The sequence below is a fragment of the Mustela erminea genome, chromosome 13 (assembly GCF_009829155.1).
Source record: "Mustela erminea isolate mMusErm1 chromosome 13, mMusErm1.Pri, whole genome shotgun sequence".
NCBI classification, from domain to species: domain Eukaryota; kingdom Metazoa; phylum Chordata; class Mammalia; order Carnivora; family Mustelidae; genus Mustela; species Mustela erminea.
In genome coordinates, this window is record NC_045626.1 from 18,606,965 (window position 1) to 18,895,322 (window position 288,358).

At 40.7% G+C, this 288,358-nt stretch overlaps 1 protein-coding gene and 3 long non-coding RNA genes across 5 annotated transcripts; all 4 read left to right on the top strand.

The window, feature by feature from the left end:
- Nucleotides 1-13,558: 13,558 nt before the first annotated feature.
- Nucleotides 13,559-83,949, top strand: LOC116572052. The gene is made up of 10 exons (XR_004278106.1): nt 13,559-13,723; nt 15,287-15,798; nt 17,696-17,864; nt 20,906-21,044; nt 32,884-33,073; nt 55,975-59,238; nt 67,888-68,030; nt 81,469-81,578; nt 83,140-83,236; nt 83,828-83,949. It is a non-coding gene; the product is annotated as an uncharacterized LOC116572052 (long non-coding RNA).
- A 6,798-nt stretch (nt 83,950-90,747) lies between these two features.
- On the top strand, nt 90,748-134,484 carry LOC116572051. 2 transcript variants are annotated; one of them, XM_032310742.1, is made up of 18 exons: nt 90,748-90,765; nt 92,005-92,098; nt 92,674-92,718; nt 92,957-93,067; nt 94,289-94,480; nt 95,212-95,267; nt 95,928-96,029; nt 96,208-96,295; nt 97,442-97,604; nt 99,366-99,436; nt 103,705-103,785; nt 104,735-104,827; nt 113,217-113,337; nt 118,982-119,076; nt 123,708-123,870; nt 125,021-126,428; nt 130,492-130,664; nt 133,402-134,484. In XM_032310742.1, exons 2-13 carry the CDS (start codon nt 92,081-92,083, stop codon nt 113,259-113,261), a joined length of 1,065 nt encoding a protein of 354 aa, XP_032166633.1. In that variant the 5' UTR covers nt 90,748-90,765; nt 92,005-92,080; the 3' UTR covers nt 113,262-113,337; nt 118,982-119,076; nt 123,708-123,870; nt 125,021-126,428; nt 130,492-130,664; nt 133,402-134,484. The 2 variants fall into 2 exon arrangements, with proteins under 2 accessions (XP_032166633.1, XP_032166634.1); XM_032310743.1 differs by lacking the exons at nt 90,748-90,765; nt 99,366-99,436; nt 113,217-113,337; ... (3 more) ...; nt 130,492-130,664; nt 133,402-134,484 and having other exon boundaries at nt 92,013-92,135; nt 104,735-104,819.
- A 653-nt stretch (nt 134,485-135,137) lies between these two features.
- LOC116572278 lies at nt 135,138-140,878 on the top strand. The gene is made up of 3 exons (XR_004278194.1): nt 135,138-135,296; nt 135,718-136,529; nt 138,601-140,878. It is a non-coding gene; the product is annotated as an uncharacterized LOC116572278 (long non-coding RNA).
- Nucleotides 140,879-154,674: 13,796 nt separating this feature from the next.
- Nucleotides 154,675-169,464, top strand: LOC116572279. The gene is made up of 4 exons (XR_004278195.1): nt 154,675-154,832; nt 159,354-159,440; nt 167,392-167,570; nt 168,935-169,464. It is a non-coding gene; the product is annotated as an uncharacterized LOC116572279 (long non-coding RNA).
- The last annotated feature ends 118,894 nt before the right edge of the window (nt 169,465-288,358 follow it).

Sequence of the window (288,358 nt, forward strand, 5' to 3'; positions counted from 1 at the left end):
GAGAGAGCTTAAGTAGGGGGAGAAGTAGGACAGGGAGAGAAGCAGACTCCCCTTGCATCACTTGCTTTTAACAAGGACTGTGGGGTTGGGTTAGTAACAGCAGAGGGGGAGCTAGGTAGGGAAAGAGTCAAGTAACAAGAATGTAGATGCTCGTGGGATGATGGTGGTGTTGGGTTTAGGCTCAGGTAGATGAGTAGGAAAAATGAAGGAGAGAAAAAACAAAAGAAAAGGCCTGACATAAGAAGCAGTTGTAAAGCAAATAAGGAAAAGCTTGTAAACGAATGACTCCTATATTTGATGAAAAACATTGTGATGTGATGCCTTTACTAGAACTTGACAGGGGATATGTCATATTTGCCTCAGTAAAACTGAGAGGAGATGATGCTGGCTTTGTTTGAATCCGAAGAAATGTTTGTAACAGATAAAAAGAATTCTTCAGGTGAACTAATGTTCTTTAAAAAATTGATCTAAAAATTTAACGGTAATGAAAGAATTGAAAATGGAGTCAGGAATAAAGTCATCAAGATTTATGTTTAATAAGACAAAATGAATAATCCAGAAACAGACTAAATAATGTATAAAAGCTATCACATCATAAAGATAGTATTTCCAATCAATGGGAAATAATGACTTAAGTAATTGACATTAGAACATTAGACCAATTATTAAATTATTAAAATTTCTAAAATTTAACCTTAGGAAAACTAAGTGATCTTAAAAAGTTAAATTTCTAGTTCCCATATTTCACCTGAATTAAATTCTGGTTGGATTAAAGATTTTCAGTGTAAAAAATGAAACCATAAGTAACCAGAATAAAATTTAAGACAATATTTCTGTAATATTGAGATGAAAAAGGCCTTTATACACCTGATATCTTGGATAGAAATAATAATAAAAAAAAGATTGAGAAATCAGGCCACATATGGTCAAAACAAAACAAAACTTAACTGAAATACAAGAAGCAAACTCTTATATGATCAAAAATATCATTGACAAAAAAAGGACAGTGTAAGAAATATATTTGAAACATACATGTTAAAAGGATCTTTATCTTTAAATCATATTGAAGTCCATCAATTCACTAAGAAAAAGAATAATATACTAATAAGAAAATGGTAAAAGAGATATAGATGGGAAATTTACCCAGAAATTTATTGTAGGACCCCCCAAATTAATGAAGAAATGGGAAAGAAAATATTGAGATATCATATTGTATAAGATGAAGAGAAGGTCAATCCTATTATTGGTGAAAATGTCAGAAAATGAGAAATCTTCTACTCTGTTTTGGGGAAGTAAATTATGCAGTCATTCCAAATGATAGTCAGTCAAAGGAGCGCTATTATCTCCTGACTTTAGTTATGAAATTTTTCCTGTGAAAGTAATAAAATATATGGAACAAAGACAATTATTTCAATTGCAGAAAGTATAAAACCAAAGGACCATCACTAGGGAATTGACTTAAAATATATTATATCTATATAATAGGATATCATGCAGCCATTGTGATGCTTAGGTAGATATATCTTTGATGATCAAACGGAAAGGTGTCCACAAAGTATAAGGATACTTTATGAAGCAGTCTTTGTATAGATTTAAGAATTCATTTTTACATGAAGACATATAAGTTTCCAAAAAAGTGATTTTAAAAGTAAAATAAATAGGTGAAACACAAAAACATGTATGTTTGTATACAAAATGCTAAATGATGGGCATTGACCTATTAAAGATGATAATGTCTATGTGATAGAGTATATTTTTTTGGTCATTTTTGTCATTTTCTGGAATTATTTGTGATGAGCACACATTACTTTTTGTAATAAACATTAAAGCTATCCCATTTGAAAGATAACCGTATGTGAAAAATATCTGTGAGAAAACTGATAGCTCTTAACATCAAAAATGTTTTTGTGAATTCTTGAAGAAAGAAGAAAGTTTCTGAGTTGCGGTACTTCTGGCCCGGCCCTGGCAGAGTTGCAGGTGCCATGGTGGGATGGTGTGACAATATTAGAATGGTGACTGACTAGGGCATGGATTTGGGCACTGGTAATGTCTGCTGCAGGGTCTGAGCTAGAGCAGAAAGGGTGAGAATTTGTACTTGAGGTTGCTCTCAGTTTGATTTACTCTGAACCAGCAAACCAGCAGTGCAGGGGACATATGAGAGATTACGATTTAGGTAAGTGAATGCAGGTATAGTGGCTGCCTCCCAGCCATTCCCCCACACACCCCACCTCACTAGCTTGTCCTTGACATGCATTGGAATCCGGTGTTCTTTGCTGCCCACTGGAATGAGGAGTTAACCATGTAGCCAGAACCATAGACTCTGCCTGGTTTAAGCCTTCAGTTGAGGAATGCATTCTGTCAGTCCTTGGAGTTTATTTTATTACCTTGGATGCTAATTATTGGACTTTTGTTTTCTACTCTGTTCTGGTTTTTACTGTCATTGGGCTTATAGCATGTCTGGTTCTGACCTAGCATGGACCAATGTTATAGATTGATGTATAATTCATCTTGCCCCTAAAATTAATTTAAGAAGGCTAAGAAAAACATACATAAGGTGATTTATAAAAATAAAATATAAATAAAGGAGAACATCAGGGCAAAGGGAGAATATGAAAACAAAATAGAATAAATCTAACAGGGGAGTTACTGTACAAAATCCATGACATGTTTATGGTACGACTTATATATTTTTGAGGATTGAGCCACATTTTTGGGCTCTGAACTTCTTAACACTCAAAGGAAATGATCCCTTAAAAAGCAACATAATGTTCCTAAGGTTAAAAAACAAACACACAAAAAATACAAAACAAAACAGCTGACCAGAAACACAGCATTTCTGAGACCCAAAGGAAGGCCCAATATGATGTAGTAAGATACCATCTTTGATACCAAGTAATACCATAGATACAGCGGTGAATTTTGTTCTGTTAGCCTCCCGTTCCATTGTTTCTTTTTCTTCTTTTTTTTCATTCCATTGTTTCATTGATGATTCTATCTGTGCTGTCAAAGCAAACTTTGGCATTGAGCCAAAGCAAAATTTAATAAAACTATTTTAGGATGCAAATCAATGCAATCCAAGCATGCAGTTTCCCGATAGGTTGGTTTGAACTAAGGGCAAATGAAGATTATCTAGAGAAATTGATAGAATTTATATTTTTTCGGGCAATACACTATTATTTTTTGCAACCAAGCTTTTGATATAACTCTTTGGACAGCAAAGAGTTCAAGGTGATAGTCTGGAAAAATCATACAGTGAGATTTTGTGTGTGTGTGTGTGTGTGTGTATGTGTCTGGTTAAGGATGAATTCATATGTTCTGGTGATCAATCAACCAAACCAAAAGATAGAGTTGGCATTTTCTTAAGAAAATTAAGAAAGGTACATAGGACAGGTGCTTAGTAAATGATTCCTACTATCTATCCATAGAGATATCTCCATATTGCCTGTTGGACCGCTAACATTTAAGTAATTTTTATATTGATATTTACAGTATAGTTAATTCTATGTCTACTGATTTAGTTATATTTCATGCAGGGTGTTCTTTGTTTTTTGTTTTTTGTGTTTTTTTGTTTGTTTGTTTTTGTTTTGTTTTGATTCTTGTGGTTTTGGTAGGCTGTCCAAAAGAAAAGTGCCTTATAACAAAAATGTTTATGAGCATGAACATTTTGATATCTTTTTGAAACCTGTGCAATGAATTGGCTTCACAGCCTGGCATTTTCAGGGGATGTGTGAGCAAGTAGCCTCATTATTGATAAATATTTTAAAACACGTGGTATTTACCCAGAAGGTCCCAATGGCTCAATGTGCCTCCTGTAGAAATGGCATGTAATAAAAAACTCCAGAATGAAATTTCAGAGGAAAAAAAGATACTGCACTTAAACAAAAATTCAATAAAAGAAATGTTAGAAAATCCCCAAAGCTTTCCAACCAAGTTATGGATTAATTGCTTGGCACGTTTCCTTTTTTAATTCCAAGCTGCCTTTTTGTTAGCTGAGTAAACAAAGCATCTGGAATAAGTCAACTTCAGCCAACGATGACAGCCTATTAACATCATGACTGATAATAATAATAATCCCCAAAGGGTTTGACAAGTTCCACATATAAGCAGTATTTGACCAGCAGGGACCGTGTTGAGAAGGAAGGCAAAAATGGCTCTTGTTCCTTCTGATAAGAAAAATAGTGACATAAATGGGCACAGCAAGAAGGACCTATCTTTGGCTGTGTCTGGACTCCTACACCATGGATCCAGGAACGCTTATGAAGGGGATATAGGGAGGCACCTGGGTGGTTCAGTTGGTTGGGCGACTGCCTTTGGCTCAGGTCATGATCCTGGAGTCCTGGGATCGAGTCCCGCATTGGGCTCCCAGCTCTACAGGGAGTCTGCTTCTCCCTCTGACCTTCTCCCCTCTCATGCTCTCTCTGTCACTCACTCTTTCTCAAGTAAATAAATAAAAATCTTAAAAAAAAAAAAAGGATATAGGGCTATAGGCCTGGGAGTACAGCTTGCAATCAGTGCTGTGGGGCCAAGGAAGGGGAGGAAAAATTCTTAAATCCTAAATTCAGCAGTTTTTACAGGGCTGTTACACCAGAGGTTTTCAGGGCTGGAAGGGAATTGATTGCTAGATCACAGAATTGGTAGTTAGAACACTTTTCACACCTCAAGGAAAATGTTTTCATTAGAGATCATTTTATTTACATAATGTAGATTCTATCTCTCTCTCTACTCCCTGAATTCTCTCTGATTTCCAAAAGAGCGAGGGCTCTGTCTTGCACATTGTTTGCAGAAGGTGTATAGTGAATATTAAATAATGTTCAGTTGCAAACAAGAGATTAGGTTCCTTTAAAAAAAACAAACAAAAAACAAAAAACAAAAAGCAACCACGAAGCACTTCTCCCCTCCAAAAAAACCCAAACACTTCTTCAAAATGAATCAACACTTAAATTTTGGTTTTAATCTTTGGTGATGCCCTGTTGTGTATGTTACTATTCTTGCTACATTCTGAATTTTCCAAAAGATACCACACTGGAGAGATTCACATAAGAAAGAATTCTCCTGATGCATCGAAAACCATCTCTTGAGCGGAATGGTTTAAGATGAACAAAGATGCAACCAAGCCAGAAATTCTCTGACCTTCAAAGTCTTGATACTGTACCCACATAGTTTAAAAGAAAACCTTTGCCCGGATGAATCAATAGAGAAATCAGCTTTATGCCTGCATTTCATGATTGATATTGCTGCTTGCTTCTGTGAATGCCTGAAACTAGTGGTTAATTTAGACCCTTATTTTTCCTTATCCTTCCTGGGTATTACATTCATACTGAAATCCTGAATTATATCCACTCATCCTATTTTACTCAAGGCAAAAAAAGGAGTGCTCTAAAAAAAATAAGTCACTGGGTCTTCAAGCTGAAAGAGACAGCAGAGGTTCGTTAATGCAACTCTTTAATTTGGCAAATAAGGAAACTGAGTCCCATAGGGGCTCAATCTGATCCAAGCTACTCAATTGCAGAACTTGAACGATCATGTATTTCATAGGGGGCTTATTAAGGCAGTAAAGGATGGGGGGGGAAAAGTCCATCCTTTTTCTTTTGGAAAACAATATGCACCAGGATTATGATCAGATATTTTTAAAATTAGATTGACCTAAAGTTTAAGTTTAGGATTAACCTTTGGTTCTTGCTAGAAAAGTCCTGTTGAAAATTTTGTAATAATATATGCTTCTATTTTCTGGACTTAGAGATACTTGGAAGCACTTCTTTCTTCAGCAAGTGTTTATGGAATAATTCTTGTGGGTCAGACACTGTGCTGGGTGCTGGGAGGAGATGTACCAGTGCAAGCATCCTAGCTTCATTCCCCAGAAATTATACATTGTTAAATTGATTGAACAAGAGGCCATAGGAGTGAGGTGCCTCCATTGCCATGGCGCCCTACCTATGCCAACCAAATCCAAGCCCCTAAATGCCTCAGAGTTATGAAATTGAAACCTAGCAACAACCAATCACAAAGAGCCAACGAGGCTTTAAACAGCAGCCAATCCAATAATTTCATCTCTTTGTTTCTGTCCTAGCTCCCCTGGCTCCTCTGGGCAGAGTGCTTCTAACCACTTCTGGTTTTGTGCTGCCTGATTTGAATCAATTTTTGCTCAAATAAACTTGTAGGATTTTTAAAAAACGTTAGTTTATCTTTTTTTCTTTCTTTCTTTCTTCTTTTTTTTTTTTTTTTAAGAAGGGGAGGGAAGGAGAGAAAGAGAGACTCTCAGGCTCTTTGCCCCAAGTGAAACCCATCTTGGGCTCCATCTGTCCACCCTGAGATCACGACCTATGCTGAAATCAAGAGTCCAACACTTAACCAACTAAGCTACGCAGGTGCCCCCCAAATGCCTTGGTTTATCTTTTAATAAATTCCTGGGAGAAATAACAGAAGTGAGTCATTATATAAATCAAATCAGGATGTGATTGTGACCTCTATAATGACATACAGTACTATAGGGAGTATGGGAGAGAAATAGTAGCTTTTAAAGGGGGGAAATCAGAGAAAACTTTCTTAAAAAGATGTGAACTCTGGCTGGCATTGAATAAGAAGGACTGGACAGATGGATGTTGGGAAAATCCTTCTGGAAGGGGGCTACATGAGGAGCAAAGGCACAGAAGCAGGGAAGCTTGGGATGCATTTGGGGAATAGCAAACTTGGTGATTTGATTAACAGAATAGAAATTTTGGTAATTGGTGGATTTGAGATAAGTATGGCATAGAAGGTAAAGGTCTTCGACCACAAAAATAAGACCCCAATTTTATGTGCTGTTTTCTACTGTATTACATTTAAATATCCCTAGGAAGCAGTGAGTTGAATAGTTACAGATCACTTCCTTCCAAAGAATCCTAAGCCATTTGATAGCCTGTAAGTTCAAATTTGCTGGTCCCCTTGATGAGTTCTAGAAGGAATCAGTCTTTTAGCCAGGGTAGAACTAGAAGCCCACAGAATCCAATGAAACCCCTTAACAGCAGGTCACAGGTTAAGCCAAGCAGTTCATGGCACCTGTGTACATTAGATGTTGGGATCCATGCACTGTGTCCAGCATGACACAGCAATTGACTCTTCAACCCTCTGATCGGAGGCTGGAAACAGGAGAAGATACTGTTATCTTGAGTTCCAGTGTTTTTTCCTTTTTCCACCATCCATTCATTAATTATTCATTGAATAAAACTTAGTACGAATTTTTAATGAACCAAGCAGTGTGCTAGAAACTGAAAGGCAATGATTTAAAAAGAAAGAAAGAAAAAGAAAGAAAGAAAGAAAAAAGGGCATTGTTCTTGCCATGGTGGAGCTTAAAGTTTAGAAGGGAAGACAGTTTAAAAAGCTGTAAGGGTACAGACTATCAGGGGGATCAGTGTATTGTGGAAAGGGAAGTGATGGGCCATGGATGGCTCCAGCAGCACACAGTCCAGGGGGTTCTGGTGTTGGGAAGCTCTGGATGGATTGCTCTTTGGCTGGACCACCAAGCTCTCCTAAAGGCGGAGGGGTAGGTGTGAGGCCAGGGGAAATTGGAGCCAAGTCATCTTTCTTCCCTTCTTATTTCCCTTCTCTTTTATTTCTTTGGACAGTAATTTTAGAGTTTTCCAAGCTAGAAGTACAAATAGAAGTAGTGTTAGGAGACGGCTGTGATAAGTACTGTAATTACTTAGAACTGTGCTGTCCTGTACGGTAGCCACTGGCTGCTGGTAACCCCCTGGGCACTGGACAGGGGGTTCATCTGGACTAACATAGGCTGTAGGTGGCAAATACTGAGTGGACTTCGAAGCTGGAGTCCGGTGAAGATGACACGAAACAACTCAATAATATTTATATAGATTATATGTTGAAATGATAATATTTTGGATGCATGGGGTTAACGAGAATATATTATTAAAATCAGTTTTACCTGTTTCTTTATACTTTTCTCGATGTGGATGTTGGGAAAAATTTGAAATGGCATACGTGACTCACATTCTATTTCTATGGGACTGGGTTGTGTTAAAATAGCTGTGAGGCTGTTTTTAAGAGTAAGGCAAGTTATGCATGGTTAAGTACTTCACTGAAATGTCTTGCCAAGCCAAAGCAAATTTGCTATTAAGACAGCATCATTGTTGTTAAATTAAGGTCAATAATCTAGACAAAGGCTGGTAGTCAACTTTGCTTGATCACTGAGCAACGAGTTTACTAAGCGAGTGACCACAGGCTCGAGTCTATTTGAGAGTAATAATGTAGCAATTATCTAGGAGCATCCTTACATTTGAATAACTAATGGAAAAGTTAGGCAAAATACAAATGTGCATTTATTGTCAGAGAATATTTACTTTGTAATAACGTATTACAGCTAAAAATAATATAATTATAGTCAATTCCTTTAAAAGTGTAGAATTCACACTTTAAAAAACACATTCAGGCCCTCTCAATAAATCTAAATCTAAGTCTGAATTTGAGCTTATTTCTTGTGGGTTAGTCCATCGGCCTCTCCTTATTCATAAAGCTGGGTACTGCGGTTGTAAAGACGAGGCCAGATAAACAGACAAAACTGCTTCCCAGTGAAGACCTGCAAAGCCATGTGAGTCTGAAAGTAACTGACACAGTTCAGGTTTTAAGAAATGGGCACACGAGCTCATTGAAAGTGCCAGGAGTCAGAATCCTGGAACGGGGAAAAACTATTATTACTGTTTTAATTTTTATTATGGGCAATTTGCTTTAGCTGTCACTGCAATGCATTTCATAAAAACAATCAGGCATGCATGCCAACTGGAACATTCCCTCCAGGAGGAGAGCTCACAGAAACACACTCCACCGTGTTTTAAAGTCAAGGGCTCTAGGTGCTGATTTCGGCAGAGAAAGTGGCAGAGATGTTCTCAAACATCACCCCCAAATTTATGGAATAACAGCCAGCCTGTTAAGCTCAAAACCTCAAGTGTGCTTTTAAAAAGATGCAATATTCACACTTCAGAAACCAACTGTATTTTCCTCTTTCCTTGGGGGTCTAGCAGAAAATTCATGATTGAGCTTTACTGAGACCAACAGGCCACCACTCATTGCAATAAGCAGGAGAAGAGACAGGCATAAGTGTTTTAATATGGGGACCTTATGTCTCTGCCCTGATTTATTCCGCTGCTCGTTCTGGTCCTCCTTACTCCTGTGACCCCCAGAGTTCCATCGAAGAATGCCATAATGATTTACTCTAGACCCAAACAGGACCTTCCGCAAATTCATTTTCAAGGTCGAGCATCTTTAACTGAATCATTGTTGTTTTATCTAAGCTTAGAAAATAAAACCAGAGAATTTCCTAAGCTGCCGTCATACAGAAGCTGATGGAAATTGATTACAGAGAGGGCGCGGAAGCTGTTGTATTAGCTTTCTTACCAGAATGCCTGTTTCAGGGTTTCAATATGGTAAAAGGATTCTTTTGGTGAGTACAATTTTAGTGCATAGAATAGGGTTTGTGATGGCCTATTCGCTTATAAAGTAAGACATTTAGTAATGTAATAGTTCTAACATTTAAACCTCAGATGTATTTCCATGCACAAGTGGTTAAGAACTTAAAAACAAGCAATTATCAATAGCATGTGTATGCAATAAGAGAAGCATCAGCTGAAAAAAGTTATATTTATGACATTGGCAAGAAGGATACATTAATTGACTGCAGAAAGAAGCCAACATAATGTTTACTCTGCATTTTTAAAGTGATATGAAGAAGATCCTAGAATCTCAAATGCACTTAGCTCTATTTTGTGAAGGAAAGCCTGAAGGAACACTGACCAGGGGAGCACTGTCTGCAGGGGGAGGGGTGTGGATCTGGAGCCTTGAAATTTCATTTTAGTCACCCAGAAGGAATCAGTAAGTGGATCACCTCACAACTAATGTGCAAGATAACAATTTTGGGTCTGCTAAGAGACCTGTGATTTTTCAAAGAGATGGGTAGTTAATAAGCTGGGTAGTTCATAAGAGACATTTGAGTTGAAAATTTCTGTAATGCTTGACATGATCCTGTTTTCCCTCAAAGGAGCTTCTTTCTGGAATGAATTCCCTTCTATTCCTAACTCTGTTTACCAATGTTTCAGCTACACTTTAAAGCTTCATCCGAACCTCTATCTTCTTCTTTTTTTTTTTTTAAGATTTTATTTATTTATTTATTTATTTGACAGACAGAGATCACAAGTTTGCAGAGAGGGAGGCAGAGAGAGAAGGGGAAGCAGGCTCCCAGCACAGCAGAGAGCCCGATGCGGGGCTCGATCCCAGGATTCTAGGATCATGACCTGAGCTGAAGGCAGAGGCTTTAACCCACTGAGCCACCCAGGTGCCCCTCGAACCTCTATCTTCTAAGAAATCCCAGCGTTGACGCCCAACCCCAGCCTCATTGAAGGTTGTCGTTTGTCCACAGCAGAGGAGGCATACAGCTCTCTCGCACGTTTTGTCTTCATTGCATTTATATGTTGGGCTTATGTCTCTTATTAGAGTGTAAATTCCAAAAGGTCAGCTCTGTGTCTTATTTAATTTTGTTTTCTGCCTCCTCCTTACCCTCCCGTCCCCAAAGTGTTAAGTAGAAGTCTTACACATTGAAGTTACTCAATAAATATTTCTTGAAAGAATCCATGAAATGCAGTGCTAAGCGTGCTGTGGAAGGAATAACATATCAAAGACCTTGCTTTCAATTAATTTAAATTGACGAGTCAGCTATAATGGGTCCTTGACATTACGATCACCCGTCTTAACTGATCACACTCTAAAACTGTCCATTTTTTCCTGACACTTCTTGCTGTAACCCTCAACCCTCTTTACTGAAGTATTAAAAAGATAGAAGAAAAGTACCCAAAAGGAAGGAAAAACAATATGGGTTTCAGAATTTCGAGATAGCTCTTGAAGTATTTGACATCTTAGCAGGGCGACTGACACGAAAATTGAGAATTACTATTACTTCACAGCCCAACAAAATTTAAAAAGTCATTAGTAACCAAACCCTGTTTCCTTGGGCATGATTTGTGGGAGACAATTTCTATTCATCAGGTATACCCCAGTAAAGCTGAAAAAAATGATGGGAGGAAGAGACCAAAAGATCCCAGATTTCATAATCTGACTCTTACTATCCAGTTCCCTCTGTGTTGTGTGTATATGTGATGCCAAATAACAATTAAGACATAAAATACTTAGAAACTTCTCTCTAAAACAATTTTCGTTTGCTCTATAGCTAGTAGCCAAAGTGATTAAAGAAATCCCTGAGTTATCTTGATGATTTTCTCAGTTTTACAGTAATTACTAGAATGAAAAGCCTAATGACCTAATCACTCCTTAAGGAGAAATTGTTTGGCACGTCAGTTTCTGGCAGAAAGCGGTAGTGTCTACTATGATTTTAAGAACACATGGCTACTAACCCAGGTTACAAAACTTGGAAGATATTACAGTGGGAGGGAGGCATGATCTTGCTATTTCCGGGTCCTTCTGGCCACATTTCACATTTAACCTCATTCTGTACTAAGATTTCCTTAGTGATGCTTCCAGTTGATGTGTTCTGAGTGTCTGGCTTCCTCTACCATGTCCTCCAATGACACTTCAACTTCCCTTCTATTTCTGTTATTTTTTGACCTTGCCCTAATGTCACATGCTTCTTGGAGTAGAAACCTTGTCTAAATCAGCTTTGCCAAGGTGACCAGATTGTTTTCTCTCAGCTGGAGAAGAATCCTTTTTATCCCAGGGGTGGAAGGAAGATGTGTTCTTTGAAGCTGGGGCTTTCCCAAGGACGAGACTGTGCCCGATGGTCATGGCCAGACCTACATCATTTTCAGCAGAGGGCTGGACTTGATCTGCCTTCCTCTTCAGGGTGGTCTTTCAGGTTCGTCCACCTCCAGGGTGGCAGGGTGCGTGGTTGGTCTCGAGGTGTGGTGGTATGGTTTGTTAGGAAATTTTACAATATTGCCAGACCTTTTTTTTTTTTTTTTTGCTTTTCAACTGGCTTTCTGGATCAATGACATTATCATTTTTTACTAGAAAATTGTAATTATAGAGGACACCAGCTTGCTCAGGGGGAATGAATATTTCCTTGTGTTTCAGTTTGTTAAAAGAGGTGATATATTCTAGGAGGGTAGAGGTCTGATGATCTCAGTTGGTTAAAGCTCAGTGTTAGAAAGGCCAGTTTTACTGGGTCTCATCCCAGATGCATGGATTAGTAGACTTTGTTCTATTTTTTCAAGCATTTTCTTAACCTCTCTATCTTCTCCATTATAAGATGTGCAAATAGTGTTTTATACTTCATGAGGGAGTTGCGAACATGAAATGAGTTAATGCTTTTAGAATTCTTAAAATTGGCTCATAATCAGCAATGTCCACAACAGCCAAACTATGGAAAGAACCTAGATGTCCATCAACAGATGAATGGATAAAGAAGATGTTGTATATATATACAATGGGATACTATGCAGCCATCAAAAGAAATGAAATCTTGCCATTTGCAACAATGTGTATGGAACTAGAGGGTATTATGCTTAGTGAAATAAGTCAATCAGAGAAAGAACTATCATATGATCTCCCTGATATGAGGAAGTGGAGAAGCAACATGGGTGGGGGGTTGGGGGTAGGAAAAAAATAAATGAAACAAGATGGGATGGGGGGAGAAAAACCATTAAGAGACTCTTAATGTCACAAAACAAACTGAGGGGGGCTTGGGGGAGGGGGGTAGGGAGAGAGTGGTGGGGTTATGGACATTGGGGCGGGTATGTGATATGGTGAGTGCTGTGAAGAGTGTAAATCTGGTGATTCACAGACCTGTACCCCTGGGGTTAATAATACATTATATGTTTATAAAAAATTTAAAAATTAAAAAAAAAACTGGCTCACAGTAAGCTCTCAATGAATGTTATATACCATTGCTGTGTCATTATTATTCATTCAGGGCTTAAACAAATGATGACTTAGCACTTACTATGAGCCAGGGTCTGTGCAGGGTGCTGGCCATTCACAATGGATCGACCAGGTATGGTCGTGAGGAGAACTACAGGGAAGATAAGGGGCTGTCTGTCTAGATCACATTTAGTCCAGAGGCCTTAGGGGAGACTCTTCTGAAGAAGTGGCACTGTCAGCTCAGAATTGTGGATCCAAAGGTGATCCTTCCTGTTTTCTAAAAGAGCCAGCTCCCTCCTTTCCAGTGCCGCGTACTATTTCACAGTATAAGTGTACCACAATTTATTCAGCCATTGTCATGACAATGGAAGTGATTACTCTCTTGGAACTCAAAACTATCTTGTGTTACTGTTATTTGTTTAGCATTTAGTACTTACCACTTTGCCTTTGCATTTTTATTATCTTTGTATGCTTGTAACTGGACTAACTCCTAGTGAGATTTCTGGGGCAGCTTGTAGGAGGCTATTGAAGGCTGGGGCTGTGCGGGGTGTTGGCAGGGGTTTGACGGCAGTGTTTCCTACTTCCTTCCTTCCTCATTCATTCATTCATTCATTCATTCTTTCTTTCATTCATTCATTGTGATTAAAAACAGAAAATGTGAAACCTACCCTCCACAAATTTTTAACTGTGTAGTATAGTATTGTTAGCTTAATGCATATTGTTATATTGTAGATCTCTAGAGCTTTTTCATCTTGCATGACCAAAGCTCTGTACCCATTGATGGCAACCTTCCATGTTCCCCTCCCCCAGGCCCTGGCAACCATAATTCTCCTTTCTGCTTCTTTGAATTTGACCATGCTAACTACTTTGGGTAAGTGGAATCATTCATTCAGTGTGTGTCCTTCTGTGGCTGGCTCACTTCACTTAGCCGAATGCTAAGTTTTCTCAGGTAGGGGTATGGTCAGGGCAGGTCCTTATGACCCCATAGGATCCCTCTCTTTGGCTGCTACTACAGGGCCTGAGTAGAGGGAAAGCTGTACTAAGGGCCTGTTTCTGTGACAGAGGCTTTCTACACATTACCTCTTTTGAGTTTCTTAAAATCCCAGGATTTTGATCCCAATGATCAGTATTTGAGGATAAGGAAGAAACAGAACCCAGAAAGGCTGTGTTGTCTCATTGCAGGTCATGGCCAGGAGGTGGTAAGCAAATCTTTTATAGGTTTCTTTCACTCCACAACCTGTGTTTTAATTTTTTAATTATAAAAATATTTTTAGAGATTTATTTATTTATATTAGAGAGAGAGCACACAAGCAGGAGGAGGGGCAGAGGGAGAGGGAGAGCCTCTCAAGCAGACTCCTCACAGGGGCTGGAAGCTGATGCGGGGCTCGATCTCAGGACCAAGCCAAAATCACGAGTTGGACACTCAACTGATTGAGCTACCCAGGCGCCCCTGAAGTCTGTGTTTTGAAACAAAATTCTCCCGCTGTTTTTCTGTGGAGGCCTGAGTCCTCCAGTTTTTAGCTACAAGGAAAAGACATGCATGGTTTCTAAATTCATCATTCATCATTCATTCCTTCTTCATGTCTTGAGATGTGCCTTTGAAAGTCACTGATTCAAGGCACCACCCCCAGCGACCACCTGCCCCAGAGACCTGGGCGTCCTATTTGACTCCGCTCTCTCCTCATATCCAGTCTATACCAAAACCAAGCAAAGGCTATCATTGACTTTGACAGACTGGGCTAATGTTGGATGATTGGCTTCCCATGCTTCCTAAAGTTAAATTTTGGCTTTGTAAGTGAGACCAACCGAGAGGGTGAAGTCGGTCCTCTTCTGATCATGGGTGGGAGGAAGCAGGCTGTGCACAGGCCCCCTCCCCACCCTCTCTCAAGCCCCCACCCTCTCCCAACCTGTCTGGTATTTTCCTAACCACCAAGCTTGCTGACTTTTGGGAGAATGGATCAGCCTTCTAGTTACCGTCCTTGCAATGGGTGAAGGCAATTTGTTTGGCCCATTGTACATGAGCAATAACAGACATGGTGGCTCATTACCTTTCCTTTTTATTTCCTGAAGATTTCTCTTATTAAGCATTTTGTTCTCCTGTCAAAATTCGAAGTATGCTCCAGCAGCCCCTGTGTAGCCAAATATACTCTGGGTCCATTCATTTAGCATATTGTCGTTTTCAGACTTTATGTCCTGTCAGAGAAAGACACTCACAGAAATAAAACAAAAGAACAGAAGTCTCCAAATGAATGAGCTTGCTTCATGGAGGAGAAAGTCGAAGTATTAAAATCGCTCATCAGATGTTCTGAAAAATCATTTCAGCTGCTCGGAAAAAAAAAAAAAAAGAAACAAAATTTTATTTTGAAGGATGTGTTCCAAGAACTTCCCCTTTGATTTTTTTTAAAAACCATCTGTCATGTTTGTTTCATTCCAGCCTTGAAGTAAATAGATTGAGAGTATACGGCGGCCATTGAAACCCTCCACAGAAGAACAGAAGCAGCCTGCGCTGTCAGTGCCCTTCTGGTATACTTTAATCAAAAGGCTTTGAAATTAGGGGGAAAAAAAATCCCATAGACATTTTGCCTGAGTTGGAATATGGTGTGCAGAGCACAGAACGTTATTTTGACCTATTGTGGAATGTCTCAAAACTTTTTCTTTTCCTTTGGGGCGGCAAGGAGACACTAATGCAGAGTGACTTTTTATTGGCCCCAGGGAATCTGTTTTTCCCTTTTATACTCTGATTGAGCCCTCTGAACTCGAGACTTGATCTTCCAATAGAGGTGAACCTTCACCTTGCATCGAGGCGAATGGAGGATGCTGTTCTTCAGTTAGAAGGAAGAAGCTTGGCTTTACAATTCATCTTGTGCCCTTAACCTCATGATGTAATTTTTACTTCTCAGTGATTCTGCCACAAGGAGCTTGCTCTCCTCCATAAGAATCTCCAAGGTATCAGGATGTTTTTCTTGATCATTTCTTTTAAACTCGATGCTTTTGTTCCTTAAATGCCACCTGGAAAGAAGACCCACGAACTGGGCATCGCTCCCTCCTATAAGACAGAATAATTATTCCCTGGAATAGAGGAGCTTTCATAGATCAGTAAGAGTCTCAGAGCAGGAAAGACAACAGGAATGTGAGAAACTCATTATAATATAAAAATATTCTAAATAAATAAATGGCAAGTACTAACATGCTCAAAATAATAGTGTGGAAGTGACTGACAAAGTGCGAGCTTGTAAACTCAGATACATAGCGGTGCTAAAGCTCCATGATGATTAAAAATGATGATGCTTATAGTCCATTTCAGTGATAATTTGTTTAAAATAGATGGGCCAACTCTACCACTTACATGTGTTGATAGAATGAAAATTAGCATACGTTGTAAGATGTGAAGTCACCTGATTAATACTTAAAAATATCAGGGATTCATTAAAATGTAAATGAAATGTAAAACTTAATGTGGCAACGGCGAAATATCTATTGAAGAAATGATATGATGATTGGGATTAGCCCCCAAATAATCTAGCCTGTGTGTTGGGGAGGGGCTGGAGAGGATTCAGAATAAAGAAGATGGACTAAGCATGACTAGTCATTGGAATGGGTGAAAGGTACATGGGAATATAGTATATAGTATATACTCACCCTACTTTTGTATATATTTGGAATGTTCCAGAAGAAAATAAATCATAAAGTTGGTGAAGAAATCAATATGACAAATTGAGGGGTTCTTAGGTATGGGAGTATTTCATCAGAGAGCTTGAGGTAGAAAAGCATAGTGTGTAGACAGTCATAATTTATTTTACAACCTTCCCTTAGATATCGATAAATGACAAGGTCGGGACATTCAGGATGACCATGAGTGATTCTGATGCCTGACGGAGATTGACAAACTCAGGAAGAAAAGAGAAAGATGCAGCAAGCAATTTTTAAAAAAGAACGAGCTCTTGTAATTCAGATATTTGAATGATTGGTTTTTCCCTCCTAATAGAGGGGTAACCTCATTTCATGAACAACTTTAAACCTGTCCCAGGATCAGGCATAGAATATTGTCTACAAACAGCCTTAGTGACTGCCTGCATATGGGCGAATTATAACTTTAAACTGTTTACCTGCTTGAACATTTCAGATTCACAAGTGTGCCTGGATGTCTTTTTAACAAACCAAAGTACCCAAACAATGGGAAAAGCTGGAACATACATCATTGTTTTTATTGATAAGTAAGAAGAGACCCATGGAAAAATATATCTTTTTTTTTCTTATTGTCTCTTGGAATGCCCTGTGCTTGGTTTACATCAGCAAATATATATAATTTAGAGATGCCTGACACAGCAAGTTTCTCATTTTCAAGCTAAACTGAAGGGGATGGCTTATGTCACTGACAGATCCATGAGAGTTGGTTTTTCTAAAACAGTATTCTGTGAAGCCTTCAGATTTTTCAAAATGCTTTCAATTTGGTGATGTTGTTGGAAAAATATTTGCTTCCAAATCAGTGTGCAGCGTAAAACAGAAGGGCTCAGGCCTTGCTGCTTTGCATTAGCAGGAATGAGGAATATTATTATTGTCTCAATGGCATAGTAATTCCTGCTGCTTTGGAAGCTGAGCGGTTCTCTGGGAAACATGCTAATGTTCTTACAGCCCTTGAAAATACCAAACCTGTGTTGTCATAGTGGACAGATTGATACTTCAAACTGTGACTTGTAATACTTTGGTGAGTATCTGGATATTTTTGCATCATGTCTGAGGAAAGATTTGAAAACATAAATTTGCATATTTGTAATAATTCTGTTGTGATGACAGCATAAGGGACCTTCACCCCACATTCAGGCATATGTTACTGTTTCTGTAGGACCTCAGGGACCAGCTTATATCCTTGGAAGTCTTTGCTGTTTGGTGCCAAACTGAAGCCAGCTACAATCTATTTTCTTTTCTGAGAAGGAATATTCTGGAAGGATATGATGAGAAGAACTTCTATGAGTAGTCTTCTGAATGACTCTCAGAATAAGGGTTAAAATCAGGTATTTTTACCTCACATTGTTTCACTCTTCCATGCTGAGCATCGTTGGAGAAGCTGCCTGATTCCCAACTCCAGAGCAGGACCCTCAGGGTGGAATCAGAGAGAAGGGGAGAGAACAGAGCATGGTCCCTCTTGCTCTGCATCAGCCTTCAGCAGTCAGCCTGGGCTTCTTGATGGCAAATGTTTTCAAAGAAAATATTTATACAACCTTAAAAATAAAGCACTAAGACAAGAGAGAAATGACTCAGGGCGCTTCACTGCAATTATATTTAAAAAGGAGCCAATAGAATCTTTACTTTCTGCCTGGAGATCACTGTGGACCTGACTCACTTTGAACAATTCAGGCAAATTTGACTTCTGAATCTAATTGCTCAGACTGGACTCAAGATCTCTGGGTCTGGAAAATTCTCTCAGTAATAAATGGTTGGGAAGAGGAGGTCAAAGATGTTATCCTCATCTCCTCTGGGAAGTAGCTGAGACTCGCCTCTCTCCTTCCAGCTACTCCTTCCAGCTACTCCTTCCAGCTACTCCTTCCAGCTACTCCTTCCAGCTACTCCTTCCAGCTACTCTTCTTTTCTTCCTTCTTCCCGCCCTTGATCTCTTTCTCACACACATTCTCTGTCTTCTTTTCAAAACCTGCTTCTTGATAAGGGTCTGAGAAAATTTCACACATAAAAGAAATGTTACCCCTCCTTGAAATAAATATGTTTGAGTTATTTAAAGAGAAATCAAGGGGCGCCTGGGTGGTTCAGTGGGTTAAAGCCTCTGCCTTCAGCTCAGGTCATGATCCCAGGGTCCTGGCATGGAGCCCTGCATGGGGCTTTCTGCTCACTGGGGAGCCTGCTTCCCCCTCCCCCTCTGTCTGCCTCTCTGCCTACTGTGACTTCTCTCTCTCTGTCAAATAAATAAAATATTTTTTAAAAGAGAGAGAAATCAAAAGTTCAAAAAAACCAAAAAAGAAATGCAGCCTTAGAATTTGAGGCATCAGAAGTAACAGGTGTGGGAGGTGTATTCTAGGGTCAAAGAATTGTCCAGGGGGCAACGGCCTCCCCATGAGACCTTAGGATGTTAAACTTCTGTTGTGCATCACTCCAACCTGGGTAATACTTCCAATGGCTCAGGAGGAAAGGCAGCATCAAAGGAAAGTAGAAAACCAAAAAACCAGACTTAAGAAAATGTCCTCAGATGCCTAGAAAGCCCTAATGTTTAAGTTATCTTGTGTGGTTGTTGCTGTTGTTGTTTCCAATGAAGGAATTTACAACTCGATAATGGAGAACAGGTTGTTTGAGTCCAAGGAGTTGAACAGCCTTTCCAGGTTTGCATGGCCACACCCTTTGGGGTTTCCTACAGAAAAACCTGGTGCTCAGAGTTTTAAACCTGTTGACAAACGCACCTCAGGGCCTGGTTAACGCATCTGCCCAGCTTGTAGTTTGGAAGGCAAAATTGGTCTTATTTACAAAGAGCCAAGGTCACACTTGGTATTCTACAAAACAGATGAAAAACCCAGAGTTTCCTCCCCAGCAAGCTGGGGTATGACACGGGGTTGACATGGGGTATGACACCGTGCCTTTGCTCTGCTCTCTAAACCTGAAAAGGCTCCCTAAGCAATTCAAAGGAGGTAGCACTGTCATTGAGAGCCACATCCATGCTCATGCTTGGGAAAAAGGCTTTAATTTTTTAATTTTAATTTTTTTTTTTTTTTAGATTTTATTTATTTATTTGACACAGAGAGAGATCACAAGTAGGCAGAGAGGCAGGCAGAGGGGGAAGGGGGAAGCAGGCCCCCTGCTGAGCAGAGAGCCCGATGTGGGGCTTGATCCCAGGACCCTGAAATCATGACCTGAGCTGAAGGCAGAGGCTTAACCTGCTGAGCCACCCAGGCGCCCCTGGGAAAGGCTTTAGAGTCAAATAATTTCAGAGAAAACTCAGAATTTGGAAATTGAAAAAATAAGGAGTTGGGTAGTTTCCATAGCAACTTTGCCATTTGCCTAGAACGTCATGGGGTGGCCTTGCCCTACCTTTTTCAAGAAGAAACTTGGGTGTTCTTAGTGGAAATTCCTAGACCGTAGCTTTAATTCAGGCAAGAATCTGAATTCGGGTCTGGTTGGAGAAGGCGAAGAGGAGGAAGAGAAGATCGGACAAAGGGAAGAGCAGACACACGACCCACCGAGAATGGGAGGGCAGAAGAGCTTTATTTAGACGGAGAAAGTACCAATTTGAAGCAGGAACTGAGATCTACAAAATCCCGCATTGAAATAGTGTCTTCGTTTAAAAGACAGAGTTCCAGGACCTGATTCACTGTGACCTAAGGCAGACTGGGAGTGTGCTAGCAGCATTAGACACTTACCCTGAGCATTCTCACACCATTTCTGACTCTGAAGGCATCAGAAATAGCAAAAATGATGCTCAGGGGGAAGAGGAGGGTCAGGAGGAGGGCAGGACTTTGTCACTAAAGTTTTCCTGGTGGCAGCCAGCTCTGCGCGGAGGATATGAAACTTCCGAAACCAGAGGTCTGGGTGTGCGTAGGTGTTTCAGAAATTCCACCAAACTTGTTCTGTGGGGAAAAGGCAATTCTTCTATGTTTTGAGGTTTCTCTTCTCGGATTGTATTAGCACTCATTTTGGAGTGATGTTTAGCCTCAAGGCTTGCGATGTGCAAACTTTGCAATTAAAATACATTTCTGCTTATATTTCTCCTTCCATTGAACTTGTGTTGAGATGCCTAGGATCAGCATCTAGCAGTGTTTTTTATGCCTACCTTAGACTCTCTAATCTATTTTTCTTAAAAGACAGTGCAGAGTCATTAATGGGCTTGCTAGTTCAAGCTGAAGCATTGGAATGAATTAATAAAGACTTCAGGCTTTACACAGGCTAAGGAAAGGAGTACATATCCGTACCCCTGAAATAAATGATACATTATATCTTAATTAAAAAAAAACCCAAAGAGTTTATAATAAAAAAATAGTCACAAAAGAATTTATAATCAAAAGTCACAACAGTCTTTCTTTTTTACTTTCATATTGATGAACCTGTTTTGTTACAGGTTGTTAGCAGGATCGTCAGACGTGATGTGGGGCATTTCTGTCTTTAATCCCAAGCTCACCTCCTCCTGTTACAACGAGACCTTCCATGTCATAAGGTGATATTTCACAAGAGAAAACCACAGAAATTGTATGAAACAGGTGAGAACATAAAACAGCATGGTGCATGAAATCACCTACTTAAATTGTGGGATGGTAGTTATTGCAAACATCATCAATTTTTTCTGCAAGGTTGAATGCTCCTTAGTGGGGAAAAAAAAAAAAAAAAGAGATTGCTCAACCACAGTCCCACGTAGAGATTTTTTTTTTTTTTTTTTTTTTTTTTTTTTTTTTAATGAAACTGTGCTGGTTATCCTGGGGACACCCAAATGGAGTAAAGGAGTTTGAGCACCTGTTAATTTAAGTCAAAGAGCCTAATGGATAATGTATGCTTACCAAACATGAGATTGAAAGAAACTTATATACATACCTTCAGTGTAGTGACCTTGTTATTGTGATTTGATCTAGCTCTTATTGATGGTTTTCTGGGCCTGTAATACCTAAAATGTTGGAAAACGAGTTAAATTTTTGCTGAGTAATTTTTTAAAAAGACTTTATTTATTTATTTGTTAGAGAGAGAGGGAGAGAACACAAGCAAGGTGTGGCACATGGAGGCAGAAGCAGGCTCCCCGCTGAGCAAGGAGGCTGGATGCGGGACTCGATCCCAGGACGCTGGGATCAAGACCCAAGCTGAAGGCAGCCGCTTAATCGACTGAGCCACCCAGGTGCCCCTTGCTTAAGAATTTTTTGGAATCCTGTAACTTTAAAAACACAGTGTCCATAGAATAAAACATAATTAAAAAGGAATATGTGAGTTTCTCTACTCTCATAGGTCATTTTTCATGAAGACTTTTGGCTGTATACTGCTCCAGCATTTATAGTTCTTTGATTTTATGTCAAAATAGAAACACAAATATGAGATTAGATTCTCTAATTAATGGATTAATATGGTTATCCAGTGACATTTGGGAGACAACTCAACCAACTAGCAGACCGGGCAAACCAACATGATTGCATAGTATGCAAATTTTAATCATCCAAATTTGCAAAAGCATTATATAAAATATGAATGACTTTAGGCACAGAAATAAAAATAATGTGAATTTCAAAAAAGTTAAAAGCCTTAAGAAATGATTCTATAATTTCAAAGCTGGGGGAGGTGAGTGATTTTTAAACTGGGTGATGCTATTGCCCCCTGGTAACCTCGCTTGAGGGTAGGATACAGAGTCATGTACTCTTCCTGGTCCTCTTATGTTCTTTACCTCCTTGGCAACGTCTGTTAGTGATTCTGATGACGGCCATACTAGGATTTTAACATTTATCATTATTATAATTTAAAATCTCCTGCCTAGAACATGTCTGATTCATTGCTGGTGCTCAATAAATACTTGTAAATGAATGAATAAGTTAGCATTTTTCTCTAACTCTTGTAGGAGCACCATCTGAGCGTTCATTAAATGGTGGTGCTCAGTGCTAGTCTCAAAAAGTACTGAAAAAAATAATACGGCGGTGAATTTTTAGATGTGATAATACTATTATTGTGTATCTATGATTTTGATTACATATGTATGAGGGGGAGAGAGAGGAAGGGAGAGAGAGAGAGGCTGTTTTAAAAATTTGGTCTCAAAGCAAAAAGAAGCTGCAAGGATTGTAGATTTTTGTATCTTCTCCCATTTATACTTATTCATATGAAATCTCAATCTTGACAAGTGTGAGTTTTAATTTCGTGAGGTCTTCAGCCACACATTCTTCTCATAAAATGTATTTGTCTAGCATAGAAAGTTGTTTAGAAGAATCCAACCCTCCCAGGAGAGGATGTTTGGAACAGATGTTTGCTCTGCTGAACTTAAGGCAGTCACCCGTCCCTTTGGGTACCTTTGAACTGATGTGGAGTTTGGAGGAAATTGTTGACTTGTACCCCAATTTCATGTGTAGGGTATTTAGTGATCTTCTGTTGTCTACTTCTTCTTTGATATTGTTATGTAAGATACAACCATGTTAGCAAAATAGAACTATTAAATCGACAGCTACTAAAATCCAAGATTTTGTTTTTTAAGTGTATGGAGTAAATAGAAGAAAGAGGTCAGGCTTAAATGAAAAGCTTTTTCTCATTGTTATTGAGCTCCCCAAGGATGCTGAAACAGTATCTGGTCCTATTTTAAAACTAAACACTGAAACTTGGGTACATGTTATTTGGAAGACAAACATCATTATTAAAAAGAGCAAGGCAGAGCATGGATCTCTCTTTACAGTTTAAGTGGAAATTCAACTACTTCCATTTTTTTAGGAGCTGTATATTTCTCAGGGAGGAGTGTACAACCCATCTGCCTTCGCCCCTAACCCCTTTTTCTGTACTCCTCTTTGGGTTGAGGTATACAGGGCTCAAGGCCAGACTTATGAACTTTCAAGATAACATTCAAGTTGGGGAGTTGAGTCCCATGGAGATGGTATGGGCGGCCATTTCAAAACCCATTTTTGGTATGGAAATTGGGCATGTCTTCATGGACATTGGCATAGATTAACAGAATGATTGATCCTAATTAGCCCAAACTTTGGATTACTCAGCTACAGGAACAGCTCTATTCAGTGTCTATAGAATGGTTTGAGATCTATTCTGTGAGGCTGATTTAACTTATTAAGATACTGTGTCTTCACCATGTGATAATTCTCCCTGTAAATTATTCTAAATAATTTATTGAGGAACTGTAGTATTTAATTAGCAAACTATGAAACTTAAAGTTGTCCTGTAAAAGGAGAGAGTATCCATAGCTTATTTTTCTTAATTCAACTGCTTCAAGAACCCAAGAAACATGCACTTACAAATCTGTTTAACAAACAAGATATAGGTGTATTTATGTAAATAGAACTTAGATTATAATAGCAAACACTCTTCAATATCACACTCCCATTAGAATTTTTGCAATGGAAACAGTGGTCAATTTTCATAATCCTCAATTCAAGTGATCAGTTATTCTCTTTCTATGCTGGCTATTTACACCTCATTTCATGCTGACTTTGCTGTCATCAGTGTGTTTGGATGATCATCAATTTTGCAGAGGTTGACCCTTCAAGATAAAAATCCTCTTGCCTTTCCCCTGCGTGGTTAAATGGGAAAATCTGCCAGGATTGATGAACAGCCCATCAACTATACATGGTGAGCCACAAAAAGACTATAGAAAAGATTATAAACATCTATAGTATTAGTTACAGGGACATTATCCATAAAGCATGTAATCCTATCCAAACCTTCCTATGACAGTTTCACAGTGTGCCAGAATTTTTAGGATATTTTCTATTTTCAACCCGTGATCCCGTGTAATACACAGTCTTGGCATTTCTTATCACTGCCAACCATGCATTTCTCATTTTTAAAAAATGTTTGTTCCAAATTTCAATACTGTGTATCCTTTTTGCCTTAGACCAAACGCCTATCACACAGTCTCATCATTTTAATTAAACTCGGGCCAATCCAGGGCAAATGTTTGATTTTGACTCAAAAGGTGCATGCAAATCACAAATTCTATGCAATTCAGAATGGAAATACTTCCTGTAGCCTTCTTGCGGTGTGTGGAATGAAACAGTCTGCCGGATTTGTGATGGCACACGGTCGGAGAGGACCTGCTGATTCAAAAATAGAAAAATAAACTCATGTCCACCTGATAAGTAAGTGTCATGTGTCTGTAGTCATAAGATCATCGGTCTAAAGAAGGAAAAGCCTGGGTCTGGAATGAGGCAGTCCTCAATTTTAGCCCAGCACATCAGGTTAGCAAAGAGCTAACTGGCCACACACATGAGGACCACTGGGCCCTGGGAAATCACACACGAGACTGGCAATCAGGAGCTCTGGAGCTCCTTTGACTCTTCCAGCACTCTCTATGTGGACTGCAACAGGGAAATTATTCCTTTTTCTGGCTTACAAAGTGGAGGAAACACTAAGCAACCATGCCTATTACACATTTTTTCACAGCTAGTATGGTCAACTAGAGCCTTCAAGGAGGCAGTTCTCGAGTTGCTGAATTTATTTTCATGAATCAAGATTTTATATAAACATTGATAACTGGAACCTCAACAAAGAGACATTCATTAATAAAGAGTGCCATCAAAATAGGTGCCTTAAAAATCCCTTTTGGTCTGTTTGTTGCCATAGTGAGTTACAGCGGTAAAATGAAAATAATCTTTTTTGTGGAGAAAAAGTTTCTGCACATGTGGATTTGGGAGATACTTGTCTGTTCGGCACATCTTACCATTCAGATCCTTACAACAAAGTCACTGGGCTTTCTAGATTTTATCATTATGCCTGGGATCAGGGATGTGTGAGAAACGTGGGGACCTGAGTTTGTAGCATGAGCTGCAGATGTTAGAGGCAGGTGTTGCTAGTTTTCATGGGATTTAAGGGTGATTACAGGTTGAGTGGTAATGAGAAGACTTCCCCTTGAGTTTACTTGAGCTTCCCTCTCATCCCATCATCTCCATCAGAGGTATTCTGACCAGTCCTTCTGAGTAAGTGTCTGTATGCCCTGAATGAAGTACCAGTGTTAACCCCATTTCTGGAAATTATTTAGCAACTTATAATCAACAGGCTCAACCTTCTACCTAGTCCAACAGTCAGTTCAATAATGTATTGTACCTGCTTTGTCTCATGATTATTTATAACACATCTATGATGTAGATGCTATTATGGTCTCTGATTTCTAGATGAGAAAACCAAGGCCTAGAAAATTTAGGTCACTTACTCAAGGTCACACAGTAAGAAGCAATACCAGAATTTGAACTCAAGTCTTCTTTACTCTGCAGCCAGACTTACAATCTCTCTGATAGCCATTTTCATCTTCATTTTCCTGTTTGAGATGATTGTTCCATGATTAGGCAACTCAAACGAGAATATTAAGTGAAATCTTCCTTCTTCGCCTTGTTCTGTACCTAAAGTAACAGAATTAAGCTGATACTCTAACAGAGGATTATGACCATTCCCATGCTTTCAATGCTTCGACATCACATCTTGGGCCTCTGCTATGTTTTGGGCCCACTGAAAATTTAATTTCCTAGAACTATTGTTATTCATTATGCTTTTAAAACAGTTTTTTTAAAAAATATTTAATTTATTTATTTGAGAGAGAGAGACAGAGAGAGAAAGAGGCCAAGCAGCAGAGGGAGAGGGTAAGCAGACTCTCCACTGAGCAAGGAGCCCAATGTGGGGCTCAATCCCAGGACTCTGGGATCATGACCTGAGCCAAAGGCAGACATTTAACAATTGAGCCACCCAGATGCCCCTAAGAGTTTTTTGAGGGATAGCAGACAAATAACAAACTGTACATATTTGAAGTATACAATAATTTTGTGTATACCTGTAAAATCATCACTCAAATCAAGATAATGAACATACCTACCACCCCTCAAAGCTTTCTTGTTCTCCTTATAATTACTTTTTCCACCGTGAACTGTTTTGAGATTTATCTGTATTGTAGAGAGTATTGATAGCTCATTCATTTTTATTGAGGAGTAGTAATTCAATGTATGGGTAGATCATAACTTATTTATGGATATTTGGGTTGTTTCCAGTTTTTTTCCTATTATGAATAAAGTTCTATGAACATTAATGTTCCAGTCTTGGGATGGACATATGCTTTCATGACCCTTTGATACATACATAGGAATAGAATTGTTGAATTATATAGTAGATGTATTTTTTACTTTTGAAAATACTGTCAATCTGTCAATACTGTTGTCTTCCAAAGCAATGTTACCATTTTGCATTCTTACCACCAGTGTGTCGGTGTTCCAGCTGTTCTACATCCTTGCCAGCATTTGATATAGTCTTTTTAGTTTTATTTTTTCTTTTTGAAAATCTTTAATTTCCCTCAGAAATATTTTTTATTTTTCAGTGTACAAGTCATTCATACTTTTGTGAAGATTTTTCCCATTTATTTTACATTGTTGATGCCATTTAAAAAAAAATTTTAAATGTCAATTTGCCATTGTTCTACTATGTAAAAATACAATGAGATTTATATGTGAATTTTGTAAGATACAACCTTACTAAACTTATTTATTAGGTCTAAATTCTCTTGGATTTTCAACATAAACTATCATGCCATCAGTAAATAATATAATTTTAATTTTATCCTTCTGATCTTAATTCTTTTTATTTCTTTTCCTTGCCTTATTGCACTGGCTAGCATCTCTAGTTCAACACTGAAGAGAATATGTGAAAGAAGATGTCCTTGTCTTCCTTCTGATATTTGCAGCTGTCTTTCTTGTTTATGTTCTACCAGGTTAATCCAAGTCTTTTGTCTTTATATTCCTAGTTCTAAGTTCAATATTCAGGACATAGAAGATATTTAGCAAAGGGTGATTAACAATTAATGAAAGAAAAGTAGGATCCACTTCCTGCCCATGGTTTAATGGTTGAAAGAAGAGAGATAGACATTGGCATGCAAAATTTTACTATAACATGAAAGTGTTTTTTTGGATAATGATAGGGTGCAGAAAGGAAGACTTTTTGTCCTCTGTTTGCAGCAGGGAGAAAAAGGGAAAATGGACTCCAGGAAGGTTATCTGGAGAAGGTGATGTTGAGTTGGGTCTGGAGGAATCAATAGTTGGAGAAGGAGTAAGAGCATTTTAAGTAGAAAATATGTAGATAGATCATAGTGTATTTCAGAAAATAGAAAAAATGTCATATGAAAAATTTCCAAAATTTGAAAATTTGGTCCTCATATTTCCTCCTTCCCCTACACTTTCCTCCCAGATTTATAGTCCCATTCCCCCCAACTCTGCTTCTTATGAAAGAATTCCTGACCCACCACTCCAGAGCCCTTCTGGTTTATGTGTTCATCCTCCCACAAAATATAGTCTCCAGAACTGAACCCAGTTCCAGGTGTGAGTAACCAACCGAAATGCAGGTACATATTGCTCTCTTGGTCTTCACATTGTAATTATAGGATCCAAGTGCATGTGACCCACTTACCTACACCTGCTTTCTCCAAATATAATTTTGGTGTTTGATGGAACTAAACCTGGCAGCAAACTCTATGCCACTTTTATAACATTTGATTCAAAAACCCAAAGAGTCTTGTTCATCTTAATATTTCTTGTTATGCAATCCAGCCTGGGTCTAAGTATATATTTCTTCTTTCATTTAAAATAAGCTGTTTTGTCTTTTTGGGATGAAGAAGGCCTTTACTGCGGTGGGAATTACTCAGAGATATTTGCATTCATGTAAATGATCATCCTGCTGTTTTTAGGGAACCTTGATGAAGTCTGGGGGAGTTACATATAATTGTTTTACTCCATGTAATGAGAAACCGATATTAAATCCTTCTGATAGAAAATAATTACGAGAGATTAGCATCTAGCATTTGTCCCAATAATACAGTATCTGAAGGACTGAATATCTCCTCTGTAAATTATTCTCAGCAAACCATGCTTTCAAATTTTTCTCATAGCTTGGCAGGATAGATGATAAGGTCCTATTTCCACATATTTCATTACTATTCATTATTTCTTATTTACTATTTTCTCTATGGAGCTTGCAACCTGGTAGGTAGTCCTTTAAATAAATGACCCCCACATATCTTCCCATGTATACTCAAACACACATGTGCATATACGTGCATATGCATATGTACTATACACACGCAGAGAAGGACCTCTTATACATTAATGTAAGATAATGTGTCTTTTAAAAAAATATTTATTTATTTATGTTAGAGAGAGAGAGCATGAGTGGGAGGGGCAGAGGGAGAGAGAATCTCAAGCAGACTCCCTGCTGAGCTTGATGCTGGACTCCATCTCAGTACCATGAGATCAAACCTGAGCCAAAACCAAGAGCTAGACGCTAATCCAACTGCACCACCCAGGCACCCCTAAGCTAATATGTTATATTTATTTTTTAATTTAAAAAAGATTTTTTTTTTGTTTAAAGATTTTATTTATTTATTTGACAGAGATCAGAAGTAGACACAGAGGCAGGCAGAGAGAGAGAGAGGAGGAAGCAGATTTCCTGCTGAGCAGAGAGCCAATGTGGGGCTCGATCCCAGGACATTGGGACCACAACTGGAGCCGAAGGCAGAGGCTTTAACCCACTGAGTCACCCAGGTGCCCCAGCTAATGTGTTTTAAAAGAAGGTATGCCCTCTTGGCTCTTCCTTCGCAGACACCAAGGTAGATTCTGAGGTGGGAGGAGTTTCCTATAAGGACCCCTGGAATAACACCTCAGTGGAGCTGCTTTGTTTTGATTGAAGTGAGGTAAATTCTCAAACAATAGGTCTTCATTGACATGAAGTCAATGTCATTGAAGTCAGAGTCCATTGCATGGGAGAAAAATAGAAAAAAGTCAGTAGCTGAGTAGTTGTGCAGTGGTGGGTGGTGACCTCTGCAATCCCTTCCAGTGCTTAATTTATAGAGGATATTTAAAATGATCAACTGTGTTTATGTATCCTGACCTGTCAGGACATAGCAAGGAAGCAGGGGGACTGAGTACAGCCATATTGACCTTCAAATCACCATGAGGTGGCAAAACTTTAGCAAAGCTTTTAGTAGCCATATCACCCTATAGAGCAAGGAACTATCTGTTCAGCCTTGAATGTTCTTACTTTTCTCTTCACATTCTTCTGTAACCTTAAAAATGGAATCAAACTGAACCAAATCAAGAAGAGTTGAAGGCACTGTCAGCTAGTCTTGAACTAGTCTTCCTTTGTTTCCTTGTGCTGTAAGTTCAGTGGGCCATATGGAACCAGAGCTTTTTTGGTCTACCCTCAGTCATTGCTTAGGCCTTGTATTTCCTCTAAAATAGTGAATTCTCTGTTTTTGGAGGGCATCTCAGGAATAGATGCCCCTAATGTAGCTGGAGACTTATGGACAAAAGTCAAGGAGGAGAGGTTCCTTAGCTGGTGTTGGGCTATCCAAACCTATTGCATTTTTCTCACTTGTGCTGTATTGTTACCTTCTTCAGCCAGGCCTCGACCCTGCTTTTTAGAGCTGCAGAAATGCCTGAATATAGCCACTTTCCTTCTGGTATACTTCAGATTCTTTTGTGTTCTCCAGGGACATATTTTCTCCAGCCAGCTATGTTTAAGAAGACAGTATCCCAGCCTTCTACACTATGGATTATTCTCAGACTCAAATACAACAAGAGTGGATTAATTCGGGAAGGAACTACAAGTCTCTCACGTGAGCAGTCTACTAAGTTGCTACAGAGTCTTTGCTGAACACCCATGGAATGCCTTGCCCGCATTATTCCCATTCTATTATCAGCTAACGAGAACTGAAGGAATGTTATGGGTCCAGGAATATTGTTTCTAACTCTAGCAAGGAAAAGCCCTAAGTTCACTAGTGCAGTGATACAAACTAATGACAAGTGGTGGCTTTCATGAACTTCAACCAACCACTGCTGCCTTAAACTAATGACCCAAGAAGTCTGGTATTTTGTTATCATATAGGATCCTGCCCAATATCAACACTTTGAAGAAAAAAACATGTGTTAGAGAAGCAACCCAGTTTCTGCCAAACATTGGGATAAAGGCTAAACAAGCAGCTGGTGATTTAAAACAGAGATATAGAAAACACAAGTTTGATGATTCCTGACCATGCCTCTCCTTGCAATAGGCAGAGCAAACTCAGAGACAATTCCTCATCTCACAGAACTCTACCACTTCCTCCATTAAATTAGAGAGCTATGTACTTCACAGTCAGCTGAGAGTTAAAAGCTCTTGACTGGTGGCACTTAGTTTAATTGGGGGTGTCATATCTTTATCTTAGTCTGGTTTGGTTCAACTCAGTTCAGTTCAATTTAAAAACAACAATAACAACAACAAAACCTGGTGGCATTTATGGAACCCCAACCAGGGACTAGACTATGTATTATGAAGAAAGTAGAGATGATTAAAGTTCTGCTTTCAAAGAACTTAGCATATCTTAGGGAAACAAGAGATAGAAACAACTAATTAGGAAAGAAGGGCTCTGTTATAGGCCCTCTGATGGAGAGACAAAGTGTCATGGGTCCAGCGGAGAAAACTGTAGTGCCTCAGTGGAGGAGACAATTGAATTGGGGCTTGAGCCCTGAGTAGAATTTAACCCAGTGTAAGGTTGTGGGAGGAGGTGTGGGGGCATGGGAAGGAAAAGTGCCTGGGAATGACTTAACAGTCTGATAACAAGCATTGGGCCATGAAGTTCATTGTGTGTTTAAGAAACAGTGACTAATCTGACATGGCTTGTATGTAGTGTATTGGGAGATAGGTTACCATAACAGGTTAGAGCCAATTGTGAGGCACTTTGGATGGCATGCGATGAGTTTGACTTTCTGACTGACTGATAAATTCACTCCTCCAATGATTATTTATTGAACATCTACCACATAAAGGTTTACATTGTTGATACAGTGGTATATTAGAGAGAAGCTCTCTTCTCCTGGGGGGGCTCCTATTCTAGTGGGGAGCTAGACTATTGAAAAGTAGACAAATCAAGAAGATAATTTTAAAGAGATGGAATTGCAAGGAAGGAAATAAGCCTGGGTTATGAGAGAGAGAGGCAGAATAGTGGTGGTCCAGGGTAACCTCTTTAAGGACACGACTTTTGTGCTGAGACCTGACTGAGGAGAAGACATCAGTCTTGCAAAGATGAGGGAGAGGAGAGAGTTCCATGCAGAGAAGCAGAAAAGAACAAGATCCAAGAGAGGAATATGCTTGGTATGAACACAAGATGAGGGGGCTGAGATCCTAGAAGGCTAGGGGTTGTGGCACGAGATGGGTTAGAGATGGGGGAAGAGCTTGTTCATCTAGGGCCTTGCAGGCCATGGTAGAATGTGGGCTCTATTCTGAGTGGAACGGGAAGCCTGTGTAGGTTTGAGACAGGGGAGTACCATATGCTGGCTTGTGATTTGCTCTGTAGTGAACTGATTGTAGTGGATCAGGGGTGGAAATGCACGGAGAAGCTCCCAAATTTTGGGTGAGGTATGATGGTGAGTGGGATGAGATTGGTGCCAGTGGAGAAGAGGCAGCTACCATCTTGGCATGTATTTTAAATTAGTTCCAACAGGACTTGGTGTTGCATTAGATGTTGAAGAAAGGCGGAGAACAATCAAAATGGCCCTGAGCGTTTTAGTTGGAGCAGGGGGTTGTGTCATTTGCTGAGAGGAAAGACTAGAGAAGAGATTGATTGATTTGAGAGTTAACACCCTAGGTAGTTTTTGGATAGATTAGTAAGTTTGAGTTACTTATCGATCGTCCAAATGGTGATGTCAAGTAGGTGACTATCATGAGAATTGTTATTCTGGTTTCAGGGCAAAGCTTGGTTGGAAATAATAAACTTAGGCACAGGCTTAGCATAGAGCATACATAATGTGGGTTGACTTCTAAGAAGCTGTGACTTTTAGGTGGCTTACTAATAATATCAGAGGTTCTAAAATATTGTTATAACTGAGAAAAGACTATTTAACCCTCAACCAAGTTTCCAGGCTTTAAAAACACCATTATGTCAGTAAGAAAGACATTAATAAAAATGAACATATTGACTAATTTATAAAACTTTTAGGTCTTATGTAGTACAAATGTCTGCATTTGCTGCTATGGATTCCCTTTATTACAATGAAATGTAGGAAGGTATCTGGTGAGTATTTTTTGGATCACTAAAATCTTGTCTTATTGAAGAAAATCTTGTTGCTTATTCATGAAGTATTTTAAGCTCATTAGAAAAAACCACATTATAAACATCCTAGCCTCATCATGACACTGTTTAAAAAATTTAGAATTGAAGTTTGTTCTTAATAGTCACTGAGACCTGTTAGGCCACCAGATTCATGTAGAGAAAATGACTGAAGAATACACCCAAGATGCCTTAGGAGAGAAGATGATACCACATAGAGATTCTTTAGTGATGAGGGTATTATAGGAATAGCTTCGTCTATGCTAAATAATAATTACATCTACAATAATAAACGTTTTCAACAGAAATTTATTAGATCTTCCCTCTCCATGTGAAATCTTTCAAAGGATTCTTTATTCAGCTGCAATGCTCTCTTGCATGATGGGCAAATGAGGATGAAATAAAGCCTGAGAATGTGGTCAGGGAGACTGAGATGGGATAAACAGACCAAAAAATATTGAACCAAGAAGTAATGCATGAGCTGAGCTACATCTGGTGAGTATGCATACCGTCACTCTATGCTAGAAACCATTACAAACCATTTGGAGTGATCAAAAAAAATTGCTGCCCAGGTGCAGCAGTTTATATTTTGGAAATGAAATAAATCTAGTGGATACTGTGGACGAAGAACTTGCAAAATCTTATTAGAAAAATAAATCTGTTTTGAGTTAGAAGAGTGAAAAAAACCCCAACAAATTACTGGGGAAGAAGTGTTGCAAAACTCAATACACATTCATGTTTATTCAGTAATCACACACATGTTCCATTAAGAAATGCAGAAAAAAAGGTGCAATAAATATTGACTTTCACAGCAAATTGTAGAAGTATATGTGTGAGGAATAATGAATCCCTTTCATGACAGTTAGAGGAAAATAGAAACTTTGAGGCATTTACCTAGGTTGAAGGATAAGAAAGCTGTCCTCTTTAGGAGCAGGGGAAAATGCATTTCAAGTTAGTTGTAGAGTGATGATTTATTTGACTTGATTCTTTACGTAAAGTAGAGCAAAATTGTGTTTGGTTGTTTCTTGAATGTAGGAGAACCATGGGGTAAGACCTGGGCTTGGAGCCCCTTTTGTTTGGGAGGGGAGCAAAATCATGAGTGGATTCTCCCTCCCATGCTATTGATTTTCCTGAAGTTCCCTAAATAAAGACTCAAATTCAGTGTCACTTGCCTTAAAGGGGTTGAGGCTTTGGTGGAATTTGCACCCTGTTCTAAATATCTCATACCCCCCCTGGCAATATTTTGATCCACAAAAAAATCACATTAAAATGCATTTAAGTGCAAACTTGACAGGGTGTGGGGAGGGGGATGCTAATAGAACATTTTGGAACACTTAAGCTTTGCTAATCAGAGCATAATGGGGTACAGTCTTTTAAAAAGGAAGGTGACACACCAAGTAATGTTAGCAAAGACTTTAAAAATGTTCATGGCCTTTAATCCATTAATTCGATAGGATCCTAAGAAAACAATCATAGATCTATATGTATAACAACTTTCATGCAGAAGTATTGAGCTTCATTATTTATATAGTGAAAACTTGGACTTGACTAAAATTTCAATGGTGAAATGATTTAATAAATTAAGTTGTGATTCGTAACTACCGTGAAACTTTTGGAAATCATGTGTTAAAGAATATTTACTTACCTGCAACATTATTCATGATGTATTGTTAAATGTAAAAGCCAAAACAATATATATCACACATATGGCTTAGCTTCTGTTCCATTGCATGTGTTATATTGTTTACACGTAAGCTACATAGAAAAAAGACTGGAAGAAAATACTGAAAGAATGTTAACTGCTTACTTTTGGGGGCTGGAATCATGTATGATTTAAGTGTTCTTATTTTTGTCCTTTTTCCAATTTTCAAGATTTCTATACTGAGAAAACTTCGTGATATTAAAGCGAAAGCAACTGAAAGGTTAAAGGCAGAGTTCTGCCTTAGGTATTGTGAGAGAGAGGCCAAATCTCAAGTTTTTTTTACTGAATCAGTGGGTGAAATCAATCCTGTTCTCCTTAAGTCTCTACATGACCAACAGTAGAGTCGAGTCTTAGAATGGGTAGGATGTTGGACAACAGCTCCAAAATGTGAAATATTGGTTGGACCTAAAATAATATCAATTTATTCGACCACAAGGAGCTAATCTCTGGAAGTAATCCATCTGCTGTGTGATTCCTGGTGGGACAACTGAAAGGCAGGCTCCACCTCCAGAAAATAATTTAACCCCTAACCCCCTACAGTGCAGAGCTTCCACAGGCCCCCCCCACTGATTTCTCAAGAGTTCCCAAGGTTATCATCAGCTTGGTGGGGCATAACGCAATAAGAGAAATGGGCCTTGGGTTTCACAGCTCCATGTGCAAATGTAGACACAATCACTTGTCCTCAACATTATAAGATTATATAATGATGCTTGGTAAATTGCAGTGAGATCCACAGGCAAGACTATAAAATTCCATTACCGGTCTTTAATCAGTATTTGTATTTGCTCATGTAAGAACCATTGAAAGCCGTTGATCCTGAACTTTATATAATCATCAGCAAGTGAATCTGGGAAAGTTGAGGTGCCAAGACTTCATCAAACTAACAGGATAAGCAACTATAATAGCATTAGGCAGCTAAAGCCAATGTAAACCAATATTAATATGAAGACAGAGGAAATTATTAAGGAAATAAGTTTGCTGAAAAACAATGCTCTAGGAGAACAAATTAAGATAAATGGGAATAACTACTACTGGTTTGGACTATCATTGTGTTTCTCCTTCTATTGGAATGATAATTGAGAGTTGATTTTATCATCAAGAACACTAGCTTCCGGGAAACCTGGATGGCTCAGTGGTTAAGCCTCTGCCTTTGGCTCAGGTCTTGATCTCAGGGTCCTGGGATCGAGCCCCACATCAGACGGTCTACTCAGTGGGGAGTATGCTTCCCCCGCCCATGTCTGACTCTCTGCCTACTTGTGATCTCTGTCTGTCAAATAAATAAATAAAATCTTTTAAAAAAAAAGAACACTAATTTCCCATTTTGAAAGTTTTTGACCAACACTCCACATAGCAGTGTGAGCATTTGAGCTATTTAGCAATAATAAGTAAGAGGAATTCTTTCAAAACTTTTTTCCTATGTCATATTAACATTTATAGGAGGGTGGTTTGTGCTATGGATTTCATTGGCTCTATCCTGTTCATCAAAGTGTAAAAAATCATCCATCCATAGAGCTATTATTGGAGCTCTGCTGTGAGGGAATGGTGATACACTCTATCAAGTGTTTCCGTTGGTTTTATGTGTAACTGTTGACTTTTGAGAAGTTTTCCCTATTGCTGTATGCCGTGTTTGTCTACTAATAGAGCCCTGGAGCTAGTTTTGTAGAGATTCTTCCATCCATCCATCCACCCACCCACCTTTCTTATGTCTTATGACAGAGACAATTTCAGATGTCTTATAAAACATAAAATAAAATGAAGAAGTAATGGTTAAGGAAAAATGACAAAGGCAGAGAAGTAAGAAAGATTAAATAAAACCAAGAGTGAATTTACTAAGTCATGAGTCCTCTGTGTTTTCTAAAAAGTGGGCCAAATTTCTAGTGGCCAATGAAGAGAGAAAGGGAGACAGGCAGAATCATCAACCCCTGTTTCACACAGCCCTTGGCTTCCCAGGAGTAACCAGTGGCAGGTAAAACCCGTGAGACCAAGGCAACAGTGAAGGTCCCTCCAGAGAAGAGGGGAGACCAAGGCAACAGGGAAGCTAAGCTCTGCTTAGACAGAGAATTTCTGGGTTGGTTTTATATGGTGTGGGTTCTGTGCAAGATTTAAGATTAAAAAATCTTCTTCCACAAAAAGACAGGCAAAACAACCATGCAATTCATAGTGGTGCAAAGAGTAAGGCTGAAGCTAATGTGCAGGTAATGCATATCTTTTCTTGGTATCAAAGTTGAAGATGTATCCCCCATGGGAACTCATGGACAAGATGCTGATGTTACAATGAGCAATGTATTCAACAATGTAAACCAATGTTAATATGAAGACAGAGGAAATTATTAAGAAAATAAATCTGCTGAAAAACAGTGTTCTGTGAGAAAAAATCAAGATAAATGGGCTGTGAAATCAGGGTTGTATTTGTGAAAACTTACAAGCCCTACATAGCTTTAGAATACCCATGAAGGACAAGGATTGCTTTTGAGCTAGCTACAAAGTTACAATGGTAAAGGCAGTGTAGCTCTCAGAGTCCAAAATATTTCCTAAGTGGCCCTTTGCAGAAAAAGTTATACAATTCTGTGTAGTGTAATAATATTTTTCTTCTTTTGGAAAAGTTATCTTTTAATGTCTGCTTTACTTTCTCTCTTTCTTTCCAACTTAAGAGGGACTGTAATTGATATCTTTTAAGACATCCTTAGCACATACCAGTTTCATTTTGGTGACTATGAAAATGTGATGGTTTCATGGGGGCATTGCAATCAAATGTGGAAAATCAAGAGACATCTATGTTCAGCTGAAAGACTGATGCCAAAATATAACTAAAATGAGTACCAATTGGGCACAGTATTGGTTGAGCCAAATGGTGAGAAGGGAGACAAAAGGGAGTATTTAGGGACACCAAGTGGCACGTCAATTGAGCATCTGCCTTCAGCTCAGGTCATGATCCCAGGGCCCTGAGATCGAGCCCTTAATCAGGCTCCCTGCTTGCCAGGAAGCCTGCTTTTCCCTCTCCCACTCTGCCTGCTGTGTTCCCTCTCTTGATGTGTTTCTCCCTGTCAAATAAATAAAAAAAATCTTCTCAAGAAAATCTTAAAAAGAAAAAAAAAAGGTGGGGGAGTATTTATTTTACAAAGGTAATTCCCAGGTTTTAAAGTGATGTTATTGGAGATTTTCCATAGATTTGTGGCTTCTACTCCCCCCCCTTCCTTCAGATTACAAATAATGTCTTAGACAAAAAAAGATTGTTATCAAAATTTAATCTGTCCCTTTTGCCCTTGCATTAAAAGGAGTTAGAAAAAGGACACATAAAACCCCAAATCAGTAGAAGAAAGGCAATAATAAAGATTAGAGAAGGAATAAATGAAATAGAAAAAAAAAAAAACCCAATAGAATGAATCAATGAAACCAAGAGATGGTTCTTCAAAAACAGCAAGAAAACTGATGAACCTTTAGCCAGATTCATCAAAAGAGAGAGAGAGTGAGGATTCAAGTAGACAATATTAGAAATGAAAGAGTAGAAATAACTGCTGACACTATAGGAATGCAAAGGATTATAAGAAAATATTATGAAAACTTACATGCCAACAAATTGGACAACATAGAAGAAATGAATAAACTCTTAGAAACATATAATCTTCTGAAACGGAATCAGGAAGAAATGGAAAATTTGAACAGACTGATACCAGCAATGAAATTCAATCAGTAATAAAAAATAAAAACCAAAAACTCCCAACAAAGAAAAGTCCAGGACCAGATGAAAGAAAATGAAGATGACACAAATAAATGGAAAAATATTCCATGTTCATTGATTGGGAGAACAAATATTGTTAAAACGTTGATATGGCCCAAAGCAATCTACAGATTTAATGCAATCCTTATGAAAATAAGGAAAAGAAGGAAAAGAAAAAAATAAGAAAAAATAAGGAAAAAGGAAATAAGGAAATAAAGAATAAGGAAAATAAGGAAAAAAACCTTTTTCACAGAACCAAAACAGATAATCCTAAAATTTGTATGGAACCACAAAAGACCCTGAATAGCCAAAGCAAACTTAAAAGAGAAGAACAAAACTGGGGATATCACAATCCAAGGTTTTGAGATACACTATAAAGCCACAGTAATCAAAATAGTATGGTCTGACACAAAAATAGACAGAGATCAATGGAACAGAATAGACAGAGCCCAGAAATAAAACCATGATTATATGGTCAATTAATACATAACAAAAGAAGGGAGAATATACACTGAGGAAAAGACAAGTCTCTTAGATAAATAGTGCTGGGAAAACTGGACAACTTTCTTACATCATACAAAAAATAAACCCCAAATGGGTTAAAGACCTAAATGTGAGTCCTGAAAACATAAAAATCCTAGAAGGGAGCACAGGTAGTAATAATTTCTCTGGTATAGGCCATAGCAATATTTTTCTAGATATTTTTTCCAAGGCAAGGGAAACAAAAGCAAGAATAATGAATAGGGACTCATCAAAATAAAAAGTTTCTACACAGCAAAGGAAATAATAAACAAAACTAAAAGTGAACCTACTGAATGGGAGAAGACATTTGCAAATGACATATCTGATAAAGGGTTAGTATCCAAAATATAAAAAGAATTTGTACAACTCAACACCTGAAAAACAAATAACCTAAATAAAAAATGGGCAGAAGACATGAGCAGACATTTCTCCAAAGACAACATCCAGATGGCCAACAGACACATAAAAAGATGCTGAACATCACTCATCATCAGGGGAATGCAAATCAAAAACCACAATGAGATACCACTTCACACCTGTCCGAATGGCTAAAATAAAAAAACACAAGAAACAACAAATGTTGGTGAGAATGTGGGGGAAAAGGAACCCTCTTGCACTGTTGGCGGGAATGCAAACTGGTGGAGTCACTCCGGAAAACAGTGTATGGCGGTTCCTCTAAAAGTTAAAAATTGAATTATCATATGATCCAGTAATTCCACTACTGGGTATTTATGCAAAGAATATGAAAATGCTAACTCAAAAAAGGTTACACATACAGGCCATATGTGTATTGCAGCATTGTTTACAATAGCTAAATTATGGAAGCAACCCAACTGTCCACCATCAACAGATGAATGGATAATGAAGATGTGGTTTATATGAACAGTGGAATATTAGTTAGCCATAAAAAGGATGGAATCTTGCCATTTGCAGCAATGTGGGTGGATCTAAAGTGTATAATGCTTGATAACATAACTCCTCAGGGAAAGACAAATACCATATGCTTTCACTGACATGTGGAATTTAAGAAACAAAATAAAAAAGAGACAAGCCAAAAAGCAGACTTTTAAAAAGTTTTGTTTTTGGATTTTTAAAAAATTGTTTATTGTGTTATGTTAGTCACCATACAGTCTTTCAACGCTAGAGAACAAACTGATGGTTACCAGAGGGGAGGTGCGGGGCCAGGGGCACGGGGATGGGTGAAGTAGGTGAAGGGGGTTACGAGTTCACTGATGATGAGCACTGAGTAATGCATAGAATTGTTGGATCACTATATTGTATACCTGAAACTCATATAACACCGTATGTTGTATTAGGAACTGGAATTAAAAAAAAAAAAAAGAAAAGAAAGAAATTTAAACTGTCCCTTTGTCCCTTGCCCACACGTTAGAGATAATAATATTTCCTGTTGAGGTACCATTTGGGGACTGGGGAAGAGGTTCTTTTTCTCGTTGCCATCATCAGCATCATGATGGTCAGAAACAGCAACAAAACTTATTAATCTCTATCGGTTACTGATGCTTGTATGAGGCATAAACACAGAGTCACCTAGAAAATAGTCAACCTTCCCTCCCCACACTTCCCTTTCTCTCTCTCTTTTTTAAAAAATCACTAAGAATCACTCCATTCCTAGTGTTGTTGCTGCCTGTTACTTTGAAGCACATTTCCTTAACGCTTTAGTAATGCCTGACCTCCAGTCGTGCTTGATACATAGTGGATATTATGTTTTTAACAACTTAAATGAATGGGATATGATGTATAGCCCCACTCAAACAAGGAGTCACTTTCCAGTTTAGAATTTTTAGGCTGTCATTACAAGAACTGAAGTCAGTGTGTTAAAGAAAATTCTGCTAATTTCCAGCATCATTACATGAGGAAAATCAGAATATCAAATATAATGTTTATTATTTCTTCATACAAAAGGGAAAAACTCAAATGCTTTTTATTGTATTTTTTAATTTTTATTTTTTTAAAGATTTTATTTATTTATTTCACAGACAGAGATCACAAGTAGGCAGAGAGGCAGGCAGAGAGAGAGGGGGAAGAAGTCTCCCCTCTGAGCAGAGAGCCTGATACAGGGCTCGATCCCAGGACCCTGCGATCATGACCTGATCTGTAACCCACTGAGCCCCCCAGGCACCCCTTATTGTATTTTTAATAATAAAAAGGAACAGCATCATTACTGGCAGAAGATGTATTACTTTCATGGGGCTTTGTACACCAGCATTTTGTGCTGTTCTCTATTATAGTCACAGCATTAATTATTGGGGCCTAATTAAGCAAAATTATATGATAAACCCTAATGAAGTCTTTAGATTCTTTTTTTAAAAGATTTTATTTATTTATTTGACATAGATATCACAAGCAGGCAGAGAGAGAGGGGGAAATAGGCTCCCCACTGAGCAGACAGCCCGATGCAGAGCTCGGTCCCAGGACCCTGAGATCATGACCTGAGCTGAAGGCAGAGGCTTAACCTACTGAGCCACCCAGGTGCCGCGAAGTCTTTAGATTATTAAAAAAAGAAAAACCCAGCTATCTTTCTACATAATTTTGAAGTCCGCATTAGTAATATAAGTCAGCCCAGCCCACTTTTTCTGCTCAGCTTATCTTTGAAATACTGGTCCTTTTTTTTGGTTTGGTGGTCAAAGTTTGGGAGTTGTTTTTAATTTTGTTTTATTTCTAAAGCTACCTCAGGGACACCTGGCTGGCTCAGTTGGTGAAGTGTCTGTCTTCAGCTCAGGGTCCTGGCACAGAGCCCCTGTTCAGTGGGGAGTCTGCTTCTCCCTCTCTTGGCAGCCCCCTAACTTTGTGCTCTCTCTCTGTCAAATAAATAGATAAAATCTAAAAAAAAAAAAAAAAATCTACATCAGTACTGTTGAAGAGCTATCCACTAAAAAAGATTCTGAAGCAGAAACTAAAGGAGTAGGTTGCTAGAGGGGGGACTTAGAAGTTGTGTGGTTTTTTGTTTTGTTTTGTTTTGTTTTTAAATGAGAAGTCATTTGAGAAGCTGAAAGTAGAAAGATGCCAATAGACATCAAATATGGTGCATCCTTTCCTTTCAAACCAGAAATGGTGGCATATGTGATAGAGAAACTTCATTATTCTCTTCTTTGTTCTCTTATCTACTGGGCTTTAGGGCTCTGTGTATTTGCTTATTCAGTCTTTCAACAGTCTTTGGCTGGGGTGCCCCGTGGGTCGGGCCTGCTGGGTTTTGTCTCCACCTATACCCGGGCACAGGCTCAAGGTAGGCTGCCTCACACTCTTTTAGCTTGTTTTGTGGGGCCTCATGACCCTTTTCTCTAGAGACGTTCTTTGATCAAAAGAAGTTACAAGATTCTTCTCCTCTGGGAGGTACCAGTGCTGGATCACAATCTTTTCTAGTCATCTTGTAAACCTAAAATATCCTTATCTCCAGTGCAGACATTTTTCTGTCTCTTTTTCTGAATTCTTCTGAATTCCTTTTCTTTTCCCACACGTCCCAACAGGGGATGTTTGCTCGGGCTCATCCTTGATTGTCTGTGTGTCTCCCTTGGCGCTCTTTCCCTGGGTGAACATGGCATCTCTGCCCATTGGTCCTACGCTGGCAGTTCCAGATCTGATCTCTTTTTGGAGTGCTCCGCCTGCCCACAGGGCATCTCTTCTTGGAACTAGGTCCACAAGGTCGAGATTTTATCTGCTTTATTTACTGGTGTATGCCCAGCTCCTTCTTTTCTTTCCTCTCTTCCTCTTCTGTTCTGTCTTTTCTAGCCCAGTCTAATCCATGCCATCCTTAATTGCATCTGAGCTGATCTTGCCAAGGGCCCAATGAGATCCACCTTATGAAGTCCCTGACTTGAGACTTCCCCTGCTAGAGCCTCTCGTAATACCTTAGACCTTTTCTTCAGAGCCATGATATGCCATGACTTACAGTGTATGGCATTAATTGCTAAATGTCTCTGTCCATATGAGATCATGAGCTCAATGATGTCAAGATGAGACCTGCTTTGCTCACTATTTGCTGGACAAGTACTAAGTGCCCCAAGTGAAAATGGCAGATGGAGGCCAGGATTAAAAATAGCCATTCCCTAATTCCATAAACTTCGTCTTTTCTTACAACATTCCACTTAGTAAATGGAATTGATACAACCCTGGTATTATCTTTGACCTGATGTATGCCCATCCGCTTCCCCTCCCTGCTTCTCTCCACGAAGTACTGACAGTATAGCCAACCTCTGACACCAAGAAAATGATGGCAGTAGCTTAGAAAAATAACCACAACTTTCTTTGCGGGTATTGAGGTTTTGTGTTTCAACTGTTCGGAATATGCAAACAACCTACATCACAAGAAAAGCTAACTTCATCTCTGTTTTTACCATGAGGAGAACTATAGGATACCATAGGATAACTATTTATGGAGGAAATAAATGGATAAACTCTCTACATAACTTTTAATTATGTTTTTGGCTATTTATTGATTAATTGTGGGTGTTGTAATCCATACTGAATACAATGGTCACAGTTTTGCAAGCCATCATATTCCTTACATGGCTTCTCTGCTGAAAAACTCCGATGACCTCATTTTACTGGAAAAATTAATGCATGAAATTACTGCTCCTGGTTTGTGAGGCACCAAGCCCAGAATAATCCTTTAAGAGCTTCATCCATGGGGCAGTTTGTCATTTCTTTGTCAAGGGGAATCTCACCTGACCTCAGGTGCATCATATAGAACCACTGACACATTCCAGAGTTTATTCATGTTCCTGGGGCTGTCAAGCTGACTTCAGGTTTCATCTTAAATGATCATCTTGTCCTACCCCTTGGCTTAGTGCCCATGCCTGTCTCTGGGTTTGGACATCAGCTGCCCTCTGACTAAGGCTCTGTGTTGTTTTAAAACCAAGATTTCTTTCTCTCTCTTTTTAAAAAAATTTTTTAAATTTTTATTTTTTTAGAAGATTTTATTTATTTGACACAGAGGGAGAGATCACAAGCAGGCAGGTAGAGAGAGAAGGGGGGAAGCAGGCTCCCCACCGAGCAGAGAACCCAATGCGGGGCTCGATCCCAGGACCTTGAGATCATGACCTGAGCCAAGGGCAGAGGCTTAACCCTCTGAGCCACCCAGGCACCCTCAAAACCAACATTTCACAGTTGACACTATCCAAGACATCCCACAGTAGCCATCCAGCTGAACTTGTCCAATCTCTTTGGCACAAGTGCCTCCAGGGTGGGGACAGCAAACCTAACTTGCAATTACTTTTGACCTATTTTCTGTGCTAATCAGATTGTAGAAGAATCCATGCTAATTCCTGCACTTCTCTTCGTTTTGACTCCCTCTCCCCTCCCAATACAGACTCCTCTCTTTTGTTTGCCTCCTTGAATCGTCCTTGTTCCCATTTCTTCATAAATACAGGCCCAGCTTCCCAGGTTCTCCCAAAGGTTGTTCTTGACCTGTATGATCCATGCTGGTCTCCTGTTCAGAGTCTGTGCTTTTATGTAGGCAAACGCAGATGTCAGTGTGTGTACTTACAGTCTAAAGGTCAAGTTAGGAGCCTAACAGTTGTCATGTGTGAAGTTATACACAACCCCTTCCTCCCAACCCCCTTCCCCCACCCCTCAAAGATGACCATTTGTTGGGGGTATGCTCTGATGAAACTTCTTGGTGAGGCACATGAACTTCAAAACCTAGATGCCATGTCTGGGTTTGGATAAGTGGACTTGAGGGAGTCTGCAGTAGGAAACCAAGGGAGAACTGATCTGCTCTGGGACAGACGTGGGAAGAAGAAGAGATACTGCCTTGGGGAGGAGGAATTTGAACCAAAGGGATGACAAGTAAGATGTTTCTTTGTGAAAGACTCTTGGCTTCTTTATACACAATCTTTAATCAAGATTATTTAAAAAAAATTCCACAATACTTAGTGTCAAGGCTTTCATGTGGTTCAAATGTCATATAATGTGATAACCTATAAAGAGTTATTTTAACTAAATACATGTATGAGAGGTGCTCGGTAAAACAGAAGGGAGTTGAGCGTGGGAGCACGTTGCATGGCCCATGTTCCATTCTGGTGTACTGGCTAAGATCGTGCAAAATGAAGGCACAAAACCTGTTCAACTCACACACAAAATTTTTAGGGAGAAAAGATGGAATTTATTTTATTGTCTCTCATCATGCCATTTACACATGTATATTATAATGTCACACTAAGCCTTTTATGGGAAGAAATAAAAGCATTATTTTCAATAATGCAATTTTCCTTCTGGCATGCCATCTATGTGTAGTGAGAATAGCAACAGAGAGCGTGCATCCCAACACATGCCTGATGTTCCCCCTAACCCCATCCACTCTTGGCTTCTTCACTGAGACATCATTGTTTCTTATCATTGTGTCCTGGTCTCACCCAGGCAACTACATGCATGATCCAGTTTCTTCTTGCTACTTTGGATTCTTACCTTTACATCTCCTTGGCTCGGGACCCACTTAATTGCTCATACACAACACCCCTCCTGTCTTGACTGGTTCCTGGGAACTTCCTTTCTCCTATGCTGCTTCTCTGGGCAGCCCTCTCACTGGTCTATTGTTCTGCAGACCCCCTGTCTTACATGAGATGGTGTTAATTGTTTCCGAAGGAGGATAACTGGAGTGACAGGTCGGTCATGATGGTGCGATAATGACTTTGATGCCGGGATAATGGTGTTGGTGGTAAAGGAACTGGCAACGTCTTGAAAAAGTTTGTCATTGCTTATGGGACAGAGCGGTTTGAGTCAAAGGGAGCAAAAAAAAAAAGGTATATGTCATCCCTAAGTGAAGTGGAGGAGGAAAATTTTCTGGTAGTATGGGCAAAAGTGCTTTTATTTTTCCTTAATAGGGGTTCACCATGGACATTGTCAGAGATAGTCTCTCAACATTTGCTTTTTAATTAAAATCTTCTCAGTTATTATTATGGTTCTTTTTCCTTCTTGGATTGCTAATAGCCCTAAATAATCACCTATATTGGATTCATCTTATCTTTTTGGAGGCTCGTGTAAGCTCAGGCACCTAGAGATTTAATTACGGAGCTCAACCCTTCTCTGTTATTTTTATAAACTGGCCCCTGTAATCAAGCCAATCCTTGGCAACTCTTCACTGGAAATTCCTTTGACACCCATCAAGTCATTCTCTTCATTAATGCCTTAATAAGTCTTCAGAATCAAAGAATAACTGAAAAGTAAACATAATTTCAGAGACGAGCATAAAAATGAGCCTTAAGTGACAGGGTGTGTGATATGCCATGAATGGGAACTAGAAAAGGATTGATTAGGGGAACAGGGAGGGGTCAGTAATCCTCAGGGGATATTAGATTAGTGGTGACCTCCATGTTTTGGAACTTCTAATCCCATGAAAATTTGGAATTTGGGAGATTTGTATAAATTTGAAGGTTAACCTAGACTACCTGGAATATTTTTACTATATTTAGATTTAGACACTTCTGGAAAAGCAGAAAACTTTGAGAGACTACCTCCTTGCCATGTTTAGAATCTGAGTGATTGCTTGAAATTACATGGGCAGTGAAATGTTCTAGTAATAATCGAAATGTAGCATAACATTGCCAAACCTCTCAACAAGACCCAGGAATCTGTATCTTGAGTAATGTTGTCAGGGAAGAAAGTTATTGATAGCATAGTTAAGCCCAGTCCTTCTGCAAATGTGATTTGAAATTATGTCTGTGTGGCTAAATGAGATTATTTTAGTAAACGAAAAACAAATGCTACCCAGACCCAAGGCAAGATGATTGAATTCAGTGAAGCAAGCCATTAAAAACGTATGTGATATTTAATGTACAGATTGACTAAGTTTTTTCACGTTTCTTGATAAGATCATGAAAATACAAGCTTGAGTTTCTGTGCTTATAAGAAAGATACCCTTAAGTAAGAATCTACCTCTGTTATTTCCACTCTCCATATTTGCAAGTGAACTCACCTTCCATTCCAAAAGAAAAGAGAAGCCATTTTTAAAGGAGTTCTCCTACACACATGGCACACACCAACTTCTTCCTATTAGACCTACTGTCTGCTGGCATCTGAATCCATCCTTTCCTCTCAACCCCCTGTTGGAATAAGGGGCTCTCCTCTCTCTTATGTAAAGCTTCCTCCTCTTCTTGTGTTCTAGATCCCATCCACTCTTGCTTTTTCAGCAACTTTACTTGTATAATCTCTTCTCTGTCATCATGATTTACCTTTCCATCAGCATTTCACTACAGTAAAGTCTCATCCATCTTAAAACCACCCTCCCTCTACTATACCTTATCTTTTAGCTCTTGTTCAATGTTGCCTATTCTCTTATAGTTAAATTTCTCATAACTCACTTATTTCTCAACCCATTCCAATCTATGTTTAATTCCCTAAATTTATTGAAGTGACTCATTTAAGGTCACTCATGCCTTTCATGTCACTAAATATAATGAACATTCTTAAAATTTCATCATACTGTATCTTCATAAATGTTGACTATTATCACTTTGAAACATTTGCCTATCTCTTCCCTTTTTATTTCCCATTTTGCACCTTTGACTAGTCTTTGCCAACCTCCCTTATTGGGTCATCCTCTTTTACCTGCCCATTGGATATTGAGGTCCCTCAAGATTTGGTTCTTCTCTTCACATTCTACAGTCTTTCCCTAGATGGTGTCTATCACATATGAGTCTTCAGTTACCACTTATGGGTCAAAAACTTCCAGATGTTCAAAAATCTCTTCTGACCTCCAAAGTATATATACAATTGCTATCTTGTCACCTCCAATGGGAGGTTCCAAAGGCATCTCAGCCTCATGAAGGCTAAGCCTATGCTCATAATCCCACACTTAAAGCCTGACTCTCCCCTAGTGTTTCCCTGTTCAATGAAAGTCACTGTCATCCACTAGGTTTTCCAAGCTAGACACCTAGGAGCTCTCCTTCTTCCTGACTTCCCCTGCTGAATCTACCACCAAATACTGTCAGAACTTTGAGGGATCTCTAAAATCTGTCCAGCTCTCTCCATCTCCATTTTCTCCACCCTCACCAAAACTACTGTGATTTCTTTATTTTTTTTTTTGACAGACAGAGTAGGCAGAGAAGCAGACAGAGAGAGAGAGAGAGAGAGAGAGAGAGAAGGAAGCAGGCTCCCTGCTGAGCAGAGAGCCTGATGCGGGGCTCGATCCCAGGACCCCGGGATCATGACCTGAGCCAAAGGCAGAGGCTTTAACCCACTGAGCCACCCAGGTGCCCCACTACTGTGATTTCTTACCTGATTTCCTCCTACCAGCTCTCCTGCTAAACCCTAGCCAGAGTGAAATTTTTAGAATACAAACTGGATTATAGCTTAAAACTCTTCACTAGCTAGTTGGGAGAACCTTCCTAATCTCATCTTGACATTTCCCCAGTCTCCTTTTCCACCATCTTTCCCTTACTCTTTGCCCATCAAGCATGTTGCATTCTTCTATGGTTTTCTGTTCAACGCCTAGACATCCTTTACATCATTGCTCAAATATCACTTCCTCAATGGTGTCTTCCCTATACTAGAGTCTATCTCCCACTCTATGTTTCCTCTAAGGGAATTGTTGCAGTTGGTAATGATGTATATGTTTGCATGCTTATTAATAAATGTCTCTTCTCCAGAGAAGCTGTTCAATTAATATCTATTAAGTAAAGAGTATTAAAACATGCTTAGCAAACTATGTGTGTAGTGAGGGAAGTGGAAGACAAGAGAAAGCACAGCCTGGCCTCTGTAGTTTAGGACAGGAAGGAGCCAAGTCCTACTCTTAGCATAAGGTTGGAAGTTACACAGAAAAAGTCAATTGTCTTTTTCTGAGAGAATGCAGCAGTTAAATTTGTATGAGAAATGGGACACTGAGGGGCCGGTAACTCCATTGCGGCTGAACTCCTCCCACTCCCCTGACTCTGCACTCAGTATTTCATCCTTTGTAGCTCCCACAGACCCATTTTGCAATCAGTTTATATCTCATAGCTGGAACTTTCTCTTGACATTCGTCCTGAAGTGACTGATTGCAAATTACAAGCCCCCAGATGCTTTTCAAATTTGGGCTAAAACAATTGAGCATAATTTAAGATGATTGATAAATCCAGAATGCGAGTATACACTAGCATTGCCTGCTACCCTTGCTAACCTTTGGACACATTTTCATAAGTGCTCACAGGAAGAGATTCAGGCTTCAGTTCAAGAAATATGGCTAAAGTCTGGAATTTGGTCTGTAACAAAGAAAAAAAAAGCAAATAAGGTCTGAGAAAATTTATTAAATCAGGTCTATTTAATATCTACATTCAGTTATAGTTACTCGTTACCTTGAAGGGTACTGTCCTGTGTCTTTAGTTATCACCAACGGGGATGTACGTGAGTTGTACGAAAATGTGGTCTTCATGCATCTACACCTTGCATTTAAAAGAAGGAATCAGGCTTGGTAAGTATCTCCATTTTTTTCCCCAGTAAATGCAGGAATTTTTATGTAAGCTCAGGGATATTTATCCTTCGCAGTGTAAAAGAATTGCCCTTAATTCATGAAATTGGTAATTGATTCTCTTTGTGGGTGAGGCCATATTGAACAAGTGATCATCTATTTGGAGACACATGGGCAGTGTCATGACGGTTAGTTTCTACTACACCAGCAGTTAAGACCTTCTGCTTCAAATGGAGAAGGCATCTGCCGCGACTAATTGCTTATTTTTTCTTTTTGTAGTAGACAGACTCTATGATGGCCCCTGATAATCCCCTCTTCCTGGTATTCATGTTCTTGTGTATCCCTTCGCTTGCATGTGGGTGGGGCCTATAACTTGCTTCTAACTAGAAGATTATAGCAAAGGTGATGGGATTTCACTTCCATGAACATATTACATGAGTTTGTAACTCCCACCTTGCCAGAAGATTCTTTCTCTTGCTGGATTGGATGAAACATGCTACTACCCTATGGAGAATCCCAGTGGCAAGGAACTGTGGGGGACCTCTGGTCAACAGCCAGCAAGTAACTGAGTTACATGGGCTTGGAGCGGATTCTTCTCCCATTGAGCTTTCAGATGGGACTCCAGCCCTAGCTGACATCTTGAATGCAAGCTTGTGAGATACTCTGGAGCAGAGAAGACCGGTAACCTGTGCAGGACTCCTGGCTCACGGAAGCCATGAGGTTACTGTGTGCTGCTTTAACAGCTAAATTTGTAGGAATATTATATGCCACAAAGAAAAGGAATATGGTTTTCTTTTCTTTTGGCTATAATTGCTATATCCTAATTTTTTTAACCACATAATAATAATAATTAGAACAATTTAAGTCTTTCACACACATAAAGGACCTTTGTGACTGCCAGATCCCTATAATATCATATCAAAGCTTCTTAGTTCAGCATATAAAGCCCTTCACCATTAGTTATTGATTAATTTTTCCAGCTTCTTCTGTTATGATCTTATCCTTTCTCTGCTCTCTCTGCACATACCTCCACACAACTTCTCCTTCCTTCTCATTGTTTCCAGGACACTCCACAATGCAGGGCCTCTGCACAAGCTTCTGCTTCTCCCTGGGATGCCTTCCTTTTACATACCCTTCCTTATCTTTCAAGATCCGGCTTACTGATTGTCTCCTATTTAGATTACTGTGTCTTCTCTTTAGGACATTTAATAACCTAACACTTCATTAATGTCACGATATCACTTACCACCTTACATGGCAGTTTATAGAGGTGACAGGGTGGTCTTTTATGTGAATTTGGATTTTGCTTTCCAAACTTTACCCTTCATTCTCTTTTCAAATAGGTAGATATGGGATTGGTATTTACTTGCTTTGGAGATTTTTTGCAAGGTGGAGAGAAGATCTTTGAAGTTTTGTGATATTTCTGTTTGTTTTTCTTCAAAGCCAAATGTGTTGACTAGATTGTACTGGATATTGGAAGAGGGAGGAGTGCCTCTGAAGTACTGAAGGGGAGGGTTCCTTGGAGTAGAGAGAGGCATGACTCCATTGTGGTGCTCCAGGGGAGAGGAGCAGATGTTGGGAAGTAGGAGAAAATAATAGACCTGGGGAGGTAGGTCCTATCTTAGAGATAGGAGGTTAGGCATAGGGCTCTGACTGGCTAAACTGTCCCATGTGCCAGGCACGGATTGAAAGTAGCATTGGCTGTGAACAGGAATGTTAGGTATCACCATGGCAACCAGGGCATACCAATGACCCAAGACTGGAGAGGCATCCCCATCTGTGTACTGCCCAGAGAACATCCCCTCTCTACTGGGGCAAGGGAAAATAATGACTGTGATTGAATTTTCCACAGTGTGTTGGGGGAAGGATTGACCCTGAATTAAATTTAACTTTATATTTAAAGTTAAAGAAAACAAACTGGGTGTTGTACAAAAACAATGAATCTTGGAACACTGAAAAAAATAATAAAAAGATAAAAACAAAGCGAATTTGACATTTCTTGTACATCTATTTGTAGACTAAGTTCATACCAGTATGAATGAGCCCTCAGCACAAGAAACATGAAGAAAACTACACCGAGGCACATTGTAATCAATTTGTTCAAAACCAATGATAAAGGGAAAATCTTAAAAGCAGTCAGAGGGAAAAAAAAAACCAAGCATTCGGCACAAGAAAAAGATAAGGATGACTGTAGATTTCTTGTCGGAAACAATGCAAGTGAGAAGGCAGCGGAATCACATCGTTGAGGTGCTAGAAGAACAAAACTGTCAGCCCACGATTTTCACCCTGGGGGAAAAAATCTCTCTCAACAATGAAGGCAAAATAAAGCTTTTTCTCCCCCTTAGAAATACAAAAGCTGAAAGAATTTATCAGCTGAAAATCCACAGTATACAAAATGTTCAAGGGAGTCTCTTGAGAGGCTAGAAATGACACCAGATGGAAATGTGGATCTGCACCAATGGTTCTCACCTGAAGGTGGTTTGGCCCCTCCCCCAGTCAGGGCTGATGGACAAATCTGGAGACATTTTTGGTTGTCACAACATAAGGGAAAGGAGGATGGAAGAAGACTCGCATCCAGAGAGTAGAGGCAAGGCATTCTACTAAGCATTTCACAGTGCGCGAAGCTGCTCCCACCCCCGTCTCTGACCCCAGCAAAGAATATCAGCTCTAAAGAGGTTGGAAAAAAAACCCTCCTCTAAACAATGGCATTACATGGGTACATGTGACTATTTTTCTTACTATTTAAATCTCTTTAAAAGATTATTGGACATTTAAGCAAAAGTAGTAACAATATAATGTGGGTTTTATAACAAATGTAAAAGTAAAATATGTGCCAGAGCACAGAGGCTGACGGCTGGGAAAATCAGGTGTCCTAATGCATATTATGTGTCTTATACTCTGTGGGAAGTGGTCTGCCATCCTTTGGAGGTAGACTGGGGTAAGTTAAATGTGTAACCATAGGGATGCCTGAGTGGCTCAGTCGGTTAAACGTCTGCCTTTGGCTCAGGTCATGATCCCAGAGTCCTGGGATCGAGCCCCCGCTCATTGGGGAGTCTGCTTCTCCCTCTCCCTGCTCTGCCTACAGCTCCCCCTGCTTGTGTTCTCTGTCTCTAACAAGTAAATAAAGTCTTTTAAAAAAAGTTAAATGTGTAACTATAAACTCTAGAGTAGCCACTAACATAACAAAAAAAGAAAAGAGATAGCTAGTAAGCTACTGAAGGAGAGAACATGAATCACAAAAAATAATCAATTAATCCAAAAGAAAGCAAGAAAGAAAGGGTGGGAGTGATGACAAAGAACAGAGGAGAAAAGTAAAAAAAAAACAAACATATGACATGATAGATTTTTAAAAAAATATTTTATTTATTTATTTGACAGACAGAGATCACAAATAGGCAGAGAGGCAGGCAGAGAGAGAGAGGAGGAAGCAGGCTCCTTGTTGAGCGGAGAGCCCGATGCAGGGCTCGATCCCAGGACCCTGGGATCATGACCTGAGCTGAAGGCAGAGGCTTAACCCATTGAGCCACCCAGGTGCCCCTAACATGATAGATTTAACCCAATCATATAAATAGTGATTTTAAATTTAAGGCCCAAACACACCAATTATAAGGTAGAGATTATCAGACTGGATTACAAAAAGACCCAGCTACACACTACCTTACCTGCAAGAGACTTCTTTTAGATAAAGACACAAGTAGAATGAAAGGTAATTGAAACAGACAAAAAAATGCCAAAACAAATTTAAAAAAAAGGTTGAGATAACTATATTAATATCAGTTACTATATTAACTATATTAACATCCTAGCGAAGAATAGTATGAGGTATAAAGAAGTTTCCTTCATAAAGGTATAGTATTGATTCTTCAACAGGACTTAACAGTCCAAAATGTTCACACTACTAATCATAGAGCTTTCAAATGCATGAGGCAAAAACTGGTAGTGTTTCAAGGAGAAATAAAATCATGATGATAGAGATATTTAATACTGCACTCTTACTAACAGAGGGAGCAAGTAAGCTGAAAATCAGTGAGGATATATAGAAAACTTGGACATTTGCTCAACTGATGTGACCCATTGACATTAGTCAATTAAAGAACACTCTACCCCCAAATTCAGATTATAAATTGCTCTTAGGGGCACACGGGACATTTATCACATTTTAGGCTGTAAAACAAATTTCTGAACATTTAAAAAGTCTGCAAGTCACTCAAAGTGTGTTCTCTGACCGTGATGGAATTAAGTTAGAAATCAATAATAGGACGATTTCTGGAAACTCCCCAGATATTTTGAAATGAAATAGTGCACCCAGCCTGTCTTTGGGTCTAGTGGGAAGTATTAGGTCACATTATTCTTCTCCTTGGGATTCGAATAGATAAACCAGTAAAGACATCAGGATGATTTAGATTCAGTCTTGCCTTCCCAGGAACAGTGGAAAGAACAATTTGATCCCCAATGGTCTTTGTAGTCCTAGGTCTTTATGCACAGACAATAAAATCACATAAACTCTTAGAGAGGAAAAAACTGATTTAAATTTCTAAAACACACTGTAATATGATAAAGACAAATACAATTTTATTGCCTTCAAACCTAATATATGGTTATTTAGCCGAACATTTTAGGTAGCACACTTTGAGAGGTTGTTTTTAAAAACATATAAAATATAAATATAAAAATATTTTTAATGCTTTATAATTAGTATGGTCTTCTTACATTTGCTTTAGAGAAAAAAATATAAAAAATGCTTTACAACTGATATGGTGTTCATAAGTTTGCTTCAGAGAACAGATAAGAATATTTAAAAGGAAATGGATGCCTCCAATCTGTTCATATAGTCTATGAAGATTTATAGTATAAGTAATTTGTTCTTTTAAATATGATAAACATAAATAAGTATTCTGTTTTTCAAAAATAGCCCCAATAATATTTCCAATGCCATTTATTTTCCTCTAGGACTTTGACATTCCTACCAACAGGAGGTGGAGTCTGATTCTCCTCCTCTCAAATATGGACTGGCTTTAAATGACTTGCTTCTGTTAAATGGATAGGGGTGGAAAGAATTCTGGGAGCCCTCCAAGGCTAGGTCAAAAAAGGTGATACAATTTCCACCTACTTTCTCTCTCTCAGGTTGCTTGCTTTTAGAACCCAACCACCACGCGGAAAGAAATCTGTGGAGAGATCCCACCCCATGGAGTTCTCACGTGGAGAGGACCCAAGGCCCCAGCTCACAGCCAACACTAACCCCCCCAGACATGAAGGTGAGGGAACTTCCAGGTGATTTTAGTCATTAGCCTCCAGTCTTCCAGCTGAGAACTTAGACATCATAGATCAAGAACACATTCCCACTGTGCTGTCTAATTTTGGATCCAAGAATTCATGGGTCATGAGTGGTTATTTTATCCCACTAGGTTTCAGTGGGATAAACTCCACAACTGTAGTTACTGGAACACCAGGACCATCTTATCCACCATCCAGTTGGTTTAATAAACCCATTTTAATGTCATGTTCTTCGTAAGTCATCACAAATTTTTAAAAAGATTTTATTTATTTGAGAGAGAGATACAGTGAGAGAGAGAGCATGAGCAAGGAGGAGGTCAGAGGGAGAAACAGACTCCCCGTGGAGCTGGGAGCCCGATGCAAGACCCGATCCCAGGTCTCCGGGATCATGACCTGAGCCGAAGGCAGTTGCTTAACCAACTGAGCCACCCAGGTGCCCAGTAATGACAGATTTTGAGTCTGGATCTTAAGGTTTTAGTATACACTGTTTCAACATAGAATGTAAATACAATAACCGCTTATATGGTTATACTTGTATAATTTGCTACATTTCTGAATACCTTATTGAGTTGAGAAATATTATACATGGATCTCGGAAAAGGCCACCATCTCCTATGGACCAGTATGTGAGCAGATCACCTCTCTCAGGAATAAGGCCAGATAACACTGTGGAGTTTTCCCACCACGGTCCTGGAGTGAGATAGGCCTGGGCTTGAATCTTGGTTCTATTGCATAGCAGCTGTTATGTACAAGAATGAGATCTACAGCACCTTCTTTACATCTCTACACCTTAATTTCCTTTCATGATATTTGGGAATAATAGTAGCATCAATCTTATAGGATTGTTAACAGTGAATAAATGATATAATGCACATGGGAAGTGTTCATTAAATGTTGGCTCCTAGGGTTATATGTATGAAATCTGTCCATTTGAATGCATGCCTTGTCATACTACCTTGACTTCCAAATCTGGAAAATTTCCTTCAATGACCCACTGCTGGGCAGAGCTTGTAAAGTGGACTTTTACAGGAACTCACTGTGCTGTTAATTGGGGTGACTTTCCAGGGATTGATGACTACTGTTGCCCCTTGGGACACCCCTAGAGAAGTGCAAAGTTGTCCCCATAGGACCCTGGGCTAATGCCCGCCAACTTCCAGGTGTAAGTCAGTTTGTGTTTTTGTGAATGTCAAGTTTGGTCCAGAGATTCCCTTCTCTTGGCTTGTCTCACCAAGAGAAACACAGGAACAATTTTGCAGGATGATAATTTCCTGCAGACTTTTTGAGAAGTTCCACTGTTTGTTTTGGAAAACAGTGAGGGTAAAATAAAACCAAAAGATTTGCTTTTCTCTTCTGCCAGTCTGGCTGGGTTGACTTAGTGGCACTCACTTTGGGGACATGCCCCCGTCTCTCTCCCCCAGCCTTTCCAGAGAGAACAGTCTTGTGTGATTTTAATATGATCATGTCTTTACCATGTGGTCTATCAGCTGTCAGTGACAGTGTGTTTCAGAGTGTCTAGAAGAGGTTTTAATTGGCAAGATCTTTAGTAAATTTGCAAATTAGTGATCTGCCGGCTGATGTTATGACAATGTCTAAACACTATCAGTGCCATTTTAAAATAATCTTTCATCGATACAACATTCATTTTAATTAGCCAGAAAATGTTGGTCTTAAAGGAAGCTCTTTATAGTTTTAGGAATTCGGTGTGGGGTTATAGGATGGCTTGCTGAACTTACTTGGAAAAAAGAGATTTATTGTCATTCTTTGTATCTTGTTTAACTTAGGAGGTACTGGTCAGTATCCTGAATTATTGGAATGTAGACCCAGGAATACAAATGGGCAATACTCTTCTCTTTGGAGAGATGGCATGGGAAGAGTACCAGCCGGACACTCCTTGATATCTGGATTTTAATCCTGGCTCAACCAGAATTGGTCAGTGTGACCCTGGGAAAGACCAAGAAGGTGGGATCGAACACTTACTCTATCTACACCAGGTACTCGGTATCACTTGTGTTGTTCCTTGCAAAACATTATGAGGTGAAAATCAGTATGTCCGTTTTGGAGTTAAGGAAACAAATGGAGATGCAGGGAGTGGAGTTAGTTTGTCGTAGGTCATGGCCATCCAACTAGGAAGTGGTAAGAGACCCAGGTCTCTCTGCCCTAAAGACTGAGGTCTATACGATCATAAGTTAACCTCTGAAAAGTCCCTCCATATTCCATATTCAAGAGCCTAGATTTTCCCTTCTGTATAGTGACAGAGTTGGACTAGATGATCTTTTGCTTATAGTTTAGCCAGTATGATTCTATGTAGCTTCCGCGTCTGGATTTCTGGGTCGCTGAGTTCCTTCTATGGTGGCTTCCATTCTCATGAAACCTGACAGGTCCCTGTGGTACTCTTGGGAGGGTACTAAATTAAGGCTGTGGTACTGATTAAATGGATTAGCAGCCTTATAAGGACCAGATTTTTTTTTTTTTTTTCTGGTTAGCAGAACTGGACATGACAACTTTTCTCACTGGCTTATAGATGTGATTCATGCCAGCCAAAAGCGCCACCATTTTCTTCCCTTCCAGTGATCTCCACAAGTCACTGGTAGTGCTTAGCACCCTCTGGGTGCCCTATCAGTATTTACTAAGTCTACCTGATTAATATCCTTTGTAGTATCAGCGTAGGTGTAATTTAATTTAAATCTGAACAAATTCTCGGCTCTATCCAGCTGCACAAAAATGCATTAAAGAATATTTTTCTGGTATGAGTTTCTGCCCCAAAGCATGAAACCCAGTACAGACTCAGCCTAAGTTACAGGATAGAGATGCCAGATGGCTGTTAAAATGGACCCTTGCTTGGCTTTTTCTCTTATACAAATAATTTATGACCTACCACTCTGAACTTCTGATGGTGGGCTTTGTCGGCACCCTGACAGCTTTCTCTCATGTTGGTAGCTTCCCTATGCTGCCTCTAGGACTACATTGTTCTTGGCAGCAGCCTTAAAATATCTTGAAAGGGGATCATCAGAGTCACTTGGCATTCCAGCCTCCTCATTTTACACGTGTTGTTATTAGGAGGTGGACTGTCAGAATGCAGGAGTTCCGGTTTCTTTAGGTTTCAAGGCATGTGTTGAAGTTTCTCTGCCCTTCAGGCTTCATTTGTAAAGTGGGAAGGATCATGCCTGCTTCTCAGATACTGAGTGAATTACATGAAATGGGTTTTCTGGCTGTATTAGTTTCCTATGGGCTTTGTAACAAATTACCACAAATTTGATGGCTTTGTTGCCTCACATCTGAAGGCTGAAAGTCCAAAATCAAGGTGCTGGCAGAGATATGTTCCCTCTGAAGGTTCTAGGGAAGAATTCTTCCCTGCATCTTGGCATCCCTTGGCTTGTGGCTCCATGACTATCTTTGCTTCTGTTGTCAGATGGCCTTCTTCACTTCAAGTCTGTGTCCAAGGCTCCCTCTCTTCTTTCTTGTAAGTATTGCAGTCATTAGACTTACGTCCCATTCTAAAACCAGATGATTTCATTTTTAAGAACCTTAACTGAGTATATAGCTGCAAAGAACTTATCCATCCAGATTGTAAGGTCACAATCGGAGGTTCTGGATGGACATGGATTTGGGGGTTGGAGGACACTGGTAAAGCCATGATACTATTTTCCACTTGGAAAATCTTGAAGGTTCCCAAACACAGCAAGAATGTTTAAAATAAGCTGGGAAACCAAAAAACCATGATAAATAGACAAGTTAAGGGAAGAGAGGGTGGTATGAGGGGTTGGGTGGTGGTTGGTCTCCTGTAGCATCTGGGTCAGAAGGCTTCTCTGCAGAGGTAATATGTGCAACAATTTTGGATGCAGTGGAAGAGTGAGCAATGTGAAATGTTTTGAAAAGTGTTTTCCAGGTGGATGGAGCCACAAATATCAAGATGCTGAGGAAGGAACCAGGTGATGTTTTGAAGAACAGCCAGGAGGCCAGGGTGGTTGGAATTGGCATGGGATGAGAGGAGATGAGGTTGGAACAGTAAATGCTGGTCTGGCCATTTGTAGCCAGTGTAAGACTTTGGGCTTCATTTTAAGGGTAATAAAACACCAGTGGGAGTTTTTGAGCATGAAAGCAGGCTAATCTGATTATATTTTCAAAAGTCACTTGGGTTGCCATGGAGAGACTAGACACTGGGAAAGTGTAGGATCAGGTTGGTGGGCCCGAGGGCATGCTGGTCATTGAGGCAAGAGATAATGGTGCCTTGGAACGTGCTTGTGAGGATTATTTTCTGAGATGGGGAAGACCAAGACATAGTGGGACTTGGGGGTACAGTGGAAATCAGTGCAATTTGGATACATTAACTTTGGAATAGTCATTAAGTATCCAAGAGGATGAATAGGACATTGGGTTTTTGAGTCTGGAGCTTAGGAGAGAGGTCAGCATGGGGGTTGTTTTGATTTGGGAGACATACAAGCATGGGGCTGAGTGTGGTCCCCCAAAGAAAGAGTGGATCAGGGGAAGGATGGGCAGGACAGAGACTTGAGTTATTTCAACATTGAGGCCAGCAAGCCTTTTTGAGGGCTTATGCTCCGGCTGGTAATACTTACAGCCCACTCTTCTTCAACTCCTCATTACTGCTTATGTTTGCAAGGTTCCTCTCATGGGTCCTGGTAGTTTCCGTGTCTTGGTTTTGAGATCAGCTCTCTGACCAAAAACTCATTGGTTGTCTTTTCCTTATATTTCTGAAGGCTTTGGAACAGGAAGCAGTTTCCTTCTGGAACGTCCCATCTGCTATGTACTTCTCTACTTGTGGATTTGCTCTGTGTACCTGGAGACAAATGAGGCACGGATGGCTGAACGGGCCTGTCTTCTCTGATTCACAGTCTCATTCCTCCTCCTGCATCCCATGTCTGCTCAGGACGTATGGCAGGAGCAGCCACCGCACCTGTGTGAGCACCTGCTTCCACAGACCCAGCTGTCTGGGGCTCACCTGAGCACACCTGTTACCTTTTCATTCGAAAAGCCGGCCATTGATTTCTGACTTCAAAGCCTCAAATCGTATATGGGAAACCTTGGAGGTATTTATCTGCACCCAAGTCCCCACATTCCAAACGGCTTTAGTTGGCCTGGAGTTTATCTTTTGCTTTTGCATGATTTGCAATTTGGTGACATGAGTGAGTTTGGGAAGCCGGCTGGCAAGGGCGGGGGTGCCGAGATGCCTGACTCCACTAACCACTGACTCTGCTACTGCTAGCCTGATCCAGTTTACGGGAACTGAAACCAGACCTACTGAAAGTCTTGATGGATGCGGCATGCAAGGCAGGTGGGAATTGGTTAGAAAAAAAGGGAAAGGGGAACAACGCATATTCAAGTGTGACCCACAACACATTTAGTGTGGCAAATGCTTCAGCAAATTCCTCTTATCCATTTATGGAAAACCTGGCCCATTCCACACTGTGACAAAGAGGTATGTTTCTCTTGGACACATATGTACACACACATACACACATGCACACACGTACAGGCTCGTGAGCGTGCGCACACACACACACACACACACACACAGCCTTGCTTCATACCAGGCCTTTGCCAACAATGACTTCTTATTAAGTACTTCAGATTTAGGATAAAAGAATATGTACGAACAGGAACACTTTTTCCCCCGGGCATGAAAGAACTTTGTGCCTGTAGAATACGCACTGGCTCGCATTCAGATAGAAATATGTACCACAACACAATTCCCTCCAGCTCAGAGCAGGGTTGCAAGAGAGCCTTGGATCTGAATGAGCAGTGCCTGAATTTTTATCCCATTACGCAGTGAAATCTCATCCCAACTCAGTCTTATTCCCTGTGTAAACCAGCTCATATGACTCTTGAGCTTCCTCTGAAGCAGTAGATTTCAGCAGATAACTAACTAATTCCTCTGGTTTTGTTATCAAAGCTGTCCGCCCACCCCCCATCTCTTACTCATTCTTCAACAGCTAACCTTTCTCTGCAAACTGCCGTTTTTCGCTTTTTAATCTGCCTGTTCCTTCCTCTCCGTGTTTAAAATGCAAAGGCCTGTTGTATCTGGACTATAATAACCTCCTTTCTGTCCCCCCCACTCCTCGCTCCCCCTGCCATGCAGACAACAAGCTCTACGTTTCTTTTGTCCACCCCGTGCTGTTGTCAGCTCTTGGCAGTGGACTTGGGCTATCCCAAGAGTGGAGGGAATCCAGCCCCGGTCTGGAGGCTGGGGACCCAGATTGGGACTAGTTTCTAGTCATTGTCTCTAGGGAGACACCTCAAGAGGCCAGAGAAGTTGGTCCCCCTAGCAGGCACCTCCAGCCCCTGAGACTCAGTACCTGAGTCCTTGGCCATACATCTCCCCTTCAGCCCCCCTGGGCCAACTCCACTGAACCATGGTCAGGGTCCTCAGCAGACCCTTCTGTGCATTGCTATAGCCATGCCTTGCGTTCTTTGTCATATATGGGTCTGGGGATCATCTACTATTTCCCTGGACCCTCTGTCAGGCTGGGGCTCATTGAGTCCCTGCTGCTTTCTAGTGTCTAGAACAAAGAATTGCACATCCAGACACTTTGCCTATATTTGCTAAATTCACTCATTTATTTGGTCAATCATTTGTAAATATGTTTTCCTGTTCTATGACAGATACTCTTCTAGGTGTAGAATCAATGAACAAATGAGCAGAAGTGGGTAGAATTCCCACTGTCTCCTCAGGCTGCTGCCCCTTTGTGTTCCTCTTGAAGTTAATTTTTTTTTGAAGATTTTATTTATTTATTTATTTATTTGACAGACAGGGATCACAAGTAGGGAGAGAGGCAGGCAGAGAGAGAAGGGGAAGTAGGTTCCCTGCTGAACAGAGAGCCCAAAGAGCTAGCCACATCCAGGAGGGCCTGAGAGCCAGAGGATTGAGTCCAGGAGGCTGTGATGTGGGGCTCGATCCCAGGACCCTGGGATCATGACCTGAGCAGAAGGCAGAGGCTTAACCCACTGAGCCACCCAGGTGCCCCTTGAAGTTAATTTTAAAGTTACTTCACTTGGTTCGTTTATAAACTAATGGACTGTAGCAGGTGTGGCACTGGTGAGCGGTGAGAATTGCCCCTGTCAGGGTGGGATGTCCAGTGGCTCCCCTGCCCACGACTGCGCTCCATGTCCGTTTCTAGATGTATCTTTCCTGAACCTACTCAATCCTCGTTTCTAATGGAAAAAGAATTTCCGCCATATTCACGATTAGGAGACAGACATACACTGGGGTGTCTGGTGAACCAGCAGGGTAGGAATGGGAAGGGACAGAAACTAAAATACATCAAGACTGGGGAGTCCTGGAGAAAATGTATCCCTGTGAGAGAATATATCCACAGGGGGATCCAAGGATGTGAGGGGTTAGCGATTTCTCTCTGAACTCTGTCGAAATCAGCAGCTCTGCGAAGGGATCTAATAGAGCGTTAGGGATGGAGTGTTTGTGTCCATGAAAAATCCGTATGTTGATTCCTAACCTCTAAGGTAATGGTGTTAGGAGGTGGAGCCTTTGGGAGGCGATCAGGTCATGAGGGTGCACCCCTCGGGAACAGGATTGGTGCCCTCTTAAAAGAGACCCCGAGGGAACTCTCTCGATCTTTCTGCTATGAGGACACAGGAGAAGGAACGGTAGCCATCTATGAACGAGAAAGTTTGCCCTCACCAGACAGCAAATTTGCCTGCACTTTCATCTTGGACTTTCAGCTTCCCGAACTGTGAGAAGTAAATTCGTGTTGTCGAGGAGCCCCCCAGCCTGTGTGGTGTTGTTACAGCAGACCGAACGGACTCCCACACAGAAGGAAGTTATTATTTGTTTTTGTATCTCCGAAGTAAGTTATGGGGCTGTCGGACTCCAAGGGCAAGGGCATCCGCGTGTGGAACGATGGACCCAAGGGTGGAGAAAGAGGTCGCCCGATTCCTCAGAGACTTCAGGTAGCTCCTGGAGCCTCTCAGAAGTGTCTCAGATGAAGAAGTCCTCTCAGAGACCCTGGAGCCATACTAGCAGGGTTTGTACAGATCGTTATTAGTGTGACTGTGACCTTTTGGATCCCCTCAGGCAGGTGGACAGGCAGGACATTCTTGTTTCTGGCCTTTTAGATGGATTCTGCTTCTATAAGCCCATGCCTCCATGGACAGGCCCCGGGGGGAACCACAGCCTCCGTCTCCAGCCCCGGCCCTGTTAGCTCCCCCGCTAGTCCGTGTCAGCCTGCCTGGTCTCACTTTCATTCTCACAGCCTCCTGGACTCGATTCTCTGGCTCTCGGGCCCTCCTGGATGTGGCTAGCTCTTTGGGAAGATCGTTTTTTAACTGTTGAAAGTCTGCCACTGTAGGGACTCTGTCTCCCACATCTGGATCCAGACAGCACAGGACAGGTGGAAAGAAACTCCCCCGACCCCCTACCCTGCCCCACGCGCCCGCCTGCCATCCTCAGACCAGGAGACACCCCCGTCGGCGCCCGTCCCGGAGTGCACAAAGCATCAGCTCCTTCTTTCCTTCACTTGGCAAAAGAGCAGACGAGTTCATTTGAGCATCTCTGTACTAGTAGCTGATTTGCCTTAATAAATTGTTCCTTTTGGGTGTATTTGCCATTTAAGGGCAATAAGGCCTATCCTGTGGGTCTCTATGATGAGCGTTTCAGGCAGGAGTGACAGGTGGGTGGGAGATGGTTTTCTGGGGTGGAGAGAGCTCTCATGGGAGCTGGTCAGCATTCACGTGTGTGTGAATCTCAGGGGATCCTGTTGAAATGGCGATCCTGATTCGGCGGCTCTGGCGTGGAAACTGAGACTCTCCTTTCCTAACCAGCTCCCAGGCCATGCTCTGAGGCCACATTTTGAGTAACAAGGCCTGAAGCCACAGACACCACCCAGGCAAAAGCTACTCTTCTACACCTGCGACGTGTTCTCACCATCCAGGCAATGACAGCCCTACTCAAAATGTTGAATGAGCTTTTTTGGTTGGCTCCTAGATAGAGGAAGGGAAGTTTCTTATAACCGAAAAGGAACTCATTCCAAACTGGAATTCAGTGACATAAACAAAGTTCCGTGAATGATGTTCTTGTTTTCCCACAACTGGTATTAATACTGTTTCAAAAATACTGCGAAGAGCGCCAGGGAAGTCGCCCTGCGCTCAGAGGGGGCGGGTGGCGATCATTAAGGCCCACAATACGCTGGACAGGAACGATCCCTTTAATCAGAAAAGCTTCCGAACAGGCTGGGTCACGGGAGCCAGGTTAGGAGAATCAACAGATGTAAAAAAGTAAGTCCTTTGCAGAATCAGAGTGGGGCTGACCAGCTTCCTGTCTCCTCTTCCATCTCTCCGTCCTGCTGAGGGCTCACAAGTGAATGTGCCACCTGGCCAGTGAGGCCTCCCCCCCTCCCCCCCACTTCTCCACCCCCCCCTCCCTCCCCCCAAGGCACAGCCCCACCTCCTGCAGATGGCTCTGCTTCAGGGCAGGAGGGCCAAGGGGTGGAGGGACTTCGGGTTTCTTTTTTTTCCATCTGCAATTGTTGCCTAGGGTGTCCTCTGGGTGATGCTAGAAGATAAGTTCTTGTCATTACTGGAGCGCTGTGATTATCCCCTGCGGCACCAGCGGGGAGCCCAGCCACAGGGCCCTGGCACTGAGCTAGGCCCAAGGGGGGAGGCAGACAGCGAAAAGAGCTGCTTCTTGCCACTGAGGATCTTCTAAGGTAGCTGGGAAGGGAAGAGCCACATTTGAAAGATCACTAACCACATCCAGCAGGAGATCGTAAGTTCCAAACGAGTGATACGCACAATAAGGATGTGAGCTGATGAGGGCATGGGGAAACTTTTAAATGAGGTGATCAGAAAGGCTTCATCGAGAAGGTAGTAATTGACTGGGTCCTGGAGGGGAAGGAGGAATTGAAGAGTGCCTGGGCGACTGAGATGGTTCCAAAAACATCCTCTTGCCCGAATCCCTTTGTGGGAATGGCCTGGGGAGAAGTGGGAAGTGTGCTTTGAAAGCTTTTGGTGACAGAAGAGACCAGCAGCCCCAACTGTGGCCCGCCCAGCTCACTTTTCTGGGTCTCTATTTCTTGCTGGACTCCATAGAGAATCAGAAAGATTAGGATACAGTTCAGGTCCACAATCTTCATTATTTTCTTAAAAACTTGCTTTATGGGGAGACGTTCTAACCGGGAAGCCTGAATGTTTCTCTGTACTTCAGAAAACCCCTTAGCACCTGATTTTCAGCTTTAAAAATTGTCATTTATATTTTAAACCCCAAAGCATTCCATATTTTAAACATTGGCAGATATAGGTTAATAATGGCAGGGCTAAAAAAAGTCTATAATAATCTTAAAAAAAAAAACCAAAAACCAACGACGCTAAAGCTATTTTTTTTTTTTAAATTTTAAACTTTAGGCTTCACATTTCAAAGTTTTATCAAACTGCCCCCCCCAATAATTTAAACCATTGTTTTCCAAGGGAAATTTAATAATAAGAGCTGCCATGTGTTTCTGCTTAATTTTTGAAGCCTGTGTTGTGCAGTCAAAGATTCTCATTTGAAAATAATTCCTGTCCTTATTCTGAAACTGCCAGGGGAATAAAATTTAAAAAACATGTTGCAGCTCTCAAGTTTATGTTTTGCCTAAAGCCAAGCAGTGCTGGAAGATCAAAGTTGGGAGTGCCATTCTAAAGTTAGAACCGCAGCCTTGCAAGGCACTTGGAAACCCAGAGCAGGGGCCCAGCAGCTGCCTGTCTAGGTCCTCGGGTAATTAGCTCCGGTGCAAACAGAGAGGCCCCTGCTCCTCCCCTCAGGCGGGGCCCCTGCCTCAGCGCTCCCCGCGCACCCCCCCCCCCCCCCGCAAGTGGCCTGGGAAGTGGATCCCCAGAGAGATGGGACAGGCAGCATATTTTTAGACCACATGTGTGCACTCTGCTGGCCCCCTGCATTCCACAATTTGCATTTGTGAGGAGCAGGAGCCTGCTGGGTCTGCCCTTAGTGGGGGCTATTTGTCAACATGACGGATTCATCTAGCAATATTTAAGGATGGGCAAACTGGGGCATGTTTGCTATTCTCAAGCCCTCTCTTGTTCTCTCTTAAAAAATGAACATAGGTATACGTGTGTGTCTGCATGTGAGTGTGGGCACGAGTATGTGTGTCTGTGCGTTTTTTCTCACCGAGCTCTGAAGATCTGCTTCCTCACTCCCTTACCAAAGCCCTAACTTGACACTTTCCAGCCTCTCTAGAATTGAGGGTCAAGTAGGATTTCTTAAAGCCACAGGAGAACTTCTAAAGACTGCCCACGTGTCTCCATTCACCTCCTTTGGGAAGTTGTACTTGGGAGCACTGAGCCAGTCTGAAGGGTGTTATGGTTCAGAAATTGTAGGGGTCCAGGCAGATACGTGAATCAGATATTAATGCAGCTCCTCACGGGAGAGGTGCCCGGCCTTGTCCCCCTGAAAATGAACTTGACCCATAAATGCACCTTGGTCTTCAAGAAACCACGATGAACTTTGGAAGACTGTCAAGAGATCAGGGGAAACCCAAGCCTTTCCCCTTAGCATGCCATTGATGGTGGGCGCTCTCTGGTGCCTTCCCTGAGGCGCTCCTCCTGTCACATAGGCTTCCCGCAGGCTGCCATTCCCCTGGCAGCTGTTGGAGGAGAATCACGCGAAGGCCCTCTTTCTAATCTGAGTGAGCTCCAACCACTTCTCAATTTCAGGTAGATGGTTTTTACACAGAGCCTTGGTTTTACAATGGCTGTAACTCTGCAGCCCTTGATACATTCCCGTGTGCAGTTGATAATAGGAAAAACAGGTGAAGTGCTAAGTCTCACTCAAGCTGTCCACTTAGCTATTTTTACCCTCAGTGAGCTGAATCAGCTCTCTCTCGGTGTTCCTTTCCTAGAACAGAGGAAATCAGCGCCTTCTGAACAAGAGGCCGGTGGAGATGCATTCTCCTTCTGCACAAACGCTCTCCCAGTTCATCTTTGGAGTTTTGTGCCGTGGTCTTGGGAGAAACACACTTCCTTCTCCCAGTGGCGTTGCTCTGAGCTGGGGAGGCCCACAGGAGGGTCTCACGCCTCTCCTGACAGAAGGGGCCCAGATAGCCAAAGCTTCTGTCTGTGGTCTTGACGCCAGTCGTAGGGGAGAAGGACAAGTTATTTTAATCCCTTTTCACCTCTACAAATCCCAGCCCTAAAAGCTGCTTGAGGTAGAGGCCTCAGCGTTGATGGTGGCAAGGTTATGACATGTGGGGCTGTTGGGATGGAGACAATGTATTTGGCATGCAAGAAGACACGGATTTGGCGAGGAGGGTGTTATAGGCTGAATTTGACCTAACCCCCAGCATCTCAGAATCTGACTGTGTTTGGAGATGGGGTCTTTAAACGGATAATTAAGTTAAAAGAAGGTCATTAGGAGGGGTCTGGATCCAACATGACCAATGTCCTTATAAAAAGGGACAATTTGGACACAAAGATGGGCAGAGGGAAGAGTATGTGTAAAGACACAGGGAGGAGACCGTGGCCATCTGCAAGCCCGAGAGAGAAGCCTCAGAAGAAACCAGCCCTGCTGACACCTTGATCTTGGACTTGAAGCCTCCGGAACTCGGAGACAATAAATGTCTGTTGTACTTTGTTACAGCAGCCTTGGCCAACTGAAACAGTTTTTGGTTTAGCACAAGTGTGGTACAAGGTCACACCAGCGAGAGCTGTTGGACAAATCCATTCTCTAAAAATGTACCTGGACAGGTGTTCCTACAATGATAGGGAATGAATAGAGCCCATTTTGTTGGGTGTATTTTATACACCTATCTCTTTGGGGGATTCATTAAAGAAGGAGGAAAGGGGACTGATGTACCCTAAGGACATGACACTGTGCAGTTTTTATTGTGGGGGAAAAAAGCACGACACCGCCAAACTGGCAATTTCTCACAATACCAGGTGCGTTCCAGATTGGTGTGTGGGCTTTTGTGAATTGGTTGCATATAAATGAGGAACATTTAAATAAAAAGGAGATCTAGAAACTTTCACTAGTTTGGGGCTTTTATTTATAGCTACTTCTGCACAGTGCTTATTTCCCTTACCCCGTGAGTTTTGTGCCATGGCAATCTAAGAGGTTTTTGCATGAAGTGCTATGGGCTTCAGTGTTCAGATAGGGTGCTGCGAGCCCCTCCTTTACGTGGAAAACAGAGAGAATGGCAGGAGAAAATGGGGCTGCTGAGAAACCCGATTTGCAGAGGGTGTGATTTAGTGGAAAGAGAATGGAGCGGGCATGAATCCCAGCACATATAGGACTGTCAGGGTGATGGTGACGCATTCTTTAACTTCCCAGAACCACTGAGTCCTTGGCTCCAAAATAAAGGGCTGGACTAGGAGAAGGCTAGGGTCGCTTCTCACTCTGATTCTAGGGACTCCCAGGAAGGTCAAGAGCTAGTGCTAGCCGTGGCTTTTGGAATGGGAGAACAGAGCCCCAAATTGTTGCATCTATTCGACCTATTCGACCAAGGGACATTGTCTTCTCCTGACATAGTCCCGGGGGACATCTCTCTGAGGGCAACTGCCAGCCTGGTGCTGTCTGCCTGCAGTTCCCAAGCCGGCCGTCCCCATTCTGTGTCACACCACTACTACTTTGCCTTCATCACTGCTCTGCTCAGTGCCATCTTTGTAGCTCTGGGAAGTACTCACAGGGAAGTGTTTAATCCTGCAGTTTCATTTTACTGCCTTTTCCTCCCCTGTTCTAGGAAGACCTGGCTGAGAGTGTGCACCACCATTTTGCATGACTCGCTTCTCTCATCTCTGAATGGACCTGTGATACGAAGATTGAGCTGCTGATTAGTGTAAAGGAGATGATGTCTGCAGTGCAGTGAACACATAGCAAGGACTCGTATGTTATGTTTCTTTGTCTTTTGAAAAATGGGTGTAATTATTATCTGCTCCATGTATTAGCAGGCAGGACCTTGCCAGTGCACGTCTGACCTTGATAGCAAGCTCCAAGTGGGGCTCGTGTCAGACTTGTTTATCGTGTGACTCCACTCCAGGTTACCATTTTGCATAGCACATAGTGGGTCCTGATGGAGTAATTCTTGGTTTGTGATTTTTCTTTGAAGGCCCAGTCCTTCAGTGAACCCCTGATTACAGGGACTGTCAAGATCCAAATACTCATCATTCATTCTCAGTGTTGATTCAAATTGACCTCTGAGCCTTCCAAGCACCTCTCTTTGCCATGGAAAGTTTAGGCTCACTTCTAAGACGGTCACACATATTAATGGCATTTACTTATTTCTAAATAGATGGGACAGGGTTTAAAATGCATTTGAAATCAAATACTGAGGGTTAATTGTAGATAACATCAGCCCGTTTCAAAACAACCCATTGTTGAAGAAGTTGGGAAGGAAAACGGCTCCTCGGGATGGCAAAGTGAACCCCCACGATTGTTACAGGGACGCAGGGTTTTACTAGGAGGTATAGACCCAGACAAATGGAATCACAGGAGCACAGCAGAATTTGTATTTTTCCAAAGGTCCATAAAAAATAAGCCATAAAAAGTAGTGCTCTTCAATGGAAATTTACAGAGCACATAGATTTGGGGATATTAGTATTCGGTGAAATTGCTCTTATTTCCAGGGGCTTATTTGGAGAAGAATGATCAGACCCATAAGCTGATTTGGACCCAGGCTTCTTGATTTGAGGCTGAGGGAACTGGGGATATTTCGCATGGGGAAGAGAAAATTCTGGGTTACAAGGTAGCCTTCTTAAAATATCTGAGAGCCTATCTTGTGAAAGAGGAAATGTGTTTGTTCTGTGTCCCCATGACAATCACAGGGGGTTCACTTTGCCCTTGCAAGAAGCCTGGTTTCCTTTCTAACATCATTAATAATGGGTTGTTTTGATATGGACTGATTTTTTCTACAATGAACATTCAGCACCCACTGGCAGAACTACAGCCTATGGGTGAAACGGGCAAGAAGAAAGATTTTTGTTCCAATGTTAGCCAGAGCTTTCTAACAACGAGCTCTGGATGTGCGGAGCCGTAGATGAAGTCAGTGGACAGGATTAATGTAGGAGAGGAGGTTGGAGTCAGAAGACCACCAAAGCTCCTTCTAGTCCTGGGATCATGATTCTTTATACCTGAGTCCTTAATTTAATTTAATTTAATTTTTTAAAGATTTTATTTATTTACTTGAGAGAGAGAAAGCATGAGAGGGGAGAAGGTCAGAGGGGGAAGCAGACTCCCCGCAGAGCTGGGAGCTCGATGCGGGGCTCGATCCCAGGACTCCAGGATCACGACCTGAGCCAAAGGCAGTGGTTTAACCCACTGAGCCACTCAGGCGCCCCGAAGTCCTTCATTTTAAAGACTGGACTCAGTTATAAGATAGTTCCAAAATCACAAGGGAAGGAGTCTCAGATGGTATGAAAGAAAACAAAACTAGAACTGTAAGCTGGGTTGGTTGTAAAGGTTTTTGTGATTTCTCTTCAGTTCTTGGACTAGAAAAATGTTCAAGAATCAGTCCCATCTCCAAAGGCAAGCTGAGTCTGTTGAAGATCTCAGAGTTCTCTATGTGAAAGGCCGTGGCCTGAGAGTACAGATAATGACTCACCCCAGTGACATAGGGAGGTCTCTACAAACACACCGGCAGGAGGGCAGGAGGTAATTATTTGAGCAATGAGGCCAAGAAGTGGTAGATTTAGCTTGAGGGAGCGAATCATTGTTCTTCATATGGTATTGAACGAGGTAAGCTGCCCCTTGTATAGTCTGCAAAAATTCATTTACCATCTTCTGTTCCATCTATGACATGAGGACAGCAAAGTCTTTTACAAAACCATGAGGAGGATAACAGTGATGGTTTATCACTTGGTAATTGTATACCTTGTGGTATGCAAATGGCTTTCGAAGTAATGTGAGGGAACAATAATATCTTACCTGTTAGCCTATCCACCCAGCAGTAGCTAGTGAAGTTGAATTGTTTGCCGTGATAATGGGGGGGAAAAAAAAAAACTAAACAAGCAAAAAAAAAAACAAAACAGCATGGTAGGGCCTGGGATGTGGATCTCCTCTGTTTTCACAAGGACAGCTTTGTATTTTTATAAGATCTCTTTTCTTGGGAAAATATCAATGATCTGGTCCTTTGGAGATTTAACACAAAATAAAATAAATTCAAGAAGGTGGGTGCAGCCTTTATTGGTTATGAAATAGCTCCCTCAAAGCACCCACTAGAATTAATTCAGCTGAATCTACTTAGCTACTCATGGTCCGTTCATGAGAAGCCACACATTGTCTCATGGCTTGCAACTTTAGACTTCTAAGTTTAGCTAAGATGGGGTTCCAGCTCCAGCCCTCATCACCAGCTTCCCGGGGACATTGATGGAGAAATGAAACCTCTCTAACTCTTCACTTTGAAGGATTGCTCAGGATGTGTTTTGGTGCAGGGGACAGGAACTCTGACTCAGGGCATCATAAACATGAAGGTCATTTTTTGTCTCACATAAGGAGAAGACTTGAGATAGAGTGTTCACTCCGTAGCTCCATGATGTCATAGGGACTCTTTTTGTCTTTTGTTTGGCATCCTCATGAGGTGGCCTTTTGCCTAGGCAGACTGGCCTCAGGCCTGCAGGATGGCTGCAGCAGTTCCAGACATGGCCTCTGGTTATTCCTTCTTGTAAGCAAATAAACCTTTCCCATAAGCCACCAGGAGGACTTCCCTTTTATCTGACTGGTCTGACTGACACCATCTTGAAACCAATCGTTGGCAAAGTGAACAAGAGGGAGATGACTGATGTAGAACAGATATTGGCAAACTTTTCCTTAATGGTCCAGACAGTAAATATTTTAGGCTTTGCTGGTCATAAGGCAAAATCAAAGACATTACATAGGTGATTATATAACCATTAAAAATATAAACAATTTAAAATTTGAAAACCATTATGTATTAGACAGGGCTTTCCAGAAAAACAGAATCAATAGGAAGGTGTTTGTATGTATATATGTATAAAAAGGTATATTTATACATGTGCTTATCTATGTATCTTTCTATGTATCTATCTATAGAGAGATTTATTTTAAAGATTAGCTCATATATTTATGGAAATTGGCAAGTCCCAAATCTGCAGGGGGTGCCAGCAGCCCAGCAGACCAGGGGAGACCTGATGCTGCAGTTCAGGGTCAAAGGCCATCTGCTGGCATAATTTCTTCTTGTTCAGGGGAGGTCAGTTTTTTTTATTTTATTCAGGTCTTCAACTGATTGGATGAGACCCACCCACATTATGGAGGGCAATCTGCTATAATCAAAGTCTACCAATTTACAAATCCCATCTAAAAAGACCCTCACAGGAACATCTGCAATAATATCTGAGCCCTGCAACCTAGCCAAACTGCCAATAAAATTAGCCATCACACGTTCTTAGCTCAAGGCTGTACAAACACAGGTGGCATGGTGCATTTGGTCCTGGGCTATCCTTTGCCGGACTCTGGCTTCAACTGATACTTGAGATGGGAATAGGATCATTTGTCTTACGAGTGGACACCTGAACAAAACAACAGTCAGTCAACAAAGAACAAAGCCGATGGGCCGACCACCAACACTGTTACGCCAGTCCGCCAATTCAGTGGAGGTTTTGGTAGAATGAGAAAGAAATGCATTGAGAAACTTGAAAACACTGCATTAGAACATGGAGTAGAGACCCTGGTCCAGAACTTCCTCACGTCCACTGCTGTGTTTTTGTTGTTGTTGTTTGTTTGTTTTTAATAAGTGACTCGATATTTCTATTTGTCAGCACCTGTGCTGACCTGTTCTTCTCTTCCTGGGCAGGAGGTAGGCCCTGCTGCTCTCCATGCACGAAAGAAAGGCAACCTGTGACTGCTTATGGAGGGAGTGGGATGGGTTGTGAACATTGCTTCTCTAGGCGGTAGGTACACCATTTGGGTGCAAGCATGTGCCCTCCGTGGAAGAGGAGCATTTAAAGGACCAGGTGCTGTGCATCTTGGCAGAGGTCAGTTGTCTGGGTTGTCTGCCAGCAATAGATGTGGGGACACTCTCCAGTTGCCCTTTGTGCAAGTGAGAATCTGAGGGGCCACCTGTCCTGCCCAATCTCGCAGGGTTCTTTTTCAATTCAGATCAAATGAGAGGTATTCTAGTGCCGAGAACTGTGCTGGACAATGTTCTGGGCATTGGGAAGGTAGCTTTGTGTAAGGTAAGGTGCTGGCCCTCCTGAAGAGGGAGATTTAGAGGTGGAGACAGATGTAAACAGACTATCATATGACACTCCACTGTGATGGGTGGGGGACACCAGCATCTGAGTCCACTTTCCGAGATGTGGGAGGGATGTTTTTGCTTTCCACAACAACTGGGGGATATCTGGGACATTTTGTACCTAGTGGTTGGGGTGTCAAGTGTCCCACAATGCATGGGATGGTCCCATACAACAAAGAATGGACTCACTTAAAATACCACTAATCCATGGAAACAAGCTAAGGGGCTGAGTGATGATCTTTCAGTTGAGGGAAAGGAAGGAAGCTATAACACCAGCCCCTCTCCTCCTGCCCACATTAGGAGTGTGACACCCACAGGACAAGAAAGCTGGAATCCTCTGGGCTTCTTCCTTTGGCTAAAGCTCATGTTTGTGCTGAAAGTCAGGGAAGAACTGGGAATAGCTTTGGTGAAACAGGGACTCCCTTTATCGCTTTGTCAATTGTGACTTGCACAACTCCAGGGGGAGCCGTTCATGTTTCAATCACTATTAATTTATGTAGCTATTACCACCCTCTCCTGGTAGCTGGCAATAAGCTATCTTGAGAAAGGGACCCTTAACTAATTCTCACTGAACCTGAGGCAGGGCTAGACTATAGGGTGGCAAGAGAGAGTGACATGTGGGGGGGAACTAGTATGGAAGACTGGGCGATGGGACTTAGCAGCCGACCATAGTAGTGACTGTGGCCAGGGAAGGATTCTGGTTCACCAGAGGGTCAACCCATTGTAGGAACAACAACGTGACAGGCCTTCAGGAGGCATCAGACTGATGGGGATCGTGTTTTAAGTTTCTACTCAGGGTGAGAGAGATGCCCAGGGCCTTTGCTCTCCTTCTCTGACTAGTGTGGAAACAACTGGATTGTGGTCTCTGGTAGGAGGAGAACACACTGTTCTGACCACATGCTGAGGCGGCTGGACGCTCACCCAGATCTGGAGCACATGCACACCAAAAGGGGATGAGAAGGTTTGTTACTGCCCTGGGCACTCCGGCTTACATCTACAATTCTCCCCAGAGTCCTGTTCACCTACGCTCAGGACTTACCCACCACCAAAATGGGCTTAACCTTTTGAGCTTCAGTTTGGCACCTCGTGCTTTTCCAAGTCTCAGGGAGAGAACAGGGCAGACCACTCAGGCAGGTCCCTAACAGCCCCCCATGCCATAGGGAAGGGGCGTGCTGTGGTGAGAGTCCCCAGGCACAAGACTTGCAGGATTGGAGTCTCTTGCAGTGCCAAAGGAGAGCACTTGGAGTGCTCAGTGTTTCCTTGCCAGCTTGCCCAGATGCGGGACGCTCCTGGAAGACGGAGGGGTGAGACTTAATAGCTGTCAGCAGTCACACAAAACAGTGGACTCAGACCCTCATTACATACTTCCTGTCTCCCTGAGACACAGCCCTGGTTATGCTCAGACATTTGGGATGGTGGCCAGGGAGGAGAGAAACAGGGCTTTTAGGGCCCTTTCTTCTGGATGGCTCCATTCTACCTGTTCAGGGAAGAAGGCCAGAAGGTGGGAAATGGAGGCTGACTTAGTTCAGGGAGGCAGGTCCAGTGGCTCTCGTGTAATTGGGTAACCCAGGACTTTCTGGGGTTTGTTTGAGTCAGAATCATTGACATTGATAGACATATATTCTGCTTTAGATCTTGGGTGCTAGAACTTTCCCTGGGCTCAATTCCACCGGCTCATCCATTAATGAGAGCTGAGCATTTTCTGGAGACAGGATCAGGGCAGCGCGCTTAACCAGGGTCCATATTAAGAAGTGATGTGCTGAGACTTGGTTTCCACACCTCCCAAAATGAAAAGTGGCACCACTCTTAGCTTTCCTCCGGAGGCTGAAAAATAAAATGATGAATTGAATGCTAAATGCCTTGCAAGCTAAATACACTTGGGGATATAAGCGAGCAAGAAAAGAAAGGAGGCAGAGTTATTGAGGCAACAATTCAGATTTAATTGCATCTGATATAGACCACCCTTTAAAAATAGTGTGGTCGGTTAAAGGCTGTAGGAATTTATGGAACTATCTTATTGCTTCCAGGGAAGTTGACAAGTCTGGACTGAATCAGGAGAATCAGCATAAATCTCAGCCGATGCCTAATTTTAGAGATGTCTGGTCCTTGAAGGAGTCTTGCCACAGCCAGATGGGGTGGGAGACAACATTTGAGGATGGAAAAGCATGAGGTGCCAAACTGAAGCTCAAAAGGTTAAACCCATTTTGGTGGCGGATAAATCCTGAGCAAAAATAAATCGGATTTTGGGGGAGAGTTGTGTACGTAAGCTGGAGTGCCGGGGGGAGGCTGCGGGAGTCTTGAAGAATCACAGGGAATTTTTTAAATTCCTCCGGGCCTGGATGTTGTTCATCTCGAAAAAGCTGAGCTCCTTCTCCCGGAGAGCTGCCCCAAACAAGAGAGCAGGGTGACCACAGGCTCTCCAGGATTTTGCTTCCTTATGTGTCCACTACTGACATGCCCTTCTCCTCTATTAGCAAGACTTCAGTGTCCTGCTGAGGTCATTCCTGATCGCTGAGATGCCTGGAGAAATGAGGCCCTTCTTCTGGAGCATTCTTCTACTTCTGTGTTCTCTGTTTGACATGGTGTTCCACGTCCATTTGTTCACATCTCTGCTTCTAAAAGTTTTCCAAGGAAGCCTGCTTCCCATTCATCTGTGCAGAGCCTGCTGTATCGTAGCACCTGGCACTTGGGAAGTGTTCACTTATGACAAGAGTTGAGCTCAACTCAAAGGATTAGCCTGGAGGTCTCAATGGTAAATGATAGCTCTTAGGCTCTATAATTTTAAATCCAACTCACTGAGGGAGAAGGGCGTGTGAGTGCTGACATGGCCTTTGTGCTTCTCAGAACATCGGTTCTGGTGCACGTGTTATTCTGATTGTGTTTATTATTATTATCATTATATTCTTCTGGGGCCAGGGACAACAGGAGCAAAGAGACTTTCGGAAGGAGTTGAACAAGTGCTTATTCATTTAAGGGGTTGTATTACCAGGAACCAAATCACTGAGGATCCTGTTAAAATACATTTGAAGTTTAAGATTGAGAGGGATTTGGGAAGCGTTTTTCAAGACTTTGTTCCCAGACCATCTGCCTCAGAGTCTTTTGCTTAATGCATATTCCTGGGCCCTGGTCCTGGACCTACGGAATCAGAAGCTCTTTGGGTATGCTCAGGAATTCGCACTTTAGACAAATTCCTTGGGTGACACCAATGTATGCTAAAGTTATAAAATAACTTCGGTGGGCTTGAAGATGGGGGGAATTTAGCCCAAGCAGCAGAACCAGGTGTGGATTTGTTGCAGTGCAAGGGACAGAGCAGTCTTTAGAGTCTGAAGTTTTCGCATGGAAACCCTCAGGGAAATGCTTGTTAGTTTCATGGTCACCAGCAAGTGATGTTATCTGTCTCAGCTTCTCTTTCTCCGTCTGTGAAATGGGGATACTCATGTTTGCCTTCTCGTAAAGATTAAAGCTAACATATGTAAAGGGCTTGGATGTAGAAGTTGTTCAATCGGTGGTAGTCAAGATTACTTTTTGGTAGCACTCATTGGAACGATGTCATCCCAGTTTAAACAGGCACTTACCTGTTAAGGAAAGGAAGAGAACTTCCTAGTAAGATTCTTTACAGAACTAAGATGAATGGGAATGAGATGTGTAGAATAGAGTGAGAGCTAAGTTTTTTGATGACATTCCTAAGACTCATAGAGAATGTTTCTCAGAGGATATTTCTGGCACATCTTCACAAGAATGATGGCTGTAATGTTTCTAGTATGTCAAGAAATTAAGGAACATCAATTCCTTCTTTTATTTTTATTCAATTTTAAGTTTTTGAAAATATTTTGTCCCATAGATGAGTATAACAAACTTCTCCATGCCCATCACTAATGTTCAGTGGTTAGCAACTTCTGGCTAATCTCAATTGCATTCACCACCTCCCCTGAATGGAGTATTTTGGAGCAAATCCTCAACGTCATATCCTTGCATCCATAAACATTTTAGGATGTGACTCTATAATAGACAAAGTTTAAAAAAAATAACAACAATAATACCATTATTAATCCAAGAATTAAAAGATGTCTTTAATATCATCAAATACCTGTCAGTGTTCAAATTTCTCCAATTATTTATAATCTTTTTATTTTTTTATACTTTTTTTGCTAGTATCAGAATCCAACTTAGGTCCATATATTACAGTTAATTGATATCTTTACATTTTTTTTGAAGATTTATTTATTTATTTGAGAAGGTGAGTGGAGGGGCAGAGGGAGAGGGAGAGAGAAATCTAAGCAGGTTCTGTGTTTAGCATAGACCTGATATGGGACTCAATTTCATAACCATGAGATCAGACCTGAGCCAAAACCAAGAGTGAGATGTTTATTTGACTTGATGTCTTAAAAGACCTTTAAAAAATTTTAAAATAATACATTAATTAAGCTCCTCCTCCATCTCATTTTGCTGCCTTGCAATTTACTTTTTTTTTGTTTTTTTTTTTTTTGGTTTTTTTTTTTGCAATTTACTTTTTGATGAGCTTTCCACAGTCTGAATTTCATTGACCACATCCCTATGGGGTCACTCCTTTGTAGTCTGTTTTTTTCCAGAACTAGTAGTGAGAGCTAGAGACTTGATTGGATTCAGGTTTGACTATTTCATAAGAATACTTCATAAATAGTAGAATTTCTTACATAGGTAGGCATGGAATGTCTTTTGTTTGTGTGTGTGTGTGATGTGAACAGCCACTGATAATCATTGCCTAGATCCATTAATTTACTAGGGACAGTAATATTATAATTTTTAATCCTATCTTATTAATTATCTAAAGTACATGTTCAAAGTGAAATTTTGTCAACTATTTGGTTATTCAGGTATATAATTTCTGTAGGAAAATCAGTATAAATGCCTTATTTTTATATAAATTACTTTTCAGAATAATTAGTTGTTTCTTTAGCATTCTCCAGTTCCTGATTTTAAAAACATAAACTCATGGATTTAAATGTTTTGATGTATTTCAATCCATTGGGATATGATTTATATTCTGATTGTGTTATGCTTGGCCAGCGGGATCCTCTTCAAACTGGCCTTTGAGAGCTCCTAATGTGATGTTAGTAGATTTCAGTTTCCTTGTTGTCACCGTTTCCTTGTTATGACAGAATGTTTTAGGCTCATTTTGTACATTTTCCCTTCAGACCTGAAATCAGTTACTTTTCTCAGAAAATGGTATTTAGTGACCATAATCTGGGGGCTAAGAGTGCTCATTGTTCCTATATTGTTTATTAATTCTAGGCTTTTTCAGTGGACAGAGCTAGAAAATAAATATTTTTTGGTATGTCATTATTCTATACTGATTTTTGGTACATATTCAGGAGTAAAGGATTTTTCCTTCCCTTCTTCTATATCTCTTTCTCTAATATCTAGGTGATTCTCAAAGATGACAAATAATTGTTTTATCCTACAATATATACAAGAGGGTTTTGGAATAACATACCAAGAAAATGTTCAAAAATGTCTGGAAAGAGTTTAAGATTATTTTTGCAGCTCTTTTGTCCTTAGGGTGTTTTCCATTAGGCTGTCGAGTCATCGTCTATGTTTTAAAGTCACTGACTACTATTTGTAGGGTTATATTGCCTCGTCAAAACACATTCATGTGTCTAGATTTGCTTGTAAATGTCAGAATTTTCTTTTTTACAATTTAATTATTTTGGTAGTTATGTAAATATTTACATAGTTTCAAAGTTAAGTCTTCAAAACCAGGTATAAGTTTTGTTTCTGTTCTTATTTTCTCCACCCTATTCCCTTCATCTACCAAAGTCAGTCCATTTTCTGTATTTTCAAGGTTTGTCTTCATGTACACACTCACACAAATACACACACATTTACATCAGATTTTCTTAACCTAGACGGGATTGGTGTTTTGGACTAGATAATTTTTTGTTGTAGAGAGTCATTCTGTGTATTATAGGATGCTTAGCAGTATCCCTATTCTCTAACCATTAGATGCCAGTAGCATACCTTCGGTTGTGACAATTGAAAATGTCTTTTTATTTATTTATTTATTTTTAAAGATTTTATTTATTCATTTGACACAGAGAGATCACAAGTAGGCAGAGAGGCAGGCAGAGAGAGAGAGAGGAGGAAGCAGGCTCCCCGCGGAGCAGAGAACCCAATGCGGGACTCGATCCCAGGACCCTGAGATCATGACCTGAGCCGAAGGCAGCGGCTTAACCCACTGAGCCACCCAGGCGCCCGAAAATGTCTTTTAAAAATTTTTTTTTATCTATTTCTTTGAGACAGAGAAAGGTGGGGCCGAGAAAGAGAGAGAAAGAGAAAGAGAGAGAATCAGAGAATCCCAAGGAGACTCTGTTCTGAGTGCAGAGCCTGATACAGGGCTCAGTCTCAAGACCCTGAGTTCATGACCTGAGCTGAAATTGAGAGTCAGATGCTTAACCAACTGAGCCACACTGGCGCCTCCAAAATGTCTTTAGACATTACCAAATGTCCCTATGGGCACAGTTCTATCTGATTGAGAATTACTGCTTTGTATAAATGTACACTTGTAAATATGCTTATTTATATATTCATTTTCACCTCCAACTTTTAGATTCACAGCAGCAAATTATACCCATTTTCTTTGCCTTACTTTTAAATTTTATTTTTAAAAAATTTTCTACAAATTTCATTATCCACATGCAAAATCAACAAGAACATTTTTTACTTAAAGCATACTTCAGAATACATGGGTCTAGATGATATATAGAAAGTATTCCATCCAAAAACATTTTTTTCTCAAGTATACATAGAAACCCTTGGTTAAATTTCAAGAAAGAGACATAACAAATATTACAGATTTAAGAAGACTAAAATCATACCAAATATATTTTCCAACCACAATGATACAAAACTGAAGATCAATAATAAAACAAAGTTAGAAAGCCTACAACGTAAATATTAAATGTTTAATATGTAAATACTAAGCAACACACTACAGTATAAGTGATGGGACAAATAAGAAATCAAATAGCAAATCAAAATATTCTCAAAGCAAAAGAAAAAGAAAACACAATATTCCAAAACCTATGGGATGAAGCAGAAGCAGATGTTAGAGTGAAATTTATGCTATAAATTCTTGTATTAAGAAAAAAAAGTTCAAATAGGCAACATTACACCACAAGGAACTAGAAAAAGAAGAAACTTAGCTGAAAAATTCAGTAAAAGAAGGAAATAACAAAGAAAAATCAGAAATAAATGGAGACCAGAATAAACAGTAACATAACATTGAAAGTAATAACCAGTTTTTCCAAAAGAATAAACAAAATTGGTAATGCTTTAACTACATTAACTAAGAAAAAAAAAGAGAAAAGTCTCAAAAACCAAAATGAGAAGTGGAAGAGAAAACAATTCAATAGCTAACCACAGAAATACAGAGTGTGATAACAGATTACTACGAACAGTTATATACTAACAAATCAGATAACTTAGGTGAAAAAAACCCAGATAATTCCTATAAACATGTAAGTTACCAAGATTGAATCATGAAATCATGATTTCAAGAAATAGGAAATCTTCTTATACCAATAACAAGAATGAAAGTTGAAATAGGAATCCATTTGACCTTTTCTGCTCAGCAAAATGTATACTGGGCATTACTCCAGTATTATGTAGACATTGTTTTCCTTCCTTTTCCTGGTTGTATAGTATTCCACTGTCCTATTTCTTTTTATGTTTTAGCATTTTTTGTCTAGCTTTTATACACAGGTATACAGAATAGGCCCATAACTATTTGGGCTAGCACCCAGAGAGAGTTTTAGGTGTCCAAGTGCTGAGAAAAATTGGACAACACATTTTAAAAAACAGAGAAATTATCTTCCTCTTGTCCCATCAGCATTTTGTTTAGTGAGACAAGTTTCACCCCTCCCCATCAACGACTATGAAAAAGAAAAAAAAAAAAAGAACTGGGGGCACCTGGGTGGCTCAGTTGGTTAAGCATCTGCCTTCGGCGTGGGTCCTGATCTCTGGGTCCTGGGATCAAGTCCCATATTTGGCTGCTTCTCCCCCACCCCGCTTGCTCTCTTTTTCTCTCTCTCTCACACACTCTCTCTCTCTCTCATTCCCCCTCAAAGAAATAAATAAAATCTTTTAAAAAATATTCTATTATTAGAGTTCAAACTTTTTCAAATTTAAGGGAAGTACATTTGTGGCATTTTCTTAATTATTATCATTGCCTTATCATTTCTGGACCTGGATCTAGTTATGTTTTCTTCTTCTTTTTTTTAAGATTTTATTTATTTATTTGACAGAGAGAGAGAGAGAGAGATCATAAATAGCAGAGAGGGTAGCCAAGAGAGAGGGGGAAGCAGGCTCCCTGCTGAGCAGAGAGCCCGATGTGGGGCTCGATCCGAGGAACCTGAGATCATGACCTGGGCCGAAGGCAGAGGCTTAACCTACTGAGCCACCCAGGCGCTCCTTTAGTTATGTTTTTGTTTGTTAATCTGCAATTTGCACATTTAAGCTGTCCAAAGACATCATTTTATTTTCTAATTTTTCCTTTTCAGAACTTTCTAGACTTTTCTCTCATTGTACCAAGAGAGTGCTCCCTTCGTTATGGTGTTCCTCAATCCTTCTCACCAACTGTGAGGATCAAGGAATTATTCCAAATTACAAAGTGGGATTAAATTTAGGAGTTTAGAATTCCCAGTCACTGCTATCAAATAGCAACAAAAATGCTGGTTTCCTCTGAAGATCAGTGGGCAGAAGAATGTTACAGGATATGAGGTGGGACAAGGAGCTCCCTTGGTGCCTGAACAATCCTCAGAATGAGGATTCTGAGGCCAGGCTGAGCAGAGCCCCCAGCTGGGCCAGAGGAAATTAGGCCTCAGCTTCCATGGGGGGAGACAGAGGAGCCCTGAGTTTCTCAGGGATGCTGGGCTGATTCTTTTACCATTTCTCAGCAGCCTTAGAGTACAGCAACCTGCTCTCCCTGACAAATGAGAAGGCCAGGCTCAAATTAATTATTTTGGCACTATTATCATACACCAATTCAGTACATTTATTTAAAGCTGAATATTAAAACCTATTTATTTTCTCTTCTAGCTCATAAGCTGTCCCCCCTGCCCCTGCCCGAAATGGGTTACATTATGAAAGCTGAAACTTCAGGAAATTCCTCATTTCCATATGAATATCTCATTCTGTGGTTTGAAAAGGTACAAAAGTATAAAATGTACCTCATTTTGATGTGGCCCCCAGGAGAAAGAGTTAAAGGAGATTTTGTGCTACGGGTGCGTGTGTGTGTGTGTGTGTGTATGTGTGTGTGTATGTGTGTGCGCGCTGAGTGGTCAGAAAGGAGAGCATGCAATAAAGAATGTGATCTTCCCTATTTTTTTTTTTTTGATCTTCCCTATTTTTAAAAGGAAATATTTTGTAAGAACGAGGCATGCAATCTGCTAACTCACTTTAAGATGTCCTTTTCCCAACGACCCTCGAATTGTTTCATCAAAAATCTTTTCCTAGCTAATCAATTAAATCCACCTCTCTGAACCCTTTCCTTTACAGAATTGCAAATTTCTGAACTTCTGTTTTTAGAATGATCCCTTGTCTATTAATAATGGGCCAATGATAACACATGTTCAACAGCAAAGTCCAAAATACAATTTTGTATAATGAAAAGAAGAGACGGATTTTTTTTTTTTTTTGGCCAGTTAAAATACCAGCTCAAACAAATTATTTGCCCTTCAGTATTTTTTTTTTTTTTATCTTTTATGTCTCTGTTCTTGGGCTCAAGACGAACATATCTGCTTACCGCTGTCTTTTGCTTGTCTTTAATCATACAAATAGCATCGAGTCTCTTCTTGCATCTCCTTACTGCTCCCCCACACTCCTTCATTAGAAGGTTCCCTCTGTTCTCATTTCTTCCTTTACTTCATTGTGAGCAGCTGGGCTATGTGCTTACAGCAAATTAGCTGTAAAATAAAGCAGCCTTTTTTTTCCCCTTTTATTTTTTTTTCTAGGGTGTTGTGGGAGAAAAGGTGGTTAGAGAAATTATCCCACAATAAGCAAGTGTGGACAAGGATCAAATAAGCAGAAGAAATCAGCCCGTTGGAGGGTTCACTCACACTGATGAACCATAGTTTAGTACATTCCCCTCCTGGGGGTCCCTTTTGCGTCATTCTGGATGCTTTCCCTCAAGTTCTTTAGCAAAGGCATTTTCCCCACTGTTCTTGATTGCCACAGACGTTCCCCAAATGAAGTCCCGGTTGGAATGTGTGTTCTTTAAAATATTGAAATCCAACTGCAGTCTTAATGTTGTTGGCCTCACTTTGTGTGTGTGTGTTTAAAAATGCAACAGCAATTGTCGCTGCTATTCATCAATTTAAAAAGGCAGGCAGGCACTGAAATTGGGTATGGTCTCGAGAGGAAAATTAGTTCTGAAGGTAAGGAAATCGAAATAAGGTGGATGAGAGAGAGAGAGAAAGAGAGAGAGAAAGAGAGAGAGACATGGTTAAAGCCTTAGTGACTACTCCCAAGTATTTGGGCTCAGTGCCCCCAGGGTGGATTTTGTGGTTCATCATGGTCTGCAGGTAATCAAGGAGCAGTCCTCGTGGATGTGCTGGATGACCACACACAGTACGATTCTTTGGAAGGTCAAATAAACTCTGTGCTTCGTTTCAAGCACATAGACAAGAGGATGCTAAGTAGTCTCACTTGACCTCTCTTTTGGTGGCATGTTCAAATCTAATGTATCGGTCACTTATTTCTCTATCCCAGTCCTAGAAGCACAGACCCATCTCAAGGTGGGTCAGCGGAAAGAACACTTAGACGGAGGCACGAGGTCATCCTACACCTTACTGGACCCTTCATCATGGTACGCGGTGAATGTCAACGTCTTTTATGAAGCAGTGAAATATCTTCTTTTCCAAATGAAACATGACTTGGCATTTAAGTATGCAAAGCAGCAAAAGGAACATTTGAGTACCTTAAATTTATTTTGCAATTTACAAATTTATGCAACTGTGATTTTTAAACTTTGTTTATTTTAAAGACGCTCAAAGAGGATTCTGACGCCTTTTGCTTGAACACAAAAAATTGAAACTGGGATTAGGGATGACTGTTGCCATTATAATAGCCTCACTTCCCAATTCGACCCTCTTTATTTCTGAATTTTTGTTTGGGTTACAGAGTAGGGAGACAATTTTGATTCAGATGTTTAAGTAGAGGGATATGGTAAGATTTTTGTATGACATTTCTTTTGTGACCTTGGAACATTCCCAATTTCTTAGATGACGACTACAGACACAGGATTCCAAAGTTGGCAGAAACACAAGTCAACCTGGTTGACTTGTACCAGGTTGCAGTTAGTGATCTCACATTTGTTCACATCACTTGAGTGATTTGAACTACTGTTTAAGAGTGGTTAAACATATTTACAAACGCGATCCTCATTAAATGCTTGTAGAGTCTCAGGAGAACCATGGCAAAGTTGAGAGTCAAGAATGTGGTTTGGAAACCATGGCATGAGAGCGTTTCCAGAGAGATCGTCGGCAGCACCAGTAACATATTGGGAGTGAAATCACCAAAATTGCTGAGACAGAAGTGTGTGTGTGTGTGTGTGTGTGTGTGTGTGTGCACGTGTGTGTGCCTCCTTAAGAGCCATAAACGCTCTGAAAGGGGTCTGTTGTCTGTTTTGGGTTGTTAAAGCAACCTTTCAGCCCCAAGTTTTGTTAAAGGCAGAGTTTCTCTAGTTGGTGCCATGCCAACCGAGGATGCTGGAGATGGGAGCCTGGAAGCCCTTCCTGATTCTAGAGTTGCATAGTGCAGTGTGGAAGTCATCAGCCACATGTGGTTGCTTAAATTTAAATCCTCAATTAAAATTACATAAAGTTAAAAACTGATTTCTTCAGCCTCACCTGCCACATTTCAAGTATGCATTGATAGGACACATTTGGACTTGCGTTGCAAACATCCCCTCCCTTTTGCTGGAACTACTTAATGAAAAATGAGGCGGGAAACATCTGGCGTCATCTTCTGATCCCTACGACAGTCCTCTTTCTTAACGGCCTATGATAGAATGAGAGAGAGCAGACTGGGGCTTATATTTTGGAATTCCCTTGAAAGACTACAAAGCACAAACAGAGTGATCCAGAGAGAGAACGTCGGAGTCAGACTATGTTTCTGAATCCACTTATAGCCACTTACAGGCTATGCCATCTTGAGGAAGTTAGCCTGGCTGTGACTCAGTTTCCTCTTTTAGGATAATGTCAGTCCCTACCTCATTAGATTATTGTGAAATTAAATGAGATACTGCTTAGTGCCTAACTTTTAGTAAGCATTTGATATGTGTTGGTTGATTTTCCTACTATCTCCACCTGCCCAAATTAGAAATGCCATTATGGAAGTCATTCTTTGATTAACCATTTCAAACATATGAAGCACAAGAAAACTGATTCTAAAAAATCTCCCAGATAAGGAAGTAGTAGTCCAAATGTGACCTGTGAGAAAGGTGTCTGGGTAAGATATTTGGTTACCAAATATCACAAATTCCCCATTCTAGAGTTTCTTCAATCCCTCATTTTAAAGGCTAGAGGTAATCTTCAAGTAATACTTTAAAGAAGAGTGTTTTCTGAGCTCTTGACTGTTTGGGAAAGTCTGTAATTGTCATGTGAATGACAGCTTGGCTGAGCATTAAATTCATGGGTCCAAAATCGCTTGTTGTAATCCTGGATAAACTTGGTACCATTGGTTTTCTGATACTCAGTATTTGAAAGCAATCTGGCCTGATTTTAGTTTTTCATTGAGATGTGTGTTGAGTTCCCCTAGCAATAAGCTCAGAGGCAAGGATTCAAGGGCAAGGAGTTTATTTGACAGGTGACAGAGGGGGTTGGAGATGCAAGACAGGAAAGGAAGGCAGCAGATAAACGTATGTCCTAGAGTTGGTTAGCAAGCCAGATACCACCATATTCACCTGGGGCTGAGTCATGCTGGATTAATTGTGGAAGTCAATGAAAAACACATTTCCCAAAGTTATCCTCTCAGAGAAGTGAAGGCCCTGGGTATGTATTCACCAAATCCTATCTCCTATTGCTTGAACACAGCTTCTGGGAGTTATAGATTCCCCCAGCACTTGTAGACATCTGCAAGGGCAGAGAAAGGGCAGGGTCAGAGAAAGACTGGACGAGAATCCTAGGGGTTGATAGCTGGAGGTCAGGCTGCCTATCCCAGTGTGCTGAGGATGAGCGCTCGTATGCCAGGACAGCAAGGCACACCACAAGGTGCTAGCAGTCTTTCTTCTGTGTGGATGTCTGATGCTTGAATAACTGATTGATTGATTACAATTCCACATTTTTCCCCTGTGTCCTTTCTCACTTTCTCTGGACCTCACTTTCTCCTAGTTTCTCTGTCTCTTATTCTCCATCTCCCTCATCTCCGTCACTCTTTCTCTGATGCTCTACTACTTCTTAATTTCTCTTTCTTTTTGACTGGATTAGCCCTTTTAGCATGCAAACTTAGTCTTGAAATTTTTTCTTTAATTTTATCTTTGCTTATTTCTTTGGCATTGGTTCTTTTTTTTTTTTCTCCTGTTTTCTTGCAATAACCAAATTCCTAAATTCTATGTATTTGTTCTGCCCTGTATATCACATTATTCCTCATAATTTTTATCTCTATGCTTTTTCTTTGCATCCAAAACAAATTTCCTAATTTGTCCTCCACATTGCTGCTTTTATTTTTGACATTGTTGGATCTGCTCTCTGTTCTCTCTAAATTAGATTTTATTTTGCAATTGCAAACTTAGATTTCTTACAATTCTTCCTTAAGGGTCTAGCTCAATTGTCATGTCAGTTTATTCCAGATTTCTGCTGCTCTTTCATAGATACCATAACTTTTCTAATTTTACCAAGAATATTGAAGAATATCAACCAAGAATATTTTTTCTTGTCTATACCATGAATCATTTTCATATTTTCTTCTTAGTCTTTAGGATGACATCCATTTCTTTATCTTCAGTATTTTCTACCATCTGTATGTAAGTTTTCTTTTTACTGATTCTCAAAGAAGGCTACATCAACAGACCAACCATTTGCCAAACAAAAAAGCCAGAGGGTTTTGCCTATTTTATTTGTTGTCCACTACTGGCTGAAATGTAAGTAGAAGGACAGGTTGATGTTTGTACGTCTCAGCTCGGGCTCCACTGTTGAACTGGTCATTGAGAGAGGCTTTGATGGGCCAAAGGGAGACCTTCCCCTATTCTTGGCACCTAGTTCTCTTGCCCTCTGAACCCACAGAGTTCAGGAAAATGTAGACTTGCAAATATGTGCTGAAAACAAGGCTATTTGTATTCTCTCCATTGTCCATATTCCTTTACTTATAGGAGCCATGTTTTTCCCAATGCAATTTGTATCATGAGTTCCATGTGCTTTCTTACATATTTTTTTTTAAAAAATGTTTATTCTCATATTGAAATATGAGGGATGATTGGAATAACAGATTTCAAACCCAAGTTCTAGAACTAGACTGCCCAGGTTTGAATTGTGATTTGCCATTTATTAACTACAAGACCCTGATAAAGTAAACTTCTCTAGGCCTTTGTTTCCTTGACTTTGTAATGAGGGTAAGAATGAAGCATCTACTCTTTTGGATTGTTGTGGATATTAATTCCATTAACATACATGAAGTGCTTGGCAGAATACTTGACACAAAGTAACTAATCAACAAATGTTAGCTCAAATTATTATTTCATAATCACCTCCCGTGTGATGAGAGAAATAGTGCCATGTTTTTTGGTATGGGTGGGTAGGCATAAGAGAGAAGGTCCTGGAGGAGAAATGAAAAATTTTCTGATCTACTTTTGTCTGAATGAGACTGCTCTATCTAGTTCATGAGCCAAAATATGATAGACACCAGTGTTTTTTGTTTTTTTTGTTTTACTTCCAGTTCCATCAGCCTTGTAATTAGTAGAAATCTATAATTAGTAGAATTAGAATTCTGACCACATATCATCTGCTGAGCTTAGCTTTTGGTTTTGTGGTGAGTTTTCCTTTTATTATGTGTTTTCATGTGTGTTTTAGTGGGATATTGGGAGAAATTGCAATAGATGACTGGGGAGATGCCATTTTAAATTGGAATGATGTAGAGAGTTTTTACCCATTGGTCTTGCGAATTACTCCTGTCCTGCCTTGGTTCACGTAACAAAGGAGAGGCAGTAGCACCCATGAGTGCAGTCTTTACCCATGTGGCATGAGCGAAAAAAGAGTCCATGCTGAGACTTGGTTTGGGAGGGTGTGACATTGGCCATTTGACCATACAGGTCATGAGATGCAGATATGAACACAAGTTCAAAATAGGTACTGGTGTTATGCCGTGATTCCATTTAGGAAAGGGGGGAGCTAATTTTTGGCTGATTTATGATGTGTTTAAGAGAGTGTCTAGCATAGAGGAAGTGCTAGAAGGCTTTTTTTGAATCAAAAAACTCTATGAGGTAAGTACTATTATTCTACCCATTGTACAGATGAGAAAATTAAGGTTCTATAATTTTTCCAAGGTCACACATCTGGTAGAAGGTAGAGTCTGGTTCCAGCCCTGGACAGTTTGGTTCTAGATTTCCCCTTCTTGACAACTGGACAACTGCCATACTTGACAATCATTTGGGATTCTGCCATAGGACTCATTGAGACCACACTGCTTACTCCCACATGGAAAACAGATGAGGAAAGTTGTTGTTGTCCCATCAAATAAAGTTTACCAGAGAATGTTCTCAAGTCTTGATGCTACCATTAATAGCGCCATCTTCTAAACCCAGCACACCAACTCACCATTTCTCCTTAGGCACCACTATTCCCTGGGGCAGAAAAAAAGTAAATACAGATGCCATGAGCCTCTCTGTCAAGGTCCATGGACATACTATATAAATAAATAAATAAATATATATATCTCATATACATAGGTATATCATATCATATCATATCATATCATATCATAGCTAATCTATCATATACACGATAGATATGAGATATATATATATCTCAGTATATCTGTGAATGCCTTCCTTATTAATATTATTATTGATAACATTAATATATTAATATTAATTAATATTACTAATATTCTGAGCACCTTAAATCCATTTTTTTTAACTTGGTAGAGTTTTTTGTGTGGGATTCAACAGAGCCCTTAGCCACTCTCTCTCCTACTTTTTACGTGTAGCAGTACCACCATTCGGTGCTTATGCAGGTAAAATGTCAGCACAGGTCTGAGAGGTCTATCTATGGAGACATCTGCTACCTGAAGCCCCATGAGTAATAGCCTGGCCCTGGAGTGAGTGGGAGAAACATCTGCTCTGTACACAGAAACTGACTGCTGTGCAGGCAGAACCAGGCCACTGGGAGAGAGGGAGCAGACCAGTGACAATGGGGCTGCAGGCAGCCAGAGGCAATATTCTAGCAGGCAGCTTCTCTCTTCCTCACTCCTTCCCTAATAGGAGTGGGATCCATGCTGTGATAGGTGAGATAGCACACAGGCAGATTGTCCACCAGATGGTACAATCTTCTATTTAAGAAATATTTGAAAGGGCAACAAAATACAGCAGAAACCATCCGACAGTCCACATGGCTAATGCAAAATTAGCCAAAATGATGGCAGCAGCAGTAGTGGGGGTGTTGTGGGGTGAAATGTAGGAAAGGCTAAGAGGAGACAAGCACCATGATGTCTGGTGGGGCAGATGTCGGTAGAGTTTGAAATGCTTCTCCAGCATGGCATGGTGGGGCTTCGATGTGCTTCTGTGAACCCCAGTCTCTAGCCTGTGTTTGCCAAGGCCAAGGGTGATGGACCCAGACATGATGATCCATCCTGACCTGTGTCTCATGAGCCAGGGACATCTCTTGTGTTCTCATGCTGGGTGGGAAAGAACTTTGGTGGTCATTGCTGTTTTGTGGCTCTTTTCTCATTTCTGTATCTCTGTTGAGTGGCTTTTCCTTACTGATGTTCCATTACAGCATTATTTGAACACAGCTCTACATGTTGCCATCAACATCCTCGTGCATATTCTTAGCTTAGCTTTTGTTTTGTTCCAAGTACGGTACTAAGCATTCTACCTAGCAATAGTCAGTACATATTGGGTGGTTACAATATATTAGCACTGGTTGGAGCGATTTACATATAGTGCCTTCTTTAATCCCTGTGACAAACTAATGAGGAAAATACTATTATTACCATCTTAATTATACACATGGGGAAAGGAAGGTTTGGCGCCCTTAGATAACTTGCCCAAGGCTACAAGATTATGAGGAAACAACCTTAATGGGGTGAGGAAACAACCTTAATGGGGTAAAGAATGTGTCTAATCCAAAATCCATGCTTTCAAATGCTGGGCCCTACTACCTCTGACATGGATATTTTCTGTTTTCTTCCTTAGGACCACTGTATGAAGATGTTGTCATCCCCAATGCACAGCTGAGGAAACTACCGCTCAGAGAGTTAAAGGCATTCCTTGGGGTGACAGGTCAAAGAATCAGGTCCGTCTTATTCCCTAGCTGGTGACGGCCACCAATCTAGACCACCTCTTCCCCACCAGCTTCTCTAATTCCCTCTCTTTCCCTTCATCAGTGTTCTCAGCATTCATGCTTGGAACTCTAGTGAGGTATTGACATCATACAGTTGACCCTTGAACAATGCAGTGGTTGGGGGTACTAATCCCTCCTGCAGTTGGAAATCAGCCCATAATTTCTGACTCCCCCAAAACTTAACTACTACTAACCCACAGTTGCCCAGAAGCCTTACTAATAACATAAACTGTCGATGAACATGTATTTTGTATGTTTGTGTATTATAGACTATATTTCTACAATAAAGTAAGCTAGAGGAAAGAAAATGTTATTGAGTAAATACATTTATATTACCATACTGAGAAAAATCCATAAAGAAGTGGACCTGCACAGTTCAAACCCATGTGGTTCAAGGGTCAATTGTATTTACGTTCCAAGTCTTATTTCTTTCTCTTTAAGAGTATCTCCCTTCCTGTTCCTTTCTTTTTCAGCTCCATCGCTACTGGCCAGTCCAGAAGTTCCTTGGTCCTCATGGTGTTACTAAAATATTTGCCATCGATTGCCACATGCCTTCCCTCAAAAGGTGTGCCATGACTTCTAGGCATGAGCCTCAGAGATACATGTTTCCATCCTACTTCTAAAGATTTTATTTTTATTTTTTTTATTTGTTTATTTGACAGAGAGAGATCACAAGTAGGCAGAGAGGCAGGCAGAGAGAGAGAGAGGAGGAAGCAGGCTCCCTGATGAGCAGAGAGCCCGATGCGGGACTCGATCCCAGGACCCTGAGATTATGACCTAAGCTGAAGGCAGCGGCTTAACCCACTGAGCCACCCAGGTGCCCTCCATCCTACTTCTAGAGGTAGGCCAGATAGAATGGCTTTCTCTATTAACTCACCCCTAAAACTACAAAAGAAGGGATAGCGTGTGTCTCTCTGTGTACAGACATTCACCACAGTGTAAACATGTAAAATTTAGTCATGTTTTTCGTTACTGTATATAAAGGCATTTATATACAAATTCATCTCCAAGGATGAAACTATGAACAGAGATAAGTATCGTTGTGTGGTGACGGCTCCAAGGAGACCGCTGCTGTCTGTAGGGGTAAGCCAGTTTTCTGAGGAACTTTTCTCTTCGGCCATCACAGAAACAGTGTCAAGAATCTAGATGTTTAATTTTTGGAAGGTAGAGAGGTTTCATTTTTCCATAGAGAATCCTTCCTGGGACTTACAACAGACAATGGAACAGAAATGGGGTTGAGGAACCCATTGACCTTGTATCACAAGTGCAGGAAGAAATAACAACAGAACAGACCCCTGTGTTTTCCATCCCCCTGAGGGCTCTGTCTGTTCTCAGGCCTGGGCCTCTTTCTGTTTTCCCCTCTGGAGGGTTCCAGTATCAAGCGTCTCTGTGTTAATTAACTCAGCATGTGGCACATAAAGGCCTGACAGCAGATAGCTAATGTTTTGGATATGCACACAGTTTAAGGATTAGCTCAATTCCAAAGGACAACTTAACGTTGTCACAGTACAGTTGACGCTTGGTGATCCGAGGCAAATTTTGGGTTCTGGGCAATCTTCCTTCCGCCACCATCACGCATATGGGCTTCCACTCCCTACTCTCAGCTCTTAGACATTCAGACAAAGCAAGCCAATTTTAATATTTTAATTCACCCTAAATAAAATCTTATAATTGCCAATAAAACCCAACAGTAAAAAAGTCTTACAAGGCATCGGGTTATCTGTGTTGAAGTTTGTCTCTTGCATGATGGGCATTTTCTGCAATATATTAAAAATAAGTATAATAGATAAAATAAACACATAATGAAGGTTCATATAAAAGGTGGTCCCAAAGCCAAATTCCTTAGAGAAGGTGTGTGGATGAGAACCCCGTGTGGTATGGAAATCCTTTAGCCTGATTTCCAGCTTTTTTGAGCATAGAATAAAGCAAAGTTGGCCGAGTGGCAGCCCAAAGGCCACATCTGGCCTCTTGACATGCTTAATTTGGCTTGGGTAGCATTCTTAAAAAGTTATAATTGAAAATGCGAGGAGTTGGGTTTTTTTTTTTTTTAATTTGCATTTTTTGGATTTTCTTGCTCTAGGTTTGCGCTCCCTGATGGCAAAAATTGACAGGAGTGGAGCAACTCTCTTCCCCTTGGATGGGACACACATGACGTGATGTCAAGTTCAGCCCAAGTACAAAATGTTTGAAGTGCCCATTCCTGGGCCCCAAGTATTAGTTTCTTATTGTTCTGCCAATCCGTTTGCTGCATCTCCCACTTCATTCCTAATCATTTCTTGTGTATTTTGCTCAAACTGGCTGGAGTTGGGCAGGTCGAGCTTAGACTCCCTTTGCATGTAGCTTTGTACAAAGTGGAGTTTTCTCTAATCTTGACCAATTGCCCAGAAATCACCTAGCGAGCTCCTTGTGAAAAATCAAAACAAACAAGCAAATATAAAATATGTGGAAAGGCTGACGAATTTAGCCACTCGGCATGGCATTTAAAAATGGATCTAGAAACATTTTTAATGTACTCCTTCAAATGTCATGACAGCTGTCCAAATTTGTAATTTTAAAATATATTTTATGTTATCACATACATTTGCTATACACTCTATCAAATAGATGACTAATATGTGAAAACAAATATGTTTGCCACCCGCCTGACTCATGCTTCTCGGGATATGGGAGACTCTTGAAGAATAAACAAAAAGCCCCTTGTGGCTGGGAAGAGGGACCCCAAAGCTAACATTTTTTTTTTTTCCTCCAGGGGATTTGTTCAGGGGTCAGCTTCTGTTGCTGCTCAGGATGGAAGGCAAGTATCATACAAATTCTTACAGAATCATTAGACCCAAAAAGGGAAGATGTGTCTTATTTTTGAGACCAGAGGATATAGTTCTTTAAAACACTCATTCATGCAGAGAGCCATTTCTTTATCTGTTCATTTACCCTGGGAGGGTTTATAGGATACCTGCCATGTGACACTGTGATGTTTGACGTTGTAAGGGGGATAAATATGAGAACAAAAATTCTGGGTTATTTCTTTGTTTTAGGGTACGGCATTTGTTTCCTTGGACCGCCATAACGAAGTACCAGAGATGGGTGGCTTAAACCACAGAAATTTGTTGTCTTACGGTTCTGCAGACCAAATGTCCAATATTAAGGTATCAGCAGGATTGGTTTCTTCTAAGGGTTCTGAAGGAGGTCTCTGTTCCGGGCCTCTCTCCATGGCTTGTGGATGGTCGTCTCCTTGCTGTGTCTTCATGTCATCTCACCTCTGTGTGTGTCTGTGTCCAAATTTTCTCTTATAAAGGTGCAAATCCTACTGGATCAGGGCCCATCCTAGTGACCTCTTTGGACCCTGATTACCTCTGTGAAGGCCCTGCCTCCAGATGTGCTCACATTATGAGGTAATGGGGGTTAGGACTTCAACATGAAGATTTTGTGAGGAGAGAATGTATTTCAGCCTATAACAGGAGCATATAAAGTGATTGTTTCTGGAAGTTTGAATGCTTCTCTTCTGCTTATTGGTTTTGCTGCTCTTACTAGTAAATGAGTTCTTTCACTGTTGCTAATGGCCACCTCACTGATTACTAAACTAGGCTGGCCTGGATGATTTTAGAAACTAGAAAGGTGACAATAAATGAGCTTAATTCCATAGACACTAAATTGTAGTAACTGGACATAACATGGGCATACAGATGATAGGGACCAGATTTTGGATGCACTTGTTGTGTAACATGAAGGGCCAGTCTGTGGCCAGGAGTGGGGACAAAAGGTCTCCATGGTGTTTTCCAGAAGGATCAGATCCCATGTAAGATGAGTGAATAGAGAGGGAAGAGAGCTGGTCCAGATAAGCCAGAGAGGAAAGTTCTGGAAAGTTGGCATCTGAGTAACATAAAGCCTGTCACATGATCCTGCAAGTCTTCCTGAGTGAGGACAAAGGGAGAAAGAACCAAAAAGGATAAAAAGCTCTGTCACTAACTGGGGGTTTGTAGGACACGTGTCATGAAAGACAGCACCCTTCAAAGGACCGGGCTGACATCCTTCGACAAAATCATGGTGCAGCCCAGGAAGACAACAGTGGGGTCCCAGCCCCGTGCCACCGCCATGAGATGAAAGATCCTCTTCTTTACTCTCTTTTTCCAGGTTTTCTTCCTTGTTTTGCCTTTTCTCTCCAGCCTCTTCCCTGCTTCAGTATTCTAGCCTATAAGCTGACACAGGGTAAAAAGAGAGCCGAGAAAACACTTAGCCTCTCAACAGCAGGTGCATAGGCTGAAATGGTTCCATAAGCGATAGGCACTGGAGGTCATGGTTTGTCCACGAGTGCCCTTCCAGCACATTCTAGATGACACCACCGATGCAACCATTCCCCCTTCCTTTAGGTGCAAGCCTGGCTCTGGCCCCCTTCTCTCCAGCAGCATTCCCCCCACTTTCAGGCCGGAGCTCATCACGTGGGGATCTTGTTACAATGCAGCTTGTGGTGCAGAGGGTCCAAGGTGGGCCCAGGCATCGTTCGTGCCTTCAGCCGCGAGGGCCTGTGGGAGGACGGAAGCCCCGTTGGAGATGCCGCCAAGGTATCATTCTTCCATTCAGGAGCTCCGGGCTCGGTGGGCTTCCCAGGTTAAGAGGAGAGGGTGCCTCTCTCGGCTACGGCCGGCCCCTTAACTTTCAGTAGCTCCTGTATTCATTAGTAAGGGTTAGAGAGAAAAGAAAAATAACAATAGTGCTCTTAATTGGATCTCTGAAAGAGATACTGCATTTCCACTGATTAAGGCAATTAAAGGTGCAGACGCCGCTGCTCAAAAGCTGACATCTTCAGGTGTCTCATAACAAAAATTAATACCACTGCTAGCTGTGCCACCTAGTCATGCTGTAAAGTAAATTAATTACTGCAACCAAACTAATAATAACAGAGCAGGCAGAGTTGTAGCAATCTTGTGGCTCACCACTGGAGACTGAGCAGGGACTTTTGCCTCTCTACTACCCATGAGCGCAACCCAGCAATTGCTGACTGTAACATTTCTATTGTATGGTTTATGCTAAATATGCATATCTTAATTGCATTAGTCAAAATAATTAGCTAATATATTTTTGCATAATGACGAGGTAAGCAAATATCACCATAGCTCAGTGGTTCTTGCATGAGTAAATTTGGAAAATTAATAGACTCCCAATTTCCTAATTATCTGTCTTTTATTCCATGCTCAAACAAAGAAATGCTACTGCACACTCCTGGGCATCGCGTAATTTAGTTTGCACCTTGAAAATTTAAAGCACCTGTGTTTGTTTTCTCCCCCTTTTGCAGGAAAGTGATATAAAGAAAACGACAGCTCCTTCCTTTTATCACCCTGGAGTTGAAATGTAAGGGAGGCAGTGGATCAATACATTTTAATTTTTATACGAAAGTGGGGCCTCGAGTTACGAGGCAGTTTTCATGCATGGGGAAGTTATCGGAAAGTTGAAGGAATGGTCAGAATTCTTTCCGAAGTGACAGTTCCGGAGCAGGTGCCCAAGCTCTGGGGGCGTGGTACATTCCTTCGTGCCTGCCTTCCACTGGCGTCTACCGACCTTCCCCCTTGTGTCTCGGATGACTGCCCAGCTGAGCCTGGCTCTTGCCCACACATTCACATGTACGCAGCAATGGTACCTTTCTTGCTCCTGGACATAATGGTCTGACTGGAGGATAGTGTGGTTGTTGAAGATTAAAACTCGCTGTTTTGATGAAAATGCTCAGTGGACCACAGCTGGGTTCCTTTGGGTTCCGTCACATTTCTTTGGGTTTATGATTGTGAAACAGAGTAATAGGCGGGGCTATCCTACAGAGCGTCCCGATTTAGCAGAACCTGGTCATTCCTGCCAAAGGGGCCAGCTCTTCTTCACTATTTATGAGAAAGCGTAGCCTTAGTATGGTGATCTAATGCATAAGGAAAAGAGAAATCTGCCCAAGAGGACATTTGGGCAATGCACTAATATCCTCTAATGAGCTTAAAAGCACCCATGCCTGTGTCTTCCGGTGGCAAGTTTCAGGCTACCACTTCAAAGGAAGAATGTTCCAGAGCCTAAAGCCCACCACATCTGGATGAAACCCTCATGCCAAGCCCGAAGCCTCCAGTCTAATGACAGGCAAGTCCTGGAGGGGAGAAAGCAGCTGGCGGAAGGGCTCCTTTAAGTCTCTGATGAGTCTGGCTTTCTGGTGGCATAGGGGAAAGCGGTCCGCAGCCTGGTGAGGGAGGGAGGTCTTCCCTGATGTCGCTTTGGTCTCAGCAAGCTCTGATTGGATCTCTTGCCCTGGCCGGTGCAGCGCCCGTCAGGATTCCTGCCTTGAGACTCCGTGGACCGCCTGTGGCAAGGCCCGTGCAGGTAGCAGACGGAGGCCGTGGTATCCTCAGGTAGTGACCCCCTTCCATACCCCCTTCCGTGCTCACATGCAAATCACCAGGAACCATAAAGGGAATGTGTGTAAAATTTGTTTAATCTGTACACATGAGTGTAACAGGCTCTAATTAAGATGAGGAAAGAGACAAAGGCATGCTAAATGGTATCTGGGAGGCCACGAAAGCCTAGCATCCAATTTTATAGACCAAGAGCTGGTGCAAGAGTGGTAAACTCGAAAGCCAAGCTCACAGCGTCCATCTTGACCACTCAGGAAGGGAAGGCTGTCCGCTGTCGCCAGGCACCACGCTATCATCAGGACAGTGGAACCCAGAAGGCAAAAGGAAGGAGAGCTAGGATGGAAGGCCTTGAAGGAAAACTAATGAAGAGAAACAAAGGCCATAGATGAATATTCTGAGAAAAAACAAACAAACGAACAAACCACCCAAATTCTCACACTAGGAAATGTAGTGAGAGAAAAGTTATTAGAAGTTAGACCAGAGGACGGAAGACGTTCACCGAAGCTGGATGTAGTGAGTGCATGGATAGAAACACAATGGGGAAGAGAGGATAGAAAGACCATAGAGACCCTGAGGGATGAAGGGAGCGACGGCCCCGTCTTCTGGCTACATGGCTCAGCTTCTCATTGCCTCTGATCCCAGGAGAGGCCCGGCTTGCCTCCGAGTTGTGCAGAGCCTTGTACCCAGGCTAGGAGTCCAGGGCAAAAGACATGGGACACTTTTCCTTAACAGCCTTTCCTTAATTCCTCAGAGGCCGCAAGGGAGGTGGCTTCTTGCATGCTAGTCAGGTGGTCCCCTTGAGGCTCTCGAGGCATAAGAAAACTTCCTCTATGTGATGGCAGGGCACAGAGCAGGAGGTGGGGGCACCGCTGTTCAAGCTATGGGGGAACAGGACCCAGGTCACACTCTTTCAACATGATCTGAGCTGAATCCTGAGGATAGCCGACAGCCAAGAAAAGGCCAAGAGCCCCAGGAAGTGTAAGATCAGAAATCTTGAAATAAAGCATCATCAGTTCCCGAGTAGCTAACCTTCATGTGGAAGGCACAAGAATGTGGAAGGCATATTCTTGGCTTTCAGAGCTCTAACATTCTTGAGTTATGTGAATAACTGAATCATTTTTTTTCAAAAATCCCAAATAATAGATTAATAATAGAAGACATGTCTCAGGAGAAGTAGGATATAATGAACATGCAGATCCCTGCTACTCCAAGCATGGTCTGTGGACAAGCGGCTTCGTAATCACCTGGGAACTTGATGGACAGTACGGAGCCCTACCTCGTACAGACTTGACCCAGAATTTGAAAGGTAATGAGATCTCTGGGTGATCTACCCGAAGTCCTGGCCAAAAAGACTTGTAAAACTATTAGGTGCAAAGCATTTCTTCAGTGGCGAAAGAAGATTTGATGAAGGAAGAGTAACATTTTGCTCAGTAGGGAGTGGTTTCATTGTCTACAATGAGGCTGGTGCTTTAGGGCGTAAAGGTACAGGATGGGTTTCCTACAAAAGCATAGAGCACATAAAATCAATAACTGACAGATTCTCCAGCCACTCACCCTGGAAGAACTTTGAATCTTGGGAAAGGGGAGGATTTCCTGCATTTCCTGAGAAAAGAGGACTTGGAATTTGGAGAGACTTGGACTTGGTGTTTCTTGCACACCTGGGTTGGAGAAGTGTTCCTCGTTGGTGCATGGCACAGCTGCGTGGAGTAAGCTTGGGGAAGAGGTAGGCAACGAGGGAAGTGGCATTCCTTAGTCCTGGCTGCCATGGTGCATACTCAAGAGATTGTGCAAAACTACAAGTCAGCTAGAATCTTTCTAGAGTAACTAGATCTAGAATCTTCATTAAAATCTTTCAATGTGGACCAGACCGAAGAACAATCCAAACTTCCTGGCAGAGCCCTCCTGGCCTTCTGTGGACAGACTGTTGCCAAGCTTTCTCTTCTCCTGTATCTCAGCCCTCACCCCCTGATCTGCCTATCGGAGCAAGAATATATGGAAATATTATGTTGGGTTCCAGCACTCGGCCCACCTTTTCCTTCTCACACCAAGTGACTTTGCTCACATTCCTGCTACTCGTAACAGCCCTTGTCACCCTGTTTTGCATATCCTTTGGCAAATCTCACTCACGGGCTTTGAACCTTAGCTCGCGCTTTACGTCTCCTTTAAGGCAAAATTAGGCACGCTGTTCTCAGTTGTCCCCTGGTGCCTCTGACATTGCTACCTCCTGTAATAGTTACTGTGCGTGCTTCATGCTAGACTCTAAGTTCCTTGGCGCGGATAACATATCTTATTCTTATGTTTCCACTCCTATCTTTATACTGCAGACATAATAGATGCTTAATAAATACAAATTTAATGAAAACAATGAATAAGTGAACGTATGAATAAATGAATAATGAATGAATGAAATCCGATTACAGAGGGCCTTGAGTGCCAGGCTGGGGTAATTGGAATTCATTCTGCAGCTGTTGGAGGGAAAAACGTGGTCGTAGGGTGTGGGTAGGATGCACTGATTCAACTCATATGTTAAAAAGCAAAATTAGGAAAAAAAAAAAAGAAAAAGAAAACACATGCATAGAGAGGAAAAGGAAATTCGGTGAGAAAAACAGCAACAAAAATCTGCAAACTCATTTTGTAATAAAAATGTCGCATCTCCGCATCTGGAGAATCAGGCAGTGACAGGTGACAGGAAGGTGACATTCTCTCTCTCTTCTGCACACCCCTTGTCAGGATCTCTGCAAACCTCAGTCAGTAGCAAAAGAATCACTAAGCAGGGGCAGCCTTGCCCTGAAAATTACCTGCTTTAGTGTGCCCTGATGATTTATGGCTGTGAGTTCAGATGGCTGTGCATTTCCTCTGTTATTTCCAAGATCATTCTCGCTTAGGTCATCAGACACGTGGAGCGCAGCCAAAGGAAATGCCACGGCTGGGATGGCTCACAGGAGGTGTGCACGGGCCCCTCCGCCAGCGTCTGGGACGTTGGCTCATGGGACAGGCCTTCTCTTTTGTGGTCGCATGGACAGACCCTTCGAATCACTTCTGTTTCTTTTGTTCATTGATGTCGCAGGGATCTCAGCAGAGACTGCATATTTAGCAGACTTAAACTTGTCCCGGTTCTACCCAGAGCCCACCTTCCAGGTATTTCTTCCAAGACAATTATTAGAGTAAGGAATAAAGTCAGGGTCTTTCCTGATGATTTCCAAACTTTGGGAAGCATGCTGTGACTTTGGCAAAGGAGTTCTGTGTGGGGGAAGCTTGGAGAGATCTCAAGGCAGTGTTCCTTACACAGGGCCCTGGTTCCCACTGCAGCTTAGCCTGGATGTGGGATTCTTAATTCAGGTCCCAATTTTTTTTTCAAATCGTTGTACCGGGCGGTTAAACAGCTGCTGTGTTTAACTACAGATGTGGGTGCATTTTATAGATGTGATTCCTGAGTGTATGTGCGTGTGTGCCAGTAAGCAAATATGTATATATTTAAAACCAATATTGACACAGTGTTAAGACTGAAATCTTTGCAGTCAAATCAGGAAATTCCAAAGCTACACTTCCTCTAACAATATCCTTTGAGTCGCTAACACCTCCTGTGTGTTGTACGCCCGTCACGTAACTCCAAAAATATGTGGGGCTAGATGACCCCAGGCCTACGTGGGCCAAAATACAAGAGGTTTATGAATTATCTGCCTTTGAAGTGTTTTCATTTTACATTTTAGCTTCATGTAAACACACAGAACTCGACTGAGAAAGGTAGAAATAAAGGCATCAGGAAAGATGTTTTCTTTTATAAGTCAAAAAAAAGAGACATGTCTAGCTTTATTCTCTGGTTAATAATCTTTATCCAAATGGAAGTTAAAACGGCAGAGAGAATGTTCTTCATCTTAGGTTCAACACTCATTGTTTCAACCTTCTACACTCAAAAATAGGAAACCATTTTTCTTCAGAATTGGCTTTCATTCCCTTCCTTAATGAGGACTACGATCTTGCCAAATTTGAAGTTCACAGCTTCAGTCATTTTTGAATTGCAGAAGCACAGATAAAACATTTTGATATTTTTTGTATGATGGAAAATATGCAATTTTCCCTGTCTAGGTGTATGGTAATAGTCTCAGATATATCACATCTAAGTTTAGATTTGAATGAGTTCTCCAGTGTCTAAAGTGCCGGGTAACTAGCCCAAAGTGGCTTTTGTTTTATTACTGTGTGTTGGCTAACCTTCCATTTGGTTCCCTTTTACGGCAATTATCCGGTTGGCGTGGTTGGTCAACAGTTATCGATGGGCCTGGAGACATGGTCTGGGAGTCGGTTATCTGACGCTCAGCTTGGTTCTCCCTGCATTCTCCCTTCTTATTCTTACTGCTTGTTACGTTTCTGCCTTCTCTTTTCCTGCTTCCAAAATCTTCTGAGAGTTGCCAGATAATAAGAGACAAATTGTGCAAATTGAATGTCAGGACGTGGTGCATTCGTAAGTGAGCTTTTTGCCATCAATGGTACAGCCGATTCCTTCTGTCTAAGCCAAATACTTCTCCAAACTGGCTTAAGCTTGATGAATTTCTTTCCTTCTTTTTTTTTTTTTTTTTTAAAGTTAAAGTATGACAGCTGCTTATTTTCATTTTTGTTCATCTGGTGAAACCAGAAGGGGCCCAAAGAAGTCATTAATGTCCACTGTGTGAGGGCTCTAGGAAATGCGTTGAGGGTAGAATGCATGAACAGTATTGTTCACCATATGTAGACTAGAAACATCCTTATGTTCAGGGTCCATGGGTAAGAGAGGGAGTGTGTTATAATTAACTGTATAGTACATATGGTGGACTAGAAAGTTTACTCCTTGGAGACTAGTTTAGTTATAAAATCAAACAAACAATGAAAACAGAGTCAATTAACAATGGCTCTATCAAATGTTGCCATGTACTCCATGTCAGTTATGCGGAAGACCCTGGGGTCAGGAAGCACAGACATGTTCTGACCCTGAGCCCTCACTTTTCTGAAACAGGTTGTATCAGATGAAGTTAACAGACCTAGTTCAGAAGAGGGTGGCACTGACAGAGAGAGAGAGATAAGCCTTATTTGCCACACAAATCCCTTACTATGACTTCACCAAGGACCCTTAGAAAGTCTGTGAGTCCTTCCCTCAGAACCCATGTTCCGTGGTCATATGAGGGCCCTCTGTCAATATTGCACTCCATCCAACTATGGGATCACTAAGAACTGTGTTAGAACTCCGTAATCTGCTACCTTGTGGCTCCATTTCCAGGGACTAAGTGGCTGTAAGTCTTGCTGACTGAATCTTTGATGGAAAAAGATAGGTCTGATTGGTAGCTTCTGTTATACAGGACAATGAATATTTTAAGCTTGACCAATCTGATCTTCTCAAATCTAGACAAGCCTCTATGCTTCGAAATCATGTTCTTTGCCAAGACAAAAGGCAGATGGTGCCAAAAACCCTGCAACTGCAACAGAGAATCTGGTTTTGCAGAGCAGTCTAGCAAGATGACCTTTGATCATGCTCTTTTGCATCTGATGCCTTCCAGACATTTCTTGAGAAAATGTTAACAACTTTGAGGACTCCATGTATGTTAATAGGTGTATTTGCAAAATGCAGATGTGTCTTTTGCTCTGCTTCTGCTCATAGTCACATCTGATTACATCAGCAGCTTGCTCAAAAGTTTTCAGTGGCTCCTTGTGGCCCTTAGGATCAGAACAAAACTGTTAATGAACTAATGTGACACTTTTCTCTCTATCTTGTTTTTTTCATCCTCTCTTGATTATACCCAACTTGCGATCTAGACATTAACACTTACTGATGTTTTTAGTTCTTTTTTTTTTTCTTAAAGATTTTATTTATTTATTTGGCAGAGAGAGATCACAAGTAGGCAGAGAGGCAGGCAGAGAGAGAGGAAGGGAAGCAGGCTCCCCGCTGAGCAGAGAACCTGATGTGGGGCTCCATCCCAAGACCCTGAGATCATGACCTGAGCCAAAGGCAGAGGCTTAACCCACTGAGCCACCCAGGCACCCCGATGTTTTTAGGTCTTGGAGATTCTTGAAGGTCTTCTTTGACTTTTCCCACCATCCTTTTCCTTCCCACTCCCATCTTTTGAATTTGGTTGGGTGTCCCAGCTGTGTCATTGTATAGATTTCAGTAGGTTTTTGTACTTCTATTATAAGATTTACCATGTTTTTTATATTTGCTTGGTTGTCTACCTCTCCAGCCAGACAATAATAATCTCTATGAGATTAGAAATCACCACGTCTGCATCGTTCCCTCTTGGAGACCTTTACTCAGCACAATACTTGGCACATAGTGGGCAGTCAAGGGACTGTATTTGAATCAATAATTTCTATTCTGGAGGCTTAGATTAAATGAGCATTTCTGTGTATTAGCCTAATACTTTCTCCTTTTTAAAAACACACCTTAACTAATAAATTTACCTCCTTGCTCATCTATCTTAACTTTGTTCTGTTTTAAACTTCCTTTTTTCCAGAGGTTACAAATAGCCTCAGGTCCAAAACATTAAAGCTGTAACCTACAAAGTATAAAATAAAAATTTCTAGGATCCTATAGGACACGGTCTAAGTTCTTAAGCCCTGGGGTGCTTTGTGAGTAAGACCAGTTTCACACAAAACCACTGGAGCACTTGAATCTCCTAAATTGATACTACGATGTGCCTGCTTTAAATCATATTCTGTTGTATAGGGAACATCCTCATGGGGAAGTTCTGGTGCATAAAGATTTGTGACTCTGATAGCCTGGCATCCAGGAGCACACACTCAGAGACATTCTATCTTGATCAATGTGTGATGAAGTAGAGAAACTCTACAGGAAGGGCATAGAATCTTGAGGCTTATCCAAAACTAGTCTTTCCAAAGGGCACAGGAATCTACTATGCCCTCAAAAGGTTTTATTCTCAGCCAACCATAAGGCCTAAAATGCTTACCACTAGAGTCCTCTTAGATTTTCATTATTGCATTGAAAAAATACCTTTTTAGAGTAGAAACATATTAGCCCATGAAACCCATTCTATGGATTGGTTTAATGGATCGATTTAGTCTAGATCGAGTAAGCTGCCTCTTAGAGGAGAGAGAATAGGATCCTGAAGAATCCTCCTGGATTTTGCCCAGGTATGTCCGAGGTGATGATTCCAGCTTCTCTAAGATGGAGGGGCAAGACATAGCTGTGCTTCAGTTCCTCTAGCTGCCCAGCTTGCTGTTGAGTAAAGATCAGACGGACGTCAACTCTCAGCATAGATCGTGAGCGTCATCTGGTTAACCTCACATTCTTTGACATCTTTGCCAAAAGATCTCACACAAATATCAGAGATTTCTCTGTGTCTGTGGAGCACATGTTTACTCGCCACCACTGAATTGAGACTAGTAATGTCCTTCTGATTTCTTTTCTTGCTTTTAAAACAGAGAAAAAAATGGAGTTTCTGGCCTGCATTTGTCGAGTTTCGCCTTCGTCTCCTTGTCCCAGTAGCTGCAATCGTTTTCCTAGGGTATGTATGAAGTGTGCAGGGTTTCCAGGTGAAGAAAATCCAGGGGAAAAATTGGACAGAAGACTGGCTAATGACCAGAGTGGGTTTAACCCATATTTGAAGTCTCACTTTCAGTAACTGGCGAGGGTGATACTTCTGGAGTGTATGAACCAGCTGGTATTAGCAAAAGTGTGAAGATCTGCTGATGGAGGAGGAGGCAGGGAAGGTTTGTGGGTGTGTTTCAAAGTCTGTTGGATGCAACTGGTTTAATTTCCTTTGTTCATCTGCTTCAGTGTTTGCAGTGATTTGAGAGGGTCGTTTTCTCCCCCCTCCAACACATTTGGTGAAGTCTGCTGATACTGTGTCACTCATTAGGCTGTCAGCAATAGTAAATGTTGTACATTCCATTTACATCAGGAAATTTTCTCTTAAAGAACAATACAAGATACAAAGCCTGGTTCCAGTGGGGTTCGTGCTAGGGAGCCGGAGAAGCAGAGACAAAGAAAGTCAATGAGGAAAGGAAAAAGAAACATGGAAAAAGACAGAGAGACATAAGAAAGAGTCAGTGAGAGACAGAGAAGGGAGAGAGAAAGTGCCAGTGAAAAAGAGGGGGCAGAGAGAGAAACAGAAACACCCAGAGAAGACAGACACACACTGAGAGAGAGAGAGAGAGAGAGAGGGAGAGAGCCAGAGCCGGACATAGAGATGGACAGAAGAGAATATTATATATGTAGAGAGAAAGACAGAACAAGATGCTCAGAGAATTGGGGAGGGTGGGGCAGTGGGAAGGAGAGAGTCAGAGAGACGAGGGGAAGAGGGAGGAAGTGCCGATAGTCAGGGGGACTGGAGGAGAAGGGGAAGGGAAGAAGAGGAGGACAAACAAGGAGGAGAAAGGGGAGGAGAAGAATATTCCATGAAGATCCAGTCTCACTCACGTAAGCGCTCCGTGATGTTTTGATGTTACCTCTAGGTGCACAAGATTTTCCTACCAAACCCAATCCAGGAAGACAGCAGACTCACAAGTCCTCAGAGTAGATGTCTTCGTCAAGGCAAGAAGGCAAGGGAGAGTGCTGTGAAGTGTGTAAACCTGGCGATTCACAGACCTGTATCCCTGGGGCTAATAATACATTCTACGTTAATAAAAAGTAAAAAAAAAAATTAAAAAAAAAGAAGGCAAGGGAGAAAAGTGATTAAAAAGAACACTTCATAAAACTCCAAAAAAGTTTATAAACAAATTGATCTTGTTTTCTGCAACTAATTCTCTACTAGACAATATCAGGAGAGTGAGTTTCACTTTTTAATCCAGATTTCCCACAGTTGTATCCGTGGGGAAAATTCCCTCGAGAAGAATTCAAGACCTCTTTTTAAGACCTCATCTGTGTTGTGTCTGGCTCATATGAGCACTGTTTGGACACTGTGAGTTAGCCAAGTTATGCGTATGTTTGAGTGGAAACAGTTTTGGTTTCAGGGGAGTGAAACCCATTCAAGCTGAAGGTCAACCAAGTATGAGAATCATCCTAATACGAATCTGCTGCTCGAATCAGAGCTACCACTTGTTGAGCTTTTGCTATGGGCCAGGAGCAATGGCAAGCTCTTTAAATGTATTGTTTCATTGTATCATCACAGTAGCCCTATGAAGTACATATATTTGAGAGATGAGGAACAGAGGTGCAGAGAAGTGAAGTGATTCACCCAAAGTTCTCTGGGATTTGATCTCAAGCAGCAAAGTTCTGTTTTGTCTGATATAGATTGAAAAGATATATAAATATATATATAAAATATATATATGTTATATATAATATATATATATATGAGTGTGTGTGTGTGTGTGTACACATTATATATATTCTTTTTAAAATTTTTTTAAAAATTTATTTGACAGACAGAGATCACAAGTAGGCAGAGAGGCAGGCAGAGAGAGAGGAAGGGAAGCAGGCTCCCTGCTGAGCAGAGAGCCCAATGCGGGGCTCGATCCCAGGACCCTGGGATCATGACCTGAACTGAAGGCAGAGGCTTTAACCCACTGAGCCACCCAGGTGCCCAACAATATATATATATATATTCTTATGGAGAACAAACTAGTCGTTTTCTCTCCAAGGCAGTTGGGAGTTCTGAAGCAAAGAGTCATTATCGGTCAGTTTCTTCATATTGTTCCCAGGGATTTGAGTGGTGCTGTAGATATTAGATGGATATTGCCATACATCCCCCGTGACGTCATACAGAAAAACTCAAGTGTCTTGGAAGACTGTTCAGTCTGTTCATTTTACCAAACTGACTTAAGGGAATGAGTTACTTTCTATCTGTAACGGCACTGGCAGTGGAGAAGCCCTGGGCTAAAATGATTGAGGCATCAGATTCTAACGCTCAAAGCTGAAACTTGACAGCGCTGCGCGAACGGTGTCCTGTTGAACCCTTGTCTCACAAGATAGTGTGTAAAGAAAGTTTCCAGGATCAGATTAACCCATACTGGGTTAATCTCATTTTGGTTGGTCTCTTACTGAAAAATCTCTTGCTAGAGGCCACATACACCTGCATTTGTGTTCTTCCGGTGGGATTGGTCTTCCCTTCTCATCCCATCTCCCCAGAGCCACACATTATCCGACTTTCCTTAGATGGCATATGTGGTACTCATCACTCACGGCCTGGTTTGTTATTTAACATCCGACAAATCCATGTTTTACTTGCCACCTAGATTGTGAGTTCCTTGAGACCGGGGACTTAAACCTGCTTGTTTAAATCTAGTACTGTGTCACGAGGTAGCAGGTACTCAATAAATATTTATTCGTTGGCACATTCACATGTGAAAGAGTGATATGTCTTGGTTTGGTTCCCCCCAAGCAGCTCCTGAGACAGCAATTTGGGTAGAAGTCGTCTATTGGGAAGTGATCCCAGGAAGACCATACAGAGCCTCTACTTGAGGCAGAGTGAGGAAATGCAATAAAAGGTACATTAATGGAGGGGTCACAGCTGTGGCCAGCTCAGGCTCAAGCCTGCTGGGGACTCTGGCCGATGGTAGCACACAGAGCAGGGTTGGACCACTGCGGTGGGATGAATCTGGATTATCTTCTACCAGCTTGCTTGAGGGTTGGTCCTGGGGTGTTAACCCTCTGTACTTCTGGCCTGTAAGACAGAATGGCTGGAAAACCTTTTGGACAAGCTGTCAGAATGTGCCAGGCCGCTCCAGTGACCCCTGGAAATGTTGGCAGGGCGCTAGTGATGACCAGTCACATTATCCAAGAGCAGCATCATTTAACTGGCCTCCCCTATTCTCAGCAACTGAACAACATATACTCATTCAGCCTTGTACCTATAAATAAGCAGTTTTTTTTACCCCAGCTTAGGTTTTTCCTGCATTTAGAAACCTCTCCTGGTGTGCCTGGGTGGCTCAGCGGGTTAAAGCCTCTGCCTTCGGCTCAGGTCATGATCTCGGGGTGCTGAAATCGAGCCCCACATTGGGATGTCTTCTCAACGGGGAGTCTGCTTCCTCCTCTCTCTCTGCCTGCCTCTCTGCCTACTTATGATCTCTGTCTGTCAAATAAATAAATAAAATCTAAAAAAAAAAAAAAGAAAAGAAAGAAAAGAAACCTCTACTGTCTTTCTCCCAACTACCCCAGTGAAAAATTGTTCTGTCTGCAAAATCACAGTGTGATTTCTTTATCAAAGGTCATTACTGGTTATTTCCTAAAGAGCTGATACTTCAGTAATGGCCTTATTTTTATCTTTTTTTTACATGGGTCATTTATATGTCATTATTGTCATGTTACGGTCTCTCTGCCTATGAACAGGCCTGTAGTCAAACCAGCAACTTTACCTTTGCCTCTCAGTATCGCCTCAGGTTTCATTTGCCATTTTATTTACTGTTCTGAGGAAGATCAGCATTGGTTAAGGTGCTCGAGGAATGAACACATGGGGATACAAGCAAACATATGCAGGGGACCCTTCCCAACACTTCGGCTGGCCTGCAGGCCTCGTGCTAACAGCAGGAGATGACAGTTTCCATCAGCGATGTCGTAACCACCCTCAGCATAACCAGCTTCTACTGGAAGTCAGTTTGGTTTTTAATACTGGTTGTGCTTCCTGCCTGTACCCCAGCCCCGGAGCTCCACATGTGACAGCCTCCCCCAGCGGCCGAGGTTGACGATCTTGTTTGACATTGCCTTGCCTGGTGCTTGATTAGGCATCAACTTCTTCCATCCTAGCTCTGGAAACATTTTCTGGTGGTTCTCCTATACCCCTTGGCCCTTAACGAATTTGTCCTTCTAAGACTTAAAGATTCCTGGGGGCCCGGACTGTCTGCCACTCTTTGTCTGTCTTTTCTCAGAGCACTCAGTACCTTTCCTGTTTAGACGATTGGTGAGTACAATGAGTTGAGCTGAACTGGAAGACGGACAAAGAAAATCTCTCGTGTCTTTTCTTTACTGACTGCAGAGTTGGAATGCAGAGTAGCTGGATGGAAAGTGGGCTCTCTGGGAGGGTCAAGGCACTCCTACACTGGACACATGTTGTTTTCATTGTTCGAGGCATCAGTGTTTAAAGATTTTTGCAAAAAGAAGTTAAAGAAAAAAAGCAATCAGAGAGGGGTAGTGACTTACCTTAGGTAGTTCCTACCTAGTGGCTGAAAACGAAGTAGTAGATTTGTGGATGTTTAAGAAAGGACACGGCAGTTGTGATGTGGAAAGAGGAAGCAAGGAACACTGTTGAATGGGGTTTTTAGGATGAGGCACCAGGAAGTGATGTTAATTGGAGGAGCGAGAGCAGTAAAGAGGAGGTAGGCGGGTACACTGCAAACTGAGTCCCTCTGAACCCTATAGTTTCCTGAGGTCACTGTTATTACAGGACACCAATGCTTCTAGAAGATTGCTACAGTGGATTATATGGGGTAAGCCCTGCTTTCTTTCTGTATTTGTTTCTTGGTATGCATACCTTGAGCCTGTGAAGCCATGATGGAGAGTAGCTCTTCTCAACTAGAGACTTTTTTACAAGCCCTTACTCATTACAGATAATTTTGGGTCTCCACTAAATGCTTTTAACCTATGAATGTTTGCTAGTTGGCATCATAAGCCAAAACCCAAATCGAATAACAGTACCTGCTCTCACACTCTCTAGTCACACATGGGAATCCCTTCAGTCATCTCCAAGACAAAAGATCCTTTGCCACCAATTTTTAAAAATGGGAAGTCTAACCAGAACCACTGACTCACCTGCCCCAGTGAGTCAAAACCCAACTAGCCGAGGTTTTTAACTTTAATATTAATGTGCAATAATGCTTGGGGACCTTGATGTAACCCATGGTCCATGTGGCTCTTGGTTATTCAAAGGTATATTATACTAAGATCCTGCTGAGCAAAAGAGGGGGCATCAGCATTTATGTTAGGAGGCAATAAAGGGTGCATCCACTTAATGAGGTTGGGTGGGAAGAGGAAGACGTGGGAATTATGTTTTAAATAGGGTAGGGAAGAAATAACACTTTTTTGTACCCTAGGGAGATACAACCTCCTAAGATGGAATCTGTATATCAGGATATTTTAATGTTTCCTCTGGAAACTTGCTCGTTCAGAAGACCATCAAGCAATTTTCATGAACTTGTCTCTTCTCCCTCACACCTACATTGACAAGTGGAACTTTTCTCTTCCATCATAATCAAGACACAGAAAAATGGAGGTGTTAGGGGCCATCTGGCAATTCAGTAACACATATATTGATGTATGTGTGTTACATTTAAAGGCACAGTATGGTAGTGCAGCACAAAAAGATGACTTCTAGATTCAGCTCTAACACTAACTAGGTACTGAGAATCTGGATTAATTCCTTAACTCTTGGAGTTTGGATTTTCTCACCTATAAAATAACTGCACTAAACGATGTTCTCTGTTGGATAGGTCTATTCAATTTTGATTCTGGATTAAATTGTTTGTGGGAGACATAAAATTCTTTTCATCTGCAGAAAGTCATCATTGTTTAATATATCTATTGTCCTTGTGAATGGAGGTAAATACTTACAAAGAAAATATTAACCAAGAAATAATCCAATAATTGTTCTTCTTGTCCTCTTGTATTCCTTGTTTTTCCTTCCATTGTTGTTCAAAATGCATGAAAGTGAATCAGTTAGAACATAGGAGTGCACATGCTCTAAAGCCACCTCTATTTTATTTTATGAAAAGGAGGAGAGAGAACAGAAGGGGAAAATACATAGGCATGGCATAAAAGAACAAAAGGACCAGAATGTTGTGCTGGGGGAAGGGAGCCATGGTTGTTGAAGCTTCAGTAAAAACTTTGGGAAGAAAATGTCCCCAAAGAAAGTTTTTTCCCCCAATAGAAACACCTAAATTAGTGTTAATTTTTCCCATTGTCATCTTCCTTCCCTGTATTATATCGGAATTGGTTCAGAGAAAAGACTGCACCCAGAGAACATAATAAACATCTCCAGGAGAGGTGGGGAGGGACGGGCAGAAGCAGGAAAGAGATGAAGGAAAATCAATTGCTCCGTGCTGACAACTTCTTCTTGTAATAACAGTATTCTGTCACATTGCATTAGCAGCACTTTGCAATTGTATGTGTTTTTGCTAACAGGCTGTAAAAGTGTAATCATATGAGCGCTGAATACATTGTATTAGTGGGAATGATTCAAGGGGATGTGCACTTATTACACCAGTATGGTGCATAATGTGTTGCTTACTGAAGTGAGACTTATCATTTTAGTAAAAGTGTATTTGTTATTTATATGTTTGTTTGTTGTGGCATTGGTGCCTTCCAGGAAAAGGTGCACAGTCCTGTCGGGGAAAGATTTTTTTCCACCCTGCTCTCTCTCCCCACTCTGTATATCTGAGCAGCGTGGCCCTGAAATTGAGATTAAAAAAATTGACTTGGGGTACCAAATTCCCAACCACCTGAGAAAGCAACGGCTGTGCTTGGGTTTCCAAACAGCATTTGTAAAGCTAATGGGATTGTGGCTGTGAAGCATCTTTTGCAAGGAAAGTTGAAGGAACAAAAGGGGAGGAATTTCACATGTGTGTGCGAACGACTGTGGGTTGGACAGATACACCCCAAAGGATGGGCTGAGAAAGACTCGGCTAGAATTAGAGACAGCCTGGAAAGAGGCATGCAGGATCCTTGAGGATGATTTTTTTTTTTTTTTTTTGGCTTGAAGGAAATTTGTAGGAATTTAACTCTTTCTACCCAGTACTGGAATGCATATGGGATCTTTCTAAATAGAGCCTTTCCTGACTACCTAGTTCTGAACTCTTGAAACACCAATTGTCCTGTCGTTCATTGGACATTGATTATACAGCGTGCGCGCGCGCGTGTGTGCACGCGCACATGCCTCCTTGGTGACAGTGTCGGTCCTGGAGCACAGACAGGGACTGTGCCTTGGACAGCCCTCCCCAGCTAACCCAACACACTTGTCCCGAGGTGCCCATCAAGCAGCTCTCCCTTGGTTGACCTCACCCACAATGGACATTGGGATCTACATCTGTATTGGTTTTCTAGGGCGGCTGTAAGACAGTAGCTCAAACTTGGCGACTTAAACAACAGAAATTTATTGTCTCTGGGTTCTGGAGGCTAAGAGTCTCAGATCAAGATATCTGCTGGTCAGGCTGGGGCTTTCTGAGGACTGTCCATGCCCCTTTCCTCGCTCCTGTGGTTTGTGGGCAATCCTGGATGTTCTTGGGTTTTTATGAGCCTTGCCATGATCTCTACATTCATCTTCACATCATGTCCTCCCCCTTTGTATGGGTCTGGGTCCAAATATCCCCCTTTTATAACAACACCAGTCCTGCTGGATGGGGACCCCACCCTACTTCGGTAGGACTTCATCTTAACTGACTGGATCCACATTTTCAAGGAGGACACATTCTAAGGTACTGGGTTAGGGCTCAGACCTCTGAATTCATAGGAGGACACAACTGAACTCATAGCAGTGCTCTGCCCCTGAGAACAGTTCATACAGTTGGGGATTGGTATAAATTCTCTCTCAATCTGATGGTGTCTGTTAAGTGAAAACAGCCTCTGCAGTTGGGAGCATCAGCTGACACAGTCACTTACCCTGTGGCGAGCATGGTGCCAAGGGTTTTAAGTGCATTAATTTATTTAATACTCACAATGTCATCATGAGGTTGGTGCTATTATTATCCTCATTTTACAGATGAGGAAACTGAGGCATAGAGGGAATCAGCAGATTGTCCCAAAGGACACAACGGATTCCGTTTTCCAACCTGCGTGTTTTGCCTCCTGACTCTCTACACTTAACCGTGGGTGTTTATAGGCTCTCTTAATTAGACAGAACTTGGATGGCTTCTTATGTAACTATTTCCTCTCTTTATATAATATTTATATCTATATCTGGGGCTTTTTAACACACCAAAAGAATATAATAAAGGACTTTTAGACTTTAAGTCATGCGATGGAAATGAGATCCCTATTTTATTTTGCTAACCTTGAAATGGATCTCCCACTGAAGACTCCCCAGGAAGCTGTTCTGGAGTTTCGGCATGGCCCATGGTCCAGAGGCAGAGGAACTGAGGTTGGATGTGGGTTGGATAAGGTGGTGTTGGCTAGGACTCCAAATGACAGTCCTTCCTCAATGTAACATGGTGATTTTGAGCTCATCTGGGCTTGCGTCCATTGAAACCGGTCCAGTCTGGTGGCTAGAGAAAGCCAGCAGGTAACGTGGGCTAGGGTGGCATTTGGAGGCAGGAGAATGAATCGATCTTGGTTCCTGTGGTTAGTGAATCAGGGCAGGAATCCTTCTAGTGGTATAGGCTATAGGACAAGGGGTCGAGCTCCCAGGGGCAAGGGGCCTGGCGAGGATGGCCAAAGAGAAATAACATTTACAGAACACCTGTTGGACCTTCAAAAAACAAACAAACAACCCCCCCAAAAAACAACAAACAAACAAACCAATGAGATCTTATTATGATTTCCATTTCAAAGCTGGGTCTTCAAAGTTACCTGACTTACCTTTGTAATCGCAGCTAGCAAAGGAAGGACCTAGAATTTAAACCCAGCACTGTCCAGTGCAAAAGCCTGGACTCTTCCACTGCATTACATTATGCAGTTTTACACAGGGGGGAGTCAGTGGAGCTGAGGGTATAGGCTGCAGGTCCTCAGTGTCTACCACGGAGTGGGGCTGTCGGAAGAAAGGAGCTGACATCATTCGAGCAGGTGGAACATTTACTGCACGGTCACTGATGCACTGGCCAAAATTAGGTATGTTGTGCAGGTAACCAAAATGATGGATGTCAGTGGGGTCTAAGTGAAGATCAAGTCAGAAGTCTTCTAAAAAGGACGCTGCCTTTCTGAACTAGAAATCCATTGAAAAGCTGCCACATTGGTCCCTATTATTATTTAAGAGTTTCCTTTCTAGTGAATACTAATAAGCTCATCCTGGAAATAAATAGCAGATAAAGTCCAAAAAAATTAACCTTGTTTTCTCCTTCTGTGTTTCTAACAAAGGCCTCATTTCCGCAGGAATCCAGATGTGGAACTCTTACTGTCTGATTGCTGAGAAGGGGGAGCAGATCCTGGACCGTGTGTCCTTGAGAAACACAATGCCGTGTCCAGAAATGCTCACCAAGTAAATGTTTTTGATGATATAGTCCATGAGCACTTCATTGGGTTCCTCCACTGACTTTCCTGAGTTCTTGAGGCCCCAAGAGCATTCTTACTGACTTTTTGAAAAAGTAAAAATGGGTTATACTGTGCTTTGATTTATGCTTTGTGTGGGGTCTCATGTTGAAGTATACTGATCTCCATTTGTGTGGCACACCACGTGCTGTATGAAGTTACTCTTGACTCTGCGATTTTCCAACACTATTTTTTCTAATCAAGCAGCAGCTATTGTATACCTGCTTATTCTGTAATAGGTTCTGTGGGTGAACCAGAAACACAGGAACCAAGGTCCTAACCTCACATGTCCTACGTTCCTACCAGGAGTAGAAATCACGGATACATGTGAACATTAAATACCAGCGGAAGAGGTGAGCAGTAGTTCCACAGAGTGGTTCTAGACAGGTCTACAAAGGAGGTAAGAACGGTGCACACATCTGCTCTAGGAACTCAGAGGAGGGCTTCATATGGTGGGCGGGGCCGTTCTGGGAAGACTCCAGCTCGCAGCCGGAGCAGAGAGAGCCAGACTTGCCTGCAGGGAAGACTGTATTCCTCTCACTCTGGTTTTCCCCAGAGGATTTTGACCTGACCTTAATATAATATAATATAATATAATAATAGGACAGTTATTTTTACTATCATTTCAGCTTTTTATGAATTTTTTCCTCCAGCCATAAAACCCTCCAGAGAGGTTCCACGGGTTATTAGTCTATCTTTGCATGGATTCTTTTTGGGCCCCGGGGGTAGGTCCAGGGAAGTGTCTACGGGAACAGTTAGATCCGTGCTCTGGGTTCTATTCTCCACCTGCTGGTGTGAGAGCCTGGGACTCTTCTGCCCGCCTGGAATGGGGCTTTCAGCAGAAGCAGAAGAGAAGCTGTGGGAGCAGGTGGGTCTGACGAGGCCTCCACCGGCCTCACAGCGTGTCTAGAAATAAGTTCATTTGAGTGATGAGTCTGTTTTAGTGCTATTATTTATGTTTCTCAGTAAGAGGGACAATGGTATTTTCCTTTTTTTAAAAAAAAGGTTTTATTTATTTATTTGACACAGAGAGATCACAAGTAGAGAAGCAGGCAGAGAGAGGGAGAAGTAGGCTCCCTGCTGAGCAGAGAGCCCGATGTGGGGCTCCATCCCAGGACCCTGAGATCATGACCTGAGCTGAAGGCAGAGGCTTAGCCCACTGAGCCATCCAGGCACCCCAGAACAATGGTATTTTCATTCTAATTCAGTTATCTGAAATTAAGTAATATAAAACCACCAACATGAAATATCTAATAAGAGATGACAGGTGGGAATGCCTGGGTGGCTCAGAGGGTTAAGCATCTGCCTTTGGCTCAGGTCATGATCTCAGTGTCCTGGGATCGAGTTCTGCATCAGGCTCGTGGCTCAGAGGGGAGTCTACTTCTCCCTCTGCCTCTCCCCTGTTCCTGCTCTCTCTCTCACTCTCTCTGTATCTCTCTGTCTCAAATGAATAAAAAAAAAGATTCTTAAAAAAAAAGAGAGTTGGTAGGTGGTTGTTACTCTGTGAACCTCACCATCTTTTACCGGCCCTAGCAAGTACTAGGTTAACTGGATCACCCTTCAGTGTGGGAACTCCTGAGGTAGCCCTCGAGGGCAATGCAGGGAGTGGGTTTCCTAGCACCAGGCAAATGGCGATGGCCTCGGCACAGAGACTAACCTGCCAGAGAGCATTGACTGTTGGGTGTGATTTGACGCTCTTGATGGTTCTTTCCTAATTATCAAGGCTGGTAAACTCAGGTTAGTACAGAGCAATAGTGAAGTCAGGATCATGGGTTGTGTCTTGTGAAGGTTTAGTCCTACCTATTCTTAATCCTGAACGTTTTCTCTAAGTAGGTAGGATTAACCAGGAAGGTAAGAATAGAGAGATCATTTCTGTTCCGACCGCTACTGGAAAAACACAGATCAAAAGAAATGCCCACCCACAGTTGACTAAAGAAAGTCATTGATGTTTTGAAACAAAGAACGTCATAGTATGGGGAGTGTCAAAAAAATTATCCATTTTTTTTCTGGACAAAAGAATGTAGAATAGCTCTTTCGGCAGTGAGAAGGATGTTCTGCTGCTGCTTTTCTCTGTGTCTAACCACTGATCCCACAATTCCTTGACCGTGTTTGGATACAGAGTCCCCAGAGCTGGCTCTGCTCACATCTTCCTTGGAAGCATGCAGCCTTATTTGGGATTGATAGGAGAAAACAACAACAACAACAACAACAAACAAACAAGAGGAAACCCAGGAAACCTCTGATATTTGTGTCCCAGGTAAAGGCCTGTGGACTTGCTTGACATCTTGGAGCCCTACTTGGAAATAGTACTTGGTGGAGAATTTAGATGACCTGAGAGCTTAATTATAAATGGACAATATCACTCAAAGTTTAAAAGAAAATAGACAAGGTCTGATGATAAAAAATCTGGATGTTAGATCAATAGCTTTTTGTATTTTTGCCATGGTAGAAAGGCCTTTGGGGTCCTAGGTTCTGGCCCAGAGGGCCGCATCATAGCAAGGCAAGAAGAAGAACCAGTGGGCTTGGAGAGTTTGCCTTCTGAGATCTCATTGGAATGAGTCTGTGACATATAAGGTACTTTTGGGGAGAAACTTCTCTTCTTTCTTTTTTTTTTTTTTTTTGCATTTTCATTAACTAAATCCTTCACTAACATTTTTCTAGTTATTACTGCTTGCATTTAAACATTCTTACGGACCCAGGCCACGTTCTTAACTCTCTCACTACTGTGTCTACTACTTGCCTCTAATTATCGACTTCTCAACACCCCCGCCCATGCCTCTCTTTCAACCCACAGAACAAATACAACCCTCACTGTTTCCCTAGATCATTTAGTTTGTACTTGTCATAGGGACCCTGAGTTAGGACACATTCTGTGTTCCTGTTACTTTTGTACAAGCCCTTTCCTGATTCATCTTTGCAACCCACACAGCTTCTTGAATATTTTAAATGTTAAATAAAAGTTTTTTGAGTGAATAAGCAACCGGGGGATAAAGACTCATTTGGATCTGTGAGAAGCCCGAGCTTCAGAAATTTATTTCAAATTATAGAGATCCTGGGAGTTTGCTTTAATGACAGCATTTACCTTAGCCCTTAAAAATACTTCTCTGAAGGAGGTTAAACATTGCCTTCAAATTCCTTCCCTCCAAATTTGTCTCACTGACTCAGTAAACACTTTATTTACAGATACTATGGTATTTTAGACCAATTTTTGTCTGAATGATAAGAAAATATCAAAGAATGTGAACTAAGGAAAGTCTTACATCTTCCCAATATATCCTGAAGTCATTTACATGTTTCCTTCCAAGGATATGTTAAATACAATGACTTCTATTTGTTTTGCCACTACCCCCAGTTAAACCCAGTACTGAGTATCTTTTCCCTGGTCCTCTTCTCTAGCACCTTAATTGGCCTCCCAATGATTTACCATTTTCCCATTTATTCACGAGGCTTCAGCAACATTGTTTTTCAGCCTTGAACTTTTAAAACAAAAATAATATAAAGCAAAGATGAAGTCAAAACAAATAATTTCCTAAAACCTCAGGGGACTCTGACTATACCTTCTCCTTGTCCTTCATAGCCCTTTTCGATACCATATATCATGATTTCTTGTTTAATGCCAGTATTGCTATTAAAGAGTAAGTTCTGGGGCACCTAGGTTGCTTAGTTGGTCAAGTGACTGACACTTGGTTTCAGCTCAGGTCATGGTTTCAGGGTCATGAGATCAAGCCCCACCGCTGTTCGGTTCCACGGTCAGCGTGGGTCTGCTTGGGATTCTTTCCCCCTCGGCTCCAACCTGCACTCATATGGGCACTCTGTCTCTCTCTAAAATAAATTTAAATAAATTAAATATTTTTTTAAATTTTTAAATTTTTTTATAAACATATAATGTATTATTAGCCCCAGGGGTACCGGTCTGTGAATCGCCAGGTTTACACACTTCACAGCACTCACTGTAGCACATACCCTCCCCAATGTCCTTAACCCCACCCCCCTCTCCCTCCCCCCTCCCCTGGCCTCCCTCAGTTTGTTTTGTGAGATTAAGAGTCTCTAATGGTTTGTCTCCCTCCCGATCCCATCTTGTTTCATTTATTCTTTTCCTACCCCCCCAAAACCTCCACATTGCATCTCCACTTCCTCATATCAGGGAGATCATATGATAATTGTCTTTCTCTGATTGACTTATTTTGCTAAGCATAATACCCTCTAGTTCCATCCACGTCGTCGCAAATGGCAAGATTTCAAATAAATGAAATCTTAAAAGAAATAAATCATAGGTTCCATAAGGGCAGAGATTGCCCACTTTGTTATGTGGAGTATAACCAGACCCAGATAATGAGTGGCGGAAAGCGGGTCGTAGTCTTTCCTCTCCTGGGAGAGATTTAACAGTCAACTTTCTGGTGATAACTACTCAGAAGTTTGAAGACTGCCTTCCTTCACCACCGTCTCTGCTACGAGTTTGTAGTTCTACAGGTTATTTATCCCTGGGCCTTTCTGGAGTATTCTTTGAGTCCCTTTGCCATTCTGGCCCCTGTCTTTAAATGAACTCTAGTTTGTGTGTTGCTATTTAAAAATGGCACCCAGAGCTGAGTGTGATATCCCACCTGTGGTCTGACTGGTGTACACTTGAGAAGGTTGAGCGTCCTCTTCAAATGTGATACCTTCATTAAAGCTGCCTAAGTTTCATCAATTCCTGTGTACAGTCATCTTGCTGCTGATGTTGGAGCCCACACCTGAGGAGCACCCCTAAATTTCTTTATTCAATATGCTTCTAAGACACATTGTTAGTGTTAAGGACTCGTTTCCAGAACTTTGCATTTACGCTTATAAAATAGAATCATTTTACCAAGCTAACTCCAAATGCTCTCATTCTTTAAAATCATTATCTTTCTTGGATTCTTGTTACCTGCAAAACTGGTGTCTTCATTCTCTTGGCTGTTTTCTTACTGCATACCTACTTTCTGCTAAACTGTGTGTTAAATGTGGTTCATAAGGTGGTCATGATACCAACTTTCATGGAACATTCTAATCATTGATGAGACTTCTGAATGCCTCTGCAATGAAGACACAACCCTATGGCTATCATTTAGAATCCCTTCTAGGTATCTATCAGTAAGAAGTATTTCTTTTATATGTTTTTTTCAACCAATTAATAGCTCACCTGATATATTGTCATTTGCCTTATTATCAGTACATTAACCAATACATAAGAATATGATTAGAGACTCACTTTAGGTATTATTAGATTACCAGTAATAAAAGACTTATTCAAATTGGCTTAAGTGAAAATAGACTCATAAGGACACAAGGAATCTCATAAACTTAATTGTAGGAAATATTGCTGGGCCCCATGGAACTGGAAAATCATCAGTCATGTTCTTTCTCCATTTCTCTCTTGAGAGCCCACCCATACTCCAGATCTCCTGCTTTCTTCTCATTGTAGGTTAACTGCTTCTGGGAGATTCCTAGTTTCACCTCCCTTCAAGTTTGACTTTCATGATACCAACCCTGGGAACCACTTCTACATGGACATACTTTTCCCAGGACCCAGAATCACCTGCCTGATTTTCCTTTCTTTCTTTTTTCTTGTTTATTAGTTTAAGTCTTAGAAGGAGAGAATCTGATTGGCCGCTGGATGATGGCAAATGGATTCCCCTTTGTCATGCTTGTTCAATCAACTGTGAGAGAAGAGGTGAGGAGAGGAATTATTTTGTCAGAATATCTGTGTCTTACAGGGCTGATTAAGCTGATGAAACCGGAAAGGGAGAGTGGGATGGCAGGCATTTAGTCTAGCCTGCCACTCTGATGAGAGCATCTTCATAGTTTCTCTAAAATCCAGACATACTCTGCCTATCAAATTTCCCAATGAACTAATTTGGTAATATTATCAAAGGAAGTGAGAGTAATGTGGCAGGATATGTTCTTGGGGAACCTGTTCTTAAATGTTATCATATTTTCTAAGAGACCGCAAGCCATTGCTTTACCAATCCATTCTACAATCTTCCCCCGGATCAGCTTCCAGATCATAGATCTATACTATGCAGAACCAAAATTAAGACCAATATTTGCTCCTCCCTAATAACTCTGATTCTCAATGATACACAGATAATGGTTTAACAGTCTCATTTTCAAGACTTTTTGGTACATGGGTGTAGTGAACATAGAGATATGCTGTCCTAATCCATCTTGGAAGAAGGACTTACTTAATTGCAACTACTCACGGTACCACCAACAGACACTTCTCAGCTCTCAGTTCCTGCGGGGATATCTTATTTTCGGAGACTGATTAGCTCTTAGCCCATGCCCTTCCAGGTGGCCCACATCCAAGGTGAGGGTACAAAGGCTCTGCCACATTAGTCCAACATGAAACCACTCTGATGGGCCATTTCAACTCAAGAGTGCTCTGAATGGTTGGCTGAGGCTGCTGGGCCTACGGGACAGTTTGACTTCTTAGATCCAATCCTGATTCCTTCCTATCCAAAGGTACTTCTACCCACACATGCAATTCACAGACTCATTTCAGTCTGTTTCACAAAGAACCCAACGTATGGCATGGCAAGACTTAGTATCATATTCTTGACTGGCTGTTAATAATCTACCACCATTTTGACATTTTCTCCATTGTTTTCTTGTGCTACATGTAATTTCCTGTGTATCCATCTTATCTTCTTAACCTGTGTGTGGACTCTCCCAGGGCAACATTCCATGTACTGTACTTGTTTGTGTCCTCACTGCATTCTTATTCAAGTCTCTTCTCATTGAGGCCATCATTGGCCACCATATATAAAATTGCATTGCCTGCCTCTCAAACCCTGCCTCCCTATCTCTTTTGCCTGATTTATATCTTTTTCATAGCATTTATCACCTGCTAGAATATAGTTCATTTATTTTAAAAATTATCTCCCCCCCACTAGAAAGTAATCTCTATGAAGACAGGAATTTTTCTTTTTTGTTCACTGCTAAAGCTCCAGTACAAAGAATGGCACCTGACACACAGTAAACACTCAGTTGATATTTGTTGTATTAAACTGAATTAAATTAGCAAAACCTTTCATTGTAGTGTTGTAAGAGTCTCTTATATCAGTCAGGGTCCTGACAAGAAATAGATGGCACATTCAAACTGAGTATGTGAAGAGGCATTAATTAAGGAAATATTTACAAAGTTATAAGAAGGTTTTTGGGAAGCCAAGGAGGGATTCTGAAGTACTCTGGAGCTACCAATAGTAGGGAGCCATTACCACCCTCAGATATGAAGCAACAAGCAGCTAAGGGACCCAGAGAGAGTAGTTATAAGGAGAGGATCTTCTAACAAAAATTGTAACCTATTGTAGAGGGAAGCATCCAACTTTCAGTGCTTGGCCAGAAGGGAACTGGGACAATAAACACTGACCTCACTCTCTTCCCACCGTCTACTGCCTCCTGGAAACTCCTAAAGGCCGAACTGCCATTGCCAGCAAGCAAAGGAGCTCACTGATGCAGTCCTGGAGAGCCAGCATCTCAGAGCATAGAATAAGGTAGAAAAGGATAGAGATCCAAGGCTAACAGGAAATATCTGGAACATGCCTTAAAGCAAATGAGCTGTTGCCATTTGGTCATAAAGTTGCCTGTAGCACGTGGGGAGATTTGGTTAAATGGATTATGATTGAGAGAGAGAGAAAATCCAGGCGGATGTCATGCAGTAATGGGTATAGGAAGGGGAGAAATCTTCCTCTCTTAAGAAAGGAGAAGGTGAGTTTCTGAAAATGGGAGCTAGAACTGGAGAGAACGCTTTCTAAATCTCTATGTTCCTCGAATTTAAAAGAGGATGAGATGTTATTTCAGCTCTCTGATTCCTAGACTGAAGGTGGCTTCTGAGAGGCTCCCTTTACATTAGTATTCAAGCCACTCTGAGAAGATTCCAAGAGTGTGGAGAATGACAGGAGGATTCAGCATCCAAGATTCTGGCTGTTGTTGACAGTTTTAAGCTGTAACTGTGGGTGCCAATCTGGTGCCCCCATTCCCTGCATGCTGGGAGTGCCCTGCAGTGTCTTCACCCTCCCTGGCCCCGGCCACCTGCCAGTTGGCATTCGGCAGTACACTGGGGCCAGAGTGGTCCACCTTCCTTCTGGGTGAAAGAAGAGGGCTGCAAAATGTCCTGGGAGCCACCCCTCGTGCCAGACATGCAAACAAAACTGGCCGAGTGGAAACAAGCTGAGAACTAATGCAAATGTGGGTATGGGAGACAGAGCGCACAAGGCTAGGGAAATTGCACTCTTCATTTCTGCTTGGTCGAGGAGGTGCTATGCTTTCTGAACCTGGGGCATAGTGGTAGGAACAGCTGTTCAAAACTGTCTCTGTCAACTCCAGTGTAAGAGTGTGAGCTTGGCTGGGTTAGGGGAGTACTTCTATAGTGGAAACCTGCATAGCATCTATCTACAATCTGTAAAGGCAATGGAACTTATGTGTCATACAATAAAAAGAAGACAGGGAGGAATAAAACTGTAAGAATAGAGTTTGTTTAAGGCATGGTGGCAATCATCCAGATGGTGGCTGAGGAAGGAGAGAGCTGGGGAAGGAAGACAGGATGCCACTGTGAAATTGCAAAGAGCAATGAAGTCCTCCAGGTGGGAGAAACCTAGAAAACAGATGGGAAGGGTTTCCTAACTGAAAGATAAAGTCCAAGCAGTGTAGCCTGGTGGTCACAGGCATTTCCATAGCTTCCACGTAACTTTCACTTCAGCTGATTATTTTCAAGACATGCAGATGGAAGCTGATGAATTCCATCCCACATCTCAACCCTGGAATTTCAAACTTGAATATTATCATCTAAAGGCTCAGTAATTCCTTCAGATTCAAGCCATCCAAAATAGAAATCAACATTCTCATCCCACTCAACCACAATTTCCCTTTATTTCCTTTAATTGTATTTCAGTCCCTTAAGTTATTCAAACCAGATCCCTGACCACCATCCTTACTCCCTACATTTCCTTATCTCTCGATCCAATTCTTTACCATGTCCAGTTGGCCTGAGTACTCTCTCTCTCTCTCTCTCTTCAACCCCATTATCACACTGCTAGTTTTGGTCTAAGGTATTTCTTATCTGGGTCATGGCACCCTCTTGCAAGAGTTCTGTTCTCCATAAGTCCAATTCCTATGCTGCAGTCAGAGTGATCTTTTTGAAATTTAAGGTAGATTATTTGCTCCCCTGATTAAAATTTTCCTCCATTGTTTTAAGATCTACTTAAAATTAGCCAGAATGGATTACCAGTGTTAGCTGAAATATTATTTTCTCAGAGAAGTCTCCCCTGATCTGCAGAGACTTCTCAGAGAAGTCTCACCTGACTTACAAGTGGTGTTCCCCTTCTTTTAAGTAGAGTTTCCATTGATAAGTGGCTCTCCACTCAGAAACTTCATTTCTTACCCCTTTGCATCTAGGTGGAATGACATGGCTCATTTCTACCAAGAAATAAGAGCTGAGGTGATGTTTATCACATCCAGAAGTGGCTAAGTATCAGATCTATCTACCATCTTTAGGCTGTTCCTTTCCTCTCGATGACTAATTGGATGAATAGAATTTAGAAAAATATTTTGGGAAATTCCTGGGTGGTAGAAGGAGCCAGAAGAAGGATGGAATCTGAAGCCTCAGTCATCCTTGAGAAGGAGAACTGCCCAATCTATAGCTATAATGTGAGTAAAAAATAAGCATTTGGTATGGTGTAAGACATTGAAATTTGAGGATTGTTGGTTACATCAACTAACATAAATTATACTCGTACCTTTATCTACTTCCTTATCAGTTATGACGGAATCTTAGTGTTTTTGATTTTTTTAAAAAAATATGTCTTATCCATTAGGTAAAATTTTGAGAGGATAGAGGCAGTGTCTTTCTTGCTTTTATAACTAGATTCATAGTATGGCACATGATTATTTCATCTTTAGATAATAATAGCTCTTACCATATACTCTATTGTATATGTATGCTCTATTGTAAGCAATTTAATTATACCAACTCAATAAATAGATGCCCTATACATATTTTTGTGTAAATAAATAAATGAATACATTTATGCTTTGCTCCCTTCCACCTCATTTCTCCATCATTTTTTTAACCTCTCCCCTAAGCATTTTCTTTGGACCCCAAGTTCCCTGGCCTATTTGCCTTTATCTGACCTATATCTACTTGTCCTTTATGATTCTGTCCATGTGATCTTTTCCAAGGTCCTCTCAGACATGTGCATTTTTTTGGATGGCCTCCTCTGCCTGTGCTCCCACAGCCCCTGGACAATGTGTCATGGTACTTATTTCAATGTTAAGTGGTTGTTTTCTCCTTATAATCCCTTCTAGAAGCTGAGATTCTTGTGGACAGTGGCAAGGTCTTTTGTCTTATGCATCTCCAGTGTGAGCAAGGACCTAGCACATCACTGATGATTCTCTACTGATGTGATTAGATAGATGAATGGTGAACTAAGTACTCCACAGTGGGACCGCGACTGGCTTTTCAAGCTAGGTGACTTTCTACTCTGCCTTCCCAAACTCTCCATTTCAGCTTATTTAATCATCCTTCACAACAGACCTCCACACTTGGCTCATTGCGTGGTTAGAGAGTCAGCTAAGCTACTGTTAAAAGGATATCACAAAATATCATGCCTCAAGACAGTTTAAAGGTTCTATCATATCATGGTGGGAAGAGTGCCTTCTCCATGACGTCCAAGAACCAGGTCCTTCTATTTGTGTTCTGTTACCTTTAGGGTGTTGTTCTCATTAACATGATTATAACAGGCTCATGTGGTCCTAATGGTAAGGGAGTCTGGGAAATATAATCTCCAGTTGGGCAACCAGGACCCAGCTAAAACTCTTCAAAGGAAGAAGAGAGCTTGCTTGCTTGCTTTTTTTTTTCTTTCTTTCTTTCTTTCTTTTTTTTCTTTTCTTTTTTTTTTTTTTTAGAAGAGAGCTTTCTGATGGAACATTGGGAGACTTTAGTCAGTTCACCTGTGGCCCACTAAAATCATAGTTCACATCATGTCCTCTCTGGGACCTCTGCTGACCACTGTCATTACTGTCTTCTACAAATGACAGCATTTTTAAAAAAGATTTTATTTATTTATTTAACAGACAGAGATCACAAGTAGGCAGAGAGGCAGGCAGAGAGAGAGGAAGGGAAGCAGGCTCCCTGCTGAGCAAGGAGCCCGATGCAGGGCTCGATCCCAGGACCCTGGGATCATGACCTGAGTCGAAGGCAGAGGCTTTAACCCACTGAGCCACCCAGGCACCCCAAATTACAGGATTTTGAACGGCACCACCCACTTGGCCCTGGACCTTTGGCTAATTTTTCATGCGTCTTTTCTCTTCTGAAATGTAATATCCTCAAGAACAGGGGCTTGGGCACATGAAGAAGTATAGAATAGTGAAAAGAACACAGGCTTTTGTGTCAAGCTGAACATGGCTCAGAGAGGCACTGACACTCACTTGAACTAAAGTTCAAGGTAGTGAGTTTTTCCATCTCTCTCAGCTCCACTTGTCAGACAGTAGCAATAATGCTAACCTCCTGGTTATGGTGATGAGAGCTTACGTAAGAGTCTAGATGGAATTGGTAGTCACTGAATAGTATCTGTTACTATGAAGATGATCCTGAGGATAATATGTTTTTTCTTTTACAGGGCCAGATTATATCAAACATTAAACAAACACTTAACAAATATTCACTGAAGTTTTCGAATGAAAAATTCCACCAGCAAAATTGCATCCTGAGTGGATCAAGAATTTCTAAACTGGGTTAATCATGAGGTCCTCTCTTGGTTCTAGAAAATTGTTTTTACTACTTGAGTAGAATTCAGTTTCCTGGAACCAGGGAAAAGAAACATGAGCTTCTGATCAGGTGAAGGACTGCCTTTTACCCAGCCTCTATTATTCCTTCCCTTTCCAGGTACTTCCAGTAAGAGTCAACGAAGGTCATGATGCTATGGTTGTGATGAGAGGAAGTAGTGTAGTGTCGTGAAGTGCTGTTTAGTTGACTAAAGTCAGGCCATTCATTTGATGGTGGGTAGTTGAGTGTCTTTTAGAGTTATCACGAGAATACAATAAGGTAATATGTGTGATATACTTGGAAAATTGTATGGAAGATTGTGAATGTTCAATACTGCCAGTTATTAGTAGCACAGTAGCAATTAATTACCTACTCTGTAAAATTCTAAGATGGGTATGGTGTAGGCTGAGGCTGTAATGGTGCATGTATACAATATTCACACAATCAGGAGGGCCCTAAAATTCTGAGATCTTCTGGTCTTGACCTTTACCTAGGGCAGGATTTGTGACTGATTTCGTTTATTTGAAGATATCCATAGGCCAGTTGCTAGTCTGGTTCTATGCTACAGAGAAGCTAGCTTCTGCCTGTCCCTCTCAAAAGAAAAAAAAAATGTTAAGATCAGATGAGATGGTGTCTATTAAATGTTTGGTTAACAGTGGGGTGCTGTACAGTCCTGCTGAGTGGATGTGGGCACTGTCCAGCTCTGTGGCCTGAATGAAGGAGGCTGTCACTGTCTGTAGCAGTGATCTTTGCACTTTCCAAAGTCTGCTTTCCCTTTTAGGCTGTTTGATTAATTGCTGTTTCCTGCATAGTAGAGCCTGGTCTCTGATTTCACTTGTAGAACAAAAATGACTGGTGTCTTTTGAGCCCAATGAATGGTTACATCTTCCAGCCTTGAGTCATTCATGTTCCCTCCAGCTCAAGTAGTCTCATGTGATGCTTAAGTAGCTTCAGTAACTTTCCTAAAGTCTTTTAGTTAGTAAATGATGAAAACCATACAGCACACTATCCCTACCTCACCACACCCCCAACAAAGAAAGAAAAAGGAAAGTCTATTATAAGTGAAGATGTTTTACTTACATATCAAAGCCTTCTAGACTCTGATTCTGGAAAGTTAAGTCTATCTGTGTTTGAAAATAGAGTCTTATATGCGGTGTCTTCAGATAGAATGATCACCAACTCCATACATAAAGGGAAATCAGCGTTGGCCTGTGTTACTTGAAAAACTGAAGAAAAGGGGGTTTGGAACTTGGATTATTCAGGTAAATACCTATTCCCTGACATCATTCAATGTTTTTTAGACCAGAGCTTCAACTCCTTTGTGATTTTTTCCCCCCAGCTCTAAAACTTGAACAAATTCATCCACTTGGACTTTTTTTTTTTCCTATTTGATTCAGATATTTGTTCCCAGCCTGAGAAATTGCATGCCAACTTCCTGCCAGGAGCACCTTTCCACAGCTGTGTTATAAATATCTAGGAAAAAATAGGAGAGGATTAAATAGAAGATTGCAATACAATTCCTCCCAGTGCCAAGGTGGTCCTGGGAGGTTCAGATAATAATATCTCACATTTACAATTTAGATCTTGAGCCCACCGAGCTAGGAGTGGATCCAACTTATTATACCTTCCACAGGGCTGATGGCATTTAAAGACTTGCATGTCTATCTAGTGATAACATCTATTATTAATTAAATTATTCTGTATTAGAGAGTATTGTGATTTTTAAAATAACTTTATTCTTGGATCACACCTATGTGACTGGTAAATGTGCCTCATAATTATTTGGCATCTTTTCTGTCATCTAAGGTTTAGAAGTCAGAAAGTGACAATGATTCTGGCCAAGGGTTTCTGCTTTGTAGACAAGATTGTTCTGATTTTAATGGGTAAACATGTAGAGTAGGGCAATTTGTATGAGCTTTTTGGGTACTTCCCTGAAAGTGAGTTTCCATGAGAGACCAGTGAGGCAGGTCACGAGGGCAAGGATATGGGCCGAGTGAGCCTACGGAGGCTTCAGCAGCCCTACCATCCGTGAACTGGGAGATCAGAGCAGGAGAGCGTGAGGGCACCGAGGAGAGAGTGTGATCCCTTCAAAGAGGAAAGACAGCACAAGGGTGGCGACCAAGAGTAGCAGCTTACTCTCTTGCCCATTTCCAGCTTTTGATTAGGGCCAGTCTTGCAAGGATAGCAAAACAGACTTGTTTAGGAAGCTTGATTATGGTAAGACCAGGACTTTAGACCAGCTCTACTGACTTCTAGACTTCAGTGATGTCTATATGTCCCACTGCCTGGGAGGTCAGCCTCACTGTTTCACAGAGAAAAATCAGCTGACCTAATTCCAAAACTTTCCCAAGAGGCCATGAATCTTTTGCTGAGTCAAACAAAGTAAACCATGACTTCCAAAACAGACTAATTCATCATTCATTTGTTCATTTGTTCATTTACTCACTGTGTATTTACTGAGCATCTACCATATGGCATTTACCACCCTGGGTACTGGAAATAGCTCTGAACATAAGCAATGCAAGTCCCTGCCCTTGTGGGGATAACATTCTGGCAGAGAAACAAAAATAACAAACAAGTAGGCAATATGTCAATGAAATGATTTCAAAAGGAAGGTTATAAAGAAAGATTAAAAATAAAAGAGTAATGGATGAGGTGGGTAGGAAGTATAGATGAACATAGTGGTAGAGAGCAGATAATAATTTAGGGATTTCCATTTAACAATAACTGAATGTTAACTTCTGGCAAATGTCTTCAGATTATAAAGACCTCATGAAAAGAAGCCATACAAATAAAATAGTAAACTCAGGAGATGGAACCATTAAAGAAAATACTAATTACTACTTTTCTATTCTTTTTTAGATTATCACTCTTATTATAGAAGTAGCACATTTATTGAAAATAACTAGGCCATCCAGAAGATGAAGAAAAGATAACATGATAAAAACCATGCCTAAAATTTTGGTATTTTTCTTCCAGTTTTTTTCTATGCATATGATGATAGGACTTTTACATGTGTTGCCTTGAAACTGGTATTTCTGAACTTGCAGCATATCATGAACATTTTTTGATATAATTGCATAATTACATTATGCATAATTTTTATGTACCCTTGTTGGGTGATATTCCATTGAAAAGTGTACCAAATGTATGAGACCAGTTCCCTGTTTTGAATATTTGTTTCTAGTTTTCACTCTTATAAGCAATGCTTGATGAATAATTTTATATCTACATCATTGCATGTTTCTTTAATAATTTCTGTAGAGGAAATATTCTGAGAATGGAATTGCTAGGTCAGAAAGTCTGCAGTTTTATAGACTTTGAATTATCTTGCACACATTTTTATGAGAGAAAATTTTTCAGTCTATACCAGCAATTGATAAGTGCTCTTTTCCCCACATATTGGCCAGTAGGAAGAGCAGTAGAAAACATAAGAATAGTGTAAAATGGCAAAGTGCTATTTTGTTTTTAAAGATTCATTTTATTTTAGGAAAAGAGTACACACAGGGAGAAGGGGCAGAGGGAGAGAGAGAGAATCTCGAGCAGATTCCTTGCCAAGCCTAGAGCCTGACACAGGGGTTGATCCCGCAACCCTGGACTGTGACCTGGGCCGAATCAAGAGTTGGATGTTTAACTGACTGAGCCACCCAGACACCCCAAACTGTTATTTTAATTTGCATTTATCTTATTATTAGTGAGATTTATAGTTTTCAGATTTCTTTTTACTGACTTTTTATATTTCTTTTTTATGGCTCATATCTTTTGCTAATTTTTAAAACCAAAGCATTCATTTTTTTTCCCTTAGTGCCTTGCAAGACATTTTTATGTCGCCATTTATTCAAGGGCCTACTATGTGTCAGGCACCATTGCAGGATCTAGGGATAGACTGATGAACAAGAAAATATTGGCTTTAAAAATTTTTCCTGGGGCGCCTGTGTGGCTCAGTGGGTTAAGCCTCTGCCTTTGGCTCGGGTCATGATCCCAGGGTCCTGGGATTGAGCCCCGCATCGGGCTCTCTGCTCAGCAGGAAGCCTGCTTCCCCCCATCTCTCTGCCTGCCTCTCTGCCTACTTGTGATCTCTGTCTGTCAAATAAATAAAATCTTAAAAAAAAAAAAAAATATATATATATATATATATATATATATATATATATAAATTTTTTCCTAATGTAGTCTGTTTCTTCAATTTTTGCTAGAAGAATTTTTTTGGAAGTCAAAATATCCTTATTTTCTTATATGGTTTCATCTTGCAGAGCCATGTTTAGAAAGCTCTTCCTAACTTCAAGATTATAAAATCTAGTCAACATATTTTCTGCAGCTATTAATTGAACAATTTATCTTTTCTCCACAGATTTAAAATGCCATCTTTATCATACACTAAATTCTTAAATATACATAGGACTGCTTTGGGACTTCCTACTTGATTTCACCTGATATGTCTATTTTTGGCACCAATGTCAAATTATCCTAAGTATTGTGGTTTTATAACACATTTGGCTATCTGCTAAGGAAAATCTCAATTCATCCCTGTTTTTCAAAACATTCTTGCCTGTCTATTCTACCAGAATTTTATAAAACTCCAAAAAGAAATTGCATTGGATTTTCCGAAGGATCAAGTTATATTTATAGATTAATTTGCAGAGAACCTGTACAATATTACTGTAGTAAGAATACAGCCTCTCTGTATTCAGTAATTCAGGGTTTTTGTTTTGTTTTGTTTTGTTTTCGGTTGTTGTTGTTTCTTCTTTTCCAACATGGCGGATGTTATTTGTTTTTCTTGTGTAGTTTATCTAGTTAGCATCTCCAGCACAATGTTGAACAGAGTGGTAAATATGGACATTCTTGTCTTTTTTTATTTTAAGATTTTATTTATTTGACAGACAGAGATCACAAGTAGGTGGACAGTCAGAGAGAGGAGGAAGCAGGCTCCCCGATGAGCAGAGAGCCTGATGCGGGACTCGATCCCAGGACCCCGGGATCATGACCTGAGCCGAAGGCAGAGGCTTTAACCCACTGATCCACCCGTGTGTCCCTGGACATTTTTGTCTTATTCACAAACTTTGGCAATAAGCACCAAGCCTTTCCATATTCATTATGCAGTAAGCTTCTATGTGACCCTTAGCAAAACTTAATTGTTTTCACTTAAAATGTATTGCATATTGTTTGGGGTCCAGTTTATTTTTATTTATTTTATATCTTTTGTTACTACTATAAATAGGATCATTTTGCCATCAGATTTATTAACTGATCATAATTGGTTAGTAGGAAGCCTGAGTTACCTATTGATTGATTGGCAGCCTTCTAAATGATATATTTTATTGCCAGCTACAACTCAAAATACTAGATCAGTGGTACAGCATGAGAAACATCCAGTCAACACAGATACTGTGTGTGAATGTCTTGCACACGCTTTGCATGGCATTCCAGCTGAATACCAACGTGGATGTCAGTTCTAATACTTTTTCATATAAATCTTCTTTTTCCAACACCTTTCATAGGTAAGCAACCATAGCATCTATAATTCCTGGCTGTTTTTCTTCCACCTTTACAATATTTGATTTTTATATTTAATTGCATTAACTAGAATTGCAGGAGAATCTTACATAGAAGTGGTGATGATGGAAATCCTTGTCCTATTCCCGATTTTATTAGGACAGTTGGTTAGGGATAGATATTTCTGTAAATAATATTAAGGAAAAATCTATTCTGTTATATTTTATTAATAGTTTTTTTAAAATTAGAAATTGATAGGGAAATTTATCACACCCTCTACCTCCACCCTTTAGCAAGATGTTTATATGGATTGTCTCCTTTGTCTTATTAATGTGAATTCTATGAATCCATTTCCAAGTTGAACCATCATGGCATTCCTGGAATTGAGCCTCCTTAGTCATGGTGCATACTCTTGTGTTATACATCTGAATTTTATTTATTCATGTTTTATTTAGTACTTTTGTATCTAATAACCATAAACATGATTGGTTACAGTATTTTTTTTCTCGTGCTTTGACAGATTTGGGTAAAAGATTGCCTTCATTTTGTACATGAATTGATATGTTGCCATCTTTTCATGCTTGGAAAAATATAAAAAAAAACCAAACGCTAAACATTATGGGCTTTTTGTGGAGATCATGTTTTAAAATTGTTTTCAAAAAAATTTTTAAGAGTTTTGGTCTATTGACGTTTTCTAACTGTTCTTGAATAAGATTTTGGGATTCGTATTTTCTTATAAAGTAATCCATTTCATTGAGATTTTCAGTATGGTAGAAAAGAGTAACATATAGTTCTTTTATAATTTTAAAAACCATCATATCTGTTGTTATGTATGCTTTCCTGTCATTAATGTTTCTCATTTTTCCCTCTTTTATCCTCAAACAAATCAGAGGTTGATTTATTTTATTGATCTTTTCAAAGAGCCCACATGTGGTTAGTAATAGCAGACGTATTTTTAATATTCACTGGGTGTTAGAGATTTCGTGAAAAGAACTTTACAATTACATGGTGCGCCTGGGTAGCTCCATTGGTTGAGCATCTGCCTTCAGCTCAGGTCATGATCCCAGGGTCCTGGGATCGAGTCCCACATTGGGCTCCCTACTCAACGGGGAGCCCGCTTCTCCCTCTCCCTCTGCCTGCCTGTCTCCCTGCTTGTGCACGTACTCTCTGTTAAATAAATAAATAAATTCTTAACACACACACACACACTTTCTGTATATTATCTCACTTAATCCCCCAACAACCTTCTGGTTTTCATCACAGCACAGTTAAGAACACTGAGACTCTGAGAATTTAAGTAGCCCCTGACCTTAGGCACCATAGGTAGTATCCTTTGGGCAGACACTGAACCCAAACTATCTGACTCGAAAGAGCATCCTTTTTAGCCTTTCATTTATCAATTTTATTTAAGAAAACCAATTTCTCAACTTCTATTTTTATCTTTATTACTTTTCTCCCCCTACTGTGCTTAACATTGGGGATGGTAGTCTTGTTATCAGTAATCTACACATAGACCATAAGTTCAATTTGAGTCTTGCATTTTATGATACGTATAGAAAATAAGTTTTGTATAGAACTTTGGGAAAACAGGGAGAGGCTGTTCAAGGCCAAACTGAAATTGGAGGACTCAGCCGGTCCCATGCCCAGCCCGATGGCCTTGGGGACTAACAAGATCGTCATACTGCTGTACTCCAGCTGGGGAGGAGATGTTTTCATCTTCTTTATTTTATTTCAAGGTGGTCATGATAGAAAAAACAAAAGTGTTGATTTTTAAATGTATTTTTTAATACTTTTATTGCATTGCATTCAGAGAACATGTTCTATTTGATTTTTGCTTCAGGAAATTTATTTTTGTCATCGACCAATATATGATCACATTTTTGGTAAATAATTCATGAGCACAGACATAGATGCTGTGTCTCTGTCCATTCTAACTATGGGGCTCTAAGTTGAATGTATATCTATCTACATCTGTGAGTGCTATTTACCTTCACCTGTCAGGAAGGGAAGGGAGCATTGTATTATGTCTGTCAATTCCTACCTTTAATTCAATTAGTTTTGCTTTATGTATTTTGATACTTTTTCATTTGGGGCCCATAATTCAGTACTATGATATCTTTATTTTACACTGTAAACTGTGTAAAATAAAATGATCCTCTTTGTCCCACTTAATGTCTTACTTTGAATTCTACCTCTGTGATACTGATATTACAGCCTCTGAATTGTATTTTCCTTGTATTACTGATCTATCTTTATCTAATCTTTTATTTTTAACTTTTGTGGGTTGTCTTTTCTTCAAATGGCATGGAGAAGGTTTTTATTTTTAATGCCTTTACTCTCTAAGTGATTTACCTCTTATGAAAGACCCTCTCTTTTCTGAAAAATATTTTATATTAATTTGCATTCCTGGATGGATAGATGTGATGGTTGCTGAGACTCTCCCAAATGGCTGTACTTTCAGGATAGGCATAAATAAAGTGGCGCGTTACACAAATTTTGCTGATGAGTCTGAGATGAGAAGGTTTGCGCAAACAGGTTTCAGGCAGAAGTGGGAGGCAGCCTTGGACATATGAATGCCAATGACCCCCCATGTCCTTGTTCACACCTTGTGTAAACTCCTTCCCCAGAGCGTAGGCTGGATCAAGTGATGGTTTTTAATAGAATATGGCAAAAATGACGGGATTTGATTATAAAGAAACTGTAGCTTCCGTCTTGTACGCCCTCTTTTGTTCTCTTGGAAAGCCGACCCCATCGCAGAAGCTGCCGTGGAGAGGGACCCATGTCAGGGTTTGAGGAACTCCATCCCACCAGCAACTGCTCGAGTGAGCTTGGAAGCAGATCCTCCCCCAGACAAGCCTTCAGGTGGGACCACACAGCCAGCCAGCCACACCTTGATTTCAGCCTTGTACGACTCTGAACCAGAGATGCCCTGCTCAGCAATGCCTGAATCCTTAACCCACAGAGACTGGGAGATCCTAAGTGCTTTCTGTTGTAAGCTGCTACATTTTGGAGTCATTTGTTATTCAGCAATTGATAAGTAATGTAATAGGTGGTGAGATTTCTTGAACATTTGTTAGCCCTTTCTATTTGGTTTGTGTGGACAGGCAGTAGGACAGACACCTGACTTCTGTTGTTATAGAGAAATCGATCAATGAAAACTGGTTAAGTAAACAAAATGGGCAAAGTGGAGGTTAGAGCTTCTTGGTGAGACACACGCACACACACCTCTTGATTTGCGTTGTGTCACCCTTTTATAAGTCATTCCAAAGGGACAGAATATAATTTTAGAGATGCAAAAATATTAGTGTGATCCATGGAAACGTAAGTATCTCATGGCAGAGATGAGTATCAGAGACAGAGAAGAGGAGGCGGCAAGTACTTACAGGAGGGAAGGCCCTTCTGCTCAGTCCCATGGGGTTTCTGTTACCATGTGGATTTTCATTGCATTTTCTTGCATTATTTCAGTTTATTGGATTCATTCTCCCTTTTGCTTTATTTTATTTGGGACTAAAAATTGACAAAGTTATGGCAAAAATCGAGGACTACTTTGAAAGTGTAAGAAGATGAGTATATAATCAAAAATGAAAACACAAAGGCACTTACAGTCTTCATTGTCCATCAATCTTATTTGGTCTATTTATAGAGAAAAGTAGTTTGAATGCATAAAAATCATGAAAATGATTCCCACCTTTAAAACCCTGCAGGGCTAACAAAGCAGGAGCCGAGGAAGAGTTACCCAAGGAGGTGGAGGGTTTACTCACAATAACATGGTGAACCAGAGCTTTAAAAATGCATGTCATGTCTGTATATAGCAGTCCAATTTTCCCAGAACCTTTTATCAAAGAGACTACCTTTTTTCCATTGGATACTTTTTCCTGTTTTGTCAAAGACTAGTTCATCATGGAGTTGAGGGTCCATATCTGGGCTCTCTATTCTGTTCCACTGGTCTATGTGTCTGTTTTTGTGCCAGTACCATGCTGCCTTGTGATCACAACTTTGTAATATAGCTTGAAATCAGGCCACGTGATGCCCCCAGCTTGGTTTTTCTTTTTCAACATTTCCTTGGAGATTTGGGGTCTTTCCTGGTTCCACAGAAATTTTAGGATTATTTGTTCCAGCACTTTGAAAAATGCCTATGGTATTTTGATCAGGATGGCATTGAAAGCTTGGATTGCTCTGGGCAGCAAGGATATTTTAACAATGTTTATTCTTCTGATCCATGAGCATGGAATGTTTCTCCATTCTTTTGTGTCTTCTTCAATTTCTTTCATGAGTGTTCTGTAGTTCCTAGAATATAGATCCTTTACCTCTTTTGTTAGGTTTATTCCAAGGTATCTTATGGTTTTGGGTGCTATTGTAAATGGAATCAATTCTCTAATTTCTCTTTCTACAGTTTCCTTGGGTTTGTCTGGTGATGGGTAATAAGGAGAGCACATATTGCATGGAGCTCTGGGTGTTATACACAGTAAATCCTGGAACACTACATCAAAAACTAATGGCGTGCTGTATGGTGACTAACATAACACAATAAAAAAAAAGTATGTCTCTTAGCCTACTGACCATTCAAGCAAATCCTTGAAGTTGGAAGAAGAAAAGAGAAAGTGCAATGATCTTTTGCAGAATGGAGCTGTTCACAGGTAGGTCACATATGAACTTAAATGACAAAAAATGGTGGAAGCGTGGTTAGAATAGACACAAAAGCAACAAAAGTATATGCAGGGCTATTCAGAAGAAATAGAGAAGGATATTACACAGCACAGGAAGCCTTTCCATGAACGAAATCAGATTGACTTTAGAGGAAACATGTCACCAAGAGTATACATTTTCCAGAGTTAAAGCCAACTCCAGGAGTGAAGGCTGCAAAAGATACACGTGGGCTTGGGGCTAATGCAGTGGGAAATTGCAAACAGAACCTGTTGTCTGTTTCTCACTCAGAAGGTCCCCTGGTAATGTAAAGGAGTTAGTTAGGCACGTGCATTTTCAACGTATACTGAATTCACACATTGCAAGGCTTTCTTGAAAAGGACATTGATGCAGTTTCATAAATTTTCCTTCAAGGACTTCATACCTGGCTATGAAGAATGAGGCTCAAGGAAGGACTTCTGTACTAAAAAACCCAGTTCTTGGCATGGTGGGGGGGGGGGGTTCCTCACTGTGTTTTCAGCTGTAAAGACCATCTTCCAGCGCACAGTGTTAAGAACCGGGGGGGAAAAATCCAGGTTTTATATGTATTTTGAAAACAATCAATTCATCTCCCAGAGATAGGAATTATTACCCCCATTTTACAGCTGAGGAAATCAAGGCATTGAGAAGGAAGTCCTTTGCCCAAGATCATTCAGCTAGTGACAGACGGAGCGGGAATCAGAGGCCTGATCGTGTGAAATCAAATCGACGTACTTGATCTCTGTGTCCTGATGTCTGTCCCGATGTTCTCTCTTCCTGTGCCCATACCCACCTCCCAGAGATTTAGTGGGTGTTCATTGCTTGTGACAGGAGTGAACTCTTCCAGACGGGGCTGGAATCTCCAGTGTATTTAATGTGTGTTGTGTTTTACTGACTGGATCGCAGACCTCTTGAAAGTATTGCCTCCTGTTTTTGTCCCCCTCTCCCACACTCCAATATATTTTCTTTTGCTTCATTTTTTCCTGTATATTTTAACATGGAATACATGCCTTCACCTAATCAATTGTTTGGTCACGTGACTACACATGCATTGAGGTGTTCTTTTTCGTCAGTGGCTGTTGGGGTTGCCGTGCCTTTGTTCGTTTGAAGGCTGCTGCTGAGCCAGTCAGCTTATATGCACAAGACTGTTGCCAGGAACCACCGGAAGATTCAGATTCAGGGGCTTCTGCTCAAACGCAGGGGACCAGGTACGAGAACGCTAGCGCACTCTCTAGGACTTTGAAAGCACGTTATTGTAGCCCTCGCTTGCTGTGAGGGTTGCTGAGAACTTGAAATCGTACACTGAAAAATTGTGGAACGAATAAATGAACACATAAAATACTGAATGACTGAGTGTTTAGAAACTTGAAACACAGAAGGAAACTTTGCTTTTCTTTCTGCCTTAATTCTTGCATGCTGGTGAGAACAGAGGCAGGGGCGAAAGACAGAGGAAAGAGAAATAAAATTATTTTGCACCCAGTGGTTATTAATAATTTTTTACTGATGCACACTGAGGAGTTAAAAAGGAGGCTGTATTTTATCCGTTCAGCTAACACTGATCAATATCTTACTGTGTGTTAAGTTTAAACACCTTATAGCACATTAGTCCACTGGTTCTCAAATGTGGCTGCACATTGGAACCCCGAGAAAATTTAACATTATTGACACCTGGCATGCAGACCCAGGGATTCTTATTTAATTGGTCTGGAGTGTGACACGGACAAAAGGGTTTTTCAAAGTTCCTCAGGTGAGTCTAATGTGTTGCTAACTTTGAGAACCTGCATATTACTCGTTTTGTCCAGGGTTGACAAACTTTGTAAAAGGCCAATAGTAAGTATTTTAATTGGCTGAATGGCCATATGGTCTCTGTCGCATTTACTCAATCTTGCTGTTGTAGCATTAACGCAGCCATAGATAATATGTAAGTGAATAAGGGTAGCTGGGCTCCAATAAAATTTTATTTAGGGACCCTGAAATCTGAATGCCATGACATTTTCACATGTCACAAGATAATATGTCCCCCCCCCCCCCCCCCCGCCTCTCAACCATTTGAAAATACAGGTTTCGGGCCATACAGAAAAAAAGGCAACTGGCAGGATTTGGCCATAGTTCACAGACTCCTTTCTTTCTTCTTTATTTTCTTTTGTGATTGTATATATTTATTTGCAATCAAGTAAGATTGTATATATTTATTTGCAATCAAGTAAGATTGTATATATTTATTTGCAGACAGAACTTGGGGGAGGGGCAGAGAAGGGAGGAGAGGGAGGAGCAGGGTCCCGGCCGAGCAGGGAGCGGGACGCAGGGCTCCAGCCCAGGACCCTGGGATCACGACCTGAGCCAAAGGCAGATGCTTAAACGACTGAGCCACCCAGGCGCCCCAGACTCCTGCTTTCACCTCTATAATTCCAAAGCGGCAGATATAACTCTTACTCTAATTTTTACAGTTGAGGAAAGTGAGGTGAGATCTGATGTCTGCTAGTGGTCGGGCCAGGGTTTGGCCATGAAGTTAACCTTCTCTTGAAAGGATCAACATTTATCTGCAAATTACATTTTTGGTTGCATTTGAGATTAGTTATGAGGATAAGTGATGTGGGGAAAGCTCTCCTTCCAAGCCCCATCATTTACAAAATAAATTGCCAATAAATTTAAAACTAAAGTAATACCTCGTTTCAATTAAAAAACTTTTTTTTTTTTTTTTTTTTTTTTTAATACTCAGCTCCTTCCTTCCCACATTGTGGGGCAGACTTGGCCTTTTGCGTGTTCGTTGAGGGATTTACTCAATTTAATTGAAATTACAGCTTTTCCTTGTTCCTCATGTACGGCCAAATCAAGCAAATTGTGTTAAAATATTCTGGTCAATTATACATATAAATCTTGCAGAGTTAATGAACATATTTGGTAGATTGTGGAACACACGAGACACTTATCTTACTCTTTAAGATAAAATACCACATCTATATAATGCATTGCTAAGCTTTCTTCTTCCTACACATTTTGCCTAGAATCCCATTTTCCATTAAATAATAATCACTGTAATTAATAGACTGGTTATTTTATCTCCCTAATCTGGTTACAGTAATTTATCAAAGGCGTGTAAAGGAATGCTAGAGAAGCAGTGCACCCGTCTTTTTATAAGAAGGTAAAGAATATAGAATGTAATAATTCTCTAGGGGAACGTAGGGAGATGTGAGTTCTTGTAAATCACTGCAGGAAATACATAGAATATTTACCATTGTCTTAAGGCCACTTGATCAGTTTAATTTACACTTCTGCCAGAGATCGTCAGTGATTGCTGGAATGTTGATGGGTGACTTGAATGTTTTCTGCAAATCGTCAGAAGGGCCCTGGGACGGAGAGGCTGAATTCATTCCTGGCCCCGAGTCCTGCATTCCTCAGCACAGACCTGAGGAATGTGCTCCCAGGTGGTGTTGGGGACAGTTTGGAGCTTGGATGGTCTTGAGAGGGGCTTGGAAAACCCTTTACCTCACCTTACATCTCCGGGGAGGATTTGTTACCAACCTCTACTGCCCTTGTGCTCCGCCACTGATGATTTATTCGGGCAAGAGAAAAGGAGAAGGAAGGGGACCCACCGCGTAGGTGACTGGCCTCCCGTGTAAGGTCTGTGGCGGTTCTCCGATTGAGCCGATCTTCCCGACCCCTCTGCGCTCACACCTGTCCTGCTGACCACTAGGACGCTCCCAAGCCTTGGACCAAATACACCACACACTCGGGAACGCCAGCGGCCGAGGCTGGATGGGCGCACAGTTTTAGTGCATCGAGTTTGAAGAGTTTGGAGAATGAACTTTGGAGCCAGTCCAGCCTGGATTCAAATCTCAGTGACGTTCCCCCTGAGCCGACAGCCTGAGAATGTTCCGAAACCTCTGGATCCCTTGGTTCCTCGTGGATAAAATAAGGCTCATAAGCTTGTTGTGAACATGAGGTCAGAAAATGCTTTAGAATTGTACCCGGACTCAGAGGGAGCCCGAGAGAAATGATGTTGATCCTTTCTCTGTCCTCCTCATCTTTCCCCTTCCTCTTTTTCAATAAGACTCTGACCAATGATCAACGTGGGACCAAGATCTGCCCGCCTTTCTCTGCAGCCACGTGGTCCTTTGGAAAGTTCCTCAGGAGGGAGAGGAAAAGAGCAAAGATGAAAAAGAAAAGCCCCAAAGAGAAACAAATTCTGCTTGTGTCCTTATCATCTTCGTCCCTTCTGTGGCTTCTCATTTTTCGCTCTCAGGATAAAGAGCATGAAGTTTTTAGCCACTGCCTTCAGGGCCCCGTGTGGTCTCGTCCCTCCCACAATGCCAGCCTTTTTTTTTTTTTTTTTGTCACCAAGCTCTGCCACTGTTTATGTCTGTGGCTGCACGACCAATTCTCACCAGCTCTGCCGCTTTAAGTCCACACTCATTTCTGATCTCACAGTTTGGGAGGTCCACCTTCAGGTACGGCGTGCCCGGCTTCTCTGTTCAGGGTCGCACAAGGCAGAGTCATCTTGTTGGCTAGACTGAGACCTTGCCTGAAGGCTCGGAGGGAAAATCCACTCTCGAAGTTCAGTGGGTTGTGTTGTGTGTTTCTTCTTCCCCTCCCCCAAATTCAGAATCATAGAATGTGACCCAATACCGCAAATTAGACCCAAGCCCAAACCCAGTTACTCAGAATGTGACCTTATTTGAACATAGGGTCCTTACAGATGTGATTGAGTTTTAAAAAAAAAAAAGGTCATAAGGTGAATCTTAATCTTATAGGCCTGGTGTCCTTTGTAAAAGGAAGAAATGTTCTCACAGAGAGAGACATGTTAGAGGGAGGAAGGTGTGGAGACACAGGGAGGAGACGAAGGCCATTGATGAGCCAAGAATAGAGAACTAGAGCAGAACTGTCCTTCACAGCCTCCAGAAGGAGCCAATCCAGAAGGGCAGTGCCTGCCCATGCCATAATCTTGTATTTCCTGTCTTCTGAAATGGGCAATGTTCAATGTCTATGTTATGGCGGCCCTAGGAAATTAACTGTGGGCAGTTGTGGGTTTCTTACATGTGTAGGACTGAGCCCCCATTTCCTGGCTGGCTGCCAGCCAGGTCTGATCTCATCTCCATGAGGTCATCCATATCCCTTGTTACGTAACCCCCCTCCAACTTCAAGACAGAAATGGTGCATGGAATCCTGCTCATGATTTGAATCTCTGACTGCCTCTGTCTCTGACTTCTAGGCTCATTGATTAGATCAGATCTGCTTAGATAGTCTTTCTTTCTAAAAGCTAACTGTATTATATAATATAACCTAATCATGGGAACAAAATCCACCATATTCACAGTCTGAGGCATTATGCAGGGTGTGTATACAACGCAGAGATGACGACCGTGGGGCCTTTTAGGATTCTGCCAACTGGGGCCCAAGTTCTGGAATTTGCCCTCTTCTTTCTCCCACAGCATCTTGTGCCTGCTGTTCCTGCTCTAGGATACTCTTCCTTGCACGCCATCCTCCCATGACTGACCTTAAATTCATAATTCAGATCACACTATGTTTGCTTGTTTGTGTGGATACATAACATTTTCTTCCGAAGAACTACTCACAGTTATCCTTTTTTTTTTTTTTTTTTAAGATTTTATTTATTTATTTGACAGAGAGAGAGAGATTACAAGCAGGCAAAGCAGAAGGCAGGGGAGCAGGTTCGCTGCTGAGCAGAAGGCCTGATGTGGGGCTTGATCCCAGGACCCTGAGAGCATGACCTGAGCCGAAGGCAGAGGCTTAACCCACTGAGCCACCCAGGAGCCCTCTTTTTTGTTTTTAAGTTGCTATTTGGTTCATTTCTCTCCTATTCACCTTGTAAAGTCTTGAGAGCAAGGGCTGTATCTATTTCTGGTCATCATTGTATGATGCTAACACAGCCCCGCATAGACGATACAATATCCATTGAATGAATGAATAAATGATACAAATACCCCCCTTATTCTTCCAATCTCTTGCACAGGTTGAGACAATCAGTGACCCCAACTTTGGATATGGAGGGAATTTTATTTTCAGGGCATTATAGGGGTTTTCTGAGTGAGAACTGGATATAGACCCAATGGTCCCCGGCTTGAATTATCAACCCTATACCTGAACATTTTATGTTAATTTTCAGAGTTTAGATGATGAAAATATAAAGGCCAATATTTTAAAATGCCACCATCATCATCCCTGACAACTTAACCTGGAACGACTTATGCCACTTCCAGTGGCCTTGACGGAACACGATAAAGGACAGGTCTTATTAATGAAAGCAGAGACTAAGGAAGAATGCACGCTGGAAATCTGTCTAGGCTGGACATCACGCCGTGGGCTTGGGGTATCCAGGAAGGCATTTGGGTGATGTTGGTGTCAGGCAGAAAGAGAAGGTGCCTGTTTTAGGGCCAGATGGACTATAGTTGGTTCGTTGCAATGCATGAAGGGTTAAACCGTGATGAGACAACAGCTTGTGTTGATGTGCCTGTCTATGCTGGGTGTTTCTTCGGTGGAGGCATGGGGGAGATGAAGATGATGGGGGAAATGTTTTTCTTCCTGAAAAATCAGAACAGTTATCTTAATGGCCACTTATGTCGGGGTTCCAGGGTTTTCATTCAAAATGATAATAAAAAGTCACCTTAAACCCACAGGAAAAGCCCGTTCACATAGAACAGCTTTGAGCCAAGCCTCTGAAGTCACCAGGCTGAAAAGAACCTGATTAATGACAGCACCTGAGATAAGTGGCACTTTAACCAACCTTAACTGTTGATGTATGATGACATAATGTCCCCTCCAATTAATGACAAGGATATAAAACACCTGTATTTAGCAGAGCAGATGCTGCTTTTATGGTTAGATGCGCAGATGAAATTGACTTCTAAAGGACCATCTATAACTTACTTCCCTATTATTTGTTTCTATATTTGTTTCATTATGTGTGTTATAGGTGGAGGAGGAAATTTAACCTCAGATTCTACACCTGTGCAGCAAAAGGGTATATGCTATGCTGTAATTTACCTCCAAACTTGCAACCCATGATTGAGCAGGTTGGCACTGGTGATCTGCCTCATTTACTGAGGGCCTTTCATGCTGGTATGAACCCCAAATTTATATATATATATGTATATACATATATATATATATATATGCAATCCTTTAATGAATCATCCAATCAATCAATATACAGAAGCCACCTGTTTAAATTCTCTTATAAGATAAACAAGGTATATGCAGTTTTTAAAATAAAAACGGTTATTGCATACTAAATATATGCAAGATACCGTTTAGGAGTTTTCAGCTTACTGAGGACTTCTTTACAGAGTTGTAATTTATCAGGAGAAGCAGGTCATATACACATGACTGTAAATGCTAAATCTCAGGGAGAGCTACTGTGATACTGTGAGTTATAGTAAGAAATAATATATTTGGACTTCCTCCCCATTTCTGGCACAGAGCTCCTAAAACCCCTGGAATTTCCTAAGTGAGAGAGTTACCAAGCTGTCTTTTGTTGTGTTAATGAGGTAATTTCTCAAAAGCACTCAGGTTTCTTAAGGATGGGGGCTGGTTGCCAGGGGGCCCAATCAAGTCATTAGAGGGTTGGAACTATGAGTCCATCACCCACCCTGCCCTCGCCTAACCTTAGAGGAGGGGTGGCTGGAGGTTGAATCAATCCCAATGGCCCATGACTTAATCAGTCATGCCTGTACAATGAAGCCTCCATAAAACCCACAAGGATGGGGTTCAGAGAGCTTCTGGGTTGGGGAACACATGGAGATACCTGGAGAATGGCCCCCCAAGAGGCTCTCAAGCTCTGCACCCCTTTCCCATACTTGGCCTTGAGCATCTCTTCAATCTGGCTATTCCGGAGTTATGTCCATTTATAATAAACTGGTGATAGAGTAACAAAAATATTTCTCTGAGATCTGTGAGCCATTCTAGCAAATGAACTGTACCTGAAGAGGTGGTGGTGGGAAACTTCAGGCTGTAGCTAGTCGGTCAGAAGCACAGGTGACAATCTGGACTGGCAATGGGCATGTGAAGTGGGGCCTTTGGGCAGTCTTGTGGCCCTGAGACCTTCACCTGTGGGATCTGAAATTTCCAGGTAGGTAGTGTCAGAATTAAGTCAAATTGTAGGGTCCCCAGCTGGTGCTGGAGACTGGCTTGTTGGATGTGTGGGGGAAAACCTACATAACCACATAATAGCATTGGATCCAGACCTTTTTTAGCTACAAATAATGGACATTCTATGAGTTCAGAGAAGGGAGAATGCCATGGGTTGAGGTTGGCAGGAGAAATCTTCATGGAAGAGGTGGGATGGGAGAAGGAACTATGTAAATATGTGAGGAAGAGAGAAAACAGGTCAGATGAGAGATTATGCTTTTGAGGCAAAGGCAAAGGAAAACAGATTGAGCCAGGGTGTGGAGTGAAAGAGAATACAGCAAGTACAAAATGTGCATTGAACAAATTGTAGCTCAAGATCAAAAAGATAGATTGAGTCAAGATCATGAATGGTACTGAAGACAAACTTAATTTCTTCCACATAATGATTTGGGAATCTAAAGGAAAATAATGGGGAATCTTCTCTTTTCTATCCCAACTTGCAGTATTTTATGTTACTGACTGTGATACTTGGATGAGTGCTGACCTTGAAGACTGAGTAACAGAATTGGGAGACTCTAAATGGGTATTTAAAAGGCATTGTGGGTTGAGACTGCCCATCTTGGTGTTTGCAGGAGAAAATATAAGAATGGCAGTAAGAGTTGGAGAAATGGCTTCCTGAGTGGTCATGGGTGATGTGGTTCTCTCCTGCTGCAAGAGACCCTAGGCAAGAAACTGGGCCATTAGTATGGCACAGGGGTTAACAGGAGAAAGAACAGGAAAATGAGGGTGAATTTAAGATTTGGGGAACTTCTTTCCACTACTCAAAGATGAGTTTTTATGAATTGGTCCAGTTTTAGGACATTGAAATGGTCATGGCCTGGAGGTTTCAGGGCCCTTGTTGTATGGCATTAGCGTCCTACCATGCATGGGTGTGGACTCTTATTGAACCTCTCTTGGGTTCCTGAGGCCATAGAGGACCCCAGATCTTGGGCCACTGTCTAGGGGTAAGTCCCATCAGCAGCCCCTTTGCCTCTCCAGGTCATTGCCAGGATGTGGGCAGCTTCCTTCCCTCTTCCTTTGTTGGGACAGGTGGCCTTCTCCAGTTCTGCTTTCATTGTGAGGGCAAACGTTCTGCCTCTTTCACTTTCTCTTGTTTGCTATTAAGAATGGCAGGTGCAGCCATTCTCACATCTCAGGGTGGTCTCTGGGATGGCAACAGGCAGAATAGACAGCTTGGCTGACAATCTGAGGTCACGCTTTTCTTGATAAATTTGGAGATGGAATGTAAATCCCATGAGAACAGTACTTTATCTTGCCCACTGCTGTATCCCTAGCACCTGTGCCCTACCCGTAGGGAGTGTTTAATATACATTCGTGGAATGTGTCACTAAGCCTTGCTTTCTTTTCTCCACACATATTTTCTTTATGGACCCAGATGGTTGATGGAGAGCAACATCAGCTGTTTGGGGTCCCATTCCCCAGACTTCCATACCTGTTTATAGCTCTAAAATGGGCCACCTCATTTAATATACCGAACAGTAGTCGCTAACATTTTGCAATGAGATTTTCCTTTCCTTCTCCTGGAAGAGCTGTTTTTGGGGTCAGTAAGGCCTCTCAAAGATGGTTTTCAGTTTTTTATGCCCATTACCTCAAGATTCCAGATTAGAAGTGATTAGTTGAGACCACATGGAATGAGTTCTTCTTCTTTGTAGAAGGAAAAAGGTACCCTTCCTTTCCTTCAAGATTATTTTTCTCCATTCCACACCCTCTTATCTGAGGAGGACCAGACTCACATTTTATACATTATCCTTCCCTGGTATTTTCCACCTCTTACTATCAACAGTTTACTACTCAGCAACTTACAGATATATTTATTAATCTTCAAACAAATTTCTCTTCATCTCCATGTCCAAGTTGTTGCCAGTGACCCTCTCTCCTTTCCCTCATAGCCTAATTTCTTGAGGAAAACAAGCACACATGTTTATAGCTTCCACTTCTTCCTCTCCCTCGATGGTTCCCTAACACCTTTTTGGGTGCCTGGCTCAGGACTGAGCCTGTGCCTTCTGGTCTCTCATATATTATTTAGGGCCCTTTGTACTGTCATAAGTCCCTGGCAAACTGTATTAGTTCATTTTTGGTGATGTTCAGCCATTGAACAGAATTCTAAGAATCCTTATACCTATCAACTGATTTTCTATTAAAATGATACTGGAAAAATGGGGACCATGTTCAATTTTCTAGTTTCTTCTGATACTTGTATTTTTTATGGAAGACTTTTATTTCTAGAAGAAGGGAAAACCATGGTTCCATGGGGGCTGAGATCTGTTTACCACCAGGGTCCAATTCCATGTAACCTTGACAAGGAGATCTGTGTGTCCCATTGCCCCAAGTTTGGAACGAGGAGAATGCACCCAGGTGCATGGGCATGTCTGCAGACACTCCTGCTCACATATTTAGGAAAGGAGGTATGTGAACTAAGGTAGCATTCAGTGGCATGCTTTTATAAGAACTGGAATGTGCATGGGTTGGCCAAGGGAAATAATGACCTTTTTGCCTGAAACCACAAGCTTCTTTGTCCCTCTTCTTTGTCATGGATTTGTTTAGTCTTCAAAATGGCATTTAGGAATGAGTTTATTATTGCTAAGAGAAGAGTAGTTATTACCTGACCAAAAAGAGGTACGACTTCCATGTGGACCAAACTTTAGTTCAGTTGGAAGTGAGATATTCTGCTTTTTGCCTGTTGTGTTTGTTTGGGTATTTGTTTACTCATTTATTTTTAATGGAAGAAATATATGAAAGTTGTCTCCTAAGCAGAAAATAAACAAAAGCCCACTCTCAGACATTTGTGCTCATAACAGAATTTTTGGTCTGTGAATTGGGTCCTAAGAGATTAAAGACAGCTGGTGCATACCACAGCAGCCGAGAAGGAGTGCGTTTCTGGGTAAGTGTGTTGAATGAAATCTAAACAATGCTAACTGGTCACAGACACTAATTAAGGAGCATGCCAGTAGCTGTGGGTTGCTCCAAATGAAACACTATCTTTTCTTTACTCTGTTGACATAGAGATACAAATAAGGTTCTGGAAAGATTGAAAAGAAGAGTGTGGGCACTGTAATCTTGTCTTCCCGGTAAATTTGCCAGAATCAGATAACACTGAGAAGGAACTGGTCCAAAGCCACCAAGAGACAGTGTTAAATGAGGGCTACATTGTTTTTTTCCTTAAGGAAAAAAAAAAAAAAAGTCATGAAGCTCAAATCTGTTTAATCCTCAATTCTCTGCCATCATAATTTTATATACTAATTGGAAAGAAAATAGTTCCACTGGGAATTGTTTGCCATGTTTTATGTAGTTTCAAGGATGACTGTTTGTTAAAAATGACACCTAAAAAATCTAGAATAAGATAAATTCCTGTAAATGACTTTATAAGGTAGGGAAAAGGATTTAAGAAAAAAATTAAAAGGATATTATCTATTTGCAAAACACGGTAGGCAAATGTCTCATTTCAGAAAGTCTAAGGGTGTCCTTGAAGGAAAAGGAGAGAGCAGTTCTCATGGTTGGTTGAGGGAGGGTGTTTTGGCCTCCTCATGGTATGTTTGACTTTGCGGGAGCCACTGGGACAGATCTGTGAGTCAGGGAAGTAGAGTAAGACAAGATGTAGTGGTGACAACTGAAATGAGTAAGCCATCTTCAACTCTGATAAATTCTCCTTTTAGAAAGACATCACTGCTATACTCTGGGATTCTAAGGAGAGAAAAAGACCTATTTGAATGCTTTTTTTAAGTTAAAAGGGTGAGAAATGGAGATGATCTATATCTTTGCACCCAAAGCTATCTTCCTATCATGAAATAAGACCTTGGTTTTTCGATGATGGTTAAGAAGACAATACCCCATCTAGGCTCCTGTCTACCGGTCTCCTCAGATGGTAGAGTTCTCCCTTGTCAAGGTCTTTATGACTTCCGTATTTTCTCTTTTGGAAGAAATAATAGTCATAATTTGAATTGATATTGTTTGAGGAGTTACTGTACATCAGGCTCTAAGAGTTTTATGTGTATTATTTTGTTCAATCCTTACAATAACTCTACAAGATGATTTTCATTTTTGCAAGTGAGGAAATAGAGACACCAAAGAGTTCAATATATTCCCCAAAGCCAAAAAGCAGATACATGGGGAAGACAGGGTGAAAACCATATGACCTTGAAGAAGACCAAAGTTGGAGTCTTCCTCAGAGTTCTGGGAAATCCGTAAAGTTGCATGGCAGGAAGAGAAAGGCCAGTGCAGCCTGAGACCTTTCCCTATAGGTCAGGAACAGAATATAGCTTCAGTGGATGTGGGTGAGGAGATGGTTAAGTCCCAGCCTATCTAGGAATATTTATTGATATAGATACAACAAGCATGTTTGATATTCAACATGTGTATTGCATGATTTTTTTTTTTTTTTGGCAGTTAAGTTCAATTTATCCTGTTCCATGTTTGAGGTCATCCATGGAGGCTAAGGGAAGTATGCACACATGGCAAGGAATTGGGGTGGGTGGTAGATTCTCCTTAGGAATATAGCTAGTTCTATCAGTTAGGGTTTAAGTTCCTATGGTATTTGCAATGGACAGAAAATCCAAGTAACATGGGTTTAAACAAAAGAAATTATTTATTTATTTTTTATCTACACAAAAAAGCTTGGATGTCCAAGGTTGGCAGAGTAGACTCATGAAGTCATCATGGACTCAGGCAACTTCTCTCTGGATGCTTTAATCTTCTCAGTCTGTGATTTCCATCTTATGGCACAAAATGGTTACTTGAACTCCAGCCATCGTATCTATAATCCATTCTGCAGGAAGGAGAAAATGGAACTAGTATGTAGCAAATCTGCTTATATGTCATTGGCCAGAACTTCAAATTTGTGGCTATGTTACAGCACTATTATGACAAAATAACCCAAATGAAAGTGTTTATACTAAAGGATATTAACATACAATAAATTATTCTAAGTACAATTTCATATTTTCAAGAGACTACCTTCACTCTAGAATGTTACTTTTATGTAGACACCATACAAGTATGTAGATGAATTTAGAGAAAGTTTTCTGTAAAGTATAAAGCAAATAAGAAAGGAACCATGGCTTGAAATTTTGGACCCTATCTCTACTCACTTACTCCTAAAAGGAGGAGGGGGGTAAATAAAGGAAAGAGATAAGTTATCAGATAAATTGCAGGATAAATTGCTTTATTTCAACCTTGGAGTTTATAACTTAAAAAAAAAAAAAAAATCCCGGGACGCCTGGGTGGCTCAGTGGGTTAAAGCTTCTGCCTTTGGGTCAGGTCATGGTCCCAGGGTCCTGGGATCAAGCCCCACATCGGGCTTTCTGCTCGGTGGGGAGCCTGCTTCCTCCTCTCTCTCTGTCTGCCTACCTGTGATCTCTATCTGTCAAACAAATAAACAAAAAAATCTTTAAAAAAAATCCCACACATGTAGAGAAAAATGTATTCCATGTTAAGGAGCAAAATCTACATCTTAATTAATGGAAGGTTGTCATATTTAGTAACAGAGCTAAGAGCCTTTGAAGCACAAAATATTAAAGCTGAAGTAAATTAAGCTAGTTAGTCAAGAGGCAAGATTTTATCAGTTAAGTTTATTTGTTTGTTTTAATTGCAAGTAACCGACACTGACTTGTGTGGACACAAGCAAGGAAAATTAAAAATAATTTGTTAGAAGATTATGGAGAACTTACTGACTCTAAGAAAAAGTGAAAACTGGGCAGTACCAGGTTTACAAAAATCTCCCCAACAATTCATGGTCTCAGAAAAGACTTTCACCATGAAATATGTTGGTAAACCAGCTTCAACCATTTTTCATACCTGGTTCATTGCATTCTAGATTCAAATTCCCAGGAAGACTGATTGGCTAAGCTTGTGTCTAGTCCCACCTCTTGGCCAGGAGAGGCTGTGACACTTTGATTGACAGAGCTACCAAGTATGGATGCATGGGGAATGCAGAAAAACGAGGACACTCAGCAAGAGAAGAGGGCAGGAATGCTGGCAGGCAGAAATAACAGATGGTGGCTACCTACATAATGCTCAAAGAGTAGCTCAACTTGAATCTCAAAGGATGTGAAAAAGCATAGAAACTTGGGTTAAAAACTAATAAGATCATGGGCAAGCCCGACTAGGTCGTGGAAAGATTCCTTATTTAATTAAACAGAACCCTATAGCTGGAGATTCAGAAGAATCCCTTTGGTCCTTTGGGGATGGAAAAGGGCAGGGGGGCGGGGGAGTAGAAAAGACAAGGGAGGGGAAGAGAATGATAATGGACTAAGGTCTATACCATGGCGCGCACTAGCGTTGCGTGCAACCCTGCAACAAGGTGCAATGCTCTTGACTAACTCAAGGTCGTGAGCAAATGAGGCCACCTGAACACACCACTGCAGGGATCTGGAGACGCATTGATGCGGCAACAGCATCAGTAAGAGCCAGCTTCATCTGAATAGTTTGGCTGAGCTGATAAAAACATAGGTTTGAAGGCAAAGAGGCTTGAAGCCATATCTCACTCAGGGAAGTTATTTAATCACTCACTTACCCTCTCTGTAAATTGGGAATTCCCACCCAATAGCTCATGGGCACGTCTCAATTGCCGGTGACTTCTGGCCGCCACCCCCTGCTCTGATCGCATCTTCCTTCTCTTTCTCAGCACCAGCTGCGATGACCCCGGTGCTCTCCAAACGGACCAGGTACAATCCGATGGTGGAAACCGTGACCCAGACAAGAAAAGTGGCTGAAGCTGGTTCATGTTGGGTCAGCCTGTTTCTCGAGGCTGCGATGCTCACCGGCTCAGGGCCCCTCCCCCCATCTTCAAATCCAGCAATGTCCGGACAAGTCCTTCTCACATTTCTGTCTCTCTGGTTCTCTCTGGCACTCCTCTTCCTCCCTCTTGCCATTTGCTTTTTATTTTTTATTTTTTTAAAGATTTTATTTGTCAGAGGGAGAGAAAGCACAAGCAGGGGGAGCTGCAGGCAGAGGAAAAAGCAGGCTCCCCCGCTGAGCAAGGAGCCTGGCATAGGGCTCCATCCCAGGACTCTGCCATCCTAACCTGAGCCGAAGACAGCCGCTCAACCGACCGAGCCCACCCAGGCATCCCCCCTCTTGCCATTTTAAAGACCCTTAATAGTGACATTGGGTCCACCTGGAAAAGCCGGGCAATCTTCTGATTTTAAAAATCTTCTGATTTTAACCTTGTCTGCAATTTTAATTGTTCCTGTCTTGTAAATTATCATATGCTCAGCTTCCTGGGAGGGGGGCACAGACAACGCTGGGAGACCTTATTCTGCCTAGCACAAAAATAATACCAAATTTCCATTTTTTTCTTAAATTCAGTAAACTCTCTAATATTCTTCCAATAAATTATCTTTATTTTCCCTGCTTCTGTTACTCCAAATCCACCGTGGTTCCCTCTGCCTATACTCTTCTTCCAACATATGGCATGACTCACCCTCTTGCTCTCCTTGTGTTTGGTACAATGTACCTTCTCAATGGGATCTTCCTACCCCTTCCCTGCTTCATTCCAGGATTCCTGAATCCCTCTCTCCTAATCAATTATTTCCATAGCTCTTACCACCTCCTACCTCACTATGTGATTTACTTATTCATCCTCTTCATTTTGTGTCTCCATTCCCTTGGAACAGAGTCTTGGACACAACAGGCATATAACAAACAGATGTTTGATGAATGAATGACAAAAAGTCATTGTTAGGATGAAATAAAATTGAGATGATTTATGTGTAACCCTTAGAACACTCTGTGGCACATAGTAAATGCTCATGGGATGTTTACTCTTATTTTTAATTCCCCAAAGTCTCTGGCTTCCAGAATTCTTCATGGTAAATGCTTCAGCCCCAACTCGAGTACACCACAAATGTTGCTAACAAGGCCTAGGAAGCCTGTAGTGTTTCTGAGACTGGAGAATAAAACTTCCATTCTTTGAAAGCCACAAAAATCTTTTAAATAAGGCAGTTAACATACTGGCTTTGTCTTTGTGGGACTGTTGGAATGGAAGGACAAATTGTGAGTTTACACACCCCGAGCTCCGTTTGTTTTCCCTTTAGGGTAATGGCTCTCTCCTTCTGAATGTGAGAGACACTGCCCATTTCCTCCTGAGTCCAGTCAACCGCTCTAGCTGTGACAAGGACGGGGCTGTGGCGTTGAGGAATGCGGTTAGAAAGCCACTAAGTGAAAAAAGGCAAGAATGGGGGCACAACCCTCATGGCCATGTGAGCAACGGGCTTTTTCAAATCAGCCTCTGAAGTACCACTTCCCTGAATGTGCCAAAAATGTGAAGCTTTGACCCTGCAAACCAGAGAAGTTCAGGTTTACACTCTAGGTAAAGAAGATTTCCTTAAAGCAGCCCAGCAGCTGCAGGACTCCGAAGAGAAAGAGGAAGACAATACATTTTCTTGCTCGGTCTGCGGTGGCAGGTGCACACCAAGGGTCATGGCCTCCAGAAAGAACTGGGGCTTGGCTGGAGAACTGTCAATTAATCATCCAGGAGAATGCCCGTGACAGCAGGGAGAAAACTCCCATTCATTTCCTCGGGATTGTGCTGCGGCCACTAAACGCTCTGTTTCTCCAAAAAGAATTCACGTGCTGCTTGGCTCCGGGAGTCATTTGTTTGTTCCTGCATGTTGTAGAACATGCAGCTGGAGGGGTCTCTGCTCAGTCCTCTCTACACGGTTCGTGCCTTCTGTCTCCATTTCGTCTCTTACGTGCCCCATGTGGAATGCACCCTCTCTTCTCTTCCTATGTAAATTCCGCTCATCCTTGATGGTCCCTCCCATCAAGCCCCCGTTCCTCTCCTGGCCCTTTCTGTTGACCTTTGTACCCACTTTACCCTGTTCTGTGAATTGAAATGATCATGTATCACATTGAAGATGATGATGATGATGACAATAAAAACTTGGTTTAGAAAATCTCCCACTTTCCCTTTTACTATATATAATTTAGAGCAAGTCACCGTACCTCTCTGAGCCTCTAGGTCGCCCCCCTATAAAATGTGAGGATGGCGAGCGTAACCTGGGAAAGCTTCCTTCAGCTTGCTGCTGCATGTAGTAATTGCTCAGTAAATGGCAGTTCAATCTGAAAGTCCCATCTGTCCTCGCGACGGTTCAGATGTTAAACTAGAGTCTCCAACATGCTGTTGATGTGCCTTTGCAGGATTCCTCAAGATTCCAGGCACAAGTCTTCCTCCTCCTTTCTTCTTTATTCACTGTTCGGATCTTTCCGGAACACGTCAAGGCCATTTTATAGCTGCACCTCCCTAGCCACCATCATCCGGGTCCAAAAGCCCGTCTGGTGTTGAGGCGCTTGTCTTGCGTGGATCTCACGAATCAAATTTCCAAGGCAGCAGCACTGTGCCTCCTGTCGACTCAGACAGCAGAGCAGCAGAAGTCCCCAGGGCTGGGCCGGGTCACTACTTTAAAAAAAATGTGTTCATTGAGGAACCTGAGTGGCTCAGCGGGTTAAGGCCTCTGCCTTCGGCTCGGGTCATGGTCCCAGGGTCCTGGGATCGAGCCCCACTTCAGGCTCTCTGCTCAGCAGGGAGCCTGCTTCTTCCTCTCTCTTTGCCTACTTGTGATTTCTGTCTGTCAAACAAATAAATAAAAATCTTTAAAAAAAAAATGTGTTCAATGCAGGGGGAGCTCTTTCCTCGCTGTAGTTTCCTGCCACTCACCTGACTCAGCTTTCTTTTCGGGAAGCAGATTTGTCCCCCACAGAGAAGTTCATGTCCTGGACAACCTCACCTGTTTCTAGTCCCAGAGTTGGGTGGGTTTTCTGCTACCTCCCTGATGGTTACTGTATTTTCTTTTTGTGGTTCCATTTTTGATACATGGAGTATTTGCCTTGTTGTTTGCTTTTTTTTTTTAAAATTTTTTTAAAGATTTATTTATTTGAGAGAGACAGAGCGGTGGGGTGGCAGGGGAGCGGCAGGGCAGAAGGAGGTGAGAATCCCAAGCAGACTCCCTGCTGAGCACAGAGCCCAGCTTGGGACCGGATCTCACCACCCATGAGATCATGACCTGAGCCGAAATCACGAATTGGAAGCTTTACTAACTGAGCTACTACCCAGGCCCTCCTCACCTTGTTTTGGAGGATGGCTATGCTTTTATTATTATTTTCTGCCAAACTTTTCTTTTTTTAAATTTCAAATCTACTGAAAAGTGGTAGGTAATAAAATTAACATCTGAGATTCACCAAGTTCCACCAATTGTTAAGATGTTGCCAGATTTACTTTCTTCCTCTTTTTTCTTTCTTTTTTTTCTTAACCATTTAAGAGTTAATTGTAGACAACATTACCTGGAACTTCACCCATGAATCCTTTATTTTATACATGGGTAGGGAGTTCTGCAAGAACTCATGGCACCAAGTTCAGTAGAACCTTTGATAAGCTTTTCCTGCTGCACTAGAATTACATTAGTCAGGTAGCATTTTTTTAAAAAAATACATTGATGAAAGTCATTTTGGAAAATGTCACACCATTGTCCTCTGCAATCCAGGGATAGCAATGAGGAATCAAAAGTTGATTCTTGTTCTTTTTTCCTGTGCAGGGAAGGTCTTTTTTTTATTTCCATCTTGGATCAGTTTTGGATGTCCCTTTATGCTTGGTGTGCTGAAATGTGTCCTCCATTTGTTTTGGTGTGGATAAAAACATTTCACTCTGACCAGCCTTCCTGTTTACAGCTTTCTATTTCTTCACTGCTTTATGATATATTTTTGAAAAATCTTTGGCTCTGCCTTCCAAGTTATGGATCAAGCAAGCCCTGTCATGACCCCATCCATTATCCCTCCACACCCTGGTGCCGTGCTCAATTTCCTCCTTACCTGGGTCCTTTTTTTTTTTTTTTTTTTAAAGATTATTTATTTATTTGACAGACAGAAATCACAAGTAGGCAGAGAGGCAGGCAGAGAGAGAGGAGGAAGCAGTCTCCCCGCTGAGCAGAGAGCCCGATGCGGGACTCAATCCCATGACCCTGAGATCATGACCTGAGCTGAAGGCAGAGGCTTAACCCACTGAGCCACCCAGGTGCCCCTATCTGGGTCCATTTTTGATCCCTTGCAAACACTTTTCCTTGCCCCGTCTCTCACTTCGTTATATTTATTTGGCAAACTCAAACCCTCATTAAACTCAATTACCAACACACTTTGCCCTCAACCCAAACAGCTGAACATTGTTAGAGAGAAAAAACACACCTGTGGTGACAATTCTTATTAAAAATTCCCTACCGCAGACCTCCAATGGGCGCGCGGTCAGCATTCCTACAACGCATCTCCAGTGTATTCGCGACACCATTCTCCAAAACGACTCCTCACGTCACCCCCCACTCTGCCTCTCCATCAACTTGCGACTTCACCACTTGCGTGACTCAGAAAACTGAATCAAGCAGCAGGTGAGTTACCAGCTAAACAACCAGAACCCATCCCTATGCTTCCTCCCTTGTCTTTTCCTGCCTCAGCAGCCAGATCAAGGGCGTTCCTGCTCCCATGCTGCTACTGACTGTGTGTCACTGTGTTCTTGCCCAGAAATCTTCCCTAGGGTCATGATCAGGGCTAACATCTCTCTCTTCCCCGTGAGTCCCCTGCCTTACTGTTCTCCACAAACTGCTATTGTCTGTAATAATTTTAATATTGTGGAATCAGCTGCCATTTCTTTTTCTTCCTCTTACTTGGTGTCTCAGCCACATTTGATACTCCTACTTTCTTGAAAGAATTTTTTTTTTTTTTTTCCTCTTGGAGACCCTGTGTGTGCTGGCTTTCCTACCACCTCTCAGACTATTACTCCAAAATTTAGAAACCTGCAGAGGAGGGTCTCAGGATTCAGTCTTGGGTTCTCCTCTCTTCTCAACACACCCTTCTCTAAGTATGTCACCCAATGTTTTAAACACCAACTTTGTATTGATCACACACACACACAGGTATGAACGTACATGTACACACTCACGTGTACACACACTCATATACATATCTACTTCTGGCCTCTTTTCTGATCTCCTCAGTTGAATATCCAATTCACTATTCGACATCTTCACCTGGACATCTCAGATGTAATATATTTGGAATAGAATCCATGCTTTCGATCCTGCCCAAGCTTGTTATTCTCTTAGACTTTAGTATTTTATGCAATGGAATCACCAACACCAGGTTCAAAGCCTAGAAGTACCTCTTGTCTCCTCTCTCTCTGTCCCTGTCTACATCTAGCCCACCATCAAGTCCTATTGACTCTACCCTGAAAACAACCCAAATCTGTCTATTACTCTCCATTTTCACTGCTCCTACACTCGTGATTTTCCACCCTGAATAGACGCTAGAGTTACCTGGCCAGCTTTGAAAATGTGTTTAGGTCTTACTCCGGAAAAATTAGATTTCCCTTCTGCAGCAGGGAGTGAACCACGGTCATGGCTTACTTACAGCAGAGTAGCGGACCCTCACCTGGTCTCCTGGCCCCTGTTCCCCAACCTTTATCACTCTTTTCAGTCTAGCAGCAGAGTGAGATTTATAAGCTATGAATTGTTTCACATCATTCTCCTGTTCAGAACCTGTTCAGGTCTTCCCATGATTCTTAGAATAAAATTTAAATGCCTCATAAGAACGGTGTGGTCTACCTTCGCTGAGCTTGCTGACATCATCTTAAATAAGTCTCTACCTTACTCATCCTGTGCCAAGTGTCCTGATGCTTCCATTCCTTGTCTACCCCATGCTTATTCCTATCCTTGTGCTTAGAACCAGATTTTCTTTGAGTCATATCTTTAGCTAACATTTTATTTTTCACTTCATTATTTGTCTTATTCTCTCCGTGTTCTCAAGATTGGGACTAGGTGGGGAAACTGGATTTATTTTTAGTTGCTCCTAAGCTGTGTGACCTTAAGGAAGTCACTTAACCCTGTGATATTTTCACCCAGACTTATGTGCAAGCCTATGACTTTTTATGATACACAGATAAATTCCTCCTCACTTTTCTTCGTGTAACCCTCGGTCTGAGAAAATCTAACACAATATGGTATCCTGCAAGTAACATTTGTTTAAATTTTTTCTATAAGTAACATCACTTAATATATAAAATGTGAGTGTTCAGAATGATAGATATCTTACAAATTAATTGATATTATTATTCCTAATAATGGTAATGATAACACTTAGCAGTTGGCAGTGAAGAATAAATTAGAAAGATCCATATGAAAAATGTTTATGTAATATGACCTGACTTCAGGGTGTGCATGTATTTTTCTTATGCTGTGAAGGCTGGAAGTTCTAACTTAGATGAAGGTGCAGTGCCGTTACCAGGGTAAATGCTCCCAGATTTACATTTTTCATTAGATGCCAACTTAACTTCGGCTCCAAGAACTCATGGGAGAAGTGGCCTTCAGTTGCCATGTGTCATTTCAGGTTATGTAAGGTCTTGCCACAGGTTCCATTTTTAGCTACATTCATAAAAGGGATTGTTCATCATAATATCAGCTTAGCAGGCACAAATCACACACTGGGTCAAACCTTTAGGGGAAATAAGGTGATTCATTCTATTAATCTTTGGCCTCCCAAGACCTAATAAATCTTGTCTCTTACATTGAGATGCAAACTTGAGCACTCAGAAATGGACCACCTCTCGCTCTGCTGACTTTGTTGTTATAATATCGTGTTTAGACTTTATTGGGGCCACATTTAAAAGCTGTCCTGATCATATACCTAGAAAAACAAGAAAAAATGCTCTTGATGTATTGTTGAACAAAGCAGGTTATTGCAAAGCAGTGTGGTTCAAAATGCCAAAAAAAAAAAATTAGATTATTTTAATGATACAAGATAATATTCACTATGTAATTTATTTTTTAATTAAAAAATCTTAAAATTTGAGGGTAGTTGACACACAGTGTTACATTAGTTTCAGGTGTACAGCATAGTGATTCAATTTCTCTGTACCTAATGCTGTGTTCACCACAGGTGCAGTCACCCTCTGTCACCATGGAACACTATCCTAATTCATCCACTGTATTCCCTTTGCTGTGCTGTGCCTCTTACTCCTGGACTTATTCATTCCACAGCTGGAAACCTTCACCCATTTTACCCAACCTACCCCTTCCCTCTGTCAACCATCAGTTTGTTCTCTGTGTTTATAGGTCTGATTCTGCTTTTTGTTTATTTTGTTTATTTTTGTTATTTTGTTTATTCATGTTTTATTTCTGTTTTTTTTAAAGTACCACATATGAGGGAAATCAGATGGTATTTTGTCTTTCTCAGCCTGACTGCTTTCACTTAGCAGAATACCCTCTAAGTCCATCCATAAATGGTAAAAAAAAACAAACAAACAAAAACAAACAAACAAACAAAACATCCTTTTTATGGCTGTGTAATATTCCTTATATATGTCTCTATATAGCACATTATATATATGTCTATATACTACATTATATATATCTAATACACATATATGTATACATATATATGTATGTATATGTATATAGATCACATCTTTGGTCATTCACCTATGGATAGATACTTAGGTTGCTTCCATCTCTTGGCTATTATAAATAATAAATAATTGTAAATAAATAAATAATTGGCTATTGTACATAAATAAATAATGCTACAATACACATAAGGTACACATCTTTTCAAATAAGTGTTTTTGTTTTCTTTGGGTAGATACCCCATGGTGGAATTACTGGGTCATCTGGTATTTCCATTTTTAATTATCGAAGAACCTCCATACTGTTTTCCACAGTGGCTGCACCCGTTTCTGTTTCCACCAGCTGTGCACAAGTGTCCTTTTCCTCTACCTCCTTGCAGACACTTGTTACTTCTTGTCTTTATGCGTTTAGCCATTCTAACAGGTGTGAGGTGATATCTCATTGTGGTTTTGATTTGCATTTCCCTGGTGATTAGTGATGTGGAACATCCTTTCATGTGTTTGTTGGCTATCTGCATGTCTTCTTTGGGAAAAAAAAATGTGTATTGAGGTCCTCTGTCCATTTTTAAATGGGTTTGGATTGGGTTTCTTTTGGGGAGGGTGTTGAGTTGTGTAAATTCTCTATATATGTTGGATATTAACCCTGTATTGGAAATACCATTTGCAAATAAATATCTCCCATTCAGTAGGTTGCCTTTTTGTTTGATTAATTGTTCTATTTGCTATGCAAAAACTCAAAATGCAAGGATTTAAGTGCTATGGACCAGGCTCACATATGTTCCAGCTGTCCCAGTATACTTTTCAGGTACCTCTATGTTGTGGAGACCAGAGCTCACAGAAGCTAAAGTGATAGCCTCTGCCCATGAAAAATCCTCCTTCTTTGCTCCAGCAGGTGGCACTGAGCATCCTGGGTATGGAGGAACTGCTGTTCCCATCAGCCTTTTGTATGCATAGTCAGGGATTTCACCCAACAGCCAGATTTGGAATGTATTTACAGACTATTGTAAGGTAGATAGAACAATGAATGAGAAATTAAAACTCAGTTGTGGTAGATAAAAGTGTGGGAACTTTGAATGCTTAACTGAAACTCTTCTAGATTCATTTCCTTTTAGGCTACAAACTCAACCGGATTTCTTCTAGACAAACCAAGCCTTTTGGTTCCCAGGGTTACCCAGGCCCAAATGTCCTGGGCTCTTTCTGTGAGATAGGGCACAGAAAGGGACGGTTGGGGGAGATGAAGAGGGAAAAGAAGAAAGACTTGGCTGTATTTTCTAAAGCACCCTTGAGTCAAAGGAAGATCATAATATATTACATTATATACATAAATGCACACCTTGATTGCATTTATCTTGTCATACAGTACAAAAGCAGCTTTGGTGTAGTAGGAGAGATAATTGGAACCAGGAATATTAATAAATTCTAACCTCTGTAGTCAACACTGGTATACCTTGATGTGGGTTATTCACTTTATGTGTTATCCCCTGCAATTCTTATGTCTTTCTCTACTTCTCAGCTATAGGCCTACAAGTCAGCCCTTTGAAGTCGGGCCTAATTAAGAAGGTTGAGATGAGACATAACCGAGATATGTGTGTCTAAGCTTGTAAGTGTTGAAGAAATGGAGAATCCCACGATTTGGTTTTATTGCTGTAGGTAGTGAGTTATAATGGCTAGGATACATCCTTGTTATATTAGCTTAGGCAAGTTTTTTAAGCTCTGTGAGCCTTAGTTTCCTCCCTTAAGAAAGGGGGGAAAATACTGTTCCTAAAATAGGAACAATAATATTAACTTTGAAGCATTGTGATAAATAAATATATAAAATATAATATAACACAAACAATATATAAAAAGTGCTTCCACTTGCCTGGCATAGAGTAGGTACTCAAGAAATGATAGCTGTTGTATTTACCCTAAATTTGGTCATTAGGGAAAAAGTCATTCTAGTGAATACCCATACCATTTTACACATATTCATTGTAATCTACCGATAGATTATATGCCTTTGTGTCCTTTCTTTCCCATTCAGGTAATATCTGCTTGATTTATTTTTAATATATGGGTAGGACAGTACTGTTTTATTGATAAATTGCTTTTCCTATTTTCTCATTTTAAAATATATCAGTGGGACTGGGTTTCAAGTCATAGAAGAAAGCTTACCTACAACTAATTCTCAAGAAATATTTATATTTTAATAGGGCCATTTCCTGATTATTCCCACAATTTCAAGGGAAAGAAAGGAAGTTCTTTAAAGAAGCAGAACCTCGAGGAGACAGATTAAGCCAAATAACGGAGCAGTGATTTGATGTATTGGCCACTTTTATCCAGGGTGTATATCTTCTTGAATGGTGCCCAGGATTTTCCCCCCATTTTTGTGTCCTGATTGGATATACATTAAATTCTTTGGGAGCATCTGCTTGCCCTGACCAATTATTTATCTATCTAGTAAATATTTCCAGTAAGTATTTACTGAATGTGGACTGTTAATAAGAAACTGTAATCAATTTTGGATGCAGCAGAGTATATTAAGTTGCTTAAGATATGCATGGTTATATATTATAGGAACCAATATATATAAATACTTATATATGGGAGAAAGTGCTAAATGCTATGAGAGAATCAGTGAAAGTTCAAGGGAGAGATCATAATCGCTCAGGATAGAGATTTGGAAGGGCCTCCTAGAAGTGGCATCTGACAAAAGTTTTGAATGATGAAGAGAATTTGGGCATCTAGAGATGAGCTCTTGGGCAAAGTGGGCAGACAGAGCATTATGATCAAGGCATAGAGACAGGCGCATGCCAGGAGATAGCCTGTCCTTGCCCTGCTTTGCGTCCTGTTCCTGTTACGTGATCTCTTTGCTTTCAGTATGAAGATGTTTTTAAAAGTAGAAGAGCAATAAAGAAAATAAAAATTTAAAATGCAAAGTGTATTCATCCTTATCAAGCAAAGAACAGTACGTCTGCAGCTTTCCAAAATGAAGGATCTGACAGCCCAGATTGGAGCATCACGGCATTGCATTAAGCCCAAAATGCTCAGCTAAGATGAATAGCAGTTCCTGCGTTGAAGGATGGACAAATTATTTCTTCTTGGTATCCGACCTACCCAACAGGTATCCAAATTCCTTAGCAGATTGGATGTGGCAGTCTTTCTCTGAAGAGGTAGTCAACTGCCCCAAACCTCAAAATCCCAAAATGAAGCACATAAACCAGAGCAGACACTTTGCAAAAACAGTACGCTGTCTATTCCAAGGCATTAGAACCAATCTGTCCAACTATACTTTGTGTCGTTTCCTAGTACATTATTTCATGTGTATTTCATATTCCTTGAGAACACATCCTTCCTCCTCAGTTAACATCTTGGTGTGGTTTGGAGGGCCATCACTTCTCATCTAGGACCCTTTATGGATGACTTCTTAAAAGAAAAGTGTGACCACACTTCATTATTTATTATTATTATTATTGTTTTGTTTGTTTGTTTGTTTTTTGCCGTGTTCTGTGTTGGTTTGCTTTTGCTTCATCCCAGAAAAGTAGGTTCCCTACTGGAATAATTATCCAATGAATGTTTGTAAGTCGACTCAAAATTAAAATAGGAGTTAGCCTCATTCCAGGCTCTACTAGATAAAGATAAAACACTCTTTTTTTTTTTTTTTTTTTTTTGGTGACCTCCAGAAATACAAAACTGCCACCAAAAAAATTTATCCAGTTTAATCACACTCGTGGCCTTTAGTTCAAGTTAGCAAATATAATGCATAAAGCAGTGAGCCGACTTAACATGGCAAGGGCCGATTAAGTAAGAACTGAGCCCTCGAAAACTATCCATGAGGCCAACAGAATTGGTATTTGCACTAGGAGGAGAAAGCCATTGCGACGTCACACATGAACCAGGCTGACTTTGGGGAGAAGTAACTCCTCTCGTGTGGGTGGGACCATCGTGTTCAGTGGTGGATGACCCTCACATACCCTAGACTTTAAAACTCTAAATGAAGGTTGGACTTGGTTAGGACCTAGAGGGTTGTGTGCCTAAAGTAACCATTCAGTGATTCTCCAGGGAAATCTTGGCTGACTTCTTGTGCTCTCCAGAGGCCATCTGCTGCTTTTCTCAGAGAACGCGCTGCCAGCAGCCTGTCCTGGGAGACTTGGCCGTCCGTGTTCTCGCTTCAGTCTAAATGATCTGAGATAAAGGAAAATCCCAGCCACAGATGAGGTAGACACTTTTCTCAGTTTGAATTTCAGGAACATTTGATCGATCTACTATGAAGGAAGTTTTGTATGTCTTTTTTTTTTTTTCCCTCCAAAGGAGAAATTCCACTCAAAATAACCCTCCTTGAAGAAGTGGGCCTTGGTTGGGTACCATATACTCAGTAGAACTGGCAAGCATAGAGGGTCTTAAGACTGCATGTGTACTCAGAGCCTGCCAGTTCTGTGACTCATGACATGGCAGAGGCTGAGTTGGCAGCAAAGTCCTGTCCCAACCAAATGTCTCCTGCCTGCACAATCTAATTCTCTACCCACTTCTGAAGGAGTGCGCTCTCTGGAAGCACATGCGGTCTCTTCCCCATTTGGTTACCTATGTCCGTTTGTAGGTGTTTATGTTTGCCAATGTATAAGATGCATGTTAAATGGCATATGCAAAGTGTGAGTTTAATCGTCACTGTCCTATTTGATTAGAGAACCTCACTCCAGTGCACGATTACAGTACCGTTTCGCACTTAGCTCTTCATTAAACCTTCTCTTTGTCTCTGCTTTGATATTGGGATATACACAAACCTAAACATTCACCTGAGTTCTAGAATACTGCTCTTGAATCCAACCGCTTTTTGACATAAACACTCCGATCATATGCCCAGGACCCCTGGCCATTCCTTGTCCATTCTCATTCTCTTGCTTTTGCTCATGCTGTTCTCCTTGCTTGGAGTTCCCTTTCTCCTGTCTGCTAATCTAGCCCCTCCTACTCTCCGAAGCCTCCCTGGGGTACTTGATCCCAGCTCTACACGAGCCTTCACTCTGGAATCATCACCAAGTTTGGTGGTCTGGGGAAACCAAGTGAGAGGCTGAAAATCAGACCAGGCCAGTCATGTTACAGTTATCTTAATTATGAGGATGAACACGAGGTCAGAGCTCAGGTTGTCCAGCCCATCAGAGAACAATTGTGGGGCTCAGAGACTGTGTACATGGACTAAGAATAATTGTAGAGTCCTGGGCCACTCAGAGCAAAAGCAGCAAAGTTTGGCATGGAGCATTCTAAAACAAGAAGGTATTTAGAAATCTGCTTTCCATCCTTTACAGAAGATCTTGAGAACAGAGAAGTTATGTGACATTCCCAAGGTTAACAGGTATGAGAAGACTGAGCCAGGACCAGAGCACAGACAGTACAAGGATTGAGAAATTTCTATCCAGTGAATGAATGTATGAAGTTGAATGATATACATTCAGCTACACAGACCTGAGAATATATGCAGGTTCTGACTCAATAGGCTTTAAGAATCAACACTTTAAACAAATTCCCAAAGTGTGTCTGATGCACTATAAAGGTTAAAAGGCTGGTCTAGGTTTTCTAGTGAATTCTCACTGTGGTGTCATATGGGCTAGACTATTTAATTTGACTCTCAGGTTTCATTTTTAATATTTTGTGGGAAGTGTGTGTGTGGACTCTTCTTTTGTGTGTCAAAGTTTGGGTGTTCAAATGGACTTTTCAGAATAGTCACAGACTCTGTAATTATCTGAGTGGCTCTTATGGAACATACCTGAAAAATACTTTGAGAGCCTGGGACACTTTTATCACCCATGGATCCTTCTCCTTTTGGCCCTTCCCTTCCTTTGTCCCCTTCTCCCTTCTTCTTCTTCCTCTTCTTCTGGTCTTTTGTGGGTGGATTTGGTATTTCGGAAGACTGATGCAAATTGGTCAGAGCCTGCTTTGGGAAACAAGTTGCATGATTGCTCTGGACCACACTGGATAAAATTATGGTCTGATGGTGAAATAATGTGATCAGTTTTCTACATTTAATTCTAACTCTTTATCAAGGGCCTGCTATATGCACCACCACCCCCCGCCCCCCCAGTTCAGAGGTGAACAAACTCAGGAAGCTCACTCATGAGCTACAGCGAGGTATAAAGACAAAGCAAAGCTTAAAGTGGGCCTTGCTGGTGAGATGCACGGAAGAGTTTGGGCAGGAGTAGAAAGCACACTTTGCATCCATGGCTGACAGTAGAGAAGCTCTCCACTGGCTCTCTGAGTTGATCTACAAGGAGGAATCCTAGGTGAATTTTGAGTAATGGTAGGATTGTTGGCCTAATGCATTGTCCCTCAAGGTGAAGACTCATTTGGAAATGCAAGATCTTATTTTATTACAAAATAATTCTCTTTGTTCTATAACTATATTAAGAATGTCTAAAATTAGATAATAAGCCATTGGATTTTGCCTGAAGAATCTTTTGGCTTAAAGATACCCTCAAATGTAGCACATCTGAACTTAACCTTGGAGTCCATCTAAATGAACATGTTTCCCCTTCAGTGCTCTGTGCTCACCAGCTCGATGCAGAATCCTAAAAGCATCCTTAATGCCTCTTTCATCCTCTACTCTTATCTGATCAACCACAAGAGTCTCTCAGTTTTACTTCCTAAGGATATTTAAAATTTATTTGCTTCTCTCCATCTCTACCATCACTATCCTGATTGAAACTACTGTTTTCTCTTCCCTGGATTTTCATAATCACCTCCAAATTTCCCTCCCAGCTTCTACTCATGGTCCCCTTCAGTCCATTCACCATATTATAGCATTGTAGCCTGAAGGAACTTTTTTATTTTTATTTTTTTGTTAAGAGAAGGAGGGAGCAAGAAGGGGTGGACGGGGAGAGAAAATATTTTTTTTTTTTAAGATTTTATTTATTTATTTGACAGAGAGAGATCACAAGTAGGCAGAGAGGCAGGAAGAGAGCGAGGAGGAAGCAGGTTCCCCGCTGAGCAGAGAACCCGATGTGGGGCTCAATCCCAGGACCCTGAGATCTTGACCGGAGCTGAAGGCAGAGGCTTTAACCCACTGAGCCACCCAGGTACCCCAAGGGAGAGAAAATCTTAAGCAGGCTGCATAGCTAGAGTGGAGCCAGACACTAGGCTTGATCTCACAACCCTGAGACCATGACTTGAGCTAAAATAAAGAGTCAGATGCTCAACTAAATGAGAAACCCAGGCTCTCCAGCCTGAAAGATCTTTTTAAATGCCAATCAGATTTTGTCACTTTCACCCTTAAAATTATCCAGTTCTCTTTAGATAGAGATCGGTATCCTCCATATGGCCTAATGGCATTGTGTGATTGGACTTCTCTTTACCCCTCAGCCAAATCAGCCCCCTCATGTCCTCTGTTGCTTCTGTTGCAACCACACTGGCCTTTCTGTTCATGGAACTAACCATGCTCCCTTCTACCTTGGAAACTTTATTTCCCTGCTCACTTTTTTCCTCTAGGTAAGTACCTATTCACCCTTCACTTTTCAGTAAGCATCCCCTATACTAAACCAGAGTCTTCTGCTTTCATTTCATAGTTCCCTGAGCTTTATTTTGATAACACATGTATAATATATTTTGTTACTATATATCCATACTGTATTTTGATGAAGGGTTCTCTTCTCTATTAGACTGTAAGATTTATGGCATTTATCAATATTTGTGTTTGCTTACCATGATTTTCTGGGAACTAGTATTTTGCCTGGAATCTAGTAGATGCTCAATTAACATAGACAGCTAGAATGAATGAATTGAATCTTTGAGTGGTGCAAAAAGAAACGCATGTCTGGAATGACCAAGTAATAAAAATAAGCTCTGATTCAATAAGATCCAAATGAGCACAAGTCATAAATAAATAAGGGCTGTCTGTCATACTCTATTAAATATAAACATTTCTAGGGAAATATTCTCATGAAACACATACATACTTTTATAACAACTACTGACAAAGCAAGAAATACAATGTGAAAATGGAGGCAAGAATTCTTTTTCTCCCTGATTTTATATCTATCTAGTATCTATCTATCTCTATATATGTCTATATATATATCTATACATATTTCACTATATATGTGAATATATAAGTATTTCACTACATATATGTGGATATATATTTACAAACATGGGAAAATTGAAAATATTATTTAATGAACATGTGTATATCCACCACTTAGGTATAACTGTTAACATTTTACTATATTTGCTTCATACCTTTCTGTGTCTGTGTGCAGCAGGATTTAAGTTGTATTCATTGTGAAGAGATACTTAAGCAAATATTTCCTAAGTATAAGACATTTTGCCTCCATATCTAGATCATTATAAATTAAGAAAATAAGCAATAATTTCATAAAGTAATCTAATAGCCAATCCAGATTTAAATTTCCCCAGTTGTCCCCAAAATGTCTTCTATAATTTTACCAAATGAGGGTCCAAAGTTCACACATCTCTTGAGGTTATTGTGTTTTGTTGTTAGTATCTTTTCATCTGTAATAATCCCTCATTTTTTAAAGTTCCTATATTGATTTTTCTGGTGACTAGGCATTGCCTTGGACTATGCTCTGTCCTGGATTAGTTTGATTGATTCCTGTTGGAGTGATTTATGTTGTTCTTCTAGTTCCTGAAAACTGCAGGTTAGGTCTAAATGCTTGATGGGAACTAAATTAAAAATTATTAACAAGAAGATCTCATAGGTGTTGCTGGGCATGGCATATTGCATCTCAGAACATCTTTGAGAGATCCACCAATAGTGATGCTAAATAAGGCGGTCAGATCCCTCCACTGAATGGTTTTGTTCTTTTATTTTTTTCTTTGCAATTAACAAGCAATCAATGGGATGACTCAGGGCACCTTGGAACTAGCCTTTCCATTTTATCTAACAGTTTTGGCTCCCACCGATGTTCCTTGTCTGAATCAATGCTTTCATGGGTGGGGATTAGATTGCAAAATGGTGATTTTTAGAATTTCTATCCTTTCCTTTGCTTTAATTAGTTGATATTCATTTGCAAAAAATTAGCTTTCCCATATCAACTGGTGATAAATTAAAATTCCTTTTTTAAAGATGTTAAAATGCCTAATTCTCTGTGAGAAGTATTCCAAATGGGCAAATCGACACACCTTGAACATAGCATTTTTGAGTGGTTGTTTTAAGGAGTTGGCTCACTGGTGATCTGCCGTAGTGCATATGCCCAAACCAATTACGGTGCTTTGGTCAATGATCCATGAATTTCAAATTCTAATTAAGTCTTGACACCTTAGGTTAGAATGATGCAAAAGTTCACTAAAGATTACTGAGTCTATGATACCTGTTTAAAAAATACTCTAATTATGTATTTAGTCAACTACTGTTGAAGATGACAAAGTAAATTCTGTGCATTTTAAGGAGTCTCTCAATTCAATATTTACATAAAGAGCCTGGAATGGGCAAAATATCAAGTAATTAATACACATTTTTAAATGCCAAAAATATCCATGTTTAGAAAGTTAATTATGTATTTATGTGATATGGATGGGTGGGCAACTGATAGGCATTTTTAAAAGTTAATTGTATCATATCTTTACAGAGGCTTACTCTGGTTTGTAACAAGACACAATGGTAGACTGGTGTCACATCCCCTTTTGCAGACAGAGCAATGGATCCCTCTTTTCATCCAGACTAGCATCCGATGAATTTCTCATTTGGGCTTGCCCTCCTTCAAAGAGCTGAGGGAAATAAATCTACAACAGCCAACTGCATGCTAAAGTAAGTGTTAGGCTTTTAACTCCCTGAATTCAACCAGGAAACAATAGACACCCAGAGTCAAGGCTGGCAGTCTCTCTCCTAGTTGAGGATGTTGGAATTTATAAGTGAGGCACATTCATAGAAATTATAATGAGGTTGTCAGTTCAGATGGGAATACCCAAGACGGATTTTCTTACTTTTCAGATTCTCATCATTTATTGAAAATGGACTTCTTGGGAATTTATTATTTATTCACTTTCAGATATCTCTATTGTCTTTCATCTAGAAGCATAGCAAATTTTAGAAGGTTTAAAATAAAAGATCTGTGTGTCCTATAGGCTTTTTTTTTTTTTTAAATGGCCTCAATTAGCATCAACTGATGAAATCCCTGAGTGAAATAAGAGAAAAAATATTTCTTGAGCTGATTATGTGCTCTATGGTGTGCTGATACCTTGATGATAAAAGTAATAAGTTTATTGATAGATAATGTTATTCATCAGAAGAAACCTGATCTTTAGAATAAAGGAAAATAATCCTTTACAGAAGACTTTGTTGAATTTAAGAACATAATAGAAGCAAAAAACCATAGTCCCCTTCAGCAATTGTTCCTGCCACATAACTTTTATGCATAATGATTCAATCAAAATTAATTTAATGGACATTTATTCAACTGTATTTGAATGACAATCTAGACATGCTGCAGACACAGACAACTCCAAAATCACAGTGATTTAACCCAGAACAAGTTTATGTCTTGCCTCTAGTGATAGGTACTGTTTCTCAATGTTTTATCTGTATTAACTTCTTTATCTTTTTAATGACTTAAGAGACAGACAGCACTATTATCACCTCCATTTTACAGATAAGGAAAGTGATCTTGCCCAAGATCACACAGCTAGAAAGTGGGCAATTCATTCAGACATCCTGGCCCTCGAGCCTTTTCTTTTAACCTCCATCCTGGCTTAGGCATGGGAGCCAGTGACCAGTTTAATAAAGAGGAAAGCAACCATCAGTACGAACAGCTCTACAAGTAAGAATAACACAGATGTGCACATGGCTTGGTTGACGACTGCCCTTGACCAGTTATCAGCTGTGACTTTGACATTACATGTTGGGCTTTAGTTTCATGATCCGGGAAATGAGAGTGAAAAGAATCTATTTCTGTGTGTGTGTGTGTGTGTGTGTGTGTGTGTGTGTGTGTGTGCACGTGCCTATGTGAGGACTCACATGGATAGGAGAGAAAGAAAAAGACAGGGCAGGGATGAGAGAGAGAGCCCACGCACAGGAGCACAGAAAGTCTGATACTTAGTAAAGTTTTATCTGTTTACAGTGGTTTCCTTTCAGATTTCCTGCAGAGCATTTTAATTGGCCTTTTGGGCTTTCAGATTATAGCTCCTGATTCCTGCTTGTCTCTCCTCGCATTCCCCAAAGCAAGTTCCTTAAATCACTGGGAGAACCAGGTCAAGTCTGCTCTCTGAGAAGGCATGATGTCACCTTGCATAACCAAAGTCCTCAGGAAGATCATGGCACGTGGACTAATGTGTGTTATGGAGAAAGAACTTAAGAAAATGACTCTATTTTCCCACCATGAAATAAAGACAAACTCAGTCTACAGGTGTTCAGGTTCTTGGCCATCTCAGGGAGAGATGCAATCTCCAGGAAGGATTTTACACCAGAAACTCCCTTTTTCCTTTCTGTCATTTTATGGTTTAATGATATTTCTTATGTTACAAAACATTCTCCATCATACATATGTTATTGTTTTATACAGTTTTAAACCTTAAATACACAGCAAAATATTCTAAAGCTTACATTTACTGTCTAAAATGTTTCACAAACTGACAACAAATTGTGCTTCTTTTGGTTGTTAACTTCTTTAGATTGTTAACAATGAGAACTAAAAATATAACTCAAACCATTGATTAAACAGTCTGTTCTGTACTCATACAAATGACTTCTGTGACCTAGAAGAATGCGATAGAGTGTTCATGTGATTATTTAATTTTCTTTAAGAAGAGAAAATGCTGATTCTTGTTTCAATAAAATCCATTCTGGAGATTCTATTTTCTTTTCTTTTTATTTTTTTTTAACTTTTTTGCTAATTTCTTTTGATTGTACCTATTTAATTTAATTTATTTATTTAAAAAATTTGATGAGTATAATGGACAGACAGCGTTACATTCATTTCAGGGGTAATGGGCATTGGAGACAGAAATCCTAGAAGAGAGTTTCTGTTTCTCTTGCTGTTACTGAAGTGGTTTTGACTTTCCCCAGCCTGGTATTTGAAACTTAGAGGAAGAGCAAGGGCCTCTCGCCTCTATCGCGGCCATGTTTGTAAGCCCCATGCCCACCTTCCACATAGAGATCTCCCTGCCCTAAATTCTGGCTCCAACAGGTGCTTTGTCTGTCCGCGCATCCCCCCCTCCCCCCAAATCAATAGAGACTCGGAGTGCTGCTGAGCTGGATGTGATTGCCTTAGGACCTGACTTTGTTTCTCAGCTATCCAGGCTCAGGTCATCCTGAATCTCACAGTCCAGGGCACAATCCTGGCTTAGATGCTGTTCATTATACTGGGGCAGGTCGTTGGTAGAAGGCAGTGGGAGAGAGTAGTCTCCCCTCAGAGAGCAGGCTGCTGGGGTCCTAACACTTTAGGAAGGAGCATTCATGGAAACCAACCAGTTGTGACTGCTGGGCATGCTTCTCAGATAAGAGAGCAGATAAAAGTACAATCTTGTTTTCATTTTTTATTTTAAGTCCAAAATAAAGAAAAACCTTTTCTGATCTAAGTATTTGGTGAGACCGTCAGGAAAGCAGACACTTTCTGAGGCTTTCCCCGGTTCCTCTAGCCCAACTCATCCAATGGCACTTCGTCTCATCCAAGAGACAGGGACTAACACTGTCTCTGGGTTGTATACTAATTGCTGCCATATAAAGAGGTATTCACTTTGAAGGGTCTTACACATGCTTTCAGTGGGGATGACTTTGAGTGCAGGACGAGTAAGTCAGCGTAACGCTTAAAGCTATGAGAGAAAAGCTTAAATTTGAGGATTAACTACATATTGGATGGCTTTGGATTGTATATAATGTGCCTAGTGAATGTAATCCCACACCCAAACCTAGACAGTGATGGACTGAAGAGCTATGTGTCTCTCCCCATTGTCACGATCTCTTTGAACAGTGATTCCACTGACAACTTTCTTCACAGGCAAACTGAGATGCTGAGCTCGCCTGGCACCTGGATATATATGTTCAGAAACAGGTATACGTTCTGCTTGGCTTCAACTGGAACTTGAAGGAAATATGCTCTGTGGAACGGGGAGTGGTAAATAAAGGAGTGGTTCACCAGGTAAATGGGTGAACAGTGGGATAAGTAGGAACCCTCAGGTCATTGCTTCAGTGGTTAGTGTTGGTAGGGAATGGTTAGGGGTAGGTTTGGAAGAGTCAGTAAGCACCAAGTTTGATTTATAAGCCTAAAGATATAGATATCCCATGGGGGTGCCCATTAGCATCGTCTTGGGAGATTAACAAAGATATCTAATTGGGCCCAACTTCCACAGATATAAAGTCTGTAGGGTAGGCAATCCAGGCACCTGCACTTTCAAGTGCCCTATGTCTCAGTCTGGGTTAAGAACTGGTGTCGTCGTTAGCAAAGAGAAGCCAATGAACACAAGGGATAAGGGCTTATATGTGTAGTGGTTTAGGGTGAGCCTGCAGATGTAGTATCTCCAAGTCCTGTGACCTATAAAGAACTGGATAGGGGCCTGTAGATCTTAGTGGGGAAAGGTATTCAAACATTACACTCATGTCCTTTATTACTTGCAAGGAGATGGTTAGAGATGGCTCTGTATTTGAGCTTCTGAATTGATTTTGAGAACCTTAAAAACATGCATGTACGCATTCCGATGCTTTCTACTATGCGTGTTTGCTTATGGATGGGCCAGAGTCCTGCAGTCATGCGAAGAACAGTGCGATACTTGGCTCTAACCTGCTCAACCGGCTTGCTTCTTCTCCTCTGATGTGTTTTTAGTCTCACACCTACACATTCATTCTCATTCTCCTTTAGGAATTTGGCATTGTGCCATGTGTCCAGGAAAGGTTCAGTAAATGTTAATTAACTTTGATTTCCAAGGAGGGAAATTCTACAGAGAATGGTGATCAGTTCTTTCTCTTTTCTGCTGGAAGTAGAACAAGAAAAATTGCAGCAGAAATTATCTATTGAGTCTGCAGTGTGTGTGTGCGTGTGCGTGTGCGTGTGTGTGTGCGTGTGTGTGCGTGTGTTAGGGTGTAAGGGTAACTTGTTTTCATTAATTAGAAGAGACAGTTGGGCCATAATTGGGGAGATTAATGAAGGATCTCCTGGATCTTTCATGTGCCTCTTCAACTGTCAGGTGCTGGAACAGGGGACTAGATTGAAGACCACCCGAATAGTTTCTCTGCGTGTAGTGTGTAGTGTGTGGTGTGTAGCATGTAGTGTGTAGTATGTTATACTTCTCACCTCCCCTTTGTGTCCTCACTTTCATAGTTTAAACCTCCACTTCCTTAAATTACATTCTTCCTTCTTTCCAATGCAATCTGGCTTTGTCTCCAGAATTCCAAATTATTTTCCTTCTTAAAATGTTGTTTCTTATTTTAGAACATGACATTGCAATCTATTGACACCCAAGCTAAATCTTAAAAGTCATCCTTTTATCCTTAGTCACCCTCCATCTACTCCTCTCCCTTCGTCACCATCTTTAGTGTCTCCCACCCCCAAGCTGCTGCATCTAAAAGGTGTTCTCCATTCCCACTGCCATTGCCTGTCTGAAGTCTTCCTCCTTGCATTGCCCTGCATCTGGCCTTGTCTACCTCCACTCACCCCCTCCTCCCTCTGTGCAGCATTCCCTTTTCTCAACCACATTAGGAAGAACTTTCTTGGTGTATCTGCATGCCTTCTAATCCCATCAACACCTTTTTGCCCTTCCCTTGTTGGTCTTGTCACCATCACAACCCCATATTAGAGAGTCAGCCCAGCCATATTCCCTTGTGGAGAAACCCCTTGTTAATGGTCAGAACATCTCCAAACCTCATGAAGCAAAAGACTTGAGGCCTGGGACATCTGGAGGAGATGCAGGTTCTGTGGACAGAAAATCCCTGGTGCTTCTACTGGAGTAGGGGGTAAAGAGAGACAGTCTGAGATTTTTTCTCCACAGGGTAGATGACAATTTGCATTCATGGCAAGTGACTATCCAATTGTTAATATATTTGAATTCCTCTCCCAAGTACATTTTTACTGTCGCCACAAAGAGCATTTATTTTCCTTTAGGATCCTAGAAGAGTCCTGCCCCCTTCCTCTGAACCTCAATGTACTAAGAACTGGAGTCTGATTTGCACCTATGCCTCCAGGATAGCCCTTCCCATATGCAAGGCTTTGCCTAATGGTGTGAGTAACATGTTCCCCAGGGTCCCATGCTATCGGGTGGGTGAAGTTGGGTGTCAGGTGAATATCTCGACACCCTGATTTAGGACTCACCAGTGTTCTCCCAGTCCCAGAGGCTACTTCTGCTCCCATAGCAGTCAGATCTTCTCAGTCATCCTCAGTTTTATCTCAAATTCGGAAAAGGCTAGAGTCTCAGGACCCTCTGTGTACACCAGAAGTGATACCCACCTGTGCTTGAGGCTGTAATGAGCCCACTCTAAGAGTCCTATGTGTTCTAACACTTGCTTTGACAAGGCAGGTATAAAAGGCATCCTAAAAGAGGGTGAAGCCTGTAATATGGGAGAGTAAAAATGGTAGGGTGAATGGGAAGGAGCTTCTTCATCTCTGCTTATAGGAAAGAATTAACAAAACTGCCTTGAGATATTCTTAAAAGGACAGTAGTGAAACTCGCCCCCAACTCTATGACCGTACATGTGAACACAATGTCTGAGATGCTATTAACTTATGTCAACCCATGGGTGTATGAAGAGTTTTAGATTTTTCCCAGCCATCTCTTCTTTGTTTTGTTTGTTTCTAGCATTATCTCAGATAGGCTTTTCTGGATTGATAACAGAACCGTGTATATAAATAGGCTAGAGGTTATTCATTTTAGGCCGATAGTAGAGATGCAGATTTAGGGATTATGCAGTGATTAGTAGTTCTCTACTCTATGATCATACCATTTCTATAGTTCAAAGACCTTATTTTCTTTAGCCTTCTCCAGAAAGACTAGGAGTTACTCAGCTCTTTCCTAAATTGTTCTCTTAAACATAATCCATATACCATTCATGAAGCATAAAAAGTTTTTCTACTAGCTTGGAGTTTCCTTCTAAAGTTCTCTATGCCTTTTATGTCAGGGAGTCCATAAAATCAACACCCTTTGATTTTAATCTGGGGGTTCTATAGGGTTCTACAGTCCTAGAGGGCAGAGCAGAGGTCGTGGCTTGGGTCTTTGTTCTCCATTTATCTCTTTGTAAGCATTTGTACATGGAAAATGAACAGGAAAATCGAGGTATGCAGTGCCTATCTGCTGTCAACAGAACTGGACAATGATTTCATACAATTGGAATTTGTTACTATTAGCCTTCAATGCATTCCTTCACTTTGGTGGAACTGAAAAAAATCTGGTAAAGGATGAATGTGTATGTTTGTACCCAGATTCTTCCTTTAAAATAGATTAGGGCTTTATACTGTGAGTGCCTTGAACTTCTGCCAGAGAAGTTGGTGGCCTTTAGAACTGGTCATGAAGAATGGGTATTTTCAAATATCCATGACCGATGAGTGCAGAGAAAACTGCCTTCACATGTCCTGTGCATTTGATCAATCACCTGAACTTATGTGATTAGCTGGATGAGATAATGTTTTCCCTAAGACCCAGTTGCCTTTACCCTGAGTCACTGTGAAGTGGCAATATCCACAGGAACCTTTTGGGAGAACTGGCTGAGGTCCAATCTTATAATTGAGGTCCAATTATAAAAATCTATAAGGACAGGGATCTAGGTGAATATATCTTGAAATACATGTATGTGATATTGTACAGAAGTGGGTTTCTTCACTGCTGTGGCTGAGGTGAAATCTCAAGCTGACCCCGTTCAGTCTCCAAGTCCCTCTTCTCTCCTTTAAGGTGAGACATAAAGGTACATTCTCTTTCATAAAGTATGTCCACTTTCATCCTACTTCCTGTGGGTATCAAGGCCTCAGTTCCTTTTTGAGACTTACAAGTACCCTAGAAATTTGAAGGGAGGCTGTTCCACATCGGGAGGCGGATTTGGCTGAATTGAGCATTCTGGAGGCCTGCGCATGTTTCACTGTTGTCTAAGTACAGGCAGTTGTTGACAAATGTCCTTGAGGGACAAGTAACCTCTAGGGGCAAGGGACATTAGTGATGCTAACTCAAATAGACAAATTCACAGGAGGCAGGATTAGTTCCCTTAAGGTTCCCTGGCTCTGGCCACTGGAGGTATTCACTCAGACACTGGGTACTCTCCCTGAGTTGATTTTTACTATTCCAGGTAGTCTTAGGTACGGGGAACCCCCCCTAGCTGCTCCACCCCAAATTTTGTAGAATGAATGTCTGGTAAAAATAACAGTGTTATTTCTTCTACTTCTTCATCTGTTCTCTCGCTAATTTATCATTTATGGATAAACTCTTTGGTTGCTCCATGGGTATATTAACACTTTGAAATTTAACCTAATCATCTCTTCTATGTTATTTTATCATCATCTCAGAGAGTCATGGATTGATAAAAGAATGGTATTGGGTACTAGAAAGTTATTGTTCTTGGGGCACCTGGGTGGCTCAGTGGGTTAAGCCTCTGCCTTCGGCTCAGGTCACGATCTCAGGGTTCTGGGATCGAGCCCCACATTAGGCTCTCTGCTCAGCAGGGAGCCTGCTTCCACCTCTCTCTCTGCCTGCCTGTCTGCCTACTTGCAATCTCTATCTGTCAAATAAATAAATAAAAATCTAAAAAAAATAAATAAATAAAAGAAAGTTATTGGTCTTAAGCCTCGTGCCCCATGAGTGGTAGGGATACAGATTCAGAGACTATGCAATAATAAGTAATTCTTAACTGTGTGCTCATACATTCTGCCAACTTTGCCTTTTGGTATGGAAAACCTTTTTTCCTTTCAAAATATTGGTTCTTGAAAATTAAAAGCAGTGAGTTTTACTTTTTTTTTTTTTTTTTGCAAGTTGAAAGCTGAAATGGACTCTTTCTTGCTGCTTTCTTACTATAGAATTCCTGGTTCTCTCTGAAGCAGTAGGAACCTCTAATTGAGCCATTTCCACACATGAGAATTTGCTCAAATTACCACTTGTCTCCCAGATCCTTCTAGCTCCTTATTGTCTATAAAATTAAGTCTTAACTCCAGAAAAGATTCAAGAACATTAGTGGTCTGACATCATACTTCTTTCCAGTCTCATCTCCTGCCTCCTTCCCGGGCTCCCTTTGCTGTAGTTATGTTATTCCGAAAAGATGTCTTACCCATTAATAACATCATACTTTTGTTCATGCTTTTCCTCCAAAATATTACATTTGGTTAGCTTTTACTTAATCTTTATGTCCAAATCCAATATTATTTCTTCTATGAAATACTTATATGTTCTCTATGTGAACTTAACCTCACCTCCTTTATCCTCTGAAAGCATACTAACCATCACAAAAGCATAGCATTTATCACATTATGTAATAAGGAGTTACATCCTTCTCTGACTCACTATACTGTCGACTCCTTGAGGCAGAGGTTATGTCCAATTAATCTTTGCAACTGTGGTATTTATTACAGAGCCTAGTAAGGAGTTGATTCTCAATAAAAGTTTGTTGAATTTGCTACTAGAGAATTCTTTGCCATAAAACCATATTTGGATTATGCTAATTTGGAATTTATGAGTTAGAATGTTGTTGCCATTTATAAGTAAACAACTAATAAACTAATTAAAAATTAATCCCTCCGTTCATTACAGTAGGTCCCCAATGAATTTTGTTTGTCAGTATTTTGTTAGCTTGAGTTACTCTATGCATTTGAAATTTGTAAGCTTAATTTCTTTAAGAAAAGACCATCATTTACAAATTGGTTACTCTTTCCATTAGTATACGTTTAAGAGATTTTAAGATACTTCTATATGAAGATACTGATTCTAGACTTATTATCCCCCATGGAGTCTAGGAAAACCCAATAGCTCTTATTCCAGCCACTGAACTGAGTTTCATTGGCTAAGTTTTTCAAGTAAGAGGGGACATTTGTATCATTCCATTCTACAGAAATGTGATGTAAAAATTTCCTCACGCAAGTGAATCACTGATGTGTCTATTCAGGTGTCCAGCCAATCATAAAGGACTTCAAGCCAAAACCAGCTGAGAAGACTTTGAAGTTGTCAGTTTCTGAGATTTGGATCTTCAGTGGGAAATCTTCCATTCCAAACACAAGTCAGTATTTGGTCCAATCAAAGTGTCTTTTTGGTCATTACTCTTGTTAAATATTACCCCTCAGGTGGCTTTTATTTTCATCTAGTAGTTCCTGTGAGACACATATGTGAAAGAATGAGAGGCTTTTAATCATGACTCAAGGTGACTGTCCTACTTCCTGAAGTAACACTACAGTGAAGAAAGTCAAAGACAGGAGGGTAGCCATATATGTTGATGTCATTTGTGATCATTCTGCTAAGGGGAGAACACTCCTCCTCTAATCCTATATGCTCTGTGCCAGCTAAGATGTGACCTGCATGGTCAGTGAATGCCAAATGTTGGGAGTAAATGTAATGGAATTATTCAAGCAGTATTCCTTTTATACTTTAAAAGTTCTAGAGACTAAAAAGTGATGGCACTTCAATATCATGTCTCCCCCTATTTGAGAATCATCCTGATTATTGAAATTGCAAAAGAGAAGCGTTCAGTTCTCTAAATATTTATGGGCCATGGTCTGTACTCTTCTGGTTACAATTTGTTATTCCCAGAAAGAGTATGAAAGAATCTTGAGATCATTTCTGAGTTCTGACTACTGGGATGATTGGTGTGATCTTCATGATTCCAGATTTTGGCAGGCTTGGACTCCAACCTAAGAGTTAAATCTTTCCTTATTTAATGTCATAGCTTCCAAACCCTTGGGTGGCTACTGACTTTAGGTAATCAGGGAAATGCTGACCTGTATCTTGACTTCTTGACTTTCCTACCTTGACTCACCTTGGCTCAATTCAACACCCCCTGACTCACCTTAGCCCACCTAGACTCACACTGGCCCATCTTGTCACACTCTGACTCACTTTGATGTTTTAACAAAGCCTGAGAAATTAATCCCAAGGATTAATGGATATAAGATTTGGATTCCCTTCTGGATTTCCCCTGAATCTGACCCATTCTTCTGATCTTCTTCTATCCTCTGTCATTTATGCTCAGTGTGATGCTTTGTTAGTTGTTGGCCTCTCAAACAAATGGAAGTAATAGTACATAAGCCATAACTGTGATGAGCAGAGACCTTCTTAAGGGTGAGAAGTTCAACGCAAGAATTCACGTGTAGCTATAGGAGCAAATTATGGAACAGCAATGTCTTGAGTAGACATGATACTCCCAGTAAAAGTGTTGATAATTTTGTGCGTGAAACTGTTTAGGAAATCTGGCATTTTCTTTCAAACTACCTATTTCACCCCATACTACTTTTTTTAAAAAAAATCTTATTTAGTTATTTGAGAGAGAGAGAGGAGACAGAGCACAAGCAAGATGGAGGGGCAGATGGAGAGGGAGAAATAGACTCCCTGCTGAACAATGAGCCCCAAATGGGGCTCAAACCCAGGACCCCAAGACCATGACCTGAGCCAAAGGCAGATGCTCAACTGACTGAGCCAGCCAGGTGCCCTACCTCATCCTACTTTTAATTGAATCATAGCAACACAAGAAGTAAATTCTTTAGATAAATTGCTTGCCCTTCTATCAAAAACAATGTTGATGTTAAATATTTTTGATGGAAAACTTTCTTTCATATATTATGCAAAATCCTGTCTTATTAAAGAGGATATGTTGGGTGGAATTTAAATTTTTAAATGAAGATTCAAGTTCATCATTTCAAATGCCTGACAATGTAATTATTCCTAAGTTTAATATTGCTTTTATGTCCCCTGAAACCATCACAGACTCAGTTTTCTGTTTCTATATAACAACTGTCTCCACACTGAGTGACTTACAACAATAACCATTTCATTATCTCTTATGATTCTGTGAGTTGACTGGGCTCAGCTGTGTGGTCCTTCTGCTCCAGGTGATGTGAGCAGCAGCTGCATGCTGGGAACTTGATTTGGCTGGACATCCAAGATGGCTTCCTTACATGACTGGCAGTTGGTGCTGGCTTTGCTAGAAACTCAGCTGGGGCTGTTATCAGAGGGACTCTCCAGGAGATTTGGGCTTCTCACAACATGGCATCTGAGTTCCAAGAGTGAGCATTCCAAGAGGTAAAAATGAATGCTATAAATCTCTTAGGGCCCTGTTCCAATACACAGTGTCACTTCTGTCAAATTCTATTGGTTAAAGCAATCCACGATGCTGACTCAAATTCAGTGTGGTAAGACTACAGTTCACTGGGGGCTATCTTTAAGCATTAGTTATTAAAAATATTAAGCAAGTTTCCATCTATTAATAAAGCCCCAATTTCTGGGAGAATTACTCCAGTAGTTCAGCATCTGGTCAGTCTTCCTCTTGGTTCAGTTCTAATCCCTGCTCTCTTGACTTGCCCTCTGTGACCAAATCCTACTTAGATATCAGATTCAGTCATTGGTTTCTGCCCTCTTCTTGAGTGCTTCCAGCTGACTATAAATCATGTGATGCCAAGTTTCTTTCATATAACTGCTTAACCTATCCTTAGATACCTTCCTCTTTCCCAGTCTTTTTCACTGATGACTCCCTAATTCCTGGGCTTCCACCCATTCACCGAAAAGTCTGATTTCTCCCACTGGGACCTATTTGATTTGAACCCAAATATCAGTCTGACCTGGCTCCCTGCCACCTGAGTTCCAATAATGTGGTAGCTTTTCTCTGAGGCTGAAGTTGCCTAGAGCTTGTATCTACCTGTGAGTTGGTCACTAGATCTGATTTGTTCCTAATGCTGTTTAATTCTGAAGACAACAAAACTAATTCTCTTTGAATTGTTGACTAGGCCATATTTGTTATTTATTTAGCTGTGTAGACTGGTCTCCTCCCCAGGGCCCCGTTGGCCACACTGAGATAGTTACTTAAGTTCATACTCTTACCTCTGTGGCAATATTCCCTTAGCACCTTATTTATGTTGACTCTGGCATGTCAGCTTGTAAAACCAAAGAACGTTTGCAATAAAATAATCTTGCAAAGGTCAGCCATACCTTTAACACTGGCCCTTTTTCACATTTTTTTTTTGAACATCCACCATTTCAAAGAATGTTAGTATTCTATAACACAGACTCCTGGGTCATGCCTATTCATCTCATTTCATTCTCTTCCAAAAGAAACAGAACATGGGTTGGCATAAGGTGGATGTAGAATGTTTATGTAATGACATAGTTATTTTAAGATTCCTGACTAGGAAGCAGCTTGTTGCTGCTAAAAAGCTTAAAAGAACACCCCACACTGCCAGGACAGTCTATTAACAAAATGTCATTTTAGCATACACGATGCCTGTGTGTGTATCTTTAATTACCGAAGTCACAATTTATTAATAGATTTCTTTAACCTCATGTTCTGGACATGTCCCAGTTTGAATGAGTGCATTCTTCCTACCTATATTTTTGAGTCACAGGCTAGTGAGAGCAGAATAATAGGCTAACCCTGACTCCCCATGGTCCACTCAGATAACCAATACATGTTTAATGGAGTTTGAACCGAGCAACCACTAATGAACATGTATTTTCTACAACAGTAATTTCATATAATAGATAATGCATATTTATTGATCTGATTTGAATTCTAACCCAACTCAATAGTAATTCATCGTGTGTAATTTATGGCATTGTACACTAATAATATTATAATTTAATATTAATTAATAATATAATAATTTCAAGTGTTTAGTATGTGTCAGGCACTATCCCAGGTCTTTTACATATACTACCTCATTTGAGCCTCACGATGAACCTATGAGGCTGGTTAGGTACTATGATTATGCTTCCTTTATGGACAAGAAAACTGAGTCGAGGTGGGAATTATGTAACTGTATCATGTGGCACTGACATGCCGTTGTTTTACCAGTTATGATTCAAAACCAACAAAAAGCTCAATATAAATCCCATAGATATCACAAGGAACTTCATTCTTTCTTTCTAGTAGAGAGGGGGGTTTGAAGAAGAAGGAAAGAAGTGGGTGACTATGAGTCAAGTTTATGAGCTATTCTTATGAACTCTCTCTGTATGCAATAAGGCTCATAAATGATATGCGTGTGAGTATGTGTATATACACACCAATACACTTGTACTTAGGTATATGTATTATGAATGGGACAAAAGTTCTTGTTCCCAATAGGAAAATCTTTAAAGATTATAAAAACCTTCCCTAAATAAAGAAGCTTGTTCCTAATGAATCAAATGGAGAATTATAAGGTCTTGTGTTCAAATCAGATGAAACTTGTTTCAAAGTCTTGAGAAACTATCAGATCTTGATTTTACACCTCCAATAAGCTGGCCAGGTTTTATCAGTGGTCTCTTTAACATTTTTGTGAATTTTTAACTTGAAGAAAATTGAGAAGATCAACATACCATTGTTGTCCACAAAAGACGTGTTTATCCTGTTTCTCTCAAGCAGATTTCTCTGAAGCAGGCTGGTGGCTTCAGAGTGCTCCAAATATTTTTTCCATTATGGAAAAAGCTAAAAAAGCTTTGTCTATTGGTTGCCGTCTGTTTCTGTATATGGTGGACCCGCCAATGTTACTTATATGTGTAGACATGTTTTTTTAAATTCTGTGCTGACTCTGTAATGTAAGCATCCATTGCCTACCCTTGCTCCTCATTGCAGGTCCTGGAGCTGCCCTCTCCCCAGCTTTAGCTACTTCTTTATTGTCACTGTATGCATAGTGGCCCTGATATCACATCCAAACAAACCCGGAATCTGGATCCCCTTCCTGTGTCACATGTAACTGAATTATTTTGTCTTAAAAATTATTTACATGAAGAGATTCCCATAAATGCTGTTCCACAGTGGGGGTAGAAGACAATTATGAGCGTCAACTGTATCTTCTAAGTGCCTCTGTTCAAGATTCTGGGTAGATGTTCAACCGATTTCACTCAGTTGCTTTTGAGTAGAAGGAACAGAAGGCCAATGTATTTATGTTATTTGCTTTGGCAATATTACGAGTTAGTACTGTTGTTTAGTTTAAAAGTCCCTGAAAACATTGATGCCAAATTGTTAGGGCATGAAAGCTTTAGAGAATGATTACATTCAACTAGCAGTCCCCATGAATCCTGAAAGCAATAATATTGTACAGTAGATAAGAATCTAATTTTTACATTGGCTTCCAAAGCAAAACTTCCCTGAGTCCTTTCCATAGACTGCTTTTAATTCTTGACCCATCCTCCAGGGTCTCTTGGATTAAATAGAAAATAAACAACCCAGAGTAAAATCACATACGCTGGAATCCAAGTGCTTTCTGTGAACAAGGCTTGATTCTGTTGGATTGTTAATAAGACTACTATAGTTCTTTTATACTTTTTAAAATAAAAAAATATGTTTTATGGAAGCAAGAGTTCTGGAAGCAATGTCAGAAGTATTGAAATCTAGCCTAAAGAAAGCAGCTAGAGGTCAGCTCAAGTTTGGCTTGTCTTTCCTAGGACAGACACATTCTTCTAGGCTGGGGACAGACCAAAGAGGAATACACAATTCCACATTTGTTTCTGGGTCACAGATGGACAACATGGAAGCCAAGCACCTTTATTAGCAGCCATTGTGAAGCAGCTGGAAGTAGAGCAGTGAAAGACTGTCATTATGTTTCATTACCTGTCCTAGGACAAGGTGGATGGTCCTGCCATAAGTGCATGTCTTGGGTAGGGATGTCAGAGATCAATGAGCATTACAAAAGTTTGTGGTCAGCCCTTGTGACAGGAAAGCCTTAACCCTTCCTCTAGCTTTGCTGAGGATATTAATCAAGACCTCAATGGGGAAAGCTGCCATTGTTTACCAAAACACCATCAGTACTGTTCTTATTTCTTTTATTGGGTCTTGTTTTGTAATTCACATTTTATTGTTTTAGCTGAGACAGGGCCAGTGCTGTCAAAATGTGAGTTTTTCGTTAGTGGTCTGATTGTCATCCCCTTCCTGCGCTGATAAAGAAGCTAAGCCAGAGGTTAATATCTGGCTGTGCTGTAGATGCTCAACTTCCACTTGTCTATCCCTGGACATTCATGGTACAGGAGTAGAGTTACCACTGGCTCTCTTGCTGTTGTCCCCCTGAGTTGGTTCTTTTCTTTTCATCTCTGACAGCACTAAGGAGGGAAAGAGGTCACTGGGCACATTGCCAGAATATGTGTGGGGCTTTCCCAATAAAATATAATAAAGTTTACAAAGTTTGCCTTTGATTTTCCCCATCCTCCTTTTGTAGAACCTTTAGCTGGGCCCACAAGATTTTACTGATAGCAAAGAAAATCCTAAAGAAAACTCAATCCCTTGTGTGAGTGATAGTCTATTTTCAGGAGTATCTACATTTTCAAGGAGGAGATCTGGAAAAGATAAGGATTATTGCAAATGATCATTCAGTAATAATCAAATTTAAGGCATTATTAGAAAGGGAGATACATTTATTCAGGAGTGAACTTCATCCTGATTAGATAGCTCCCTACTGTTTGTTTGTTTGTTTGTTTGTTTGTTAAATCACTATGGAGCATGGGACTGTAAAGTATCACTTATCAATTTTATGTTTTCAAGTGTGCATCTTCATCTACCCTCCACAGCTATATTTCTGCTCTGCAAAAAAAACAAAACAAAACCCTAACAAAATCCCCCGTGAGGCACAAAACATAACGCAACTGGAAGCCAATGATGGGACAGAGAAACCAGGAAGACAAGAAGTAAAACTATTAAAGGAAGATATTAAGTAGTTAAAGGCATGAGGATGACTTATGTTTATTTAGGAATGATCTAGATGCTTTTCACCTGGACCAGAAAGAATTCAATTAATGGTGAAGGACTTGTCCAAATTATGAGAAAAAAATTATAATGTAGGCCTAAGTCTACATCCCTGATGAGGAAAGATTTAACAGAATTTATCCCTAAGGGCCTACCTGTCAGCTATTTGTTCTACTTATTCCATTTAAAGATTTTCAAAGGATGAGAAAAAAGACATGATCTATTTCAAAAAGTGCAATTTACACTCTCAAGGTGTCCCATATTAGCTGGCACTTTGGTAAAAAATAAGCCAACCAGTAGGAGAGGAGATGACGGTGAGAAAAAAAAAAAAAAGGAGCATGGGCATAAATATTAAATGGGTCAAGTTAAAATTAAATTAATTCACTGGCATTATGCTCTATGTTAAACTAGAAACCTGTGAAAGTTAGATGCAGAGAAGCAATCTTCAATGTCTTTCATTCAGAGTTTTCACAATATTTTATCTGGTTAAGAATGTTAAGCTTAATATGTGGAATTTTTTTGAAGGGAAGAAAGACTTGAGCCTGAAATAAATGCTTCTTTTTTATTCTTTTTTTTTTTAATTTTTTTTCTGATTAAAAAATAATACATGCTATTTATAGAAAGACAGAAGAATTAAAATGACAATAATCTCACTATGAAGAAATAAGCACTGCTAATATTTTTGGGGAAATATTAAAGGAAAAATTCCCTTCTAACATTTTCTTGCATACATGTGCACATGAACACGTTTTACAAAATTAAATATTTTGTTTCTGGTTTTGAAGCCCTTTTTGCATTTACATAATTAAAATAGCCTTACATCATTATATATACTCTTCAAACAAGAGCCCACTTAACATTCTTCTATTACACATTGAAGTCAGTTCTAACATTAATACCATAAATAAGGCTATGATGGACATTCTGGTACAATAGCTGTTGCACTAAAGAGCTTCAGAATGAGCCTCCTCCAAATGTGCCACCTTGGCAGGTGTACTGTGGACTGAAGGCAGTCAAGACCCAAAAGACTCAGGAAGAGCTTTTTACCTCCCTCTTAACTGCCTCTGAGAACTTAGGGCCTGACCAGGGGAAGATCTGTCACCATAGATCAGTACAAAAAGTGTGGGTTAGGTGTGGACGGGGGAATGGTACTCAGCAGGGCCTTTTTGTTTAGATTCCTCTGTGTGTCTTATTGTCTCTGCATAGCATGGCAAACATGAGTTTACCAAACATTTGCTCTTCCCATCTTCCTGTGAATTGTCTTCCTAGCCCTAGACTCCTACCCTCTTCTTAGCTTAAGATGGCATATAAAGCTCAATTTTCTGTCTCTTGGTCTCTCATGTCTTTATGGGGCTCCCCTTCTAAGTAAAATTTGTTTTTCTCCTCTTAATCTCTTGTGCCAATTTAATTGATAGACCAGCCAAAAGAACCTAGAATGGTAGGAGAAAAATTTTTCCTCTCCTGCATAGGTTTACTTTTATTTTATCGGGTTTTTTCCTTTTAATTATATTCTATGCAACATCTATCTTACACCCTTTCCTAATGTAGGGTGCATGTGCATGTTTTTCTTATAAAGTTGTAATTGTTCTTCATACAGCAACAATATGACTACTTTGTAATACTTGTTCCAAACGTTCCCCCCAATTCTTCATGCATCTTTTACATTTTGATGCTTTTATTGACATACAGAAATTTTGCCAAATGTCTTGATTTTCTTTTGGTCTTTCTTCCATGGCTTCTAGGTTTTAAAAAATTTTCATCACTCCAAGAGCAATAAAATAATCATCTACATTTTTTCTTCACTTTGAAAATTTTGCATGAAATTGTTTCTTATTGTTTTTTAAAAGACAAAAGACAAGTATAAGGTAACAGTAGAAGTGTCTTTGTTCCCCAGCCCCTTCTTTCTGCCAATCCCAATCCACAGATCCTCCTTCAGTTTTTGATGCTTTCACTTTTTACATTTCACTTTTTAACGTCAGCTGGAATTTATTTTGTTGTGTGGTCTGAGGTGAAAATCTAACTCGAGAATTTTTTTTTTCTTCCAGATAGTGAGCCAATTTTCCCAACACCATTGCTGAATAATTCATTCCTTCTTCATTGGTTTGTGAAGGCCCATATTTTTTGAGTTACAAAGACAGGAAACTCACAATGACATTATGCAACAAAAATAACCTGCTTTCAGTGCTTGAATACATGACTGGCTAAGCACGTGGTTACTTACACACCTACGCTCTATGTGGAGGCCGAGCATGTCGCTGGAGGACAAGTGATTCGATTGTCCATTTTTAACAGAATGTTCTAATTTGCTGAACCACACAAGTCTTTAATTTTTCAGTTCAGTTCAGTTCAATTCAACTGACTTAATTTTAACCAGTGTTTATTAAATGCTTATTATATGCATTCACTGTAGTATGTGAATTAAGGTTGATCTAGTTTTGGATTTCAATCTAGCCTACGAGCAACTTGTTTAGTAACACGGGCAAACGTCAAATAAAATTCCCCAAACAATTCTAGAAGGAAAGAAGGAGGCTTCGCTGAAATAATTTTAAATGACAATCATCAGAGTTTGAACTGATATGCTTTTAGGGCTGCAGGGTGTCTTCGTGTTCTCATCTCAAAAGCCGACGATAACAAATTGTCCAAGTCGTTCGGATTATGCCATGGGAGCAGACTGAAAGCTCATAAGCACACGATTGAGCAAAATAAATAAATAAAACAACATATGTAAGTCAAGGAGACACATTCCTTTCCCAGGATAAAAACATAGGAAGACAAAGATGCCTGCCATTCTCGGATAACTACCCATAGTTCATCAACTACAGAGGAGCAGGCAGAAACAACATTCTTATCACAGATGCCATATGAATATCTAAAATAATCATGTCCACAAATATTCCATTTTACTTGTATTTCTATTGCTTATCTTTTCTTTTCATCATGTTAGTATTCATTCTTTCAGAGAATGATATAAAAACAACCTGATGAGATTATATATTTTGGGGGTTCTTATTAGAGAAAACAAAATTATTCATATGATCCCATTAGAGTATGACAGAAAACTGCTGACAGAATGGAAATGTACCAAAGATGTGTTTCTTGTGTTTGTAGTTACACTGCCATTTTTCTTTATTACTCCTGACATGTTGCCTATCACACCAGGCACAGTACAGGAAATGAGGGAATGTTGTTTGAAAACTTCACTCCTCCAGGGAGTTCAGAAGTACCTGCTAATTGCCCAGCACCCCTTTGCATTTCTGTCTACCTCTTGGACTCTCCACAGGGCAATGCTTCCCACAGTCCACATGACGGTCTTTTTTTTTTTTTTTAGTTTACTCAACATCATCATTCTCTTTAAGCTTGGTTCTAGGACTATTTGTTTGTTTGTTTGTTTTACACAATGTGTTTTTACTTGCTAATATTCAGCCTGTCTGCAATTTTACATTTATCTGTGTGACTATTTAATTGATTTTATAAGTTCAGTTTGGAGAAATTAGTGTATTTTCACACCAAGGTATTCCCAGTACTTAAAACAGCGCCTATAAAGGAAACTCAATGAGTATTTATCGACTGAATGTTGAATGAACCAATTATAGGAAAGACATTTTGCTGGATAGGAAGAGAGACACAAAGATGTGTGACATATTGTTTCTATTCTCAAAGTACTTACAGTAGAGCTGGGAGCCATGACAGACACAAAATTAAATAGGAAAACAAGCCAATAATACAAGAGATGTCTTTCAAAAGCATACAAAGTATCCAATTAAAGGTACCACAGTCTGTCCTTGTGTCAGAGACAGTGTTTACCAAATGAAACACTCCTACTCATTTCTCAGCCTCCCTTGCAGTTACCGGCCAAGCCACGAGTGCTAGCTCCATTCTCTAAAGTGTGAGTGGAGTTTTGTGTATATCATCCAGGTGGAGGCTGTTAATTACCAGTGTGCCTCCTCCAACATGCTCTTCCTCTGCTGGGGCAAATTTAGAGAGGACATGTTCCTAACCACCTAGCTAGGAGATGAAAGCAGCTTGGATCTCTGAGTCACCACTTGGAGGAGTGGTGCCCTGGAAAGCCACTCAGCCCACTACAGACTATGATGTGAGCTAGAGATCCACCTTTTTATGAAGTCATTGATTTGTCTGTGTGACAGCTGGAGTGAAATATTGTAATAAAATACTACCACCGTTGTAGGACTTTGGAATCACAGATTGATTGTTCTTTGCTCAGGTTTTTGAAACGCAGAAACATGGGGAACTTCAGAACCACAAATTAATTGGGGTGGGAGAAGGGGACAGTGGGAGCAGCCCCCCAAAGGAAATGATCCTCAGAGTAGACATATTGTATTTGTGATGCAAGATGCTGGATTCAGAAGTAGAAGCCTCTCAGTGTCATGGGAGAATGAAAATACCCTGGCAATCAGCGCCTTTCTTTCAGCAGGCAATCAACCTTTTTTTTTTTTGTTCCCCCAAGACAGAAGCTGCAAGGTGTATATTCTTGTTCTACATGGACAAGAGTGGACATACAGAACCTCTTAAGAAATTCAGAGCAAGTTTTCTCAGCTTTCACAGTGATTTCAATCACATGAGCAGAGAAAAACACACCAACTCATAACAGTGACACAAAAGCCTTTGAAGTTGACTAAAAATATTGTGATTGCTTTTGTTTAGGAATGGAAAATTAAAGAATTGGGTATTAGGCTCTTATCTCAGAGGAAACAAAAAAAATGGAAAAACAGAATATTAAGAGGGAGGAGTGGAATTAGGCAACCTTTCATAATACTGGTAGAAACTGTTAAATCTTTGTAAAATCTTTCTACAGAAACCACCTCATTTGAATTGTGTGGGGACTTTTAGTCTAATGGGTGTCCTATCTGGATGGTGGCACACTGCCCCCCGCCAACCCCGCTCAACAGAAACCTTAGTTTTCCTTTTTATAATTTTGCTTCTTGTTAATTTCAAGGTTTAGTGGAGAAGAGAAAATGTCTACGTTTCCTTTGTGGGAGGATTTCTCAGATACAATGCTAACATTCCGGATCATGCCCCACTTTGCCTGTGTGTGTGTGTGTGTGTGTGTGTGTGTGTATTTGTGACAGCTACAAAATACAACTAGAATTTAAGAATTTCTTCCAAAACTGCTACACTGTCACCATTCAATCCCATCCAGGCTGCCCCATGAACTTCAAGTGATAGTCTGATTAGGTCTTAGATCATGGATAGCTAGTGTGATACTTGGCAAAGCATTTCAGCATCAGAATAGTTTTGGGTCAAATGAGGCCTGAGGAGCTCAAGCTTAATTTGATCCATTGCAACAGAGAAACAACAAAAGACTTTTAGGTATTTGGTGGCATAGGTCCCACCAAAAACTAATATTCAGCACTCCGGGTCAACTCAATATTTAATTATATCAGTTAAGCAGGGAACTAATCTAATACAGGCTTTGTGTAAATACTCTTTCTATATTTAACTCTGCATGCCATGAACTTGCTAGATCGGAAATTTTGAGTTTAATGAGGTTTAAAAGTTTCTTAAAAGAAACACCACCTATTCCTTGACCCTCTTTTTAAGACATAGAAGCACGCTCAGCTCTGGAATTCTCTGTGGAGGCTGAGCTGGCCACGTCTGGACAGTGGCTCAGGAGAGGCCCTGTGGAGAGGAGAAAGGCAGCTCTCCAGTGAGTGCTCCCAGAAGGCATGAGGCCTCAGTCAGCCTGTGTACCGATGGCTCTGTTGTCCTACAATCTCTCTGAGTGTGTACACCTCTCTCGCCCTGAGGAGCCTTTCATGGCTCCTTTCCCGCATTTGAGTCTGCTCACAATGCTCATTGTAACCATTTCCCTTGCCGGGGGAGGAACACAGCTTCCCAGGGATGCTCCAGTTTCCTGTCCCTGTAGGTGTATCTCTACTTACTTCCCACCTCAAATCTCTGAGACACTGGATGGGCACTTCAAAGTTTTATTATTCCAAGACAGGCCAAACCTCATTCGTCTGATGGAATATTGCTGCAAAACCTTGTTTTCAACGGGTGTGTTCTGTCAGATTGATTGGAAGTTTCTGGCTGGAATGTTTAATTATCACCTAATTAAGACAGACTTGCGTTAGTCTCTTTTTTGTATGCTGTGAGGTTTGCCAGCAGCAGGGTAAGTCTTGCTTGACTGACAGCTGTCAGTGGCCCATATGGAAGTGACAAATGATATGACAGGAGGAAGATAGAAGTTTTCACCTCGACACTGACCTATGCCAGTATGCCTTCCTCTACTCCAGCATTTTGGGGCAGATGTCGTGGCCATGTGGTGCATTGACTTGGTCATTAAAAGGTTGTGTTCTGGGCAACCGCTGTAGGGACCTGTCAAGCTCTTCATCCTGATTTACAGGTTGAGCTGTCTTTGTTGCATGGAGGGCTCCACCGAATGACCCGCTGGTTGGAAACAACAGATTCTACTCAGAAGGCCTGAGTCAATGCCCACTTAGTGTATTAAAAATAGTGTTGCAATTTCATAAGACCAAGACAGAAGGAGTTATCGGTAATAGCTCTATAGGCTTTTATTTTAAAATCTAGTGTGTGACATTTACTAGTGTTGTCACAGGCCCTAGGAGGGACTTGCTATTCCCAATTTCTTTTCTATTCCGTTAATCCTGATCAGCACCCTAAACAATTTTTTTTTTAAAACATCAGCTTTTGTCACATTAATCACCAATTTGGAGTGGGTGATTGAGACTGGACAGCTGCCCATTGCTGACATGGATTCTGTCTGATAACATCACCTCCTGTTCCCTGACAGGTGTTCCGTTTTGACAAACTCTTTCCTCCCTGTCCCTGAAGCCATCTTTCCCAATCTTATTTCCAGCTTGGACTTGGCCTTTCTTCCATTTCCTGCTCTGCTGAATGGCGGTCTTCCAAGTATACTCACTAGACTTCTTGCCTTACCTGGAGTTTGGCTTTCTCTGGGGCTACAGATTCTTCTGAAACTCAAAAGAGCAAAGGTTGTTCATTCCCTATGCCCCAAGCAACTGAGGTCAGGAGAGGGGAAAGGATGTAGCATGCTCCTGGACCCCCATGGCCACCTCACTCATTTTTCTTCTACACTTGCAGAAAATCACCCTCTGTTTGGTTCCTTACAGCATCCGTCCAGACTACCTTCTGCACCATAGCCTACCGTGTCTCTCATTTATTGGGTCCTCACAACTCTGTGCCCCATGTCACAATCATGTTCTCTGATCTGTGACTTTAATTTCTGCTAACCATTATAAAAGGCATCTTCAATGTATGTTAAGGTAATCAATGTAATCTCCCCTCTAATCTCATTTTTTCCCCCTTGGAATTGTTAGTTCCAATGATCTTTATAACATTTCTGTGGCGATATCATACTTTTCATGGCCATCCTCAGCATTATCACATCCTTGAAACTTCTGATGATCTCACTCTGTCCTCCCAATGCCTCCTACCACCATTAGACTTGTCCATTGGCCTCACTGAGTCAGTCGTCCAGACTTAGCACCCTTTAATTTTCACTTGTGTATCCAGCTCTGATCTCAGTGTTACACCATTTTAATTTTTCACTGACCGATCACCCCCACTCCCTTCTCTCTGTCATTTTTCAGTACATCTACACTTTAAGACACAGCTGCCCAATAGTCTGTGTGTTTCCTCTGCTTTTCGAGATGAGCAACTAAAGGAAGAGAAAACGTGGTCAAGTGATGCTTCATAACTTGAAACAGGAACATTGTGGTCATGTCCTAAGAGTGTTTCCTTTTAGAATCTTTAACAGGAAGTTCCAATGTGGTGTAGAAGAATGAATACAAGTAAGAACCTGGAGGTTCTGTCTTTAATATTAGAGTAACCTTACTCCAGGCCTCAGAGAGCTTCCTTCCTTTCTCTTTTTCTTCCTTCTTGCCTTCCTTATTTCCCTCCTTCCTTCCTCTTTCCATTCATACCACCTTTTTCCCTTCGTCTTTTTCTTTCACAAGCATTGATAAATCATCCATAGTATTTTTGTTTCTGGAGACACAAACATATGGGACACAGGTCCTGTCCTCAGCGAGCTCATAGGAAGGCAGGCAAGGAAATCATCTACTCTGGTGCTGTCGGGTAGGTACAGTCATAGTGCTCTAAACAGTGGTGGTGGTAACAGAGAGGAAGAGGTTCTACCTGGGAGAGAGATGAAGGTTCTAATCCATGTCCAGTTCATCTTGAAGACTTAGGGGATTGATCTATACAGGCAGACTAACCATGTCTCAAGTTCAAGCCACCAAATAAATTTTCATATTCTGGGTTATTTGTAATTTTTTTTAAAAAGTGTAAGCTTACATCTTTTCTTTGTGCTGTGTAGTCCTCACTGAAGGATCCCAGCTCTGACTCTCCATTCAGTCATCCTCTTTAGAGCGAGACCCTTGCAGAAACTCATCAACGTACGGTTCCCTCTAGAACACGCCGTCCAGTATGGTAGCCACTAGGCACTTGTGGCTATTTAATTTTGAATCTAAATTAATTAAACAATATTAATAATTAATTCCATGGCTGCACAAGCCACATGCCTAGTGCTCAGCAGCTACATGAGCCTTGTGGCTACCATATTGGACACAGTTATACAGATCACTCCCAACATTGCAGAAAGTTCTATTGGACTGCTCTGGCTTAAAAGATGCTTCTTTTGTGACTCTTTTTTCTTTCCATCATATCAAACTGTGCTAACCAGACTAGACTCAGCCCATGAGTCATGTTCCTCTCAGATCCATGTCAGAGGGCAAGATAAATGGTGAAAAATGTCCTGGAAACACCTTATTTCATTCACTTTCATAACCATGGCATCATGCAGGTCCATCTTTTGGGATATAAGGCCAATAGTGATTATTTATGCACTTCTATTCTATGCCCGTTTATGTGCTAAGTGGTTTTTCTTAAATATATTATCTCATTTAATCCTCATAACAATTGTTGAAGGCAGGCATAATCAGTCCATTGTATGGATGAAGAAACAGAAATTAGGAAAGTTAAGTAACTTGCCAAAGACCACACAGCTAAGTGGCAGAACTCAACTCACTGATGTCTAACTCCAAAGCTCCTGGCTCTGTGGTGCTAAAACACATCACCTGAAACCAGGCTATATCAGAGCTGGCTGGGAAGATCCTACGTGGGCAGGTGCCTGGGTTTTATCACAGACTTACAGACAAACTTAAATGTTTCCAAGTTTTGGGGAAAATCTATTGAATACTTTGTACAGATAGAATAGGCAGCCCCAGGCATGCTCCCTCCTCTCCAGAAAGACCATGCAGTTGGTCCATTCTTCTGCTCTTTGTTGTTCGTACTGCTTGCAAATGTCCACAGTCAGGTAGAGTCATCGACTGTTTCCTGAGACACTGGGATGAAACTGAAATACTACCTTCAACTCTCTACTGGGGGTGGTTGGGGGGTAACTGCTTTGGTTCTCAGGTCAACTTAACACTGGGCCACCTTCTCTCCCTTGTTCTTTCTATCCATATACTGTTTGGGTGGCATATCTTTCTGCTTCATCACCGGGTCCTGAACTCGTAGTAAGGACAGATACCATAGCTCAGTCCTCTGCACCAGCCTTCCCTGACTCTCTCCTATGCGCATACTCATTAATGTCTAGCATAGTGTTCTGCTCAGGGTGAGAGCTCAAAATACTTATGCTAAAGGGTGTCAAAGAGGGAAAGAGTAAGCATTATTTTAGGTGCCACTGATTCAAAGTAAGGGCAACAACATCTCAGAAAAGAAAAAAAAAAGCAATATGATTAATAAGTCAGGAACATTTCTGAGGAGGAAGAGAAAATTTGGCAGCCAAGCAGTACAGTTTTAGAACCCATTGAGCGGAAACTATAACTTCAATCGGTGTGTTCTTTATTGTTATATGGACAGAAAGGACTTTACTACACAATTATTTACCATTTAGCATTTTCTTTCTGTTGTAATTTGAATTGGCAGTGGCAGATTTTGAGGCTCTTCTATTTCATCCTACTTATGTAATAGATTCATGTCAGAAAATGTACTGCATCGCATTTCCACTTCAATCTATAAGAGGTAATTTAAGACCATATAGTCTGATGACTACAGATATAATTGCAGTTTCAAAATCTGCCAAGGTCATTAGCAGAGGACATAGTCCATATTAAATGGTGTTTTAAACTTATTTTGCTTTTCATTACTAGCATTAGTAGGTAGTTCATTTATATGAACCTATGTAATAAAAAAAATCAACTGCAGTTTGAGCTGGTACTTGAAGGTGATAGAGAGTCAACTTTTTAACTCAAATCTTGACTGCATTTTTAATTCATAAAATGAAAGGGAAAGTGAATATTTCAAACATTGTCGTTGGAGGCTCTATTAAATGTTTCTCAAAACTAAGGTCAAGCATGGGAGAAAGGTATAAGGAAATAAATAATAAAGTGAGTAAACTTTTGCTTACATATAGATATATATTCATATATAGATAGATATAGATATAAGAAATTGAGAAAAATATATATTTTTTCTGAGTACACATAGAACATTTACAAAAACAGGCTATGATTCAGGCCTCCAAGGAAGTCTAAATTTAGGATCAGTGGCATAAGACACTCCTCTCTTTAATCCCCTTTTAAGTCAATGAATTAGACTAGACACCCATACACGAACAAAAGTGACTTGGCAGGTCCTTCGGGCTTAGAACTTCACTCCAACAGACTCAAGAGAATTCTCATTCACCAGTGCAGCTGGTAAGGAAGTCTTGGTTTTAAACAACATGAAGAGGGAAATTGATACGTATATAAATTTATATCTTTAAATCAATAACACGTACCAGTTTGAAAATTCAGTTCTGCATACAACAGCCTCGATCTCCATTATCTTGCTCCCCATTTTCCTCCACAGGCCTACAACCTCCTAACATACTGCATAATTCACCTTATTATGTCTATTAATTATGATATGTCTTCTCCATTTAGGATATAAGTTGCAGAAGGGTAGAGCTTTCTGTTTATTTGTTCATGAACTGCCAGCTACTAAAATGGTACCCAGTACATAGGAAGCACTCAATAAAATTTGTTGACTGAATGGATGAATGAGGAAAGGGTTTTTTTAAACATAAAAAATATAAGTAAGGGTGATTACATTGATATTAAAGACATCTATTCAACATACTATGGATAAGTCAACAGATTGATGATAGATTGGGAAAATACGTTTGTAATATTTAAGCCAGACAAAGAATAAATATTTAGGTTATACAGAGAGGTAAGCCAGGAACCCAAATAGAATAATGTGTAGTCTAAAAAATGCAACTAACACAAAAATATAAAATGGAAAAAAATAGATGGATAACACTATGTGTTGGTTGGATTCAAGGATCTTTAAGTGGTGCTGATGGAATATAGACTATTGGCTATTCTGGACAACAAATTAGCAGTATTTACTCAAATTATAAACCCATATAAGGATTCCACTCCTGGCTCTCAATCTCAGAGAAATTCCTATGTAAGGGCTCACATATGAGGGTGTTCATTGAAACATTCTTTGTCATGCTGGGGTCCCTGGGTGATGCAGTCAGTTAAGCCTCTCACGCTTGGTTTTGGCTCAGGTCCTGATATCAAGGTTGTGAGATCAAGCCCTGATCCAGGTTCAGCATAGAGTCTGCTTAGGACTATTTCTCTTTTTCTTTCTGCCCCTACCCCTTTGTGTGTACACATTCCCTCACTCTCTCAAATAAATAAATCTTAAAAAGGAAATTTGTTATGCCATGATAGGGAAAATGTCTGATGACCACCACAGAGGGAGTGACTGGGGAATATATGGCAGATGCATACTAAGAGCTAGATATAGGCACAACACCATGGATAGATCTTAAAAACATAGTTCTGAGTGGGGAAAAAAAAAGTAAGAAAGAGAGTAAGATCTAAAATAATAAAACATACTTTACATATGTTATACATAAAAATGTATTAGGCAGGGGTTTAGATGAGGGGAATTTAGATAGGGGCTTTAAGGAAGTAAATAAATAAAACAAAAGAAATGCTTTGTGCAATAATTACATGCTATGAACTGAAAAATAGAATAAACGGAACCTTCTGAAACTAAGACTCAACTGAAAATAAAAAAAATAAAAATACAATATAATACAATAATATAATAGTTGTTCAGAATAATTCCTAAGTTTCTTTATATAACCCAGAGTTTTTAGTAAATGATTATTCTATTTTCATACAGAATCAGTCTTAAAATGTTTTTCTTAATAGTTTGCAAATGTGTTGCAAATTCAAGGTATACTTTGCATTGTAACCATTTTGCTTTTTTTTTTTTAAATTAACATACAATGTATTATGTGTTTCAGGGGTACAGGACTATGAATCATCAGTCTTACACAATTCACAGCACTCATCATAGCACATGCCCTCCCCAATGTGCATCACCCATCTGTAATGTCTGCCTTTGATCCTCATTTTTCCTATAAAGATGCCCTTTCCTAGTTGCCCTGAGTGAAATGTTCTTTCCTCTTTTTACCCTGTGTAAAAACTTCCTTTTAATTAACGTTATTGTTGATAAGGAAAATAATTACTGTCTTTACTAAAGCTCAGTCCCCTGTGTTGCTTTAGGGAGGTTCAAGGATATAGAACAGAAATATCAAGTCCTTCACAGTATTGCGTTAGTCAGGGACAAATATGTTTAGGGCTTGGATGCTAAAATGGCACCCATCACCTAATTTCTACTTTTCAGAGAAGATATTTCTAAGGGAAACTAACAAGAAGCACCATGAATATTTATATTCCAATGAGAGAAGAATATTAGAACACTCTAAGATGAAGGCTAACTTATAAGTGAAACTCATGAAGAAAGATACAAAATTGCCTTCTCATATGAATTTTAAAAACTACAATGGTTTCGCCTTAATATGTCATGATATAAATAGTCACACGTTGTTGAAAGTGAAATACTTGCATCTCAAATCATTTCATTTAGTACTCACAGTATGAATATATGTAAGGATATGCAAGATTTTTGTGAAGCCTAAGTGGGATCATAGAATATGATCACTACCTTATATACCCAGTATGCTCAATACCCACTGAAGAAAGACCTTTTTGTAATTCTGCAATTCTGTAATTCTGGGAAAAAGGTGGACACTTGATGATTTTCCAGATTACCTTCACATGTTAAATTTCTGAGATAAAGTGTTAGTAAGTAAACTGGATGCAAAGGTTGCATTCATAATTACCCTTTTGAACAGATGTTCTCTGTCTGTTGAAGCTGGCAAAGATCTGAGCTTGTGGTTTTCTGCATGAGTTCTCTGAGCTCAGGAAAGGCAGAGGGTGGAGTTTTGAGAAGGTGAAAGGAAAAGCAAAAGCAGAAGTCAAATTGTGTGCTTGCTTCTGTGCAGGAAACTCTTTACTCCTCAGGCCAACTTTTATGGTAGGTGCTGCTTTTCACTTTTTTGATTTATACTTACAGTTGTGTGGTCCCCTACACTTTATAATGCTCTTAAAAGCTCTTTCAAATTCAGTACCTCATTTGATCTTCACAACCACACTGTGAGATAAGTAGAACTCTACTTTCACTTTACTGATGGAGTAACCAAGGCTCAAAGAAGATAAAGCAGAACTAGAACTCAAACAGTTTTGCTAACTTTGAATATAGTGTTCTCTTTGAACGAAGACAAGTATTAGGTTCCCTTCTTCTTTCTTCACCTCATAACTTTCTCACCCCATGATTCTCTGACCCAATGCCAACCTCACCATGATCAAAACCAGGGGTTTAACATTTACTTTAAAATTAAACATCACCATACATCCCATACAAAATTATTATTTTAAAGAGAAAGAAAGCATAACAAAAAAAAGAAAAAAAAAGTGGGACAGAAGAAATCCTAAAAATTATAATTTGAGAAAATATTCCTGAAATAAAGGAAGACTCAAAACTGCATAGTGAAAGGAGACATCATATTTCTGGGACATCCAGCACCAAATTATTCAAATTAGTGGACATTAAATAAAAAAAAAAATCATTTGGTCATATAGGAACAGTTTCTTCCACAACCAGAAAAAATATATATGAATAAAAAAGTTAACAAAGGAGAAATCACATTTTTATTAATTTTTTTTATTGTGATGGTTGATGGCAGAAGATCATGGAGTAACATAGCTTTTTTTAGAAACTCAAGTTTAAAAAGGAATCAAGGATTTTATACCCAGTTAAAGTGACTTCCAAACATAAGGGCTATAGACAAACTGTTATGAATATGCGAGGAAGAATTCAAGAAACATTCTTCTCATGAACATTTCTTAAAAATTTTATTTGTAAACGTGGTTCACCTATACAAAATGACCAGAATGACACCAACCAAAAAAATCAACTCTATGCTGTGTAGTATATACCTATTTAAAGCCAAGAGATTTAGAAAGGCTAAAAATAAAAGGATAGACAAAGATATATCAGGCATGAAAACATAAAGGAAGCAGGGGTTACATTCTTGTTTCTTGTTAGAGATCAGGTCAAGTATTACAAGTGACAAATAAATTTAAAAGATAAAGGCTAAAATTTAAATGAAGATAAAATTTATGAATATAGAGTCAACCAATGACTCATTAACAATTTTCATACACCAAAACTTTCAGAGATTCAAGAAGGCATAGGTAAAACTACACTAAGTTTACTCCCAAAATAAACTCTATGGCAATCTCTTTTATGAGTACCAGTAAGAAAAGTACAGCATATGGAATATTACTAGTCAGAATCCAATAACATGTCAAAATACTGATATACCATGACTAAGTGATATTTTTTGCAAGAGGATTCAATATCAAATAAAATGATTATTGGGGTGTCTGCCTGGCTCAGTTGGGAAAACATTTAACTCATGATCTTGGGGTCATGAGTTTGAGCCCCATGTTGGCTGTAGAGATTATTTTGTAACAGTAAAAAATTAAAAAATTATTATAATCCGTTATATTTATAGATCTAGGGAAAAAATTCATATGATATCTCAACAAATATATAAAAATTTGAAGTATATTTGAAAAATTTAACCACTATTCACAATAAAAGTACTCAATAAGGTAGAAATGTGTTGCTATTTCCTTAAACAGAGATGATAGGTGGCTTCTTAATAGAAAGATTCTTAATTAATAGATAGATTCTTAATTAGTAGAGAAACACCAAAGGCTTTTCTGCTAAATCCAAGAACAAGTAAAGGATGCTCATTATAATCATTATTGTCTCATAATGTATCAGAGGTATATGCAATTATATAAAAGATTTGCAATTATATGAAAGAGCACTAAAGGTGAAAGAATTGGTAAACAAGAAGTAATGACTATCTTTTTTTTTTTTTTTTGCTAATGATTATAAATCTGGAGAAACCAAGAGTCAATGGGAAAACAGAAGTTTGTAAACATGTTATAAAACAAACCTTAAAAAATAGCTTTTGTGAGTACTATCAAATGAAGATATAAGAGACTTCTTCTTCTTTTTTTTTTTTTTAAGAAAGAGAATGAGCGGGGGTGGAGGAGGAGCAGAGGGAGAGAATCCTAAGCAAAATCTCCACTCAACATAGAGCCCAATACAGGGTTTGATCTCCCAATCCTGAGATCATGATCTGAGCTGAAGTCAAGAGTCAGATGCTTAACCAACTGAGCCACCCAGGCACCCCAAACCACCTTTTTTTCTTAGAAAGATTCAGTATTGCAAAGATAATTTTAATTTAATATCAAGAAAAATACCATAATTTCTTTTTCTTCAACAAGATATGTTGGTTATAAAGTTTATTTAAAAGGAAAAAGAAGGGGCACCTGGGTGGTTCAGTGGGTTAAGCCTCTGCCTTTGGCTCAGGTCGTGATCTCAGGGTCCTGGGATTGAGCCTGGTATTGAGTTCTCTGCTCAGCAAGGAGACTGCTTCCCCCTCTCTCTGCCTGCCTCTCTGCCTACTTGTGATCTCTCTCTCTGTCAAATAAATAAATAAAATCTTTTTTTTAAAATACAGAATAATTATATTGCTTTTTAAAAAAAACCCCACATTTTCTAATAAAATTTTTTTATCGAAGCATAATTAACATACACTATTGTATTAATGTCAGGTGTAAAACATAATCATTTGATATTTGTACACTGCAAAGCAGTCACCAGTAAACATCTGTCACCATGCATAGTTCATCGTTGCAGAATGTTTTTTCTTGTGATGAGAATTTGAAGATCTACTCTCTTAGCAACTTTCAAAGGTATAATAGGGTATTTTTTTTTTAAATGTATTTATTTATTTGTCAGATAGAGGGAGAGAGTGAGCACAAGCAGGGGGAGCAGCGGGCAGAGAGAGAAGCAGGCTTCCAACTGAGCAAGGAGCCCAATGCGGGACTCCATCCCAGGACCCTGGGATCATGACCTCAATAGAAGGCAGACCCTCAACTAATGGAGCTACTCAGGCATCTGTGTAATAGAGCATTAGCAACCTTAGCTGCCATGCTGTACATTACATCCTCATGACTGACTTATTTTCTAACTGAAATGTTTGTATGTTTTTACCATCTTCCCCTATTTTGTCCAACCCCACACCCCGCACCCCCAGCTTTCCTGCCTCCAGCAACCACTATTTTGTTCTCTGTATCCATGAGCTTGGAAAAAAAACCCCACATTTTCATAGCAAAATTATCAGAAGCAAAGTAGACAACAAACAAATGGAGAAAACCATTTGTAACTGACATCACAAAGGGATAATGTCCCTTATATTTATATAGTTTCTTAAATTAAAGAAGAAAAAGACCAAGAACAATAGCAAAATGTGCTAACGAAATGAAGACACCATTCAAAGAAAAAAAAAAGATGCAGTGACTTTTAAACTTATGAAAAGGTATTCAATCTCCCTTCCTACTAATAAGAGAAATGCAAAATAAAATTACAGCCAGATACTATCTCTCAGGGTGCTGCTGGGTGGCTTAGTCAGTGAATTGTCTGCCTTTTGGCTCAGGTCATGATTTTCAGGTCCTGGGATTGGGCCCCACATTGGGCCCTCTGTTCAGGGGGGAGTCTGCTTCTCCCTCTGACTTTCCCTCTGTGTTCTCCCCCCAAATAAATAAAAATTTTTAAAAAGATATTATCTCTCATGTCTCAAATTGACAAAATTCCAAAAGTTTGACAACATGCTTTATTGGGAAGGCAGTTGAAGGAAAGACATTTAAGTGATGGTAATAAAAAAATGGTAACTTTGAAAAATAATTGGCAATGTCTAGCAAAATTACAAACATGTAAGCTTTGACCTCTGAATCTCACTTTTAGAAATCTGTCACAAAGGTATGCTGGCAAAAATTAAGAGATGTGTTCTCTAGACTACTAATTCAACATTATTTGTAGTAATAGAAGACAGAAAACAACCCAAATGTTCATCAATAGGGACCAAGTTGAATAAAACATGGTGCATCCTTGCAGTAGGGTACTATTTAGATCAAAACAGGAATGAGGAATATTTCTAAATATTGATATATTGTGAATTATTTGAAAAATGGAAGAATTAATATTTTTTTAAAGTCACCAAAAGGAGTCATAGAAGTTTGACTTATCTGAATATACATTTTTTTGTAGTTCTGACATTAGAAAGTTGTAAATATTTTATTTAAGTTTAAAACAAAATTTAAATTTTAAAAAAATATTTTATTTATTCATGAGAGAGAGAGAGAGAGCACAAGCAGGGGGAGAGGGAGAAGCAGGATCCCCACCAAGCAGGGAGGCTAACAACAGGGGCTTGGGGCTTGATTCCAGGACCCTAGGATCATGTTCTGAGAGGAAGGCAGACACTTCCCTGAGTCACCCCAGGTGCCCCCAAATAAAATTTAAATTTAAAAAGCAGTCACTAAAACATCAGAAGGAAAGTGAACCAAATGAACTGTATTTTTTCCAGTAAGCCATGTGCCCTGATAGAAAAGACTATCTCTCAACTTCTTTTGTAGATAGCAATAGATATATTTGGAAGTCATTAAGTGGAGCTTCTGGAATATCTCTTTAAGGGATCTGGTTAAGCTATGAGGAGTTTTTCCCCCTTGTTCTTTGCTTTTTTCCCTCCTGGAATGTCAGCATGATGGCTGGATCTGTAACAGCCATATTGCAACTTTAGAATGAATGCCACAAGTTATTGATGAAAGAAAAGAAAGAGAGAAGGACTTTGAATGCTTTGCAAATCTATGGTTTCACTATCCTGACCCTGGACTATCCAGCTTTTGAATTATTTTATGTGAAAGAATAAGCTTTTAATTCTTGAAACCACTATAATTAGGTCTCTCTTGTCAGCCTTTGAAGCCAATTCCTAATCAATACTGAGCTCTACCCATTTTTTTTTAGCAGTTTGGAGGGATGGCAAAGGTAGGAGTTTTTAGTCGTTCTTGTTAAAATAGCTGAGCTGTGCTCTCTCAGAGATAATTGTTCTTTGTTAGGGTTTTAGCTACATGTTTGGCAGGTGTAGACCATTACCATTAGGGTGCGACTTGCTCTTCCAATTCCCTGGGAGCCCTGAGCCCTATTTCTATCTCAGAGAGTCAAACCCATCACATCTTTTCCCATTTCTTCCCAAAGGCCATTTTCTCAGGTCAGAAGAATGAAAGATACAGATACTGATTCAATTTGCTTCTCTCCAGAATGGGGGAATATTAGAGATTTGTGGACTCACTGGTACAGTCTCTAAAGGGTGAGAGCAGAGTCAAGAGCTGAACCATGCCTGGCCTCTGTTTCACTCCAGAAGCTTCTGCTTTCTACCCTGGCAACCAGTCTTTGACATGTCTTTCATTATGCCTTTTACTTCTATGATTAATCATGTCCTTATATATTGAAGATGTGAAATTTTCTAATAGAGTTTTAATTCACTGTCTTAACCCAAAAACCCTTTATAGCTTTTAAAGCTCTATTAAATATTGTAATACAAAAATTTTTAAAAGATCAATATTGCCTTTATTTTGATTTAGTGTAGAGACACGGGTTAAACTGTAGTATTGGAAAAAATCTAATTTTTAGTGTCCTTTCCACTAGTGTGGCCCCAAAATACAAAATTCCATAAAGTTCTTTTTTTTATTATTTTTTTTAATTTTATTTATTTATTTATTTGACAGACAGAGATCACAATAAGCAGAGAGGCAGGCAGAGAGGCAGGCAGAGAGATAGAGAGGAAGGGAAAAAGGTTCCCTGATGAGCAGAGAGCCCTATTCAGGGCTCAATCCCAGGACCCTGAGACCATGACCTGAGCCAAAGGCAGAGGCTTAACCCACTGAGCCACCCAAGTGTCCTAAGTTCTTTTTTTATTATTATTATGTTTAGTTAGCCAGTGCATATCATTAGTTTTTGATGTAGTGTTCAATGATGCATTAGTTACGTGTAATACCCAGCGCTCATCACAATAGGTACCTGCCTCAAAACCCATCACCCTGTTACCCACTCCCCGCACTCCCTCCCCTCTGAAACCCTCAGTTTGTTTCCTGTGGTCCATAGTCTCTCATGGTTCATTTCCTTCTGATTTCTCCCCCTTTAGATTTCCCTCCTTTCCCCTATAGAAAGGGGAACCCCTATGGTCCTCCATGCTATTGTTTATGTTCCACATATGAGTGACAATTGTCTTTCTCAGCTTGACTTACTTCACTTAGCATAAACCCCTCCAGTTCCACCCATGTCGATGCCAATGGTGGGTATTCATCCCTTTTGATGACTGAGTAATATTCCATTGTATATATGTACTACATTTTCTTTATCTATTCAACTGTTGAAGAGTATCTTGACTCTTTCAATAGTTTGGCTATGTTGCTATAGCCAAATAGTTTGGACATTGTTGCTATGAACATTGGAGTGCAGGTGCCCCTTCTTTTCACTACATCTGTATCTTTGGTGTAAATACCCAGTAGTGCAATTGCTGGGTCGCAAGGTAACTCTATTTTTAACATCTTGAGGAACTTCCAAACAGTTTTCCAGAGTGACTGTACCAGAATACTTTCCCACCAACAGTGTAAGATGGTTCTTCTTTCTCCATATCCTCGCCAACAATTGTAGTTTCCTGTTTTGTTCATTTTTGCCGTTCTAACTGGTATAAGGTGGTATCTCATTGTGGTTTTGATTTGTATTTCCCTGATGTCTAGTGATGTTGGCACTTTTTCATGTGTCTGTTGGCCATTTGGATGTCTTCTGCTTCTGCACAACAAAGGAAACAATTAACAAAACTAAAAGGCAACACACAGAATGGGAGAAGATATTTGCAAATGATATTACAGGTAAAGGGCTGATACCCACTATCTATAAAGAACTTCCCAAACTCAACACTCAAAAAATAAATATCCCAATCAAAAAATGGGCAGGAGACATGAACAGACACTTCTCCATAGAGTTCTTCATAGGGATGATCCGATCTAATATGCAGCCTGGATGTGGTGCCGCAGCCATCTTGGATGTTTAGAGCCAGTGTTTCTCTTGAGTGGCCATTTCCCTTCTATCCTGGTCTTTAGATATTTAGAATGTCACACCTGTTGTTTTATAAAAAGGATACCCTTGGAGACTGTCAAAGTATGTGTGGGAAAGGATAATCATTTAGGGGAATCAAGGGATCAAGCCAAGCAAATTCATGTCTTTACTGCAGGATTTGTTTGAGACTTTAATATGCTAATGTGCCTCCTGGAAGCTCCAAGTGAATGGCTTAGTGGGTAAGGAGAACTTCACAAATTTATTCAAACTCTGAGCTTCTTTAACTGGAGCATCTCTGGGGACTAGTCTTCTGAAATAAACTCTGGGAAATAGTTTCTCAAACATTTAAATTTTTCAATGAATTTTGAAGAATGAAGAAAATATGGCAATTATCATTCAGCAATACAAATACTAGACACAATATTTAGCTGTGATTTTCTTTCTTTTGCGTATCTTCAATTTTTTCTCCTAGATAGAACTTTAATTTATATGCAGACTTAGTTCTCAAAATATTCTCTAATATTCAGGAAGACGTTGTTTAGTAGGAGAATCTATATATATATATTTTTCCTGACCCTCAAGTTCGAAAAGAGCTCTAGTATTTGAACTAGGGCTAAATGTATTTTACAAATAAACACAAGCACATATCAAAGATCTTGACACCATCTCTGTATGTGTCAGTCATAAAGGTATTGTGAGCTTTGTGTAGAAAGTGAGCATGACATTGATGAAATAGTGTTCCTCTTAGAAAATCTGTGAAAATATAATATCAAGAAGGCAGAAGGGAGAATCAGAGCGCTCTTTAAAATGTGGCTCGATTTGCTCAATATCAAACAAAATAAGTGACCCAAAATTCAATATATCATCGACATCTCCATGACTAGAATTTTTACTTTCATCTCTTTATGTTAAAATGCTCATGACTGTGGACACTTTTCAAAGCCTTCTAATTTCACTTTTGAAATTTATATTCTGATTTTTATCCCTTTGGGTTTGGGGGGTTTATTTATTTATTAGGATTGATTTATTTATTTGAGAGAGAGAGATTGCAGGGTGGACAGAAATGTGTAGTCAATGCTGTAATTGCCTAGGCATTCCGAGAGAACATGACCCATCCCCTCTCCTAGTGTGCTTTTAGAACTTTCTTGATGATATAAATTGAGTGGGTTGCTTGTTAAACATACAGATTCCTGGGGCCCCGCTCAAAATGGATTCATTCAGAATCTCTAGAAGAGAGGTCTGGGAATCTATACTTCCCAGATGATTCCTGTTATCATAGATGTTGGGGCAAACATAAGCGAGAACAACCGGGGAAGGTTTAAGAGTTGCTGGAACATGAGAAAAACATTTAAGGATGGGCAGAAATTAGAGAGGAAGGTCAGAGGGCAAGAGTTCTAGGGTAGGCTTTGAGGAAGAAACAGAATGTGAATTTAAGTCCGTATCAGCAGGAAAAGGGAAATGGATACAACCAAATGAGTCCCTCGGCTATTTGCCAAAGGGGTTTTATCGAGGTACTTAATCCTGTGAATCACAGATTTGGGGAGGGAATGAAAGTAATGTGGCTGTCAGTGAAATTCTCTCTCCCTCCATCAGGCTTTCACTCTCTCTTACAGTGGGGCTCGCCATGGTCTAACCTGCAGACCTTTTGAAGATTTATGTTTAAACTTGCTACCCAGACTTTGAAATGAACACTGGAGCCAGGAGGGTATCATGTTAAATTCATTTGCAGAACCATGAGAAACTATCACATACTTTTATCCATTTACATTAAATCCAAACCATCCATCCTCATACAATTTTTCTCTGCCTTCCCTATAGGATTAATATAAATCACAGGAGATAATTTGCAAAGAAGGCTATTTAAAATTGCGGCAGAGCAGTTCATTTGTTGCGATAATTCACTTTGGTGTAAAATTCAATTATTACTGACAAATAAAGGTTAGTAACTTAATCATTATAAAGAACAGACGTCTGGGTGAGGAACGAGTAAATTAGGGGATTCCCAAGCCTTTTAATCTCCACCCCCCCCCCACCCCCCAGCAGTGATTCTAGAGGATTTTCAAACCTTGTAAAAGCTTTCTTGAAAAAATTCTCCTCCTCCTTATCCTTGGACAGAATCTCTCCATCCGTTTATTTTCAAAGTAATAAATGTGTACATACATGCCATTCATTTCCATACTTGCAGAACTCTGAAGCATTTTAAAATCCAGCCTAACTATTCAGAAAATTTGATCTTGATTTCCCCCCTTCTGGCACAGACCAAAGAGAACCCAGCCCATTTGTCAGAGGCTCTGACATCTGCCGATTTGTCAGTTTTGTTTAGGGAGAGTGGATTCACGTTTGGGAGGAAGGGGGCCGTTCAAGGAGCCGGTGTTGAAGCAAATGAGTTCTCCTTTTTCCAGGACGAACTCCCTGATTTTGCATTAATTGGGATAGGCTTTGTGAGCGCCAGGGCCACTTTGCCCCAGGATTTGGCGACCTGGGGAGATTTCATCCATCAAGAGGAGAGACCCAAGGGAGGCGGCATGTGACAAAAGCCACAGGCCAGGATGGCGCACACTTGGGGCCAACGAGGCAGCCCTCTCCTGCCCCTGTCTGTCCCACACTGAGGCCCGGTTCTGATGAGCCAGCGGAAATTCTAAAGAGCTGGAACTTGTCCTCCTCATTATAGTTTCCCACTTTGGGTAGTTAGTATGCATTTAATTCATTCATATTTGTATTGGAATCCACAGCTCTATCCAGACCCCAAAGGAGTGCTACTGAACCGTTTTCACAGCTCAGCACTTTTTTGCACTAAGGAAGGAAGCTGGACAACCAGTTTATAAAATGCTGACAGAAATACACAGTAATTTAGAGGGCTTCTAGGCGCAGTCTCCGAGATTAACTGCTCTACATCTCCTATTATTGTTTCAACTCATCCTTCCGAAATGGTTTTCCACGTAGAGAAAAGCTATAAAGGTACGGTGAGCAATGAATCATTTGCAAGCCGAATAAGAATGGTGATAAACCTTTTAAAACTTGTATCTATAGAGCGGGCACTTCAGAAAGTAAATAGGTATAATAACGCATCTATGGGGTTCCCCGTCTCTGCCCATCTTTACGTGTATTTCCTTTCAAAGCGAAGAAAGCCCGACTAGGTAGCTGGCCTTTAAGCCGTCAATTAATTGAACAAAGATTTTAAAATTGTTCAATTGGTTTCATAAGGAAGTGTACAATGAAATAATAAAGTAAAACAAATGATATAAAGCCGAGCCACTAATTAGCTCTACATGATTGATATAGCTTTGGACCAGGCATTTGATCTCAAACAAAATGCAGTTCCTTGTTAAGAGGATTTTTAATTGATGTGCAGAGAGGTATTAGATGATGTTGGAAAATAATTACTCCAAAGCTATTCATGCATTTGGCTGAACATAACAAATGAAGTTTGGGCACTGGATCTGGCGAAGTGGACACGTGCTAATTAATAATGAGAAGAACAAGCATCTTCCAGGCATTTTTAACCCAGTACTTGCTAGGAGATTGCTGGGCAATTATATGCCATAATGAGGTTGTCATATAAACAAGATTAACATTACTCAGATGTCAGATGAGATTTCAAATTCATGCAACCCATATGTATTTTCCGGTTGTTATAGACAGTAACGCAGAGCCAACCAATCAAGGTTGCTGCTCAAAGTTCAGGTATGATTAAGGAAACATCGTAATGAGAGAGCAAATCTTTTCTCTCTTCTGATGGACGAATTAAGACCGTCCTCTCAGAATAAATAAGCAGATTCACTTGAGCTCATGTCAAAGCACCAATACATTAAAAAAAAAAAAAAGAACTTTTCTCAAAGATATGAATATTGACTAGAGTGAATATGCTTTTCATCTTTAAAAACTTGATGAGCATATGCACCGAGTTACACATAATTTGTTAAATCTTACAAGAACATTAAATTAGCATTTGGTTGGGCTTGGCCAAATTCTTTGCGCAGAAAAATGTGTGCGTGTTGACATGAAATTAGAGGGACTTATGGGTGAATCTCTGAAGGCAGAATTTGTCTGTCTTTGTTTTACAGAATGCTGTTTTCCACCCCCCAAGCCCCACCCCCCCCACAAATGGTGGAAGACAAAGCTGACTTAGGATGTGTCTTAATAGTCAAAATGTAGCACTGATTCAAGCGGTTAGATGACTTACAGCTGCCATAAGGAAAGCTTGAGCTTAGTATGAGCTGAAAGTACTGAAAAATTGCTTAATAGCTCAGCTCACTTTTGCAGTCCAGAAATGTGGTTCGAGGGGTCAATTTAATAGCAGCCTTTTATTTTGATGAATTGATTTATTAATTGATGTCTGAGTATGGTTGACACACAGCATTGCAGGACTTTCAGGTCCATTACTGTAGTGGTCTGACAAGTTTCTATGTGATGAGTAGCTGCCTTTTCATTTTACTCAATTTTCCTCCACGAGTTCCTAAAGTAACAGAAAACTCGAAGCGTTCCCATTTGATGGTGGGATACACGAATCAAAAAACTTCCCAATGTCTTGCCAGACACTGTGTGTGCGTGAGTTTTCGTGTCGACTGGGCATGTTTGTGTGTGTGTAGGGGATGTGTGGATAGAGTGGAAGAGGGATCAGATTCAGAGCAGGGAGGAATTCCAGACTACAAACTACTTTCTTAGTTTCCTCATGACGCTTTACAGCTCATCCTAGTTCCTACATATGTGTCTTTACGTCTTCATTAATGTGTGTATGTGCAAGTGTGTGTTTATTTACAAAGCCTCTTTGTCTTAAAAAAGTAGGATTTATGGCACTCTCTTCTGTGCTTATCTTTTGGTGAAGTTCTCCTTCACTGTCCGGATTAGTAAGATTCATTCTTCACTAATCAATATTTGATTTTTGAAATCGTGTAAGTTAATTTCCAGCAGGAAACCTCATACAATGGAGCAGTGGTTCCTGCAGGAAGCTCGGCGGCCTGATCACATCTTACTTCTGTCCTGATCCCTGTTTTTGTAGGTAAATGCAGCACAGAGGCAGAGACTGTAAGACAGCAGTTCTTAGCCCAGGGGTCTCTGTGCTCCCTCGGACAATTGAGCTGATATGAACAGGGTGTGTTAGCACCTCATGGGAAGCTGCACTCTGGTCTGAACGGGGTAGGACATAGACCACATCACTGTGGCCTGCAGGATTGGTAGGACTTGGATGGCTGAATGGGAAAGTAAAAGAATTCTGGTGGGAAAAGAGGGCTTCTTCCCTGAAATAAATGAAGGAAGCATGTATAATGAGGAAATGAGTGAAGAGCTGTCTTGTTGCCCAGTTCTGTGGAGACAGAAATAGGAGGGAAGGAGTGGAATGGGAAACCGGAAGAGTGAGCTGGCCTCCACCCAAAGGACAGGTCGCTGGTTTTGATCTGTGAACTTGGAGATATCTAAGTAGGGTTTGAGAAGGCCCCCTTGTCTTGGGGCAAGCAGTGAACCATCTGAATAAATACAAATGAACAAACAAAAAAGCCCCTGGAATCCAAGTGAAAGGTTGGGTCTATCTTAAATAATGACCATTGATTGTATCATAATACTGACTGGAAGAAACGCTGGGGACATTTAAAGACTCTTCCGCATTTGAAATCTAAGTAATTATGCAGATTATTATCCTGTATAATGTTAAGTGAAAGAAGAGTTATTGACAATGTAATTACAAATTACGACCATGTTAAATAATATGAATAGAAATGAGACTAGAAAGCAATAAACCACAATGCCAATATCAGTTTTGTGGGAGTAGTGCGATTATGGGTCATTTACCTCTTCTTTTCCAAATTGCCTGTAAATTTTTAAAATTATCTTTATAATGAACACATCTTAAAAAAAAAAAAATTTACTACACTAACTTAAGCCAGAGCAAAAGTGAGCAGGCTTCTAGCAGTGCGGTTGGGGATTCCTGTTGTCCTGTGTAACTGGAAACTCCAAGCTGACTGATAGCATTCGACTACTTCTATGGGCACGAAGAACATCAACGTGTGTTGTCGTCCCCGATTTTTGAGGGCAGTTCCCATCATTGCAGTTATTGGATGAGAAGTGCCCAGATCTGTTTCGACATTTCCACACAGCGTGCAGGAGCTAACTGGTAACCCAGACCTTTGGAAGAGCTGGTCTTGGCAGCAGTGGTCAGCACTGCAAAATCGGCCTGAAGGTTTTTTTGGTTTGTTTGTTTTTAAGATTTTATTTATTTATTTGAGAGACAGAGATCACAAGTAGGCAGAGAAGCAGGCAGAGAGAGAGGGGGAAGCAGGCTCCCTCCTGAGCAGAGAGCCCAATGAGGGGCTTGATCCCAGGACCCTGAGATCATGACTTGAGCTGATGGCAGAGGCTTAACCCACTGAGCCACCCAGGCGCCCCGGGCCTGAAGGTTTAAAGAAACTGTTAGCAGGTGAGTATCTTCTCTCCGTGCGAAGAACATCCCAAGGCGAAGTATCCTTCCTTTGTGTGAGAAACACCAGGAAAATGAAGGTCCTTTCTGCAATTTATTTTATATCAGACTTTAAACTGCTACACATTCAGTGACTCTCAAAGTGTGGTCCCTGGGACCACATCACCTGGGAACTTGTTAGAAACGCAGAATGTGGGCACCTGGGTGGCTCAGTCAGTTGGGTGTCTGCCTCTGGTTCAGGTCATGATCCCAGGGTCCTGGGATCGAGTCCTGCATCAGGCACCCTTCTCACCAGGATGCCTGCTTCTCCCTCTGTCCTTCACCCCACTTGTCTTCTCTCTCTCAAATAAATAAAATCTTAAAAAAGAAAAAGAAAAAGAAATGCAATGAATCTGAAATTCTGGGAGTGGGACTCAACAATCTGCTTTTGTAAGACATCCAAAGGATTCTGGATTCTGCTTGCTAAAATTTGACAACCATTGACATAACTATAACTATAATGGCAAAGGGGGTGACTGTAGATTTTAGATCCTGGCTCTATCACTAGCTGGGTGAACTTGACTGTGAGAGGGAAGGGAATGGGAAGAAGACATGGAATTTCAAGAATATCCTTGGGCCTCATCACAGAGTAGGAAAAGCCCCAGTAAAGAATTTGAATTGTTTTGAATTTTATTTCTTGTTAATGGAGTATATTTCTTTGATCACTCTCAGACTAGACTATATGGGAGCTAGCTTTGTAAGCTTTCTATTTACAAAAGCTTTATAAATGAAGAGTTGCGGAGTATATATTTTATGGTTTTCCACAAGTAATTATGTTCCAACCACACAAAAGCCCTAGAAAGAGCAAACTCCACATGTAAACTAGTTCAAAAATCAACTGAGAAGTGAACATTTTAAACCATGAGTTTTTTAAAAAAAAGTTTATTTAACTTCAATTAACATACAACGCATTATTGGTTTCAGAGTTAGAGGTCAGGGATTTATCAGTCTTTTTTTTTTTTTTTTTTAAGATTTTTTATTTATTTATTTGACAGAGAGAGAGGTCACAAGTAGGCAGAGAGGCAGGCAGAGAGAGGAGGAAGCAGGCTCCCCGCTGAGCAGAAAGCCCAATGTGGGGCTCAATCCCAGGACCCTGGGATCATGACCTGAGCTGAAGGCAGAGGCTTTAACCCACTGAGCCACCCAGGCGCCCAGGATTCATCCGTCTTATACAACACCCATTGTTCATGACATCCCGTGCCCTTTTTAGTGTCCGTCACCCAGTTACCCCATCCCCCACCCCCTTCCCTCCAGCAACCCTGTTTGTTATTTTTTTTTTTTTAAACTCTTTATCCACAGGGTTCACCTGGGTCTTGGTAGAGGGAATCCAGTGTAAAATAAAAACACATGCACGCTTGTTCAAAAAGCGGAAAAACTGTCCATTAAAAGTTCTAATACATAAAGTTTTTTCATTTCTTCTGTCCTTTGTCTCTCAACTTGTCAAGGAATTTTTATTTGTCATTTAATGTTATTCTAAGTCAAGAAAAATTAAAATGTATGTTATGAGCATGAATTTTCTTATTCATCTTCAGATTACGCAGTGTCAGTTTTAAATGCAAATATCAGGACACTGAACTCACACGCGGAATCACTGAAGGGACAGGACTTTGTTTTCCATAGCTTGTCCCTGTCAGGTGCCTCAAGCTGACCAGAGAGACAAAAGCAAGCCAGAGGCACGGCTGTTGGACAGAGGGAAAGGGTCTCCCGAGGCACAGAGCTAGGCTGAGGACACGTTCCCTACTGCACCAGATACTCTGGGGGCCACTGCAGAACAGTACAGAGTCCTGGGGGATCCTCGCCTTGAAAGTCAGAGAAACTGAGGGCCCTCAGGCCAGTCAACAGATGAACTCCCCTCTCCTGCCACGGACCCGGTTTATAAGCTGGGCCCCACCAGAGCGGGGAGAGAAGCCAGGCATCTCGCTTCCCCAGAGACTCCATGGCAGATGGTGACCTCCAAGCCCAGGGATGGACTAGGACCACAATGGAGATAAGCAAAACGCTTATCCCTGCTGAGCTGCCCACAGCAGATGCTAGGACCCTGTCATGCCCAACCCTGACCCTTCGAGGGCCCCTGAGGTTTGAGATACCCAGCAACAGGTGCAAGACAACAGTGTCCGCTTCCAGGAGGCCGGGACAGTGAACCCAAGGAGGGCTGGGTGCACCAGGAGGTGGGGCCAATGCCAGGAGACTCGAGGATGTGGGACTGCCTGTGGGCTGGTGCTTCACTTTCCCCTCCATGCTCCCTCCTGTCCCTCCCCCACGATCTATTATCCTACGGGAGACTCCATCCAATTGTAAATGTAACATACAATTAACAAGATTCAAGGCAGCCACTACAGAGCTTTTAATCACAAGCACAGAGTTTGTTTGTTTGTTTTTAAAAGATTTTATGTATTTATTTGACAGACAGAGATCACAAGTAGGCAGAGAGGCAGGCAGAGAGAGAGAGAGAGAGAGAGAGAGAGAGAGAAGCAGGCTCCCCGCTGAGCAGAGAGCCTGATGCGGGGCTCCATCCAGGACCCTGAGATCATGACAGGAGCCGAAGGCAGAGGCTTTAACCCACTGAGTCACCCAGGCGCCCCAAGCACAGAGTTTTTTTAATACAGGGTCCTGGGTGACTCCAGTGTCGCTGGCCCTGAGTAAGGAATGTGGTGCGCCCTCTCTCTCAAATAAATAAATAAATAAAACCCTTAAAAACAAAACAAAACAAAACCTTGAACAAGTTGTTAAGCCACATTTAATTAAATTAAGTAAAAAACTCATTTTATGTCTCTAATCCTTCCCAAATAAAAAAGAGATTTCCAATATAATGACAAAGGTAGAGTCATCTTCCCCAAGACATCTTGTCACCTGGTTCACCGCGGAGCTCACTGTGTGTGTGTGTGTGTGTGTGTGTGTGTGTGTGTGTGAACTTTGTTTGAAGTAGATTTATTTTGAAGATTTTCACAAACGGTCACGCATATGAAACTTGTTTTAAGCTTTGCTGTCTGCCTTTGGAGAACCACCGTTAGGGCTTGGTGCAGTCCACAGCATCTAGTAAGTGCCCACCTAATATTGTGGAATGAAGTGTTGTGGGGCCATTCCATTGGCGATTGGCGGGGCTCCGTCTATCAAGGCAACTCAAGGAGACATTGCAGGGATCCGAGGCCATCTTGACATTTCTGGCTCTGTGGGCAAATGTGGGCCAACATTTGGGTTCTAATCTTTTTAATGAAGCAGCTAAAATCAAAGCCAGGTGCTTCCTTCAGTGATTTAACCTGGAGTCGTAAGTTAAGATGTACAAAGATCAAAGCCCAAACTGTCACAGAGGAAGTTAAGTGGAGATCAGGACCTGGGAGCATTTCCATTTTGATTTAAATTGTTGTCAACATTCCCTCCCGCCCCCATCCTTTTTCTTCTTCTTCTTCTTTTTTTGCAGGTGCTTCATCTGTGCAAGTGAATTCGATATTTCCGGACTTCTCAAATTCCTCTCTGGCAGCAATATCATGTTGGTGTAAAGTCTATTCAATGACTCAAACTCTTTCCCTAGGACTTTTGATGATAGAGATTAATTCATGTTGCCAAATACTATACTTTTAATTGACTGGTTCCCTAAATTGACTCCGATCTAGCAATTATGCTTGTAAGTATAATTATATTTTGGTATAAGTTGGATTAAACTACTTTTGAAATACTTAAATTAAGCACATTTTAAGTAAGAGGCTATATGTCATCAATGGTTATTGACGAAAAATTCATGCATGCATAACAATTTCTGATTCTGTGGACCTTTCCTTAAAAAAAAAAAAAGAATACCATGTGAGTGCCTGCTATGTGCCAAGCACATTGCAAACTATCTAGGATCTCCCCTGTATCCTTTACCGCAGCCCTCTGAGAGATGCTGGACAACTGCCCCCCTAAATCCCAGAAGTGCAAGAAGACCCCTGGTTGTCTGGGGTCACATAGGCAATGGGAAGTGGAGGAAGATGTAAACAGTAGTCCTTGGACCCCAGACTCTGGCTATTATCACTGTAGCTCTCCCCTCGTGTCTAAGCTTTCCCAGAAGAACGAGCTTTGAGCTTTCTGGCTCACCAAGAAAAGGATTCCTTCCCTCCTCCACCCTGTGCACCCTGGGGCAATATTTTCCCTTCAAGAGATTTTTCAAACTCTTCCAGACCCTGGACCATCCCTCCCCTTTACCTTCTTGGTGACTTCCTCTCCTATTACAATATCTCCTAAAAAGAAATGTCAGGAGAGAGCCCGGGACGGTGGTATCTATTCACTGCCCACTAATCTCTCTCCTCCAGGCTCCTTCTTCCCTTCTCTTTGGTGAGTCATTACTTTGAATAAATATCTTCTTTGCTGAGCAAGATTTCAGCAGCAATTTTTACAGCTTTTTTTTTTTTTTTTTGGAAACACAAGGAGGCTCATGTCTTTCTAGATGTGTTTAGGCTTATTGGGAACAGCATGAAACAATGTTAGAATCCTGGATTCTAGGATTTTTGTCTGGATTAAAATAGCTAGTACCTAAAGAATGAGCCTTCCAGAAGGCTCGAAAGGTAAGCCTTCCATAGATATCTTTACATGGTCTTTAAAGTGTGTTCTCACCTGTTGCCACCTTTTGTCCTCCAACTTCAGTATGAAATAACCAGAGTGGGTGATTATCATTTCTGTTTCCCAGATTCAAGCACCAAAACCCCAGTTTTAGAAAATTGGGGGTGGGGCAGGTGTAGAACTCAGTTCTTCCCTGGCAAGGCCCCTTGCAACCATGGACTCTGCAACCTCTCTCCAGGAAGGACCTGCAGTGGTCCGGGCCTGGGGTCCCCGCTCTCTCCAGCCAGCCTTTGATCTGTTCTTCTCTGGACGTTCTCAGCCACATGCCTCTTTGATATAAAAGAAAAGTGAGAAAAATAAATGTGCAGCAAAAACAAATTGTACAAGTCTGAGGAAGCGTTTCTATCAATATTTGGGTCTCTTGTTTAATTTTTTTTTAATGTTTGTGCAGTTGTCTATGTGTCTTTTTGTTGTGAGCCTATATCAATATTTTTTGTTTTGGAGAGCAAATTCCTAGAGAGAGAGAGAGAGAGAGAGCGAATTGTGTCTATTTTTCTTTTCTAGCCTTCCAAAACTCCCAAACTATGTGAAAAAAAATTTTTTATGTCAGATTTTCTCGCTTGACCACCCCCTCCCAATTTTGTTTTAATTATTTTAAGATAAGAAAAATAAATTCTTTGATTCTAGGAAGTATTTATTTAAGCCTTTGTTTTGGTTTTGTTTTGTTTTTAACTTTCAGCTGGTTCTGGTTCTGGCCATGAGCACGGACTCATCAGCATTTGGTTCCGTCCTTCCTACCAAGAGAAACTGAGAATTAGAAACTTAAGCCGGACCTCAGGAATTAGCATGCACTTAAAAACATGACTTCACCTGTAACATATTTGAGTGTGAGTCTTTGTTCCCTGTATATATCTGACCTTTAACTACGAAGGATGGCAGAACAGAGAGATTACAGTCCTTAGGGAGCCCCTTGGAAGCCCAAATAAATGATGTATTTACAATATACAATGTATTCTATTAAGCTTGACGTTTTCACAGTGGGACAGAGAGCTTCCCTTCATTCCAGACCCTTTCAGGAGCAGCCATCTATCCTTGTTTCCTCTGACTTTTAGAAAAGATAATATCCAGTGACCTGCCTCAGGACATAGATCAAAAAGGAGAGAAACACAGCGTTCCAAATTCTTGGTCTCTGTAAGACGGAATGGCTGGACTCTCGTGGTCTAAACAGATTGGAAATGGCTTCTTTGAGGCCATAGTCTGAGCCTGGCTGTGGTTGTATCTGGAGTGTTTATTTGTTTATACAGCCCCATGAGTTAGAATGCAGATTCCAACTCAGTGATTTTCTAAACTCAAAGAAGCTCCCCCGGAGTGGGCGTGCACTCCACCTGTGGCGAGATGCTGGGCTCCCCCAGGGTGGGACTTGCCTGGTAAATGACTGATCCCGAGAACCCCATGCCCACCCAGTGCCTCTGATCGAAGGCCCTGGAGACAAATTTGGTTTTGATTTGGTTAAAATCGCCCACGAAACTGCGGTTTCTGCACAAGAAGCCAGCCAGATTTAAGGGGGTTGCCCACTGCTTCCCATTCACATCCTACATGCTGACCCAAGCAGGAGTGACCAGGAAAAGCCAATTGTCTTCTACTTTCCTCCTTCTTTCCCCCTTTTCCCTTCTCTCTCTTCCTGTAGCCTGGCATTCTTGCTTCGTTCAAACATTTATGGAGTAAATGTATGTGGCAGGCACAGTGCAAGGGGCTGGGTAGACAGACCAACATATATCATGCAATAAGCAGGGGTGCGTATGCAGTGGGACGGGGACGTAGAGCAGGTGACCAATTCTGAGCAAGTTAATTGGGCCTTACTGGGAAAATTCCCACCTAGAAAGGGGTAGTTTCTTCCCAGCTGGTGGGAGCACATGTTCCAAGGCTCAGACAATTGCCCAGGCATGGACTGACTGATCAGTAGTCCTGATTCCTTTGGTAGTAAATAACAGAATTCCACTTAAGCCATCTGGGATGAAAAAAATAAATAAATAAAGTGGAGATTTATTACTGGGACATGGTGGGGGTGGGGCACGAGTATTTACCACCTCAAAAATCTCTCTCAGATCTGCCTCAACCTTCACCTTCACTCCAGGAGCCTTAGTCCAAAGGGCAGGCTATCCCATAGGACCCCTGCAGAGGCCCCTTCCTTCCTTTTTTCCTACCCTAGTCTTTTTTTTTTTTTAAGGTTTTATTTATTTATTTGACAGAGATAGAGAGATCACAAGTAGGCAGAGAGGCAGGCAGAGAGAGAGGGGGAAGCAGGCTCCCTGCTGAGCAGAGAGCCTGATGCGGGGCTCGATCCCAGGACCCTGGGATCATGACCTGAGGTGAAGGCAGGGGTTTTAACCCACGGAGCCACCCAGGCGCCCCTTTCCTATCTCATTCTAATGCCTGCTCCATTCAGCAGCTAGAAGCAAAACCAGGATTCCTAGCTATCTGGTGTCACTGTCCTGTCCTGTTTCTACTGGATCAAACCCTTCCCCATCTCAAAATCTCCAGCCCCACTCCTCTTCACCTCATCCTTCAAGTCTAGGTGTAAATGCCACTTTCCAGACTTTTCCGCTTCCTCAGAACCTCCAGTTTAAATCAAGCCATGCCTCTCATCTTCTCTTAGAACACGCTGAGCTTTTCTTTCCTAGGACATATCATACCTTGTGATCACATATATTTACGTGTTAGTCTGTGTAATGTCCATCTTTCCTGCTTGCCTGTAAGCTCTCTGAGGGCAGTCAGTAGAAATCTACGGCAAAGAATCAGGGAAGTGTTTTCTTTGGTCCATGTTTCTCCGTCCATTACAGAGAGATTTTTCCTGTCTTCACACCCCAACATAGGGCTCGATCACATGACACTGAGATCAGGACCTGAGCTGAAATCAAGTGTTGGACTCTTGATTTCAACACCCAGGTGTCCCAGCAATCCATAAACATTTTAAAAGTGAAGAAATAGGAGTGCCTGGGTGGTGCAGTTGGTTAAGTGAGGGACACTTTGTTTTGGCTCGGGTAATAATCTGTCATGAGATTGAGCCTTGCCTCAGGCCGCGCTCAGTGCACAGTCTGCTTGAGACTTATTCCCTCTCCCTCACCTCCCCCACCCCCGGCTGCATGCTTGCGTTCTCTCTCTCTCTCTCTCTCACTCTCGCAAATAAATAAATAAATCTTAAAAACAAAGGGGGGGGCGCCTGGGTGGCTCAGTGGATTAAGCCGCTGCCTTCAGCTCAGGTCATGATCTCAGGGTCCTGGGATCGAGCCCCACATTGGGCTCTCTGCTCAACGGGGAGCCTGCTTCCCCCTCTCTCTCTGCCTGCTTCTCTGCCTACTTGTGATCTCTCTCTGTCAAATAAATAAATAAAATCTTAAAAAAAAAAGGTGGGGGGGAGAAACAAATCTCACAAGCCTATGATCATCAGAGTCTTGACTTTGACCACAATCACGTCTACCCTGTTTTTCCCTACAGGCTGGTTTGTCATAATTCCTTCTGTGGACATCCCCCTCACTGATGGTCATTTCATTGATTAATATCTGCAACTGAATTGATAGGAAGCATAAAATTAATTTAAAAAACCTTTTGGATAGTCTACCTCCCAAGCCTTATAAACTGATGTGGTAGCTTCCTAAATAGAATACTCAGGTGTGTTGAGAACTAAATTCTCTATCATTGGAGGGCAGATGTTCAACTGCCTGGGGAAGTCACAGGACCCTGGTAAACTGGGGGCAATAGTAAGATGTACCACACAGGTAACCGACAATTAAATGAGTTTAAACATGCAAGGTGCGGGGCGCCTGGGTGGTTCAGTGGGTTAAAGCCTCTGCCTTCGGCTCAGGTCATGATCCCAGGGTCCTGGGATCGAGTCCCGCATCGGGCTCTCTGCTCCGCGGAGGGTCTGCTTCTTCCTCTCTCTCTGCCTGCCTGCCTACGTGTGATCTCTCTCTCTACCAAATGAATAAATAAAATCTTAAAAAAAAAATGCAAGGTGCTTACAATTAAATCATTCAATAGAAGATTCTCTCTCTCTGTTCTCCTTTCTTTATTTCTTAATTTTCAAACTCTACCAGGTTTTACAGTTCTCTCCCAATTCAGCAAAGCGAAAACAAGTAAGTATATGTTTTCAGACTATAGAAATATATATTCAATCAAGATGTAATTTCCTTGAAATTTGTCATTATTGTCACCAAGAAGTATTTTGATGCAAGGGTTTTCATAGATGTACCCTTGGAGGCACAGTTTTAAGCTTTATTTTTACTTAAATTATTGTATATGATAGAAGCATTTCATGTGTATCATTAAAAATACCTGTGGAAGACAGACAATGGAGTATTATTCTGCCTTAAATAGGAAGGCAATTTTGCTACATGTAGGAACATTGAGGATGTTATGCTCAGTGAAATAAGCCAGCTACAAAAGGACAAATAATACCATCTATTTACATGACATTGTAGAAGAGGAAAAATATTTTTCCCTCTACTCTTTCAAATTCCCAGCCGAAGGCCCTATAACAAAAGACAAAGCATATCAATTTATTTAAGTTTTGTGTGACGCAGAAGCCATCATAAGGAAACGAGAACCCAAAGAAGCAGTGAAACCTGAGTGTTTTTTAGACCAGCTTTGCTGAGGATGGAGAGTCATGGAAAAGTGTAATAGAACAATGAGTTAGGTCGGATCCAATTATAGGGAAATGGGGAAACAGCAATGCCTGTTTGTTCGGACTCCTTTTGGTGTCCTTCTGACTTGCAGGTCAGGGTGCTCCTTTTCCCAGGTACAGAGAGGATCCCTCTCACATGAGGGTCAATGACCTGCATCAGGGGAAGGTCAAAGAGTCCTTCCTGCACCTGCTGTTTCTCAAATTCCTTAAAATATTCAATATGCCAAGGGATTTTTATTTTGGGGTAGAATGTCCTGAACTCTGTCAAGGTACCACGAGTAGTCAAATTCATAGACATGGAAAGTAGAAAGGTGGTTCTCAGGGGCCATGGAGAGTGAGGAATGTTCAGTGTGTACAGAGGTTTAGTGTGGGAAGTTGCGAAGGTTCTGAGATGGTTGGTGGTGCTTGTGGCATAACAATGGGAATGCACTTAATGTTGCTGAACTGTGTACTCTTAAAATGGTTAACATGGGAAATTTGTGTATGTTCTATCATAGCTTAGTTTTATTTATTTATTTTTTAAATTATTATTATTATTTTTTTTTTAGAGAATGAGAACAGGCAAACCAGCTGTCGTGGTGAGGGACAAAAGGCAAGGGAGAGAGAGAATCTTTAGCAGGCTCCATGCCCAGTGCAGAGCCCAATGAGGGGCTTGATCTCACAACCCTGAGACATGACCTGAGCCAAAATCCAGAGTTGGACACTTAACTGACTGAACCAGCCAGGCACCTCATAGTTTAAATTAAAAAAAAAAAAATACGGTATGTAAACAAAGTAAAAATCTAAGTCTCCTTTAATTTGTTCCCTCCATAAATTTCTTTAGTCTTACTCTCCTCTTAAGGAATAATTCAAGTAATAGTTTGCTTTACTTTATTTAGTTAATGTATCTTGAAGCTTTTAAAAATGGTTCTAAATAGTCTGTATTCTACATAAAGCATAATATTTTTAAATTAAATTTTTAAATTTTAATTCCAGTAGAGTTAACATACTGTGTTATATTAGTTTCAGATGTACAATATGGTGGGTAATGTAAAACTTCTGTGAATCACCTGATGCTCATTAAGATGCGTGTACTCTTAATCCCTATCACCGCCCCCCCCCAACCACCAGCTCATTCTCTATAGTTAAGAGTCTATTTCTTGAATTGTCTTTCTCTCTCTATTTTCCCCCTTTAATCATTTGTTTTGTTTCCTAAATTCCACATATGCATGAAATCATATGGTATTTGTCTTTCTCCGACTGGCTGACTTTTGCTGAGCATAATACACTCTCGCTCCATTCATGTCATTGCAAATGGCAAGATTTCATTCTTTTTATAGCTGAGTAATATTCCATTGTCTATATCCACCACATCTTCCTTACCCATTCATCAGTCAATGGACCCTTGGGTTGCTTCCATTCATTTGGCTATTGTAAATAATGCTACAATAAACGGAGGGGTACATATATCTCTTACAGAAAGCATCATTGCTTTAACCATTTATTTCACTTTTGGTGGGCATTGAGATTATTTCTAATTTTCCATCATTGCAAAATACCACAGTGCATTGTGATGACTCTCTGAGCAAATAGGTCATTTTTCTATAGTATAAATTCCTAGCAATTTAATTGATGGATCAAAAGCCAAACACATTTCAGACCATGAAAGGTGATGAAAAAAATGTCCTTAAAAACACTATCCACACTATATGAGTGAGCCCATGTCTGACAACACTAAGTGTTTTTAATCTTTAACATTTTTTTTGAGCCGATGCGTGGAAATAGTATAATTGTTCTTCTAATTATGAAGTCACTTGATACTAGTGTAGTGATCATATTTTCAAATATTTATTAGATTTACCTTTTCCCTGTACCTTCCTGTCCAGTCTGTTTTTTGTTTTTCCCCTGTTGCTTGCCTCTTCCTTATTGATTTATAGTAATTCTTTGTATATTAAGGATGCAAAATAATTGTCTATTATAGGATTCACATATATGTTCTTCTAATCTGCTGCTATGTTAATTTTGTTTATCAAGTTTTCTGTTTAAAAATTTATATTGAGGGCGCCTGGGTGGCTCAGTGGGTTAAGCCACTGCCTTCAGCTCAGGTCATGATCTCGGGGTCCTGGGATCGAGTCCCACATAGGACTCTCTGCTCAGAAGGGAGCCCGCTTCCCTCTCTCTCTGCCTGCCTCTCTATCTACTTGTGATCTCTCTCTCTGTCAAATAAATAAATAAATAAATCTTTAAAAAAAAATTTATATTGAGTTACAGAGTCAAATCTGTATTGGTTGGGTATTGTATTTTTTTTTTTTTTAGGAATTCTTTGTTGTCCCTTTGTAGTTTATATAGTTTGTTTTAATGATATTTAAATATTTTATTAGCTTATATATTTGCATCTATATGAGATAGTCTCCAATAGCTGTGTAATCCTTCAATTTCTCCCTTTAGTGTGATGCTTTAAATTTGGTCTTACCATGTGCTCAGAAAAGGATCATTCAGAATAGTCTTCCATTTGGACTTCTCTCCATTTAGGATCTCCATCTGCATTTCTCCCCTTGAGTGTCTATTTAACTAAGTACCTGTTGAAATAACCTTCTGTGGCATGTTCATTTCTTCTCCTGCTACTTGAGGCTGTGTTTGTGCTTTTGTGTTTGTTTTTATTTTTAGAAATCATGGGGGGGGGGGTGGGGAAAGGTGCCGCATTATCCTAGCAGATATCAGAAGAACAAAGTGTTTCTAAAAACAGCCTTTGCGCTGGTGACTGCTTTGTGAAGAAATTTCATAACCAAAGGCCCGTTAACGGGACTGATTATTTAAGACAACTGTGGTTCCTGTGTAGATTTCTCGTGCAATGTGTGAACCACACTACTAATTTACTCTTTGACCAAATGCTCCTCTTCCGTAATATGCTGTACTCCCCTAAAGCTTGGGAAAACAGCTTTAAGCTTCTCACTTCTTTAGTAAAGAACTTCTCAGTTGATTTCAAGTGAAATGCCAACAGTCTCACTTTTTTTCAAACACACTTCACAGCCATGGCTGTATATCCACTTTAAAAGTGTATGTTTTGTGGGTGGGGGTGCGGTGTGCTTTGAGCAGTTGTCAGATGTTTTATTTTTGGAAAATTCCAAATAACATTTTGGAAGATAATTAAGGGTTGCTCAAGTTTCCTTCAGAATAGGAAAAAAAAGGTATATTTTACCTCCTTTGTGCATTTTTGCACTCAATACTTCATTTGTCACCTCCTCCTCTATTTTATAAATCTTTTAATTAATGGTGTTTATTCTCCTCAGTCTGGTCTGAGTCGTGTTTTTATGATCATATTATTAGGAAGTGATAACATGTGTGGATTTTTTTCTGTATCTGGGCTTGCCAATCACTATGGAAACAAGCAAATATTTACATAGCCCAGATACTGATTAATACCTACTGGTTATTTTGACATTATAAAGTTACTGTTTGAATGTAAAGAATTTCTCCTGAATAGTAACGTGGTCTATTCTGATTTATATACATTTGTAATTTTCCCATCAGAAATTAATCTGGTAACTGTTGCTCTATGAAATTAAAACCATTTCTCAAAGAGTTAGGGTTTTTTTGTTTGTTTGTTTATTTGTTTGCCAAAGAATGACTCAAAATCAAGTGCTAGATGTTTGAAAATGGTTGTTTTAAATTTTTTACAGGGATGAGTTCTGTAAAACAAACAAACTCACCTGACATGAGTAGTACAGGTATGTTACCTAAGATAATATCAGTTTTATCCTATGGGCAAGATGGTGAAGGTCAAAAGGAGGCTTCAAGGAGACATTTTATTAGGTCCCTAAAGGAACATTTATCTAGAAATGTAAGCCCTAGAATTCAGCCCCTTGAAGACACCTGGTAATTCCCTCTGAGGACCTCCCTCTTTTATGCTCTCCTCATTTAGGTTGTCTTCTTAACCTAGGGAAGGTCTCTTTGAGGGTTTTATTTATTTTTAGTATTTTTTTCTAGCTGAGAATCCAAAAAGTTGTGATCTATATTGCAGAGGAATAGTTCTTCAGACCTGAGTGACCACCAGCATCCCCCAGAGGATGTGTTAAAACACAGATCTCTGGGCTCTACCTCTAATCACGGAATCAGCAGGTCTGGGTGTGGCCATGGAATCCGGGTTTCTAACACCTGCCCAGGTGGCATTGTGCTTTAGGAAACACTATGCCACAGTCTCATGTTTTTTCCTCTTCTTCATTAAGTCGGGAAAACTTTATAGATATTGTGGAATGTTTTGAAACAGTCTTTAAAATGACTATGTAGCATATTTAACAGTAGAGTAGAAACTTCATGAAATTCAAACAAAATGAGTTTATTTTTCCCATAAAGCTGGGAGGTAGTACTATAGACATCCAAGTGCCAGAGTGGTCCAGAGAGGGCAAATCAGGAGCCCAGTAATATTAGAGTCATAATCTCTTAAAGGAGAATGTTTCTCAAACCCTATGGAAGTATGTCCTTACTTTTCAATCCAATTGAAATCTTAAATCACATAAATCCATAATTAAAAGGGGTGTGGACTGGACAAGTGGAGATTGAACCTGTGGAGGCTGCTCTTCACATCGTTCTTTAATATTGCTGCAAGTTCCTCAAAAAGACTATTTAGAATTACCATATAACTCATCTCTGTAGAATTAAGTGTGAATCCTGGCATTTCCTCTTAACCAGTAAAATAGTCATGGTGGCAAATCTTGGAGCAGCATCTTCTAGTAAGAAAAGATTTGGGACCAGAAGATTTAGATGATTCTTGGTTCTGCTTTTGAATTATTATAACATCTTAGACACATTTCTTATTTTCTTCTGATCTTAGTATCTTCATCTATAAATTGAGGCTAGTATTATTTATTCCACTGGGTCAGTGAATGATCATTTAATGCTGAACCAGGCATTGCACTGCATGGTGGTGAGGTTTAAGAGAGTAAGGCATGCTTCTTACTTTTAAGGCACTCATAGAATTATTTTAATGAATTAATGAGAGCATGACCTTTAAGAGTTTAGGAAACCATAGAGATCTAATGTAAAAGATTGTTGTTCTCTGCAGAGCACTGGCCCTCAACATGGACTGAATGAGCTCCATCTTTTGATGGAAAGAAGAAAGACAGAGGGCAACTCCATGCTGAATGGAATCCTCTCTGTTGAAACGTTGCTACCATTGATTTTGGCATCCAGGTAGTAGGTTGCAATTACAACGGGTATTTTTCCTCAAAATACTTTTGACCTCTGAAGAATTCAAATTATATTTCCATTCCAAGAAAGTATTGATTTAGCTGCAAACCAGAGAATCTAAAAAGAAAGGTTGAAATATTTGCTCAATGAACAGCATTCAGGTGTGTGATATAAAAAATAAATTTAATCAAGTCTAACTTAGAAAAAAAGCACTGAAGAAACCCTCCTCATAAAGCTTAACATCAGATGATCTGAAGTTTTATTGTACATGGTTGTTTTTGTTTTTGTTTGCCCTGCTTTGCTTTTTATTGACTTTTTAAGCTCCAGCTCAGAATGGGAGGTAGGTTTCTTTCTATCCAGGGGAACTGGGCACCACGGTAGCACTGGAGGCACTAGGCTTCAAATCTTCCTGAAATTTGTTCTGGTAAAGCAATTTCATTCTCAAATTGAACATGTCATTTCTTCTTTATTAAATTTGCCATTCTTTCAACTCAGGCTTTCAGGTTGCCTCCTATTTATTTCTGGACTGTTCACTCAAAATGTGGGAAGGCACAAGGGTTTATATCAAGTCCCATGTACCCTATAACTGTCAGTTAAAAGCTAACATGAAAAGACAGAACTCACAACCAAAAGGACTGCTCTTGGTGAACTTGGGTGAAGTTCAGAGAGAATTTATGTTTGGCAAAGAGAAATGGCCCTAGCACATACAGGTCTTCATCTCAGTACGTTTTATGGAGGGGATGACGTGAATGTGGCATCACTCCACCATTTCCTGCAAGCTGCCCGACGTCTTCCTGGGAAACACCAAATAGCAACTTAAAACCTAGAAGAGAAAGTTGGTTGAACTACTTGTTTAATGTGCTCTAGATTTTGAAACAGTTCAGTTATTCTACCTCTTTTTATTCTTTTAATATAGACTTTCCTTAAGATTTAGGTTAAAGAGTTAAATATCTATTCTTCTCTATTCCTTTCTCCTCTGCCCCCCACTACTCATAACATGCCCTCATATTCAGTTTTCCTGAATTTATTGGTGATCCCCCTATGTACTGTCAGTTCTTAACACTTCTAAAGAAGTAACCTTTGATGCCATTATTTTATTCCATAAAACTCTTCACCAAGCTCACGATCTTAACTATGGGCTGCAAAGGCCAGCTGTTACTTCTCCCATACAACTTTTCCTCATTTTCCCACTGGTCCCTGCTAAGTACCTCTCACATAAGTATAGCTAGTTTGCTTCCTAGAATTGCTTTCAATTGGATAATTTTATTCATGCTATCCATTTCTAATAAGTTACATCACTTTTGGCATTCTAAATCCAGCGTGTCAACTGCTTCTTCTAGAAGGACTTCAGAAGGTAGGTAGACATTCAGACAGTCTTCTCTAGTGTGCAATGTGCAATGTATCAATGCAGGGAAATCCTGGTGAATAGTTCAATTATCCAATTATACAGAATCCCCTTGACCTTTTATTGTATTTTGCTTCTTTTCCCTCCCTTCCCCCTTCTTCTTTCTTCCTTCTCTTCCATCCCTCCTTCCATTGTTCCTTCTTTCCTTTCTTCCTTCTCCCTTTCTCTGTTTCTGTCTCTCTCTCTCACCCACTTTTCTTATACTGAAACTCCCCAAAATATGGATGGGGCAAGGAGAGAGGAAGCAAGATTCATTCACCTGTTGTTTGATGATTTCATTAGTATTATGGCCTAAAGATTGTTAGGAAAATTTTTTTAATGACTAACGTGAGCTGTATTATTCAAAATACTTGGATTTGTTGTAGACTGGGAGGACTTGATCATCTATTTTAGTACCGCTCCATGTAGAACAAAGTCTTATTTTTGGCCTTATTATGTCATTATTAAATGCTAATTGAAGGACATATTCAAATAAAAGAACTGCACAATAAACTTTAATAACAAATTCTGTGCCTAACAGTGGCACTGCCTTCTTCAAGAGAAGATGGCTATGAATACCTCTAGATCAGGACTATTCTACTGCACTTGGATAAACAATTCCAAAGGTGTTTCTGCTCAGGTCATCATTGTATACAGGTGTGTGTGCCTTGATGCTCTCTAGTCATTTCAAGGCAATTCTTTCTTAGTTTCAGAATCACAGGGCATTTTTTATTCATTAAACAAACTTTTGTTGATACCTGCTAGAGTCAGGCACTGTGCTAAGCATTGAGGACATAGAAATAAAAGATGCTTAGCCTCTGGTTCAGTGGTAGGCACATTGCAGGGGTGGGTAGAGAGAAGAAAGATAACAAATGCAGAATTACAACACAAGACAGTGAGCACAGTCATAATACAAGTTCAGAGAATTGTACTAGAATAGTGAAACTTTCCTTACTGTAAGCATCAAGTATGAGCAATACTTAAAAATGCATAAAAGCACAGTAAGAAAATTAGACTAAACTATATGAAATGATGTTCTGTAGGACAAAATGGTAGTTTTTCAACAATTTCATATAGTTCAACCTACTAAAAGTTACAATGTCTCTACTCAAGGAAAGTATCTAATAACATATTGAAATACAGTTCTCTATAATGCTTTCAATGATATTACATATTCCCAGAAAATATGCATATATATTCACATTTAAAATGTGTCTTTTTGAAGTAAAAAATTAAAATTATGCTATAAATTTTTTTACTTTGTCTCATTAAAAATATAAACATCTAATCAAATATAAGTCTACATAATTTTTAATGACCGAATACTCTTCTACAGTATGAGTGAGCTATGATTTATCTATCATATCCTCATTACTGGAGGTTCATGTTATTTTCCAATTTTCACTCTATATACAATAGTATATACTATATACACAATGCCAAAAGGAACATGATGATGTGGGTCTGAATTATTCTTCCTTAATGATTTTAAAAAGATGGCCACAAATGAAAATAACAATGAAATAAATTAGGTAAGACTTGGTCACCAAATCCCAGTATTTTATCCCTGTGATTGCATCGGATGCAGAACGTCTTGGAACGTTAAATAAAATCTCTCTACCTGGCTGTACTTATTTTTAAGCTTCACGATTTAATTTGGGAAAAAAAAAATAGGTATAATAAGAAGGTGAGGTTGCGGAAGAGAAGCCCAGGATGGATAACCACTCTCAGAAAAGGAGCCGGATAAACACCACTTCCCAGTCAACAAATAACATCATGCTACGGTAACAACCACTCTGGTCCCTCCCCTGAGAAGAACCAGCCACTTGTAATTGTTTGGCCCTCTATCTGCTCCGGAGTTATTGACTTACAGGCTGCCTTGTTTATATGATTGCAACTAAGTCACCAAATGGGAAATGTCTAAATCAAGTTGCAATTAATCTGTCGTAAAGTGCTGGGTAATAAGCCACACATGACCTCCAGGAGTGACTAATTTTTAGAACTAAACCCCAGTGTAAGTCTGAAGCAGCAGAAGACAGGAAAGAAAAAAAAAAGCCCAACCAATCCTTGCTAGGTTATTGTGGGGTGTGAAAGCCACAGTGCTGTGGAAAGGCAGTGTGAATCCGTATTATGCAGAAATCAATGGCAGCCCAATCTTTGCAGACCGCACGAGACGCCGTGTGACAAGGCCACAGCGATTCTCCTAATCAAGCAGGTTGTGTGAAAGCAAAGAGTCCAGCTGAGCTTGATATATCCAGCTGGACTTTGTTTGCTACTTAATGGAGCAGGTCATAGTTATAACACCCCAAAGAAATCAACCAGCCTCGGCTTGAGGAGCCCACGGAAAGTGTGGGAACTCCAGCAGGTCTATGTTAAATCACTTCTATAGGTCATCTGCAGAGAAAGAACTCTGCGAAATAATAAAGGAGCGTCATTCTGCCGTCTGTGTTTATGATTCTTCCCCAGGGAAGGGAGTCGGGTGGGGAGGAAAAGCAATGTGACTGGAGAAACATTTTGTCTTTTTTATTCCATGCATTATAAAGCTCTTGGCAGGGCATCAGGCACTGAACTTAGCTCCCCCTTCTTGAAAGCCACACGTTACAGGGGTTTATAAGCCAGAGTGACAGTGATAAAAGGCCAATTCAGGGCTTGGGGACAATTTTTCCTAACAACACGCTTTTGCCTCTTTGCCTCTCTACACACCTGCTGCTTCGCACAGCCCTCTCCAGCACAGCCTTCTGGGCAGCTCCGACTCTGAGCTGTGATGGGGAAGTTCAAAGTTAATGTCCTACTCTACCCACGGTCAGGGGTGTTTGTGGAAGATCAGAACCACTGTCCTCGCCCTGGCATGAAAAATACCACCCTCAGAATGCATATGGAATTCAGGAGGGGGACGGGGGTTCTTTAACCTTCTTCAGCCTGGGGCCATTGTTGTGGGAAGCATTGAGATCCCTCTCCCGTTCTCAACAGAGTCCTTAACATTCTGGCCACAAAAGCTCTTGAGATTAAAGCATGCTGTACGAAAGGTGCCTGGAAAATCGATAAATGAATTAGATTGAGGAGTAACAAGTTTTCTGAATACAGGTATGTTGGGGTGCAGCAGGGCAGAGGAAATGAGTGCTCTCTCGACTTGAACATGGACTACCTTGTCCCTTCTCATTCCTCACTCACCGTTGAAGAGCCAGACATTGGCAACCTGCAGGGTTAGAGCCACTGAAATGTGGTGAAAAGTCGCTAGGAAAAGTGGGGAGCCCTGATAATTAATAGTTATTATGGGAAACTTCATGTTCGGAAAGATTCTATCAAACTGACCAGAGTAGGTTTGCCTGCTGAAGTCTCCCATCTCCCCTCACCTCCATTCAACAGCTAAGTGCTCCCTTGTCCTTTCTCTGGATGGGCTACAGCAGCTTGTGGGGCCGGGGTAGGATAATGAAAATGAGATGGCAGAAGAACCTGCCCTCATCAGTCTGAAGGTGGGGGTTACCTGCCCATCCTGATTCTTGTTCACATGCTGTGAGAAGGACTGAGTTTTAAATGGAGAGCTGCTCACACCAAAATGAAATTGTGTGGGAAATGTGAAACTTTCCTCTCTTCCTAATTGATGGCAGAAGAGAAGAACCTTGAGTTTGCTGGGTCTGGGCTTAGTAAAGCGTACATCTCTTCTGCAGAAGGTACCATGGTGGAATGTAAAAGAAACAGTGTCACAAGACAGAGATTGGTTCAAATCTTGACTCTGCCACCATCTTGCTAAGAGCCCCAAGTGAATCTCATTACTTCTCCCAGGACTGAGCTTCCTCACCAGCAGAGGGGGAAAATCTGGAGCCCACGATTTTCAAAATCCTACCTAACATCCTGTGATTATCTTGGTGTAGTCATCTTAAACCAAGTCCTGCTTTATGGACCCCGAGGCTTCCTGCCTGCTGTGGAATAGCACTAGGCGCCTTTTTTTCTGACAGAGCCCTGTCCATTGGAACTGCACATTGAGCCAAGAACACCCCCCCACCCACCCATTAGAGCACAGCCTTGTTGCTGTTTTGCATCTTTTATACTCTATAGTGAAAATTCACCATTCACAGTAATGGCCCTGGGCACTGAAAATCCTTGTATGGCAAAGATTCCACGTTTTTAGCATAGTATGTAACTTACAAGGCAGGAAAGTAGACATATTTAATAAGAAAGATTTAAGAACAGCAATGGCGGAAAAAGAGTTGTGTCATGGGCTGAGTAATGGCCTTAAAGATATCCATATATGAATCCCCCCAAACCTGTAAATGTTATCTCCTGTGGCAAGGGGATTTGGCAGATGTGATTAAGGGTCTTGAGATGGGTATATTTTCCTGGAGTGTCTGGGTGGGACTGACGTGGTATCTGTGGAAAAGGGACATGGAGGAGCCAGAGCTGGGTGACAAGGTAATATAATGACAGAAGCAGACATGGGAGTGATACGGCCATGAGCTAAGGAATAGCAATAGTCTTTGCAGATTGGGAGGGGCAAGGACTGGACTAATTATCTCCTGGAGTTGCCAGAAGAAACCAGTCCTGCCTACACCTTGATTTTTATCCCTGTACAATTCAATTCACTTCTGACTCTGGCCTCCAGGCTGTTTTTTAAATAAATTTGTGTTGTTTTAAGCCACTAAGTTTGTGGTAATTTGTTACAGCAGCAACGAGAAACTAATACAATTTATAAAAATGCAGTTAATGAGAGGGTTAAGTTTTTTTAAATGCACATTCACTGAAGAGTTTGGTTAATTTAGATTTTATGTGAAAGCGGTTCTTCTAAGGAATTAATACTCTTCTAAACAGGTTTTTCCCCCAGCAAGACCTAGGAATTCACATTCCTTTTGTTTCAAATTCTTCCCCATCGCTAGAGGTTTATTTACCATAAATACCGCACCATGGCATGGTAGGCAGCTGCCATCCAAGGAGAAGGAAGACCTGCAGAAGGGTCTGATTTTTTCCACTCAAAGCAGTCAGTAGTTCCTGTCCCCAGTCCATCAACAGCTTGGGAGAAGCAGCCTTTCCAGAAGTCTCTAAGTCCTTAATCTTCAAGCTGCAGGTAGGAAAATTTGGCCTCTTCAAACTCCCAGAACCCCCTGAGAAATACAGGCATCAAGCATTCTTAGTTCTCTGTTAAAAAGAGCGACTGTAGAGGAATGGCAGTCCAGCAAAGAGGACCACCCCCCTCAGATGTCTGCTTTTTCTGCCTCGACATTACCCCCTGGCCTTTCCTGGTAAGCTATTTCTGCCAACCCTTCCTTGCTACTTAATTCAGCTCAATGTAATTAAATTGAGAGAGTGCACCATGTGATTTAGGGTTGAATATACAAGGACGATGGAAAGATTGATTTTAAAGTAACTGAAGAGAAACAAATTTAAAAACTACCCTTCCTTAAAACTTCAGAAAGGTCAGTATTCTTAATTGGAAAGGCAGGTGTTGGATAACAATTCTGCACATTCTTTGCAGATGTCAGCTTATAATTCCCCCAGAGCAATTTTTAGTTAATATGGGCCTTGAGATGAAATTGTTGCATCTGAAAGCTGTAGATGCTAAATTTGCTGCTCTTCCACAAACTTGCACACAGATTTTCACAGTCGATCATCTGCATGGGTGAATTTTCCACTGGGAGGCTGATTTTGGAATTTGCTGTCTGTGAAGACATATACTGGACAGTGACAATATAATTAATTTTAAAGGTTATACATAAACTGAGGAAATGATTAAGCTCTGCAAAGCTCTTAACAAGTCTTGTTGTTTACTTGTAAACTTTGAGATGTATACATGAATTTTTATATCTAATATAATCTAAATTTTTTTCTTTCTTCTTTTATTTCTCTTTTCTTCTTTTTTACATTTATTCAGAGTCTCTTGATGTATCAGGAATTAGATATTTTTTAACAGGCTACCCCAAAACATGCTGCCTTAAAAAAGCCAAATTCCTCATGACTCTAGGATGGCTGGGGCTCAGCTAGGTGGTTCTTCTGCTGGTCTCACACAGGATCCCTCAGATGGTTGCTGTCAAATCACATCTGGGGGCTGGAATAACCTAGAGAGCTCTACTCATATGTCTGGAACCTTGAGAGAGCTGACTTGAAGGTTGGAAACTCTTTCTCTATCTTTCTCTCTCACTCCACCTGGCCAGTTTGGACATTTTACGTGGCACTGGGTTCAAAGAATGAGCGCCAATAAGCAAGGACTTTTTTTTAAAGAAGAGTTTTTATTTATTCATTTGAGAGAGACAGTGAGAGAGAGAGAGAGAGAGAACCAGTGAGAGCACGAGCAAGGGAGAGAGTCGGAAGGCATGGAAGAAGCAGACTCCCTGCTGAGCAGGAGCCCAACAGAGGGTTCAAACCCAGGACCCCAGGGTCATGACCTGAGTGGAAGACAGATGCTTAAATGACTGAGCCACTCAGATTCCCCTGAACAAGGGCTTTTTAAAAATAATCTCCTGTATAGGGACGCCTGGGTGGCTTAGTCAGTTAAGCATCTGCCTTCGGCTCAAGTCATGATCCCAGGGTCCTGGGATCAAGCTCCACGTCAGTCTCTCTGCTCAGTGGAGAGCTTGTGTCTCCCTCTCCCTCTGCCATTCACTCCACTTGTGCTCTCTGGCTCTCATTCTGTCAAATAAATAAATAAAATCTTTTAAAAACAAAACAAAACAAAAAACAAAACCTCCTGTATACAGTTTATTAATATCCCATTGGCCAAGCACAGAGTCAATGTGTGAGGGGGACCACACACAGTCATTACTACTAAGAGGTGTGACTCTAACATCCTGGGATCCACAGTGCTATATCAGAAGATAATCCTGTTTTTCTTCCCATATTAAACATATATTTACAGAATTTATTGAAAATAAGGATAAATGTAAAGCTTAGAGTCATTGTTCAGCCATGAAAACAGATACATGAGCTAATGGATTCATTATTTTGTTGTATTATTTCACGTTTTGTTGTAATATTTCAAAAACTGTGACATTTTGATGCTGAAGAGAGCACAAAGCACGGGCCATGCATCCCAAGTTCATCCCTAAGAGTCCCCAAGACTCTCACTCATTCAGTTGTCAGAATTCACTTTATGGTTCACTTGGGTGGTGATAATCATAAGTTGTTAAAACAGGAGTCCTGGTCAAGTGCATTAAAGTTCCACTGCTTCTACCCACTTACCATGAGAAAGAATTTGCTTCTTGGTGTCTTGATTATGCCCATCCATTCTTTACGTCTACAAACACAAATCTTGGACAGTATCTATTTATCATTTCAGGGGATGCCTTTGACACACATTTGTCTTTAGGTATGTCTTAGGGTTGGGCTACCTGGCTGACAACTCACTCTAACTGTACCACCTAATGTAGCCTGGCACATAGTAGGTGTTCAATAAAAAATTCTTCCCTGAATAAATAAAATGCTAGGTATAATATCTTAGTATATATGTTGGCTTTTCTCACTGGTCCAACTTAAGGAAAATTTTTTCAACCCATCAAACCTACATTGACAATGTTGTATTTTGGGTAAAAACTAGGATAGGACTTTTTCTATGATGGAATACAGCAGAACTTTGGAAAACTTCCAACCACACAATATTTCTTCCCACACAAAAATTTCCCCTTTATCATTCAGTTAAGGTTATTAAAAATAATTAAGTATAAGAATTTGCTAAAATTAAAAAAAAAGTCACCTAAATTCAGAACCTGAAGAAAACATGGTAACTTGGTCTCTGCTATTAACAGCCTCCTATTGAAGGTCTTTGTAAGGGGTCATTGTACAAAGAAATTGCTAACAACTGTGGTTTTTACCTGTGACTCTGAAACATGCTGATAAAATGCTCTCTCATTTCCCTCTCTTTCTTGGACCATTAGCATTATTCTGCTATACTTGGAGCTGAGCTCGAACCAAATCAATAAAGTCGTTTATTTTAAAGAAAACAGATTTAAGAAACAACAGACTTGACTACTTTGATAAAACCTAGCAAGCTCAAAGTATGAATGCAGTGTTGAATGAAGGATTTGATTTATAAGCCATGCGGAAAAACCCAGTAAGCAGAAATGGAAGTTTTTATTGTCTTGTCTATAAATGACTGTCCATAAATATAAAATTATTATTTATTAAAATAAATATAGCATTTTATTGTAAATACAGCCATTGTAAATAACAACCCTTTATTATCTTCCACTCACAATGCTGCCTTTTAAATTTTAATCACCTCTGTAAAGTAGCTACCTCAGTTTGCCAAGATTTATATAAAAATAAATATCCATTTATGAGTCCAATTTATGCTTTACAAATTACTCACCGTGTAAAAAGCTTTTGTTTGCAAGAGGGAAGACTGGTAAGGGAACAAGGGGGGAAATTTCATGTCTCAAATACCATCTGGTGTCAGGAAGGATCAACCTGGTCTGAGATATCAGTATCTACACCACACTGTGGCTTCTAAATGCAGAGTTATTAGGGAGTGCCTGGATGGCTCAGTCGGTTCAGTGTCCGAATCTTGAATTTCTGCTCAGGTCATGATCCCACATTCGTGAGACTAAGCCCCATGATGGGCCCTACACTCAACCCCTCACCTCTCTCTAAAATTGCATTGCAAGTTGGGAAGAGATAGGTTCTTTTATGGAAGGCTGGGCTGTTTCCTATGAGAGGCAATGAGGGATGAGGGGAACTCCTTACTGCAAAGTATCTCCCCTACCCGGGTTCCAAGGTATTTAGGATTGTATTCTTTTGACCTCCTTCCCTTCCTTTTTTTTTTTTTTTTCCTCCTTTCTTCCTGGAAAGAGAGAAAGTTTGAAAATCATCCTGGGAAGGAGGCTTCAAGTCAAATTAACAGCTCTGATGAGATTTTTCCCTCCCAAGCAGAAAGTCTCAAACCATGGCAGTAGACAGAAGCCCGCAAAAGGAGGAAAGAAAGGAAAGCTCTGGAAAAATCCAAATGAGGCCACAGTAGAGGGGTCAAGAGTGACAAACTGGGTCTTTCACATGGTTTTACCAAAGCTGACCCTGCAAACCTGTAATCACTGGGGATACCACTTTGCTGAGGGGTGACAGCCAGACAAAGGAATGTGACACAAAAAAAGTCAATGTGAGGCACCATTCCTCAAACATTGGCATATTTTATTGATACACTAAGAGAAGGACTTGAGACTTTTAAGCTCTGATCTTTTATCTCAGAGTAACTCTAAGCAACTCCAGCTACAGCATCCATCCTTGTAGGCACAGGTGATAGGAAGTGTGCCGTTGGTGCTGGACTGACCTGTAAGGTCCCTCAGCCACCACATAGGACCTGGCTGTGATTAGAGTAGCAACGAAGTGCTTTCTTCATAAATCATAATTGTTAACCTTTATGAAATCACCATTTGGAATTATCTCTGAATTCTTAAAAGTTAAATAGGCAATTACTTCTGCATTGGACCATTACCTTCCTCCTCCCTTTTTTCCTCAAAGATATATATACACATATATCTCTATAGCTAGATGTGGATATGGGTATGGGTATAGACACAGATATCATGTATCCATCAATATAAACTAATAAACTGACCTACATTGTTTATTATAAGTAACTTTATTATAAGTCACTAATACACTAACAAATATGGATGGAAAATTTCTCTATTTCCTCTCTTAGCATTTGTAGTTTGTATCAGTGAGGTTTCAAACAGGAAAACAGAAGCCAATCTCAGTATATAAAACCAGTGGATTTTTAATATAGACAATTAGTTAACTGGTTCCAAGAGTGATAAAAGCTGTGAAGAACAGGGAGGAATGCAGAGCTTCGCAGCAGGAAGTCCTATAATGTCTATGCTGCTGGGCAGGGAGGGTTTACTAGAGCCTAGGGGCTGGGATCAGCCAACTGAAGCTTGATCCTGAAAGCCTGGCTGTGGAGCTAGAGTCTAGAAGGGGATAGAGCTGTGGTTGGAGAGGTGGCCCGAAGCTGGGGAAAAGGGGAAAGTTGCTTTGACTTTTCCCTTCCTCCCACCTTGGCCAAGGAATGCCAATGACAGTGGGAGCCACTTGCTGGAGAGGCAAGAAAGGGTTCTTCCCTAGAGCTTCAGAGGAAGCACGGTCCTGCTAACACCCTGGCTTCAGACTTTTGGTCTCCAGAACTATGGGAGATAAATGTCCTTTTAAGCTCCCCAGTCTGTGGCAACTCGTTAGGGCAGCCCGAGGAGACTAACACAACAACAAAGTGCTAACAGAAAGCTGTGTGCCCAGTGGCCCTTTGGTTGAAGGTATGGGGAGAACCAGAGGCAGATTTCCCAGAAGGCTAACAAAGCTAAGGCTTCAGGGAACGTCACTTGCATTGACCTCTTTGAAGGTCCTGGCAGTGTGTTCACATCATCATTTTTTTTTTGAAGATTTTATTTATTTATTTGACAGAGAGATTGAGATCACAAATAGGCAGAGAGGCAGGCAGAGAGAGAAGGGGAAGCAGGCTCCTTGCTGAGCAGAGAGCCCGATGCAGGGCTCAGTCCCAGGACGGCTGAAATCATGACCTGAGCCGAAGGCAGAGGCTTAACCCACTGAGCCACTCAGGTGCCCCATATTTTTCTAAATTAAATAACATTAACAAGTTTAAGTGACTGGACATAATTAAATAGCAGTGATCTTGTTAGCAACTAAGACTGTTGTTCCCTTCCACTCAAGCACTCTTCCCCACCCATCCAGAGGTCTCAAAATGCCTGTGAGTGCTTTTAGATTCAAATAAGATTGGGTTTAGATTCAAATAAGATCGTGTTTAGAGGAATTTAGTGTATGTGGTCCACAGGGATTCTTGGTTTAGATTAGGGATTGCTGGAGGTCCCAGTGTTGGACTGGCTCCCAGGGCCCTCCTACAGCCCCCTGCAGGGAAGGGTGAGTCAGAGGTTGTATAGCGAAATATGTTTATCCTATAGCACCGACACCATAGGGATGTGGCTGATGATGGAGACACAGTAAAGAAAATGAAGCCAGAAGCTTAGTCTGAGCAAAATCTCCCAGTCGTCAGAGGTTCGTAATTCGAAGTGGTGGATTCAGTTCTCACCAATGACTGATCAAAACAGAAGTGATCTCCTGTCAGGAGTATATGCAGTTTTTCAGCGTATATACTTACAAATGCAATATATTTTTTTCTCTCTTAGGGGAAATTGTCTAGGACAGACAATATTACAGTAGCTGAGATGGTAGAGTATAGCGTAGAGTGGTCCTATAGAGCCTAAGTATTGTTTATAACAGTTCATATAAGAAACTTCATAGTGTTCCTGAATTTGACAAAAATCCTAAAAATTTACATGATATTGTCAACAAGTTGTGAGTCTGAAAGAAACATTTAAAAATTGTCAACAATTTTTAAATTTTTATTTTATTTTTATTTTAATAACTGCCCTAAAGGAATGATTTTATTACCCTTAATTCTATGAAACATTGTATTAATAAGAACCTTGTTATGAGAAGTGGTGATAAAGCAGATGCAGCCAAAAGATGTAGAAAAAAAGTACTATAGAAGTGATTCAGGCCATTAATTAATAAAAATATTCTGTTGTTTAATCTGGATTTCATGATATCTGTGGTATTTGTTGCTTTTAAAATGTGTAATTTGTTGTGATTCTTTTTCTCATTCTAAATAAATATTCACTTTTGTTAACTAAATTTTGTATTTGTCTTTTTGTGTTCTTTTTCTTAAAGAGGGCCTACCAAATTGTATAAGCAAGAGGTCACTCGGAGACTGCGTCTGCCCTGGGAGGGCAGAGGAGTACCGTGTTGGTCAGGGCAATTACTTCAAGTCAACACCTGGAAGTTCCAGACCATCTTCTCCACATGAAAGCTCTCACTGGTCATTATCTTCAGTCGACCATCTGCCCCGCTGTGGAGTCACCATCCTTCCGCCCCATCTCCCTTCCTTCTCAGTGAGTAGAAGTCGCTTCCCTTTGACTTGTTTTGCCAACTAACTGATTCAAACCTCAACCTGTATCAGGTTGAAGCCTAACTTTTATATCCAAGAATCCCATGGAAGAATTTTCTTATTAGAAAAACCATGTTTCTTTCATCTGCACCCTTTGAAACACACAGAACGAGCAGTCTTTGAGGTTGAGTTGAAGTAGGTACCCAGCTGCTCACTCCACAGTTATCCTCCTGTTTCCATGCCATGGACTTGACACTCCTGGTTGCCCATCCAAGGTTTATAGTTTCCAGTATCCCATTTCCCAATGTTAGGGTTTCACTCTCACTTCCCCTGCTCTAGGCTGGACTTACTCTCTGAACTGTAGAAACTTATATCCAACTGCCTATTTAAAATCTCCTTTGGAGCGCCTGGGTGTCTTAGTCGGTTAAGTGTTCCACTCTTGATCTCAGCTCAGGTCATGATCTTAGGGTCACTGGATCGAGCTCCAGGTTGGGCTCCATGCTCAGTAGGGAGTCTGCTTGATATTTACTCTCTCCCACTCCCTCTGCCCCTCCCCACATCTCTCTCTCTCTTTCTCTCTCTAAGAAAATAAATAAATCTTTAAAATAAATAAATACATAAATACATAAAATCTCCCTTTGGCTGAGATATGCATCCTAATTGAGTTATACCCAGTGGAAAGAAAATGAAAATGTATTTCATTTCTAGACCCTGCCCATGTGAGCCTTCTTCCCCCCATACAGAAACACTATTTGTGCTCCCCTATGTTTATTTCCCTTTCTGCACTGGAAATGACCTCCAGGGTGACATCCATCTGTCTCGAGCTGTATCAGTCTGGGTCCTTGAACAACTCTGTGGAGGTGGGTTGTTCGGGCAACCTGTTCATCTGCCCAGTGTTATTATACGATCAAGAAATCATCTGTTAGTATGTCAAGCCACTGAAATTTGGGGCTTTACTTCTTAGAACAGCTAGAATTACCCTAATATAATGGTTTTCTATTTGGTGCCACCCAATTCCTAGATAAGGCTCTTTCCTTCTCAAACACCATCTCCATAAGTAGACAAAGGTTCATTGAGTATTTATGCTCTCTGGATAGAATTAACCAGAAAAGAATTGATTAATTAGTTGTTTATATATTTGATATTATTATTATTCATTTTATATAATAATAATTATCATACTATATAAAAATTTAAACCAATGAGTGTTTACTCTGTACTAGGCTCTACTCTAAGTCTTCTACATGCACCATGTCATTGACTCCTCTGGTGGTTCCATTATAGTCCGCATTTTCCAGATGAAGAAATTGAGGCCTAGAGAAATTAAATCAGCATCCTGACCAGAGTCAGAATGTAAAGCCAGGGGCAAACCCTCACACAATGCAGTACTGAGCCCCCTTTACAAAGCTCAGGTCACATGTATCAGTATCACATTTGCAGACCTGTACTTAGACAGCATGGTGACAAGCTCCTGTCCTGTCTCCTGGATTCAAATCTATACTCTAATGTGGGTTCTTGGCCATGGTGGGCTCCTCGGCCACATGAATCACCCATGGCTTACAGATTGCCATGGAGCCTTGGTCTCTCACATTATTTTGTTCACTTGTAACCCAGGGCCCCTACTTCAGCAAGGAGAAGGAATGAGCTCATGTCATGAAGGTCCGTGGAGCTCCTTGGAATGTGGCTAGATAAATAGCTTTGTTAGTTATGCCACTTACTCAGCCCCTCAGTCTCCTCATTCCACCACACTGCGTGAATAGGCTACAGTCTCCTCTGCTCAGCGCTCCCACAGGCAGGCTGCCCATTCTAGCTTGGACTTTGCTTCTGGAACATCAACAGAGGGGCTGAGCGGCTGGAGGACAGAGCTGGGAACAGGATGTAATGGAGGCACTGATTTAACAAAGATGAGTTCCACTTGTTGAGCATGTTAGTAGGGTTCAGCGGGGCAGGCTGAACTCATTTCTTGCTGTTGAGAAGCTTAAGGGACGCATATTCCCTGCACTAGACCGCTCAGGGCAGGGCTTTCAGGGAGTAAAAGAAAGTGGTTTCTTCATGTTCTGTATTTCGAAGGGACCCGTTTACTAGGCCATAGAGAAAGGCTTAAAAATATCTATATTAAAATTCACTTGCTCTTAAAGCTTTTTTCTTCCTCCCCTTTCTCTGTTGAATCATGTTAAGGCCCCACAGACACTTACCTCACCAGGCACCAATGGTTCCCACATCCCAGGCCAATGGCCAACTCTGCCTCCTCCCACCCCATTGACCAGCTGCATTCCATTCACTCTCTCCTCCTGGAATCACTTCCTTCATGTCACGATTCTGCTCTTTCTCCTCTTTTCTCAATGACCACTTTGTCTCCTTTTCCTGGATTCTTCTCACGTTCACGACCTCTAAATATTAGAGGGCTCCAAGGATTGAGGCCAACCCTTATTTTCTTTTCAGCCTAGAATCCCGCCCTGGGTGATCTCATACAGTGCAACGGCTTTAAATGTCATACATCATCACTATACCAATGATTCTCATACTTACAGCTCCATTTTGGACTTACTCTCTGAACTCCACATTCTTATATCCAGTCACATCATTAATATCTCCTTGGTTGAGGTATGCATCTCAAACCTGCCCCAAACTGAGCTCCGACCCCCCGATCCCCATCTCTAAACTGCTCCACCCACTGTCTTCCTCGTCTCAACATTACGCAAGTCGTTCAGGTCTCAGACCTTGGAAGTATTTTGACAGTCTCTCTCTACACTCCATATCCGAATCCCACTGGCTCTATCCTGAAAATATCTTCAGAATGCCATAATTTCTCCCCAACTCTGCAATTAGTTTCTAGGTCTGAGTCAGTCTCACCTAGATTATTCCATTAGCCTTCTGGCTCGTCTCATCCTTCACACTGATCCCCAATAGTCTGTTCCCATCAGAGCGGCCAGAGGGATTCTTTGAAATCTAAATTAGATCACATCATTCTTCTGCTAGAAATCCTCCAAAGCCTTCTCAAATAATGCAGAATAAAACCCAAATTTGTGATATAAGCTTACGATTTGTCCTGCCACTATCTCCCTGACCTCATCTCCCTCTCATTCTTTTCCTCTTGCTACAGTGGCCTCCTTAATAATCCTTAAACATGCCCAGCATGCTCTTGCCTCAGGGCCCTTGACTTATTATTTCCTCTGCCTCAAATGATCTTTCACCAGATGTCCTCAGTGCTTACTCCTTCTCTTTATTCTGGCCCTTGCTAGAAAATCATCTTTTAAGAGAAGACTTCCTTGGTCACCATATCCAATAAAGCATTCTTTCCATCGGTCTATCAATCTCTGTGTTCATATTCTGCTTTATCTTTCCTTAGTATTTTATAATAACCTGATATGTTAAGTACTTGTCACTTGTTTATTATTTCTTTACTTTAAATAGAAAATATAACTTCATTTAAAAGGGACCCTTTTCTGCTTTCTATACCACTGTACCTACACAGGAGTCATGATAACTATATGTCGAATCAATAAATGAATCTCTTCTGATTAGGAGAAGTTAAAATGTGTGTGTGAATGGGGTGTGTGTGTGTGTGTGTGTATTGTCAACTAAGTCATCAAAGGCTGTGTGCATGGAAGTTTACATTTTATTCCCTTCTCAGAAAGTCAGTGTCTTTTTACTGTACTCTTCCTGCCATCATGGCCCTAAGGAAAGGAGCAGAATAAATGTATTTCTGGAAAGAGAATATTTGATGTAGGCAAGGCTATTGTGGCATAGATAAAGGAAAGAAAAGCCCGTGCCTCTTGGTCCAAAATGATTGTGGGGAAAAAAGATGTAAAGAAAAGTTCAAACACCAACATGCCAGGCCTACCACCGCCATCCCCCTCCTACCTCAGCAGAAACCACAGAAATTCTGAGTACAGGACATTTTCCCTCATTACTTATTAGATATTCTGCGAGAAGACCATTTCATAGAGCCATCCCCTTCCTACTCTATACCATTTATGAATCAATAAAATTGCTGCTATGGCCTGATTAGGAGGAGGGCAGGTTGAAATTAGTGCTCTAGAACCAGGTCCTTTACTCTGCTTAGTTTCCTATGCCTTCAAAAACATCTACAAGTTCCAGGTGGCTCTATGGAGAGACACAGAAGGAAAGTGATGGTGCTTCTTGCCCGTGAGATTGTTGTTGAAGTGACTCTGTTGCCACAACCTGCTGAGGAGGCTACCCAGTCTAAATATCGAGTGAAAATTATTTTCAGATGTCAGAGTCAAATAGGATGAGCAAAAGTTGAGCTGGGATGGGGGTCACCTGAGAAGGCCACCAGGTCCTTGGTGAGCCAAGAAGGAACAGATCATAAATCAACCAGTTGCAGATATCAGTAGGAAATGCAAGTGGGGCAAACAGTGACCAGTAGAACAATTAAGTTATCACAACAGAGTCCAACTATGACCCACATGATAATCCATAATCCTTTCTCCTCCTGGTACAAGGATAAGGTGAACTCACACATCCATTTACTCAGAGGTGATATTTGAGACATTTAACAATAATATGACCCAGGTAGTGACACTGTTCATAAGATAAGTTGATTACTTTTCCCCTGCCCTGAAGTCACATGGATATTTTCCTATACTGGTTTGGTAAAATATAAACTTTATAGTTATTCCTTTCATCCAGGTACATTTCATCAATATTCTTGGAATTGACTTTTGTGTATGGTGTGAGGTAGGGATCTGATTTAACATTACCCCCCATTATCGACTCATAAAACTTCCGAAAGTTCTTGGGTTTTTCACCATGCAAAGGGTAATGTTTCCTGAAATAAAATAGGTCAGTGGGATGTTAGTGGCAATTTGTATAAATGGATTATTTGTAACTCAGGTGTTTGTCATCTGGATGCTTAAGCCTTGTATTGTCCATTAATGCTCCATGCTTTAACCTTTTAATCTCCAGGATCTAGTTTTAATAGGTTGACACACTAGGTCAAATACACTAGATGATGATGCAATACCAGGGCATATCATTTGTCCAAATTCCTCGAAGGAACTAAAACCAAAAATAACTCTGCCACAGTATATGACACATATTACTCTCCACATTACTTTGATAGAAGGCAAGCCCAAGGCAGAAAAGCTATGTATCAGCAAGAGCGAAAATGAAATCTCTAAAAGCCTGACACTGTTAGGAATTTCTTTAAACCGAGGCCATAGATTTTGTGACTAAACAATAAGCATTTATTCAGCATCTATGAAATGAATTTTAAGTTTACGAAGCTTTAAAAAAATGGCAAAATCCCTAGTTCTCTGCAATAGGCAAACCAGAAATTCACTTAATTTGTTAGTCATCGTTTTGGCCTATAAACTCAAATACTTATTAACGCTGTAAATATGCCTTTTTACTGGCTGTCTGACAGCTCCCATGCTTTCTGTGCTGTCTTCTTAAACATTTATGAGTGTTCATGAATATGCAAATATACAATCTAATGTCTGCAAATGGTTGCAAGTACAAATGCTATGTTAATATTTCATACAGTGATGGGAGCAAATCAACAATCATAAATTTTGAACAAATATGTTGCCTCATTAATAACTAATGAAGCAGTGCATAATGCTGAGGATTTGGCATTTCATACTAGAAGTAGTGTTTAAATAGAGCCTATCAGGCAAGGTCCCTGCTTCCAAAATTTTCACTAAGATCTGTTCCTTCTATGGTGGTTTCTGTTTGGAGATGGGGGTGGTATTTGAGAAGAGAGGGCTTCATAATACTTGTTTTAAAAACTGAAATAGCTTTACATGGTAGGAATAAAAGTAATTCTGATGACCAATGAATTGTCTGAAAAGAGGACCTTCCTTCGTGCATAGGAAGCGTGTTTGATCTGATGTTCCCACTTTCCTGAGAGCTGAAGATCCGTAACAGCAGCCAAAGAGAGCTAAATACTCAAAAGAAACATAGAAATGAAGGCACCCAAGGAATTTGATGGGTTAACCCTTGAGCTACCCAAGGGCCTGAAAGAAATGAAGGGCTTTGCTTTTAGTTACAGGGCCTCTTCCAGTGTCCATGGCTTTTGGTTCATGACCTCAATCCTTCCAAACTTCTTCACACTGCCCCCTCTGCGAGCATCAATTCTTAAGGAATCCCGTGTCCCACTGAATCAAATACCGAAGTGCAAACCTGCAATCACTGTAAGTCTGAGAGACGATGCCACAACTTTAGAATAGAGTAAAGTATCAACGACACATTCAAAAGTCACTTTATATTTCTGGGTGTCAACATACTCACTTACCAACTGGATCAAGATCCTTTCTATCTCCCCACGTTTGAAAAGCCCCCGTGGGCTCTTTCCTGGATGAGACACAAGATGTTTCAGAATTGCTCAGCTTCTCTGAATTAGCATAAAGAGCACCATGACAGTTTTATGGGCCTATAGGAGCAGGGTGTGCAGTGGATTGGATAAACGGGGACTGGCGGCATGGACTCTCCTGGAAGATTCGCTTCAAAAATAAATTCTTGATGTCAGCCTAATTATCATTTGTGTTCTCTTCATGGAAATCATTACAAGACTTTTAGTAGCACTAGTACTTTACCATTTCTTGAGTGCTTTTTTATATATTATTTTATTCCATCTTCACAAGTTGCTCCATAAATAGGTATAATTATCCACATTTTACAGATGAAAAACTCCATCTGAGAGAAGTTAAGTCATTTGCTAAAAGAAAAGAAAAAAAAAATCTGGTTATCTGAATGTGTGAAAGTTGGGTTTTATTATTATATACAGCTTTATAAAATAGTCTCTTAAAAATATTCTTGACTTTTAAAAATGGGCTCCTTTGCCATTTATGTACCTGCACCGATTTACTTGCATTTCTTTTATTCAGATTCCATTTTCAGTTAGCCGAATTCTCTTCCTTGCTCAAGTCCCTATCCAGGTAGAAAATAACGTATTTATGGGTTGGCAGTAATTTTTTTTTTAGTTTTACATTTTATGCTCAGTGGTAGTAATCTATAAAATACCCCTTTGTAAGGATCTCCGTGGTGATAGAACACTTATGCGTCTTGACTATGGTGGTGATTACAGGAGTCTACACATGTGGTAAAAGACATGGAAGGAAACACACACACACACACACACACACACACACACACACATTAGTGCATGGAAGACCAGGGATATCCAAATAAAACTGGTGGATTGTAGCAATGCCCATTTCCTGGTTGTGGTATTCTACTACCGTTATGCAAGGTGTTACCATTGAGGGAAACTGAGTAAAAGGTACATGGGATCTCGCTGTTTTGTTTCTTACAACTGTATGTTAATCTCATAATTAAACAACAATTTATGAAACCTCAATTAAAATGCAATTAAAAACAAACAGAGGAAACAAACTGAGGGTTGCCGTGGGGAGGGGGATAGGGAGAGAGTAGTTGGGTTATGGACATTGGGGAGGGTATGTGCTATGGTGAGTGCTGTGAAGTGTGTAAACCTGGCGATTCACATACCTGTGCCCCTGGGGCTAATAATACATTATATGTGAACAAAAAAACAAAATTAAAAAAAATAAAACACAAACTATTTTTTTTAAAAAACCCTTCCTGGTTAGTTGACACTGAATTGTTCAAACAATTCTTTTAGACACTTTGGACCCAGAAGAACATAAAGACTACTTCAATATTATTTATGCTCTGACTCTGAACTATGGTACCCATGGAGTATGGCTCGGTGTGGTGGAGAGGCTGCTGGGGGTAGGAACCTGGACACTAGCTGAATCCTTCTGTTCTCTAGCAATGTGATTTTGAGTAAGTCACCTCCTGCTTTGAGCCTGTTTTCTCATTTGTAAAATTCTGTGAGACTAGAGGTAGCTCTGAGTCCACAGGACGGCACCTCCTTGCCCTCTCCACCAGGCTTCCAATGTTCCCTCACTCGTCATGTCCACGGTAGATCTGTCTTTTACTTCCTTCAGAAACATTTCTGATTTACTCTTTTCAAAGAAAAATTTTGTATTATGGACAAAATGAAGCATATGCAAGAAAGAATATTTTAATGATTCCTCAACAATTATCAACTCAGGGCCAATCTGGTTTTCTCTATACCTCCACCTGTTTCTTTTTCTAGCACCATATCCCACCCCTCCCCCAAATCCTAGTCACTTTGAAGCAAATCTCCAACATCATAGCATTTCATCTGTAAATATTTTAGAACGTGTTTCTGAAAAGAAACAAGCATAAACACTTCATCACAACACTATTACCATATCTAAAACATTAACAATTCCTTAATATCATCAAATATTCAGTGTTCAAATTTCCCTGATGTCTCATGATTTTTTATTTATTTTTATTTTTATTTTTTTTTTTTAAAGATTTTATTTGACAGAGAGAGATATCACCAGTAGGCAGAGAGGCAGGCAGAGAGACAGAGAGGGGAGGAAGCAGGCTCCCTGCGGAGCAGAGAGCCCGATGTGGGGCTCGATCCCAGGACCCTGAGATCATGACCTAAGCCGAAGGCAGAGGCTTTAACCCACTGAGCCACCCAGGCGTCCCCTGATTTTTTAAAATAGATTGTTCAAATCATTTTCCCCCCCTGCTAACCCAGCAATGGCTTAGACTCTTTGAATTCAGCACTCCAAACCAGACTCACTCCCGAGTCAAAGTCGCCATGTGGGGAAACTGAAACAAATTTGCTTTCTCTGGATTAGAGTTCTGGTAAGTCCATTTAAACCAATGGTTTCTAAGTGATCTTTAAGTCACCAGTGAGTATCTGATAAAAAGCTAAGCGTAAGTGGGGCACCTGGGTGGCTCAGGTCATGATCCCAGGGTCCTGCGATGGAGTCTGAAGAATGCAAAAGCAGCCTGCTTCTCCCCACTGCTCCTGCTGTCTGTCCCTTGCTTTCTATCTCAAATAAATAAATAAAATCTTTTTTTTTTAAAGCTAGGTGTTTTTTTCTCCTGTAATTAATCTTTAATTTTTTCAAAAACTATGAAAATTTCATAAAAATATAAAATGTATATTTTATTTGATTCTACACATTTTATTTAAAATATATTTTGAAAATAACAGTCATATTTGAAATTTCAGCTTCTACACAAGTGGTTAAGATGAGGGGAGCTGCCGTCCAGCTGACCTGGGCTTAAATCAAAGCATCGTTACTTAGCAGCTACATGGCTTAAAACATGTCTTCACCCCCTTCAGCTTCAGACGCTTCATCTGTTATATGGAGATGAAAGAATACGTATCTCAAAGGACTGTGTGAAGATGAAATGAACTAATTTAAGTAATTGATAATAATTATAAGCAATTAATAATAATGAAAAATAATTGGCCTAATAACCAACAAGGAGTTAGTATGTATAAATTATATTTACTATTTGATTAACTCTGTTACTTTAGAATGTTGCCATAACATTATTTTTGGGATCCAGAGGGCTGGGAATCTCCACTTGTCCCAAGGTCTGACTTCTGGAAACCTCAATCATTCTGAACACAGCCATTGTCTTGAAAATTATGAGAGGGGCATAAAAAAGAAGCTGACTTACAGGGAAAACAAGTTTTCCAAGATTAAAAATGGAGCTCCCCTTACCTTGAGAACTCCGACAGCTCATCAGAGAGAAGTCACAGGAGCTTTAGCCAAAAAATGGCGTCTCAGGGCCGTTCAGAGTGGGGACAAATGAAGTTCCCACCTCTTCTGAGGGTATCTCCGTGTTACAGGAGAACAAAGAAATGATGCTCCAAGGATAACCCAAGAAGATATTAAAAACATATTCAAAAACACTGGAAAAGAAGTGACTTGTCTGTTACTCTTAGAGCTAGTGAGTAAGCTGTAAGGTAGTTCTTCACGTAGGATAAACACACACACAGAGTGAAGCAACACTTCTCATAAGATAAATCTGTCTCAGAGAGCTTCAAAAACCTTTCTGCTTTCCTCCCCTGCCCGCACCCTCTCCCCCCACCCCAACCCCCCCTGCCCCGCTCCCCTGCACTTTCTGGCACTTTGCCAGTGGCAGGATCCACACTACACAGAACTAAGTGCTCTCGTGGGCTCTGCAAAGGTAAGGTTTTGGCCCACATTCTGAGTTTCTGTCTTTATGTCCTATTAAGAGTACTGTCCTCTTTAAATGTGGCCACTCAGCATCTTCTGTGCTTTTCCACTTCCAAAATCCTCCAGGGTAGAATCGAATGGAGTCATGCGTGGCCCACTGGCAGAGCAAAGTTACGAAAGAAAGAAAACAACACTGAGCCAGGAGAGGGCAGGAAACCTTTCCAGTGCCAAGAACATGGCTTAGTCACATAAGTCTGAAAACAGAGTCCGGGCAAAGGGGTCCCACTACGCCTGAGTGGGGTGGACCAGAGAAGAGATGGAGTTTGGTGGACTTAAGACCAGAACCCCCTCTTGGACCTGAAATTGCCCAGGAATCTTGAAAACAGATTGTGTTTGGAAAGCAGGGTATCTAAGCCAAGAGCTGCCTGAACCAGCCCAGGCCAGGGAGCCAGCCCATCTGTACAGCATTTTTTTCCTCCCTTCAGATGATGTTGTTTGGGACTCTGGACTGACATAAGGCCTGGTGGGTGGCAATGAGAGACGGAGGATGGGGGAGCTTTGGGATTTTTTTCACATCAGAGTGAGAAAGAACAAACTGTGGCCACCAAAGGTGGTGAGTGAATACAGGACAGTCACATCTCCAGAAGGCGCAGACTGGCCATTTCCCTGGATGTCGGAAATGGGGTGGGGGAGTATGTTCAGAAGCCCCGGGGACCCTTATGAAATCTCAGGGCTGAATACCACTGGTGAAGATCTTTTTCATCTCTGCCCTTCAACAGGATGAATCCTTATTTTGAAATTGTAGACACCTAACCGCTCTTCCCCTACTTTTCCCCCAAAGTTTTCCCAGCCTTACTGATTATGCCTAAAGCTTAAACTGCCAGAGAAGAAGAAATAAGAGTAGGAAACAATCCCCAAAAAGAGCATCTCCTTTCCCTTTGATTCTTCCTTCTGTTTCAAACCTCTACACTTCCACAATGGGTCTCCAATTAATCCACTCTCAATTATCCTCCGAATTGCTCAAATCTTCCCTTAACTGTGGAGGATCAACTTGTTCCTGCCCTGGAAATCTGAGAATTTTTTTTTTTTTTTTTTTTTTTAACGGCTAGACTAAACCTGTGTATATTTTACAAGAGGTACTTTTTCCTTCGTAAACTAAACAAAATAAACTGAACAACCGTAGTACAAAATGGTTAGAATAGAAAGTCTGAGAATTATCCCTAAGTTAGTAGCGGGGCAGCAGATAAGGAGGAATTTCCTAAGGGAAAACTATCCGGAGGGCATACGCTATTGTTTTATAAACCAGATGGTGCCTTTTGGGGCCAAGAAGGCCCAATTTTCTCTGTGGTACCTGAGCTTACTATGAAGTATATTAGTGACCTTAAAAAAAAAAAAATGAAGGAAAGAAAGAAAGAAAAAAGAAGAAAATGTGGATACAGCTTTCAGGGTGCTTAACTAAAGAGAAAGAATCCAGAACATCATGTGAAGAGTCATCTGTCTGCCCAACATGCCTCTATGTCCCCCTTCTTTCCAGCCGGGAACGCCCTCTTCCCCTCACTTTTTCCTGCTGCTTCTCCCACTGATCATCCCATGCAGGATGACAAAAGCCTTTTCCAAATGGGGAATCTGACCGACCAGGGTTGGAGAACGGGCTCTTCTGCTGACAAGGCTTTTCCGTGGCTCGAGTTATTTAAACTCCCTGCTCCTGCTGCCTTGTTTGTAAAACGAGATTTAAAAGGACCACCTGAATGGGTGATTACAATTTTTAAATTGGAACATAGGAAGTGATTGACTGATAGTAACTATTATTATTTATAGCAATGATCACATTCAGACAGATAATTTAGCACAACTCAGGGGTGATGTTCAAAATATTTGCTATAAGTCGAGGCATGGGCCCCATCCCATCAGTGCAAAGAGTCGCCCCAGTGCCTGAGCAGAGGTCCCTGGTGTGCCCAGCCTTAGCCCCCTGGTTGCTAGATTGTGGTACCAGGGGTTGGGGTTTTTAGGGAAAATTTGGAGGGGTCTGAGTAGCAAGTGGAGATCTCAGTTGAGTACTTAAATCACATAACAAGAAGTGCTGGAATGTTTTTATTGCAAGGACCCCTGTAGCAGTGAAAATAGATAAAATATTAATCCTCCACAACATGCCCTGTACTACTCCTTTTTATGTTATCTGCACATGATTTATATTCTCAAAGAGATCACAAGCTAATAATTGAATATGAAATTAATCTTGTGCTTCTCACTCTCCAAACGATAGAACCAACTATCAGAGGTTTTCAGGAAACATTTACCAATTGATTGTTAAATAGAAGACATTATTATATATTATTTCTATGACCCACTCATATTTTGACTATTTTTAAAAAGGGATTTATGGTGGTTTCATACACAGAACAATGGATGACTTGCGATCACATTAGGTCAAGGGTAACAGCACAAGGTCCCAGTATTAAGATGTGGCGCACCAAGCCATGGTCGGTCTACAACAGAGCCCAGAGCTTTGTGAAAACCAAAGCAAAAAGAGAAGCTAATTTGGAGCACAGATTCAATTATTTAATAAAAGGAAGCACTCAAGTGCGCAAATATTTCCAAGAGGAAATTGTTGTCCTGGTAATTGTGTGTGCCTTGTCTTTGAAAGCTGGCCTTCCTCTCCCTTTCCATTTTTGCTTTTGAGCTCCTGACCCTCATCATCCACGCACTCTACGTCCCAGCTGCTCCAGAAGTCTCGATGTGGTCTTAGCACTCCATGGCCTTCCACCCTTTGGAGTCTTTGCAGAGCTGGTCCCTCTGCCTGGAATTCTCATTCCTCATTTTCTTCCCTCCATCATACAGCTCAAATTCACCCCCTTTTTGACACTTGTGTCCACTTCTCATCACATCCACAAACTAGACCACCTATATCCATTATACTCATTGTAAGTCAGCAGTCAATTTAGGAGATGTATTCCTTCTGCTTTCTACCCCCAACTTCAAACCTTTGTGTCTCTATCTGGTTTCAGTTTCAGTGCCCGGTATCTGAGTTCTTTTTCTCTTTTAGATGGAAATTCATATAAAGAGTCATGCTGGCTTTTGATTTTGCTTCTTTCCAAGGAGAAGGTAGCCTCTTGGATTATTCCTCTTTGTAACACATACTGCTTCTCCAAGAGGGCATCAGCTTACCCGTAGGTGGATTAGAAAAAGTCGCCCACCTGTAGCCCTGGGGCTAATAATACATTATATGTTAATTTTTTAAAAAATTAAAAAAAAAAAAAAAGAGAGAGAAAAAGAAAAAGTCGCCTAGAGGGAATAGCCAACTTAGAGACCTTAGCGTTGCATGGTTCCATGTCTTCCTTTCTTTCAGGCAGATAGCATTCCCTGCCTCAGCACATGGCTTAAGGAGTGTAGTGAAGCTGTAGTGAAGCTTTGTGTGCTGCCAAAACTTCACATTCATGGATAAAGCTCCAAGTTCCAGATTCCTGGGGCAACTGTTCAGTCTAGGCTCATAATCGGAAGTGATATATACAAAGCCATCCTAGTTCCTCTAAGAGAAATCTCTCTCCTTTGAGCTTAGATAACATTCTATTAGACACGCAACTCCATAATGTGAATCTTCACTTACGTGTCTAACTTCCAGGATAATGAGACCTGAGTCATCTGTATATTTCTAGAGCCTTTCATTTACCTACTATTGCTCTGAAAATTTCTTTTAGATGAATCAGTGAATGAATACACAGTTTTCCTGGATGTCCACCATTTTCTTGATGAGCTCCATTTCACTGACAACAGTCAACAGAACTCCAGTTATGGTTAAAGTGTTTCTGTTCACCAGACAAATGTTAGATTCAGAGGCTCTGGACAGACTTTTTGCGGGGGACAGGGGGTAGAAGCTGGGGTCAAGTCTAGATAGGTTATCAGCTGATTGTTGGGTCAAATTCTGTTGAAAGGGAGAGAATATCTCTTTACTAACAAGTTAATTAGAAATTAATCCTTGTGCAAGGTTAGAATACATGTCTTAGGGAAGGATTTTAAAAACTCCAGGTTAACTTTTCTTCTTCTACCTGTGACTTATGTCATGTCTCCAATGCTCGCCAAAATGGCGGGCCTATAAGCCGAAGAAGCTGCTCACATAGGGCCAAATTTTGAACAGAAGTGATGCCCAAGTCTACAGATACTGTGTGCCCTAAGAGCTAGATAAATGTCCATTCCCTTGTATTTCTGAATATGTATATGTTAAAAAGTCTTGCTTCCTTTGAGAGGAAGTACTCTTGATAATTTTTCTAGGCTTTATCAACCAAAGGAAGAGGGAAAGTCAGTCTTGCAGGTTGCCTAGATGAGGTCCATTTCAATTTATTATCTGTCTAAAAGCTTCTTCCAGAAGGTAGCCAGACTTGAGTGTTTTGAACCACAGAGGCCATTACATGATCGGAGAGCTCTTCTCTCTGGTTTGATCTACCAGTTTCTCCATCTCAGTTTTTTATAACAGTTAGACTAAGAGAGGTTCATATTTAGTGGAAAATTATCATTTGTAATCTTCACTTCTTCATTCTTGGGAGTAGTAAATGGATAAGAGATAATAATTAAATACGAATAACCAGTAACTTTTATTGAAAAATTGTCATTTGAAGTGAAAGTAAAGTTGGTCCTAAACATTTCTCAATGACCAAAATGGTGTCTGGCACATAGCACGAAATACATATGTGAAAGAATAAACCAGATGGGCTACAACTGAACAGTATTGAACTGTGATGATCAATAATGGGACCCAATCACTAGCTTTAAAAAAGTAGCCTATAAAAATTAAATTCTTCCTTTTAGGTCTTATGAGGAATACGTACCAGTAAATCCCTGCCTCACATTTCTGAGCGTTGTGATTCTGGGTATAAGAGATTCTCATTCCCAGAAGCCTTCTGATGAATTATCAGGCTTTTTCCTGGTAGAATTATACAAAAGGAGAAATCACAATAATGATAATGAAGTCTATACTTGAGTTCTGATCGTGCACTTGTCCCTGTATCACCCTGAAATACAGGTTTGAGTACCCACTTTTTTGGATTATTTAATTAAAAAAATTTTTATAGACATATAATGTATTTTAAACCCCAGGGGGAGTACCCACTTTTTTATGTGAGGCTAATTCAGAGTTAGGGGCTAAGTCCTAATTTTAATCTCTATATATCTGGAACACAAAAACTGTGCTCTTTCCTCTGTATTTGTACCAACCAGACAAATGCTTCTTTTGAATGAGTCAAATTAAGGACGAAAGTCATCAACTTAGAGTTTGCAATCCAGGTGTCTTAGATGCTTTCCTACTGATGTTACCTAAAATCACTGTCATCCACCCACCCTTACATCTACTAAAGGTACACTATCCAGTCATCAAACAACAAAAAGCCCTCCACCATCACAACAAAAAAGTCCCTGACCCCTTAAAATGCTACCTGAGAGGAAATTGGTCTCTTAAAACACAGATCTCTCATGAACAAATAGTGTTAAAGCTCATAAGGAAGGTGATCAAATTAGAATATTTTCCTTACTTCTTTATCCTGCTTCACCCAAGGAAAAGCTTCTTTATGGGGTTTCTTCCATGGAGTCCTCAGGATTAAAACAAAATGCAATGAGCTGTCTTTGAAATTTAAAATTGAATTGGTTCTATGGCAGCTGATTACCCAATACCACTTGAGCAGAACAGGTCTAGACGGTCATGACTCACCAATTTTCTCATGAAGCCAGAAGCTGATAAAGAACCTGCTGACAGTAAAGGAAATTGGCTTCTACGACTGGTGAGCATAGAATCCAATGGGGCTGGATCAGCAGGAGAGGGATTTTGATGGCATCATTCTGTAGGCCCTGAAGACAGAACTATTAATTCAGGAGGGTGTCAACTGGCAGAATTTATAGATGATACATGGTACCCAATGGATTACTCCCACTCCTATGTTGCCTAATGAAGAAGTTTGATGAAAAATTATAAGATCTAGTAAATCAGTTTTAAGCAAGAAGGAGTCCAGGTTTCCTACCGTGGACAACTGGATGGGTAGTGCCGTTAATCCTAGATGATAGAGCATTCATTTATGATGAAATGAATAAAATGAAATAAATTGAAAGCTTACTCTTTTGAACATATAAAAAGAAAATTAGGCATATACAATAGAAACATATAATTAAGGTTTTATCTAAATCAGAAATAACTAAAATAATTGAACCATGAGCAAACGATTAATGTGAGTTTTAATGCCAGAGGTATTTCTTAAGGATAATGGAAGAAAAAAGATTCCTTATTTTTCAGCAGATGCCATGCTGAGCTATGTGCAATTTTTATCATTTCTTGTCTTAAGCAGACCAATCCGCATGCCTCCAGCAACTGGTTAGTACTACTCCTAGGAAACCACATTTGTAACTCTTAGACATTCCCCTAACATCCCTTTATGCCCTTTGGCATCCCTTTATTAGGTTGTTTGCTTGATAGATATTTTAGGATTTTGTGAAGGAACCTATCTATGACCTTAATCAATCAAAACCATAAGTACCACAAGTACTGGGGTTGGAAGAACCTAAGTGTTCTTTGAACTTTTGTGTGTCTAGTACTGAAGGACATTAATCTTTATAACCCTCAAAATATTTATTTTCAGTGCCACATATTTTAACACTGATCATTCCCTCTGCTTAAAGTGTTATTTGTTGAGTTTCTCCTGATGAAACTCTAAGCTTGATCAGCATCCTTGTTCTATCTGCCATATTCCTTAGAGCAAAAAATGAGACAAGCAAGTTGTGGAATTGGGACCATCTACAGCTTAACATCATTTAGAGAAATGGAAAGGATTTTCAGCATGTGTCGGAAAAAGTCATCAAAGGAAGAAAAAGAGAAAGAAGAAAACATAAAGATACAAGAAGTTGCCAGTTGAGGCATGCATATTGAAGAGCAGGGGGAAGAGTTATTCAAATGTTTACATATCATAATATTAAGAGGGAAAAGTATAACTTTGAAAGTTTAGTAAAAGGGAGCTTTTAAAAAGGACTGCAAACTTCTGATTAAAAAGAATTTGGAAGAAAATCTTAGGTACCAATCGTTTCTTCTAAAATAAGAGACCGAGCTTGTATATTTGTATTGCAAAAATATTTACGATAAAAAGTATCCCCAGGAAACTTCAGAAATTGGAAATGGGTAAAGTATGGCTTGTGTGCTTTTATGCCTTTAAAATATGTATATTTAAAGCAATATGGGTTTTAAACAAGACAGTTGCCCCAGGCAATTCTTGAGACTATGCCTCTCTTGCAAATATCAAGTGGTAGATAAAAGCAATTATCGGGGAAATCATGCGTCTTATATTAATAGAGCATAAACCTTTAGGGCAAGTCTTTGTAGAGTCAGAGTATGTAGTCATTGCCTTGTCCCAGTGTGGTTTAGAGTGAGTCAGAAGACTTCATCTACACCAAAACATCTCCCTTACTGAATTGGAGTCAACACCCTTGAGGGCCACTCTTTTTAATCAAAATGTATTTAGAGAGCTCCTGCTAGAATGCACATCTGCTAGCCAGGAGGGAATTACAACGATACAAGATTACCTGTTACTGCATTAACTTGATCTGATAAAAAGTTGAGGTAGCCTGGAAATCTGGGTGCAGAGTCCAGAGGGGCCAGTACCAGGATAAAACCATTTTACAGAGAGAGAGTATTTACAAAGTTACAGACCTGAGCGAACCACTCAGAGAAGAAAAAGTTTGGATCCGACCTCAGATTGGGCTTCATTAGGACACAAGACATCTGAGGAAAAGAGCCCAGGAGAAGGATGCAGGGTGAAAAATACAAATTTTGTCTTTTTAATAATCTTCTCTAGGAGTGTCCCTGCTAGACTGTCTGGAGGCTTATTCTAAGCCTATTCACTATAAAACAAGTTTTGGAACAGTTTTTCTGTCTTGGTCCTCATCCAAATGTATCCTACTACTGTGGTATCATGAAGACTTTGAAGTAGTTCTACTAATTAGGCACTGTCTTGTAGCTAGGCAATTTGAACCATCTCTGAGATCTGACGTTCAGCTGGGCCTAAGTTTGCCTTCACCATCACCCTCCCCTACCCCACACACATCCGCATAAAAACAGGTAACAAAAGATCAATAACTAAAAAGAGATGGCCAGCCAAAAAGTTAACTAGCCTCATTGGATCCATGGAAGAATGGGTATGGTCTAGACAGTTACCTACAACCCAAATTAGAAATGACGATAGGAAACAAAATATAGGCTTTTCCATGCTGATGACTGCAGTAAGGGCTCTTAGTACATGCGTCCACTTCTTCAGGAAGTCAAGGAACTGCTTTTCTCCTTGAGTTTGCCTTGAATGGCCTTATCACTTTCCTCTCCACAGTGAAAAAAAAAATAATAATAATAACCAACATCTTCTTAGTATGTGCCTTGGAGCACGGTATTTGGGGAAGAGTGGTAGAACCTTCCAAAGACAAATTTGGCTGGCGGTCAGCCTGGACCATGGGAATGATGTGTGTTCTCTGTTGGTAACACGGACTGACCAGGAGTTTTATGGGCTCTCCACTTCTCTCAGACTCTCATTTCCAGCAGATAAGAGTGACTATTGCCATTCAAGGCTTGTGATGAACCCTTCATTGAAACATTTAAGCAAGAGGGGTGCCTGGGTGGCTCAGTGGGTTAAAGCCTCTGCCTCTGGCTCAGGTCATGATCCCAGGGTCCTGGGATTGAGCCCCACATCGGGCTCTCTGCTCAGCAGGGAGCCTGCTTCCTCCTCTACCTGCCTCTCTGCCTACTTGTGATCTCTGTCTGTCAAATAAATACATAAAATCTTTTTAAAAAAAGAATTTAAGCAAGAATGAAACTGATGAAGTCTGACCTTTGATTATGATTTCATACTTTAGTGTGATTTCGTCGAGATTCTTCTAGTATAATAACTGCAACACAGACATCCTTGGCTTAATTTGGCATTTTTCTCTTTGGGGACTGTGAACTCTGACATGGAACCTTAGTAACTAGCTAAATTCACTGGTAGGATCATGGTTACCTGGAGTAGAATCCCTGGAGGAAGAAGATGAGATAATCATGAATGTGTCTGAGCTCATCATTTCCTTGACTAAGTCTTGACTGGGGAGGCATTTACTTTATATTATTTTATCAATATTGAAGTAAACATACTTGCAAATCTATCCCCAACTCCCTGTGAACACGTACCACTTTTTATTCATCCCAGTGGATTATTTAGAAACATAGAGACATGTAGTTTCCTTTCAGGTAGCTTACCAAAAATTAAAAAAAAAAAAAAAATTGTGTGTCTTTGGAGGGCCTGCTATGGAATAAAACTTGTTCGAAGTGAATCTATTTATTTTATTTAACTTTGCTGGAAGCTCCGTAATCCCATTGTGGGAGCTCCTAACTCTTAGGAGAGATACTAAGCAGGGAAGAAGGCTGTGGGTTTTTAATCGTATTTATTTCCCACCTTTCCCTTCTGCTGTTGAATTCTATTTGTATTGCGAGATTGAGTTCTCAGTTCAAGTACGTTCTTGTTAATAAAATAGACGTGGGTGAGTCTTCTAAATCCCTGCACATATTTCTCTCAGATAAAAAACCAGTCTGCTTACTAAACACCCGTTTTTCTTTCTCCTTGGCACTCCCTTAGCAAAGGACAGTTCACAGCAGGGTGAACTGTTGCAGTAAATGTCAGAGGAAATGGAAAGAGGTCAAGGGGATAGCTCCTTTGAACTTATTGGTTGGTTTAAATTGACCAAAGCTGCAGCAGACAATTCCATCATTAATCTTGGAGGGGGGGGGGAGACGGCGACAAACAGCAAGAGTTGCTTAAAAAAATACCAACACCTGTCAAAATGTCTCTCGTTTTACAGCCGAGGAGTGAAGGTTGGGAGGAGGTATGTGAACCTTCTCCAATTTAGCAGCCCTGGTCCATTTTTGTTTTCGTTTTCTTGAAAAGGAAACTTTCCCCGGCCTTAACCTGATAAGATGATGAGACTATTAATGCCCATCGTTTTCATCCCTGGACACGTGTGTCCCAGAACCAACTGGGCCTTTCTCTCAGTCATTTTGAAATTTCCTCCTTTGCACTGTCACTGGCTTTCGGCACTTGCATTGAAGCGTAGTTTAAAAAAAAAAAAAAGAAGTAGAAGAAAAGATCATTCTTTTTCCTACCTTGGTATAAAGATGAACCAGCCAATCATTGATGGAGTACCCTGCTCACATCTGATGGTACAATTTCAAAGGTTGATAATTTACTTTTGATGCTAATTAATTACAAGTAATCATAAAAACAAATTAAAACCACTATACTTATTGCAGGTTTTCTTATGCTCCTGAAATAATGCATTTTTATGCATCTGTTTACTTGCTTTGTAAAAAAATGTAATAATCTATATTCATAGAAAAACAACTTTAGTGCTCTGCGTCAAAGCTGTAAACTGTTATTGGTTATTTGGGTGTTTGGGTTTTTTTTTTTTTTCCCCCTGAGATTTTAAAATGGAAGAATGATAGTGAGCTACATCAAGTGAAAGAGATTAATGCTTTTAGGACTAACCTAAAAACAGGATTTTTAAAAAAAAAAATCTGGTCATTGTTTGTAAATTCCTCTTTTTAAGGGACAAAAGAATTATTTTGCTCCTGGAAATTAGGAAGGAGATAGAGTCCCAGCTTTGGCTTGCAGGCCTGGCAGAGACCTAAATCTCTAGGACACCCCTCTACACTTTCCCTGTTGGGATAAGGGAGGGGATTCCTCCCTGGGTTCTGTTCTCTCCAACAAAGAGGCCTCTTCACCCCATTTGAAAAATGCAGTGAGTGGGACCACAGTGCATCCTCTGCAGACCTCTGTTTGCACTGTGATTTCTCATTCCATGCCTCCTCCTTCTCCCATGTCCTTACACACTCCCCTGGGAGGCAGCAGAGAGTAAGGAGAAGATGATGGCTGGAAGTCGGGGACTCGGCTTTCTGGTGTGGACTCCTGCCATCTCTGCCACAGGAAGCAGCCCAAATACAACACCTGGGGGTGCTTTGTAAGGTACCATGCTCGTGTCGCTATCATGACTGCCTTCGTATCATGACCATCACCACTCCGATGGCTAATAGGTATGGAGTGGTACAGACAGACGCCTTTAACTGGAGCATCTCACTTAGTCACCCCTATACCTCTGCAAAGGCAGATTCTCTTTTCTGTAACTTTGCAAGAGTCTGACCTATTGAGGAGAAGGGAGTTGGGGGAAATTGGATGAGGAGATGAACCATGAGAGACTGTGGACTCTGAACAACAATCTGAGGGTTTGGAAGGGGTTGGGGGTGGGAGGTTGGGTGAGCCTGGTGGTGGGTATTGTGGAGGGCACGCATTGCATGGAGCACTGGGTGTGGTGCATAAACAATGAATCCTGGAAAACTGAAAAGAAATTTAAAAAATAAATAAAAATTTTAAAAAAGAGTCTGTTCTATCTATCAAGGGTTAAAAACAACAAAAACAAGCAAACAAACAAAAAACTCAGGAAAGAGACTCTCAGGGCCTGGTTTGCAGGTTTCAGCATAGCCTCCCCTCCATCCTTCTGTAGCATTTCTTTTCTCTTTTTCTTTTTTTTTTTAAAGGTTTATTTGTTTATTTATGAGAGAGAGAGAGACAGAGACAGAGAGAGGGAGAGAAAAATGAATGGGGGGAGGGCAGAAGGAAAGAATCTCAAGCAGATCCCCCGCTAAGTGTGAAACCCATTGCAGGACTTGATTCCGTGACACCAGGATCATGACCTGAGTCGAAAACAAGAGTCAAACGTTCAACCTACTGAGCCACCCAGGTGCCCCTTCATGGAGTTTCTTTACACAACACACCTTGCTTGTAAGGCATTACACACCCATCAGGGAAGAGTTGGTGGGCAGCCTTTCTTGCTTCATGGGAGGATGTGGGGTAACCTTCAAACATGTTCACTCTTTCCTGACTCAGCATCCATTCCCTGGCTCCTCTTCTCAAATACACTTTGCATTCTGCCTTCTCAATCTCTATCTGCTCCCCTTGGGAGGCCCAGGTTGCACCTGGAAATGATAGTAGGTGAAGCTGGGAAGATTGTTAAATTTCTTCTGAATACCTATAGGTAGCTTAACCCAATCACCAACCACCTCCAGGGTAAACCCAGGATGAAATAGAATTTCTGAGAATGCACGTTCCCCAGTCCCCACCCCAAGCCAGACCCAACTCAAGACATGTGTTATGTGTTAAGTGCTGGGATAAGTCTAGTTTGACCCCAAAGAGGTCTCTGAAACCTGGTCACTTGATTTGTAAATCTTGGCACTATCATGAACCTGTTAGAAGTCAGCCACACTTGTGGGGTTTAATTTATGTGATCAATTTATTAGGTAACTGGAGCCTCCAATAGTTAGTCTCAAACCATTGTTTAGAGAATTATTGCCATTTAGAATTTTAATTGTTTTCACAAAATGTATTTGGTTTAGCTATACAAATAATCTACATTTATGAATGTTTGGTTTGCCCTTTTTTAGTCCCTGCACATCCTAAAAAAACAATGGTTCAAAGCACAAGTTGCTGACCCTATTTCTAGACCTGTAGAAATACTAAGGAATCCCCACTGAGAGGCAAGGTGGTGCAGCGCTTTGCGGGCAGGCACACCTCGTCCAACCTGGCTGCTTCATGCATGACCTTAGGTCTTTTAAGCATGATGGACCTTGCCTTCTTCATATGGAACAAGAAAGATTTAAAAAGCCTACTCTGATTCCCGTGAAGTTTAAATGAGGTAAAGTTAAAAGTGCGAGCAGAATGTCTGGCACAGAGTTGGCACACAATAAATGTTCCTTCCCTCTTCTTCCGCCCCCTGACTTTTAGAACATGTAGCAAAAAGAAGGAAGTATTCTCTCTTCCTACAAATCATCTTTGTCCCCAATATTCTTTAATCTAGCCATGAATTGATTTTCTCCTTTTTCATTCTTGTTCTTCTTTGACTTGTGCTTCCCAAAGGGAAGGAGCAAGTCAAGCCCATAAGGTCCCCTCTGATGGGGGCCTCTCTCCTCTGTGCTTACCCTCAAGTGTCTACCAGACCCTACTCTCTTCTCCTTGTGCCACTTTCGTTCTCTCATTCTCAGCCCGTTTGGCTTGTACACTAACCACCTCCAATTACCTTCTTCCTGCTTCTGGCAGAGCCCAAGAGAAATGGAGGAGCAGAAGTTGGTAGGATAGGGTTGTACCTCCACTTAAGATCTGTATCGCTGGTTGGACCACTGGAGGCTTTTGCACACAGCAGGGACATGTTGCTTTGATGACAGGATAGGATGGCTTCTAGCTGGATTCAGTGTCCTGCTTTGACATTTTGGAGGTTCCTTCTGTCTCCATCTTTAGGGTCGGAGGTGTGCTTAAAGAAAGTTTGCAGCCACCCTAATGATAAAGCCATATTTCATTTTAAGCCAGAAATGGAAGAGTGCGGAGCAGGGTGGATGCATTGGGCTCCTCTCTCAAACGATGTTTCACACATTTTAGATTTTATAATACCCTAAAGGCAATCTACACAGTGCTTGATTCCCATAATCACCAAATGTGTATTGAAAGGGAACTTAATCAACATAGGACTCATTCATTGGCTGTTAACCCATTAAAGTGTTATTTTAAGAATCCACTGCCATTAATTCTTAAAAATCACATAGAACGATTAAATATGTCAATGGTCTCAGTGTCTAAAAAGTGGATCTATCCCTAATGACTGGCAAGGAAACCCCTTGCCCCCAGAACAGCACAGAATAACCCATTCAATTCCACTGCCTACATCCTATATCCCAATCACCACCAACATACACATTCCAAATATATTACTTAGACGGAATCATGCCCTGGTTTGGAATCATCCTTACATGAGCCTGAACAGTGAAGGGAAAATCCTCAGTGCATTGTAAGTAGCCAGCAAGATCCAGGATTGTCATAGTTAATATTTGAACATTACGTGCAATGTTTTTCCACTTACAGAGCTTTTTTTCTTATACAACATCTCAACTAATTCTTTAACCCACTGAGCCACCCAGGCGCCCCGACATCTCAACTAATTCTTAAAATAGCTTCTTATTGCTATTTCCCCAATGAGAACAGTAAGGCTTGGGGAAGAGACCCAATGTTCCCACTAAGAAGTTGTGGGAACTTGAATGTAGTCTCCTCTGACTTCTCTTTTCTCTTCTTTTTTTAAAGCTTTTTATTTATTTGACAGACAGATCACAAGTAGGCAGAGAGGCAGGCAGGGAGAGAGGAGGAGGAAGCAGGCTCCCCGCTGAGCAGAGGCTCGATCCCAGGACCCTGGGATCATGACCTGAGCCGAAGGCAGAGGCCTTAACCACTGAGCCACCCAGGCGCCCCTCCTCTGACTTTTCAAACCCTACACTTGACCATGGCACTAAAATGTATTTTCAGTCATCAAAAGACACCATAGCCCAGGTGCACAAGACAAATACTGATTTTGCTTAAAGTAGAGAGAGAGAGAGCAATTACAATATACTTTCTGGTGTCAGAGAGTCGAGCAGTGGCATGGTGCAAAATTGTGACATTTATGTTTGAAATATATCTTCTTTTCTCAGTATGAAATCAATCCCTCTTTGCTTTTCTCTCTCCTTCTTTTCTTCAATCTCCATTGCAGATACCCCAGATAAGACATTAGGCAGTATGAATGAAGGAAAGAAAAACAGATAGGTTTTTCCTCATTCCTGAAATCTTATATGGCCCTCCAGGGCATTTTCAGGTACCTTACATCTGGCTGCCTGATATTCCTGCTCAGAGAATAAAGAGTACAAACCCCATTAAATGCCAAACATCTATACATCTATACAATCCAAGCAACTTTATAAAGACAAATAAAATAAAACACAGTTTCATAAATGACCTGGCTGTGGCTAATGACCATATTCGGAGGCATTTGCTGAACAGGTGAGAGCTAGCACTTGTTGAAGGTTGCTTAGCTGCTCTAAAACACCAACAGACCCACAGGCCAGACCCTCAAGGAACGCAATCTTCTGGAGAATTTTCACGCCAAATGGAAAACAGATTGTAGAGATGACAACAGTAAACAAGTCAACTGAGTAGGCTTAGGCCAAGAGGATAAAATTCACAGTCTAACTATTCTGGTATCAGAGCATTAGCAACCCAAGGACTCTCCTGGAATTGGTCAGGCCCATTTGGGGTCCTTTTGATCCAGTATGGAACAGAAAGAGTGAAACAGATGGAGAAGAGAGAAAGGAAAGGGATGTGCCCAGAAGGAAAAGGAAAGGATGTGCCCAGAGCAAGCTGCTTTCTTCACTCTTCTGCTAAGAACCAGACCTGGTCTAAGGAGAGCCACAAACCTAAAAAACAAACAAAAGTTAGAGCAGAAACTAAACCTTCAAAAGAAGCCATTGTTCCGCACCAGTGAAATGGTGACATTTGGTCATCCTGAGCATGGAACTTGGATGCATAAGAGAGGCTGACTGGTGACCCAAAAGCAGCCTGGAGTGACAGGAGCCCAACTTTGGGTTTGTTTTGTCTTGGACGGGTTGTGAGGAAAATCCCACAGCTCAGGAATCTGGAGGAACTGGTCAGAAGACCAGGACCTCGGTAGAAACACAGAAAGCTTCGTAGTTGAGGGCTCCTCCTTGGCCTAAGCAGGAAAAGCTACATCACCAGTAAGGCTTGGAGAGTGGACAATCCAATCACCTGTGGGAGTGAGGGGTCTCAACTACATGGGTGTTATTTGTTCAGGCTGGTGGTGGTGGTGGTGACTGTGGCTTCATTAAAGCTACTTAAAGGAGGGGACCCTGGACTTCTTGGAAAGCCTCATCTATGGGTTGCTTTCCTGGTCTCACAGGCTGTCCTAACATGAGCCTCTCCCAAGCGTAAGTTAGAAAACAATGATGTGGAAAGTCCTTGAGCTCTTGCGTTCATCTACACATCTTCTGACAAGCGTTTATCAAGTAAGAATCTCATGCCACACTGATGCTGGAAACACACACACGAGGAACACACGGTCCCTGCCTGCTGAGAGAGGGAAAGCCTTACAGTCAGGAAATTGTAAAATATTGTGATAAGTGGTCAGAGAAATAGCATGGAAGGGCCTGGAAGGTCTGGAAAGGGATGGGAGTCTTTTGCTCAGAAGGGGCAAGGTGACGACGTATTCCAGGGACACCTAGTAATTATTGGCTGGCAGTGCAATAACCTCTTTTTTAAAGTTCATTTTTAATCGAGGTATGATATAGTTACAATCAATTTCACACATCTCAAGCGTTCGGCTAAACATTCATGTGCATGAACCTGCATCATCACCACTCAGATCAGATGGGGAATGTTTTCATAGCTCAGAAAGCCCCCTCGGGCTGCCTCTCGGTCAATACCCGCCTTCCCCCAGACGTGATCACTGCTCTGACTTCCGCCGCCTTAGATTAGTTTTGACTGGCTTGAATGTCACAGAAATGGAACCATACAGCCTGTATTCTTCCTGTCTGTCTTTCTCCACTCACCAACTCCAGGAGCTTCATCCAGATTATGCAAATGTCTTTATACCAAAATGGGGTAGCAGTGGAAGTCATTCCTGGATTTTAGGATTTTCTTAAGGGGAGTTAATTGGCTGAGAAAGGGGAAACAGATGGTGGAGTGGAAAAAACATAAAAGTTTAGATTCAATGGGGGTGGGTTTCAGTTTGGAAGAGGCCACTCGCTAGCTGTGTATCTTGAGAATATCATTCTCTGAACTTCAGTTTTCTTCTCTGCAAAATGAAGAAAACACCACCACCTACTTTACGGAGCTGTTAATATGATGTATGTGAAAAAAAATCACTTTTTAACTGTAAAGTGTGACACAAATTGATGTTTTAAAAACTGTTTTCATTAGTTTATTGTTCATATACAAATTGATATATAGGCATATTTATGAACAGCTAAAGATACGTAAAAGACAATTTTTCTATTATGCCTTTTATAAGTACATTCTTAGTAATCAATTGAGTTTTATTACTCAAATGCAATTCAATTAACATTCAACAATTGCCTTGTTAAATTGAAAATCTTATTCTAGTCACATGTAATCTGAAGCTGAAACATGGGTTGGTGCTCTAAGTCTTGGGATCTTGTTGCCAAATCAAACAATACTCTGAATTGACCAGACTTGCTAGCACCTGTAATAATGCACATTAAGAAGTACTCTACCTGCAGCATCTAGTTCCCTCTGCTACAAGTCTTGCATTGTAAAACAGCAAAAGCAAACATTCCACAGAAGGAAGGAAAGGTTTTAGGTTTCTTCTTAGTTTTTCCCCCTCCCCCTTATTTTCCATTTGTGACCACAAAGGGAAATGCAGAGAGGAATGCCTCTTGAAATACGAAGTGATAGGAAATGGCCAGAACTGAAAAGTTTCAATGTGAGGCAAGGCAGAGAAAGTAAAACGTTGAGAGGAGGCTTTTGGATTTCCTGAATTAATTGGTAAATACCTTCCTTGCCTTTCAGTGAGATTATGAGTTCAAAATTAGAAAACTGGTTCATTCAAATTCTCCACCAACTGCTCTACATCTTCTTGCTGATGGGAAACGGGGGGGGGGGGGGATTCATTTTCTCAATGGCTACATTGCCAGCCATCATCTGGAGCCCTCTGTCTATAAACATGAAACCAGAAACGTTGGCAGGAGGAGACATGAACCAATCCCCTACCAGGCTGTAAGTAATACCACATCCTCCACCTGGCACCATTAATAATCCTATTCAATGAACCCTTTATTATTAATATTACTGGTATAAAAAATGACCCCACACTTACAGGTGTAACTTAATGAGGCACATGTTGTGGCCAGATGTCTCACAAGGCTGACTCCACGACCACAGTACACATCTTTGTGCACGTTTCATAAAAAGAAACCATCTGAAAGCGTTCATTTCGAAAGCATATTCATCACGTAGTATGGTCAGTTCAGGAGTGACGCTCTTCTACTTAAGCTTAAACAGATGGAAAAAACCTGGGAATTATAGTCAACATACCTTTTTTTTTTTTTTAAGTAATTATCTGATTAAAACTGCCAAATACATTTTCTTCTTTTCACTTCCTTCATGAAAATGTTGAGGAGCTGGCAGTGCTGTCACAGCCTCCAGTTAGAAGGGACGCCTGCCATTCAACTGGCCTCCACCTGCTGCCCGTTAGAGAGACTGCGTTCTGTGATTATATTTCTTTTTCCTTCTCTGCCTTTGCTCAAATGTGGAACAGATTCTTGTCAAAACTCAAGGACCGTTCAAAAGTCGATTTAAATAATAAGAAGAATGGCACCCAGTTATGACAATGTAGCAGTCTTGCTTAAGCTTCCTGGCCCGGGTCTTCTAGAAGAAGGAAGGTGTCATATGGCTATGGAGGTTCTTGGATGCCCCTGCCTAAGAGACCTGCTTTCTGCTGCCAGCTAACAGCATGCATGCCCCTGGGTCAAGTAGCATTTGCAGGGATCACATCTAGGGTACGGATCTGTTGAGTTTCTAGCTCTCATTAACCCTTCTGCGGAGGATCTAAGGTTAGTGTAGTTGGTGGCTTAAACTGGAACCACTGGGGGGGCAGAAATTAATAGAATTCTACTGGTTCTTGAAAAAAGCATTATGTGGAGAAGGGAGGAAGAGCTAATCAAAGGTGCAGAAGAGAACGGTCACGCAGGGTCAGACTTGTAGGTGTCCTCGATGGGCTGAGATGGGGAGCTCGGGGTAGGCTTTTTATCTGTCACTCTTTCAAACTGATGTTCCCTTAATTTGTTCAGAAAAGGAGAGGGATAAGACATTTCATGAAAGGAAGGGCAGAGGACAGGAGGGAGAGTGGCAGCACCTAAAGGTCTTCATTCTGAGATAAATTCAGCCTTGACTCTAAGCTTGTATATGTCACTCAACACAATGAAAGCCCTCTTTTAGGATGATCCAATCCCATTTGAAGGTTATTCTAAGACCATCCATTGAGCCTCCACCTGTCTCACAGGAGAAAGGTGTGTCTTCTGCCCCTCCAAGCAGCCTGTCAAAGAAGGCCTCCCTGTGTAGGAATCTCCCCAAAAAGAGTTTTAAAGAAACACAATTGGCTCTATTGTGTTGCGTTTCTCGTGTCATTGGAATACACCTGAGGATAGTCTCATGTTGGTAAGACATCCCTAAGAATCTTTGAATCCATTTACACAGTGGTGTACCATATACCCACTTGGGTGGTCTATCCCCTCACTCCGGTTTGGGGAGCTTGATGTAGTTGGACAGTGGTGAGATGAGTTGTGTAGGTCAGCTGCTCTCGGGGGCTTGAATCTTCTCTCCCACATCCTCTCCTGGTCTGTGCCAATATTCCTCCAGGGAAGGAATGCTTTGATTCCTCTTTTCCTTTTTTCTCATCTCAGTTAAAATGTGGTTCAGACTCTCTCTCTGTCTTCCAATCTCTTCAGTCTCTCTCTCCGTCTGCTAATCTCTTCTCTTCCTCCTTCTCTTTACCTCGGCTCACTCTTCTGCCTCTGTAGACAAACCTTTTTCTTTTCCAGGGTTCACATGGTAGCATCAGCTTCCAAGGTTTACAAATTACTATCTCAGTCGTCTGGAGAAAGAACAGTTTCTCTTTCTTGGCTCTTCTTCCAAAATTTCCCAGGAAGGACTCTGGTGGACTCTTTTTCCCCGGTTCCCTCTCCCTAAGGAAAAATGGTTTGGATGCTAGTGTGGAGATCAAGCAGCAGTAGTAGCCAAAGTTCAAGTGAGGGAGCCTTGAGAGATCACTGGGGGATATGAGGAAACAGGAGATAAAAACTAGATTCTGGAGGCTTAGAGTACAGCCAGAATATTCAACTGTCATGTTTTCAATGAAGCGTTGCTTCCAGAAGAATGATCTAGAAATAGTTGCGTTCCAAACCTGATTTTGCCTAACCAAAACTAATTTTTCTCATAAGTTAACTACCTAAGCCTATTAGATAAGTCTACTAATCTCTTTCTTTACCAGTAGAATTTATGAGAACCTAGATGATCGTGTCAAATACATACATCATACATGTATACACATATACACATACACAAACACATACACACATATATATGTATGTATGTATTTGTACAAAACAATAGTCATTAACTTCTTGGACAAACTACATTTTTAAATAACCCAAGCTAATCAAAAAATTAAAAATCATTTGGCACGGTCCACCTTCAATATGAAATTAAACCTTTGTTTCTTTTAGTACTGAGTCAGAGAAAACACACTAGTGAGGAGACAGACAAAAATCAGTCTACCTTTGCCTGGGTTACCCATTATCGGTGGGAAAATATAGCCTTTGAGATTCCACTACTATCAATTCAGCATTCTCTTGCAAGCACTAAGCTGTTTTATGGACTATTAGATGTTTGAAGGAAGTCATGCTTTAAATCATTTTTTAGGGCCAGTCTCAAGCAAAGTGGGTAAACCACAGTAAATGAGTAAATAAAGTTCAGAGAAGTTTGTGGTGGCCAATGAAAGAGCTATTTGCTGACAGAGCTGATATAATACCCGAGTCTGTAACCTCTTCATAGAGTGATATCCTTGGTGCGATTATGCACTTGGCAAAGGCAGTGACTTTTGTGAGGTATCTTTGATCAGAGTTTGTGGAATCAGCTTACAAAGAGGCATCGCTTAATTGTGTTACAAGAAAGAATGGTGCTATGATCTCAAAAGGACAGAAGACTTGTAAAATTTATGTAGCTCTTTAATACAATGCGCTTTGGTTTAAAGAGGTGGGGGATTTACATGTGTTAAGTGCTCCTACAAATCTACTTTACCCTTTCTTGGAAAAGGGCAACACAATAATAATAGTTAAATTTATGTGTAAGATGTCTGTATGGTAGAGCTGCTCAAATCAGTAAATATTACACAGTAGACTAACTGCTTCTGCTTTTAATCTTTAAATATCTTCAACAAAATGCTGTCTGCTGCGCGAGGGACACTTAGCCCACATTCTTTAAACCTTTGTGGTCTGGTTCTATATTATGAACAGAAGATTATAAAATCCAAACTCCAAATGGGCTTCCTGCCCACTGTTGTCTCCAGATTCTGCCCACCCTGCATATAGATGTCAGAATATTCTTTCTTAAATAACATTTTCAAAAAGTGCTTTTCTATTGAATTTTTTATCCTATCTATTTTGATCTCTCTGTCCTTACAAGCCTCCAACAACTTTTTCTTGCTTTTATTTTTCCATTGGAAAAAAACTCATTTCTCATTTTTCTTCAGCCTAAAATTTATAAGCAAACCTTCCAAGTATTAACTTGCTGGCTTGTTCAGGAGACACACACACACATGCACACACGCACACATGCACACACAGTCCTTATTGATATGGTTTTAAAAGAAAACAATATGTATGTATATTCCTTTCTTTAGAACAGCTCCTGTGCCAACTCCAGCTGAGGGCTGGACCCCTCCTGCCTTATTTTGTCATGGGATTTTACTCCTCTTGGGCCACAGTTGATGGGACCAGGGCGGGACACCTGACCCATGACCTGGGCCATTCAGATTCTCCCTCTTAAGAATTTAAACTAAGAGAAAAGAGACTAGAGGTCACTGTGCTCCCTGGCCCATGAAAACTTGGTGCAGAGAGAGGCCGTCTGCTAAGAAAAGCAAGAGAATGGAGCAGATGGTAGATCATGTGGCCCCAGAGAGAAAAAGGAGACTGGGAAAGTAGCTGCTTTTGCTCCTGATGGTTTTCCAGGTCCCAGTTCAGTCTTCTGGGGACTGGCTGTACTTCCTGCACTGAGGCTCTCTGTGATATCCCTGTGCCATTATGACAAATCCCTCTGGTCTCAAATTAACAGCATCTGATTTCTGTTTCTTGCACCCAAATGAATATTGAGATAATGCACATATATCCATGGGATCATGCATCCATGTTTGCCATATATATATATATATATATATGCATGTGGCTATCATTTATATTTGTCTATGATACATGCTATGTGCAAAGAGACTAAGTTTAAAACAGTGACAAATACTAAGATGGGGCCTCTATTTTCATGTGACTCTCAGCTTATGAAACAGTCAGTAAAAGGGAAGTGCTCAGTGACAGGACAGCCCTGTAAAGGCTCTAAGGGATCTGGAAGAGGGAGCTCATGTATCCTATGGACTGAGTTGGTCAGTGGAGGGAAGGACTCCTGAGAAGAAAGGTAAGAAGTGGGTCCCACGTTGCAGCGAATGACCAGGCAGGGTTTTGACAGCAATCAAGGACAAGAGGGAGAAAGAAGTAAGGGGGAATAAGGAGAAAAAAACAAGGGAAAAGGCAACCAGCATGTGTTTGGGGAGCTGGCAAGCAATTAGACAGCCTTGCTTCGTGGAGGACTGAGATTATAAATTGCTATATACATGCTTCCAGAGTCCTTTCCTTCTAGAGAGGCCCAACGTGCCTGCGTTGGAAGCTCTTCATGTGCTAAAAGCTTAATTTTCTAATGCAGGATTTCAAGCTGATTGAATTGGTGGTAGTTATTAACTGAGAGGACTGACTTTTCTTTATGGACACCAATATTTTGACAATTTATCAAAATAAGATTATAACATCTACAAAATACAATGGTTATTTATTTGTTTATTTTGCGAATCATATTTGGTTATAAGTGATGAGCCATGATCTCCAAAGACGGTTGAACCAAATCTCTGATTTCTTTTCCCTGGAGGAAGATGCAAATTCCTTATTGTCTTTAGTGGAACTTGAATTTCACACACTCTCACCGGCACACAAACTCATCAGAGAACATCGGAGCAGTAATGAGGCCTCATTGGAAATAGGAAGAAACAAAAGAGTAGTGCAGTGGGGGTGGTAGCTCTTGGGATTCTGGGTTTTACGGTCACAGGACCTCTTTCTTCTCATCATGTGTCTGTGGGCAGGGGATCTCAACAATCTCAAGCATAAATGGAGATAATAAACCCCACCTCTCATGTTGCCATTAGGATTAGGTGAGGACATGCATGCAAGACATTCAGCAAAGGTCTGGTTCCTGGCAAACATTCAAAACTGGGCCCTATTATTGGGTCAGGAGAAGTCCCAGGCTCAGGCAGTTAGACACTGACACAGCTGAGACCCAAACTCAGGCCTCCTGACCTTCAAACTAGGGTTCTTTCCATAGTTTGACCTGTAGGGATATTTACAACATGCTTTAGAAGTGGCAAAGAGAATAAGAGAATGTGCAGATGGGGTACTCGGGAACTGTGCTAGACGAGTCAGCTGAAGTTATCATTCTCTTGAATTTGATTTTTTTTTCTTTTGCATTGCATGATTTGGCAATTGGAAAGCATACTGGTGTTTTTCAGTACCCCCCTCCCCACTGCACCCACTTTTGTAAAACTCTCATGTAGTCTCAGTTGAAATTAAAGACATGGGATTTTTTTTGGTACCTTGGTCATAATGGAGAGAGGGCTTGGATTGGCACATCTCCAAAGGCCAGGTCTGGGGGCAAAATACAGACAAAAGCCCAGGTTCAGAAGAGTGAAGGGGGGAAGGGGTTGGATCAAGGCTCACAAAGTGGGACTCTTACAGGGTAGAAGCTAGGTCATCTGCAGAACCCACTGTTTCCTACTTGGGTCTTGTCCTTATGCTATGATCAAACCTGCACACTTTATTCTGGTCCATTCCAGGGTCAAAAATAGGCATCAGGACATGTCTCAAATCTAAAGAGTTGCATTTATCATGTACAGGAGAATTCTCGACCATTGTCTCTTCAATTATTCTGTTGTTCCAGTTACTCTGTTCTCCCTTTCTAGAGCTCATCATAGATAGATACATAATTTCTTCCAAATTTCATAACCTCTGCATCACATTTTCCATTCCTTTGTCTCTATGTTATTATTATATTCTTGAAAATTGTCCCTGTCCTACCTTCTAGTTCATGAATTCTCTCTTTAGTAGTATCTAATCTGCAGGTTGATTGATTTCGATTTTAATTTCAATGATTAAAATTTTTATTTCTAGAATTTCCATTTGGTTCTTTATCAACCATTTCCTTCCCCCCCAACATAGAATCTTTTTTGTTTGTTTGTTCTGGGTAGGGGTAGGGGTTGCTTTTTTTCACCTAAACATTTATTTTATACTTGCTATAAAACTTTTGCTACCTGATGTTGTTGGGGTTCTAATCCTAATGTTTCTTATTGACTCACCCTCATATTGAATTGTTTCTTTATTTCCATAATTTTGAATTGTGAGTTTTTCTTCAGCAGATATTTATCTGTGGCCTCGTTAGGTGGTGAAATTTTTAAATCTGGAGGAATTTCAAGCTCACTTCTGCTTGGTGTCCCAGAAATACTACCAGACTGTCTGCATTTTATGTTAATTCCTTAGCTTTAAGGTTATTCTAAACTTTAAGGTTGTTAAGTTCACTTCCTCTAGCAGTCATTTCCTTCAAACACTCTAGTTTTCAATTCCTTCTGCATTTCAGCAGCTTTCCTTCCCTTTCACCTCTTCCCTCTCTACCTCCCTCTCTTTTTCCCTCTTCTTTCTTTCTTCCTTCATTCGTTCATTCCTTTCTTTTTCTTTCTCTCATTCACTTGCCCCCCCTCCCTTCCTTCCATCCTTTCTTCCTCCCTTCTTTCTTTCTTCTACTTTTATAGAGGGTTTCTTTTTTCTTCAGGTAGTATACTCTTCTTTGTTATTTGAAGTGGTTGTCTTGTCCGTGTGTCCACTACTATTTTAAGTGGGTATTTCTTAGTCTCCCTGGTACACAACTACACTTCATGACCTTCTCAAACTGATCTTTGTACAATCCCCTGTGCTCCAACCATACTGTTCCCTAGATTTTTCCTTGAATATGTCTCCTGCTTCAGAGGCTTTATTCACTTCTCCCCCTGTTTAATTTGGTCTTACCTACTTATCCTCACCTGTTAAAATTCTACCCTCCCTCGACTTCCATTCCAAGTGCCTCATTCTTCATGAAGCCAACCCATACTCTGTGAAGCAGAGTATAAATTCTCCTCTGTGAATTTCTCTGACTGCCCCTTGTACTCACTCATCTCTATTGTAGCACTTAGAGTAGCTTATTTGTGCATTTGCTTTATTCTACAACTAATGTTTTTTAATTGCTTGACAACAGAAACTAGAGTATTATAGCTCAATATTCCCTATGGTACCCTGAATACTGTGTGGTGTTAGGTGTTCAAAGAAAATAAATGTTTGCTTTTTTAAAAAATTGAATCTCTCTGAGTAAAAGGTATAATAGAGCAAAGACTTGACTTATAGGAAGTTGGATGCTCTTTTGAAGTATCTCTTTTATCTGCTTGCTGTGTTTGAAATTTCCTCCTGCTACAATGAAAGATAAAGTTTAAAACTGAAAACATTCCCAGGAGGGAGAGCTCCATTAATTTAAATATACTACAGGGTAAAAATAAATGTGCTAGCAGTTCCTTTCAGAGAGTGGAAGGGGGGTGGAGTGGATGTACTCTCTTCCTTTTTGATGGAGTTGGATGTGAGGGGGTTGATGTTAGGTGGAGGAAGCATTTTCAATGGCAAAATCGGGCATGGAAGAGAAAGGTGAGCTTCTTGGAGGCACATTTTTCTACATCCCCAGTTCTGCCATGGATTGGCCTTGAGCAGGTATCTCCAAGGTCATGACCTCTGCCCCTTGATAATGGTATCTCAGTAAACTTTCCTCGGGGATCTGAGAAAGAAGTTTTTTACTTTGTTACTTGTTTAAATCCACATTCTAAGGTCAAAATTCTACTATCATAATTAATGGACTGGTATGGGTTCTTGTGGACTTATTTCTATACAAGAATAGCGTAATTTACTTTAAAAATAAGATTATGTTATATGTATACACTGGTCTATAATTTTTCTTTTGCTTTTAATGAACAGTATAACATGGACATCGTTCCATATCTGTACACTTTAATGTAATGACATAAAAACAATTCCATTGTATATACACTCCAATGTTTGTAGTACCATTGACTACAATAGCCAAACTATAGACACAACTCAAGTGTCCACTGACTGATGAATGAATAAGAAGTGAGATAGATAGATATAGCTAGATAGATAAAGGAATATTACTCAGCCAGAAAAAAAGAATGAAATTTTACCTTTACCATTTGCAAAGATATGCACAGAGCTAGAGAGTAGCATGCTAAGGGAAATGTCAGTCAGGGAAAAATAAATGCCACATGATTTCACTCCTATGTGGAATTCACGAAACAAAACAAATTTGAGAGAGAGAGAAAAAAGAAAATGCAAACCAAGAAACAGACTCTAGAGAACAAAACTCTGGAGAACAAACTGATGGTCACCAGAGGGAAGGGGCTAGGAGGATGGATGACATAGGTGAAGGGGATTAAAGAGCGCACCTGTTGTGATGAACCCCAGGTATTGTATGGAAGTATTGAATCACTATATTATACACCTGAAACTAATATTATACTGTATGCTAATGAACTGGAATTTAAATTTAAAAAAATTTTAAAAAGAAGCAAACAAAGACAATTCCATTGTAAAGTGGTACATAGTTTATTTTAACAATCTGAAATGTATGTGTTTCAAGCTCTATGGTTCTAAACTTATTACATGAGTTCTTCCTGTCGAGGATTTTGCTCAAGAATACGGGGGGGAAGGAGCACCCCCAACCACCACACACATGCAAGGGAGAGACCCGGGAGCCAGAAGAGAGGAGAGGCTATCAGCCCACTCCTAGGATTTTCCAGTGCATTTGCTGCCTCTCTGGGTACCTCTGGAGGTGGTCCTGTGAGCACACACTTGACTGTACCAGAAAGCTGAAGGAAACTGGGTCACTACTGTCTGGCAGAAGTCATCTGACAGAGGAGGCATAGTGACTGAAGTCAAACCGCCTGGGTTTAAAGTCCAGCCCCGCCACCTACAAACTGTAGAACATAGGAAAAAAAAAAAAATTATTCAGCCTCCGGTGCCTCAGCTTTCTCATCTTTAAAATGGAGATAACGATAGAAACTCCTTTATAAAATTTGTTACAAGGACTGAACGACTGAAAACCCATAAAAGGTTTGTGAGATCCCAGCACGTAATAAGTGCTTAATGAAAGGTTAGCAAAACCTTGACATGTGCCTGATACCACGTGGTGGAAAGGGGAGGTTCGGTTGACAGCTGAGTGCGGGGAGTTAGGGAGCAACGGAGAATTCCAGCGGCGAAACAAAGGGGCTTCTCGGCCCATCCAAGAATTCTGACAGCTTCAGTCCTCCCAGGGCTGCAGCCCGGCCTCGGTTCTCCCTCCGCGGGAACTGCACCTAGTTGCCCTAGCATGAAACAATGCCGCAGGGTATCAGGTCTGCGCATGTGGCCTCTGCCCTCCTGTCGTTTGGGTCTGGATGGTTCTCTGGTGTGTGGGGCTGTCCAGGGCATTGTAGGATGTTTAGCAGCAACCCTTGCCTCTACCCACTAGATGCCAGTAGCACACCCTCAGCCGAGCCAACCAAAAATGTCTCCAGACTGTTGCCAAAGGTCCCCTGGGAGGCAAAATCGCCTCCCGGATTGAGAACCAGGGATGTAACTTCACACTGGATACGAGGATTGTATTTTCTAGCTCCTTCTGGCACGGAAATCTATCTGTTTTACTAGACTATAAGAATCTGCAGGCAGGGACCACCCTTTCATCCCACCCACCAAGCAGCACCGGGCCGGTTACCCACACTCCACACTCGAAGGCTCACTGCTTCCCTCAAAAAAGGCAATCAAGCTAGTTGGTTAACATTTTAATTTCTGATGTGTACTAAGATTGATTTAAATGGAGGTGACATCAAGACTAATTATTTCTGCTAACTCTTGAAATGTCAATTACTTGACAACACATCCTTCCCGTATAATACGTAACACAACTCAAGCTGGGGCTTTGTCTTTTCTCTGATCACAATTCCGTACATAATTCACACAATAGCTGGGATATATAAAGTTTGGTTTTAATTGCTGTCTATTCATTTCCTTCTTTACAATGAACTGGAAATATCTCAGATGCACTGAAGACGTCTTTCTTGAAATCCCTTTGTCATTGGTGTCACGACGTCTGAATTTTAAATCGCTAGAGATGTTCAGCCAAAGAGGAGGCAAGTGGGGTTCTGCTCTGTGCCTCACACATGGCCCGACAGGCAGGCATGCTCCAGGAGACTGTTTGTTCCCTTGATATGCTTATTATCCTGGCACCTCCCCCATTCTGATAAATACAAATTCCGTACTTCTAGTGTTGCTATTTCGTATTTTAAACTTCTTTTTGTCTCGCAAATGGAAGCACACATGTGCCTATAAATACCGATACGTACCTGTGGAAGAAAATATGTATTGCTATGTTCATCCCTTGCTGAAAACTGCAGCTTATTGTGCTGAAGACAGAAAGCTGGGGTTGAGAAACACACCTGTTGTGACTTTCTACCGGAGAAAAAGAAACCTTTCTGGGAGGGAGTGTAATGGAGTGTGCATTCAGGATCCAAGATATAGAGGCATGTCAGGGGTAGGCATCAGAGGCACTTCTGAGAGGCCCCAAGAGGGGCATTTACATCATGAACTTGCCATGGGATTGGGTGTGGCCCTTGACTTTGGGGTTGCCATCATACCAATGACGGCACTTCCGAGGACGGACTCACAGGAGCACGGCTCCTGAGATGATGTCCAATCAGAACGCCATAATTGGTTTGCATTAAGAAGTGTAGCTGTTAAGGTGTGCTCCTGTTGCTAGGGCTGTATCTCTTCTCCCTAGAGGCATTGCCATGATAGGGCATGCAGACAACAGAAGGAAGTTTAATGGGCTTGGTTGGGGTGAGCACAGAGGGAGTAGCTATATAGTTTAAAGACATAGTACTCAAGCCAAGATACCCGAGATCCAGTCTCCCCGAGGAACACACATGCCATCGTAGCAATTTAAAGTAGAGTTTTTCCCAGAGTATTCCCCCCTTCAGGCTTGGGTTCCCACAGGCACTGGTGATATTTGACTCAAAGACACACCCTCGGTGTTTCCATGGCCACCAAAACCCCTTCCGACTGACCCATTTTTAATAAAGACAAATTGTTCTTTAGATAGTTTATTTTGTGCTGGCTTCACTGCAGGAAACAGAGATGATGTGGGCAAGGGAGACCCAAGTTTTGAGCAAGGCCACGCGGAGAAGTAGGGAAATTATTTTAAAAACCAAGTCCAGGCAGAGCTGAAGAAAGCGAATTAGGATGTCTTTTTTTTTTTTTTTTTTAAACGACTTTGGATATCTTTGCTTTGATACTTCATGTGTATATTTATAGTTAGCTCCCAGAAGACAATCTTAGTTTTCTCTTTTAAATCCTTATCTGAGGGTGAAGGAGAGAAGAGACCACATACTTTACTCCTGCGGAAATTTACGAGTGTTTGAGGGGAACTGAAGTTTGTAAAATGTCTTTCTCCAAGGAAGGCAGTGGAACAGCGTGGGGAAGAGCACGGGTCTGAACTAAACCTCCGGGTTGAGACTCCTTCCTAGTTTGGGAAAATCATCCTTTCCTGTTTCTTCTTCGTCATCTCTAAAGTGAATCTAACAAAGGCAGCAGTGAGGTACAAATGAATTAATATAAATAAAGGGCCTTGATCTGTACCTCCTATATAGAAATCCTTTCAAAATATTAGCCAGAATTTTTAATCTGATTAACTGAAATATCCCAGAAGCTTTGGTAATTTCATTATCAAAACAGAAAAATCTATCATCTATCATTAAAATTTTTTTCAGATATACCACAAAATGATTTGATGTTTTGTATTGTGAAATGACAACCCCAATAAGTCTAGTTGACATCTGGCATTAACATTTTAAAAAATGTCTTATGTGCAAGCTCATATTTTCTTAATCTCTACACATAGAGGCAGGCATATAAAGTTATAGGTTCTAAGCATCCTTGGAGAATCCCCCATTAGGATGTTAAAAAATTGACTTAAAACAAAATAGATGGGTAGACAGACAAGTAGAAAAAACTAACTAAAGGTTTTCTCATTGTGACCGTGCCACAAAATGTGGGAATTAACCATAAAATTCGCCAGTAGGAAGAGCAATAGGAAAAACTGGAAGGCGAGGTGACAGGGAAAGGTAATCTGTGATGTTGACTATAAGTAGGACATTACTTCCTTGGGGTTAAAAATGACTGCTCATATCCATGCTTGTTTGGAGAAAATAACCATATGAATAACTTGTTATCTGCAAACACTGCATTGGAAATTATATGGTACCAGAATCTTAGGACCAGAATCTTAATAATTTAGAATATATATATTTTTTTAATTTAAAGTCTCAAAAACTTCTGTAAGAAAAAACAAATCAGAAAAGCCTCTCTTACCAGGAAGAACAGCAGCATCTGCTTAAGAACACATAGCAACCCTACATTCAGATGAGGACAGGAAGTTAAAAAAAAATATAACACATCCAATTGAAACTGCAGGAGGACACAGTAGACAGAATGTAATTAGTTGGGTTGACTGTCAGCCAAAACCTCAGGCAACCACCCCCTTGCTCTTATGAAAACTGCCTGGAGATTTTTAATGATGATGAGCAGTTAGGATCTTGGTTTTAAATCTTCTCTGAAATGCAGGGCGCCATCATTCCCTCCAGCGACGCTGGGATATTGGTTCTGGGTTGGCACCGAAGAGCTCTCGGAAAGGTGAACCCTAGCTCCTGAAGCAGCCATCACTTCTGTCACCGAGTGTTTGGTCTTGTCAGTGCTTTAACCCCAACTAGTCTGGCTGAATTTGTGACAAGTTGGGTGATTTCCAAATGAAGATGCTGCTGTACGGGATGTGAACTTGGGATTTGGGAACGAGCGTCTCCATGTTAGTGTTTTCCTCGGAAAGGCGTGATGAGAGGGATTCTGGATTGGCAGTCACTGGGGATACAGCTCCATGCCCAGACTGGAAGATGCTCCGTGGCACTGGTGGGTGCTACCATGCTCTGCCACTGTCCCTCTCGCAGGGTCCCTGAACCCGTCACTAGAGGGGAATGGAAAGAATACAGACACACAAGCCAGCATTGGTTTTCAGCCCTATCCGTGTCTTCCTAGACCCTTGATGTTGGGCAAACCCCTTCACCAATCGAAACCTTACACCAAAGAAGACAGAAAGAGGATTTGGACTCTTTGGTTTCTCAGATCCCTCCGAGTTATATAATATGCTACTTACTGGGGCTTTCCCCCCCTTCTTAATACACTTGCAAAGTGAGCCATTGATGATCCTCTGTCCTGTGCCTAAGATTGGGGACCCAAAAGGCCAAGCCAATCTCCTTCCATGCAGATTGTGTGTTTAGTCTGTCCTATGGCTAATGACTGCAGCTGCTTCCTGCAGAGCCTGTTATAAGATCTATAAAAGGCCGAGATACTGTGGTTTCAGAAGCAGGTAATGAACGTACACAGAAACCACATGGTTTTTTCTTTCCATTTGGATTTTTACTTTGTGGGCTTTCTGCACAGGAGTTTGTGGGTATGATGCCAACTCTCACAGACAACAAGGATTTATTGTATTAATAATCTGCAAATTATGGATTGCAAAAACAAAGACATTTGGGGATTTCATTGAACTTCTACCAAAAAAGATGTCTTCATGCTGAGGTTTTCAAGTTTTTCACTGTGCCCGGTTGAAATTAATTATAAACTATACATCTATTTGCATATTAATTATGAAAACATACTATGGAATATATTTAGGGTAAAGTACAACAGAAAAAGATGGCAATTTTTAAATACTGGATTCCAGAGCAAATGGAATACCCAACTAAGACTATCTTCTAAAAATGGGCTTAAAACAGATCTGCAAGGCTATAGAAATTTTATTCATTCAAATCCATAGTGGATAAGCCCATTTACACATTTTCTTGATTTTGGAATACTTGCAACAGTTTGTATTTCAATTACAATGGGAAATCAATTTGAATTTTTTTTTGAATGATTACCCTGACCATGGTCAAATCTTGTTCTGTAGCTGTTCTACCAGATGCAGTTCTAAAAATGGAATCCATGATCAAATAAGTTGTGAAAGTAGGTTTTTTAAAAATTCATTCCTTTATTGTCAATATACATTGTAAGTGTTGCACCTAGTATTTCCCAAATTTATTGGTCCAAGGAACATTTTCTGTAACATCTCACTAGACCAGGGAAATCTGGTTTGGTGACTTGCTAGAGCTCCACATGTTTCTGTTTTTTGGTTTTTTCTTAGCTTCCTGTATGCTGTCACTGTGGCCATCACCCTCGACAGGAGCAAGGCAAATGGAACAGAACTTCAGAATGACGTTCCTTATCTATTTCCTCAGAGGCTGACCTTCTACTCCCATTAGTCCTTTCTAGATAGGTTGTTTTGACCTACCCACATTTTGTTTACTTCTGACCTAAAATAGTAGGTCTGTGGAAGAGAGAATGAGAATGTCGGCACAGATTAACTCTGTGAAGGCCACGGTGAGGGTGTTTCGGGAGGAAGTCCATTGTCACAGGATGCAAGTTAGAGGCTGTAGCCAAAGGTTTCTCAACCCTTTCTTATAATCAACATGTCATGGCTGCTTGATATGTCAATTTTGGTAATTCGGACTTGAAGAGTTTCATGTCCTTCATAGGCAAGGGGAAAATTGAAAGGGAGAGTGGCCCCACCCAAAGAGAGAGAAAAGGAGCGAGGGACAGAGCGTGACTGGAGCTTCCGCTTGGAACCAGCACAGTGTCAGGTGCTTTGCATACGTGACCTTAGTCACGATTCCCATATTGAATTTTGAAAGGCCACAGAAGTTAAGGAGAAGAGGAGAAAAAGAACTGTGGGTGAGCTACACAAGCGTGTCTCTGTCCCAGGGGAAAAAGCTGCACCATCTCTTCCAGACCAAAGTTCCTTCTATGCCCTTATCTGTCCCTTCCTGCTATTCACCAACTCCCCCTCTTCACCCTCATGCCAACCCCTCTTCTCCACATCTTTCTTTGCCTCTCATCCACTGAAAACATTGTTCCTTACCATCAACCCACCACCTCCCATTTCTCTCCTTCGTTCTCAGAACAATGCTCTCAGTGTCCCCAGTTCTTTGATGGCACGTTACACTGAACTCCCTGACTCTGACTCTACTGTGCAAACAGAGTTTAACCAGTTGAACACCAGTAATCCCCTAGTAGCCAAATCCATGGAAAATCCACAGAAACCCATGGAAAATACGCGAATTCTCCTCTTAGTCGAAGGATACACAGCAACTTGTATTCCAGACACATCCTCTTCTCTTGATTTATTTAAATTTTTCTTTTCTATTTCTCGTAACCCTTTAACTTCTTCTGAGCCTTCCTGCCTAGATTTTCTTCCTCCTCCTTCCCTTAATAATCAGTGGCTCTAGACTTTCAGTTCTTATCCCTCTTCTCATTTTCTATGCTCTCCTTAGGTAAGCTCAACCATGATTCCATCCCTAACCTTCTCCATCATTGTGAGTTCTAGTTTCCCATATGCTTCGTGCTTCCTGGGCTCTGCCCTACCTTTTTGAGTGTTTGCTGGATATTGACAGGAGGAGATGCCCAAACCAAAGTTATTTTATTTCCTCTCAAATTTGTTCCTCCTCCTAGAACTCAATCCTGGGTTAAATGGTACCTCATTGGCACAGCTGCCTTAACCAGAAAACCAGGGGTCATCCCTAACTCCAGACCAATCTTCACATGGTCTCCCAAACCAATCTGATCTTGTCAGTAGTGTACAGGCTTTAAATATATCCAGAGCCTCTCTTCTTAATTGCTTACAGTTTAAGAAGTAGATGTCTTAGTACAGCCTTCAGCCCCTTTAAAAACTGGCCCTGATCTATGTTTTCAGTCTCATCTCTTGAAATTCTCATCCCCAAAGTCCCATTATGAGTGATACACTTCAATCATACCTCACTGCTTGCAGTTCTCTAAAATTATTGGATTCTTACTCATCTACACACATTTCCTCAGGACTGCCTTCCTTACTGACTGTTTCCTATGTATTCTTCAAAACTTACATCCTCTTAGAGAAACTCCCTTAATGTCCCCTTTTGTCTCATCCTCTGGGTTATGGAGACCCTTTGAGTTCTTTCTGTACATTATAGAAAGTTCCAGTATAGAGCTGCTCACGTTGCACTGGAATTATTTGTCCAAGTGTCAATCTACCTGATTAAAAAAGAAATATTTTTCTCTCTGCCCCTTACTGGCCTCCAGCACAGGTGGCACAGCTCCTGGTTAAATGAGTCACCAACTTAAAGCTGTCTTTCCTTATCCTGGTCTTCTCAAACGTTACCAGTGTCCAAATGACATAGGTGTACCTCTCTCTCTCTACCACTTCTGCCTCACCTCATTACTTTTTCTCCTTCATAGTTAGTAGGTATAAGGTTTGGGCAACTTGCATAACTTCTCTATTCCTTGTCCTTAATCATCAAATGGGGACAATACCCATACTCAACTGAGGGGGTTGTCATAAGGGTCCGAAGAGAAAATGCATGTATCATTTTAGCACAATGCCTGCCTTCTATCATATGTTCAATAAATATTAGCTGTTGGTGTTGCTAGTTTTATTTAAAGGATAGAGGTGAAAGTTTTAATGTAGACTATAGCTCATTAAAAGTCATCCTTACCCTTGTTTTGTTTTATACTTTTTCCTGTTGTCCCTACTTGCTTTTCATTGACAATGTCAATTAACATAGAAGTTTCTATTTAGATTTTATTCATTGGTCACTTTGCCTACCCAGTTCCTCTACATCTTTTCTCTGCTATGAGCATCTTGTCAAAAAACTGTTCTCCCTACATTTTATGTAGTCCTCATGGACTGTCAGTCAAAATATCTTTATTAGTTCCATTCCCCATTCACAAAGTAGGGACAGGGCCTAAGCCAGGATAGTCCCTCTTTCGGGATTTTGTAATAGGACCAAATGTCCTGGTACTGATTCACTCATAGCCAATACTATATGCATTTCTGAAATTATTTTAGCTCTCTACTTTCTGATGGTTGACATTCTTTTTCCATTGTTTGAATTTTAAATTCACTATCCTTCTAATAAATTAATTTTCCTTTTAAATTGGTCAAATTGTGATTTTTGTTGCTTTCAATGAAATAACCATAACAGATACGTTGCCCAGCTATATCAACACTGAATGAACAGCTATCTTTTGAGCAAGCACAAGCTGGAAGGAAATGATTCCAAACAACGAGGAGACATAGTTTTAGTTTCAAAGAGATTAAAATCCAAAGGGGAAGAGAAAACAAATACAAAGAAAATAATTTAGTAACAACTAAATGATAAATTGTGAAGATCAGGTTAATTCCTATGCCATTTGTTTTTGTTTTGTTTTGTTTTTAAAAATTTTTTTTTAAGATTTTATTTATTTATTTGACAGACAGAGATCACAAGTAGGCAGAGAAGCAGGCAGAGAGAGAGGAAGGGAAGCAGGCTCCCTGCTGAGCAGAGAGCCCATTGCGGGGCTTGATCCCCTGACCCGGGGATCATGACTTGAGCCGAAGGCAGAGGCATTAACCCACTGAGCCATCCAGCTGCCCCTGTTTTTTTAAAAAAGTAAAAAAAATTGGCAATTTTATATAGATCAACATAATATAATTCTAATGGAAAATCATAAAAGGCGGGGGGATAAAAAAAAAATAAGACGAATGCTCTGAAAAGGGAAAAGCTTATATGGGTGGGAAGCAAAACTTAAGCTGGTCCTGGAAAGATGGACAGGCTTTGACAGGAAAAGAAAAAGGGCTAAGCAGGAAGGAAGAAGCAAACAGGGAAAGGCACAGAGATGGGAAAAGGCATTGACCTTGAGAACCAGTGAAGAGCTCAGCTTGATTTCAGCAAAGGGCTGTTTGGGTGAGAAGTTGATGGCACACAGGGATAACTGCGTGAATGGGTGAAGTGGGCGGAGTCACGGCTTCCAGGGACGGCCATGGCCCAACCTCCAGAATATGTGACTACGTTAGGATATATGGCAAAGGGAAATGAAAGTTGTAGATAGAGTTAAGCTTGCTAGCCAGCTGACCTTAAAATAGGAGGACTGTCCTAAATTATATGAGTGGACCCATTATCTACAAGGTACTTGTAAGTAGAAGAGGGAATCAGAAGAGAAGTTCGAAGTCTTTTACAAGGTAGCATAGCTCTGCCAAAGCCTTGATTTTAGCGCATGGAGATGTATCAGATTTCTAATTTATAGAACTGCAAGAAAATAAATTAGTGTTGTCTCAAGCCACTAAGCTTATAACAACTTTTTTTAAAAATTTTTATTTATTTATTTATTTGACAGACAGAGATTACAAGTAGGAAGAGAGGGAGTCAGAGAGAGGAGAAAGCAGACTCCCTGCTGAGCAGAGAGCCCGATGTGGGGCTCGATCCCAGGACCCTGGGATCATGACCTGAGCCGAAGGCAGAGGCTTTAACCCACTGAGCCACCCAGGCATCCCACTTATGACAACTTCTTAATATAACAACAGAAAACCAATGCAATGGTACTTAAAATTATTAATAATAAATAAGATACAGAGACTGTAATAAAAAAAAATTAGTTTTATCCTTTACACCTACTAGCTCATTTTATTCCCACAACCCACTCAGAACGGATGCCCAACCAGCCAGAAGTCCACTGCTGAACACTGGCTCAGAGGGGATGAAATATAGCTACTTTACTGAGGCCTTGAACTTGGCTGCATGGATTACATGAAATTTACAGAGGTCTTGGGCGGGGACGTATCTTGGTGAGAATAGTAAGATCAGCGTGGTAGCAGAATGGATGTGAATCAGTGGCCTCTCTAACACACCTCTGACCACATTTGGGGTAAAATTTTTATTTAAAATCTGCCTGGTTTAAGCATACCAGCATCTTTAAAACTCGGCGTGATGCACCTGTGGGACCTGCCAGATCGTTCTGTCGGACTATTTATGTTTAAATTATTAATACAGCAGATACTGCTGGTGTTTATTGCTCATCCTAGGCATAGTTCTTTGGCAGCCACTTTTCTCAGCAAGAGAATCAACTAAATGAAAAAAAATTAAAAATTCATAACATTTAAAAGGTTCCACTTTGTATAATAAGTTATAAATTGGGAGGAAAGATGGGGGTTTTTCTTCCTCATCTTCCCAAAACATAAGATGAATGATAGAGATGACAGCATCCACAGAGGCCAATTCTGAGTCTACAAGTCAAAAATCACTTGATTCCTTCAGGAAGTTTTGTAGCCCATTTTGGGGTCTATAAAATAAAGAGCAGTTTTGTCCACTTTTCTTTTCATTTTTCTCCATATAGTCAATAACACTATCATTTCCTCCCAAACTGTTTAACCCCATTTATAACATTAGCGATTGAAAAATGCCTTCCAAATTTAAAAAAAAAAAAAAAGAGCTTCTTAGATCATTGAAACTCTTATACATGGGAAGTTATTTAATCTGTGGGTACTATGATGTGGTACATCCATTTCTATATGTTTGATTATTAAAGGGAAGGCATATGGCCCAACAGACAGGACCTGGACTTTAGAATCTAATGGATGTGGTTTCAAATCTAAGCTCTTTCATTTACCAGCCATGCTGCTGGAGCAAGTTAGTGGCTCTCTCTAAGTTTTAGTTTCCTGTCTATAAAATCAGAATAAAAGCAAGGTCCTCAGCAAGCTGTCAGTAATGAAACTTACCCATAGATAGCTTACTAAGTGCCGGCATTGTTCCACTCTTTACACCTAGTAGCTCATTTTATGCCCACACCACCACCATGTGATAGGTACTATTTTGCAAATGAAGAAGCAAGGCTCGGAGAGGTTCTTTGTGTTCAACCCAAAGCCCCATAGCTAAGAAATGGCAGAGCTGGGATCTGAACCCAGGCAGTCTGAGCTCAGAATCTGTGATCTTAACCATTTAGTCTAATTACTGGTTTCCTTCCTCAATTATTACTTGAAGAATTAGCTAAGCAATGTTCAACTTAAAAATGGTTCTATTTCAAGCTTTCTTTGAAGTTGGTTCTTTGCCATTACAGATATATTTTCCCCTAAAATTTCGCTATAAAATTGTTGTTGTTGTTGTTTTTTAAAGAGTTTATTTATTTGACAGGGCGAGATCATAAGTAGGCAGAGAGAGAGGAGGAAGCAGGCTCCCCGCCAAGCAGAGAGCCCAATGCGGGACTCGATCCCAGGACCCTGAGATCATGACCTGAGCCGAAAGCAGAGGCTTAACCCACTGAGCCGCCCAGGAGCCCTTACTATAAAATTGTGAAGCTGTTCCAGGTTATTAAAGAAAAGCAAGAAAATACATAAATAAAAATCAAATCCCTAATAGGAATAAAAAAATTATGCTTTGTAGTGATAAACAGTAGAAGAAAAATACCACAGAGGAAAATAGAAGTGGCCCAAAGAAGATGATTTAAGGTTTCAAAATCTCAGTTACCCTGTTTGTGAAAGACCTTAAACCTAAGATCCCAACTAGACAAAAATCAGAACATGAATGAAAATTGTGGTGGAGGGGCGCCCGGGTGGCTCAGTGGGTTAAAGCCTCTGCCTTCGGCTCAGGTCATGATCCCAGGGTCCTGGGATAGAGCCCCGCATCAGCCTCTCTGCTCAGCAGGGAGCCTGCTTCCTCCTCCTCTCTCTCTTCTCTCTGCCTGCCTCTCCACCTACTCTATCTGATCTCTATCTGTCAAATAAATAAAATCTTAAAAAAAAAAATTGTGGTGGAAAGTCTGAAGAGGGAGTTTAGGGAACATGAATATACTTAGAACTGAATGACATGGACTCCTATTTTTAAGTTCCCTCCAAAATTTATGAATTTCCTTTTCCTGGATACAGGTCCATTAGTAGCACTAATCTTCTAATTCTACTCTCTTGAGGAAGGGAGAAGAAGGAAAGGAAGGAGGGAAGGAGAAAGAGAAACGGACATGGACAAGGACAGGAGGGGACAGTAAATGGAAGAGGGAACAAGCGAAGGGTTAACCATCTTTGGTGAGTTGAGGAACAAGACAATATGGAGGTGGTAGTTAGAGAGATCTGAGGGTGGACAAGAAGTAAGAGAACAGTGGGAAAACCCAAGGTCTCTGTTAAGTGACTTCACATCCATAAAGTCAGCTCAATCCAATGTTATGTATTTGTCCCTTTGTTCTAACATTCTTAGAAATCATTCTCATACATATGCTAAGTTTCTGTCATTATAATTGGACAAAATCTTACTTTTTTTCTTTCTGAGTATAAGCTATCTCCTCCAGGATCAGATTTTGCATTTGTCCCCCGGAACCTGCTGAGATATGATCCTAGTTATAGGTATAGGGACAGTGGGTGGCAGCTGGGGTAGCTCTTGAGAACAGACATGCTCTTACAAGGCAGCCCTCTTGCAAGCAAGGGAGGTTATTCCAGGTTCTTCAAGCAAAGGGAAGCTGGTCTTGTCAAAGGTGGATGAGCTGTTTCTACTGGCAAGTCGTGGATTCAAGCAGTTCAAAGGATTCAAATTCAAGATTCTCAGCTTTGGCTCAGTTGACCCAGATGCCCGATCCCATGTGTCAGGATCCCACTTCTTCCCAGTCAATGCCCTGACTTTCACATAAGTGGTTTGGCAAGTGTGTATAATTTTGAAATCAACACCATTAAGTTTTTAGTCTGATTACTTTTAAGTTTCTTTATAATCTCTATACCCAACATGGGGATCAAACTCATACCCCCAAGATCAAGAGCTGACTAAGCCAGCCAGGTACCCCCTGGGTCTGATTTTCAATGAGTTCAGCTATGTGATTACAGGAAGACAATCTTTGGAGCCCCCATAGAAAACTTCTTGAGTTTTCTGATTGTAATTCAAGCTGAGAGTTTAAAGCCCTGACCTCATCACTGTCCTCCTATAAACCCCAATACATTCAAAGTAGCCTTCTTACCTCAGTGTCCTTGACATTGTCATCACTACTTTCACTCTGCTATCATGAAAGCCAAGATCAGCAGGCATTTGGTCTCCTAAGACATTGACTTAATAGGAACTTTATCACAATTAGCCACAATAAATTGAGTTGCCACCATACCATGAAATACCAACATTTCATTTCCATTAGTGGCTGCCAGCATTACAGTCTAGCCCAGGGATAGAACCAGACTGATGTTATATCCCCATCCCGGAGGGCCTCCTTTCTGTACAGTCAAGGCCTATGAGGGAAACAGAATCCATGATAGTATTTCAACTGGGAAATTAAATAAGGGAATTTAGAGGATTAAAGTACAAAAAGGCAACACTGTCAGAGACCTGGCAGTTCAGAGGAGGGGCTTCATGAAGATAAGAAACAGGCCTTTGGGTAGGGGAACTGCCCAGATGCACTCCCTTGGGGGCATAGTGCAGCTGGTCCTGAGCACGCCGAGAAGAGCCAGAGCCAGGTGCTGTGACTGGGACGATGCTGTTGGAACAGAAGACATCCAGAAGGACGAAGACCCTTCTCCTGGCTTCCTTCCTATTCCTGGCTTCCTTCCTCTTCT

What these genes read in the sequence shown, in the direction of transcription:
- LOC116572051 (XM_032310742.1), top strand. An exon ending in TATCACCCTGGAGTTGAAAT is followed by an intron (nt 95,268 to 95,927) that starts GTAAGGGAGGCA and finishes TCCGGTGGCAAG; the next exon opens with TTTCAGGCTACCACTTCAAA. An exon ending in GTCAAGGCAAGAAGGCAAGG is followed by an intron (nt 104,828 to 113,216) that starts GAGAGTGCTGTG and finishes TTTCTAACAAAG; the next exon opens with GCCTCATTTCCGCAGGAATC.